The 238226-nt window shown below is 39.8% G+C and overlaps 22 protein-coding genes across 23 annotated transcripts; 8 read left to right on the top strand and 14 right to left on the bottom strand.

Annotated features, from left to right (window-relative positions):
• Window positions 1-20489: 20489 nt before the first annotated feature.
• vmn2r1 (vomeronasal 2, receptor 1) lies at window positions 20490-27092 on the bottom strand (the record flags this gene model as incomplete). Its single annotated transcript, XM_079465979.1, has 6 exons — window positions 20490-21565; window positions 22017-22140; window positions 22586-22813; window positions 24116-24985; window positions 25146-25437; window positions 26851-27092. 6 exons carry the CDS (start codon window positions 27090-27092, stop codon window positions 20490-20492), a joined length of 2832 nt encoding a protein of 943 aa, XP_079322105.1.
• A 1637-nt stretch (window positions 27093-28729) lies between these two features.
• gmps (guanine monophosphate synthase) lies at window positions 28730-45393 on the bottom strand. The gene is made up of 16 exons (XM_079466285.1): window positions 45193-45393; window positions 43554-43732; window positions 41293-41407; window positions 40809-40906; window positions 40580-40683; window positions 40281-40474; window positions 37441-37606; window positions 36915-37066; window positions 36474-36647; window positions 35944-36049; window positions 33999-34114; window positions 33759-33884; window positions 32633-32748; window positions 32172-32302; window positions 31328-31500; window positions 28730-30759 (listed from the first exon to the last, which is right to left on the bottom strand). Exons 1-16 carry the CDS (start codon window positions 45217-45219, stop codon window positions 30658-30660), a joined length of 2079 nt encoding a protein of 692 aa, XP_079322411.1. The 5' UTR covers window positions 45220-45393; the 3' UTR covers window positions 28730-30657.
• A 2202-nt stretch (window positions 45394-47595) lies between these two features.
• Window positions 47596-52193, top strand: slc33a1 (solute carrier family 33 member 1). Of its 2 annotated transcripts, none has more exons than XM_079466110.1 (7): window positions 47596-47732; window positions 48384-49176; window positions 49288-49490; window positions 50009-50193; window positions 50328-50445; window positions 50630-50845; window positions 50928-52193. In XM_079466110.1, exons 2-7 carry the CDS (start codon window positions 48426-48428, stop codon window positions 51093-51095), a joined length of 1641 nt encoding a protein of 546 aa, XP_079322236.1. In that variant the 5' UTR covers window positions 47596-47732; window positions 48384-48425; the 3' UTR covers window positions 51096-52193. The 2 variants fall into 2 exon arrangements, with proteins under 2 accessions (XP_079322236.1, XP_079322237.1); XM_079466111.1 differs by having other exon boundaries at window positions 47660-47886.
• A 26-nt stretch (window positions 52194-52219) lies between these two features.
• c18h3orf33 (c18h3orf33 homolog (H. sapiens)) lies at window positions 52220-56896 on the top strand. The gene is made up of 5 exons (XM_079466109.1): window positions 52220-52406; window positions 52618-52677; window positions 53066-53219; window positions 54200-54360; window positions 54532-56896. Exons 1-5 carry the CDS (start codon window positions 52299-52301, stop codon window positions 54799-54801), a joined length of 753 nt encoding a protein of 250 aa, XP_079322235.1. The 5' UTR covers window positions 52220-52298; the 3' UTR covers window positions 54802-56896.
• A 261-nt stretch (window positions 56897-57157) lies between these two features.
• On the top strand, window positions 57158-109016 carry plch1 (phospholipase C, eta 1). The gene is made up of 23 exons (XM_079465435.1): window positions 57158-57297; window positions 63056-63167; window positions 78503-78649; window positions 81601-81845; window positions 84949-85077; window positions 85939-86109; window positions 86851-86944; window positions 87803-88006; window positions 88545-88665; window positions 90464-90635; window positions 92691-92798; window positions 94801-94962; window positions 96022-96084; window positions 97326-97411; window positions 98972-99069; window positions 99360-99539; window positions 100631-100738; window positions 100892-101016; window positions 101119-101203; window positions 101307-101453; window positions 102368-102447; window positions 103973-104330; window positions 105861-109016. Exons 2-23 carry the CDS (start codon window positions 63089-63091, stop codon window positions 108167-108169), a joined length of 5271 nt encoding a protein of 1756 aa, XP_079321561.1. The 5' UTR covers window positions 57158-57297; window positions 63056-63088; the 3' UTR covers window positions 108170-109016.
• A 1143-nt stretch (window positions 109017-110159) lies between these two features.
• Window positions 110160-114803, top strand: olfcr1 (olfactory receptor C family, r1; the record flags this gene model as incomplete). Its single annotated transcript, XM_079465978.1, has 6 exons — window positions 110160-110425; window positions 111479-111755; window positions 111854-112690; window positions 112985-113194; window positions 113678-113801; window positions 113902-114803. 6 exons carry the CDS (start codon window positions 110160-110162, stop codon window positions 114801-114803), a joined length of 2616 nt encoding a protein of 871 aa, XP_079322104.1.
• A 530-nt stretch (window positions 114804-115333) lies between these two features.
• LOC306899611 (uncharacterized protein) lies at window positions 115334-124423 on the bottom strand (the record flags this gene model as incomplete). Its single annotated transcript, XM_079465976.1, has 12 exons — window positions 115334-116247; window positions 116337-116460; window positions 117898-118125; window positions 118254-119081; window positions 119172-119463; window positions 119717-119971; window positions 121014-121920; window positions 122010-122133; window positions 122261-122488; window positions 122617-123429; window positions 123648-123939; window positions 124203-124423. 12 exons carry the CDS (start codon window positions 124421-124423, stop codon window positions 115334-115336), a joined length of 5226 nt encoding a protein of 1741 aa, XP_079322102.1.
• Window positions 124424-127232: 2809 nt separating this feature from the next.
• Window positions 127233-148796, bottom strand: LOC306899610 (uncharacterized protein; the record flags this gene model as incomplete). The annotated part of the gene is made up of 12 exons (XM_079465975.1): window positions 127233-128146; window positions 128226-128349; window positions 128482-128709; window positions 128835-129650; window positions 129772-130063; window positions 130369-130618; window positions 133681-134577; window positions 134717-134840; window positions 134968-135195; window positions 135292-136104; window positions 148045-148339; window positions 148687-148796. The coding sequence occupies 12 exons, from the start codon at window positions 148794-148796 to the stop codon at window positions 127233-127235; spliced, it is 5091 nt and encodes a 1696-aa protein (XP_079322101.1).
• A 2975-nt stretch (window positions 148797-151771) lies between these two features.
• LOC306899392 (extracellular calcium-sensing receptor-like) lies at window positions 151772-155102 on the bottom strand (the record flags this gene model as incomplete). Its single annotated transcript, XM_079465595.1, has 6 exons — window positions 151772-152685; window positions 152779-152902; window positions 153041-153268; window positions 153379-154185; window positions 154328-154619; window positions 154882-155102. 6 exons carry the CDS (start codon window positions 155100-155102, stop codon window positions 151772-151774), a joined length of 2586 nt encoding a protein of 861 aa, XP_079321721.1.
• An 881-nt stretch (window positions 155103-155983) lies between these two features.
• LOC306899393 (extracellular calcium-sensing receptor-like) lies at window positions 155984-159361 on the bottom strand (the record flags this gene model as incomplete). The annotated part of the gene is made up of 6 exons (XM_079465596.1): window positions 155984-156888; window positions 156963-157086; window positions 157214-157441; window positions 157569-158381; window positions 158522-158813; window positions 159141-159361. The coding sequence occupies 6 exons, from the start codon at window positions 159359-159361 to the stop codon at window positions 155984-155986; spliced, it is 2583 nt and encodes an 860-aa protein (XP_079321722.1).
• Window positions 159362-160825: 1464 nt separating this feature from the next.
• LOC306899609 (extracellular calcium-sensing receptor-like) lies at window positions 160826-164028 on the bottom strand (the record flags this gene model as incomplete). Its single annotated transcript, XM_079465974.1, has 6 exons — window positions 160826-161730; window positions 161807-161930; window positions 162069-162296; window positions 162393-163205; window positions 163315-163606; window positions 163808-164028. 6 exons carry the CDS (start codon window positions 164026-164028, stop codon window positions 160826-160828), a joined length of 2583 nt encoding a protein of 860 aa, XP_079322100.1.
• Window positions 164029-165205: 1177 nt separating this feature from the next.
• On the top strand, window positions 165206-169223 carry olfcu1 (olfactory receptor C family, u1; the record flags this gene model as incomplete). Its single annotated transcript, XM_079466218.1, has 6 exons — window positions 165206-165429; window positions 165693-165993; window positions 166808-167623; window positions 167790-168017; window positions 168096-168219; window positions 168319-169223. The coding sequence occupies 6 exons, from the start codon at window positions 165206-165208 to the stop codon at window positions 169221-169223; spliced, it is 2598 nt and encodes an 865-aa protein (XP_079322344.1).
• A 489-nt stretch (window positions 169224-169712) lies between these two features.
• LOC306899766 (extracellular calcium-sensing receptor-like) lies at window positions 169713-172858 on the bottom strand (the record flags this gene model as incomplete). Its single annotated transcript, XM_079466237.1, has 5 exons — window positions 169713-170626; window positions 170800-170923; window positions 170999-171220; window positions 171455-172240; window positions 172565-172858. The coding sequence occupies 5 exons, from the start codon at window positions 172856-172858 to the stop codon at window positions 169713-169715; spliced, it is 2340 nt and encodes a 779-aa protein (XP_079322363.1).
• A 5414-nt stretch (window positions 172859-178272) lies between these two features.
• On the bottom strand, window positions 178273-181579 carry LOC306899608 (extracellular calcium-sensing receptor-like; the record flags this gene model as incomplete). Its single annotated transcript, XM_079465973.1, has 6 exons — window positions 178273-179186; window positions 179283-179406; window positions 179476-179697; window positions 179907-180692; window positions 180867-181161; window positions 181356-181579. The coding sequence occupies 6 exons, from the start codon at window positions 181577-181579 to the stop codon at window positions 178273-178275; spliced, it is 2565 nt and encodes an 854-aa protein (XP_079322099.1).
• Window positions 181580-182135: 556 nt separating this feature from the next.
• LOC306899767 (extracellular calcium-sensing receptor-like) lies at window positions 182136-185204 on the bottom strand (the record flags this gene model as incomplete). Its single annotated transcript, XM_079466238.1, has 5 exons — window positions 182136-183040; window positions 183280-183403; window positions 183476-183697; window positions 183876-184661; window positions 184911-185204. The coding sequence occupies 5 exons, from the start codon at window positions 185202-185204 to the stop codon at window positions 182136-182138; spliced, it is 2331 nt and encodes a 776-aa protein (XP_079322364.1).
• Window positions 185205-186377: 1173 nt separating this feature from the next.
• LOC306899607 (extracellular calcium-sensing receptor-like) lies at window positions 186378-189591 on the bottom strand (the record flags this gene model as incomplete). Its single annotated transcript, XM_079465972.1, has 6 exons — window positions 186378-187291; window positions 187474-187597; window positions 187673-187894; window positions 188029-188814; window positions 188894-189188; window positions 189377-189591. 6 exons carry the CDS (start codon window positions 189589-189591, stop codon window positions 186378-186380), a joined length of 2556 nt encoding a protein of 851 aa, XP_079322098.1.
• A 6620-nt stretch (window positions 189592-196211) lies between these two features.
• olfcv3 (olfactory receptor C family, v3) lies at window positions 196212-200115 on the bottom strand (the record flags this gene model as incomplete). Its single annotated transcript, XM_079466219.1, has 6 exons — window positions 196212-197110; window positions 197185-197308; window positions 198093-198317; window positions 198418-199236; window positions 199475-199763; window positions 199907-200115. 6 exons carry the CDS (start codon window positions 200113-200115, stop codon window positions 196212-196214), a joined length of 2565 nt encoding a protein of 854 aa, XP_079322345.1.
• Window positions 200116-200573: 458 nt separating this feature from the next.
• LOC306899606 (extracellular calcium-sensing receptor-like) lies at window positions 200574-205661 on the bottom strand (the record flags this gene model as incomplete). Its single annotated transcript, XM_079465971.1, has 7 exons — window positions 200574-201475; window positions 201557-201680; window positions 201937-202161; window positions 202595-203401; window positions 203555-203843; window positions 203983-204144; window positions 205651-205661. 7 exons carry the CDS (start codon window positions 205659-205661, stop codon window positions 200574-200576), a joined length of 2520 nt encoding a protein of 839 aa, XP_079322097.1.
• Window positions 205662-206174: 513 nt separating this feature from the next.
• On the bottom strand, window positions 206175-209710 carry LOC306899605 (extracellular calcium-sensing receptor; the record flags this gene model as incomplete). The annotated part of the gene is made up of 7 exons (XM_079465970.1): window positions 206175-207076; window positions 207181-207304; window positions 207656-207880; window positions 208052-208858; window positions 209010-209298; window positions 209385-209546; window positions 209697-209710. The coding sequence occupies 7 exons, from the start codon at window positions 209708-209710 to the stop codon at window positions 206175-206177; spliced, it is 2523 nt and encodes an 840-aa protein (XP_079322096.1).
• Window positions 209711-212809: 3099 nt separating this feature from the next.
• Window positions 212810-216289, top strand: LOC306899742 (extracellular calcium-sensing receptor-like; the record flags this gene model as incomplete). Its single annotated transcript, XM_079466214.1, has 6 exons — window positions 212810-213036; window positions 213173-213473; window positions 213634-214467; window positions 214616-214837; window positions 215176-215299; window positions 215394-216289. 6 exons carry the CDS (start codon window positions 212810-212812, stop codon window positions 216287-216289), a joined length of 2604 nt encoding a protein of 867 aa, XP_079322340.1.
• A 4283-nt stretch (window positions 216290-220572) lies between these two features.
• Window positions 220573-224004, top strand: LOC306899744 (extracellular calcium-sensing receptor-like; the record flags this gene model as incomplete). The annotated part of the gene is made up of 6 exons (XM_079466216.1): window positions 220573-220799; window positions 220937-221237; window positions 221457-222290; window positions 222403-222624; window positions 222902-223025; window positions 223109-224004. The coding sequence occupies 6 exons, from the start codon at window positions 220573-220575 to the stop codon at window positions 224002-224004; spliced, it is 2604 nt and encodes an 867-aa protein (XP_079322342.1).
• A 1157-nt stretch (window positions 224005-225161) lies between these two features.
• On the top strand, window positions 225162-228756 carry LOC306899745 (extracellular calcium-sensing receptor-like; the record flags this gene model as incomplete). The annotated part of the gene is made up of 6 exons (XM_079466217.1): window positions 225162-225388; window positions 225535-225835; window positions 226195-227028; window positions 227141-227362; window positions 227654-227777; window positions 227861-228756. The coding sequence occupies 6 exons, from the start codon at window positions 225162-225164 to the stop codon at window positions 228754-228756; spliced, it is 2604 nt and encodes an 867-aa protein (XP_079322343.1).
• Window positions 228757-238226: the final 9470 nt, after the last annotated feature.

Below are 238226 nucleotides of genomic sequence, written 5' to 3'. Positions count from 1 at the left end.
ACAGCTGGCCTTGGTCAGTTCGAGGTTCATGAGGTAACAATCCGTGACACAAAGATGTGTTGCACACACTTGAATATTTGGATTGTACTGTTCTGGAACAGTATTGTAAATCAACTGTTAAAATTCGTCTCATCTTCTGGAAGGGCAAACAAAGAGGCTTTCTTTTTCGCACCGAAACACACAGCGTCTCCACGACATGGCTGCGGCGGCGACGATACAATGAGATTTACAAGTACGCCCACCTACTTGCATTTACATTTGGACTGTCTTAGTCAAGTCATACCACGAAATGACGTACATGCGTGGGGATGTGTTTACACGAGGCATTTCAGGCAGATCTGGGGAGCATTCGCTTTAAGATAGAATGCATCTTTTGTTCCGACACTTACATTTTTGCAGTTTTACGTGTCTAATACATGCATGGGCAATTTATAACACACCAAAGACACAAAGACGTATTCGCGCCATATGACCCCTTTAAGCCTTTCTAAAAAATCTAGAATCCTGATCCTGATTCTTTCTGAATCATTAATTAGGACTTAGTATACTGCTGGCCAGTCTGAAACCAAAAAGTGTGTTTTGAACCGTCTTATCTGAATGTAGCGGGACTGATAGCACTCAGTCTAAGTGCCTCTGTCTCTCCCTTAAGACCCGTAATACGGTATTAGATGCAGGGGTGCAGAGTGACGCAGTGTCACAGGTTTATCCCTTATCTAATTGCATAGGCAATTAAGTATTTAATGGAAACACCTGGTGATCATTCCTCAATCATTTATTAGCTTTCCAAAATGAATAAATGATTAGTGACTGGCACTTTCTGAGTGGTTTAAAGACGACCTCATGCAACCAGCCCACTCCAAACTGTTTCTGTGGAGACCCTGGTAAAGAATCTTAACTACTGTACAAGATCCGGAAGGAAAGTAACGTGGTAGAGAGAAAGGTTATATTTGTCCAGTGTTTTGCCTAATCTTATGTTTTGCTTCTAGTCAATATATTTTCTTGTAGGCCTACAGCTGCTTCGTAACAATGAAAGTTGTAAAAAGCGCTATATATATAAAGTTGACTTGACTTGAGTAACTTTTATTTGTGTGTTCATTAAAACTGAGCCTTATAATATAAGTCTTATAAACACTAACGTTGATTACTGATGCAGAAATATCAGTACCAATTTAAGAGGCACCAATTCTTATAAAATATTGAAATTCTGTGAATAAAAATATTTAGAAATTCTATGAATGGATTCTAAACCAAAGAAAATGCAACCAAACCCTCAAAAATCACTGGTTGTCTAAAAACCAGAAAGGGCAACAACAGTACGCTCTTCTGAAGGCCAATGAAGAAGAAATAAACTGTGGGATGGGTGCATTCAGCGTGGGCTTTTTTGACAAATACAAGTTGACCGGTCACCTTCATTTAATGACAGTGTTGTAAAACTCAAACAACAATGTTCCACTATAAATGTCCTGTCAGTACCATAAGTCAGACATTAACTGTGCCTGGACTTCAACTAAAATCCAGCAGCCTGAGCAGAACTGAGACTGTAAATAAAGCAGCACACAAAGCGATGACAGGAAATAGATCAAATAGATTATCCCCTCAAGTTCTTTCCAGTCAATATTAGGCAGTGTATTCCGTCAGCTGACAAACAGATATTTATCACCAGCATTTCTTGTCCATAAATGTGTGTTTAACTACTGTGTTCTGGCCCGTGAATGTACGATATGTAGTAGATGTTAAGGTCATAACTCGAGATGTGCTATAAAAGCTAAGTCCTGCATCAGAATGTAGATCATTGCCCTTTTACAATCTCTCTGTGGCTCCAATGTCTTAATGTATAATCAGCTCCAAAAAGCAAACCAGCTTTATGTTTTTGTTTTTCTGATATGATTTCAGCTACAACAACTGTGACCTCCCTATGGAACTGTTTCTCGTCATTGCTATGAAGTTCAACGGGATGAGGTCAGTAGAATAATTGGGTTTTTATGTCAATTGTTCACGATCCAACGCATGCCACTGACTGATGTGATTCCAAGCAATGATGCTCCTGTGGCCCGGGTCAAATGCCTGGCTGTGACCCTCGCTGTCATGAGACACTGTGTACGTGTTTATTTGTGTGTGGAATAAGCCTCAAAAGGATAAAGGCTGAACAGCCCGGTAATGTCCTACTCGCCCATAATCCCATCAATGACGTTAACATCTGTCAATAAATATGTTTTGTGCCATCTATTGTCTCTGTCTATCTAAAACATGCCAGCCAAAACCGGCTCTTGAAGTCATTGGTTGACCTATAGGGAACTATTTTCAGAATGTAGCCCACAGGACACACTGTGATGAACAGCCAGCACCATAATCAAAGCAATAATAAATGAACGGACTAATAAAAGCTAGTGAAAATCCCTGGTAATGGGCACGGATGGGTGAGAGGCTATAGCCTAGCCGGTAAATCAGGCACAGCCAATATATCAAATACAAAGATTAACAAGTTGAAGTGCGCAAGCAAGCAAACCAAAACACAAATTTACAGCACTTGAAAGACTAAAAACAAAGTAAAAAACAGAGCTTTTGACTTTTTTGAGATGTCCTTGTGGGAGATTTATAACCGTTCAGAACGTTAATGAGCACAACTGAGAACAGAGGAAAACTATCCCACAATGTCACTCAACGGAGAACACAGTATACAACCACATGTGGGCGAAAAGAGGAACAGCATGTCACTTAAGATCTCAAGAAGACTCATTCCTCCTACTCTCAGTAATTCTTATTTTTCAAGTTTTTTAAGTTCGTTTAAGAGAAACTGTTCACCCCAAAAATGAAATGTTGTCACTATTTACACACTACATGTTGTTCCAAACCTGTGTTTGCTTTTATGTGACGCACAAAATATTTGGATGGTGATTTAGACTTTTAAAACCAAAAAAGCCAAAATAAAGTATAATAAAGGTAGTTTAAGTGACTTAATATAGAGTGTACTATTTCCAACAATGAAAGTGAATTATTCCATCATGCATGCACACATTAATCGCATCCGTAATACGTTTGTGTTTATATAATATATGTCTGTGCACGGTGCATATTTATTAAGTGTTTATAAACATATAGTATATAATTAGGGAACATTTGCATGTAAATATTAATTATTATATTTCATTTTAAATCATATATAGACATTTATTCCTTTTTTATATTTTTCTTAAATGTATACATGAATGTGTGTGTGTTTATAAATAAAAAATATTTATGCACAAACTTTGAAGAAAAGCTGTAGTCAAATGTAAAATATATTTTGTCATTTTGAAGCTATTATTTACAAGCTACTTTCATTGAATGGAAATATATTATTGTGTGTTTCACAGAAATTACAAGAAAGTAAGCAAATGACTAAAGAATCTATGTTTTGGGATTTCTTTAAAAACAACTCTAGCAGTCATGTTGTAACTTATCCCTTAAAACTGAAAGAATGTTCTCTCATCCTCCATCATCAACAACAAAGTCAACCAAAGCTCCACAGTTACCAAATGAAACCCCCAAACATACACGTGGATTTGGAGTATGGATACACGTCTCTGCCCCTCAGAGTTGTGTACCTGTATGCCATGCCAGTCCTGGCTCCAACAGAATCCTGTAAAGAGAGCGTGTGTACGCTGAGAAACTCCTGCAGATGTTTCAGCTCTAGCTGGGAGTTGCTTTGCAGGCCTCCCCAGCACACGATCGGAGGGTAACTCTTCCCCCCAGAGGTCTGTTTGCTGCCCCGCTGCTGCCCCCTCTCCAAGCTGGGCTTCTGCCCACCCTTCTGCTTTGGAGTGGGAATCTCAGGACAAGGGGCTTTGTACAAGTACATCTCTCTCTCTTAGTTAGGTCCTCACTTGCTTGTACATACACAGTCCAAGTGGGCCTTCAAGAAACTTTTGAGGTAAAACCCTGTTTTACCAGTACTCTGGTCTCCTTCAGTCAGTAGATAATCCCCAAAAAAGAACAATTATTCCAAAATCCTCTTGGAAGTACCACTAACTGAATTTGTATCCCCTGCGGCGTCTTGTCAGTTACAGATCCCACTGTATTTGATCAACTAAGTTTCACTCTGTTTTACCATGGGAATCTGGGACATGTTTCCCTGCCTGTATCTCTGCTGCCATCCCTCCATAACCGCCCACCCAACCCTTCCATCTATGTGGCTCCACCTCTCTTTCTCTCTCCCTCCCTCACTCGCCCTTATTCATCCCCTACTATTTTCCGTTCCATTTTTTCATGCCTCCTCGCATACAGTAGACATCGTCTACTGTCAACCTTTGACCCCTGTGTAGTGTTGGAACTACATCATGTCTGTGCCGTGAGATTGTGGAAATGAGAGACTTATTTTCCCATATCTAGATATATCGACACGGTTGTGCATGTCCGCAAGCTAGCACCCCTCTAAAATTCCATGGAGATCAGACAACATAAATACACAGAAGACCAATCTATACACACCCAAGTGACTTAAAGTCTTTGACATATTACAAATCCAATAAAGAAATAGATGGGCTATTCCCTCAAACTGTTCTAAGCTCATACAACAACGAAAACCAAACCAACAATCACACAAGTCTACAGGCAAAATATTGACATATATCTGGCTCAACCAGGAATAAAAGCTGTGGAGAAATCAACAGCAATGCCAGGCGAGGGTTTGTAGCTATGCTTTTCTTAACGTTTATTTTTAGGTGATGGACAGGGCATATAAATAACCAAATGAGTTTTCGCACTCACAAGAGCATGCAGAGGTCTAAGGGGACCGGTTAAATCACCTGCTCGTAATACGTGACATTCCTCTACTGAAGTGACCATCCCTGTTTTCCTGTTTAATCACAACTGACAAAAGGAAATAAAAGAAATGGTAAATACACACACATCTGGGTCTAAACACAGTAGATGGCAAAGACAATAAAATTATACTAATATATCTATATGGTATGCTGTAAGACAAAAATAAAGCATATAGCGTTATAGTTCTGGCAGGTCACGCGAGTCAAGCCTGCATCAGCTTATCCTCATCATCCTATAGAAATATGACGCAATCACAGCTTCATTTAAATTTCATTCAGCTAACAGCAGCTTATCGCATTGCTCAGGCGCAAATTACCCTCCTCCATCCCCAGCTCCACTTCACAATTTCAATTGGGACTGTTATTCCTTTTCACAGTCTCAATTACTTTACATTATGTTACATTTAAATGTCATTAAGATGTAATGACATCTGCTTATTCTATTCGGTTTACCCTAAAGGTGATTATCGCTTTTTTGCCCAGAACAGAACCATACGCCAATCTAAAATGTATGCTAATTGCCAATCATTTTTGACGGTAGTGAACCTGATAGAACTTCCAGTAATTCAACTCCATATCCAAATTCCAGATGGTCAGATGTTTATCCCATTCTTATAGTGTCCTACTATGGAGATTCAAAGGGGACCACATTTCTTCCTTTAAGCAGTTCTTGAACAAGAAACCTTGTCTTTGCCAATTCAAACTACTAAAGGTATACTTAACCCAAAAATGAAATTGCTGTCATCGTTTACCCTTAGATTGCTCCAAACCTTTATATATTTCTTTGTTTTGCTGAACACGCAGGAAGAAATTTGGAACATGTCAGATCTCAAACACCGTTTGCTGCCCTAGTAGGGAAAATAAATAATATGGGAGTCAATGGGGAGTGAGATTAGACAATCTTTCAGATATCTTCTTGTGTGTTTTACAGAACAAAGAAATGCATACAGGTTTGTAACAATCTGAGGCTGAGCAAATGATGACCGAATTTAAATTTTTGGGTGATGTTTCCCTTTAATTGCCTCCTTACATGAATCCCACATTTCTAAAACACCTGTGTTTGAAACTTAAAAATAAGGGAGCCAAGGATAAAAACACCTAAAACACCTCAGCATACCAACAGAGCTTCTGTTAAATCTCAGGGGGCGTTGTAGCTCACAAACATCACATTATTATTTTCCATTGAAGATAATGATCTGTTAATTTGATTAATATCAGAACACTCCTGTGTGGGTTATCATTTCAAGAGCAGGGGCCACTAGTGTCCCATATGCCGTGAGCCTTGCAGCTCTTCTTGCTATTAAATCTGAACTGTGTGAGACTAATTCAGTAAACTATCAGTTAAAAAATCACTGGTGGTCACAACTTGTTGAGAGAACTGTAAAAATGGCAAAAAGAAAATATTAATAATGCACACAAAACAACTAGCCATAACACCAGCCAAAATAATAAGCCCTCTAATAGCAATAGATTAAACACTATTCAGTGTTTCTAGGTCACTGCAAATGGTGCGTAATGCCTCCAGTTACATTACAACCCATAAAAAGCATTATATTTGGGTGTTGAGTGTTCTCAATTTTTTATTTGCATACTCTACATGTGCTATTTTACTTTACGTGTATAAAGTCTTCAGTTTCAAAATAATTCTCATGAAGAACACAGACTTGTTACAAAATAACTTGTTTGGATGGTCTTGCTAGTAAAAGTAAGGACCTCCATGTTTTGTGTGTGTACCCTATTGTATAACCAGACAAGAGTAAACTGTTTACAGTGTAATATACAGTACATTTTAGGGAGGAGGATGAAACTAAAACAATAGTCTTCTTTGGTTTGCTAGTTTGCATTGTCAATACATGAAACACAACATTCACTTAATATCGATCTTTCTGTATGTGTTTTGCTCAACCTATGTGTCTCTAGACAACTTTTTTTGCATGAGGAGAAAGAGAATAAAGAGGACCAACATTTTCATATTTCACAGCTGCAGGGCTCGGGCTTTAAACCCTTGCATTAACCTTGTCTGCATGCTTTTATTTTTCTTAAGGCACAAAAGAAAAATAATCTGATTGAGGACAGACTGTTAAAGCTAAAAATGGAGAGAGATAAGCACACAATGTATAAAAGTATGAAAGGATTTGTGGTGGAAATATAATGTTGAAACCTCCCACGACAGAATTATAAATGCTCAAAATTCCAATTAACAATTAATGTTTTTTGTATATATAAATTGAGTGAGATTTATAAATCTGCTATATTATTTAACTAAAACAATAATTTCCAAAAGAGTGACAGCCAAAATGATTATATTTTCTATATCAACAAAATGTGTAATATCAATATGAGCACAGGTAAACATACTGGTTCAAGGACTAAAGCTTAAAAATGGTTCATCTTCTTGGTGTTGATATCTATGTCACATTTCTATTTTCACTTTATAAAGTAAAAACATTTATAAATGTTTAAAGAGTGTGCTTAAACTAAGATTTTTCTTTCCTTAGCAATAAGATTAAATTAAAATTTCACAACAATTCCTGGACAGCTGAGATCATTCCAGAGAATGTCAACTACATCACAATGAAATGTATGCTAATTGTCTTAATTTCATTTCATAATAGAACATAATTGAGAAACATTATCCAATGAGCAGCCACAATTTTTACAGCCAAAATATTTACTAAATCAAACATTATGTCCTCAAGTTCATTACTTCCGTGTGTCATTCACATGAGGACACACTCAACAACAAGAAAAAAGAACTGGGCCACCATCACCTTATCATCATCTGAGAAGCCTTTGTGTTTTAATGTAAAGACGAAGAGACAAACAGAAAGAGATATCTCATAAATGACATGGACTCTACCTTCACATAACATCCCCTCTCTACATTCAGCACTCACCGGTAAGGCATGCCAGTCTGATAAGCTACGCTATCTTCCTTGGATCGGCCACACAGCTTCAAATACCAGTTAGTCTCCATCTCCCTGATAAGAAAGTCTTTCCTCTCCCTCATTAGCGCCACCTGCCGGTTGTGAGAATGGCTGCCATCGCGGGTGTTGTCCTGAGAGCTGCGCTGGCTGCGGTGCCCTGCCAGAGAAGCAGCTGACTGTCTGCGGTGCCTGGAGGGTTCCTCGGGGCCTCCCCGACCCACGGAACCACTGCGAGCTGCAATCATGGCTGGCAAGGCCCCCTCCCCCCTATGGAGGCTGGGGGAGTCTGGGTTCAATCACTGAGACTTCCCAATCAAAAGTTGAGCAGCTTCCTCATCGAGTTCTTCTTTGACTAACTGGAACTCAAGGGTCAGGTGTTATTTTCTTTTGCTTCTCTTTCTGTGCGTGAGATCTTTTCAGCCTCTCTTATAACCTCCCTGTGTGCTGAGGATGAAACTAGATCTGGCTGAGCTCTTCTGTCTGACTGCAGGACTGGGCAGGGCTGGGTTGGGCAAGAAAGAAGACCAAGCCACCAGACTGGGGTTGGGTGTGAGGAGCCAGGCAGTCTATTACAAGCATATATGGAGTTTTGTGACTTGAAATATATACTATATATATAAAGGTTTTGAGAGCATCTAGTGTAACCATAAAGTGTTTTATTTTTTTATTTTTATACTGTTTTTTATTAGGAATACAATTATCAGCATTCTAAATGTTTTGTTATTATTAGTCTCCCTTTACGTTTGTCACTGAATTTTTCAAATATCCTACCAATAAAACATCAAAAAGTGCTTGTCAACTTTGACAACACAGTATGTATTCAGAAAAAAAATCCTTAAAACAGTGAATTTGGACCTGAGAGGTCTCGGAAGGACAGCAACGATGATATCAAAGTTTCCATGTACCTCAAAGTTCAATATGAATAAGGAAATATTCGTTTTTCCAGACTCATTTTACACCCTTAACTTAACTAAAATGTCAAATTTCCCAGGATTTTAATTTGACTTTTTGAGTCCACTGTAGCGTAAACACTGGTGTACTTCTACAAGTTGAAGAAACTAACTTTTCGAAGACATTTGTATTTAAAATAGTCTTTCTCTTGATGCACCAAACAATTGTTGACTCATCATGGATGTCAACTAAAACAATAACATTTTTAGCCCTTATAATACATTTGCTTCCCTGTTCAAAAGGAAATATTAAAGAAAACCGTGCTTCTTAACATAAAATGATCTCAACAACCATCTCATAAACTACTTCCAAAGTAACCACAGGTGTTCTGAAGCTTTGCGAGACTCCAAACAAACAGACTAAACTTTAGTAAAACTTTAGATTTATTTTCAATTCAGTTAAAACAGAGATTTCCTTTAACTGTAAGGGCATTATTTTTGTTGTTATCATATGAGCAGTTTTACTGCTGGAGATGTTTTTTACCTAATGGTGCATTGAGGATTGATATTGTGACTCATGTCTAGTATACACACTGTAAGGCTTCTAAAACAGCAATCATACTTTATGCCCATTCATTCATCCTCACACCTGAGCATCTGCTTCCTAAATGGCTAAATTAAACGGATCATTAGCACATGTTAAAATGATCGGTTTGAAGCATTTAACAAATTATAAAGACCCCTTGGGTCATTTATAAAGCAAGGTGATATCATCCTAAAGTAATCTGCCTAATAAATTCATGCTTACCTCAAGGGTCCAAAAGACATAAATATGGAAATGATTCAGCTAATTACTCTGCTTGATCTTCCCGAAGTTTGTTTTTCTTGCCATGAAAACCAGCATAAAAAAGAATGCTCCCTTGAATGTCAGCAACAAAACAGTGTGCAACTTTTCTCCCAAGTACTACAAAGTTATTTCATGCTTCAGTAGAGGAGCCTGAACAGAATCTGATGGCCAAAAACAGTCTCTCACCTCAAGGTTACAGAAAGGACGTCCCAAGACAGGCTCGCTTAATCAATTTCAGCAATCTGCCAGCATTCATGCCAATGGGCACAAATCGCTAGTGATCGATGTTCACTGAGCCCATCAAAACATCAGTCTTAATGCAGTCAGAGCTTCTGCATTTAAACCAAAATTGCAAGCCAGTTTTGATTTCATGTTCAAGCAGAAAAGGTTCAGAAAGACAAAAATAAAACTGATACGGGCAAATTCCAAGCACAAACACGTATGTTGCTCACATCAGCAAATATGACAGTTAAGTTATTTTTTTGCAATAAGCTAATGATGTTTAGTCTGCCACACTTCACACAACCCCTTAAGAATTAATGAGTAATCAAATATGAATTTTATAGTAACTGAATGCCTCTCATTCAGATTCTCTGCAGCTAACAGGCTTTGACCTTAAGGGTCACATTTCCAAAGCTGTTTTCTAACCTTAATAATTGATACAGGTAATGTCTATCTGGTCTAGTGGATAAGAGTATATGCGTGTTGGTTTTTAGTCTGTGCAAAAAGGTTTGTGAGATGGAAAGTGAGAAAGGCAGGACAGCCGAAGGAGAGGCTCAAGGAATTAGAAGCCAGCTAATCGGACCTTGGACATGACGTTGGAGGAAACCTGAGCACAGGTAGGTCAGTGTCTGGCGCAATGACAAAGGTAAGAACTCTGTCATTCAAGTCTCGAGCAGAATGACTTCGGGTAAGCGGGACGTTTACGTGGACACTCATACATGTGGGGGCAGAGGTGATGTTCCGTTTAAGTTCCTCGTTTCAGGGTAACTAAATATGTCCTCCCCTCAATTCCCCACCACTGGTGACCATTACATCATCTTACATCCATCAACAGAGGTTCTGACCTCTGCACCCGTTTTTGCAGAGCAGACACTGCTGTGGGATTGGCGTGCTATAACTGGAATGCTATTGAAGATCCTGTTACTAAGGCAGCAAACATAACACAAATCAAAAATACACACATATAACCAAACGGACATAAAGACATATGTTGCCCCAGACATGAAAACAGTCTAAATAAAACTAAAACAAACTGAGTTCCACTAGTTCCTCAATATACAATTTGCCTTTATTCACTTTACCCCGAACACACTTAATTCATACATAGATGCCATACACACTTTCATCATGCAGCAAAAGAGTTGCCCTCGAGACAGAGATAGGAGATGCATGGCTTGAGATTTTTCCATCTCCCAGAGAAGCAGAGGAAAGGCAAAGAGAAGTCTGACTTTACTGCCTCAAGAGATTCATGGTTGGGCAAGTTTCAGAACTGAGAATTAAGAATTGGCTTGCTTTAAGGAGAACTGAATTGATTTCGCCATACCTCACTGGATGTGGTGAGTTAAATGATATTGAATCACAATTTAAAGAAGCAGTCATAGAAGAAGTTCATTCAATAGGAAACGTATATAATTACATTACCAAATAATTTTGCTGCATTGCTTTAAAATTCCTTTATAAAATATATGCTATAGTATACCGAAACACACAAAATGTGTACAAATGATAAACATAATAAAAGTCTACGGTGACTGACACAGATGTCGTCACGTATTTGCTTCTTTGCCGAAGTAGATAACGTATTTACGGAACGAGTGGTTTCTCCGTTTAGGGCTACTGTAGAAACAACATGGTGAATTCCATGTAAGGGGACCCGCTGTGTTTGTAGATAGAAATAGCTCATTCTAAGATAATAAAAACATAACGTTTCATTGTGTAATGTCTTTATACACCTCTGAAGACATAGTTACATGTATGTATATTATACTTTGTTTCTTTCAATAGATTTTAAATTACACACAGCACCTGTAAGCCACTCTTTTACAAAGAAGCTCAATCTTAAATACTTCCTTAAATTTAGATCCAAATCACAGATCCTGTATCAATTCATTCTCAATTCAATTCAATTGTGAAGTCATGTTCTTTCCTGCTGTATCTATATTTAAAAAATAAATTCATTCCATAGCAGAAGCTACATCTCTCTATCTCAGTAATGATGGCGAATGAAGCAATGCTGAAAAGATGAGATGGAGATAACTTGAGGCATGATAGGTAGTAAGAAAATTTATTTAACTTCTGATGAAGAAGAGATGATCTTAATACAGTAGGAGTTTGAATGAAGTGTTGCTGAGCTGGAACAAATCTCTCTAAATAAAAATACAGCTGTGAAATCCATTTTCTTTCTGAACCGTCTGTGCACTCAAAACATTGTTTTTTTCAGTTTGACATAGAGATGAGATAGGCAAGTGTGAGTCAAATAGGTTACACAGTCTGATATAACTCAAGTCATCAACCCAAATAATACTGACAGGAGCCTGGTGGCTCATTACTGTGTGACTCAAGAGAACAGCTGTTCTCCAGACAAACACTTAAACATTCATTCTACACTTCTTCACACATACTGTTATAAGTCTCAGAACAGCCTGCTGGCTGAGTGTCACAAGTCAAGTCTTTTTACACTCCTCGCTTGATTTGAAAAATTGATGCTGCAAGCTAATAAAATGAGGCACTTAGTCACAAGACTTACTTTATTGTTAATGTTGTTTTCCTCATTATTTTTTGCCTTTCTTTTTGCTGTCACATTGTCAATAATATGGTACATAACAGCTTTTAACATTTTGGTATTTCTTCTGTTCGTTTGTTCAAAAGAGAGGAGGAATCAAGCCTGATGTCTATATCCCACAAGTTTTGAGGAGAAAAACAACCAAATATTTGAGCATTTTAACAACAAAATTGTGTCAGCTCCGTAATATCTCATGACATGAACCGTTAATCATTGCCATTGTATTGAATTCACCCAAACAGATATTTTTCTTAATATCCCCTTTTCCACAGAAGAAAGAAAATCATATGGGTTTCAATTGACTTGCCTAGTAAAGGCACTCTACTGTTCAATATAAAAAAATAATCTGTGCACTCTTTCAGCATCCACAACTGTCTCAACAAATTTTCCTATTGGCTTATGGAACTGCAAATCTGCGGTAAACAAAGCCGATTTCATTACAAGCTTTGCTAAACATTCTAGTCTCTTTCTTCTTGCATTTACGGAAACCTGGATTAAACCCGAGGACACTGCCACACCGGCAGCCCTCTCCTGTAATTACACTTCCGCCCATGCAGATCAGGGAGAGTCGGAGGAACCGGTCTACTTATCCTTAATGATTGGAAATTTAAGCAGCTATTCTGATATAAATTCTCAGCATGTGACAACAGCTCCTTCGAAGTCTCACGTTCTTACTATCACCCACCCTGTTTAAATTCACAAAGTAGTCATTTACCATCCCCCAGGTCAGCTTGGACATTTCCTGGAGGAGTTGGATGTAGTTCTCTAATACTTCCCAGAGGATGGAACTCTTCTGGTGGTAGCCAATCTACTGGTCTAGCCGATGTTCTCCGAGAGCATTGCGCCAAGCTCAGATTTGCTAGGAAAAGACACTGCTATGAAAATACAGACCAGTATCTCTCCTCCCTTTAATTGCAAAAACCCTTGAGCGGGTGGTAGCTGACCAGCTCCCCTAATTTCTCACACAGAACAACCTCTTGGACAGCAACCAGTCTGGTTTCAAGAGCGGTCATTCCACCGAGACTGCACTGCTCTCAGTCATCAATGCCCTGAGACTGACAAGGTTGGCCTCTAATTCTGCACTCATCCTCCTGGATCCATCTGCCGCTTTCGATACCGTCAACCACCACACCCTCCTGTCGACCCTCAAGACTATGGGTGTCTCTGGAACGGTGCTACAGAGGTTTGAGTCTTACCTCTAGGACAGGTAATTCAGAGTCTCGTGGAGATGTGAGGTCTCTGAGTCAGAGTCTTGTGGAGATGTGAGGTCTCTGAGTCACAGCATCTCAGTACAGGGGTACCCCAGGGCTCAGATTTTAGACCACTGCTCTTCTCCACAAACAACGTCCCTAGGTTCTGTCATTCAGAAACATGGTGCTCGCATCCAATTCAAATCTCTGCTCTTGGCCTACAAAACCACCACTCGTTCGGCACCCCCATATCTGGCTCGATCCCTGACCTCTGTAATAGAACAATGTCTTGTGGTGCCGTCCCACAAAGTGAAAAAAAAAAAAATCACCCTCAAGCAATTTCTCCGGATGTGTTCCACAACTCTGGAACGATATCCCCATTACCACAAAATCAGCGGATTCTGTAGTTGTCTTTAAGAATTGGCTAAAAACACATCGCTTTCCGTCAACATCGGACGCATTAGCACAGTCTTTTACTTCTTTTCTACTTTCCGACCCCCTGAAATTCTCAGCTTGGTATACTGTGGTAGGTTAACTGAGACCGGTTTTACTGCACCTTCTTATGTTGCACAAATTGCTTATATTGTTTCCCCTACTTTGTAAACCGCTTTGGATAAAAGCAACTGATAAATGACTACATGTACATTTTATCAGCTGTGACTTGTTTCAAAGACTTGTTATACACCTGTGTAAAAATATCAGACCAAATGTCAGCACAGAAGCTGTTACAGACCTTTGACATGAGGTGTCTCTTTGGATCAAGGAAGACAATATATCACCTCACAGTATTAATCACCAGAATTTACTGCATGTATTTACAGGAACTCAACATACAGCTCCCTTACTGTAGTAACAGATGGACATCATGGTGACTTATACAGTAGAGGGTATTTCACTCACCTGTATGGCATCTTTGAACTTCTGGGAACTCCGTCACTGCCATCTATCACCTCTTGTACTTTTTCTGTTTTATCTGCCATATTTGATATCCAGTCCACCTGCAAAACATTAAAAGTCACATCGGCTGACATAGTAAAAAAGTCATAGCTGTAAGTCATAGCCATCAGAATTAAAACAAAAAAGCCTCTTGAAGTATTTCACTTTGTGCATAATGAATCTGGAATATAAGAAAGAAAAAATAACGAATTTTTTAAAATGCACCTGTATATGTTGGAAAATTATTCAATATATAGTAGTGGTAACAATCATCTTAACCATAAAAAATTTGTATGCAAATATTCAGAATTTCCTCATGTCATGTAAACGCTGTGAAATATTTTATCAGTTTATTGGAAACATGTAAATACTGAGCGCTTTTCTGAAACAGCTACAGTACAGCTAAGTATATTTGTGGATTGTATAAGTATGCATTAGGATGAGTGCATTTGTTAAAAACTGCGTGTGTGGAACTCTGTGTATGTGTGGATCTCTCGCCTGCATTTGTGAATTACAGTGTGTGCAGGTGCATTATCCTGCTGGAAGTAGCCATCAGAGGATGGGTACATGGTGGTCATAAAGTGATGGACATGGTCAGAAACAATGCTCAGGTAGGCCGTGGCATTTAAATGATGCCCTATTGGCACTAAGTGGCCTAAAGTGTGCCATAAACATCCCCTACACCATTACACCACCACCACCAGCCTGCACAGTGGTAACAAGGCATGATGGATCCATGTTCTCATTCTGTTTGCGCCAAATTCTGACTCTAGCATCTGAATGTCTCAACAGATATCGAGACTCATCAGACCAGGCAACATTTTCCAGTCTTCAACTGTCCAATTTTGTTGAGCTTGTGCAAATTGTAGCCTCTTTTTCCTATTTGTAGTGGAGATGATTGGTACCCGGTGGGGTTCTTCTGCTGTTGTAGCCCATCCGCCTCAAGGTTGTGTGTGTTGTGGCTTCACAAATGCTTTGCTGCATACCTCGGTTGTAACGAGTGGATATTTCAGTCAAAGTTGCTCTTCTATCAGCTTGAATCAGTCGTCCCATTCTCCTCTGACCTCTAGCATCAACAAAGCATTTTGGCCCACAGGACTGATGCATACTGGATGTTTTTCCCTTTTCACACAATTCTTTGTAACCCCTAGAAATGGTTGTGTGTGAAAATCTAAGTAACTGAGCAGATTGTGAAATACTCAGACCGGCCCGTCTGGCACCAACAACCATGCCACGCTCAAAATTGCTTAAATCACCTTTCTTTCCCATTCTGACATTCAGTTTGGAGTCCAGGAGATTGTCTTGACCAGGACCACACCCCTAAATGCATTGAAGCAACTGCCATGTGATTGGTTGATTAGATAATTGCATAAATGAGAAATTTAACAGGTGTTCCTAATAATCCTTTAGGTGAGTGTTTTTATTACATATAGGCCATTTATTATAATTGTTCACCATTAGATACTTTTAGTATAGTAAGAACTGTTAAAAATATCTAGGGTCTGCACTGTTTCCCAACCCACCCCCCTTACAGTACAGACCCTACTTCTAACTCTTAGTGAGACCAAGGGGTGAACTTAAGACCACCTGCCAGGGCACTATTCTAGAATCAAGACTAATCTAAATATACTAAACTAAAACAGGTAGCCAACAGTTCTGCCCAAAGTGCTGCACCAGGAAACAAAAGAATTTAATGGCAAACACCAGATCAGGTGACAAATCAAATGTAATCTCAGTTATGTAACATTAGTTACAAATCGCGTGATCATTTAAGATATTGTTAGTGAGTGATTAGATAATTTTTTATTTATATTGTCATTTAAAAATCACGTTATCATTTAAAATCTTAATCCACATCACTGTGGTAAAGATGAATGGCTTATGACATCATAATAGGCTATTAAAGCCACAACGCCGTGATGTTGTTACGGGTTGCTGGTTACGGGAAATGCTTCTGACGAGCCACACGCAAACTTTCAACAATAAAAGTTGTACTTGATTCATCTTTATTTTAGTAACGAAATAGATCAGCAGACACATGTATTAGATTTTGTATTCTGTATGTAAAAAACAGATACTACATACTATACGTATGCTATTAAAAACGCTTTAGTAACACAAATATATTTGTCACGTGCCTGTATTTAAAGACTGATTCGGTCATCTTATACTAGTGCTGGAAACAGAGAAAGTCGTTGCCTCGGTAACAAACTACAGTTTGTGCAATACAGTCTACTGAATAAAAGTTCATCCAGACGTCTTGTTTTTAAAACGTCACCAGCAACCAATTCAAATTCATAACCATTCAATTAATAATCGTAGCGATGTCATAACCTAAAAATACCCACTCAATTTACTCTGTTAACATTAATATTAACATTAACTTCATGTCGTAAACTGTGGGAGAAGGAGAGAAGTAGAATCGATGAAAATAACTTAAAATTCGCTTAGGACGTTCCCTATCACGTCACGACACTGTGAGGACAAAATAAAGATGGTGATCTCTAGTGGCTGCATGAATGTAGGCTATTTACGGGAGTAGGATCTTCCTGCAAACCCGAAGGCTGCACTTTCACGCATTTCTGGGACCCTAATTGTGTTATAAATATATCTGTATTTTTAAATTTCTTAATGGCAGTTTTTGTTGCTTTTAACTTTTTGGCATGCCAAAGCCCATCGAGATCTTAACTCAACTATTTGCTTTTCATGGCCAGTCTAACTCAAGGCAGGATTTGGCCAAACTGATGCATGGCCATTTGTTTCTTTTGGCTTTAGACTTACCCCACAACAAAGCCTAAAGCTGCTTGACAAAAGACTGTGGAAAAAAGCAATACCAGGACTAAGCCAGAAGTGAAACATGTAAACCGGTTTCGGCCCAGAATTTGATGCTATCTGGGGTAGTTCTGTCTGTCAGTTTCCAACAATCGAATTCATACATCGCTTTGGAGGTTGCTATACATTATAAAATTGTGCTATTTTATTAGAAACCTTAAATCACCTAAAGAATTAGGTATAAGAATATTTCATAGCACATATGAACTTAAATAATTCAAGATTCATTGTTTTTATTAAAACATTCTGAAGTTTTGTTTGAGAACCCCTGCTCTAGACACAGTAATCTGACAGCTATATATAAAAGACTCCAAACCTCAAGGACAACTCTCAACATGAAACCGGCCTGCTAAAATAGTAGCAAGCATATGCTTCGTTACAACACCCATTTTACCGCATGTATCATTAATCTCTTGCTGTACTTACTTTACTAAGATCTGATGACTTATTAAAATCATACCTTCACGGGGCCGTCAGTTTAGCTGGTTTCCACTCAGCGTTGTCTGTGGTCTTAAATTAGCCTTTTTGCCAAACCCTTATTCAGGCATTTTGTTTATACCACATCCACAGTCACTCAGACACACACCCATATCAACTGCAAAGGTCTTCCTCAGGCATGCTAGGCTTCTCCTCACACAGGGTGTGTTGTTACACGTCCAATTATAGACAAACATCTTCACTCCACTAAGCATCTACAGTGGCAATTGATACCGTGTGACCCATAGATACTTGCTCTCTATAGCACACAATGTCATAAGATATTGTTTCATGCATGTATTTAAACAATGTCAACTTTGGTCACACATGGCCACAAATAGTAGGTAGATACAGTATATTTTGAATGGTGAATTTTTTTGTTCGGGAGTTTGCTTCTGTTACTCCCTGGTTTCTCTGAACTCTTATATTATCTCCTCTTTAAGGTCCAATGTATGAAATTTAGTGGCATCTAGCTGTGAGGTTGCGAATTGCAACCAACGGCTCACTCCACCCCTTCATTTCGAAGAACTACGAAGGCTGCCACAAGGCTAAGATGTCGTCATGCTTTTGCTTCTTTGCTGAAGAAGACAACGTATTTACAAAAAAAATTTGTAGGCTTAGGGCTACTGTAGAAACAACATGACGAATGCCATGAAGAGGACCCGTGGTTTATGTAGATAGAAATAGCTCTTTCTCACACTTGGAAAAGATACTTTTTCTCGCTGGTCGCAGCATCGCATCGCGTTTGGTTAGGACACTATTTTACGCCACTTTCAAACAGCTGGAAGGCTTGCTTGACAAAATCCAAGAAGCAGATGAAATCATAGGAGCTGCGAAAGCGTTTTGAAAAACCATAAAAAGTTAGCTTTTTCGAATCGCTCTTGTGGTACTTTGATGTCATCCGCCTGTCAGATCTTGCAGGGCCACATCAAGTCGAACAAGCCTAGAGACTATGTCGCATTCTGTACGTTCACACCACCAGCAACACCCAGCGACAAAGCGATGGGATGTCATTCATTTCAACAGCGAGCCAGCGACTTCCAGCAACACGAGCAACAGTCACCGACAGGAAGTAGGAGTGTCTAGCGAGCGACCTGACAAAGTTGAGATTTGCTCAGCTTTATTCAAATGACGAACAATTTACGGGATCGACTACCAATCGGAGTGAAGCAGCGGACCTCACGTCATCCGTTTCTCGTCAGCTACTTCAGAGTTTGACTTGACTTGGCTTTCATTAATCCCAAAGGGAAATTCAAATGTCACAGCAAGCTAAGCACACAATAAACATATAATACCAAAACAAAAGAAAAACTTTACATAACTTAGCACCATTTTAAGCATCAAGTACACATGCCTCATATTTATACCATCAGAATCAGATAAAAAAAAATCCGGCTAGAGATTTGTCTTGTAGACCGTGCCCCGTTCCGAATTAAACTGCGTAAAAGGCACCTGAAAGCCACCTAAGGTGAGCCTCTTGCAAAAAGCAGCCAAGGGTACCCTGACCACCTTAATCCACCCCTGGCGGCAGCTGCATGCGTTACTAGTGACTTCCGGGAACTATTGAGAGCCTCCATGAACGGCCATTGCTGTGAAATAAACTGAAAAAACTGACGCTACTCTCTCTCGCAATGGCCTGCTTCTAATGACCTTGTAGCAAAAGACTAGCGACACCTAGCGACAGAGCTGCTGGCGGTGTGAACACACAGTGTGTGTCACTTGTCTCTTGCTACGAGATCATTTGAAGGTGTTACTAGCTTTGGTTATCCTACTAAAAGTTTTAACAAACCCTCCAGTAACTGACGAAAGACGGATAGATCCTCCAAACAATGACACACTGAACCTCTCAAATAATCTTATATTTTGATGAGTTATCAGGCTGCAAAATTCTAATAAAGGGACCTTCAAAATAGGAACCATACAGAAAGAGTTTGTGGTGTTTTATTGGGCTGTGGAGAGATAAAAATAAATAAAGATGGATGTAAAAAGACTGTCAATTTAGTGTAACTGTTTATTTTATGAATGCGATAAATGCAAAACATATGATATGATGAGTACATATTAGTTAAGAAAAAATAAATGAAGACCCCTTCAAAGTTGCCTGTGCAAAATTCTGCATAGCTCTACACAATTTACAATGGATTCAACTTCACCTCCCACATCTAAAAAAAAACCACACCCAGTTTGTTCTAATCTCACAAATTAAACATTTAAAGAAACTTTACATTTAGAAATAAACCATAGTTTACAGAAGTTTCACAAAAATATACTTCATGTATGTTAGCAAAACTATTGCGATACACATTTTATTTATCAAATAGGACCAAATAGAAGAGTGGAAGTCTCAGTGCTCCCACCTGCTGTCAGGAACCTGCATGACCTCTCTATTGCCATGTCTTTAAGACAGGAAAATAGGTTTTATTTTATTAATGTGACGAATGCAGACTGCTTTTTGCTTCGAATTTAAAGCTACACGAGTCAAAAAACACCCTAAGTGCAATTTCTTGTTTATTTAAAAGGGTCATATCATGAAGAATCCAATTTTGCCTTCATTATTTTCCTTCCTTTATTTTCTTTATCAAACATGGCATGGAGACTGTAATTAAAGAACATGGCAGTTAGAAACTCAACATAGATTTAAAGCATAGAAATTGTAATAATAATGTATGATATGACCCCTTTTAGGTCTCTTTACTGTTATTTCTAATCTGTTGTAGATCTGATATCTAAATTTATATTAAGGAAATATTAATTTCAATAAATCCAAATTGAACATTCATAGTAATGTTTTCAGGCACTGTCTTCATTCATCTAGAGACACGGTGGACACAGTGGTGCCATTGGCAGTGCTGGCTATAGACGCTGAGCTTCCATTGGCAGCTGCGTCACGAGATTTCGGTCTGGTAATCAACATCTCCTCTTTGTTCCTCTCAGGCTTGATAAGCAGCACATAGACCTTGGGGATGAAAATACAAGCCAGCAGGCCGAAGCTGGAAGCCAAGATGGCAAAGATTTGCACCGCCACCATGAACTTCCCCCGTGTGCTCAGGTAGGCTGGCACAAAAGAGATCCAAACGATGAAAAACACCAGCATGCCAAAGGTCACACTCTTGCCCTCGCTGAAGTTGTCTTCCAACTTTCTCGCCACGAAAGCAAAGGCAAAAGCAATGATAGCCAACAGAATGTCAAAGCCAAAGATGGAGCAGATGAAGATGATGTTTCCAGGATCACATTCTAAGATGATCTTAATGTTCTGGGCGGCCATGTTTTTCACCGGGTGCGGAGGAACCAGGATCAGCCACACGGTGCAGCCCACCGCTTGGATCAGGGTGCACACTATCATTATCGCCCTCTGATGTCTGGGATGTATGGGGTCGACGTCATTCTTCTGCGGAATGGCTGGGGCAATGACAGCAGTGTCCGGACTCTGCTCAGAAGCTGCCGCTGCCGCTTTGGCCTTCTTGGTGGCAGTTTTGACGGCTTTAACCGCTCTGGCTCTCAGCATGAGAAGAGCTGATTTGCCCATGATGGAGGAGAGGACAAGAGCAAAGCCTTCGGCCAGTGCCACCTGGCTGGTCATGCAAGACCACATCTGAGGCTCTCCCAGGAAGACAATAGAACAGAGGAATGTGATGACCAAACCGAACAGCAGTGTGAAGCTTAGCAGAGGATCATTGACCTGCACTAGAGGGGTGTTTAGGTGCATCAAGAAAATGATGGCTACTACGATTGTCAAAAGAGCCCCAAAAGCAGAGATGGCGATAAGAGTAATCCCAAGAGGTTCAGAGAAGTCCAGGAATTCAATGGTCTTTGGCACACACTCATCATGATTTGCATTGGACCAGTCGTCTTCGTGGCATTGGATACAACCTCTTGCATCTGTTGGAAATGCACAAGTGGTTCAAAGTGATCATTTGGCTATTTTATGTCATAATCTATATTTTATCACAGTTTTCATGTGTCTTATAATGCTGTCAGTCTTTCAAATTGCTGTTGGATGACTTTATGTCACTCCTGAGGTTTGACTTTGTTGAAATCCAACAGACACTTGACTGGAATACATACAATATATCTAGAAATGCTCATTAAACGAACATTTGGAATGGTCTTTAATTTTTTTTATATAAATATCCATTGGGTGGATATCTTTGGTCAAACATTACATCACAAGCAATTACAAAATGAAAGCTGAAGCCCATGTTTGACACATAATTTTCATTATTACTGCATGCCTACGTAGTTTTTTTTCACCTTTGCAAGCACTTCCGAAACTGTATATCATGCCCTCACAGAAACACACACACAATGTTCATAATGATTAACTCGTGACCTGTTGTGTTCGAGATCTCGCCATCTGCACAGGGGATGCAGTCAAAGCAGCAAACAGGTTCTCCCTGACGAATACCCATCCTGGTTCCCGGCTGGCACCTTTCACTGCACACAGAGCGTGGCGGCTGTGACACAACAACAGTACACCGGAGAAGCACGTCAGTTTGTTTACTTAGTTTCTTATAGAGATTCCACATGCAACAATGATAAGCAAACCGATAAAAAGTCCCTTTAGAAGAGCACCTTTTTAATCCGTAAATGATGGGAAAAATCTTGTATGTAATCAAACCAAGATGGGATGACTAACAAAAGTATCATTTTATGTTACAATATTTAATTAGCATAAAACTTTTAATGAGCAAATACACATTTATACAACAATTACATGTTATATGATTGCAGAACTACCGAGTTTGGGCTTGTGTTGTGATAAAGTTTGAAAGGTTGTTTCTTGTACAAGTTAAATTAATGTTTTGATTGTCAACCGCACAAATAATAACTATGAATTATTTTCATATTGTCAATGGTGTTCAGGGAGATTTGTCGGGACACATTATGTAACCTACTCACCTCCAGAATTTCATTGTTCCAGATGATAGAGGTGTTGTCGATTGTCAATCTCTTATCTATGGGCACTGTACCATTATAGTAACCTATGGGGTGATATGTAACCCCACCCTCTGAATCACTCTGCCAATTTAAGATTTCATAAAAGCCTTCCACATCGCCATTATTGAAGTATATCTCTTCTCCGGTGTGAGGGACTATGAATCTGAGATTCTTCAGGTAGTACATCAGCTGAAGAGAGGACACAAGACGACATGAGTGAGACATGGAAAACTATATTTTAAAATCCGCCAACAAACAAAGAATTGTTTCTGTAGCACATCTGGCAGAGCACTGTTAAAATTGCAAAGGTCATAGGTTTGAATCTTAAAGATGTGGTTACATGCTATTTCATGCGTTGTGACTTCTTTACACTGTTAAACGCGCTGGCTTCTCATGCTTAACATGCTAAACTTGTTAAAAAATGAGTTGGACGTATGAAGTAGTATTTCTGTGCTCGATACACACCCCCAGCACTCCGACTTGTTTCGGAAAGTTTTTTAAAAGTTTTGTAAAAGGGATCCCATTCCTTTTATTGGCCATTCTCCCGGAAAAGCACGCCCACACTGAGCGAAAGACCACGCCCACGCGCTAGTGTGAGAGAAAGACCACGCCCACGAAAGAGCACGTCTATCAGCTACTACGTGCTGTAGTTTAGTCCCCCCTGCCCCTCTCCAGCAGCTCGTATTTTTCCGGAAATAATCGTACAGCTGTATCTCTTTTATAAATCGGATCAAACTAAATACTCTTCGAAGATACGAAACATACAATACTATGTACTCAAGATTAATATGAGATTCGCAGAAACTGTGTTTGTTGTTTCTGTTCCGCAAATGTGTGTTACATTTTAAAGCTGCAAAATGCTTTTACCTCTCTAGCGCCATCTCTGTATGAAACATAAAATTCTAGATTATTTGACATGCTTTTCCTTACGTGTTGAAAAAAACATGCAAAATCCAAACACAAATTATAACTCCTTATTTTAAGATTACACTTGCGAATCAAGAGGAGTTAAGACGAAATTTTTCTTTACCATATTTGACAAATAGGTAACTTTCATGTTATATATTGCAGCTTTAAACACCTATAGCAAAAAAGTTACAATATATGATGATTATTTTAGTGCTGTCAAATTAATTAATTAATTGATGTTTGAGTTTATATAATATGTGTGTGTGTGCGTGTGGGCATGTACATATATATATATACTGTATTTATTTAAGAAATATGAGTAATACAGAATCTATCTATATTTATATTGTAAGAATGTACATTGTATTTAAACATACGTATGTATGTAAATATTTGTTCTACACATGTATGTGCGTGCATTTATATATATATATATATATATATATATATATATATATATATATATATATATATTTATAGACACCACAAACATATATTATAAAAACAAACATTTATTTTGTAAACCACACATATTTAGTTTTTTGTTAGCTTGATTTGTGTGCTTGTTGTTTTGTGTTTTACCTGCCAAGGCTCAAATTTATCAATGTTAGCACAGCTGCCGCCATCAAAAGGACCTTTCCCTGGTACACAGTGCTCCAGATTATGCAGGGCATGTGCCACAGCATACACAGCTTTATATACATTGTACGTAATCCTCAACTGTGACACGTCTGTGAATGTATTATTTAACCTGCCTAACATCTCCTTTCCATTGCAGAGGCCTTCGGGAGCTAATCTTACATCCTGAGCACTTGTGATATTCCCTGATTCTCTGGCCATTCGGGCATTTCGCATTGCCTTTTGATAACTAAGAGTACAGTTAAAAGCTATCTCCCAAAACTCTTCTGTCAAAGGGTCCTGATAAGGATCGATCTGCAGCAGGTGCTCTTCCAGGCGGGGTATTGTGGCTTTTCTCACAGCAAACCCGATCGTGCCGCCCAGAACGGGCAGAATATCGTGGTGTCGTGAGATGGCAGCAGATGTGACCCAGGCCTCGCTTGCAATCCACGTGCGATTGGTGACATTGTTCAAAAGCAGTTCTTTCACCAGGGGGCTCATATCCACATCAGAGGAAAACACCACAATGATCTTAGCCGTGGAGTCCAACACAGTCCGAACAATGCGCTGGATGGCCTCTGGGCTGCTGACCTTGGGGAGGGTTTCAGAGAAGGATGTACAGACCCCTGCTTCTTCCACCAGCTCCTTGAACCTCTTAATGCCATATTTGCCGTAATCGTCTTCGGCTGCGATGGTACCCACCCAGGTCCATCCAAAATGAAGCACCAGTCGCGCCATGGCCACAGACTGATGCTCGTCGCTGGGTATAGTGCGAAGGAAGGTGGGGTATTGAAATCTGCTTTCTAAAACTGAGCACGAAGATTCGTAGCTCATCTAGTAATGTGGAAAGAAAAATGTTAGTTTAAACACCCAAACTGATTTGTTGTGACTTCTTGGCTAAAACTATTATATTATATAGCAATAATATATAAAAATATAGATTTTAAATACAAAAAAACATCACAGATCAAATACAGCAACAATTGAAGGTGACCTGTGGGAAATAGTAGAGGCCCAGGATCCTGGCTGTGGCAATAGAGAGATCAGAGCCTCCAGCCCCGATCAAAGCCGAAAGTGGAGGACCATCTCCACATCTGTAGTTGGGCACAGCCTCATCTTGGCCTGTCAAGAAGGTTAGGGTCCCCTCCACAGCTTTGGAAATGGTGAAGCAAGAATCATAGATGACATAACCTAGATCAGTTTTGGGTAACAGATCGGTCCTGGCGTTGATCTCTTTAATGGCAAACAGCATGGTCTGAGCCCAGCGGAAAGTACGGAAGTTAAAGCTGAGGGGGAATTCGCACATTAGAATTCAATACAATGGGCAGGTTTCCTACATATAAATGAATAACAGTCCTGGATGGAAAAACACTGTAAATATTATTTAGTGTTGTTCTTTCAATCGAAGACTGGAATCATTTGTGAGTGTAAACACAGCTTTAAGGAATAGGTCTCCCAACAATGGCTCCCATACTCCACAGTAGTTATAAAATGACTATGGTCAAATCAATGGAGACTGTTTGTGGGTGCAATATTCCTTTAAATATTTTTTTGTCATTACTCAAACATGTAAAGCCTGGATGATGTTCTCTTTGTTTCTTTAACATGGATACAATAGACACATTCTAAAGAATTTTAAAGTCTGCATGTTGAGTTCTCTTGCATATTGTGATGTATATTTAAGTTAAATGTTTTCTGGAATGAGGAAAAAATATATGGTAGGACCAGATTTTGTTCTTTGGGATTGATTGGATCATTGAAAGTTAGAACCATGGTCATTGGACAGTCAATATAGCCCCACCCCTGTGCCGAGATATTCGTCGTGTAGAGAAGAGAATTCGTTTGAAAGAGACATTTTGATAAAATAAATTATGAGGTCACATAAATGTAAACAATAATGACCATCAGAGATAAATTATTTGTAAAAAAAACACTGCAAAATTAAACAAAGAATGGTCTGTTTTAATTTCAAGGTGACTAAACACTGCTCTTTTGCATACAGGCCATAAGGGTCAATGTGTTAAATGTTTGAATATGCAAAATGGGGAATGAGATATTAAAGAAAACACACGAAATGTGACCATGTGTTTTTGCACATGTAATAAATTGTTTTTAAGAATAAATAAATTACACCATAAGGATTTGAAACAAAATATGTACGTTGTGATAAAATAGATTTACATTTATTTAGTCTTCAAGTGTCTCTAAATGTAATACATATTTTCTTGCATATCTTGATATGCTTGGCAAATTAACTTTATGATCTTGTAAATAAATCGCGTTTCTTTTATAATGTATTAATATACGGTCAATATCAGGTGACTGGGGATTACCAATGTAATACCAGTTGACACCAACAGGAGTATTGTAGACAATTAACTTCGTTATTAATTATGTTATGTAATGAGTTTATGGAAGGCACCAGTGATCTCTCGGGAGGCAAACCTGCAATTTTGATAACAACAATGATAAAGAAAATCTGTATGATTGAAAGAACAATCCAGAAAATGCAGTGAAATTAACATTAAATAGTGTCCGAATAATGTGCATTTCATCATAAGCCTTCCAAGTCAGCAACTACATAAACAAGCATATAGTTGTAAAAAGGACCATCCTATTATTTCACTACTCACAACTACTAGACAGTTTTTCTGCTATCTGAAATCTTTTTTATTGTTTCATAAAAAGTGTCATCTTACCCCTCACAATCCGAGGACTCTGGGGCGTTTGTGGTGTTGCTGTTAGTTGAAGCCAGGCGATTATGTATAGGAAACATACCGCCAATAACCACTGTCTTCTTCTCCACATCCTTATATCCGCTCAGATTGAATTTGGCTTTGAGTTTGCAGCTGGCCTCAGCATCAGTCGACACACAGAAATAAGAAATAACACATAAAACCAACAATAAGCGTTCTTTCGAATTCAGTCCGGCTAATTCCATTTTTAGGGTAGGAACAAGACACTGCTCTGAGGTGCAAGTGTTTGGAGAAGGGCAGACACTGTAGATTACTGACGCTCGAGTTCCCAGCATCTCCACTGGGAACTCAAAGGATTGCATAAGACAACTTCATAAAACATACTCTGAATGTGGATTCACACACTGACCATGTTAGAGTTTAAATAAACTATACATATTACACAAATATTATACATTGTATACTACAAGTGAACCATTACCTATAATTTCTTCGTGTGGTGTTTGGAGTCTTATTCCAGTAGCATTTAAAAATGCTCTATTGGATCCTGTTCAATAGATAACACACAGAACACAATACCAGTAGAGACCATTAGTTTACACTAAAACCAATTCAATTCCCATTATGAGCATTAAATCCATTAGAATGTTTGTGATATATTGGTTTTTTCAGCATAGCTATTATCAGTTTAGTGTGTCTTTAAAATGTATCTCTAATTTATCTATTAAAGCAATACAATTAAAGTTCTCTTTATTGAAATAATGAACACGTATAATCTGTATTTAATCTTTTTTTATCTCACCATTTAACAATTGGGTACATTTTTTGACGGTTTGGGAGAGGTGCTACCAGGTGAAGATGATATAGGCGAACAACACGAGCAGTACCATGGTGTGGAATTAATTGTGATGGGCGTGCATCAGCTTGTTCAATGGCAGCACCAGTGCTTGAACCTTCCCTGCCATTTACCTCCGTAACAGGCAGATACTGTATCTTTAGTTACCTTTGGGATGTTGCTGTTTGTGGATGTGCTTGTCACTACATGTCCTTCCATCAGCACAAAGGCACACACCTGAACCCCTTTCCCAAGTGAAAGACAGAAGACCATGCAGGCTCACTGCAGAACACAAACAAGTGCCTGTCATTGTACACAATGTCTACATGAAAGAAGAACATGAGTCTGTACTTCTACAAACAGAAATACTTCAAGGTCTCAGAGTATGGCAGTAAAGATTGAATGAAACAAATATATGTACAAAATCTAAATCTTTAGTTAAAATCTGAAAATGCACGGAAAAATACGGAAATACGCTCGAACTTTCAGTTCACTGGGACTATAAATGTCTTCTTTGTTTGGTCACTGTTCAGCTCTCTAAACAGTAACTCTAGCCGTCTGACATTTAATTGCCAAAATTTCCAAGCCGAGAACGGTTTGGTTGTCGAACCAGGCTCACGTGGAAACATAACTGTAACCATCCCAGACTGCTTGGAACGGTTCGGGGCGATTGTGGAAAAGCACTCTTGGCAGCCCTTGTTATGTGACCCAAAGGTTTTATTTCATCTACTACAACTAATATATAATATCACATTAATATAAATTTATTATAAAATGTATTGCTATATTACAACCAAACAAAGACCGGAAGTTAACTGAGGGGCATGCGTGTGCGTCTGACGATAAGCAAATCATCTTTGGCTGACTGGATTCCTGTCAAGAGCCCTGTGCAAAGGGTTCATCTAGAAAAACCCGCAAAGTTCTGTTTAAGATTTTAGGAACATTGTCCAGCAATCATGAGTAGTTTCTATACAGAAGCATATCTCAATCATTTATATTACTACCATTTGCTAATAGCATCTGAATGATTAAAAGGTCATTGCGAAGGACGGCGAAATCTGAACACAGAGTTCTTTATTAAAGCTCAGATTGCATTATACAAATATCAGCTTCAAACTGCATGCGGTGGCTTGGTCTGAGGCACAATACTAAGGTAAAACAGCATTGTTCATTTTAAACAAAAGGGGAGCGGGAAAATAGACATAGAATTGCATAAATTAAACTGAATATCATGTAATATTGCAGTTTACCCACTAGGAACTTGTTAGATGTATTTTCAAAAGACATGTAAAATATACACTACGGTAAAGGTGACACAGAGAAGACAATTCAGACAAAGATGTTCATCTTGCATTGAGTTTTTTGCTATTGTGACAACAGAAGGTTATGAAATGAAATCTTTGAAGACAATAAATACCAAGCATGTTACTCATATCACAACATTTCTCTACATCATAAATTAGACCGAGGGCTGGACATAGATCTCCATTTGTGTCCATTCAACGCCTCCCCCCCCCCCCCCTCTATTTTTATAAGAGCACGTGTTTGTTAAAGGAGTGAAATATTGAAACCATACCTACAGGACTCCTACATTGACAGCAGTTTATAGTTAAAAATCTGTAAAGCTCAAACTGGCTTATAAAGGATTTGACCTATTCGGATTGTTTCTGCTCTTCAGAATAAAAGTCCTGTCAATCATCTATTCTTTCCCTGTCTGCTTCTTTCTTGTGCCTTTGGAAACAAGACTGCTCTGCCCAGCACAAGAAAATACCAAGGCCTTTATCGGTGAAATTAAGTACACTATTGATCTTACTGAAACAAAAAACATTTTCTCAATTTGTTTTCCCTCGTGTTTCACAGTAAAAATACCCGAGAAGCATAACTGGTGTATAACACGTATATCGAATGAAGTTTATCATCTCACTGGCACTTCTTGTCTTGTTTTAGAGACAAACCTCACTCATTTATTCTAGATTTATCCTAAAAACAATTGGGTAAAATAAGTGTAAATCAAGATTTATTCTCTAAACCCAAAGCAATCTCATGCAACTTTTCTTCTCGGTTAAATTTAGTTAGCGGATTTTAACTGTAAAACAATAATGTATGTCAAAATGATGTATGTTCTAGAAAATAGAGGCAAAATATGCAGCATAAAGTAAAGTCACATCCCTGAAAAACAAAAAAAGATAAAACAGGCACAAATTCCAGGAGCTATACAGCGTCTCCTTCACAGCAAACCTCTATTACACCAAACCTGCTGTCCACCAGTGTGACAAGCAGCGCTCATGACGCTCTGATCTGTTTTTGGCAAATAAAGTTGAAAATATCAATTGGTCACGTCGTATCGCCACTTCAAGAGTTTATGTAAGCAATCCAAACAAATAAATCAACACCGCACAAGCCGGGTTATTGAAAACTGATCTTAAAGGCGGCAGGAAACAGCATTTGGAACTTTGTCCTTCAAACAGAATCTGTACGTTTGTTAAAAAAAAGTGTTGCTTGTTCGTGTCATGCTGCACTTGGACAGTCAACTGCCCTAATATGACCTTCCACCTTCAGTAGCTATAACAGAGATTATAGAGAAGTGACCGGTCACAATGCATTAAACACAGAGCTGATATAAAAAAAACTTAATCCACATATCATTATCATCATCATCATCAATGATGAAGATAATAACGACATTAATAATAATAATACCAATGTTACAACCAACCCCAGAAAATGAGGCAGAAGTCAAGTAGCGGTGTCAGTTTTACACCAAATCACAGTACAACCTGCCTGTGTAGGGAATGTTCCGTCTTGGTGGTACAATGACAGGGCAGGCCGGCGTGACCAAGGGGTAGGGAGGGGGGGATTTTTCGCAGGAGCGGAGACAATTTGGGATTTAGGGGTTTCTGGAGGGAATGTAGCAGTACTGGGTTAAGGGGGAGGTAGAGGAGACAAGGATAGGTCAGATGAAAAAGTCCACTGTTCTACTCCCACTCTGTGGTTCCTGGAGGCTTGGAGGTAAGGTCGTACATCACCCTCGAGATACCTGGGATTTTCTTGATCTCATTGACCATTTTAAGAACCACCTGTTGCCACAAAGCATAAGTTAGGGACAAGTTATTGTATTCCATTTTTGATGTGTGTACAAGGATATCATGAGCACACTTGTTGAAATAACAGTAAGACACTGAAAAAACTAGCAAAGGGAACATTAAACATTAAAGGGAAAATGAACCCCAAATGAAAATTCTGAAATCACTTTTAAAATCCTGCTGAACACAAAATATATGTTTGGCAGAAAGTGGAAAACCAGACAGTTCTGGGGCACCTACTATGAGTAGAAAGTAGTAGGACGTTTTCTAACTATGAAAGTAAATAGTGCAATAGAATTGTCTGGTTACAAACATTCTTTAAAATATGTTTCTTCACCCTCAAGAAACATATTTTAAAGAATGTTTGTAACCAGACAATTCTATTGCACTGATTTGTCATTTTTGGGTGAACTATCTCTTTAAGACGGTGTGTTGAGAACCTACATGTAACAAGACCACTAAATTCTCATTTTCATTCCATTGCACCACATCTAGCTATTTTTGATGGCCCTCGTGCTTCTACGGTTCAGATTCTAACCTTTAAAAAAAAAACATTTCTCACCTCTTCAGGGATTTGGTTGTCTGGAGTAGCGGCAATACCCGTCATGAAGTCACTGGTGATGAAGGTTCTGATGACGACGGATCGTCTGCAGGAGGGCTGCTTTGCAAGCGGGTCACGATCAAAGTGCAGTGGGGTGAGAATGATTGGCATTTGACTGATCTTGCCAGAGTAGCCTGGAAAATAAAGCACAACACGTTACTTCAACACACTGAACAAGCCTAAATACTAGTCTGTACAAAGAAACCCATGAAACATTTAAAAAGCCCTGCAAAGCTGTAACTTTTGGGGGCAAACTATCACTTTAATCTAAATGTTTAATTTTATTAGAATTAAAATACAAGATTATTTGAATGTTAGGGTGTAATTTTCATGTAAATAAATTAATGCACAACGCCCAACTGTTGTACAACTGTTATTCTTAGACATGGCTGTGCCACAGTGGTTTGTAGAGCATGTAAATGTAAGCATGTTTATTTATATCTTTTATGTCTGCAACAAGTTACAAATACAAGAAGACTATTCATACGTGCTGCAAAACATCTGGCCATTGGGCAAATTCTAAAACATGATGGCGCATTAACATTTATATATTTTACAATACTTACAGTATAATTGTCAAACAAATCTGCAATTACTCATTGAACCACTAGGTGTCCACAAAACCCCAGTTTCACTTCATTCACGCTTCAGAAGTAGCAACATCAGCTGATGACGTTCATCCCACAGAATGAGACATAGCTGTGGTGAAAATATTGACTCTGCTCTCACAGTAGCCGTTGCTGTGGTGGGAGTGTTTACGTCTGAAAAGGTTATGACAATAATGAAGCAGACATTCGGTTCTTACCAGACTCTCTCAAAATGGAGTGTGCTACAAAGTCAGCTTGTCTTAGTGTGCTCAGTACACCAGTGGTCAGGAAAGTGGGTGTGATGTCACTGGGCGGCTCTTTTACGTGTGACCCAAAAACATAAACAACTCTGCGAATGAAGAGAGAATAAAGACCCATTATTTTTCTTACTACTTATTGAAGGTACACACAATGGTTTACTCAAAACAGAAGAATTTTGTCATTAGTTACACACCCTCATATATTTCTAACTATTTTCTGGGCTTGTTTTCTTCAGTTTAACACAAAAGATTAAATGTATGGGCTTGTTTTTCATAGCTTTGCATAAGACACAGTTCTTCCCTGTGCCGTAACTCTCAAATCTTATTTGCGGTCACGTTTTTTAGTCACATGACATGATAACCAATTATTATATGCACCAGCTTTAAAGGTCAAAAAAGGACTGCGACAAAGATATTACCTGTTGATGGAGTGACAGATTCGAGGGATAAGTCTGGACAGAAACATCAGTGAATCCCAGTGAGGAGCTTCTTTACTGCTCACCCCACAAACATAACTGTATGAGCGACAGTCGCCCTGTAAAGAGAGATCACATGGTACCCGAATCAGGACATGATCTGCACTCTTAAAACAAGTTTCTTTTAGAATTCAGGTACACCATCTATTAGTCCTGTACTCTATTCTTTCATAGTTCACAAAATCTTAAATTCATGAATAAATGCAACACATAAGCATGTCAAACTTCCATCCCATGTGAGTCAGCAGTCTGTCTGTGGTAATTTTAGCTCAGCGTGCTATAGCAGTAGGCAGTTTATAATAGAAACGCCCAGCCATGCATCATAAAGCTATGTGGTGAGACACTGACTGCCTCTGTCTGGATGTGTTCTATCCAATGGCTTCATCTCACAGAAGCAAACCAGCCGACCATAAATCGGTCTATAAATACAAACATCATGACACTCACGCACGGCACCAACGCATTGGAGAAACTATCAGTCTGTGTTCTGATATATAGACAGTTGGGCTCCTTGACATTTACTGAACTCCAAATAGCTATAAAATTACATCTAATCCTAAACAGTAACACAATGAGCGAGAGAGGAGAAGAGAGTCAGTAAAAATGTGTGTCAACAACTAACAACAGTGCTGTGGCTACAGGAAAATAAGAAGGGTGCTATGCAGGCAGACAGGTCAGTCTACCATTCTGATTTTCTTTCATTTTATAAAATACGATAGTTCACCCGTAAATACATATTCTGTCATCATTTACTCACCTTATTGTCCCTTCAAACATGCATGACTCTCTTTCTTCCACAGAACAAAAAAGAAAATATTTTGAACAGTGTTGGTAACCGAACAACACCAGAACCCCTTCACTTCAAAACCAATGACCCACATCAAAGCGTACCGCTGTGGTTTGGAGTCAAACATGTTTGAAATGATGACAGAAATATCATATTTGGGTGAACCGTCGCTTCAACAAAACACTGCAATTCATGTGCACAAAAGGAAAAACTAAAATGTTTGTTTTTCAAACAGGCCCCAAATAATAACGGTTCTGAAAACACAGGCAGATAAAAGCTCACCTGGACACCAACAGTTTTGATTGGCAGCAGAAAGGCATTTAGTGAATGAAGGCTGGTGATCTGCATGAGTTTCTCCTCCTCCTCATCTGATATGCATGACTTCACTTTCTGAAGAAGGGTGTGTGGCTGAATGAAACATAAAAAACATTGAGACTTTTATTAGCACGTAACACATTCCACTGGAAACTCAATCGACAGACTAAATGTTGAGCAACAGGACAGCGCAGTTTAAACGCTCACCTTTTTGACACTGGCAGAGAAATCTGTGATGATTTTCAGGATGTTATTGGTCTCAGCGAAGTCTTTACAGACGTAAGGCTCATCAGCACAGATCACTCGAATGGCCAAACCTGGACCTGCGCCACATAAAACAATCCCAATTACAGCACGGCATAATACAACCCCAAAACAGAAAAAGTTGGGACATTGTGTAAAATGTAAATAAAAACAAAATGTAATAATCTGCAAATCTCATAAACTCATATTTAGTTGCCAAACGGGTACAGACAACATATCAAATGTTGAAAAAGAAAAAAAATACAATTTCATGGAAAATGTAGGCACATTTGTAATGTGATGCCTGCAACACCTTTCAAAAAAAGTTGGGACGGAGGGTAGATTTTGGGCTATAATGAGGTAAAACATTTTTTAACGATGTGATTTGAAATAGGTGATGTCAACAGGTGATTGTAGTCATGATTTGGTATAAAACCAGCACCCAGGAAAGGCCTAGTCCTTTAGCAGCAAAGATGGGCCGAGGATCACCAGTTTGCCAAGAAACACGTGAGAAAATTATTGAAAAGTTTAAAAAAAGTATTTCTCAAAGACAGATAGGAAGAGATTTGAATATTTCGTCCTCTACGGTATTCAACATCATTAAAAGATTCAAGGAATCTGGTGCAATTTCAGTGCATAAAGGCCAAGGGCGCAAGCCTACGCTGAACTCCCGTGACCTCCGTGCCCTAAAACGGCACTGTATCAAGAATCGTCATTCTTTCATAGCTGATATAACCACATGGGCTCAGAATTACTTTGACAAACCTTTGTCAAGCAGCACAATACGAAACTACATCCACAAATGCCACTTCAAACTTTACTGTGCCAAAAGGAAGCCTTATCTTAACAGTGTCCATAAGCGCCGTCGACGTGTCTGGGCTCGGAGACATCTAGAATGGACCATGACACAGTGGAAACGTGTATAATGGTCAGATGAATCAGTTTTTGAGTTTTTTTTTGGAAAAAATGGACGTCGGGCGATCCGGACCAAAGTTGAAAAGGACCATCCAGACTGTTATCAGCAATAACTACAGAAACCAGGGTCTGTCATAGTCTGGGGTTGCGTCAGTGTCACTGGCAAGGGTAACATGCACTTCTGTGATGGCACCATTAATGCTGAGAAGTACATAAAGATTTTAGAGCAACATATGCTGCCTTCAAGACGACGCCTCTTCCAGGGACAGCCATGCATATTTCAACAGGATAATGCAAAGCCACATTCTGCACGCTTTACAAAGGCATGGCTGCGAAAGAACAGTGTGCGGGTGCTGGACTGGCCTGCCTGCAGTCCTGATCTGTCTCAAATAGAAAATGTGTGGCGCATTTTGAAGCGTAAAATGCGACAACGAAGACCTCATATTGTTGCACACCTCAAGACATGTTTACAGGAAGAATGGGACAAAATTCTTCCTGAAACATTAAATCACTTGGTGTCTTCTGTCCCTAGAGGTCTTTTGAGTGTTGTGAAAGGAAATGGCAATGTTACAAAGTGGTAAATGTTTTACTGTCCCAACTTTTTTTGGAATATGTTGCAAGACTCAAAATGCATATATGTGTTTATTTTGAAGAGACAATAAAATGAATCTTGTAAAACATCAGACAAAGGTTAGTCTAAAGTTTCTAAGTGCAATACACACCAAAAAGGGTTTTCAGATCACTGTTTTCAGTTTTAATTTTAATTTAAGACTTTGTCCCAACTTTTTCTGTTTTGGGGTTGTAAGTGAATGCATATCCAATGAAAACTACACAGGATTCACATTGTGTTTAAGGATTAGATATTTGCTAACAGACAGAACTGGAAGGAATCTGCTGTAGGATTTATATCAACTTCTGACATATTAGTTCAACTTAAATCAGAAATAAAAAACGTGGTTAAATTCTTAAATTTGAAGCATGTTGATGGTCTCACCAGGGAAGGGGTGTCGAGAGACGATCTCTTCTGGAAGCCCCAGCTCTCGTCCCAACGCTCTCACTTCATCCTTATGGAAATCTTTCAGTGGTTCGATTACTTTTCCCTGCAGGGAACCACGTTCCCAAGAACAAAATAACAGTTAGACAAGAGGCGTAAATGTGTTTTTCTAAAGCTGAAAGGGACGGATTCCCTGCTGTAAACCTCTATTCGGGTCCGCAGAAGGGGGGTCTCAAAAAAACAAATTTTAGCTTAATATTGTGCATAAACAGTTCTTCAGAGTCCAGACACATTTAAAGAGAGAAATACTTTAATGTATAAATTGTCCCTAAAACATTACGAGATACACTTCTACTATTTTCTGAACATCTTTATATGGGTATCGTTTTTGCTTCTTTTCATTTACACAGTGAAGACTGACAGGAATTATTGAGGAAAGACAAATATATTTATTTCACAGTTTATAATATCACAAACCTGCAACACCCGTGTGAGCACCAAAGCTCAGCATAAAGCTGGTTGATATTTACCTCATCTCTGAGTTTGCGGATGAGCTCTGTGTCATTATGGTGCGTTTTAATAACTTCAGCCTTTCCGCTTGCGAGATGAGAGGCGCTCTCAATCAGGTCTGGCCTGAGCGTGCCTTGCGCCAGGTACACATCCTCTGGCTTCAGATTCATCTCTCCGATCACCTCATTCGCAACCTGAGAGAGACAGAACATTAAAGCCCACCGTCTACTCCACATTCCAATAACCTCTTAAAGTGTAATGCTTTGTAATTGGTTTATTGTCCAGGTAAAGGCTTGTTGATGTTTACTCCAGATATTTTACTCCAGGTATTTTAAAGTAAATCAATAGCTAATTCAGTTCGGCGTTAACATAATCCTCCTCTAAAAATAATGACATCATCAATTCAGTTAATGGGAGATAAATGGTTATAGCAGAGAACAGGATCATATAATTTTACACACTTTCACAAATGTATCCCCTATGATCTTTCTTTTCTCTTCTGGGTTGGTGGTCATGTTGAGTGTTTTGCTGATGCGTTTTCTGGGTGTGCGGTCTTCTTCTGATATCGGCAGTGTTGTTGTGCCGTTGTAAAAGGTGTGTGCTGCGTTTACAACTGTGAAGAAGACAGAAATAGAAGAGTCACAAATTGTACAACGCCTAGTTGCAAGAGAGCTGATGTTAATTTTTTTGTTTGTAAGGCATTCATTTCAAACAGGCTGCCCAAAGTGGACGACCACCTTTCAAATACTTTTTTTAGTTCTTTTAGAAAGAAAGTAGTGATGCAGTTTTGTTGGGGGTATAATCCACCTTTATATTCTTAAGAGAAAACAAAGGGCAATAAAAAAATGTGCATATACAAGATATATTTCAATTGCTGTTTAATTTTGAGGAATTTGTGCATTCCTTGAATTTTTTTTAACCAATTTAAATCTTTACAATATGCTTTATTTGACATTCGCCCAACCAAAAAAAACATTTTCCTGTTACCTTTGAGATTGATGCCCAGTTTTGTCAGTGCTTCCTCAACGCTCAGACTCTCTCTCTTCCTCATGAAGCCGTTGTCAATGTGAACGGCGATCACCTGATCCTGGTTCAGGGCTTTATTCAGCAGAGCTGTGCACACTGTTGAATCTACACCACCGCTCAATAAAACCTGCACAGAGATTTCAGTGTACACACACATCACTCTCGAACTTTAAAGAACTGTTCCATAGAAAACAGTACTAAGGGTTTGACTTTGTGGGAGGGAGATTCAATAACAATAAGATAATAAAGCCAATATAACCCTCTGTTCCTTTTCTCAAGAGAGGAGACCCACTTTACAGAGTCAATCTTCTTGCTTTAGGAAAGAATGCCAAGTAATTGGCATTTTTTAATGACTTGCCCTCAAACACACGCACTCAAATCCCACCCATGTACTGCCTCAAGCAACAGCAATTAATAGATAAATTAGAGTGTTATGGTAATATCAAATATGCTTTCGACCAAACAAAAACTATCTTAGTATATCGAGGCAGATCCATAATAATAGCATCACTTTCACTCAAGTGTTCAACGTTCGGATGGCGATCACAAGCCAATAGGGCCCTTTTGAAAGATGTTAAAACCATTCTGCTGCCAAAAAGCATCCTGCAATGCCATCAGTGTAATCATCATCTTCCTGCTGCTCAGGAGAACTTCTGAGGCCAGAGCTGAATGCCCACAAGGACAGAATGGCAGAATTCAAACAGACCTGCAAACTCGGAAGAGGTCAAAGGTGACAGCCGTACGACGGGGGGCTGGAACAGCAGCTAATCACATGACTATCATTTTGAGCAACAGGAAAAAGTGACAAATGGATTTTGTTCGAATTTGAAATTTTTATTAAAAATAAATACATTTAAGTCAAAATTAAACATCTAAAAAATCTTCATTTGTCTACGTTTTCTGAGAGGTGCACCTTCCCAAGTCATTCCCAGGGCCAGACGGAGTCCGCGGGTATCTGCGGATATTTCCGCGGAACAGTACCGTGTATTTGATTGAGAACGCATCAAGTACTCTGCTGTTTAGTGTTGCAATCTGACGATTTTATGGCGTGATCGATTCCAAAGACATCCACAGTCCACTTCTCACGCGAATCTTATAGATCGTGATCGTTTCTAAAGTAGGCTACAGAACAAGCAAATTTTACCTCACGCAAAGCAAAATAAAAATTAAGCAGCCTGTCTATATAAATGTCCACACGATATGGTTGTCGTGTTGGTATTGCATCGCGTGTTTTTGTTTGAAAAGCCTGATTTTATACTTCGCCTCCACATTATACTTGCGTTTAAGAAGCGCTGCGTAATCAGACGCAACAAACTCACACCAAACAATGCAATGAGCGAACAAGTTTATGTTTTTTCCACATTAATTCCTTTCTTCTTCATCTCATGGGTTGAAACAGTATCACTGAAAGATCCATTAAAGTCGTCAAAAACACGACTGAGATCGTCAGAGTTTAAAGCTGTGAACAGCGTTTACATGTATGATCATCATTATAAAAATATGTCATTCTGCATGTAAAATATATTATAAATAAACAAGTAGGTCTATATTCAATAATGGTGTTTATAAAACATGTTCATAACGTTTTTATTTAGGTTTAATTGCAATTGCAAATTTTTTTTACTTATAACACATTTCAAACAATATAAAAACTATTCCGCAGAATAAGAAAAAGATTCTGCGCAGAATTCACAAAAAGTCTGCAGATTCCGTCTGGCCCTGGTCATTCCTAATACAAACTGGAGGCTTGTCCATTCGAAACAAGGAGGTTTTGGTTTTAAAACATGCAAGATTGAGAAAATAAAGTGCGGGACCTGATTGAGTTATAAGAGCTCAAAAAAAAAAAAAGAGTTATTAAGAGCTTTCATAAAAAGAAAGGTCAAAAAGCAGATACAAGCAATAAAAAAAGTTAACCGTGTGGCTCCTGCGACATACAGTATCTCACAGAAGTGATCTTTTCATGTGACTACACTGAAGAAAGTACACTTTGCTACGATGTAAAGTAGTGAGTGTACAGTGTAATTTCCTATCCCCTCAAAATAACTCAACACATGAAAATGCCTGGTTGAGGAGTACAAAGACAAGTGTCTTGGTTACAGTCAAGCATGGTGGTGGGAGTGTCATGGTCTGGGGCTGCATGAGTGCTGCCGGCACTGGGGAGCTACAGTTTATTGAGGGAACCATGAATGCCAACATGTACTGTGACAATTGAAGCGAAGTGATCGGTCTCTGAAATAATTATTACATATCAGCTGTAAACTACAGCTTCTGCGACAAACTTTGGACGAATATCAATCTCACCCAAGCTCTAGAAGTGGAAATTCGAAAGGAGATTGGCAACTGTCTCTTCATAACATAGCCGTTTCGATCACACAGGCGAAGTGAATAATAAATATTAATGCCATTTTCACTTCGACAGACACTTTCCATTCGTCCCTTTCAGCAATGCTTTTTACAGGCGCAAAGATGACGTTTAGAAAGTGTGATTTTGGTTGGCCCGACGACTAAAGACAACGCTGTAATCTTGATTTTGGTTGGCAAACGAAGCCAGGTGCTGGACCAAAGGTGTTTCAGATGCTCCAGAGTAGACGCCTAAGCCCACCCCCCCCCCCTCCCGCCAACGGAAAAAGCGACTTGTTTGCAGATATGTCAAATAAATATATCAAATCGTTCAAAAAACATGCAAACAAACCTCACAGTTTCCGACCCAAATACCATTATTCCCTGTTAAACCCACAGAATATACAATCTATTGATAGGAATGCTGGTTAATTTTTAATGCAAAGTTGTTCTGTACTCACCAGAACTTTGGATTTGTCTACTTTCTCACTGATATCTCTGATGCAGGTGAGCTGACGGTTCTGGACGGTAAAGCTACTGCTGCAGCCAGCAATCTCAAACAGGAAGTTGCGTAACATGTCCATCCCCCTCTCGGTCAGATCCACCTCTGGATGAAACTGAGTCCCGTACAGCTTCTTCTGTTCATTAGCAATGCCTGAGAAACAGATGATGACAGAAAATGCCTTAAACCTCAAACGCCCACAGCAACTTTCCAGGATTTAGGACATGAAAACAAATCTGCAGTTTCCTGTCTGCCTACCCGCAATGATATTTCCAGACTGGGCGACAACCTTAAATCCATCTGCTACTTTGTCGACACTGTCTCCGTGTGTCAACAGCACATGTTCCTCTTTTTGCAGGCCCCTTAAAACACACAAGAGAAGGTGTGAGTGCAATTTTTCATGTAACCTTGGGCTTTTGCCAAATATGCCAAACATGGTGAAAGAGAAAACATATAATATTAAATAACATAATCAGGGGATTTCTACCTAAAAAGAGAGCAGGAGTTGTCCAGAGCAATGTTGAAAACACCATCCTCTCTCACACTCTTCCTGTGCACCGTGCCTCCAAACACTTTGTTCATCATCTGAGGAATGCAGATGTGTTACGGATTATATCCTAGACAGTCTATTTGTTTACAGAAAGAATATGGCAAGAGAACTATGATGGATTATATTTATGAAAGATGCTGTGATGCACGGCTATTCGATATTCTGAGGAGAGGCAAGTTTATTTATATAGCACAATTTATCCACAAAGATATTCAAAGCGATTTGCAAAGAAATTATTTACAAAGAGAACAAAGATAAATAAGGATTAGAAATGGATTTGAAATAATCAAATTGAACTAAAATTGTGTATATTTTAAGATGTGAATATAAATAGAATAAACCAACACAGTGCTCGGTCAGTAAATGCACTGCCTGTGTCTATTGTTAAAGCACAAATGTAAATAAACCCAAAAATTCTCACCTGCATTCCATAGCAGATTCCAAGTACAGGTTTTCCAATGGTGAATATAGCAGGGTCAAACCAGGGTGCATCCTCAGCATAGACAGAGTTTGGGCCTCCAGATATAATAATGGCCCTAACACAAAAAAAAGTACCTTTATTGTTAAAATATAAACTAAAACACAATACCGAAAAATTTATCTATCCTATTTTAACTTGAATTACTGAGAGGGTGAAGGCTATAATGTCAAGGCCAGATTACATGAGCCTTTTCTGACTAAATTGCGGCTCTTTCTATTAGGTACAATTCGAGTCCCTCACTGTTCAGTGCTTCAGGAAAACACAACAGCTTTGTTTCATTTTCTCTCCTCACAGGTGGGATGCTCAGCTCTCTGCAAACTCGCACTGTGTTCTCAAAAAGACATAACAAAATAAACCAATCCACATGTTTATCTTCAGCACTGACCGGTGTTTTGTAAATGTGTGGGACATGTTTTTCAAGAGTTTAGGATTTCTAAAAATGTACACATTTGGCAGACGCTTTTATCCAATCCAACCCATGACCTTGGTGCCACGATCTAACTACTGAGCCACAGGCTTACTTACTTTTGTTTTTATTCTCAAATGTTGGTTGATCTTTACTAGGGATGTATCAATATTAATGATATGGTGTTATCGCAATAGCAAAATTGTCTCAATATAATCGTGGTCACATGACTGTATGAAACGATAGGTCTTCCGGATCTAACATAGAGAATGTTAGAAAACTGTGGCAAGGTCCATCTGGTGCAATTATTTTATTTTAAAAAAGGGATTTATAGGTCATTTGACCCATCTCATACTATGATCATAAGTGTTGCTAAGAGGTATGAGTTGGAGGATAAAGAAAAAAGGATGCTTATGGCCCTTTTCAAAGTCATCCTTTGTCATTTTAAATATTGCAATTAATATTTTACCTAGGGATGTGCACAAATGTTGAAAATATTCGATCCGCAAAAACTATTTTCGTTAATATTACTTACATTAGGTATAAAAATACCAACGTAATATTAAACTTTTTTTTTAAATATAATTTTTTATGATCTTGACAGTCGGCATGGAGATATCATGCCAGTTTACTTTATTTATTATCAATATTATAAACAATAAACCAGATATTCTTGTCAGATCTGGGTTTTGTTACCGGGAGTTAGAGAAAAGCAGCGTGGTTTCTCCCCTGTCGGCTTGTTTAACGTTGATATGTTAAACAGACTTTCACCAGAGTAAAATAGACCTATATGCTTGTTTTTCTTATCAAGAACATGTAAAAACAAAATAATCAAGATCATATATCACAGACTGTCAATACGCTGCGTTTTGTTTTGTCCGTTTTCTTTTTGTATTATACCGTTCTGCGCAGGATTAAATGCTGCTTTATGTATTTTTCAATTTTTTCAACATTAAAAAACCTATATAGAGGATATAATTGAATGCATTAATGTTTAATGATAATTATAAGATTGATGTCAAATTCTTACTAAATAAAAACATAAATTATGTCATTATTAACTTAATTTAAATAAACCAATATTCAAATATTCGTTTTTTATGAGCTCAAATATTCGAATATGAAATTATTGAAAAATGCCCATTCCAGTTTTCAATGGACTTTATACCGAGGTAATATCGCACAGTGAGATTTTGACATTGTTACATCCCTAATTTCTACAATGACATTTTTGACAAATTCAAAGAAATGTTGGAAACCCTTTATAATAAAGCTGTATTTTAACGATAATACATTGAACAACAATACTTCTAGACTATTAGCATTTATTAATACTTTTCTAAATTTTAATAAAAAGCTGTACGTTTACATCAGTTAATAACCATTGAACTAACATGAACAATTATTCAGTAACTACAAACATGAAAGAACATTAAAAAGATTAATAAATGCTAAATTTGTCGCACATTTATGGCTCTAATGCATTAACAAATACAAACTTATTGTCAAGCGTTATGTAAATATCATTGCTCTTTCATAAAAACCTGTAAATACATGAAAACATAAATGTATTTAAAGGAAACAATGATTAGGAAGATCTGATCAGACCTGTCTCAAGTACACAGCACTGTCACTGACAGAGAATACTCCTGATAAATGGCATGCTTTGCTGTACTGTCTAACTACTGTTTAATAAAACTATGAGTTAATGCGTCCGCTGTTTTTACATAAGAACATAACTTCACTTCTTTTCTCTCCTCATAAGAGAAACAAGTATGGATTAGGAGGGGCTCACCTGAAACCCTGCTCTCTGATGGCAAAGGCTGGCGTCTCCAGAGGCAAAATCTCTGACTGGACCAACAGCTCTCGCACCCGCCTGTCAATCACTTTCCCATACTGTGCTCCTGCATCCAGGATCACCACAGCACCCTCATAGGAACATAAACCATCTTTGGGTTCTCCAACAATATCCAGCTGCATGCACACACACACAATACATTGAAAAGAGAAAAAATCGATTTAAAATGTCACTAATTGAATTTGTGATGCATTAAAGGCATGTGTGCACATGTGACTATAGATGTGCTGCTTCTGATCAGAGGTCACATGAATACCATGAAGGTGATTGATGTTGGGGAGATAACCGGTTCTGTACCTCAGACTTGCATTAATGTTGTAAAATATCTAAACACTGCTTTGGCTGTAAAATTATTTAAATACAACCAGAGAGACAGTAAACATCTGCTTCAATGAAGCTAAACACATGTGTTTAGGAATTGCATGGGATTTAAAGACAAATTTTAAATAAACAAATATGCAAATTGTATTCATTATTGACAAGGAAACACAACGTGTGTGAAACTAATCGTGCAAGTATAAAGGCGGTCATGGGGGTGGGTGGGCTTTCACCCATACTTGGGGTAACAGGGAAAATATCAACATGTTATTAATACATTTTAGCAAGATGAACTGTTTCATCATATCTGTATTGACCACGTAGTGCAGTAAACGCCCAGTTCAAACTTTATATCACTAAATCCTTAAATATACCCCAGGCTTGTGAAAAAAATTACACAAGTCAAATATGTCACGCTGATACTATGTAGCACTTGGTCTTTTTCAGCAAAATCGTCTCTCTCTTGCTGTGGCGTATAGTACGAACGTTCCCACGTGGTTAAGCGCAAGATAACAGCACTTCGCTCACTTCCAAACACATCTCAAACCCAGTAACAGTGCTTAAAGTTAGCGGATAATAACAACTTAAAGTGCGCAAATGTTAATCGGCAGACATTGCATTTGTATGTGTGTGGGGACTGTTTCAGTCCGGTCTACAGAAAACATGATTCAGTCAGAATAGGCACTGGCCTGTTTATAGGCTACAGCTGATATTAGCGTAAGGACGCACAAAGCAACTTTTTCGTTTGCCTTAAAGAAATGTATACGCGGGTAAAACAAGTACATTCGTTTTAGCTACACGAACCCCGCCAGTGTTTCACGGGTCTCATTGGCAATGGAGGCTCATGTCACACAGATTGTGGCTAACTAGCATTAGCTTAGCCTCATGGACAGCGCTCGCGAGCCCGGCTCAGCCAGCGCACGATCGACTGTTTCTCAAGGCATCGCGCGGTGAGCCTGTAAGCCTCGCCCGGGGCACAAAAAGCTCCCACTATCGCCTTCGCATTACACATCACGAGGTCGGGCAGGGTGGCGTGCGCTGGGACGATAACATTCGCGCACAATGTTTTCATAAAGACACGGCGATCTCCGAAAGCATGAAATCCCGGGTGCGCAGTCTGCTATAAGTTTCCCAGAACGGACAGGCCGCGTGTGAAGCGACAACCGGAGCAGCCCCGTCCACCTCTGCGGCGGCGAGCACCGGTGATACGCACAAGGACGGGCTGAACTTCTGTGGATGCTCAGTTCGGTTTACTGACCTTGCTATCCCCGTTACACAGCGCCATGGATGCGTGCTGTGGAATGCACAACCCTGTCTCGCGTGTTATTCTCTTCTGAGCGTGTTCGGCGAGTCCTCCACTGCCGCTTCCGTGTGATTACCGACGGTATCTGCCGCTCGCCTGCTGGCCGCTTTACTAACGTTCATATAGTTCCGTAGCTCACCCGAGCTCAATGCGAGCGCTGGAAGGGAGGAGTTTGACGTTTAGAGACGGAGAAAACTTTCTGTTGGCTGGGTGGGGATATCAAGGGCAGAACTTTGTTAAAGAGTTGCATGACAAATGTAATTTTGTAATTTCGGTGGTCTTTCAATGAAACTGTGGGTCATGAAAGGGGTCTTTGTCTCAGTTACTCCGTGGAATTAAATAAAGCTCTGAAGTATTATGCATTTTGGCTAATTGTAACATTTATTTTGGGTTTTTGTACAGAGTGATGCTTTTACAAATAGGGCAAAATATACTACAGATTACAATGTAGGCCTAAGCAAGCGCAACCATCAATCTCAATTGAAGTTTTCTGGTTTTGTAAAGTCACAACTGGTTTGAATGAGTATCAATCACCTACCCAAGAAAACCAGTGTGACTCCATCTGCTAATGGAGAAAATTGATTTAGTTTACTCTCAAGCATCTGGTCACATGTCTTTATTCAACATGCTCTGTCACGTGTATTTAAACCTTTTTACTGATTCCACGCAGCTCCACATGCAGTCATTCATTATCTCTGCATGATGGAGGATGGGAGAGGTGCTATCAAATAAAAATCCACTCGGCAACAATCCAGTTCTTTTTCTCTTTAGCCCTGGTGAAGCACTCTGAATTTGTCTCTTGTTCAGGAGTGGCTAATGTGACAATTGTCGCCCATTTTTTTAGACAACACTTCAGTGTCAGTCCACTCCCCGAGAAGCCTCAAGTTGTTGAATTCAGTCCCTGTTGCTCTTGTACCTGTTCTTACCACATTTTCCCCATACAGTTCACTTTTCTTGAATGTGTTTGAAAATAAAACTCAAGAATAGTCAGCTCTTGTGGGGGTATAGATGATTTTCTTCTGGAAAGCAGTACATTCATAAAGTCTTCCCCGTTGTGTTTGTTAGGGATGCACCGATATGTCAATTTTGGCCGATAGCGATAACAGATAATTATTTAACATTGGAAGCCGACAACTGATATATTGGCGGATATACAGTATCTAAATATTAATATAAAATTCCCTAATACTGAAACAAAAGGCAAAACGTGGACAACTGAATTTATTTGAAAACATTGACTGCAGAAAACAAAGCAACTTAGTTCTCTTCTTTCCCTTGAAAATCATGTACGAAGCCTACTTTACACTGAAGATTCTTTAACCTTCAAACTTTTCTGGTATAGTTTAATGTCATAAAGAAATTATAGATGTTCTCCCAGAGTAACCCAGCACATTTTCTTAATAACCACAAGTCTAGCAGGTCTCAAGAGTATTTAGGCGGCATATTCAAACAATATACTTTTGTTCCTATAATTCACACATTCGTAAATACTACATACTCTACCTACATCAACATTGTTTTGCAATAGGTGACTTGAAACACTCCATGTAATGAAGCTATAATATTAAAGAATGAAATAAAGTGAATACAATTAAGAAAATGTTTTTTTACAATATTCAATTGTTTTAGATGCACCTATGCTATATGTGTATAAAGAAAATACAGATTTCAACATATTTATTAAGTTCTTTTTTCTTACTAGTCTGTGGTAAAAATGGCACACACTGCAGTGTGTTAATCACATTTACATTTAGTCATTTAGCAGACGCTTTTATCCAAAGCGACTTACAAAGAGTTCGGGGAGCAATAAGCGATATGTCATAAAAGAGCAATAATACAATAGGTGCTAATACAAAGTTACTAGTTTCAACAAATGCCTACCTGTTGAGAGAAGAGGGTTAGTGTACGTTTTTTTTTCATTTGTCTGATGTGAGTTGGGTTAGATTTTAAAAGCTATTAAGTCAATATAAAGCAGTATGAACTCTATGAAATATGCTGTATAAAATGTATATACTTGTTTTAAATGCACAGAGAGAAGCAGTGATTTATAATATTTATACAAGAACCCTACCAATCTGTTATCCTACCTTATACAAAAAAAACTAGACTACACTACACTATTGTCAAATATCTGACTGACTTTTTTAATCTATTTAACTTTATCATTAGACGATTATATAGAAAATATACATACAATCACATTTAACCATTGGTAAAAAGATGAAAGTTTCATCACTGCTTAATGGGATGAGATCTATTAATTTATTATAGCTTCAATAGTAACAAAACTGCTGTAACTATCATAACTTTCATTGTCAATATTCATGAGAAGTATTTCATACGCTACCAACGAGAAGCGGGCGGAACTGTAAAACGGGAGCGGTGAGACACGTCAGTCGTAAAGCTCCGGACACATTTTAACGACGCACTGCTCCGGTTTCCTTGCAGTCTGTTCGGTGCACGTACAGCCTTTCGTCGTATCCTGTAAACATTAGGTATAATACATTTGGGTATTTTTTGGCAACACACTGCTCGTCGGATGTCACGGGGCAGTAACGTTAGTCTTTAATCGACGTTTTATTTGCGTGATAAATACCAGATTTGTCCATTGATTGTTTACTGTCATGTGGTATGTCATCATAGTGCAAGGTAACCATGAATCAGTTATTTTTACCACCTCATGCTTGTGTGTTCCTTGCGTTTGTCCTATAATTAACATTAACTTACCATTATGTTGACATCTCTGGTATCTATCGCGTGTTATGCCATCTATAATGATTCCTCATTCATCTAGGCAGTTGGCAAACTCTTTTTCTTTTGTTTTATTTAATTGTTTTGATATATGTGTCAAGTTCTCGTGGTTTTTGTTGCTTGGTAGTTCTACTTTATCGAGTCCCTTGTCCTTTTTTGTTAAAAGTTTTTTTTGTTTCTAGAAATTGGAACAGAAATGTGGTTATTTGCACCCATTCAAACACAAGAGCATCAGTATGGTCGGGCACTGATAGTGAATGTATTCAATTGGGTTCAGGACCCAGCCAGTCAAATACACCTCCACCAGACTCCGTATACCTTTCACTTGTTCTTGAAACTGATGCTCAGTTTGTATTTGATTGTGTTTGAATTCATCGCTTCTGTCCCACATGCAGGTGTTTTGAGGACATACCTGGATTGATGCCGAGCAGATTAAGATGGAACTGTCTAAATCTATCACACACAAGAACGGGAGGCAGCGGAAACCTGCGGTGCCCCGGTTAGACATGAGTGAAAGGGAGCCCAGGCTGTCTGACTTAGAAGTGGACGGTGATGAGGAAGCTCTTTTGCGGAGCTCGGACAGGGACAGCGGGAGTCCCAAAGTGCGTAATGGAATCCAAGGAGAACTGGGCAACGTGGCCCTCTTACTGTTCTTGTATGTGCTTCAGGGCATTCCCTTAGGCTTGGCTGGAAGCATCCCTCTTATCATGCAGAGTAAGAACGTCAGTTATAAGGACCAGGCCTATTTTAGTTTCGTCTTTTGGCCCTTCAGCCTAAAGTTGCTCTGGGCTCCCCTGGTGGACTCTGTATACCTGCAGCAGTTTGGCAGGAGGAAATCTTGGCTGGTGCCTACTCAGTACCTGCTAGGTCTTTTTATGCTTTATCTATCCTTTACGGTTGACGCAATGCTTCAGACAGATGGGCAGAGAGGACCGGATGTAATCATGTTGACTGCGGTCTTCTTCCTGTTAGCGTTCCTTGCAGCCACACAAGACATTGCTGTTGACGGCTGGGCTTTGACCATGCTGTCCAAGGAGAATGTGGGTTATGCTTCAACATGTAACTCTGTGGGACAAACAGCTGGATATTTCCTCGGCAATGTGTTGTTTCTTGCATTAGAGTCGCCGGATTTCTGCAACAAGTATCTGAGGTTCGAACCCAAGGACCAGGGCATTGTAACACTCGCAGGTAAAGAAATGGCTAATTATTGTCTTAAATTTTGTTGTATCACCATGTGGACAGACTGACATATTTAAATGCATTTGATAATGATTTGTATCGCCCTGCACCGTATGTCAGATTTCCTCTTTTTCTGGGGGATTGTTTTCATGGTGTCCACCACTCTGGTTGCTATCCTGAAAAAGGAGAACGGCAGACATCAACGTATCAAGAAAAAGCCCAGAGAGGAGATACAGGGTGTCATGGAGACCTACAAGCAATTGTTCTCCATTGTAAAAATGCCCACAGTCTTTACCTTCTGTATCCTATTGCTCACTGCTAAGGTAAGTCCTTTAGCTGAGGTCTCACTTATTGCTGTTGTCATCATCCTTTTTTAATGTTTTATGTAGTATTATGACACGGTTCGTTGAATGCTTGATTCTGATAGGCCAGTCGCAACATTTGCATGTTTGTTATTCCCAGATAAAAACCTTTCAAAACGAACAACACACGGTAACCCGGATGCAGCAATTCCTTTTGACAGATTTTTTGACAATGTCTTTTAATAACATGTATGAAATCATATTTACAAATGGTTAAACAAAATTGCCTGTTTGTGACATTTGAATGTTGTTTCTTATCTTAAAACCGAAAGTAAACTGCTTTTCCACACAGAAGGTGGGCATTTGGTAAAAATAAGCTAATAAAATATTTTAAATTCACATTTCATGTCCAGTTTTATCTAATGTGGCCATTCAATAAGCGGGATAATGTAAAAGTAGCCGGCTTATTTCCGCGATAACAACCGGCTGCCTTACTTATGCAGATCAGTTATATATCTCTCTCTTCCCATCACTTCCAGATTGGCTTTTCTGCTGCGGATGCCGTGACTGGGCTGAAGCTAGTGGAAGCTGGGGTTCCTAAAGAGCAACTTGCCCTGCTGGCAGTTCCCATGGTGCCTCTGCAGATTCTGCTGCCCGTAGTTATCAGTAAATACACAGCTGGTCCTCGTCCACTAGATATATTTTATAAGGCTTTTCCATTCAGGTACAAACAGAATCCATAAACATAAATTCCTGCTTGTCATAAACAGCTGTGACAACAAAAGAAATTGCCAACCACTTCTTAAATTGGGAATAAATGCATATAGACTAATAGAGCACATGTTGTGTTACATAAAGGTTACTGATTGGTCTGGAATATGCCCTGCTGGTTTGGTGGACCCCAAGTGTTCGGCATGAGGAGGGATTCCCTGTGTACTATTATGCAGTGGTGATGCTCAGCTACGCTGGACATCAGGTTAGTACAGTATATACTGTATAAACCACAGAATTTTCATTTTGGGGTGAATTATTCCTTTAAGGAAATTAGATATTTTATTTTGTTATCCAAAGGGAATGTCTGAATGTTACTTTTACTACATATTTAAAAATTATATTTACACACGTTGTGGTTCATTGTGGAATTTGTGTTTTTCCACTAGGTGGCACTATATAGCATGTACGTTGCCTGCATGGCCTTTCATGCTAAGGTCAGTGACCCTATCATAGGCGGCACCTATATGACCCTTTTAAACACTGTGACTAATCTAGGAGGTAACTGGCCTTCTACTCTAGCTTTATGGCTGGTAGACCCTCTCACCCTTAAAGAATGCCAGGGAGCCACTGGCCAAACATGCAGTTCACTTGAAGAAGCAGGGGTGAGTTTGATTTTTCTTTCTCATTAACAGGCTTTTGCTATGTGCTTGCAGACTGTTTCATCTGTTTTTATATTGTCTGCAGCTCTGTGTCAGAGAGGGTGGGACATGTATAACAACATTGGACGGTTACTACGTGGAATCTATGGTGTGTGTTGTGATTGGTCTCTGCTGGTGGATCTTTTTCGGAAAGAAGATGATGCGATTACAAGAAGAAAACCCCTCGGCATGGCACTGTAGAGTTACCAAATAACAGAATCTCTGCGGGACTCAGAGCTACTGTCATGTTTAGTTACTTTATGCCTTGCTCTCTTATGCCCCCTGTCTTTTCCACACCGAGTGACAGCTTGTGATTTGTCACACTGTAGAAAGCCTGTGGACAGGCTTTATTCTTCAAAGACTGAAATGCTGATATAATCTGTACCATTAAACAATCACAACGTTTAAAGCCTGAAGATTTATACATTATCAATACAGTCATAGTTTATGTAAAGATCACATAGATAAGCATTTCTGACATAATCAAGCATCTGTCTTTATGATTTCTTGAGTTGTCTGTGCCTTGTTTTCCATTTCAATATATACAATTTTATCATGTATGCCTTTACTCCAGAAACGCAATTTGAGCTGTTCAGGATGGCAGTGAAATATTAATTTGAATTATTGTCTCTAAAACATTATCAGTTGCAAATGGATAGATCCCCATTAAGGATATATAGCCATTTACATACAGAGATCCCAGAAAATACATGGAATAATTTGTCCTGGGATCATTTTATTTTTGTTTATATGTTGGGATATATGCTTAATAGGGACAATTATATGGTATTAGGTGGTGCTTAGATCTGTTTCATGAAAAAAAAGGTTTTTAATTTGTCTTTTCAAATGTAATTTTATGGCCAGTGATTCTCATATAATCTTATTTAACACACTGTTCAAGCAGCCAGTGGTGTCCATTGTGTCTTTTTGTTTGCTAGACCAAAATTAATGTTTTAATTTTTCTGAAAATGATTTAGACTTTAGCAGTGGAGCAGAAAGTCCACTGTAGAATCTGTTTACTGCTGTAAAACGGTGGATGTGGATATTTATGAAATCACCAGCACCGTAAAACGTTTCGATCCTCAATTTTGTGTTGATCTGTTTATTTAGATCAACAATTTAATGGAGGTATATTTCTATTTTCATTCATTGAACGCTAACTTTTATTTTACTTTCTCGTGTTTTATGTTGATTTATGGAAAGAGGGTACTGTTGAATTGTTTTGACCTTTGTGAATACATACCCGAAGTGTAATGTAAAAAAATAATGATTATCTTATATGACAATAAATGAAACGAAGATTTGAGGTTGCAGCTTTCTTTCGCCGTTTTTCTACGCAAAAACGCGTTATGTCCCTCCATACGTTCCATTGGCAGTGGGCGTGGTTTCATCTGTAGTTTTCTTCTTTGTAAACAACATGCCGGATTGGGAGCCTGTAGATGTAAACGAGGAAAATGCCAAGAGATCACAGAATATAATTGCACTTGTATCACAGCATGCCGACGACAACTTAACTTTTGTCCGGGTAAATAACTGATCGGAATCTTCTGTGTGATTTGCTGTAATTTTAATGTTTCCGAAATATTATATACTGACGTTTTAAAATACAATCGAACTTGACAAATATAATACATATACATTCTTCATAGCATAATAATACGTTGCATTCCGTTGTCTTTTACATTTCATCCTGTCATCTGTTTATATTTTCATGATGTGTGCGTGCTTTTCAACAGAACATCAGCACATGTCTTGGGCTCGCTGGTCTTCTCATCATAGCGAGGAGCATCAGGCTGGTAAATGTTTATTTTGCACGAACTTCTGTCAATCAAAATGTCTATGGTGATTGTAATAGGACGTTTTATAAAGAGCAAACAGAATTTCAACATTTTCAAATCTTTACAGTCAAACGTTCCTTAAACTCACAACATTGGCTGACAGCCACCTCAGATTTTTCTAAAAGGATATAAGGTGCAAGGTTATTTTTATTCATCACAGCGACTGTCTGAATCTATAACACCTGTTATTGCTGTGATGTCTAATTAATTGAAAACATTTTTTGTGTAGTATTTCTTACAAAATATGGATTTCCCATACAATTTTATTTGAAGCACCTGTATTTTAATAAACATTTTCATTGACATATTATTTTTACTTAAATAATGTTGTCTTTTTATTCTACAGATTACAAAATTTGGCTCTGCCTCTGATATTCCAGCACGGTTCATTGAGAGAAACATCAGTATCAGAGGAAGAGTGAGAACTATAACCGAGAAAGGGCTTGAAGTGGAACACATACCAATTTACGTCCCTTTGCTCAGTCCCCTGCTTACGAAACGTAAGGAAACACCCACTGAGTTTAGCATACATTGAACTGAAGCTCACATAGACCCCCCCCCATGCAATCCCACAGGAAGACCCCCTCACACACACTGAGCTTTAATTACAGTTTTACCAGTAGGCCTGCATATTTATTTCACTGCTGTCATAGGGGCCACTGTGTTCATATGAACAGCTGGTCCCAGTTATGACTACTGTAACAATATCAAAATTTTACTGTACGATAATTCCTCGGTATAACGTCCATGGTACAGTATTTATTGCTGTATTGCAAAATACAAATGATGACTTGGAAAAGGACCATAAGCATCCTTTTTTCTTTATCCTCTAATCATAAATGTTGCTTAGAGGTATGAGTTATAGTATGAGATGGGTAAAATGACCTAAAATCCCTTTTATAAAATAAGATAATTGCACCAGATGGACCTTCCCAAAGTTAACATCTATTATTTTCTTGAACATTCTTATGTTAGGCCTGGAAGACCTATCGTTTCATACCGTCATGTGACCACGATAATATTTAATATGGCGAAAACACGATATTGATAATATTGTTACAATATGTAATAAAAACAAATGTGCTTCTTTTAAGACTTTGATGGTCACAGATCAAGACCCTGATGTTTGATTATAGTAGGTCAAGAGGATTATATCTGTCAGGTTTTCTGTGATTCACAGATGGCCTTATCAAGTGTGACCTTTGGCCTGCACCATATGGGCAGGCTTTCTCTTGTAAATTGTAAAGACAGACCGTTACAGACCTACAGGATAGGGCACCCTTTATGATCTTGCCCCCATCGGGGGCAACAATAAAAGGATAAATTCTATAAATATGTTACATGGCTCACTGCTTTATGCTTATTCCTTAAACTAGTAAATTTTAAATATAGGGTTTAGGGTTAATTTTTGACAAAAACACTGAAATGCACATCTTGTTTATAAAGTAATTTTGAGGCTCACTCACCCTGAATTTACCAGGCCTGTGCGTGACCCTCCTGGATGTGCGTCTGGCTGGGGTGGAGCTGACATCAGAAGGACAGAACTGGATCAGCCAGCAGCTGAAACCTGCAGAGACGGTGTGGCTCCGACTGATCGCTCGACAGAACGAGACCCTCCACTGCCTAGTGTCAGTTAACAGGGTAAGTGAGTGTACACCAGATTAGCACTAGGGTCAAATGCCACCATGATAGTTGTTAGCTTGACTGATGAGAGGCTTTCACACCTCAAGTCAAAAGAAACAAAATGTTTTCTTATCAATTATACTGGTATTAAAATAATGCAACAGTTTATCACATTGTTTCTTTTTCTAGGGCTCGTTCTTTAACACTTGTGTGAATGACGAGCTTTTAAAGGATGGTTTGGCCAGGACGTCTCCCCTTATTGGTCTGGACCCTCAGTCACGCATCTACTGGAGACTGTATAAGCGCTTGTTGAGGGCTGAGAGCAGAGCAGAGAAAAAAGGAAAAGGCCTGTGGAAGGAAGAGAGCCGTTGGGAGAGAGCTACTAATGTCTTGAGGAACAATACACTTGTCGTGTCAATTAAGAAACTCTTTAAATGGACATTTGGGGCTAGAAAATAGCATATAAAACTATATAAAATTTTCAAAAGAATGAAGATGGTTTTAGATAATGCAGTATTAGTGCATAAATATGTATTTATGAGTAACTATTTTATGTATGCCATTTGTGACGTATTGTCAATGTCAATGCATGACTTAAAGTGATAGTTCACCCAAAAATTTCCAACATTTACTCACACTTAAAGTTGTCCCAAACCTGTAAACATTTTGTTTTTCTGCTGAACACAGAAATATTTTGAAGTTTGTTTGTAACCAAACAGTTCTGGCACCATTGACTACCATAGTTTTCCTACTTTTCCTACTATACTAGTCAATAGTGTACGGTTTTCCACATTCTTCAAAATATCTTCTTTTGAACAACGGAATACATACAGGCTTGAAACAACTTCATTTTTGGGTGAACTATTCCTTTACAACATTAATAAAAACATAAAACTTTAATTAGAGAGAAAAGCATAAATTGGCTTTCACTTATTTAAATATTCGTCCATTTGTTGCTTAGCTTTATGCTTTTCAATGCTATAACCTAAGAATGTATTTCTTCACACTCAACACAAAAAAACTTTTAACACCGTCCCTGATGTGACTGTGTGATAATCACATTATCATGCTGCCGTACACCTGTATCGTCGGAGCCCACGTTCTGACAACCGGAAAGCCTTTGTACTCTTGCCTCCTCCTCCCATAAATCCATACCCCACAGACCTCTCAGTTTTCGCTTACCCAGGGGAGGTGGGGGAGTGCTTTGTCACCATGACATGGCAGTGGGGGTCTACCCATGCCCCCATTGAGACAATGAGGAGGGGGGAACCCATCACTATAGAAACATCACACTCTGGAGACAAAGTTCATCAAAGGGGGCACCATTGCAGGGTCCTAAAGGCCTTAGATTTGGGGCTGGGAGAATGAGGCTCAAGAGGGAAAAAAGCTTGTGAAGCTCTAGAACAGTGGCAGGTCGTGTATTGTGAAAATACACCTTTCATGTTTAAATGAGAAAATATTTTTGAGTATTTAGATAAAAATTAGACAAACAGATTCTTTTTAGTGACAATACTAGTATATATTATATGTTACTGTATTATTTATTGTTGTATGTACTAAATTCTAAAACTTGCTGTCTTAACAGTTTGAGCTTAAATAGGATGCTGGAATCCACTTTTGGTAGTGTTTTTGTATACACAAGTGGTCAACACCATAAGGAAACGAACTAAAGAAAAGCAAACAAACAACATATAGAGAGAAGGTTAGAATAAGGCTTGTTAGTCTGGGGCCTAATCGACATTCAATGACCCTCCCAATGGGTTGCTCTGAACGTCCTCTGGAAGGGGTTTTGTTTTTGTCTCAGCTCTCAATGGCAATAGTCTATCTACTCTAATGGGCACGAGGGGGAGGAGGGGACTGCCAGCACCCCTCTAACGCCTTTGTTGTGCAAATGTCCCTTGCGACTGTGGCAGAGTTGCTGGACTCTTATTGGACAGACAGTTTGAATTGTAAGGTGCATTACTATGATCATTGGGTCTGAGACAGGCAGACTTTGAACCGAGACTCAGCACATGGGCGGTTATGCGGAAAGAACTGTGGAAACTGTGGAAGGACTGATGGATGAGTTAAGCCTTGGAAAAACATGCTCTTTGTGTGTGTGCAGGAGCGAGAACAGAGCTCGTCTCTCCTCATTGTATCAAATTCTACACTTGGAATTTTGAGCTCCTCAACTGATTTTACCTCTCAGGGTTTGTGTTTTTGTGACTATGAAACAAACTATTAAACTAAGTGTGCATTTGTTTGTAGTTAATTAACAATATAATATGAAACACTTAATAAATGCATGTTTTTAGTATTTCCTTACCAATTTTTATTTTAAAGTATTAAAATTAACTGTGAAGGCTTAACATTGCCGGACAGTTTAGAAAAGGATAAAACATCATGAAAAACAAAGACTAGAACATATTCAAAGTTATAAGAAGCTATTTAAGTTCCAAATACCATAGAAGTAATATAAATGTGTATGTAGGCCTACATTTACGTCAATTGTGGACATTTTAAAAGCTGAAACGTGGCATGTTTCGTTAAATATGAATGTTAAATTAAAATACTTAAAAGAATAAGTAAATCAATGTTCAAATGTTTTAATGAATGAAGCAACATACGAGTGATTTAAGCATATGCACTACTTCTGACAGATTTTTGTTGACAGATTTTTGTTGCTCAGTCCAGGTTCACGTGATTCCCCGTCGGTCCGTTCCGTAAACTCCGCGCCGGGTTTTGGTGGTGCGCGTGTCGGCTCCGGTCAGTCCGGAGCGTTTGAATGAGAGCAGAGACTTTACAGTTAAACAGTAAACACAGCTTTACGTGATCTGACGTGAGGAAGCAGAACCTTGGAAACGTTGTGGCCCTGTGTGGAGGATACTACATGCGCAATGTTTCCATGAGTCAACGCCACTTGTGAAACCAAAGAGGACTATTAAGCAAACTCTTCAGGGAGTGAGAGGATCTTAGGTAAGAGATTTGTCTCTGTTCTTTGTTGAGAGCAGGTGCACGTTTGAGAACCATACCCCCTTATTCTCGCTAAGTTACTTCCCAGAACTTTGTTGTGAATTTTGTGTCTGCAGTAACTTTCATTTGAGAGTTTCTTTAAAGAGTGTGGCTTTATTGTGAAGCATGGCTTTAATAGGTGACTAACACAGTAACGAATGTTCATGCAGTTGTTTTTTATTATGTTAAACACTGTTCACGTTTATTGTTTGGTACAGGTTTGACATACGATGGATATGACATTACAAACAAAGGTGAAAAGGTCGGCAAGACATATGCTTGCAAGGTTGGCAACTTGCCAAACAAAATGGTTTGAAAGTGGTCCCCTTAAGAAAAATGAACCACGTTAGAAGTGTAGTAACTTGGATTCAGATTTGTTCCATAGTTTTGCTATAATACCATTTGGTTTCTAAAGTGTGACAACTGTAAATTTGTGGTTTTCTAACCAAAGTCATGGTTAATCTTTGGTCAGTATAGTAAACCATGGTACATTTTGGAATGGGAAGGTGGGCTTGGGTTTTATGCCACCCAATCAGAGTTGTCATACAGAAGAGTTTACAGGTGGTCTTCGGGGGATCTTGAAGATTCACTTCTGGTGTACAGAGGTGACTAATGTGGGGCGCTTGTCACGGTTTGGGGCTATAGTAGGACATTCAAACACAATGGCACAGTTCAGGTTGATACAGTGGTCAATAGTCACTGTTTCACATTTTTATCATTTCCCAATTAGCATTTTTTAGCAAAAGTTTGTGTTAGCAAGTATGAGATTGCCCTTCCATAGTTCGTGCATAGTTTTGTGTATTGGAACGTGCAGGGTAAAATGACTCCAGTGTTTTCCAAGCACAGTGTATCAATTTGCTCCCCTGCTCAGGTGTAGCGTGGGGCGGCAAACAAGCTTCTGTATGGAAGCGGAGCCCAGATTAATTATTTAGCCTTTATTCTCCGGGAACAGAAGACGCGTTCACTGTACTCTTTGCGTACTTGGTGTGGCTGCAGTAAAGTTAGTCTTCTGTGGCCTTGTGATGAAATCTTAGTCTTACTGTGTCACTTGTTTTGGGTCATGAGCGCTAAAGTATCAGCCACTCCTACTTGGTTTAGCAAAAGCCGAGAAAGTTTCAGACTAGAATTTTGCCCTACTCAAAATTTGGCGAACGCAACAAAGCCCCTCTCTATTCTAGAATTGTTGTGAAAGAATGAACATAATCATATAATACATTCTACAGCTAACCTTCTGGGAATTCAGTGCATAATAGGTGGAGTGGGATGTAAGGAGGCTGGGTCCGTTGAGACAAGATGGAAAATGTACAAAAAGCTTGGAATAAAAAAAGATTTACATTGATCGGAGATCTTGCGATAGTCTTCAAGGCGAGACACAATAAGCCAATTCAAAGTGGCAGTGCTATCTCTCACACACACACGCACGCATGCAGAAAAACCGGTCAGCAGTTTTATTGACCTGTATTTTGCTGTTTGACGGAGACAGACAGTCAACTCCTACAGGTTAAGGAAAGGTTTTATATACAGGGCTTGTGTTGGGGAAAGTGTCTTTCTTTACAGTGTGAGGGGGTATGGGGGTCGTAGGGTTAGCCCCTCCCCCACATCTACATTTATTTTAAGTGCTGTCACCCCAATCCCTGGTGCTTTAACCATGTCACTCTCGCTGATGGCATAGATTTATGAATTACTGTTCTTTAATAAACTCACAGATAAGAAGTCATAAAATTATGCTATCTGCGTTTCTTTCTTGTCTTTTGTCCCTGGCTGCTCTATTGTGAATGTATTTTTAAATTAGCTTGTTCTTCACCAGTTGTTCATTTATTGTTAGAATCTAAATAGTAAAGTAGCTATTGAATGTGAAACCAAAAAGACCATATTTTAAGAAATGTCTCGGTAGTTTGTGTTCCATACAATGGAAGTCAATAGGGGCCGGGGTCGTTCGGTTAACAACATTCTTAAAAATGTCTTCTTTTGTTATACAGTGGAAAGTCATATTATATAGAGGTTTGCAATGGCATGATGGTGGGTAAATGATGAAATAATAATTTTTATGGTGAACCTTTCCTTTAAAGGTCCTTTGAAATTTAGTGACATCTAGCGGTCACTCCACCTCTCCCACTCCCGTTCGAAGCACTATGTAGGCTGACACAGCACTAAGATGTCATCATGTGTTCGCTTCTTTGCCGAAGGAGATAGCGTATTTACAAAACGTGGTCTCTAGAGCAGTTTGTCCTTTTCGGGCTACTGTAGAAACCACATGGCGAATTCCGTGTAAGGGTACCTGTGGTGGATATATGGAAAGACAGGGATGGATGACGGACCGGGCCAATGGGGCCCGAGTCCAGGGACCCTTGACTACCATGAGCACGAGGGGGCCCTGGGCTTCAAGATTGCCATCCAGTTTGGTACAGAGAACCCAACAATAATGAAACAAATGTTCATCTATGTTTAATAAATGGGTCCCATGGCCTATACAAGGCTTCTGTGGATACCCTGTAAAAAAGGAGGAATGATCAACAAATCAACATATGGTTTTATGTTACTTTAACTTATTCAATTAAATGTAACTTATTAACTAAATTACAGCACCTTTCATTAGCATTTTCTGAACCTTTTGCTTGATGATTTGATGTTTACAGACATTTATGGTGAGAAATCATTTTTTATTTATGTGATGCATAAAATATGTGCATATTTGACAGTTAATTAAAGACGTGTGTTTCATACGCCTTCATTTGGTCCATTTTTTATTTTTCACTGTGTAGATAATATGAGACTTCTATAAACCCTGAACACATAATTTTTAGCGTAGCGCAGCTTTTTGACGCAGAGAGAGAACGGTTTTAATAATCATTATCATCTTAACTTTCACTTTCTATAACTGAGAATGCACAGCTAAGGGAAAGAACGGAAAAAATGTGGGAGGGGGGCCATGGGAGGTAACTGGCCCGGGGGCCTTGGAGGTCATAACCCGTCCCTGTGGATAGAAATAGCTCATTGTAAGATAATAAAAACATAACAGACTGCATGAAATGTAATTTTAAGGACATTGTTATAGTTACTCTTTTAAATCTTTTTGTCTGAGTTCAGTAAAGACACTATAGGCAGAATTGTGTGTTCTTATAGTGGCCATCAAAATTATCACGATGTAATTTGCATATGGCTTCAGAGTTCTTGGTCACATGGCATTTGCAACTCAGGTGGTTGGTTTCTATCGCCATAAATGGCCATGAGCCAACATGATAACATGCAGGTGGGTCAATGGGATTGAATGAGAATGCAAATGCATAACATCCTATCCTTCTGGCCTCTTGACAGACCTCGCTCAATATGACAGTGAGGCTTACATTAGCTGTTGCCATACAGTAATGGCAGACGAGTCAGAATGTCTATTTGTAAACCAGGGGTAGAAACTTGGCTCCTACACTGCAAAAAGGTGATTTGTCATTTTATACAAACAAATTATGCATATAATATCTGTATTTATTCCTTTAAAACACATCATAGCTCTCTGGGTGTGACAACTGCTTATCAAGCTCTCTATTTAGCAGAGATATAATCTCATGATAGTACATACATTTCCATGATTCCTTAAATTTCCTCAAAAAGATGCGATCAACACAGGCAACCGTCAAACATAATCCAAAAAGTTATATTTTGCCCCTAATAATGACACCCCACTAAACCAGATTATGTTCGCTAGGGGCAGATGGGACTTTCTTATGACAGTACAAACAGGATGGTTTATTGAAAAGCCAAGTGCTCACATTACCACATTCTGACACCATAATCATTCTCAATTTCCCCCTTCTGTGTGGATAATGCACGCTCAAAAAGGGCCGCTGGCCTCTTATCCTATAGCTAATGTGCCCCATGGTCACGGGAATACATTTTTCAGGCACATGTGACAGTTTATGATTACCCTCACATTTTTATTCTAGCTTTCAGGTTTCAGGCAACGATGGACAGGTTTTTACACATGTTGGATTTGGCTATTTTACGCCTAGTCCTTTAAATTCAAGATTAATAAAAATAAGGTTTGTCTTGAATAATGGCAATATGGTTCAGTTCAGGATCGTTTGTACTATTTATTGAATAAAAACTCATATTCTAGAAGCCATATGGGCGCAATGGTTTTCATATTACAATATTGATATTTACCACACAATAACCCCCGAAATGTAGCTCTCACAGAATCATTAGGACTTCCTTAGCAAAATATGCACTATTCAAATACGATTTGACTGATTTATGAGGATTTCATACAGTAAGAACTACAGTATATGTATGGATTTTTTTTTTTGGCAATTTCATATACAGCCAATCCTGCAACACATGCTACATGATCCCATGTCCCCTTGAATTGAATCCTTTTCCCATCCTCTTGCCATCCCTCAGTCCACTTGAATCTTTGCCCTCTTCCTATTACTTTACATTTCCTGTCCAGGCCATATACATTACATTATATAATTTCTCTTTGACACCTATAAGGCCTAGTTTCTATAGCAGCACCTGTTGCGTGTTCGTCTTCTGCTGATTTATGAGAATATCCTGAGAGAAGAGTTCTGGATAAAGCAAGACCCCCTTCGGCTTCTGCTTCAGTGTCTGATTTCACCTTATTTCAGGAAATTAGTGCAAACCGAGGGCACAGGGTCAAGCACACAGAGTTTCTAGGGGGGGCTCCAATTTTTAGCTGCGTGAGCAGTATTTTCTCTTCATTTGACATTTTTAGGAACTTCATCATAAATTGTTCATAGAGAAGCTAAATCAAATGTTTTGTGTTTTTGTTTTAATGGCTTTAATACGAGTTTAGAATGGATATGAACTTGTCATGTGGCTTGCACATTTCATCTTATTAAACTGTGAAGATCACACTAGCTCAGGGCCTAAGGGCTGAGGAATATAATAAATATAATTAATTATACACCCGTCATGTGAAAAGGTCCTTGATTAGAAGTACAATTATTTAAATGAATAGTAAAAGTCAGAGAGATAAAATTGCTCACCATTACACATCCAGAAAAAGTTCCCAGCCTCTAAATATAGACACAACTGCATCACACCTTTAATGTATGCTAAATGTATAATTTATAATGTTTTTAAAACAGTCTATGGGCACCTTCAACCCTTTCATTCTCTCCACTTATTTTTTCTCTCACCTCTTTCTTCACGGTCTCTTTTGTAATCCCATCATTACAATCAGGGTTGTAACTGCAGGTTTGCACCTGTTTATCACCAATCAGAGCTCTCATGAGACGTGAGACATGTGTGTGTTCAAGCCTAGCACAGAACATAAATCAATAACTCTTATATGACACAGGTGAAAAACATATTTATTTGACATGCGAAATGTACAATAGACCCGCACGATATTGATAAAAATGTAATTTGTGATAATTTGCTAAATAATGTGCGATATATGACCATGCTTTAAGTTGGTTAAATCAATTTAAACCTTTCTAAAATATAGGCTATTTAAAAACAGAAAATGATATAATGAGCATTCATGTCGCACATTCTTTCTATTTGTCATCTAACTAAAGTCACAGTACTAAAATCATTCAGTTAACTGCTATACGGAAATTCAATATGCACATAATAATACTTTTTATAACGCTAAATATGATGTCTGATATTTTCCAAAATTGCACATAAAAGACGTTAAATGCTGGATACTGTTTGATGTGCCTGTATTTATAAGCACATCTTTTGTTTTTCTTTACAGATATTCCACCTCCCATCATTCCTGGATCTCACCATGAGCTACAGGAAGATGGACAAGCTTGGAAGTCCACAGTATTGCCGTCATTTTCTGGCTGACAACAGCATCTTCCATGGTAGGTCTTTGCTGCTTGGATCATGGATATCGTAATAGAGTATTGTTACACCTCTCCAAATCTTTCTAAATGCAGTGGAGGGGGGTTTTGATCTCTCCATCACTTACAAAAGAGATGCAGCTGGGACTTTTAAACACAAGGTGGTGCTATATCTCACATCATGAGAATAATGAAGTTCACGCCTGCCGTTAAGTGTTTGGGAATTGGCACCCACAGGACAGAAGGAAAGGAAATCAATCCTTCCTGACTTGATGACATTTGGTCAAATGGGACCGTGTCCATATCACCAAACATGAAACTGACAGCTTGCTCTTGAAATATTACCACAATACCGATTACAAATGGCAACAGATGGTTTAAAAATGAAAAGCCTTTTCCTGCATGCTTATATACAATTTGCTTATACAGGTTGATCGATGGGCTACATAGCCCTGGACAGCAGATGTTGATGTAGACACACGCTTGAAATGGTTTTCACTTTACCTTTTTTGCTATTGGTCAGACGAAACAAAGTTATGGACCAGGTTCAAGCCTTTGGTTGAGGTTATGTGGCTGTGTTGGAATGCTTAAACAAAAAAAAGCTAAGGATCTACAAAGTTCAGAGGAATCAAATATAAACTGATATTGAAATTTTAACTAATACTAAAGAAGGTATTTTAACATGAAAAAATGAGATTGTAACTGTAATTTTTATATCCACCAGAATGCCCCCTGCGTTGACCTGATAGTGTATGTTGACCCTTTTCAGGATCATTACCATCCATATTACCACCGTAGTCTTAATCATATTTTATTAATAAAATGAGTGTGGTGGTGTGGAGAAATGGTAGCATTGTTGTTTTTCTGAGAGAGGTGTGATGGTTTTGTAGAGGCTAGGCAGGTGATGTATGATGCCTTTCAATCCTGTGGGCTGCAGCCCGCCTGTCTGTCTGCTTGGAGATGATGCGTCTGGCATTTCTGATGTGGCATGCTGTAAGTTACCTGAACTCAGTGAAAATCACCCATGATGATTGAAAAACAATTGTGTGTGATTGTGAAATAGCTCATATGTCAATGTTTAAATTGATTAGATTTAGATGGGTTGACTCCACAAGTACCGCCTGCTCAGCCTAATTTGATATCTCTTAAATCTCCTGCCTTGACACTTTAATGTCACACATATACACACAAAACACATGAATAGGGCAAGGAAGTCTAACATTGTCCTGACCTAACAGATTTCTCAGACAGTATTGATCGTATCAGCTTCATTCCAAACCACTTCACAACCCATGTGGGAACCACTTCGATCTTTTCTTGGGACCTTAAGAGATTCAGTAACGCACACACAGCATGAGATTAGGAGCATATCTGGTTTATTTGCATGCTGTGAATATGGTTCCCTACAAGGAATTGCAGAAGACTTGCTCATATTTTATAAGGCTTATTTTCTGACTGTCACTGATGTGGCGTGATAGATGAGAGTGATGGAGGATTCACAGAGAACTGCTCGCCAATTTAAATAAAAAACGCCAGATGTTTATCTCCGACGGAATGAATCCACAGTGAATTTTTTGATGGAATAAATTTGCTACAATCTTAACTACTGATTTCCGGATGTTAATTTCCAGAGTTCCCCAATGAGCAGACAGAAAAACACAACTCCTATGGGCAAATAGTTGGAAAAAACTGTTGAAAACACAGTACAATGTGATTGATTGACGAGATTCAAAATACCAGTCGCCATCCCTCATTTAGGGTAAAAAAAGGGTTGTAGGGACAACTTGTATGGTGCTTTTTGATCTCTGTCACCATATGTTTCACATAAACCGAATGTTCAGTACATCTTCATTTGCATTCCACTTAATGGCTTTGGAATGACATGGGCCATTAAAAGATGACAGAATTCATTTTTGTTTTTTCATTTTCTGTAGATATGTTTTTCACATTCTGCCCTGTTCCTTTCAAATCAGAAGCATAATTGCGGCCAAGCTATCATTTTTAAATAAATTATACATTTCAAATGTCGCTTTAATTTATGAAGCAAAATGTCACCATCCAGACATTCCACTGCATAGATAAATGAAAAATACATTATGGCACATTAATCTTTTAGAAACCTTCTAGTTAAGCACTAAAGCGTATGTCAATGCTCAGTAATCATGTGATGGGAGTTCATTCATTATTACAGTAGTGGGTTCGGGCTAATCCCAATGGCGTTTTAATCACTTTATTTTCCAATACCAAATAACACATGACCATTTTGGATGTGGAGAAGGTGTTCTATAAATTGCATTTCAATGAGGATGAACAGCACAATCCAGTGTTTTTAGTCCACTTTAACTCAACGCGTTTTCCTTCCCATCTCTCTAAGTTGCAAATGTCCATCAAAGGGAACTTCTTCGAAATAGAAACATCACTCTCTCCTCAAGTTTTTATTTCACGTGGTGTTGTGTTGATGTAACTAATGTGTGGTTGATGCCTGTGCGATCCCTCGGACTCCTCGGTCTCCTCGGTCATCCTAATAGTTCCCACCTCCCCATGTAAGCCCCCTCCCGCCTGCACTCACGCGTGCAGAAAAGCGCAGATATTCCTCGCGCAGAGATCGGACTCATTGGCATTTCCGTAATGGGAATGAGTCGGAAAAAACGCGCGTGAGAAGAGACGAGCGCGCGCCGCTCTCACCGAAAATTGGAGAGCTCCTTTCCGCGCGCCTTGACTGCATGAATCAAAATGGATTTTTAAACGACTGCTTTAATACATGCAGACATTAAACTGAGAAATTCCTCCATAACCTGCAATTAAATTCCTTTAGAAGAGAATGATATTATATAAATAGGGTTATTGAAGAGTGCATTGGCACATGCGTTCTGAAGCGCATGCCATATTTTCCAACCTTCACACTGAACGGGATACGGTGCTTAATGCGGTGTTTACCCCTTATCAACTACAATGGCGGAGCTGGAAGTTTCGAAAAATATCACTTTGGAGAAGGGTGAGTCACACGTCAAGCTGTTCTAATTTAACTCGCGCATTTCCTTTATTTTCCCTTTGGAGTAAGTGCGGGTTGGTGGTTTTTATTTTTGTGCATTTCAGCGCACTGTTCTCGGTGCTCGTGGCACTTAATTTAGTCAAACGAAGAATGAAGTGCCCGATGAACTCTCGTATAAAGGATTTGAAGCGATGTTGGTGTTGTTCTGTCTTTGGCTTCACGTGCTTGACTTTACAAGTGTTGTGAGGCAGCGGGAGCTGTCCATGGTTCTTCATCGGAATGCTGTTACTACTCAGCGGGAGGGGGACGAGAAGCTGCGCTCGAGACACAAATGTAAAGGCTTTGGCTAATTGAATGTTGGCCAGCTATTCAGATCCCCAACCGCGAATTCTAATGTTCTGTTTTATTCATTGAATACATTTTTGTTACGTTATAAAAGTACAATTGTCCTATGAACCGTGCTTGTGTCTGTATTGGATATAAAAAAAAGATTGTGCTTTTTTTCTCCCGCCAAAAGCCCTTTTATTATTATTAGGGCGTGGTTAGTTGAGGTTATTGGCTCAAATACAATGTGATTAGTCTTGCTTTCCTTACGCAGTGATCGCGTGAGCCGATTTGATTCCACGCGTCACACTTATTTTATACATGCACGTCAATAATAAAAGCATTTCGTTAGCTGTAACTCCTATGGATTAAATGTAACGTCAACAGGTTAATTTGTTACATTTGTGAGTTTATGCAGGTTTAAGTCTGCGCCGATTGTTTTAAGAGTCATTTCGTGGCAAGACAAAATGAGCATATAAAGTAAAAAAAGTGCTTTGCTTGGTTAGATAACAATGATTTACTGCTCCTAACCCACCCTTCACATTTTTAAGAGTTCATAGTCTCCTTCTTTTTCCATGTCCCTTTTTCTATTTCTCTTCTTCTTTCTTTCCTGTTTCCTCCCCTTTCTTCCCGAATGGGTACTTAGAGTGCCTATAGATATTGTAAATTGTTAGAAACCAGCTTAATTGCATATTGACTTGATCTTGTGATGTCAATTTAAAATTTTTATGTGGGGTTGTGCGGTGGCCCGTATTGGTGTTTTAAGTAATCTGTCGAGACTAGTGAGCAGAATACAATCAGCGTGAATTTTCATTTTAATATTCAATGTAGCCATAGGCCTTTACGACCACCCACTCTTTATGACCCGATAGGCCTCAGTTGCACAACAACCACTGTTGTAGTCAAGCTGGAGGCCAATTTCCATTCAATGTGCCTCCAAGGCTATCCTTTATGAAGTGGAGAAGATTAGACAGAGCACAGGAGTACCCGTTTCTGTTCGGTGAGATACCGGTATCAGTTGTGCTGCATCCTTCTTCTGGGTATAGGAAAATGGCAAAGGGGTGGGGCTTTCCCAATTGGCCCAATACCTCCCTGAACGTCTGCCTGCTTAACTGTGCTTCTTTGATGTCAATACCAGGAAACGCTGTCAGAGCAGCAGTCATGAATATATTAAGATTCTGCACAGTTATTTTGGCTCTGATGGATTGTGGGAGCTCAGTGTGGTTCTTGTTGAACGCGGCGATGCAGTTTGAGTTAGGGCGGTAATAGCATCATTTTTTCTAATTAAGACGGAGAGGATGTGATAAGTGCTTCCTTAATCCCTAATTTAAAGTGTGCCTCTTGAGGATTTTCTTGTCGCTCAGGCTTGGTAAAATATAACTCAAGCAGTCTGTTATCACATCATAGAGAGCTGAGCACGCTCAATTTGGTGTTTTCCCTTTTTTAACCTCAAAATATCTGTCAAGTCTTGAGATTATAAATGCCACGTTATGGGCTGGTGGGACTATGTCTCCCGGCTGGCCTGGGAACGCCTCGGTGTCCCCCCGGAAGAGCTGGAGGAAGTGTCTAGGGTGAGGGATGTCTGGGCATCTCTGCTTAGACTGCTGCCCCCGCGACCCGGCCCCGGATAAAGCGGTAGAAAATGAATGAATGAATGAATGAACGTTATGGGCCTTCTGGTTACTGCGTCTGAGATGGACATCTCCCTCCATTTGACCAGCAGTCAGATCCCACCGTTCAAAAAGCAGCATGATGGACTAATACAATTTCATATCTGAATGACTTCTTCACTCTGGTATGTGTAGTCTTACAACGAAACAGAATAGAGAAACAAGAGTGAGAGAAAACGAGGACACAGGGAACTCTGAGATGTGAAGACATTGTGAAGAAATGCATACATATTGCAGCATCTGGGAATTAATGATTTATAACGGAAGCTCAGCTGTTATCTTGAAGAGCTGAAGAGTTTTAATAAATGAGTGTCTTCCTGTCAGTTCCACTCTTAAACTTTATAAAACAATACACTTTATCGGACCCCAGAGAGATCCACCCACACTTCCTCAGTCTCGGGTTTCGTAAAGGGTCGTTTTTCTCGTCATTTTAGGTTCTTTTAAAGATATATACGTATGTACAACCCTTATTAACTAGAAAACTACACTGTAAAACAAATAAAAAAAACAGTCTGCCTGGATCCATTATTTTACAGACATTGGTGTTATGCAAAATTTTTAATATAGGTAACACAACTGTTAAAAATTACTTAATATATATTAATATTTAATATGTTAAAATAGTACAATGTGCCCTTTAATGGATTTTGTAGTAAAGATGCCTTTGCTCCTTCGTGAAGGAGTGTGAATAATGTAGTACACAGTTTTTTTTTATTAAAGAGCTTGTCTTGACTAAAATATAGTATCATTAAGTTTATTATTTCAATCTACAATGTCAGACTTGATCAATCGAAAAAGTGCATTGAGACATTACAAGAATAATGTCCTTATGTCCTTCTCCACTGACCAAGCACTAAATGACCCGTCACAGATTGTGTGGCATCACATTCCGTTTGCTTCTGTTATGTTATGTCATTAAGATTATCTGCTTTCTCTTCCATCTGTATTATAACGCTCCCTTTGACCCTTCAGGACAAAAACACATCTGTTCACAGCCCCAGCATCGTGCACATTTGCCCCACTACAATACATTACATATTCTGTGTTAATCCTTGCTCGGTATTGCTTTCTACAGTCACAAAGGTTCAAAGGCTCTTTGTGAATAGCTGGCGTGATAGAAGATGGACAACCAAAGAGAGGGTGGAGTGGTCTTTTGTGGCTAAAGCGTGGGCGTGGTACATGGACGATCGGAGAGAACCCAGCTCGCAGTGTTGGGAAGTGACCGAGCGAGAGTTCATCACGGATGATGCGTAATTCCGAGCGGCCGGTTTGCTGTTTGGATGTTGTGGGACCTTTCTCCATGACGTCAGAGCGATCAGCAATGGCCAGCGTGGCGTCTCTCTTGGCCCGTTGGTTTTACTATGTTGGAGGCAGCGTGGCGGTGCCACAAAAGTGTCGTTTGGCATACATAGGTAGGAAATGCATTGTAGAGCAAGTTTTATGTATTTGTGTGTGTGTAGACTCTTCAGTCACAAATCTCAAAATCTATTAAAAAGCTTAGTTTAGTTTATTGGCGTTTGAACTTAAACCGTTGTCTCATTCCTTGACCTATATGAACTCTCATTCTTTAAATTGACAAATTGAGCTGTTGTTTGTATTGACATATCGCTGCAGATATGACGGCCAATTGAAAAAGCGAAAGTATGGATGTTCTACCTCTCAGAAATTGTGGAGGATGACATCTCAGGAATGCATAGATGTGCACAGTATGTTTCCTCTGCTTGTATTCTACCTGCCTGACTATATGTGGTGTGAAACTCGCAGTGTTTTATGGAACAGAAGGCACTAAACCACACACAAAAATAAAACGAACCTTTTAGGCTATTTTAAGACAGAAAGAGGTGTCAATCTGTGATGAAAAGGTGCAGAGCTTTATAGAAATGACAAAATATGTGCATGTTTATTGTTTGGCGAGTGCTTGTTCGCATCTGTCCTGCCGTAGGTTGGTTTAACTAAGCATCAGTTTGGATCTCTGTAATAAAATGGATTTAATGCAAAAGAATTACATTTGAGTTGGGTTTGGCGAGAAGCATCACAGGGTCAATGTATTATGAGATGTTTGACTCAACAATGAGAGCACACAGCAGGCACAGATATATTTCTGGGTATTTATAGTACAGGCTGTACACACACACACCATTTAATCCGGTTTATTGTTGTGTGTTTGTGACATTTTCCTGATCCAGATTCTCTGTTTTACACTGCTCCAAGGCTCTCTGAACATTATGACAGTGCTGTTAATCTCAATGACTCAAGAGCATTTTTGTAGAATCTTTTATCCTCATCTGCTGGAAGAGTATGAGCTTCTGTGTGATACTGTTTTAGCTGTAATCTAAACTTTGATGATGATACTGATGCTGAGATCCAAACCAGGGGTTATCCACTGGTTCTGCTTCAGGACCCAGATTGTAGAGCGGCAGCAGCATCATGTTTCTAAAATCAAAGAATGAAATGTATTTATTAATAATTTCATGAAGATCCTTTGAACCTGCTGTAATAGAAAAAAATATCCTAAATGTTTTGTGCTCATGGCATTGCACGGAACGCATTGCTGTCAACAGTACAATAAACCAATACTCCAGGGCCGACGCTGCAGGACAGTTTGTCAAACCTGTGCACAGATGTCTAACTACATAATGCATGTGTCGCCCTGTGTTCCCGCTCTGACGGTTCTGAACGCAGGGTGCTTTGTGATTTAGGCATCACAGAGACTGGGCTTCTATGACCCAATTATTCAGTGTTTGATATCTCCTTGTACTTCTCCTCACCAGCCCGCTTTGATCTGCTCTCTTCTTCAGCCACCGGGCTGATGAACGCATTTAGTTTTCTTGTTTATCTAAAAAGACTGTCTCTCTCCACCCCCTGCTTTATTTACTCTTTTATCTCTTTCACTGAATGGTTCCTGGTTCAAAAGCAGGTAAAGGCAGTGGGGCTGTTGTCCCATACATTTAAGTTAATGTGGCTTTGAGTTCTACTGTTGGTCCCTAAACATCAATACCTAACCTTGTCTCATAGGAAATACATAACTCTGTTCACTTTTTGCAGTGCGACAAAATAGGTACCATCAGGTACATAATGTTAGATTTGAGAAACAAAAGTTCACTGGGGTGCTAAAGAGAAGGTCCGCTAGAGAATACGTGTCAAAGTCACGATTGGCCTTTGAAACGATTTTAAAAATGCTTATACTTTAATAGATATTTGGGATCACCTAACCCCTCTCCTACCATAAACCTGCCCACTTCCCAACCACATAAACACGCAACAAGGAAATAGAAGTCAGACACGGGTATTTGCAAACACTGCCCAAAAACCATATAAAAGGAGTTCAAACAGGTTGTGTTTTGAAAGTCGTAGGATATCGTTGTGTGATCACAGCATGGTTTTAATCAATGTTTATCTCCAGTTTCATGGTTTTATTCAAAAAAGCTAGAGAAAAATATGAAAAAAATTATAATTATTGGGCATTTTTCTAAAAAGACTTCTCGTGTGAAAATGTTTTTTTAATCAAATGTTAATATTTGTTTAATGTATTTTTTTATTTAACTTTTTTGTTGTTGTAAGCATGGGTAAATGTTTGCCATTCTTGCCCTTTCACATCAGGAACTATGGACCGTTTAAGATAAAACTTTTTCAAATGTATAATATATTAATTACATAACTATATTATTTATAACAATAATAATACAGCGTGAAATTTTGGGATCACACATTTATGTACACTAGTTTTGTTTAAAGGTATCATTCTTGATGTGAACAGGCCCTTGTGGACAGTGCTAAGAAATTCACATTTGTTGAACTTGTATTTTGTAACTAATTCCTGGACTTTCTGTCCCAGTGTGAAATTCATTTTGTCACTTTAACTCGTCATTATCAGGTCATGAAGTGGCAGGGGATGATGGGATGCTGGAGGTGAGCCGCTCGTCTCCATCCTCCTCTCGAGCGTTCTCACCTCTATCTGCAGCCCAATGAACCCGCTGCCCTCCCTCTCTTCTTTCCCCCGAGACCAGTGCTAAATCCCCACAGTGCAGAGCGCAGTAATCGGGCGTGAAGGTTTACTCAACACAAGACTAATTTGTTTCAAATGAGCTGGAGAGACTCAGGGTAATAACAAAACTAAGAGTCCAACGGGAGGACTAAAGAAACTAACACTAATTCTCTAACACAGAGAATGTAAGACGTAGGGAGAAAGAGTTTGAGATACACTAACCAAGAGACCCTTATGAATTGATTATTAATCTTGACCACTCATTAAAATGGATTTCTTAATTTGGAGATCTAATTAATGACCCCCAGATGGGCTGCATGTGCTTGTACACATGGCCTTTGATTCTCACAGGCATTCCTCCAAACATTCTATCTTTTGGCAAACGGAAGAACCAATTATGATCCGTGTTTTCACATTAAAGTGGAGTTTGTATGTCCTTCTGTGTACAGATGTTGAGCAGAGTGCCCTTGTGGAAGTTGTTGTGCTCTTGGTTGTGTTGTTTCCGTGTTTTTAAAATTCAAGTCACTATTGTTTGGGTCGATGGAACCCCTTGAGTCCAAAACAAAAGGACACAGTTCTCTAGGTGCTTTTAAAGCATGAAGTATTGAAAGTCAAAATGTTTCTATTTTGTTCATGTGAAACTGAGTTGGCCACAAACCATTTGTCCAAATACAGCTTTACTTCCTATTATAGTACTGCAGCCTGGAGACTAGGGCTGGGTATCGATTCTGATGTTCCAATTCGATTCCGATTCACAAGCACTCCATTTGTTCCAGTCAATGAATATAGATTTAATACAGATCCTATAGATATTTCTAAAAAAGATCAGTATATATCACACTACAATGGTGAAAATGACATGAAGAGCCACAAACCTGTATTTTAAACTTAAAACACACTTGTGTATATTGAAACGGAACAGGTTGTTTTACATTTAAGATACAGTATAACAAACAAAATGACAAAATTAGCTGTAAAGAGGGGCTACAATCATATGAACCGCTGTGTTTTATGTAAAGGCGATGTTTAATTCGACAACACAACCGCATCCGGAATGTTAAGGAAGCAATGAATGTGCGATATGCTCCCTGTTTACAACATCTAGTGGATAGTTGTAGCAATAACATTCACGTTAATGAATGTTCAATGAGAGCAGAAATATGGAGGAAAAAAAATATTTTCCGATTTATTTCGCACAGCCCTACTGGAGACGTTCAGATTCATGGTGTCAACAGTTTTGTACTGTGTGAAGCCACAGAAAGATAAATATCTTTATTTATGAATATCTTTATAAGCAGAAGCAAAGAAAGATAAATATGTTGTTGCATAAATGTTTGCTAAAAGGTACAGAGTGTAACTTGCTTTGGATAGCCTGAAAACTCTGTGACGATTTTACTGACTGCATTTGCACACAAAGTTTTTCATATAGCGAGTACACAGTGCTCTGCATGTAATATTTCCCCTTAAAACGGATTTTGGTTGATGTTAAAACGTCTGATGGAGTTTTTATGTGGAATAACACTTTACTAGACATACACATACTGTATATTGTGGCACACACCAGTTGAATTAGAATGTTATTTTTAGTAGAGGTGTACCAATTCTAAATTTCTCCACCAATTATTTAGTATTAAAAATATTTTTCTTTAACTTAATGTAATTAATGCTTATTACGACTATAAATAAAGAACATCTTGTGATGTTTCTTAACATTTTCTATACACAGAGCACAAACCATTGCATTTTCCTGTCCTCTTTTGATTGACAGGATATATCGGCTCTAATCATCAGCTGCTTTTAAACTATTGGTGTGAACAATTGCTTTTATCGACCAATACCGATTGTTGGCCCATATATTGGTGCATCTCTAACTTTTAGCTATGCATTTAGTAAAGTAAATATAATAATATTTATAAACATTTCACTTGCTTTGTCCCCATGTCCCCATGTTTACAATGAGCACAAAGCATTTTTAGGATTTCCGCAATGCAAAGCATTCCTACAAATATTTCCCTTAGCGATTACAGAACAGCTTGTCGCCTGCATCACAGAACATGCTTCCAAACTTTGGTTGAAACTCTCCTAAACCCCGCTGGAAGCAAAGATGCATGGATTGACCCTGAGGGGGAGCGGGAACACAAGCAGGTTTACTTATGAACAAACAGTATGTTTCAGGGGAAAGATATAGAGCCATTGCTTTCATAAGAATGAAAATCGATAAAGCTTTCATCTAAACGATCACTGACAGACTTCTACTGGTGCGTGTGTGAGAGAGTTTAGAAAGAGAAAGATGATATAGGTTTTCTGATTGAAACTGCAGAGTTATTACATGTGCGAATATATCGCTCTGCCTTTGCTGGATGATGTTTGACACATTTTTCTAAAGTTTCTCTGTTGTTTCTTTCGGCTGTGAGAAACAAAGGATTCAGTGGTGGGAAAAGTATATGAGTGAATTAAATGGAATGAAATAGCAAAATATTTGTATTTACTTTATTCTTTTACAGTCTCATACTTGTGCCCTAAGCCCTAGTATCGGTATTGATTTTTGCCTGTCCAAGCCAATCCTTCTTGTTATTTCCCATCACAAACAAAAATGTATCCGTGTGCAATACTCCATGTCAAGAGAGAAGAAAATAAGAGGGTGTTTGAGTATTTCAAAGGGGAAGAATAGAAAGCATTGTCTTTCATGGTCATGTCAAATCTAATTGGATTGTGGATTGTTTCCCAATCTGTGACGTGCTGATAGTGAAAGTGGGCTAGAGGTTTGGTCGGGACAGAAAGATGCTGCTTTTCTTTTTCATATTGGATGAGTAGATGAGTCAGCGGGAGAAGGTGTATATGGAGACAGGAAGGCATATTTCTGGATCCTTCACTGGTCATGATCAAAGTACATGTTCTTTACACGTATGGCCTTTTTTAATTTGGGTCAGTTTGTGTGAAAACACAACAGGACCATCGCTATCATGTCTTCAATAAGTAGCCAACAAACCTGGTGTTTGTCCTGTATATAATCAGTTTTATTTTTTTCCTAGTCTAATTTCAGGACTGTTAATTCCACTTCATCATCACAGACGGTGAGAGCTGAATTGGCACACGATGTCTGAGCCCTCATCCATTACATTAACATTTATGTATTTGGCAGACGCTTTTATACTATACATATGTTTCTGAGTATGTGCAATCCCCTGGGATTGAACCCATGATCTTGGCGTTGCTAGCGTCATGCTCTTATCACTGAGCCACAGGAAGGCGATTATGTTTAATTATACCACGGCTTTATTCTGATTGGCTGACGAATGTTCCACGGTTGTGCATTATTTTTCAGTTAAACGCACACCTATGAACTAAGTAGTTCCAGATCACTGCGCTCAGTTTAACTGAATAAGCTTATACTGTAGCCTACTGTCTACTGTCGAATACGGATCTAGCAACAGACAAAACGACTAGAAATAACTCTGGAGCAGAAATCTCCGTGTCACATTTTTTCTCCTTATACCTTTCTCGTATGACAGGGTGTTAAATTGGACGAAAACAAATCAAATATACAGTCGATACTTGGTTCTCTCATTGAAGCAACCGCGTGTGCAATGTTTTTCTGTCTTCCTCTCGCTCCCAGATAATTGCATATGCAGGCTCATGCAACGGCTACTTATGAGATGCGCAAGACATAAGTCCTATCAACTAGTTAATTTCCGAGACAAATACTTTACATATGAGATAAAACATCAGAACCATGTATTGTGGGATGGTAACCGTGGTACAAGCGTAATATTTGACTATAATTGACACATTTTATAAGTGAAAATAATGCACACCCGTCGTGGCCGCATAACCACCTCGGGTTGTGAATTATTTTCAAAAATTCAACGGCCCGTCGTCAATTATTCCTTAAATAATCATCTAGTAGACAAGTGGGTGTGTTTGTGTGTTGACACCTGTCTATGAGAGTGAGATTGGTTTTATATCCTTTATAATTGTCCTGTCCATTATGTTAAATCCTGCTCCGCTTGATCCATATGCTTCCCTGTATTTTTTGTCCAACAGTGCTTTGTTATGCAAGAAGTGCAATAGTTCATGTTACATTAGCACTAGTGTTGAGTTCATGCAAATGGGTTGTTGACAAGAAATGGCATTATTTTCACTGATCACAGGATGAATTGAATATAAAATGAATATGAATTAGTAATGTCATTATTTAAAATGCAGTAAAGGGTTAAACTTTTCTTAGTTTTACATGGAACTGTTCACATAAAAACTATGTTATTCGAATATTTGAGCCAAATTTCAAAATCACAAAGGTCTCGAGCATGGTTAAATATTGTAACTTTTATAAATTGAAAAGAAAAGCACAACAATTTTAATATAGTCTTTATATACCTTAGGCATCATTTTACAACAGTCTATTAGAAGAAAATGGCCAAAAGATTTCATCCATATATTTCTAAAACTCTTGTCACTGAAAACCATCCTAATTTAAGATAATTAGACAACTTTAATTCAGGGTTTAATGGCGGTTTCCAAGAACACAAAGAATGGACTTATGTTCTTGTGGAGTCCAGTCTTGCGAGGCAACCCTCAGAAGAACGAACTCGGTTAGACGTTGCGCAGATTCTGTGTTGTTTCTGGGACTTCAAATGGTTTCGGTACACGAAAATCCACATACGATGCGTCCTCCATCAAGAACACATCCGGGTGCTTTCATGCAAAACTTTTGGTACATTTGATACAAAACTTTTGGTTCCAACAGGTTCTCTGTACTTGTGTTCTTGAGAATTGGAATCTGACTTTTTGGGGTACACCTCTAAATTATAGTTTTTAATTAAAAACGGTTTGTGTTCTTTACCAAAAAACAATGTTATGTATAATTTCAGATTTAACAAGTAACACTATATGAGAATAAAGTATCAAACAATAAAGATAAATTTCTCCCTCTATTTGTATTAGAAGTGTTTTTAATGGTCTGCTATATTACACAATATGACACATTTACGGCATAGGTTAGACATTTTTTTTACAGACAGAGTAAAAGAATTGAGAAATTTAGTGACGCCTTATATTTTCTTCTCATGAGACTTCACGCTACAATAATTGATAATTTGCTTAAAAACTTGTCAACTATATAGTTTGGGTTCCAGGGTGTCCTGGATGTTTTATGACCAACAGAATGTTGTTAAAGTAATAGTTCGCCAAAAAATGAAAATTCTGTCATCATTTACACACCCTCTTTTCATTTCAAACATGTATGCCTTTCTTTCTTCAGCAGAAAACAAAAGAAAATATTTTGAAGAAAGTTGGTTACCAAACAGAACTGGCCCCATCACTTCAATTGTATGGATACAAATACAATGCAAGTAAATGGTGGCCAGTTAACAACATTCTTTAAAATATCTTCTTTTGTGTTCTGCGGTAGAAAGAACGTCATCCAGGTTTCAAATGACTAGAGGGCCAGTAAATGATGACAGTGTGGGGAAACCAGATTTGGATGAACTATCACTATACGTTTTTGTAACAGTCTTTCCTTTGAGGTAAATATGACTGGCATTTATTGACAATGACATGTCAATGAGCAAGAGCAATTATCCTCTAAGAGAAATGTTAGAGCGTCAAATAATTTTCTTGGTGACCCAAGATTTGATCAGTTCCACACACAAAGCTATGGCTCCTGAACACTTGAAAAACAGCCAATTTGATAACAACCAGACAAGTGTGCTTAGATTGAATGATCTTTATACTGACATTATAAAGCAGTTTCTGTGAGTGTTGTGAACGTTTTAGCAGGTCTGCAGAGGATTTTTAAGCTTAAATGGCATTTAATGCACACAAGTATCTTGGTGTAAAGTGAGTTTAAGGAAAAGCGATCTCCATCTCTTTCCTCTACTTCTGCAGATCTTTTTTCAGCAGGGTGCCAGCCTCAGCAGAAGTTTTATTTGGAGTCTTTTTACATCTGTCTGCTGTGTGAAGCCGATGGGTCCCAGTGGCCCTGAAGGACAGGGAGTTGCCATCTCACTCTGTAAAGATGAGCAGTGTTGCAGGCACTCTCTGCTGTGTTGCATCAGTGAAGCTCCTGGTTTTCACATCCACTGAGGGGTTTTCGATCCTTCTGATTACAGAGATTCTCTATTTTCTTCTCTAATTTTGTTTCCATTGGTCTGGTAGTAAATCACCCCCCCCTTGCTTATTTTCTCATTTTGTCAATTTTTCATGTTCCATATCGTCCCTACATGTGTCACAATTAAAATGACACCTATCGGCATGCGATCTAAAAATAACAGAAGCTGATATATCAGCCAATTTATATCTCTTCCGTACTGCTGAATATTTTTACCTGGCTGTTCAGTTGCCCATCAACCCACTCAATAAATGTGCGTGTTTGTGTTTTCTGCAGTGGAGCGATGCATGAGCGTGATGCAGTCAGGGACTCAAATGGTGAAGCTGAAGACTGGTTCTAAAGGTCTGGTTCGGCTCTTCTACCTGGATGAGCACCGGTCATGTATCCGCTGGAAACCATCACGCAAGAGCGAGAAAGCCAAGAGTAAGTCAAAAGCATTCATATATAGTTTAACATAAACATGCATTATTTTTCTACTGATGGACTCAAAAAGGTTTACTTCACATGCAAAGAGCCTTTGTCATTGTTTATTCGCCTTCGAGTCATTCAAGACTCCTTCTTTGGTGGAGTTTAAATAGTTACATTTTTAAATAGTTTTTGGCTAGCTTGCCACCAGAATTAGAATAACCGCATTTAAAGGAAACAGATTTAATGAATAGTATCATGCGTAATTCCGCAGTCACAGTAGACTTACACATCCATATATGGAAAGCAACCAGAAAACCCTTGATAAAAACATCCAACATATTTGCACTGTTATAGTTGTTTACATTATTTTAAAGCTGTATTTTACAGACTGGATTGTGTGATATTATTAATGTAAGCATTTCCTCAGACTGAAAAGGTCACCTCTTGGCATATCAGTCTTCTATTGGTCAGACGTCGTCGTGATACAAAATTCGCAGGTCACCAAACTTGACCTTTGAAATGCAATACAATGTATGTTTTTGTAGGAGCTTGCATTTCCCATCTACTGCATTCACATGTATATGAATGCAAGTCAATTGAACGAAAAGTCTTGTGTGACTGTGGCATAACTTAGACAAACGACTATTAGTATCCCATATTGCGGCGTGCAATGTGTAATATTAAAGCGGACGTAACGCACGCAGTTTCTGCCAATCTCATATTAATCCTGAGTACTTATAGAGTAGTATTGCATAATTCGTATCTTCCAAGAGTATTTCGTTTGATCCCATTTTTAAAAAATAAAGATACTGCTGTACGATTATTTCGAAAACAGTCAAGGTCCTGGAGGCGTGCAGTGGGCGGAACTAAAGCACGGGCACACAATACATCTTCCTATTATCCCTACATAACTATGTTAATTCACTTCAAATTTGTGTTGTTTACATAATGCACGCATGCGCCGATTGCCAACAATGTACAGATGATTTCACTTACAGTGGGCGCTTCATGTCAGGCATCTTTTAGAGTTTCAAATGATTTGCAAATCCGTAAAAATGCCATGAACAAACATACACAGCTGTATTGTCCCATTGCATGGAATTCACCACGTTGTCTCTACAGTAGCCCTAAACTGACAAACTGCCCTACAGAGCACATTTCGTAAAAACATTATTTTCTCCAGGTAAGAACCAAAAACGTCATCTTAGTTCTGTGTTGAAATTCGTAACCTCCCCACCAGATCCCATTACATTTCACAAACTGGACCTTTTAAGTTCATTGATCTTTTCTTCTCTGTCACATCCCTAAGATCTCTCTCTCTCAGTATCCTGTAATTATTTATTCCCTTATCCTTCCCCATTAAAGCAAATTTTGACATGTCGAGAGTCTGAGAGCAGCTCTCTTACATAAAAACCGTGTGTGAATCACAGGCCGGGGCTTCCAGAAAGAAACCACTCTCACCATCTGTGTTTGTGCTCTGCTTGTTTGGGTTCAAGTGAATTTCGCATAAACGCTCATTTTACTTTCTGGTTGAGGGTTCTGGTAGCGTGCTAGAAATAAAATCCTGCTTTATTCACTTGATCTGCAAGCTTTTGTTCGCCGAACTGACCCGGCCCAGATAGATGGATTATAATACAGAGCTGTTAATAAAAACTCAAGTGCTTTTGTCCGACCATCTCTATCCCTCTCTTTGTATGCTGTTATGTTTGTGAACTGCTCTCATAAGATAAGATTCTCTTTGTTAGTCCATTTGCATAATTAAAAAAGGCAGATTGCGCCTAGCTCATTGTCAGGTTAAGGGATCAGAGGCTTTGATGCCACTCGGGTTTCCAGAGCACATGCAGAGCTGCTGGATCAGATTATCATAACCGGAAGTGTTAAAAAGGCATTGCTGAAAGGTTCAGAGGATTGTTTAAGTGTAGATTTTGATAAGACTGAACTGGACAGAAATTATACCATGCCTGCAGAGACTGTCAGGTCAAGTTTTTTAAATCAACAAGTTTTTACAGTCAGCAGAGGCTTTCTAAAAGGAACAGATCCAAATGTGAAATTTCTGACATTATTTATGTTCCCTCGTGCTTTTTTGAACCTGTACGTTGAAAGTTTTTGTAATTTATGTAGTTTTTATGTATATTATTCTACAGTTCAAAGAGAATATGGTTTTAAAAAACAAAACAGAAAAATTTACTATTAAACTATATTTGTATTCATATTGTTTTAAGAGCTGCAGTGACGACTTAAGTTTTGGTTTTCTTTACCTATATAATTTTTGTAATACTAATTATGAACACATATACTGTATATAAAACCCATAATTGTTATTTTTGTTTGTTTCTTCTATTTCTATGTAAATGATGTTTTTACATAAATTATTTGTTTCTCACATCAAGCTATGCGGGCCGTCACAAGACTTATACACTACTTTTATATCAATTCTGTAGTGCTTTAAGTGTTTGTTTGTTTGTTTCTCGGAACTTGACCGTCCATCGTCACTTTCTGTATGTGTTATTTTATGGAAAAGATGCGTATGAAAAGTCTTATTCTTATGTTCCATTTGTGATTAAACTACAGTGTCTTAAGCAAGAATGAGAGGGATAGAGTATAAAGGGTAATGCAGAAAGCATAGAGGCTCAACAGAAATGTATTTATATACAGTTATGGTCTAGTGCTTTAGAAAAAGAAAGAAAACACAATGTGATGGGTCGGGATGAAGATGGTGATTATACTCTTAGATTTTGTCTCTTCAATCGCATATTCAATTTCAGCAGTACATAGAATTGAATTCAATAAGTCATTAACACATTTCCACTTTCTGTTCATTTCACCGAAGCAAGTCTTTTATTGTACATGAGTATTACAGGTCAAAAAACCGCCGGCAGGCTTTTTTTACCGATGAATGCATTGCTGCATGTTGGCCATTCCTAGCTTGTAGGGTTCAGGGATCATTTTGTCTTTTCTCTCTCCAGTCACCATCGACTCACTCTACAAGGTCACGGAAGGTCGTCAGTCTGACATCTTCCATCGACACGCGGAGGGGAACTTTGATCCGAGCTGTTGTTTCACCATTTACCACGGCAACCACATGGAGTCTTTGGACTTGGTCACGTCGAACGCAGAGGAAGCGAGAACATGGGTGACGGGACTCAGGTACCTGATGGCCGGTATCAGTGATGAAGACTCACTAGCCAAGAGACAGCGCACCCATGATCAATATCCTTTGCTTGTACATATTCAAACCGATTGATTTTTGGAATAGTCGTGTCCCTTTTTTTTTGCAAAAGGTCAGGTTAGAACGGTTGAGCAAATGATGAGAGAATTTACCTTTTTGGGTGAACTGTTCCTTTAATGGATGGGTAGATGGATGGTTGAGTGGGTGGATGAATACATTGATGGAGGCAAGAAAGGACCCGTGATTGATTTTGACTGATTGATTTAGACTGACTTACAAAGAGACCAACACAAAGAGAGAGAGAACGTGAGCAAGCTAGAGCTGCTTGACTCAGTTTTTAAGGCTGTGAGTAGTTCAGTGCTTTAGGGAGTCTTGCTCTGCAGGGAGTTCTTACAAAAGCACAGACTAACATGAAAGAAGCGGCCTGAGAGGAGGAGGAGATAAAACCACCAAGCTTCTCTTGCTCTCCTCCCTTAAGTGTTTGTCTGTTATTCTCATAAAGGTGCGTGAGTCATCGAGGGGCAGTCATTTTAATCTACCATAACAGTAGATGCATAGCGTATGGCAGCTGCAAATTTTGCTAGACGACAGATCAACTGTGACCTATTTTATGCACACACTTATGCATGGTGTCTAGGGCTGTCAAGCGATTAATTGTGTTTAATCGCATCCAGAATAAAAGTTTGTGTTTACTTAATATTGTCTCTGTACTGCGCATATGAATTTTGTATTTATAAACACATACATGTATACATATTTAGGAAATATTTACATTTGTTATACATTATATGTATTTAAATTACATATAAATGTTTATATTTTTCTTAAATATATGCATGTATGTGTATGTGATTATAAATACAAAATTAATATGCAAAGTACAGGGACTTTCTGAATGTGATTAAACGAGATTATATGTTTAACAGCCCTAATGGTGTATATATATATATACTGTATGTTTGTATGTAAAGAGCCATTTTATCGGAATGCCGCGCCTGGACTGCAGTTAACTTCCGGTCTGTGTTTGTTGATGGGAAGAGGCGTAGGAATGGGGCTGGCAAGACAGGCAAGAGAGGCCCCGAGGGCTGACCATTGAAACGGAAATGGTCATCTTAATAAAACGCGCAATTGATCAATAATGACCCAGATTGTGACATTTATTAGAGGAATTTGTGCTTGGGATGTCCCTTTGAATAATAAATTATTTTGAAAACAAAACGAAAGGGAGGATACAGATACATTTATATTTATTAAGTTAATAAATGTATTAAGACTAAAATAGAAAAGTGTAAAATAAAATTGATGCTAACCATAGGTGCATTTCTTTATTTTCAATGTATTGGTAATATGTAATATGTATTATATATATAATATATTATACAGGTATATGATGCATATTTGGGCATTGACATTTAATGTTGTAAAAGTAAACATTTTGTTATAAGTTCACATGTGTTTTGACTATACTGGTATTTGTTCATTGTGCAATTCTATTTTTAGGACAAATAAATATTCACCAAAAATGCCATAAGGGACTCTTTTGGGAAATTTTGCCTTGGGCCCCACTTAATGTAGGTTCCGCTGTGTATTTGGGTCTGGCAAGTGTCTAATAATATAACTATTTATATTTAATTAAGTTAATATTAATTTACATTATTATTTTATTTGTTGAAGAAACTGCATGGGACATTGACATCTAGTGGTTGAGCTTGGTATCGCAGTCTAAATTCAAAATATTGGAGAGGCAAGTTTAGAAAAGTAACAGTTATGCTAGATTTTTTTGTTTTGTCTTCAGAAATAATCTGCAGGCACTCTGTTGTTTGTGTATGTGTACCGGAAGTTAAGGGCAGTCCACGAAAGCGTGCATGCGCAGTAACGTTTGTTTACCAGAAAGGGCTTATTAAAATGCTAAACGTACCCTTGTCTACACCAGCTTCTGTATTTTTTCCAGTTCTTGTGCGGTTCTCCATCATATGATGAATTACTGCTGCCATTATCAATAGAAAATGTGAACAAACATTTCTTTTAAAATGCTGTTGTACTATTTGTCACTGCAGACAGTATAGCAGGTGTGTTAATTGTTGCAGGTGACACGTATAAAAACATTCAATAATAAGCCCAGTTTGGATAGAACGTCCATATGTCGTATGTGTGTTAAGCTCGATTGCAGTTATTGAATGAGATTCATATTTTTGTGCTATAATATCGCATAAGAATGTTGGGTGCTGCAACTGTATGCATTTGAGTGAATTGAGTTCTAGCTTTGTGTTTTTAAGATCTCATCATTCAGGGCCCGTTCTCCTAATGAGACACAGTGCAGCTGAATCTTGCTCGACAGATGGGCTGAAACATTTCAACAAAGCTCTGTTGATTTCTGCTGTCAGGACGGCCATTTTGGCAAGCAAAACCAACGAAAACCCACATCAGCACTCACAATGAGTTGTGCAATGAATATACTGTGTGCTTAGCAGCAATGGGAATCTCTCAGTTGTGCATTAGTGTTAATTGTGTTAGAGCGGAGAGATTAGAAAAGCTTGATGTCATTCGTAAGGACACAGAAACGTGATATAGATTCTAAAATGAGTGTTCCTGGGAAACTGAATTGTTGCTTGTTCTACGTTGGATAACAAAATATATGGTAGTTACACAAGCTGTAGCATGTTATACTTAATCTGAAACTATTTTAAACAACATTTGCTAGTTCTTGTATTATGCATGAAGCTTTTATGAGGCTATGTGGAATATCTGTACTTTAAAAAATTCATGTTACACAGCGGACCAGAGCTTAATGGATACATTTCTTGGTGTCGGGAGAGGGCGTACAATACATTTCATTTTTATAATGGCTGGAAAGGCGTCTCGATAACTATTAAGACTCATTTTTAGAAATATGTCTTGTGAGCTCATTGAATATGCTGTGGTTATTCTAGTCCTTTGAGAAAACAGTTTTATTCTGCTGACATATATGAACGAAGCTATTTTAGTTTTTATTTATTCAAAATGGATTTTGAACCTTTTTTAGCTTAATTTTGCAATTGAAATAACGATCGAAGAAAGAAGATTTCAATTCAATATATAACAAGCTTTGTTTTGCGGTGTCAACGTTATGCTTGTTCCCGGTGTTTTTTCTTAACCTCTCTGTAAGTGGATGAAACAGACTTTTGAGGAGGCAGATAAGAATGGAGATGGTTTTCTGAACATTGAGGAGATCTACCAGCTTTTACACAAAATGAATGTCAACCTGCCTCGCAGAAAAGTCAAACAAATGTTTCAGGTATGAGGAGATTATATACGAGAAGTTTCTTTACCTTTGTTACGACTCACTTTAGAAAAAGTACATTATAAATTCAGTCAGCATTTCCACTGCTTCATAGAATGTGTGATTTAATCGGGCCAGGACTGTACGCTCCAGGCAAGGTACAAGTTGTTATTTTAAGGTGCTCCTTGTTTTCTTTGTACTATTTGTTCAATAGAACTGTGTGTAACACTATTATGTGTTATCACCTTATGATTAATGTGTCTTAAATCATTATTATCCCTTTTCGCTGCAGTTAATGCTCTGTTTCTGGGAAACAAAGAAATTCTATTTGAGCTATTACAGAACAATAATAGTTTTCTTGGACAGCAGGAGTGAAGAAAAAATAAAAGAGAGTGAATGCACTGGAGTAATATACAGTATTCATACAAATTATGAGTTTCCTTGTCAGTTGTCATAGAGGATTTCAACATGCTGAGTGATCCAGTGACTCTTGAAAATTAAATGAATTGAATTACAATTTAAGAAAAGTTTAATTGAAGGGCATTCACTTTTTATTTCAACTTATTTGATTATTAATTTTTTAATAATACTGATTATATAAATTAATTATATAATACAGTACAGTCCTATACACTTGAATGGGGAAGGCAGATTTAAAGCCCCTTCCCAGATAATTGTCAGTCTTTATGGATTGGTGATTGTTTCTATATTCTGGAGGCGGGTCTTCGTTTTAGCTCCATACGGAATGTTGCATTCACAAGATTAGCACATGTTAACATTTATTATCTTTCATTTAACAATATCGATTCAAACCTTTTGTGTCTTGAATGGAACCCATAATGCACCTCTGCTCTCTCTCTGTGTATGATGGAAAAGGAAGCAGACACTGATGACCAGCAAGGCACACTGACGTTTGAAGAGTTCACTGTCTTCTACAAGATGATGTCATTACGGCGAGACCTCTTCCTTCTGCTCATGTGCTTTAGTGAGAAGAAGGATCACCTGACCCCAGAGGAACTTGGCAACTTTCTGCAGGTGGAGCAAAAGGTCTGAAGTGAAGCTCTTCTCTCCTGCACTTGAAATAAATTGAAAACTTTTTTAACAACTTGTTCCTGTTCTGTTCAGGGAGATGCTCAACAACAAAAACTCCCTCACAATAGTCACTAAACTAAATGCATTATTAATACATATACATTTTACAATTAGCAAAGTGAAATACGGTTATAATCTATTGCTATTTAATAATATAATTAATTCAAATTAGGTTCTATTTTGAATTTAAAAATGTATAAAGCAATTTTTCACCATTTTGGCATTTTCTCAATTTTTACAGTGTTTTTGACGTATTTAGCTGTTTTTCCCGCTAAGAAATTTCCTTTTAGCCATCATTGCCTTTTCAATCTCAATACGTGCCTTAGCTCTTGGGCATTCTTTAGGAATTAGAAAGCAAAAGCCTTTGCCTTTCTATCAACCATTTTAATGGCTTTCCAGCTGAGGCAATGAACAGCCCCAGTTTGATGCTAAGAAAGCCTCACAGTGCCCCAGCTTCCTCTCTCTCTGCCCACACACGGACCATGAAGCCCTGGGGGAAGAGACGGAAAGAGTGCAGACAAAATAAAAGATACAGTCATCTAGTGACAGAATGGCAGTCGAAAGGTGTTTTTGTGATCTCAGTTTAGGAGGAGGTGACCCTCAGAGACCAGATGATTGAAGTGTTATGGATCCTATCTGGACAAGTGATTTTGGTGAATGACTCGCTCTTTTCATTCTTTCCCTTCCTTTTCACAGATGTCCAATGTGACCCCAGAGAACTGTCTGGACATAATCAATAAGTTTGAAGTCTCTGAGGAGAACAAGCAGAAGGGAGTTCTTGGTATTGAAGGTACAGCGAGAACTCTGTGTGGCTATTTAGCTTTTTATTTTAAAGTTTTCTTTTTCAATGTCACAATACATTTCAGACCCAAGCTATTCTAAAGTAAAATTGTAATCGACACATCATTATTACACTAAGCCGTGACCATAAATGAACCCATTTAAAACATAAGGGTACAACTTTTTACAGAGCTGTTCCACTGATGCTGTTTGTTTTTCAAGTTTTGTTGTTTTGGTGAAAGTGCGAGTCCTTAAACTTCATCTGCTCGTTTCAGTGGTTTTAATGATTGGCTCCATGAACGCTGTCCACTGACAGAGATGCACTGGCCACGTTCTCCTCCCTGAAGCTAAATAAGACACAGGGGCTCAGTTCAGCTTGACTGTCTACTAGAGAAAAGCTGATGGAACTGATTGAACCTGCCCGCTGTGTGTGACCCTTTCACAATCCTGTAGACGGACATTAGTGTGTTAGAGAAACATGTACCTGTCTGTCTGTCTGTCCATCCATCCTTCTGTCTATCCATGTCTGTCTGTCAATGACATACATATATGATGTTCTTGTGTGTTTGTTTGTCAGTCACATCCACAAGATGTGTTTTATTTGCTTGCCAGTGATCCGTTTACCATTAGTGGCTTGTCATGTGACTGAAACTAATTCATTCAGCATCTGCCACCATCAGGCCGACCGTCGACAGCTCTCTCGCCGTCTAAAAGCAGCATTTAAGAATCATTAAAAAACATTAATGCTTTTTAAAAGTCACTGGAATAATCACTCCAATCTGTGCACTTTGAAAAGTCATTGTGCTTTAATTTTTTAGTTTTTGCTTTGTTTTGAAGGTTTATGACAATTGTTCTCTGTTCCATCTAGGTTTCACCAATTACATGCGCAGCCCTGCCTGTGATGTGTTCAACCCTCAACACAATGAGGTAAATCAGGACATGGACCAACCTCTGTGTAACTATTTCATAGCTTCTTCCCACAACACCTACCTGACCGGAGACCAGCTGCTGTCCCACTCCAAGACCGACATGTATGCGTGGGTGCTGCAGGCCGGCTGCCGCTGTGTGGAGGGTAAGCCAAAGCGTACAGTCAGTGTTGGGTCTAACTAGTTACTGTGTAACTACTTACTGTAATATAATTACTTTTCCCTAAAAAAGGAAAGTAAGAGATTACTCTTATTTTTTCTGTGATTTAATTACAGTTACTTCGGGTGTAATTGAACTAAATGTGTAATGTATCACATTTGTCATACTTATTTGAATGAATTAAAAGTATTTTTGTGTCAGTCCTTGAAACACCTCATGGTTGATGTAGGATAAAGAGAGTAATTAGTAATAAGTAATTAAATACATTTAGGAGAGAGTCATTTTTGTCACTAAGATGCTGGGGCACTATTGTAATTCATTACTTTTTCAGAGTAACATACCCAACATTGCGCGCAGAATGCTGTTTACCAAAACCTTTTATTGTTCATTAGAACACAGTGAATATATCTGTATCTGTTTAGGTGTTTGTAACGTATGAAGAGTTTTGTAATGAAGAACTGTCTTCCTTTGGTCTTTTTGACCCAGCTGTAACTGCACTGTGTTTTGTGGGATGTGTTGTGCAGTGGATTGTTGGGATGGCCCAGACGGTGAGCCTATGGTCCAGCATGGATACACTCTCACCTCCAAGATCACCTTTAAATCTGTCATCGAGACCATCAACAAATACGCCTTCATAAACAATGAGTGCGTACAACAAATTATTTTGTTATTTTTGCTTTTGTCCTGTTTCACGTGTCAATGGTTTATGTTTCAGGTGGGAGAATAAATCGTAGTTTTATTTGTGGCTTTAAAAACTGACAACCATAGAGTCCGGGAAGATGGTAAATTCTTGTTTAATACATTCATGGATTCTCTTTAAAGAATATGCAAAGTTACGCTTCTGCAAAACAAAGGAAAATTTCTTATTCTGCAGAATGTACTGGACTAGGATGAGGTCATGTGACATGGTTTGAGATGTTCATGTAATCTTCATATATTGCATATTTAAAAAATATGAAGTATATTTATGTTTAAGTGTTTGCACACTTTTATCCAAAGTGAGTGGATTTAGGCTTTTATTAGGGTTTTTAATGACATTTTATCATGTCATGCGTTCTAGCTTTGGCTGTCCCAAACATATCTCTACCAGTTGAGTTACATGAAGACTATATAGTAGTCCGTATGTATAAAACACATTTTCAAACACACCCATCAACCAAATTAAACAATTTTGAGCATTGTGAGATAATTCTTTGTTTCATGAATCAGCCTCATAGGGCTGTGCATTATCTCTGGTTTACCGCTTGCTGTTTTAATAATCAGTCGAGTACTGTTATCTCAAAAACCATTTAAAAGAACCGTGTTTGCTTTTCCTCCTCCATTTTATGATTACCAGATATCAGGGCATCCAGTGAGGTGCAGGTGACATGATAATTATGTATGATTTGTCGTGGAAAATTATTTTATATTTCACCATAAGGTGAAGTACAGTAAAAATTCAGCAGATCTTTGGGCACCGAGGTGTGTAAACTGTATGACAGCTCTCGGAATCGGTTTCCTTAATGGTGTTTTATCATTAGACAGCCACCTGTTTCATCTAATGGCTCAGCGTAATGAGGTAAATGAGCTTTTTTGCACATCACATGGAAACGACACTCACTATTTCCCAAGATACCCACGGAGACTATTTTGCTTTTCCCTCGTTTTTCCTGGTTTTCATTCTCGTTTTCAGAATGTGTGTGTGTGAGGGAATGTCAGTCATAGTGTACATGTTTCGCTCACTCTCCCAGTCAAATTGAACAGATTAAATTTTTTGTTATTTTTGGAAATCATAACACCTTCATTAGTATGCGAAACGTGAAGCCATCAGCAGGACCAGCAAAACGGCACTATTTTATGTGTATCTTTTTAATCTCATTGTCATTTTTTCTGAAAACGGGAGAAAAATAAGACATTGATTTGTATGTCGTGGTTTTCATTAATACTTCTAGAAACACTAAGGAAATCTGAAGCAATTTTTAGAATATGAAATGTTTGTATTTCAGAACGAGAATAGAGAGACCAAAGTCGAGTTTGATTTGTTGAGTGTGCGGATCATGTATGAGGTAAACAGAAGCTGAGAATGACAGCAAGCAGCATGGGGAACAGACAGAAGCCGAGAGCGACAGTCAAAGAAACAGACGCTTATGAGAAAGATAACAGTGAGACAGCAGAAGCGACAGACAGCACATGGCAGAAGATGAAAGTAATAAGAACAAAAGATAGATGTTGAGGACAGAATCTGAAGGCAGGGAGCATCTGCTGACTCTTCTTGTTGTTGCCTTATTTGTGATTACTGTCTCTCTCTCTCTCTCTCTCTCTCTCTCTCTCTCTCTCTGTCTCTCTCTCTCTCTCTCTCTCTCTCTCTCTCTCTCTCTGTCTCTCTCTCTCTCTCTCTCTCTCTCTCTCTCTCTCTCTCTCTCTCTCTCTCTCTCTGTCTCACACACATTCTCACTCCCTTTAGGTTCCCGGTGATTCTGTCCATAGAAAACCACTGCAGCATTCAGCAGCAGAAGAAGATAGCGCAGCATCTAAAAGAGATCTTTGGAGACAAGCTGGATGTGGGGGAGGCCCTGAACAAAGACCCCAAGCAGCTTCCCAGCCCGAACAGCCTGAGGGGAAAGATACTCATAAAGGTACAACTTGAACTGAAGACACCCTGTTCTCCATTTAAAGCAACTCCAGGTTTAACTTGGCTCCTGAACCTGCTGTTTCAATCCACATTTCAGATTTTTCCAGCGCCCGCTTTTGCTCGGATTTACTACTATATTCAGGGTTCATATGTCTATTGAAAACAAGAAAATTGCAAGAGGGTTTCGTGTTTTACAGACCTGTTTTAACTGTGAATATACATTTTTTCCCAGGTATTTTTTGTGATTCCTATTTTAACATTTTTACAGTATTAGTTACATATGTGTAGTATAAGTTGCCCTTAAGATTTCCTCTTTGTGAGTGAATAATCTTTTGGGATATTTGGAACATCAGGTTCCAAAGCAATTTTACTGACAGTTACGCCCACCTTACTTGCGTATACATTTGGGCGGTCTAAGTCAAATCCTACCACAAACTTATGTAGATTTGTGGAGGTGTTGTTACATGAGGCGTTTCAGGCAGGTCTGGGTGAGCATTAGATAGAATGCATCTTTTGTTTCGACGCTTTACTTTTTTCAATTTTACGTTTCTAATACATGCATGGGCAACTTATAACACACCAAAGACACAGATAAACGTGTATTCACGGCATATGACCCCTTAAAAGGGATAGTTCACAAAAAATTGTGAAATGCCATTCCAAACCTGTATGACTTTCTTCTGCAGAACACAAAAGAAGATATTTTGAAGAACGTTGATAACCAAACCACATTGGCCCCATTGACTTCCATTGTACGGACACAAGTCCAGAGACATTTCTCTTAATATCTTCTATTGTGTTCCACCCTGGAGTTACATACAGGTTTTGAATGACATCACTGTGAGTAAACGATGACAGAATATTTAATTTGTGTGAACTATCCCTTGCAAAATTGCAAAAATTAGGTCTACGAGGGTGTAATCCGCTGCATATGGTCACATAAAATAGAGTTGGGTGTTGCTCTGTGACTCCTCAGTACACACGGACGTCACTGCGCTAGCTGCAACTTAGTAGGCCATTAGTAGAGCAGGTCAAGACAGATGGCACTGCAAGCCTGCCGCTCTACGGGACCCACCCGGTCAAACAAACAATACCGCCAGCCTCTCACACACAGTGAGGACGCTTTGTGATTGAAGCACACTTCAGCAAAATCCCTCCCGGCCTCCTTTGATTACATTCTCGCACACACCTGCATCTACTCGCATGCTTGAATCATGTTACGATGACAGCCACGCTCATCCTGTCTTCCTGCACAATCTCTCGGTCAAGGAGCATTGATTTTACCTTGGTCTCTACCAGCGCTGTTATTTCCCACTGGTGTTTATCTGTGTGCGAGAAAGAAACGGACAGCTAGAAAGGCACCTGCACTTGGAGTTTTAGGTTTAATGACCCTTTAATGGGCCTTGGTGCTCTCAAGCGTCTAGGATGGTGTTGTTTATCCTCAGGCAAAGATAAACAGTGAGCTGTGGGTCACTGATGGATGCTCTGCTGTCAGAGTAAAGTTTCTGGAGTGCTAAACAGGTGAAAATGACCTGCGTCTGTCATTACAGAAGGTTAAAACGTAATTAATAGTGAACGTTTGTTACATTACACACAGCTTTTCATAAATTAGGGTGTCACGATACTGTATTTGTAATAACCGTGATATTAAAGCAATGGTTGCGTTTGTTCCTTTTTACCCAACACTGGGCTGAAAATAACCCAGCCTTTTCTAGAGAGCAGGTTTGGAATGACATGGACTCTATGACAAGAGCTTCAGGGACAGAGCTGCTGGGTACATGTCATTTAGAAGATATAATTCCATTTGATTTAGAGCTGCATACAGTTTCTGCTGTGGCTTGCAGGCATTAGTATCATTTTCTGAGTTGCTGTGTAAGGTGCTGTCAATATTTCGAAAAGTGGTGAAATACTATCTAACGCTCAGTAATAAGCTTGCCTTCTGCGTATCACTGAAATGATTGTTTGTGTTTCACAGTCATAATGATTTTCTGATCTGATACGCATTGGGTAGAAAGTCATTTAATCTGGATTATGAAAGAATTGATCCGTGTTTCTGCAGGGGAAGCGTCTATCTCCGTACCTGTCTGCAGATGCAGAGGAAGGCGAGGTGTCTGATGATGATAGCGCTGATGAGATTGAAGATGACTTCAAGCTGAAGAACAGCACGGTAAGACTGAGACACAAGCACAAGCGCTAGTCAGAGATGTAAAGGTAACAGGTGTACATATATATTTAGGACTATTTTGTTAAATGAAATTAAATGCAATAATCTATAAATAAATAATATAAAGTAAAATAAAACAATGTGAAATAAAATAAAATAATTAATTCAATGAAATAAACAAACACATTTTTTTAAACTAAACTAAACTAAAATAATAAATACAATGAAATATTTTGTTTTAATTTAATGAAATATTATAAATTACAAATGGGAGATACAAAAGTATTTGTTTGACACCAGTCGCCGCTTTCTTTGTCCAAGTGGCCATATGGTAAAGCAACCAATCATGTTTAGTTTTGTGCCGTGGCATGTTTAGAGGTGTGTATATGTCCCCGCTGTAACATACCGGTGAACACTCTCGAATGTGTCAAAGGTTAACAGCAACAACGATTATAAGTTTATGCCGTGAACCTTGAATACATTTAAGATATAACTAAGCGTTAAGTCGATTGTGATTACATTTATTCATTTGGCAGACTTTCATCCAAAGCGACTTACAAGTAGGAGAGCATAAAAACATTTTGGCAACACGCTTAACAGCTCCGTTAGTTTACAAAGCCATGCTACTAGAAGGTATAAAGCTGGAGTAAATAAAGGAGAGAATGAACAACAAGATTACATTTTTTTCCGACAGAAAGTCTGATTAATTATTTTTGCAACCGTTGTAAACACAACAGCTTCCATAGTCAGACGGCTTCGAGTTGTTTCCAGGCAGACCGTTAAAGAACGCAACACGCACGTCTCCCAGAAATCCTGTGAAATTCAACCAATCAGATGAACGTGCTGAAGTGTTTCCAGAAAAGTGTGCCTTATGCATCAGACGTTTAGCCAACGGTCCGTCTGAGACTACTGGAAGCACCAGCTCACACAGCCCTGCGATATCTGCTGGATGGGACCGAGACCTGCGGCTCAAAGAGACACACAGCAAAACAGCCTGTTTTCCCTCACAGGCAAAAATGTACATGTTAGGGCACATGCAATAAAAGAGCAGTGTTGTATTTTGAGCTGAAACTTCACAGACACAGTCTCCTAAGATTTATATTACATTTTGTAAAAGGGCTTTAAGATTGGCGGCCTTTAAAATACACTTATGCGCAAAACCATTTAAAAAATGTTGCCTTTCCTACATTTTTCACTCCAGCTGTTTTGTTGTGTTTCCTCATGTGCTGCCTTGCCACCTTTTTTCACGCATTATCACATTCGGTGTGTGTCTCTCTCTCTCTCTCTTTCTCCACTGCATTTGAGCCTCTCTCACTGGCGGTCTGGCTGCTTCCCCACACTGACTCATAGTGAGCTGTTGGTGTCAGTCTTTAAAAAGCGTTCAATCACAGCCCTATCGCTCAGCAGGCTCCCGTTCGTGTGGAAACACCTCTTAACAGACAACAGTCACATCAGCAGACAGTCTTGCCACAACACTACCACGGGATGTATCTAGTCACACTTGCAAAAGCCTTCCAGACACAGATTCATCAAGCTTCTGGTTTTTGATGCCGAAAACAGTATTGAACATGCTCAATTCTTTCAAAATGACTCATTTACCAGGAACAAATTGATTTTCTGGTTAAGTAATTTTGGTCAATCTTGATTTCTCTGATAGAGTTTTAATGCATACTTACAAATTATTCATGTTGTTTTGTTAGGAGTAATTAATGTTTAATGATCCAGTCTAGGAAGTCATTACCGAGAGCCAATTAAAGGTTTTGATGTCTCATCTCATTACACGGCTGCTTAAACGTGTCAAGAAATACGAGAGAATTGCTGGATCTCTGCTGTAAGAAATAAATAATCAAAGAAAAAGTGAGCGAAAGGAAGAAACATTAATGACTACCCATTCAAGTAAAAGCGGACAACACAGCGCTATATTCATGCATAACCTTTATAATTGTAGAATTAGTATAAGCATATTTTGACACCTTATTTTTTGCTTATTCTGTCTGTATTTCAGTCCAACGGGACCAGTCAGCACCAGGTAGAGACCCACATCAGGAAGAAACTCGACTCTCTGATGAAGGAGTCTCAGATCGGGGATAAAGAAGACACTGACAGCTTCTCCATCAGAGCGTTGCTCCGTGCCACTCACGAGGGTCTGCAGAGAAACCTGCGAAAGGTAGCTCTTTACCCGAATCTTTATATTGCTGAGGCTGGCTCTGAGGCACTTCTGTGGAGAGATTGAAGAAAGGAAGGAAAATAAGAAAGAAATAAAGGAATTTGAATTCCTCAGCAGTTCGCACACATTAGACCCGTAATCCAGGGGGAGACAGAGCATCCCTTAATTAATATTCCTTCTGCCTCTTGTCCTATTATTAGACTTTGCACCCTCTAAACATTCATTTTGATGTGCAAGGAGGGATTTTCTCTCCCCTCCAGTGTTCATGCATAATATTTATAGAAAAACAGAGGCCCGTGGAAAGAGCAATTAAATGAATAGTCTGTCTGGAGATTATTTTATGCTAATGTTGTTTCTGATTAAGATAAACCTTATAGGAACAGATTGCATATTGTATGGCTCAAAATCCACAAGTTTCTGTCTTCAATGAAACACGAAATGTTCAGTTGGCTTTTCAACAAAAAATGTTGAAATAAAAATGCCCTTACAAGTGGCCCATATGACTCATGAGCCATTTTGTTTAGATTATTGACGCTTATGCATAAGGGCGATTCCATGCAAATGTCAACCTTAAGATGAAAAAGTTTCACCATACTGATAAGTCAGATGTCAATATTTGGTGGTTCAAATACCCACGTGAAGTCTCTCTCAAATTAATAAGCTATACATTTATATAGCTTTTTTTCTATGGTTTTTAAAGCACAATTTGCCATAGTCTGGTACAACGTAAGTGAATTGTCACATCCATAACGGTACATTTTCCTCATAAATGGGCAGATGAGAATAAAATAACTATTTGGAGTCAGTTTTGCGTGGGGATTCACATTTTAATTCACAGAAATCCTACAAAGTATGTTTTCTCTCAAAAACGTGCATCCTTTTTATCACATCCATAACGCATTAATCTTCCCTCTTATGAAATGGAAAGCTCATGCATACACTGATATTTTTGTCTGGACTCTATCATCAGGGGTTGAAGAAAATTGAATGAACTATTTCTTTACATTTCTTGATGTCTCTCTCGTTGTCATAGCTTTTGTTTATGTGCTTCCTTTCTAGAATTCCAAAGACGGCATGAAGAAATCCCACAGTCGCTCTTTTATCAGCAACCTCAAGCAGAAGGTCAGAATAGAGGACATTGAGCCTTTTTGGTTTTGTTTGACTCTCTCTCTCTCTCTTCGTCTCTGCTGTAGCCTGTTTGTCTCTGTCTGCAGTATATAAAACTAATATGTTTTCATAATAAAACTATGTTTTCAGTGGTGTATAAAAAAACAGAAATAATGAAGCGTCATGTTTTTATTAGCTTAGAATGAGCTATTTCTATCTACATGCGCCGCGGGTCCCCTTGCATGGAAGTCACCATGTTGTTTCTACAGTAGCCCTAAACTACAAACTGCCCTACAGAGCACCTTTCGTAAATATGTTATCTCCTTTGGCAAAGAAGTGAAAACATGACGACATCTTAGTTCTGCGTTAGCCTCAGTAGTGCTTTGAACGGGAGGGGTGGAGTGAGACGATGGTTACAATTCGCAATCTCACCACTAGATGCCACTAAATTTCATACACTTGACCTTTAAATACTAACTATTAGTCTGACCAGACCCAAAACATTCTCAAATCCCGTTAAGCATTGATTTATGTGAAGTGCTCTCTTTAGATTCTGAGGTTTATAGTATTCATACTTTACTTACTTAGGGCCTGTTTTATAGTGACAATTCTGAGCACCAGAGAATCTCAAATTTCATCCTCTGCATAAAACCTCCAAACACATCTACATCTTGTACACTGATCCGTGTAAAATTCTGCACTTCAATAACAGATCAATGAAGCAAGCAAACATGCTGCGTGTGGTTTCTGCTCCATACGTTTAATCGTTGCCTAATGTACGGAGCCTCTACACATTGATTTCAGTTTTCTTAAATGTAATCAGGCTTGTCAGGTATATGTGACGGTTTCTCGTCTCCTGCAGATCGCATCCGTCTCCTTTGTCATTCCCGCAGGAAGTGGGCGGGCACGCTTCTCGTGCGCGTGTGCTGTTTCCTCCCACTCTCAATGATGTTGGTTTTGTATGTGTGTTCATGAGGTCTCAAAGGTTTTTCTTTTGTTAGTAGCGAGTGTAAAGCCTGCAATTACTGTAGCTTCCATGCACTAAAGAAGTTAAAGGATTTAGTCGCTATTCACGCCTGGCAAGTATTAATCCACACAGTTGTGTGGTTATGTTAAGTGTGCCCCTTTAAAACAAGTCTGTGCTATTCTTTCTCTCTGTTGTGTGTAGGAGGAATTTCATTAATACCCATCCAAAAGCACAAGAGTAAACGTTCTCTCTATGTACTTATTTAGCTTGTGTGTGTGTGTGTTCACAGAGGCACTCCAAATCAAGACTGAAATGTCAGGGTGTTGAAACAGACGATGACGGGCAGCAGGAGACATCAGGAGGACAGTTTAGCAGGTGTGTCCTAATGGCCTCTGTTTCCACAATGTTACCTGTCAGGCTTTCTGTCTAACACTTCAGTCACACGAATAGGCATCTGTCTGTCTGTTTGTTTAGCTGTCTGTCTGCTTTTTGGGTTTTTAAGGGTACTGAATAACGTATCTCTTTTCTGTGTATTTACATGTATGCACATGAATGTGTTCGTATATACAGTAGTGGCCACAATGCCCGCTTTGGAAAAATGACATCTTTGCTCTCTATTTAAATATATTATTGCATTTTCATTAAAAGTTTTGTATGCGTGTTGCTTTTAATGTAAACTGAAGCTTAAATTTGAGATTTGAATGCAGCTTGGGAAAGAAATGACACACAACACATGCGCACAGATTATTGAGTAAGGGCCCAGGAGACTCTTTTTCATTTAAAGCAAGAGAGGTGTATAAAGACCTTCCATAATGAAGCATTATGTTTTTATTACCTTCTATATACAAACAGCGGGTCCCCTTATGGAATTTGCCATGTTGTTTCTACTTTAGCCCTAAACGGACAAACTGCTCTACAGAGAGCGTTTCATGAATACGTTATCTCCTTTGGCAAAGAAGCGAAAACATAGTGCTTCGAAAGGAAGGGCTGGAGTGAGCCGTTGGTTGCAATTCGCAACATCACCACTCGATGCAGCTTCATTTCATAGACATCATACATTTCATACACATCATATTTTTATGGTTAAATCTGACATGAGGTGACTCTAAAGGCAAATAAACACATACTTTGTCATTCGGACATCACTTTTGGCCCCCAGTTGTTTACTAGGGAGCTCTTTTTCCTGTTTTTTTTCCGGCAATCTGGACTACAGCCATTGGTTTTTGCAAACAGATACCATTTAAACAAAACTACACAAACAAAGGATACGTGAAACACTCACACGTAGTGACAGAGTGAATATCTTAATGAGTTTAAGCAGTATTTCAGAGACCAGCAGCCCGCAGCCACACAAGATTTTACCAGAGACTCGTAGCCTGTGAGACGAGAGCAGTATTGCTAAAAGATATAATGTTGCAGGCATCCTAAAGAGATTGTTAGTGTCTGATGATAATGAGAATTTGAATTTGTGAGTTCTCTTAAAGACACTTTTCTAATCTTCTCTGAAAAACATGTCTTTGACAATGTGCTGTGCGTACAGTATTTACTGATTGCTTGAACCGATTGCTATTAGAGTTTAATGTTGTGGTTTAGTGTTTAGTAGACATTGATGTGTTTCCATGTTTTAAAGTCACTCACTCCCTGTCTGTCAGAAGGTTTCCTAAAGAAAAAGATGCATTTTTAACGGCTTAATATTTTCTGGCATAAGAGTCTGACCATATGACCATATCATGCACTCTGTACACAGAGAGCTCTATGTCTGTTTGTTTGTGGATGTGTTTCTAGCCTGAAAGGTTTTTTGTTTGTTTACTGTATGTTACACATGTCCTTGAAGTAATTTCTCGTGATCTGAGCGTTCATTCTGTGTATGCGTCTAAAGCAGGAGCAAAGAAATAGCATGTAATGATTTTTTTTATGTTATGTGTTTGTGTTTAGAGGTGGAAGAAGGCGAAAAACGATAAAGCTAAGCAGAGATCTGTCAGATCTTGTGGTGTTTACCAACTCTGTGGTGTCTCAGGAGTGTTTAGATGAGGGTAAGACTTTCTGTTTTTATTGTCTGCTTGCAATTTCTATGCTGGCTTAGGCTTGTGTACATCAAGCGTAGAATACGGATGCAGATGTTTTTATTTTGGCTTGGAAATAGTTATGTAGACATATATATACTATTGCTTTACACTTTTTCTGTAGAAATCTTTTCCATAAACTGCATATTTGTTGAACTTTTTCTAGGCTCGTTTTAGCGAACTCTTTTTTCAGGACAAATTCATTAACATCGTCTCAAACTCTCTTCTGTATTTTTGTGTTTCTGCCCTTTTTCTCTCAGGATCGCATTATAATGTTCTGTCCTTCAGTGAGTCGAGGGCTCAGCACCTGGTGCACCAACAAGCCGAGCGCTTCCTGACTTTTAACCAGAGGCAGCTCTCTCGGATCTATCCCTCCGCCTACCGCATCGACTCCAGCAACTTCAACCCACAGGCGTACTGGAACGTGGGCTGCCAGTTAGGTGAGCATTCATGAATGCAAATATAGAAATATTTATTTTAAAGAGTGTTGTCAATTCAATGTGCATAAGGATTGTACACCAAGTTTTTAAAAGATTTTTGTTTTCTAAAGAGAACTTAGTAGTAGTTAGTTGTATTTCTTGTCCCAACTTGACCAAGGTATTGACTGACACTTTTTATTATGGTCTGTTGATTGAGTCAAATACAGCAGACTGGGAAATTTCACTCATGACCGTGTTGACCTCCTAAGCTTATGTAGTGTGTGTATGTGCGCATGCTGTGTGTTTTAGCGGTTCTGTCCCGTATGCCATGTGTTCCCTGATGCACATACCATCTGGGTCTTGACTGTCAAACTGACAACTCTGGAGTCAATTAAGGAAAACACATTGGCACACATTATTATCGTCATCTCCCTCTTCCCATGCAGATGAATTACTGTTATCAATGCTCCATTTCCCTCTGTGGCTGGAGAATCTGCAGAATGAAGAAACTGAATCAGATGGAATGAAGCAGGAAAGAATCTAAAAGGTTTTTAATAAGAATAAACCAGATAGACTGGAAGACAAGGGAGAAACACAGAAAGAGAATCAGAGAGTGTGGCATTAGTCTGAGCAGGTGTCAAGCGAGAGACGCAAATGGGTGAAGAGCCCCAGACGTGTGTGTGCGCGTGTCTGTGTCATCATAAGGGTCCAATAAACAAGGGTAAATTGGAACTTGTGGAATCCCAGCTGAGTTCTGACTTTTGCCTCCTGACTGTGTGAGCAAAATGTTTACCAGGCCATGATGAAACCTCAGAGCTTGTTAAACCATCCGGTTTATTTAGGTTTACACAGATGAATAAATGCCTGAAATCATTTGAGTGAAATTCAAATGAGGTTGGTAGGTAGAAGGTGTAAGGGAAGGTAAAGAGAGAAGGAAGACTAGTCAGACTAGACAGAACAATGAAAGAGTAAAATAGATGGAAATTAGATATCAATTATAGAAAGGGAATAAAGATTAAAATTAGATTGACCAAAAAAGAGAGTAAAGATAGAAAGAAGGAATAAAAAGAATCAGTTTGATGAATACGTTCTTTTTTTTGCTTTACCTGCAGTGGCTTTAAACTACCAGACGGATGGACGCATGATGCAGCTAAACAGAGCCAAGTTTATGGTGAATGGAGGGAGCGGATATGTGCTCAAACCCGGAGCCATGAGTAAAGGTGCACATGTTCACTCTCATCGTCACTGTGACACCCATCTGTGTTAAAATGCATTTCTCATTAATACAGAATAAACAGAGCTAACTATACTAGAAATCACTCAAAATATGCTTAACTTCTGGTATTGTGACGTTCCGGGATAATCATTTCCAGGCTCATTCAACCCACTGAACGTCGAACCGCTGCCTGCAAATCCTAAGAAACAGGTGGTGATAAAAATCATTAGTGGACAGCAGCTGCCCAAACCTCCTGATTCAATGCTGGGAGACCGTGGAGAGGTGAGCAGATGACTCCTACCAAACAAAATCCAGTTTGAGGAAGTACAGCGTGTGTTGTTAATAATATATGTACTGCTTATGTTATGCTGATTTGATTCACAGATCATTGATCCTTTTGTGGAGGTGGAGATCATTGGTATTCCAGCAGATTGCTGTAAAGAACAGACGAGAGTTGTGGATGATAATGGTACGGTGTGACTTCTCTGTTTTTGCCTGCATTATTTTTCTTTAAGGAAGAAAGGTGTGGGGGTGTTTGAGTGAATTAACCTTCAGTGTGATTGTTCTTGCAGGATTTAATCCAGTATGGGAAGAGACCCTGTCTTTTACTCTACACATGCCTGAGGTGGCTCTGGTGCGCTTCCTGGTCTGGGATCATGACCCCATTGGCCGAGATTTTGTGGGTCAGAGGACCGTAGCGTTCAGCAGTCTTATGCCAGGTTAGAGATTCTGCAAACTATTCTTTCTGCAATCATGGGCACGTTTTTACTCTGTACAGTTTACACAATACATTTTATTAGCCAGATAAATTATGTATTTACATTTTCTGGGAAGGCGGTAAATTGATCAAATGTATAAACTGCATTTAAAAAATTGCAAAAATAAATGGGTCAGGACAGTTTAAAAAAAGCTTAAACATTTTTTTATCTGTTATAAACAAAATAATAAAAAAGCTTTATTTTTTCAATAATACTTTCAAGTACATTTTTAAATATACATACTTTAAAAGAGTGTTTTTACTTAAACATCGTTCCTTTTACTAGATAAGAAAGCATGTGTCATACTTTGTACTCCAATACATTTAATAAATACATTTTATATTTTTTATACTGCTCAAGTTATTAAGTATGAATGGTAAACCATTTTTACCTTTATTCAAACAAAGTGGAGTAAAACGTATGATTCTTTATAATCTAGAAAAAGGAAGGAAGTACAATTCTGAAAACACTCTGATAATGCACATTGAGTATATTTGAAAATGTACTTCAGACTAAGAATACTCAAGTACTTTAAACGTCTGCCCATAAGGAACAAGGAATCGATAGACTATTGTGTCATGGTAGAGAGATGTAAAGGGTTAAATATATAGTAGCATGTAAGTGTAATAGAGTGCAGTGCTAGCAGTCAGGTGGTGTCATATGAAGCATGTGATGTGTTGCTCTGCCCTCTCTGACAGACAGTCACATATGGCTTTCATAGATGGCAGACCTGTTCCTGTGCTGAAACTTTGAAATACTGACGATATCATGTCTAATGGCCTGATTTTTTTCCAATTTCATTCCCATTTTAACCATTCACGCATATGTCTTTCCTCCGTTCATTTCAATCATTGCTCTTCTTTCCACTCTCACAGGATATAGACACGTTTATTTGGAAGGAATGACAGAAGCATCCATTTTCGTCTATATCACAGTGCATGACATCTATGGGAAGGTGAGCTCATGACGGCTATACTCGCGTATAACAGCCATTTTCATCGAAAGGGATGTGAAAATGCTCCAGATTTAAATTCAACACGTTAATGCGTCATACATTCGCTGTGATATAGAAATTGTCCTGCATCATTTTTAAGGAACTATGGTGGTTTGATTAAATAATAAGGTGTGTAAGGCTCAGCTGGTCGCCAGAGAAACAATCTGTCACGCAAGCTGTTGTTTCTTTCCATTTTTGCTGCAGTATGACCAATCCATCCAGTATAATAGTAACCTACAATAGTAAAATCACTTAATGATTTTATGTGTTTGAAGTTCCTTCAACATTTACATTTTTACTTTCCAGTGGAGTCCTTTAGTCCTCAACCCAAGTTATACCATAATGCACTTGCTAGGAGCCAATAAGGTACCTGGCTATATAGTGTGCTGCATGTGTACTGCATGAGCTGTCACTGTGAAATCCTGTTGATGTTCAGTGAACAGAAAGTTGTTTTAAATGTGCCTGACTGTTTTGAAACTTTTTTTTAAATGTTAGTAATGCTTTATTTGGTCAATTCTGTTTTTGGCCTTTAGTGTGTATTTGTTACTTTGTTTGGAGGCTTAAAATGATCTAGAGATTGTATTTTATTATTTCAGTGTTTCCCAACCTTTTTTTAGTATATGAACATTAAGGAAAAACTATTATTGGTCTACTGCAAACTAGAAATTTTAGACTGGGTATGATCTAACACGATCATTAAATTAGTTTATTATGTGTTTAAAATATTTAATTTGTATAATTTTATTTAACAACAAATAGTATGGGTAATAATCCACACGTTTTATAAACATGAATATAAAATAACTTAACATGCATTCATTAATTTTCTGTTTTATAGGGGAAATTCATCATGATTACTTATCTTAAGCTATTTTATGTTTAATAGGTTTTCCAACGCAATGTTATGTTTTTCTTTGGGGGGGGGGGGGGGGGGGGCTATGCTGCATTCTCTGGTTGGGAATAACTGTACTAGTTGTAGGGATGGTTAACTTGTAAAGGATTAGGCTGCCATCTGTTGGTTTGAATGTATAGTGCAATAGTTGATATCACAGTGTTGTATTTGTCTTGTGAAAACACACAGCATATTGAAGTTTTAACTGAATATTGCATGTATGTATTGTTGTTGTCTGGGCTTGCTGACTGTTTTAATTCACTGTCATTTGGGACCCAGCTTGACTTTTTTGTATTTCTGTTTTAGGGTTGAGTTAACTAAATCAGTTTCAAATTTTTTTTAATGTATTCTGGAAAAACTAGAAGTAAAGATTATCAAAATAATATTCAATGTAATAAATAAGAAAGTTAATATTGTGTAAAAAAACATCTTCCATATCATGGTTATGCTGCAGTCAAAAAGCTATTTAATGTATTTTTTCTGTTTCATAATCATAAAGTACATCAATAATAAACAAACTTTTGGTGCTGGGTCCCAGATGTTTTATATGTTATATAACAAATAATATCTTTCTGCTCCTTTTTCTCACCTCAGGGTCGTCAGCTGCGGGGTTTCAGAGGCTTATTTAATAAAAGTTCAAAGTCTTCAGTAGACACAAACATCGGAGTTCCACCGCGTAAACGCTCCATAACAGACCACCTCCTCAGGAGAACAGCCAGTGCCCCTGCAAAAGGCCGCAAAAAGACCAAGTTGCCGTTAGCTGAAGCTCCGCATGACAGAAGACAGAGTACTGAGGAATCTCAATCTACTGATGTAGAGAGAAGAGTAGACAAAAGAAAAACACTGCAACACCGCCCAGTCTCTATGCCCATGGAAAAGCTCCTACACAGTAAACTCAATCTGACGTCCCCAGATCAGGAGGACACAGATCCTGGACCCGACACAATCAGTGGTCAGTAAAAATGTGAACAATTCAGTTTTGATAGGTTGGGAAAACAGTTTTACACTTCCTTATAGGGCTGCTAGATATGTAAGGTATAATGTACAAGCAGGCGGTTGTTATTGCAGAAATAAGCCTAACAGTTTGATCAGGACCCGCGAAAAAAGGGGATTTTTTTCACGATAACAACCGGCTACTTGCCACATGAGATAAAAAACTGGACATAAAATGTGAATTTGAAATATTGAATTAGCTATTTTTTACCGAATGCAGACCTTCCGCGAGAAAAAGCTGTTTACTTTCGGGTTTAATGTAAGAAACGACATTCAGACGTCACAAACATATTAAACTGCCCCTCTAAAAAATTATCCGGGTTACAGGGTGTTATTAATTTTGAGTGGATAACAACCCTTGGATTGTCGCAACTGGCCAAACAGAAATAAGCATTCAAATGAGACGTGTAATAAATACAAATAATTGGAATATATCCAGATGAATAACATAATTAACTGTAATGCATAAACCCAGAAAATTAAATACTGTTCCTTAAAAATACAATAAATCTGAATTTTATCAAAGCAAATGTGTATATTGGAATTGTCAAATTGCATATTGCAATATTTAGCAAATAAACACATATCGCCTTCAATATTGTGCAGCCCTGGTTCATATTAAACAATGTAGTTAAAGCTAGGGTAGGCAATGCTAGGGTAGGCAATGTATATTTTGTGTTCGTAGTCTCTTCACATCCTGACAGCAAACATAAGTGGTCTATATATGAAAAAATACAGATCTTCTTGATACGTCTCAGGTCCATGAAATCCATTAAATTTGCTCCAGAAGTCAACATTTATTTGCATAACCCCGATCGTACATAAACGTCATATACATAATGTTATGTGCTATATGTACTTTAAAAGTTATCTCACTTTATGTCAATGAGACATGAGGTAATTGACATGAGGAGGTGTGTCTTTGGAGTGAACTCTGAAAGAAGGGCGGATCTTTTCCCCCTTCTGACTTGGTGTTGCTAGCCTCTATGAAACTGCCTACCCTAGCTTTAATTGGTCCCTTTGAACTATTCATACTTACAGGCTTTTCTTTCTTTGTTATCTTAACTTTCCTTTGTCTTGTTCTGTCTTTACTGTTATGCCTCTCTGTAGTAGAAAACTGACTAGGAAAACCCCTGCAGGTAATCAACAAGCCATACTCAGGTCGACTCATCAAAAACATCCCCGTTCTGAATCATTGCACTGATGTGTTCATTATTTTTAGGATTTTTCTTCAAAACCTCTTTTTCGTTTTACAAGAAAATCCAGGCCATAATTCATCAATGGTGCAAATAATTGAATGTTAAATATATGCAAACTGGATGTTCCCTTTAGAGTGCCATAATCAAACTTCCTTCACACCGTTGTACTTGTTGGTACATTTCATTTGTCCTGTGTACAGAGTGACGTGTGTTGGATTGTGTTGTTTGAAGGTCTGTGAGTTTCTTTTTCTAACTACTAAAAATCATCTCCTTGTAAATGTCTTCCACAGATTCTGTCCTCCACCAGAAGCCCAAAGCCATCTCAATGGATCTTCTTATCGAAACATCTGCCTTTAAAAAAACTTATGGTCGTACCCTTTCTGGCAATCACATTCAGGACTGTAACACTGAGCCCAAAGAAACAAAAGAAACTCCTTACCTGGTCATTGAAAGCAGTAGAGAATGTGTGGGTGATCCTCACCAAGAACACTCAAGAGATGGCGTCAAACCAACTGAGGACAGTACATTTTGTTCTTCCAAAAAGCCAGCAGACCACTGGTTAGATCCCTCTAATCCTTGTAATGGTGATGCTAGCATGCAAAGAAAAGAAAGTCAAAGAGAATCCAGCCATTTACGATCTCCAAAAAAGAAAGTGTTAACACCCAAGGCAGCCACTTATTCCTCGTCCTCCTCCTCTTCATCGTGTTCACGCACCTTTACCAAACCTGATCCTCACATAGATCAGACTGACCAGAGTCAAGTGTCCCTTCAGGACAGTGCTCTGTCTCGCCTTATTGACGCTGTCTCCCTCGGAAATGAGAACGACACTTGTGGATCAATATCAGCTCTGATTGGCCAATTTGACTTAACCGTTGAGCAAAGCCCCTTAAATGTACTATCAAACACACAACCATTGCAATTTTACGTACCACCAAATAACCTCCCTGATTTCAATAATGAGCTTTCCAGCACTCCGCTAAAGGCCATTCAAGAATCTTCTGGCATAACCTCAGCTCTACCTGTCAGACCCTCAAGTCCTGCAACTACTGAACCTGAAGTTTTCACCATCCTGGATGAAGAGGTGCTTTCTCCTGTTTCCTCACTCAACCTTTATCAAAAGAACTTCCAAAAGGACCTGATTGGCTCTCCAGTGGCCAGCAAAGTATCCTCACCCATCAGGTTGCCTTTGGAAAGGTTCATGCAAGGTAACATAAACTTAGTGTCAAACAGAAAGACAAGGTATGGCAGTCAATGTCATTCCACTGGGTCCTTAATGCACTATGAATTTGGAGGTTACAGAGAAACCTCAATGAACAGCACAGTCTCGGACCGCTTTCTAATGTGCCAAGACTCAGCGAGCAGCAGTCTGATGGAGGTGGAAATCAACGTGGATGGGGATCCCTTAGATGACACATTGATCTCTTCGAATCAAGACCATCACTGGTGTAATGACCTCAGAAACGGCTCCAACCAGCCTTCCCCGTATAATCTACCAAGACTTGAACCATCCCATCTCCACAAACCCTCATATCATCCTTCTCCAGTTCGTTCTTACTCAACAGACACTTCAGCAATTCACAGACACTACCAGTTTCCATCATCACACCACAGTCTAACCTCCAGTACTGTCGATCAAAACAAATCCCATCCCAGGAGATTTCCACTTGATACTCACAGAATAGACACAACAGAGGAAAGGCACCAGGATACAAGATACCAAAGTGGCCGGAAAGCTGAGCATTTGCCAAAAAGCTCTTTGTCCTCCGAATGTCTTGCAAGGACTCAAGGCGTGCATACTTCATTAGAAAGAGACTTGTATACACCTGTATCAGACATTGACGTGATTTACAACTCTGTTGCGTTACAAGACAACAGAGCTCCTATAAACTCATATTCTCCGCAAAAACTCCCTCCTCCGATCTGCCCAACCTCCCCTTCTAAAGTCTCCAATGCATGCAAGTCCAAGAGTCTGGGAGACTTGACCTCTGAAGACATTTCTTGTAACTTCCAAAGCAAGTACAAGTTCATCAGCCGAAGTTTCATCACTCCTGCGATGCGAGACCAAAGACGGATGTGTGGGTTGGCCAGTCGACCAAAGTCGTCGGACCCATTAACTGAGCAACTTCGCAAGCTCGTGACCTTAGAACATGAGGACTATCCTCATGCCCCTTCCTCTTCTCAGCCCATCAATAAACTTCCTACAGTCCTTCAAAGTTTAACTGATGATCCCGAAGATCCTCCACCGTTCCTCTCAAGGCGGCTTTCCTCCCGTAGTCAAAGTCGTGTGCGTCACATAGCCAATCGTGCACGTGAGAAACAGCAAGATGCTTTGAAACACCGGCCTCTTGAGGGCTCCACGAATGTAGTTCTCCGTAATAAGCTCTCTTCCCAAAATCCTCCACCGAACAGGCATTCTACAGGCTCTTATATCGCCGGATATCTAGATCAGCTAGATCCCGAGGATAGAGGTCTGCCTGAAGGTGCCTGTACTACGCTACGCTATGGATATGGAGATGGATACTTTGCTGATGATTCTTTGCTCCCTCCTGACTTCTCGAGCCCAGCCGAACCTGAGGTTTACTTTTTGCTAAGGCTCTGACAGCGCTGTTTCTGACTCTGCATGTGTTTCCTTGTAACAGTCTGAAGATGTATGTAGCAGGACACTTCCAGAACTGTGCACTGTACATATGCTGTATATCACAGTTGGTGGTGTACTGTATCAAACTGATAATGTATATGTGGTCCCGTCATTCTTTAAAAAATGTATTGTTGAACATGTGTGTTGTCTCAAGGTGAAAAAAATTGTTATAATAACAAGTTATTGAACTTCAGAGGACAGTTTTGTTGTATTTGTTCTGTTTATGTAGTACAGCCAAACCATGAATGGGCTTCATTTTTAATTCAGTCTTCCTGCATATCTAATGTTATTTTTATGTCTATGTAGTTTGTACATACTTGGTAAATTTGTCCTCACTCAAAGCACTATGTTGTCTTCATTTCAATTTGAATAACTGTGACGTTTTTCTTTAGGAAACAGCATGTGAACCTGTGAACATTTCAGCATGACTATGCACAGACCTGTAGATGTTCCTGTGCTATGATTCTGCACAGAATGATTTAGTTTTATTGAATGCAATACAGCACATTTACCTGCTTGCTCTAACTTGCTTGCTTTCTATTTGTCACAAATTGAAAAAAAAGTTATTCTTCATATTCTAAAGCTGTATGTTTAAAGTTTTATTTTTGTAATTGCTTTGATACAGAGAGCAAAAATAACATTTGTTAGACTTAATCTTTTGTTTTCTTTTTAAAGATGGCGACAATTAAATGTTCCCACTTCTCCTGTGCTTTATGGCATCTAGTTTGTTGTTCTTTTTTGGGTTGCTCATCAAAGATGAGTCTGAGCATTTTACTACCAACGCAATAAATTCTGAAATGTTTGCCATGAAGTTAAAATGTTGAATGTGTGATTTTTCTCGCATACCACTACAGTATAATTTTCATTGGGATCAGGGTTGCAAGGTGCACTGTTTGTCCAATATAATTTGGCTACTTTTAAACTGTTGCCATGTGTGTTTTAATCTGTGGGTTAAAGGTGGATAGAGTTTGTATATCAGCTATTATTTTTCAAGGCAAATGAAGGTGTTGATGAAAATTGAGTTTGTTTAGGATTACTATTATACTGTGATTTTTCAATAAGAAATTCTGTGTAATGCGTAACAGTGACTGTAAAATGTGAATTGTATGTATTGGGGTAACTTATCTTTATTTAGAACTGGTTTCACAGACAAGACTTAGTTAAATCCAGGACCATTTTTAAGTTGAAATTTAAATTCAATTTAAATTTAGCGACTAAAATCCAACAAAGACTAGATTAAAACATTACTAGTGTGCATCTTGAGACAAAACAATGGCAATGACATATTTTAAGATATGTTAGGGCAATTTTCAGTTAAGACAGCTCAAACTTTCAATTTAGTCTGGGAATAGTCTTAAGCCTTGCCTGTGAAACCGGGCATTAGAGTTTTGGTATTTAGGCTCGGGTCATGGACAAATTTTGGGCCACTTTTGGTAGGCCACTGGAATGGTTTTGTTATGCAGATTTGGCAATCCTGATTGTGATGGATATAATGTTGTGTTTTTGACTAACCATGACATGCTTATCCTATCTAGATTAATATATTTTCTTATAAGATAAGTGGTCTCAGTCATGCTGATATAGTTATATCAGGAAAGCTCAGGTGAGCATTTGCAATTATAACTTAATCTATCAGAAGCTTTCTAGCAGATGTGACCCTGTTGTTGTTTAGGACGGAAGATACGTAACTGTGACTCACTACTCCACTATTCCAAAAATACAGTGTCCCTCTGCAGCTTCATCTAACCGTTAACTCATCACAAATCATTTTGTAATTGCTTTTAATTTTTGGACTCATAGGAGCCACAATTTGGCCTCCCATTTTCATTTCTGGCCATTGTTTTTCTGCTGCTCTCTTAGGACTGTGGTCATAACAAATATCCATTCTCACTTCATTAAAACCTAAGGTTCAGTAAGGCTCTCAGACAGCAGGTAACATCAAACTGTGCCAATGTCTGTGCTCACTCAGTCGTGGCTTCTACAGTCTGTGCTGGTGCTTTTTCAGTGGTCAGTATGTGAGGCTGGGATGAGTTTTACAGTGGTGGAGGAGATTCAGCAGGAAAAGTGTGTGAACTTGGATATGTCGCAGCGCTTAGATGATGTTGGTCTCTATCAGGATGGTGATTTGATCATTGGAGCTCTCATTAATATATACAACCTGCCGCCGACCCCTGACCTGACCTTCACCAAAAGAACTGAAATAAAGCCCTGTGCTGAGTAAGTGAGTTTTCCGTCACAATCTCTTTATAATCTTTTTTCACATTTGTTTATTTATAATGATATACTCATTTATGTGATATACTATTAATGTGAGTTGATGGTATATTAAGTATGTTCCCCCAGGTTTTCCCAACAGGTGTACGAAGACTTGAGGCACCAAAATATTTTATTTTCTTTTTTGTTCTTTTACTTTTACATGTTTTTTATATTTTAAAAAACATTTCATTTTCCACTTATTTAGTTGATGAAACAGCAGTATATATGAAATGTTAACAGGATTATTAATACATGTATTGTAACTGGACCTTTTCTGTATACAACATGTTATTAAGTCATTCATGAACTAAACGTTGTTACAATTTCTTTGATCATATTTTAAATGTTTATTTATGGTAATGAGAAAAATGTGTGCAATGGTGGAATGTTCCTAGCATCCAGACTGTGTTTGTTTGTCAGTGTGTCAAAGGGGCTTGTCAAAGTTGAAGACCAGCTACAAATGTATCCTTTATCTTTATTTTAAGTGTTTTGATTATATTTTCTTATTGCAGTTATATTAATACAATCCATGCCATAGTATTGGTTTAAATTTTTTTTGTTAATGTTTGTTTATGGTTTGGTTAGAGATGTAGTTTGCTCACATTATTTATTGTTTCAATTAATTACATTTTAAAATGATACGTTTAAAATGTAAAATATAATTAAAATATTGATAGATTTACTTAATAGTTTTAATGTTTTGACATTTTGTTTCTGGGCATAAATGTCTTTATGCTCTTCACACAGGTATGCTTCATTACACACTTACAACGTCTAGAGCTCTATATATTGTTTGGTTACCGTTCTGGCTAGCAGCTAGTAATATGAATGTTTTTACATTTATATTAATACTAAATTGAATTGTAGATTAACTGTGTTCAATTAAAATTCTTAAATTATTCATTCTTTGCTGTGGTCTACCAGAGGTTAAGTTTGGGCCACACACCGTTTGTTTATGTTTTTGCTGCTGAAACTGTCTATAACCATTCTTGTAAATTGTCTGTCTGTTATCAGGCTTCAAGAGCGTTCTATGCGCTGGGTTCAAGCTGTGGTGTTTGCAGTTGAAGAAATTAACCGCAATCCTTTTCTATTGCCTGGTATCCAACTGGGATATCACATACAAGATAGCTGTTCCCGTTACCCCTACAGCCTAAGATCAGCCTTGTCAATGATCAGTGGAGGAAACCATACCTGCGGCAACACCAGACCTGCTAAGCTCATAATTGGAGATTCTGCCTCGACTCAAAGCATTATCCTGTCCACAACACTGCGTCCCCTGCAGATCGCAATGGTGCATTTAGGATACTTATAAAAAAGTCACTTTGGAATTGAAATGCTTGGTCATTGACCTATGCTTCCTGCATGTGTTATTTGTCTCTGTCTTTTTAGATCAGCTATCTGGCTAGCTGCCCGTGTCTCAGCGACAGACAAAAATTCCCCAATTTCTTCCGCACTGTCCCCAGTGATGCTTATCAGGCACGCACAATGGCACAAATGGCTAAACGCTTTGGCTGGACGTGGGTCGGAGCCGTGGTCGTTGATAATGACTACGGCCGTGGGGCAGTGCAGGTGTTTGAAGAGGAAATTAAAGGCACAGAAATTTGCTTGGCTTTTTTTCACACCATCTACAGGGAGCAGATGGCCAAGGATGTTGACCGTGCAGCGACGACGTTGCAAGCCTCATCTGCCCGTGTGATCCTTGTGTTTGCATGGTACGCAGATGTGGAGGCTTTTCTGTTGGAGTTGGTCCGTAGAAATGTAACTGACAGGCTGTTTCTGGCCAGTGAGATCTGGAGCACCAGTGGGTATCTCTTGAGCAATCCCCAGCTCTACACCATCTCCAAGGGAACTCTCGGTGTGGCTTTAAGAAGTGCAAACATACCTGGCTTTGACGCACATCTCCGACAGCTACATCCTTCCCGTTACCCTAAAGATGCTCTGCTGAAGGCTTTGTGGGAGAATATATTCAGTTGTAGCCTTCAAAAGAACTCTTCCACAGGTTTTCAGAAGAGCCCTCTTTCTCCCTGCAGCGGCACAGAGAGCCTGAAAGGAATGAACCGTCAGTTTACAGACACCTCTTCCCTGAGAGTGACGTATAATGTGTACTTGGCTGTGTATGCTGCTGCCCATGCAGCGCATTCTCTGTTGACCTGCACAACACAAAATAACTCCGACCCTGAAAGAAAACCACAGTGTTCCTCTCTGGATAGCATCACTCCAGCACAGGTATGCACATCAATCGTTATAGGCTATGTATATTTGAAAAGTTTGGATCCAAAATGAGATAACTCATTTTTAAATCATGTTTTTTATTATGTTATTGTGTTTTTACTGTGTTTTATTGTATAAAACTAAAATAAAACTGAGTTATCTCATTTTGGAACCAAACACTTCATTGACAGTTCTATTCATCAGACTATTCATAAATGTCATTCCTAAAGTGTGTTAAAAAATATGTTTTGGGGATTTATAGAGATTGCTGTTGCTCTAACATGTTGTTCTGTCTATCTTTCCTAAAAGCTTTTACAGCACATTGAACAAGTTAATTTCACCACTCAGTTAGGAGAGAAGTTTTATTTTCAGGATGGAGGCATCCCGCCCGTCTATGATCTGGTGAACTGGCAAAGAGCTCCTGATGGTTCTCTCCAGTATGTGACCATCGGCAAAGTGGATGGAGACCAGCTTGTCATTAATGAATCGGCTATTATATGGCCTGGAGACTCGGGAAAGGTAAAAGAGGCTTGTAATATTTTATTGCATTTGACTGAAGAAGATCACTCCAAAATGAATTAAACACACATATCAACACATATACAAAAATAAATGTCTTACTTAGTACTTTTGTATTGTTTTCTAGCAGTATATAATTATTGTTAAATCAGATAAGAAAGTTTTGGGATGCAAAATGAGCATAGAAATTCAATCTTGTGTTCTAAAAAAATCTCAATGAAGTATGTTTATGGTTAAAACCAAATCAAATATTTGCAATACTTTCTCCTGTTTTAAACTGACTGAGTAAATGGATTTGGAAAAATTTTGGGTATTTTAACTGGAAGACATGCAGAAAAAATCCTGTGTTGAAATTGTGAAAAATAAATATTTAAAATAAATGCATCCAGTCTTAGAATGTTTATGCAATGAAATGACGTTGTCTTACCCTTAAACTCTTACAGTCTTTTATATATTTCAGTCTCACATATTTCATCTTCTCAGGTGCCCGTATCTGTTTGCACGGCTGAGTGTCTTCCTGGGACACGTAAGGCCATTAAGAAAGGTTTACCTGTGTGCTGTTTTGACTGTCTGCCCTGCACCGATGGTGAAATCAGCAACATCACGGGTTATTATTCTTTCCTCATTCATATGAACAAAACATAAACACCTGATCAACTTTTGAAATCAATAAATAACACAGAACATGTAAAAATGTTCTTCCCCAGGTGCTGTGAAATGTTACCGCTGCCCCCCAGAGTTCTGGTCTAATAGTTTCAGAAACGAATGTGTGCCCAGAGAGACTGAGTTTCTCGCCTTTACAGAAACAATGGGCATCACATTGACAAGCGTGGCTGTTTCGGGTGCACTTATGACATCTACAGTGGCTGTTATTTTCCTGTACCACAGAAACACCCCAATTGTTAAGGCCAACAACTCTGAACTGAGCTTCCTGCTCTTGATGTCACTCAAACTCTGCTTCCTGTGCTCGCTGGTGTTTGTAGGCCAGCCCTCGTTTTGGTCATGCAGGTTACAACAGGCTGCTTTTGGGATCAGTTTTGTCCTGTGCATCTCCTGCATTCTGGTCAAAACCATTGTGGTTCTAGTTGCATTTCGCTCGGCTAGACCGGGATCCTCGGCTCTTATAAAATGGTTTGGACCCGGTCAGCAGAGAGGAAGTGTTTTGATGTGCACCTGTGTTCAAGTGATTATCTGTGCCACGTGGCTCTCCATCAGCCCACCTTCACCTCGCAATAACTATGGAATCCAGGGGTCAAAGGTCATCCTGGAGTGCACGGTGGGGTCAGTTGCAGGATTCGCTTCTGTACTAGGCTACATTGGCTTTTTGGCTTCTGTCTGCTTTATGTTGGCTTTCTTTGCACGGAAGCTTCCGGATAATTTCAACGAGGCCAAGTTTATTACATTTAGTATGTTGATTTTTTGTGCTGTGTGGATTGCATTTGTGCCAGCGTATGTCAGCTCCCCAGGGAAGTACAGCGTGGCTGTGGAGATTTTTGCCATCTTGGCCTCTAGTTTTGGACTTTTGGTTTGCATATTTGTCCCCAAATGCTATATTATTTTACTCAAGCCAGAAAACAACACTAAGAAGTTTCTTATGGGAAAAACATAATTGTGCTTGTGTAATGTTTTATTTTATTTTGTATGTTCTGCGATTCTGCATTTCTCAATAATAAAGCTATTCGGAGTCAGTCCTGTCTCTTGCCGTCATTTCTTTAGCCTTACAAAAATAATGCAGGAATTATTTCATAACCATAAATATGTATTTATTTATGCACAATCCATATGTCAGCTATTACAGTTTCAAAAGATCGACGGCAACCAATGTTTCAAATTGGTGCTGAATGTAACAAATAAGGGTAGCCTAATTGTAATAATACATTTAAAAGGGTTTCATTTAGTGGACAATTCATATTTCACACACACACACACACATATATATATACACACACACACACACACACACACACACACACACACACACACACACACACACAAAACAGGTATTGTCATCTACTTAAATGAACTTTAATGTAAATCATAACAAATTGACAGTTACCTGTATCATGAATACTTTTGCATATGTCTATAAGCAGGAGACAGTTTCAGCGTCAAATAGAGATATAACGGGTAACATGCAAACTATTTCTTTTCTGTTGCTCTTCCCATTAGGGCTTTTTTAGTGTTTCTCTCTGGACGTAAGAGGATGATGTAACACTTTGGTGCAAATATAGCCACTAATACTCCAAAACTGGAGGCCAAAATGGCAAAAACTTCCACAGCCACTGCATATTTCCCTGGTGAGCTGACATATGCTGGAACAAACGCGATCCACACAGCACAGAAGATCAACATGCTAAAGGTAATAAACTTTGCTTCATTAAAACTATCTGGAAGGTTTCTTGCCAGAAAGGCTAACAGAAAGCTTACAGCTGCCAACAGTCCAATGTATCCCATTAGCATAGCAAATCCAGCCACTGAACCAATAGCACATTCATACACTATTTTAGACCTGATATACTGACTGTTTTTGTATGGGGATGGAGATGCATTTGTTAGCCAGACGGCACAAATCACCACCTGAAGTGCAGTGAGGACTAACACAGTGCCTCTTTGTTGAGCTGCTCCAAACCATTTCATTGCACTTTTACCTTCTGGCCGAGATGACTTGAACACGGCTATTACCACCATAGTCTTGACCAGAATGCTGGAGATGCACAGAACAAAACTAATGCCAAACACAGCATGTCTTAACTGACACGTCCACAACTGTGGACGACCAATAAACAGCAGAACACACAGAAAACACAGTTTGAGTGACAGCAGCAGCAGGAAGCTGAGCTCTGAATTATTGGCGCGTACTATAGGTGTGTTGCGGTGATGAGTGAAGATGATCATCACAAGAGCACAGAAACAGGTGCCGAGTAGTGAAGCAGTGGTCAGAGAGATGCCCAGAGGTTCCTCATAGGACAGATACTCCACTTCTTTAGGGACACAGTGATCCTTATCTGGATTGGACCAGAACTCATCTGGACACATTGTGCACTCATTTGCATCTGTAAGGTGTAAGACAGAGACTTTAGGAGGAAGTTACATGGAAATAGAAGCAACATTGAATTGTTTATAGGAATCATAATTTCCTCACCTGTTGTGTTAGAAATCTCTCCATCTGCACATGGCAGGCAGTCAAAGCAGCAGACAGGAAGGCCCTTCCTTCTGGCTCGTCTGGTGCCTGCAGGGCAGCTCTCACTACACACAGACCGCGGAGGCTGTTAGGAACATCATCTGTTATCAATTAGGTAATAACGTTATTTTTAATTTGACAAATCATTTAAAACTGATCCTAAATGTTTGGTTATGGAAGTGTTTGGAACAGGGTTAAAATAACACCCGTCAACCAGCCAAATGCGGGTAAAAATCAACCGTGGCGCACAAAGCTGTCAAATCACTATTTATATTTCATAAATGATGTTCACTCACTTTACAATACAATAGAGACTACATAGGCAGCTTGTGCACATTTCTGACTGAATTAAAGTCCCAGTGAACCGGAAGTTGATATCGTTTTTACTTCCGTATTTTCATGCATTTCCTAGTGAAATGGAATTTCTAATGATAAAAACAGTGGGCGTGGCTCTCGTCTTTCCTTCTCGATTTGATTGGATGTATAAAAGCAGCAGTTGCATTTGGCAGTAGCCTGACAGTTTAAGGGGAGGAGTTAATGGACTCTATGCACAAGCCATCGAACACACGTCATCTAAGATGGATAGTTATTACAGGAAGGAAGTGCATTTTTTTAGATTTAAACTGAAGACTAAGAAGGCACACAAATATAAAATAAAGAATCACCCACATTTATAAACTATTTATAATAAATGCTGCAATATTTTATAAACAAATTAGCATTATAACTTTTGATTTCACCTGGACTTTATACATTCTAGTCACTGCGCAACAAATAACGGTGTGCTGATTCGGTCGCGCACAACCCAAAATGTATCGCTGTTGCACACTTTGTATGCATGAATTAAGTTTTACTTAAAGGTCCAGTCAGTAAAATCTAGCAGCAAAGTTGCCATTTGCAACCATCCGCTCACTCCACCCCTCCCTACACTACAACGGCTGACAAATATACAGTAAATACATGTAACTATGCCTTCAGAGGTGTATAAAGAGCTTACACAATGAAACATTAATTTTGTATTACCTTAGAACAAGCTATTTCTATCTACATACCCCACGGGTCCCCTTGCATGTAATTCGCAATGTTCTGCATTTCTATCAATAGATCGTCCCAAAAATGACACACTAGACCTTTAAGTTATTTCTATTTAACAATAGTTGGCCTTTGAAATTTAATGAATATACTTTATATATCAGGTTGGTATTACCTTATTGTTTTCTGGTAACGTTATCTGTAACTCATATGGGTTGGTTAGTGAAAAGGTTAATTTCAAACCCTTGTGGAAATAAAACATGTCATTGGTGTAGAATAAAATAATACAATTGAAGTTCGCTGCTGTGCCAGAAAGACTTGGATTTGGAAATTCACATTATACTTGGCATTATACTATGTTAACATTATATTATCTTATCAAACATAACAATGTTAGTAGTGGTATATTCACAAGAAATATTAAAAGCATTGCTCTATCCATACAATTTTGAAAAGTCAATGTCTTAACCATACACTAAATGTTACTTACTTTTCCTGTCTCAGAGTTCCAGTATAATGCATCTTCATTCAGTGTGAGCACTTTCCCTGTTGCTGCTCCTTCATCCACCACACCGACTGTTCGGACAATGATGGACCCATCAGAGCTCGGCTGCCAGTTCATCACATCATAGATGGCCAGAGCATCTCCATTCTTATCAAATGACACACGATCCCCAAAACCTGTGGTGAAGTTCACTTTCTGTAGGTAATGGACCACCTGCACAGGTTACAGACAGTTATACATTTCTATATCGTTTATAAACAAAATATTTTGTATGTATTTTTTGTAATGCTTTTCTAACTATGCTTTTTATTTGCAATGCTGTGTTTTTTATTTGGTATTACCTGCCAGGGTTGCAGGTTGGATATGTCAGCACATGTATTCTCACTGAATGGTCCTCTCCCCTCCTCACACAACATCAGGTCATGAAGTGCATGTGCCAGAGCATAAACTGCCTTATACACATTATAGGCTGGTCTCAGCCCTGAAACATCAGTGTACACTGTATTTGTGCTGTATAAATCTTCCTCTCCTGTACAGATCTTTTTAAATAGTGCTCCATCTATTTCTCTACCCCCTGTTTCAAAACTACAATCAAACATATTCTCCCAGAAAATCCTCAACATGTTATTTCTTGGGTCATTACTGGGCCGAAGGCGGAACAAAAAGTCCCGAAGTCCCTGGATCTCTCCACGCCGTATGGCGATGCCCAGTGTGCCCCCTAGAAAGGGCAGGAAACGCTGGGTGTGAAACACGGGAGAGGTGGCCCAAGCTTCACTTCCAATCCACTGCAAGTCTGTCATGTTCTGCATCACTACCTCATCCATTAAGGGCATCAGATACGAAGAAGTAGAAAAAACAACCACCACTTTAGCTGTAAAAGCCTGAATCACTTCCACTATGCGCAGAATATCTATGCGGTTGTTATCATGAGGCAGAATTTCAGAAAAAGCCACACAGCCTCCAAACAACTGCACCTCTTGATGGAAGGATTGAGCGGCATAGATGCCATAATCATCATCACTATAAAGAAGACCGACCCATGTCCATCCAAAATGTCTCAAGATCTGCATCATCGCCCTCACCTGGAAGGCATCACTGGGGATAGTTCTGAAGAAGGACGGGTACTTTTTTCTGTCACTCAAACAGGAGCAGGTGGCATAGTGGCTAACCTAACGAGGGTACAGATGAGGTCGAGAAAGTGAACACAAAGAAACAACACATTTTTTATGATTGATTATGATTGAGAATTAGAAACTTACTATAGGTACTCGAAACAGCCCCAGTACACTGGAGATTGCAATCGAGGGAGTGGATCCTGGATCTCCCACAATTCCAATCACTGGTGGTGATCCAGTACAGTCGAGATTGAAGAAGGACTCTTCTGTCCCACTGACCAAAGCTATGGCAGCCCGGAACGCCATTCCCAACATAACACAGTTGTCATACAAATTATAACCAAGAGTGATGTTTGGCAGCAGGTTTGGATTCTTATTGATTTCTTCTATTGCAAAAATCATTGTCTGTGCCTGCTGGAAACTTTCCATATCAAATCTACACAAAGCAAGAGAAATGATGACATTACTGATACTAAAGAAGCAATAATTAGAAGACAATAAAACAGAAGCTCCAAACACATTCCAAATATAGTCGTTTTCTTCTATTTACAGGACAATTTGTATGGACACATAGTATTTGTTGTAACACAGCATTTTTGCTGTGAGACATAAACTATAATTACAAAAACCTTGCAGCCATCTTCCTCTTTTCTTTTATAGTTTTGCATTCAGTTTGGCTCCAGACTCACTTCTCACAGTATGGCGGATCTGGCTCAGTTGTGAAGCTCAGATCTGGAAACACTGTGAAAAAGTGAACCTCAAACAGGCCTCCGAGTACAAGATCTCCATCCTGGTACACTCCATTCAGTTTAAAACGTCCCTGGAGCTGACAGGTAGCCGAGTCTGTAATTAAAGCTGAAGAAATACAGTTCAAGGACAGGCATAGACAAATATACAGAGTGATCCACATCTCTCTCTCTCTCTCTCTCTCTCTCTCTCTGGCCCTCTCACACAGTTGGCTCAAACATTTATGATGCATGTTGAAAGAAGGTGTTGCTTTAAAAGAGCAGGCGGTGCCAGATGGGCATTGATGGAAATCAGGTAGTCCCTTTTTGAATCTTTTTTCTTCATTAAAATAGTTTTCAGGAATAACAATTGTGTTTTTGTTGGTATTTACTTTGCTGCCAGATGAAACGGATCAATACAAATTCGATCTTCAAATGAAAACCAAACATCAGCTGAGAGACAAATGATGTCATTATTTTTTGTTTATTGACCCGTTCAACCGTATACCTACTTGCCTTGTGTTTTCTGTAACAGTATTTTCAATAAAATGCCCTCTAGATGTCACTCATGCCCTTTCCTGTAGCTCAGAGGAAAAACACAGTCAATAGAACAAGATTCAAATGAATTAAAGTTGAAGGAACAGCTCACCCAAAAATGTGCAACATTTTCTCACCCTCAAGTTGTTCCAAATCTGCATACATTTCTTTGTTCTGATGAACACAAAATAATATATTTTGAAGAATGTAGGAAAGCAAACAGTTCTGGTGCACATTTGACAACCATTGTTATTTGTCCTACTAGTCAATGGTGGCCGAGAACTACCACGATATTCATAGCATTCAGAAAGACACATTTTTGACAAATTTGGGAAAGACTGACAAATATCATATGGTGCTGTAAGAATGATGATTTTTGTTTTGTGTTAACTTAAAGTTGACATGATCACTTGCTCACATGTTTGTGGTATGTGATGACTCAAAGTCTAAATTAAAGGCAAATATAAAGGAATGTATATCTCTCTATAATACAGGTTGTTCTGACAAATACTCCAGTCTTTTGTTCTTAGTATTTTTTTTATTTGGCATACATTTAAAGCCATAGATTTGTATTATATACATTAAAAATGCAGGGTTACTCCATATGCTAATTACTACAATCATACAAATAAACAAACTTGGTGATTTATTTACAAATGTAGAAACAAGCCAAGGTAGAGTCATTAACAATTTCATGTCACGTCATACAAAGTAAAACTATTACTTTTCTGTTGCTCTTCCCATTAGGGCTTTTTTAGTGTTTCTTTCTGGACGTAAGAGGATGATGTAGCACTTTGGTGCAAATATAGCCACTAATACTCCAAAACTGGAGGCCAAGATGGCGAAAATCTCCACAGCCACTGCATATTTCCCTGGTGAGCTGACATATGCTGGAACAAACGCGATCCACACAGCACAGAAGATCAACATGCTAAAGGTAATAAACTTTGTTTCATTAAAACTATCTGGAAGGTTTCTCGCCAGAAAGGCTAACAGAAAGCTTACAGCTGCCAGAAAGCCAATGTATCCCAGAAGCACAGCAAATCCAGCCACTGAACCAATAGCACATTCATACACTATTTTAGAACTGATATATTGACTGTTTTTATGGGGTGTTGGAGATGCATTTGATAGCCAGACAACACATATTGCCACTTGGACAGCAGTTAGGACCAAGACTGTGCCTCTTTGTTGAGCTGCTCCAAACCATTTCATTGCACTTTTACCTTCTGGCCGAGATGACTTGAACACGGCTATTACCACCATAGTCTTGACCAGAATGCTGGAGACGCACAGAACAAAACTAATGCCAAACACAGCATGTCTTAACTGACACGTCCACAACTGTGGACGACCAATAAACAGCAGAACACACAGAAAACACAGTTTGAGTGACAGCAGCAGCAGGAAGCTGAGCTCTGAATTATTGGCGCGTACGATAGGTGTGTTACGGTGATGAGTGAAGATGATCATCACAAGAGCACAGAAACAGGTGCCGAATAGTGAAGCAGTGGTCAGAGAGATGCCCAGAGGTTCCTCATAGGACAGATACTCCACTTCTTTAGGGACACACTGATCCTTATCTGGATTGGACCAGAACTCATCTGGACACATTGTGCACTCATTTGCATCTGTAAGGTGTAAGACAGAGACTTTAGGAGGAAGTTACATGGAAATAGAAGCAACATTGAATTGTTTATAGGAATCATAATTTCCTCACCTGTTATGTTAGAAATCTCTCCATCTGCACATGGCAGGCAGTCAAAGCAGCAGACAGGAAGGCCCTTCCTTCTGGCTCGTCTGGTGCCTGCAGGGCAGCTCTCACTACACACAGACCGTGGAGGCTGAAAGATACATAATTTATAAAAAGTGACTGTGTTTGTAAAAAATAGACTTTAAGTAATTTAATCTTTTAGTGACCATTAGGCACCATATTATTTTTTACTTCAAAACATAAATCATGTTAATTACTTTTCTAGTGTCAAAGTTCCAGTATAATGCATCTTCATTCAATGTGAGCACTTTCCCTGTTGCCGCTCCTTCATCCACCACACCGACTGTTCGGACAATGATGGACCCATCAGAGCTCGGCTGCCAGTTCATCACATCATAGATGGCCAGAGCATCTCCATTCTTATCAAATGACACACGATCCCCAAAACCTGTGGTGAAGTTCACGTTCTGTACGTAGTGAAGCAGCTGTATAGGTTGTGTATAGGATTGGTGTTAAATAGAATCTGAATGAATATGTTACTCAACATACACATTTTTGCTTTAATGTTTTTTCTGTGTTTGTGTTATTATGTGACTGTATATTTTAGTATTACCTGCCAGGGCTGAAGGTTGTTTTTGTCAGCACATGTATTCTCACTGAATGGTCCTCTCCCCTCCTCACACAATATCAGGTCATGAAGTGCATGTGCCAGAGCATAAACTGTTTTATACACATTATATGAAGCCCTCAGCTGTGATACATCAGTGTATGCTGTGTTTGTGCTGCTCAGATCCTCTTGACCTGTGCATGTTTTTTCTCCCTGACTGCCTTCAGTCTCAAATCTGCACCCGAACATGTTCTCCCAAAATATTCTCACCATATTATTTTTTGGATCATTATCAGGAAGGAGACGTAGAAGAAAATCCAGAAGTCCCTGGATCTCTCCTCGCCGTATGGCGATGCCCAGTGTGCCCCCCAGGAAGGGCAGAAGACGCTGGGTGTGAAACACGGGTGATGTGGCCCAAGCTTCACTTGCAATCCACTGCCTGCCCGTCACATTCTTTAAAGCCACCTCATCCATTAAAGGCAACACATAAGTAGAAGTGGCAAACACCACCACCACTTTAGCTGTAGAGGCCTGAATCACTCCCACTAAATGCTGAATATCTTTGCGGTTGTTATCGAGAGGCAGGATTTCCGAAAAAGCAATGCAGCCTCCAATCAACTGCACCTCTCGGTGAAAGGATTGAGCGGCATAGATGCCATAATCATCATCACTATAAAGAAGACCGACCCATGTCCATCCAAAATGTCTCAAGATCTGCATCATAGCCCTCACCTGGAAGGCATCACTGGGGATAGTTCTGAAAAAAGAGGGATATTTCTTCCTGTCACTTAGACAGGAGCAGGTGGCAAAGTAGCTAACCTAATAAAAGAAAAGAAAGAGAAATGGGATACATATACGTTATTCCTGCTGTAGCAATTGTGTTCAAATTCTTTCATTTGATGATTTATATGAAGACACAGATTTATGATATTTGCACAAGTTTTTGCTGTTATGACTAAAAATAGGTGTACAGAACATAATATTTAAATGTGCAGCATTGTGTATATTGTAATATTAGGAATTTCATCACATCTTACTATAGGTATTCGGAAAAGCCCCAGCACACTGGAGATCGCAATCGAAGGAGTGGAATTTGAGTCTCCCACAACTCCAATCACTGGTGGTGGTCCAGTACAGTCGAGGTTGGAGAAGGACTCTTCTGTCCCACTAACCAGAGCAATAGCAGCCCGGAACGCCATTCCCAACATAACACAGTTGTCATACAGATTATAACCAAGAGTGATGTTTGGCAGCAGGTTTGGATTCTTATTGATCTCTTCTATCGCAAAAATCATTGTCTGTGCCTGCTGGAAACTTGCCATATCAAATCTAGAAAAACAAAAACAGATTTGGATTTTAAGCCATTTTATGATTCTTATTAAGAAAAATAAAAAAGAGAATCATCAACACAATGCCATATATATATATATATATATATATATATATATATTTCCTAACATCATTTGAGAAAATAAACAGTAGCAAATGACAAAAAAGTTAAGTAAATGTGATTTTTAAATAACAATTTCACATATATTATTTCTCTGATGTTTGCATTTTGCTGTCCTTATTCCATCTGGCTCCAGACTCACTGTTCACAGTATGGTTGATCTGGCTCAGTTCTGAAGCTCAGTTCTGGGAACACTGTGAGAAAATGAACTTCAAACAGGCCTCCGAGTATAAGATCTCCACCCTTGTACATCCCATTTAGCTTGAATTGTCCTTGAAGCCGACAAAAACTCGAATTGAGGATTAAAGCTTCAGAGATACAGTTTAAGGACAGATACAAGCAGATGTTTAGTGTGATCCACATCTCTCTCTGTCACTTATTCTCTTTCTTACCTACTCACTCACTTTGCTCACAAATTTATGATAAACATTTAGCAGGGTGTAACTTTAAAAAAAGTGGGCGGTGCCAAACATGACTGGAAATTATGATGCGACTTGGAATGAACTCATGTAATTTGTTTCAGTGTTGAACATTCAAGTTATTAATAACTAATGTGTTCAAATGATTATTGTTATTATTTGAAAAAATATATTTACAGCCTTACATTTTTTTCGTTAGGTGCACCTTTTATTTTATGTCATGAAACACAAAGTCGTAACTCAAATTCTGAAAAAGTGTTCCCCTGGTTGGAGCCTTTCTATTTTAGATATACTGATCTGAGACAGCCTGGTTAGGTTACTAAAAGATTTAGCTCAAATCCGTCAGCTCATGCTGTACAATTATATATTTTAGTCCTTGTCTTGTATGTTTTAAAATGTTTTTCTCAAAACATCCTCTAGATGACAGTCATGCACCTGTTTTTTGGGCTGAGCAAGAACGAGAACATTTTCAGCACTTTTTTATTATTTTATCTCAAATAGAATATTCTGATAGAATATATAGAAGACAGATACACAACCAACATTCATTCTTTTTATGCAATTGTTTGTCTTTTTTGATTCATGATGATTTAAATCTTGTAAATCTTTTTTGATAAGTTACTTTCAGGAAGACGTTTGCTTACATGCCAAACATGTGGCTTTGTGTGATTCCCATGTACAGTTCCATATGAAACCCACAGTATGGGATATAGGTTCATGTAATAAATTCATCCATTTCTTTAAAGAAATTTACTTAAGTAATCACAAACATGCGTCAATCAGGGATGAAAGTGTTTCCTTCTCCCTTCACATCACTAATATAAGCAGGGGTTCTCAACATTTTTAGGGCCAAGGACCCCTCAAAGGTGAGACAATTTTCCAAGGACCCCTCAAAATTATAACAGTTATTAATCATACATTTACCACAATTTGCACTCCTATTGAAGTATGTATAGTTTGTTGGACAGGAAGTTTGTTTCATTGTGATTAATTACAAACACGTGTCATTATTATTTTATTTCAAAACTATTTATTTAAAAAAATATGTAATTTAATTGGTGTAATACAACAGTTTTTTTACTTAGCAAATTATTTCATGGACCCCCTAGCTATGGACTGCAGACCCCTAGGGGGTTGTATCTCGTTATTTGTGCTGCTAGACCTTAGTGCTGCATTCAAAACCATTGACCACAGCACACTCTAACATAGACTTAAAATTTACGTCGGCATTAATGTAATAGGTTTGAAATGGTTTAAATCTTACTTATCTGACCATTTCAAATTTGTAGCAATAAACAATGAGGCCTCATCCTAATCACAAGTCCAGTACGGTGTATCACAGGGCTCAGTTTTAGGGCCTCTGCTCTTCAAACTATTCACACTAACACTAGGATATATAATTAAGCGACAGCGAGATAGCTTTCACTGCTATGCTGATGATGCTCAACTTTATGTTTCCTCAAAGCCCCACGAAACACAGCAGTTCAACAGAGTAATTGACCGAAAACCGCCATACGTAACAACCAAGAATACTGTTTAACCTTTGACTGATGTTCCATAAAAACCTTGTCGTCAGCAAAGAATCTTGATGTTTTATTCGATAGTAATCTGTCATTTGAAAGCCGTGTCGCCTACACCATCAAAACTACATCATATGGTGTCACTATCAGATGCAGAGATGCGAATTAATGCATTCATGACGTCAAGACTAGATTATTGTAGAGCACTATTAGATTGCTGCCCTCAGGGCCTATTACAAAAACTCCAGCTTAACTTTGGAACAGTCTTTCTTGTACTGTCTGGGAGGCAGACACACTTTGTCAGTTTTAATCTAAAGATCCATCTTTTCAGCCTTGCATACACTACACTTCCATAATACAAATCCTTTGAGGGTTTAGGCTGCATAAGTTACCGGAACCAGAAACACTTCCCATAACAACTGATGTACTTGCTGCATCAAAGAGTGTAGAACATTACTCTCAGCTATCCTTTCTCATTGTTCCGAGGCTACTGCTGCTTACATCAGCTTTAGAATCAGAAGTTTTCGTATTTATTAATATAACTTTAAAATTTTACATTCTGCTTAATTTATTTATTATTACATATAGGAATTTATAGTCCGTACAATATTTGTTCTGTGTTTCTCTATTTTAACTTAAATGTGAGCTTTTCTGAGATGACAACATATTGTTTGTGTGTAATAGTTGTGTTTTATGCATGTGGGTGTGTATGAACCTCTGTGCGTGTCTGTATTCTGTGTGTGTTCACTTCTTTTGTTTTAACTTGTGTAACTAATGTTTTTCTCATAGTCACTATGTTTCAAGTACAGCTGCTTTGTAACAATGAAAATTGTTAAAAGCACTATATAAATAAAGTTGACTTCACTTTGAAAACCTGTGTTATAAAGAAATATTTAATCAGGATTGGGACCACAGGAAATTTTTAAGTATACCAAGTAGCAACACTCACAATAAGATTCCATTCATTATCATCAGTGCATGCAATAGCTATGAATTAAAATGAGTTAATAAATAATGAATCAACATAAAGCAGCATTAAATAATCATATTCAAATATAATATACTTTTTACATTAAATTACTAATTAAATAAATTTTAACCTAAATAAATAAATGTTCTAAAAATGTTTTAAATGTCAGTACATGATGGTGCATTAACTAACATCAATGAATTGCACACCTCACACATCCACTAAACTACTGACATACAGTCAAAAATGTATGTTTTTTTGTTCTATTTCTGTTGCAAAGCTCTTCCCATTAAAGCTTTTTTCGTGTTTCTTTCTGGACGTAAGAGGATGATGTAGCACTTTGGTGCAAATATAGCCACCAGTAATCCAAAACTTGAAGCCAGGATGGCAAAAATCTCCACAGCCACTGCATATTTCCCTGGTGAGCTGACATATGCTGGAACAAATGTGATCCACACAGCACAGAAGATCAACATGCTAAAGGTAATAAACTTTGCTTCATTAAAACTATCTGGAAGGTTTCTTGCCAGAAAGGCTAACAAAAAGCTTACAGCTGCCAACAGTCCAATATATCCCAGCAGCATAGAAAATCCAACCACTGAACCAATAGCACATTCATACACTATTTTAGAACTGATATACTGACTGTTTTTATGGGGTGTTGGAGATGCATTTGATAGCCAGACAACACATATTGCCACTTGGACAGCAGTTAGGACCAAGACTGTGCCTCTTTGTTGAGCTGCTCCAAACCATTTCATTGCACTTTTACCTTCTGGCCGAGATGACTTGAACACGGCTATTACCACCATAGTCTTGACCAGAATGCTGGAGACGCACAGAACAAAACTAATGCCAAACACAGCATGTCTTAACTGACACGTCCACAACTGTGGACGACCAATAAACAGCAGAACACACAGAAAACACAGTTTGAGTGACAGCAGCAGCAGGAAGCTGAGCTCTGAATTATTGGCGCGCACGATAGGTGTGTTACGGTGATGAGTGAAGATGATCATCACAAGAGCACAGAAACAGGTGCCGAGTAGTGAAGCAGTGGTCAGAGAGATGCCCAGAGGTTCCTCATAGGATAGATACTCCACTTCTTTAGGGACACACTGATCTTTATCTGGATTGGACCAGAACTCATCTGGACACATTGTGCACTCATTTGCATCTGTGAAAGACATGCACAGGACGTTGTATATTTGTTTCAAACAAAACTAACTTTTTTATTATTTGATATTACATCTCACCTGTAGTGTTAGAAATCTCTCCATCTGCACATGGCAGGCAGTCAAAGCAGCAGACAGGAAGGCCCTTCCTTCTGGCTCGTCTGGTGCCTGCAGGGCAGCTCTCACTACACACAGACCGCGGAGGCTTGCAGGATACATTATAAAAAAAATTTGTATGTACCTGTAAAATATAAACTCTTAAAGCATTCTCTTATAGTGACCACTATGCACATCTATAGTTTTTTCAAGTATGAAAATCACATATAATGTACATTACTTTTCTAGTGTCAAAGTTCCAGTATAATGCATCTTCATTCAGTGTGAGCACTTTCCCTGTTGCCGCTCCTTCATCCACCACACCGACTGTTCGGACAATGATGGACCCATCAGAGCTCGGCTGCCAGTTCATCACATCATAGATGGCCAGAGCATCTCCATTCTTATCAAATGACACACGATCCCCAAAACCTGTGGTGAAGTTCACGTTCTGTAGGTAATGGACCACCTGCACAGGTTACAGACAGTTATTCATTTCTATATGGTTTATAAACAAATATTTTGTATGTATTTTTTTAATGATTTTCTAACTATGCTTTTTATTTGCAATGCTGTGTTTCTTTTTGATATTACCTGCCAGGGCTGCAGGTTGTTTTTGTCAGCACATGTATTCTCACTGAATGGTCCTCTCCCCTCCTCACACTGCATCAGGTCATGAAGTGCATGTGCCAGAGCATAAACTGCCTTATACACATTATATGAAGCCCTCAGCTGTGATACATCAGTGTATGCTGTGTTTGTGCTGGTCAGATCCTCTTGACCTGTACATGCTTTGTCTCCTATTTCCATGTCTGCAGTTTCAAATTTGCATCCAAACATTTTCTCCCAAAAGATTCTCACCATATTGTTTTGGGGATTATTGTCAGGACGGAGGTAATGCAAAAAGTCAAAGAGTCCCTGGATCTCTCCTCGCCGTATGGCGATGCCCAGTGTGCCCCCCAGGAAGGGCAGAAGACGCTGGGTGTGAAACACGGGTGATGTGGCCCAAGCTTCACTTGCAATCCACTGCCTGCCCGTCACATCCTGTAAAGCCACCTCATCCATTAAAGGTAACAGATAAGCCTCAGTGGAGAAAACAACCACAACTATAGCCGTAGAGGCCTGAATCACTCCCACTATGCGCTGTATATCTCTGCGGTTGTTATCACGGGGCAGCATTTCAGAAAAGTCAACACACCCTCCAAACAACTGCACATCTTGATGGAAGGATTGAGCGGCATAGATGCCATAATCATCATCACTATAAAGAAGACCGACCCATGTCCATCCAAAATGTCTCAAGATCTGCATCATAGCCCTCACCTGGAAGGCATCACTGGGGATAGTTCTGAAAAAAGAGGGATATTTCTTCCTGTCACTCAGACAGGAGCAGGTGGCAAAGTAGCTAACCTAAGAGAAGAGACACAAATATGAATCAAATCAAGTCTTAAAAAGTGTTATATCTTTTACAAAATTGTGTTTATTAATCTACATTAGTTTTAACGCTTAAAAAATATAGCCACCATCTTACCATAGGCACTCGAAAGAGCCCCAGCACACTGGAGATCGCAATGGAGTGTGTGGACCCTGGATCCCCGACAATAGCAATCACTGGTGGTGGTCCAGTACAGTCGAGGTTGGAGATGAACTCCTCTGTTCCACTAACCAGAGCTGTTGCAGCACGAAATGCCACTCCGAGCTTTACACAATTGTCATACAGATGATAACCAAGAGTGATATTAGGCAGCAGTCTGGGATTGTTATTGATTTCCTGTAATGCAAAAACCATAGTCTGCGCCTGCTGGAAGCTTGCCATATCAAATCTATAAAAATGCAAGAGAAAATTTATATTTCATTGTTGATTTACACAGATACAATACATTCATAGACACTGTACTGTAGATCCAACATAAAATCAGTCTTTTTGCTTTAAGAATTGTTTAAGATTCAGATGAATTATAATTTTCATTTGATTTGCAGAAAGCACATGTTTCTTTCTACATTTAACAAAGCACATACTAATAGAAACCATATGCAATTACAAGAAAGGCATTTTGCTTTATTCTCTTTAAATTTGTCTTTTGCACTCATGCCCATTTGTCCTTATTCAGTTTAGCTCCAGACTCACTGCTCACAGAATGGTGGATCTGGCTCAGTTCTGAAGCTCAGTTCCGGGAACACTGTGAGAAAATGAACCTCAAACAGGCCTCCGAGTACAAGATCTCCATCCTGATGCATCCCGTTCAACTTGAAGCGTCCTTGAAGCCGACAGGTGCCTGAACTGACCACTGAAACTACAGAAATGCAGTTAATGGACAGGTACAGACATAGAGTGATCCACATCTCTCTCTCTCTCTTGCTATCATACCCATTCAGTTCTGTTATTTATATTAAGGATTGTACTGTATGGAGTGTTGCTATGAACAGCAGGCGGGGCCTCTCAGGAAATCCCTTTATGCTTTTATCAGCTCATTAAAGATATTTTACGGTAACAATACACTTTTCTTACGACTGAAATGTTGTTGTGGCGCACATAAAAAAAACATTTATTTTTATCCGTTAATTTTACGCACATTTCCTTTAAAAGATAAAACAGGGGAAACTGATGTTAAAATGAATACTGGAAATTGCTTAAAAAAACACACTATATCGCGCCATATTTAAAAAAATGTTTTTGGTCTTGAGTTTAGTGCACATTTTCATTTTGGAGCAGAAACTGTCTCGTGGTTTTAATTATTTTATTTTTATTATGTGGATATAGTAAAAGTGAGTAGGTTTGACTAAACTTTGAACTTGTTCAGTATACAACATTCTGCCCAGGGTGATTGTGCACATCAGGCTTGTCTTATCACAAAGTATAATTGTGTTTCTAGACTTGCCCTGTAGATGGCAGTGTATTCCTAGATTTTGTGTTAGATCGTCAGGCACCCAGTTTGTTTTGGTTGTTTTGAACAAAGAGCTTCTGTCTTCAGTACTCTAGTTTCATTTCACATTTGCAGTGTTGAAATGATGTTTATAATGCCCTAATACACAGAAACAAAACAACATTTCAAGGGATTTGATATCTCATTATTTTTGATGCTCTACTGCTCTCCTGTCATTTGTGCTGTTCAGGACTGTCACCAGGAGTTACGTGGGAACACTGTGATCATGTACACATACTAGTTTACCCAGTGTTCTTTGTTTATAGATTTCACCTTTATACAGTGCAGACTGTAGCCACTAGTGCTTAGCATCTTCTCAGACAACTGTGCTGTTAGGATGGCCATTTCCATAACACCAAAAAGGAGGACACTTTGCGGCATTTAGTGAGGCTAGAATAACTGCATCTGGTGTACTCGCAAATATATTAAAATTTGGTCTATCATATCTATGGTATCATGATACAGTGATTCTGAAATAGCATACTCTATTCATTGCCGGACAATTTGATCAACAACACATCTTGATGTAGACCTATGTGTGTTTGTTCACAGTATTTGTATTTATTCAAGACACTCCTGTATGACTGGTAAAGCTTGACTGCATGATAGACTTTACAAAGCTCTGCTGCGCAGATTTTGTCATCCTGAGGTGATGTTGCCTCTCGAAATTAAGACCTAAGGGAAGACGTACCAGCAGCTCGTCGGTTACCTTTATGTTTTTCAGTGCTGGCATGTCGGTCAATGGCGGCTTTCCCTTTACTACTAACGCCCACTTCACAGCGATATAGTGTACAAAATCCATAGAAAGCATCTCTACTGCTTTTTGATATTAATTTGTGGTCTTTTGTCCATTCCGGACTAAATAATGTCGGACGTTTCGGAAAGTTAACGTTATGATGTGACGCAGCCAGTACATGGACTCCACCACCACCTCCACCTCCACCTCCATGATGACGTGGAGGCTTGTTTACGTTTTTAACCAATTATATATCAGATATTTATTTGACACCTCTTTCAGCCAATCATTTGTTTGACCGGAGATCTTACGGCGTCAGACGCTATGCTGCTGCGTCCCAATAAAGGTTTTAGAGCGCGTTTTTAAAGGCTGATTCAGCGCAACTCCGAAAAGGAGGACAAATGAGTGTCCGCCTCGAGGCTGCGCCGGACGCCGGACAGGGGGCTTAAAATCCAGACTGTCTGGCCAGAAGCTGGACGTATGGCCACCCTATGTGCTGTACATGATGATGCCATTCAGAATCAGCTTCTGGATGTGGCCTGCATCCCACAAACCAATTCAAGTTTTACAATACAGCTGTAAAGCTCAGACAACGTTATCGTTGATAATGTTGTTTGTGTAATATATTATAGTTTTCTTATAGCATTTGACTCTCTAAAATGCTTGATTCTGAATGGACATGTTTTGGTTGTTCAGATCAAAACCTACCTTGTAAACCTATTTCTTAAATAGATGAGCACATATTTTGTCTTTCCACAGTTTTGAAGTCTTGAAGAAAGCTGATGACATATTTCAACTCGAATCAATAGGCTACTTATATTAAATATCTGTTTGTTTATTTGTGTGATGCAGTAAGTAGCCATAAAATAGAAGGACAATTTACAATACAATGTTTTCTATCTTTCTAAATTTGAGTGTAATGGATTCATATTATTTTATCTTTACCAAGGAATTTCGAGCTGTTACTTGGCCCAATCACTTTGAGAGTGTAAGACTATTGCACAGTTTATTAATTCAATTAAGTTTTATTTTATTTATAAAGCGCTTATTACAATGTTGCATTGTTTCAAAGCAGCGTTACAGGAAGAAAACAAACCAAATGAAAAACATAGAAAAAAGTAGAATACAGTACTGTATGGTATAGAAAGAGTAATGCCATTCTAATAAAGCAACGTTAATGACATTTAGAGAATCCTGAGATAATCTATATCAGCAGTCTCCTGGAGAGCAAGCCAAAACTCCAATGAATGGAGAAAAAAACTTTGAGAGAAACCAGTCTCAGCCGGGAGGGCCAGGTCTCCTCTGATGTGTTACAGCTGCACACAGTAATTTTGATCAAACGTTACAGAGTAAAGGTTTTTGATTAGTTAGGAGAGATTATTAGTTGCCATTTATAAAATGTATATTTGTTTGACGCTGTTTAAGTCTAATTTTGTTAAGGCTGCATTTGCGTCCAATATTAAACAACAGAGGAACATTTTAGGCAGGGAGAATAGTAGAAGCATAATATAACTGAGAGCAGGTACAACTTATTGTAATATATTGTATATTTTACTGAAATCAAATAAATAAAAAGAATGCTTTTATTGATTCAGTATGCTTTCAATATTACATTTCAATATTACATGTTATGTTCATTCAAAATTACAGGAAATAACATGAAGCAAAATAATTAATGTGTTTTATCTGTAAGAATGGCTACTGATTTTATATATCTGTAAAGCACCAACGGCATCAGCACCACTGTAACTGAGTGAAAACTACTATTAGCTTTGTGTGCCTCTTCCCATGATGGCTTTTTTCGTGTTTCTCTCTGGATGTAAAATGATGATGTAGAGCTTTGGTGCAAAAATAGCCACCAGTAATCCAAAACTGGAAGCCAAAATGGCAAAAATCTCCACAGCCACTGCATATTTCCCTGGTGAGCTGACATATGCTGGAACAAATGTGATCCACACAGCACAGAAGATCAACATGCTAAAGGTAATAAACTTTGCTTCATTAAAACTATCTGGAAGGTTTCTTGCCAGAAAGGCTAACAGAAAGCTTACAGCTGCCAACAGTCCAATGTATCCCAGCAGCATAGAAAATCCAACCACTGAGCCTACAGCGCACTCAAATACTATTTTAGACCTGATATACTGACTGTTTCTATGGGGTATTGGAGAAGAATTTGATAGCCAGACAACACATATTGCCACTTGGACAGCAGTTAGGACCAAGACAGTGCCTCTTTGTTGAGCTGCTCCAAACCATTTCATTGCACTTTTACCTTCTGGCCGAGATGACTTGAACACGGCTATTACCACCATAGTCTTGACCAGAATGCTGGAGACGCACAGAACAAAACTAATGCCAAACACAGCATGTCTTAACTGACACGTCCACAACTGTGGACGACCAATAAACAGCAGAACACACAGAAAACACAGTTTGAGTGACAGCAGCAGCAGGAAGCTGAGCTCCGAATTATTTGAACGTACTATAGGTGTGTTACGGTGATGAGCAAAAACGGCCATCACGATAGCACAGAAGCAAGTGCCAAGAATGGAAGCAGTGGTCAGAGAGATGCCCAGAGGTTCCTCATAGGACAGATATTCCACTTCTTTGGGGATACACATATCATTTTCTTGGTTCGACCAGAACTCATCTGGACATGGTATGCACAAAGTAGAATCTGTGCATGAGAAAATAATAAAATGTCGATAAAAAGTGAAAAGAGAGTGGCAGCTTTACAGTTTGTACAGAAGTTATACACATGTGTTTTAATTATTGTAAAGAATATTATCTTTTCTTATTTTTCAAAATTTCCTCACCTGTTGTGTTAGAAATCTCTCCATCTGCACATGGCAGGCAGTCAAAGCAGCAGACAGGAAGGCCCTTCCTTCTGGCTCGTCTGGTGCCTGCAGGGCAGCTCTCACTACACACAGACCGTGGAGGCTGAAAGATACATAATTTATAAAAAGTGACTGTGTTTGTAAAAAATAGACTTTAAGTAATTTAATCTTTTAGTGACCATTAGGCACCATATTATTTTTTACTTCAAAACATAAATCATGTTAATTACTTTTCTAGTGTCAAAGTTCCAGTATAATGCATCTTCATTCAATGTGAGCACTTTCCCTGTTGCCGCTCCTTCATCCACCACACCGACTGCTCGGACAATGATGGACCCATCAGAGCTCGGCTGCCAGTTCATCACATCATAGATGGCCAGAGCATCTCCATTCTTATCAAATGACACACGATCCCCAAAACCTGTGGTGAAGTTCACGTTCTGTAGGTAATGGACCAGCTATACATTTTGTAGACAGGACATGTGTTATATGTAAATCTGACATTTTTTTCCCTTTTCCCCCACATAAAGATATTCTGCTGTGTACAGTATTACCTGCCAGGGTTGCAGGTTGGATATGTCAGCACATGTATTCTCACTGAATGGTCCCCTCCCCTCCTCACACAACATCAGGTCATGAAGTGCATGTGCCAGAGCATAAACTGCCTTATACACATTATATGAAGCCCTCAGCTCTGATACATCAGTGTATGCTGTGTTTGTGCTGCTCAGATCCTCTTGCCATGTACACATATTTTCTCCCTCATTGCCATCATTCATAATCTTGCATCCAAACATACTCTCCCAAAAAATGTTAACCATCCTGTTTTTTGGATCGTTGTCAGGACGGAGGCGTAGCAGGAAGTCACCGAGTCCCTGAATCTCTCCTCGTCGGATGGCAATACCCAGCGTCCCGCCCAAAACAGACATCAGCCGTGGAGCGAGAAGCACAGGTGAAGTTGCCCAGGCCTCACTAGCAATCCATTGTCTGCCTGTCACATTTTTCAACAGCATCTCGTCAACAAGGGGTAACAAATAGCTTGAAGTGGAAAACACAACAACCACCCTTGCTGTGGAGTCCTGAATAAGACTCGTTATACGTTGTATTTCCTTTGGGTTGTTATCAGTAGGTAGTATCTCAGACAAAGCTACACAGCCCCCAAACAACTGCATGTCCTGATGGAAGGATTGAGCTGCGTGTTTCCCATAATCATCATCACTGTAGAGGAGACCGACCCATGTCCATCCAAAATGTCTCAAGATCTGCATCATCGCCCTCACCTGGAAGGCATCACTGGGGATAGTTCTGAAAAAGGACGGGTACTTTTTTTTGTCACTCAGACATGAGCAGGTGGCATAATAGCTAACCTAATGATGAGATGGGAGAAAGAGAGAGAAAAGAGAAACAACTCAAGTCATTTATGATATAGCAACTGTGTTATTAAGTTCAGACACAGACTTTTGCCAACTTTCATTTGGTATGATTCTTATTTCAGGGGTATAGATGTAGGAAAGAAAACAAAAAACAAAGTTGTATCTCTTACCATAGGCACTCGGAACAGTCCTAATACACTGGAAATGGCAATAGAATGGGTTGAACCTGGATCTCCAATGATTCCAATCACTGGTGGTGGTCCAGTACAGTTGGTATATGAGAGAGAATCGTCTTTTCCACTAACCAGAGCTGTGGCTGCACGTAATGCCACTCCAAGCCGCAAACAGTTGTCATAGATTTGGTATCCAAGCATGATGTTAGGCAGCAGGCTGGGATTATTATTGATCTCATTTATGGCAAAAATCATTGTCTGTGCCTGCTGAAAGCTTGTCATATAAAAGCTGAAAAACAAAACAAAATGAAGTTGCTTTCTAAGTAACAGTAACACACTATGACATTAACACAGGCATCAATATTTTTTAAACAAAATTGTAAATACAATCTCATTAGGTTATTATAGTTAACATTTCTGTTTATTGAAATCAAATTAAACATCAAATTAAAATATTTGAAAAAACTTTTAAACAAAATTAGAATTTGTAATGTTGTCTAAGAATATGTTTAAGGCACTAAAATTATAATATCACACAAAAACCAAAATAAAATACATTAATTTCATAAAGAAACAAAAATAAAGACATAAACAATAAAATGACAAAAGCATATGACGAAAATGCTTAAAATGGAACTACAATTTACATAACCAAACTTATAAAAATAAAAGCTAATTTAAAATATTAATAAAACTACATAAAACTATTAAACTAAAAAACAAAGCTATAATTTATAGTATAACAATATATAATATTTGGACTCTGTCCCACTTAAATGTATGTACATTTCATATATACTGTATATAAATATACACAAAATTCTATTTATATCAGCCCCAAACATGATTACACTGACAAGTGACAGTGTATATACAGTACATTGGATTAAAAAAGTCCTTTCAGTTGTTGTGGTCCAGACTCACTTCTCACACTGTGGTAATTCTGGTTCAGTTCTAAAGCTTAGCACTGGGAATGTTTTGAGGTACTGAACCTCAAACAGACCACCGATGATAAAATCTCCGTCCTGGTACATCCCATTTAACTTGAAGCGTCTTCGGATCTGACATGAGCCTGAACTGTTCATCAAAACTGCAGAGATATACTGAGATAACAGCAAGAGGCAAATGTGCAGAATTATCAACATCCCTTCCTCTGTAAGTGTCACTTTATCTTTTACACTCTGCTCTGTGATTTGTCCTGAAGATTATGTGTTGTACTTTTTTATAGAGCAGGCGGTATCACCTGGGCCTCTCTGCAAGTGAAGACGTCATTCTGGGACTCTTCACGTTGTCATCATGTTAAAAATATGGAAATTCTAAAACATCGGGCTAATAATGTAGAAATTTACTTTTTTTTTAATTAACAAAATCTGAAAGACACATACAATAAATAAAGTCATTTTTGTACATATCTGGTTTATGACATCTGTATGCAGATGTATAATTTAAAGTAAATAATCTATACTGATTTGGTAACATAACATTGAGCAACACTTCTACAGGTTTAATAATTCTGAGTTCATGTTCATTTCAGCATGTATTCATAATTTAATAATTTTTTTAATAAATGTTTTTGTCATTAACTAAAATTAACAAAGAATATTAATGCTGTAAACTGTTGTTCGTTGTTGGTTCATGTTAGCTAATGTATTTCCGATTGTTGACAAATACAACCTTATTAACTTGTTTTTGCATACATTGACTAATTTATTTTAGTTAAATATTAGGTTCTTTAAAAACCTGAAACAGATCTGTCGTATCACACAGGTCTGATGTCTTCTATTTGTAGTCTTTAATCCGGAGTCTAGATGGCAGTCTTGGCTTTGCTTTGTAAAGCCCCTGTGGTACTGAGAGATCAAAAAGAGCTACCTAATCCTACTATGGTTATCACAGAATTGAGAATTTCCAATTCACCACAGCTTCTGTCCTCAGTGCATGCACGCACACACACCAAAATAGCTCAGCATGTTATAGCCATATGCAATTGGAAGTTTGATCACTCATGTCTCCACTAAACACCACTAAACCACACTATAACTTTCAGGATTAAAGAAAAAATACTGTTGCCATGAAGTTTTGCCCAAGTGCTCAAACTGACGTTATCAAAAGATAGCCAGAAATACATTTTCAGATCATGAATAAATTAAATTAAATTTTATTTTATTTATATAGCGCTTTTCACAATGTGCATTGTTCCAAGCAGCTTTATAGAGGAAAATAAGAAAAAACACAAAAAAAGTCAAACACAGCACATGGTGTTTATATAATAAGTTACATTATTCTAGTAAATAATATCTAATAAATGCAGTCTCCCGGTAGTTTACTTTGCATATTTTGCATAAGGTGAATGCTTGGTTGAAAAGATGTGTCTTTAATCTAGAGATAGAAGCTCTATTAGGTAGGTAGGGCTTTATAACCGTTTAAGGCTTTATAAGTGATTAAAAGAATTTTAAAGTCAATAAGATACTTAATGTGTAGCCAGTGAAGGCTTGATAACATTGGGGTTATGTGATGGTATTTTCTGGACCTGGTTAGAACTCTGGCACTGGCATTCTGAACTAACTGTAGTTTGTTTATTGATGATGCAGGACAAGCATAATTTGTCTAATATAAAGACTCTAGCTGTATAGAAATCAGTGCTAAAATGTGGCGTGTGTTGTTAAATGTTGGAAATGCATGTGAAATGGCTTAAGGACAGACATGGGGCACATAGTCAAAGATAATAGATATGCGCCACGGCTATCACTATGAATGAGAGGGGAATGCAATGCTCAATATGGCCTATAATGAAGTTCCATAAAAGGGAAGGAAGGAGGCGGGAACCAGCGAACATTTAACAAACTTTAATCAAATATAAACAAACAATAAACACTGAAGTTAAGACCGGCAGCCACCTCACGGTAGACTGCCGGCCATAAAACAAACACAAACTTGACAAATGTCTGGGCCCGGTCCTCTCTTGTCAACAGTCCTGCCGGTCGTCCTTTTAAGCTCCCGATCTCCTCCGTAAAATATGCGGGACCGGTGCGTGCACAGTTGATTGCAACTATCACTCACGCCACAGGCCCCGCCTAACGGCTCTCGTCCCGCCTTCCTCACCACATGGCCACTCTAGGGAAGGAAATTCTAAATTCATCAAAAAGAGCCAAGAGGCATCTGTTAAACGGTGCATTCTAAATGGTATATATCGCCCTCTGAAGGCCCCTTCAGATAGTCATGGCCGCCATATTGAAGGGTCATTCCAAACCAAAGTGCTCATGACTGGCCACTTCAAAGTACCCTTCAGAATGAAGGATTTGAAGGGTACAACTTATGGGTGCTTCGCGCCCCCATGATTCTTTGTGTGGTGACGACCCCTCCTTATGGGCACAGAATGATGACACAGAAGGGCACTTCAAGTAACAGTTTTTTTGTCCCCTAAAACCCTTTAAAGCTGTCAGTCCGGAGGGTAATCCCTTTGAAAGGTTCAGGGCATAGGGATGAGCCCTTTGAAATGGACCGCAGGGAAAGTTTCATGGTTCTGCCTCGTTTTGAGAGAAAGGAGACGGAATCACAAGAAGATAGACTGGTGAGAGAGAGAAGAGAGAAAAAAAAAGATATCCTGGTCCGGTTTCCCAACAAACTGTACATTTCGTTGCACTGTACTTGTATGTGTGTAATGACAATAAATTGAATCAAATCAAATCAAATCAAATCAAACTGTCGCTCCGTCCCCAGCCAGCCAAAAAGCTCTTCCTCGCGGTGCCATGCAATGGACGGTCCCTGGCGGTCGGCGATGGCTGCTCCGTTTGAAGGCAGCTGGCAGCTGGCAGCGAGTCCCTCGAGTCCCCTTCATGGCGGACGGCAGCAGGCTCCGGCCCATGGCAAACGGCAGCAACTCCTCCGCTCCCTCTCAGCCACCCCACCTCGACCCAGGAGCATGGCAGCGAGGTCTCCGTCCCTTCCGATGCTGTGCCCAGCCCACCGCCTCGGGCAGCCACTCGCGGTCTTCACTCTTCCTGACCTCCTCAGTACTGCTATTCCCCTGAGCAGCGAGGACTCTCCGACAGCATGTCTCTCGTTCCTCCCGGGTTTCAGCACCAATGTAACAAAGATCAATAAAAGGAAGGAAGGAGGCAGGAACTGGTGAACGTAAAACATAAAAAAAACTCACCGATCGACTCCCTGCCATACAAACACACTAAAACACAACATAAAGTCCAAGCCTGGTCCTTTCTCGGCCTTCCCTGTTGTTGCTCCTTTCTTATGCTTCTGGAGCTCCTCCGTGAGATGCGAGACTGGTGCATCCACAGCTGACGCTCGTTATCACTCACGTGAACGGCCTTGCGCCTTTCCTTCACAGCTCTTGTCCTTCCCCCCCAGCTCGCCACACACCCCAACCCTTTTATTGTGAATTCTTGTTTGCCTTTGTTAATGTTTACCATGTTTTGTTGGATTTTGTCTGTTTCCGAGTCGGTCTTATCTTGTTAGTCTGCTCCCTTGGTGAACGCTGGGGCGTTCATTAAGGGGGTGGTTCTGTCGTGGTTCTGCAACCATTTGTCTTGATTTTCTAGTCTGGTGGCAGAATCATGACAGAGCCACGTGTTTTGTGTGGAGAGAAACATATTATTGTCAGTCATGACATAATATGCGTTGTTTCCTTTCTGTCAGTCTCTCGAAGTTGTGTTGAGACTGAAAGAATGGGGTTTGACTTGAGAACCAGTCATCTCCGACTCATTGAAAAGGCCAATGAGCTTGGCGAATTGGGTGGCATGTCCACCCCGTACTCTCCGGGCGACCAAAGTGACGGTGCGCACACTGGGTCTGACGATGTCAGGCCATCAGCCTCTCTGCCGCGACCTGGCCCCCACTAAGGCGTTGAAGTCCCGGTTGGGAATCTGCATCCCAGCAGCCCCGCCCCTCCGTACCTCCACCTGTGGTTCCGGTGCCCCTTCCTCAGTTGGCCCCCCGCGGACGGTGGTTTCAACGGAGGACATCAGCACCCGGGCAGCCACCCGGGCAGACCTAGGACATCGGGCGCAGCTCCGGCCCCACGATCGGTGTCAAGCTGCATGGGATGGTCCTTGCCACGTCCCACATCAGGCCGATCCCTTCTCAGGGCCTGGTGCCCACTTGGTCTCCAGGAGAGCATCCTTCTCCCTGGGTGCCCACAACATGCAACAGCCTCAATTTGTCGTTGTGACATGCCACTTCCGCAGCCCTCCGCACTCTCCACGCGACGGTGCATTCGGCAGCAAAGACTTAAGGCAGGTAAGTCAGCAGACCCGCTCGACCCCCCAGGGCCCTGTCCCTGGTGGGACAGCTGTGCTGCCACCACAGAACCTCCCCCTACGGGGCAATGAAGCAGATCTCCCCGCTAGTTCCTCCGTCTGGATGTCTCGGGGCCTGGTCACAGCTCCCCAGCACGTCACGGTGCCTAGTGAGGATGATCTGTCTCGGCCTCGCGATCGGTTGCCAGGCACTCGCCCAAGTCATGGGACATTCTCTATACTCAAAGGTGAGATCGCTCCCGTACTTCGGCTCGAGGTCGCTACCCATCCGGAGAAGGGGGCAATCGAGCCCGTCCCTCTGGCCGAGATGTGTAAGGGGTGACAACCTCAACTTCATTTACCCTGAGTAAGGTGGGGGGCTGCGCGGAGGCGCATCCTGGAGTCCGTCGGGCATCAGGATTGGTTTGTGGTTATCGCCCCGAAGGACGAGTACTTCGTGCCCCGATTCTCCAGCAGACCGTTTCCTCGGTTTTGCTGTTAAGGATCGAGCTTAAAAGTAGAGCCTCCTCCCCCTCGGTCTGGCCTTCCCTCCCTGTGCCTTCATGAAGGTCATGGAGGCTACCCTCACTCCCCCGGGAGCTGGGCGTGCGTATGCTAACTATCTTGATGACTGACCTATCTTGGCACTCGTTGGATCTGTGGCCTACGCACTGGGACCATGTGCCTAGCACCTTGACCAATTGGGTTTACGGGTCAACCTGGACAAGAGCATGCTCTCCCCTGCCGGAGCACCTCTTTTCCCGATATGGGACTAGACTCTGTTACCATATAGCATGCCTCATGAGATCGTGCCCAGCCAATGCTGTGCTGCTTGGCCCTTTGTCAAGTAACAGTCAGTGGTCGCCCTGAAACACTCAGAGGCTCCTGGGGCATATAGCATCCTTGCAATCATGCCAATAAGGTTGATGCATATGAGACCACTTCTCATGAGACCCCATGTCTGGACCCTGGACGGGACGAGAACATCTGAAGAGACCTAGCACTACCACTAGGCAACTGTGGCAATAAGTGGTGCCTCTTCTCGCCCTGCTGTGCTTCCTGCAGCACAGAGTGCCTTGATCTGTGTCGTGCTGGGCAGCACAACCTGATCAGCAGATTCCTAAGGGGCACACGGGGGCTAATTCCCCCCGTACCCTACTGGGACCTTAACATGGTCCAGGTGGGCCTGTGTAAGGCCCAGTTGGAGCCCCTGGAGAACCGGCCTTTCAAGAAAGATGAAGATGCTTCTCTTGTTTGCGCTCCATCAGTAGGGTAGGGGATCAGCACGCACTCTCCGTGTCCAGCAGGTGCCTAGAGTTGGGGTACCCCACTTGGGCTAGACCCAAACCTGGCCACATCCCCAGAGCCCTGCGCCTCTACTTGGACCAAACACAGAGCTCTCGCTCTGAGCAGCTCTTTGTCTGTGTCAGGGGACGGGGGGGCTGTCTCCAAACAGAGACTGGTGCACTGGATAGTGGGCGCCATCCCTTGGCTTGCCGATCTCAGGCCCCTGCCCACTGTAGTGATGCTCACTCCGCCGGGATGCAGCCTCCTCGTGGGCATGGGCTCAGAGCGCCTCCCTGGCAGACATCTGCAGAACTGCGGGTTGGGCTGCGTCCAGCCTTTTTTTCCACACAGGCATCAAACCTGTGTCGGATCAGGCCTTGAGTGAGACCGACGGTGGTAGGGTGTACTCCTGCGAAGCACCTTCTCCCCTCTTCAGGCAAGTAAGCACGCTATTCCAGCCTCCCTACTTCCTCTATTAGACGAAGCATAGGCATTCCTTCCATCACCAAGCACTTGGGTAGTATGAGCGAGTTTCCCTCCCGAGGTGAACCCTTTTATCTGGGCTAGTGCTCTCCTCCTTGGGTAGTCCCATCTGACGCTTTCTCACTCTTGGTTCCCCTGTTGGCGAACCTGTGACCTCCCCTCAGTGGTCTCCACCGCTTGCGTGCACCCCTGGGTTGGGCCCGCACTACTACTTCAATGAGTTCTCCCCACTGGTGAGACCGTGTAGGTATTCTTCATATGATCTCCCTCCGGCAGATGTGGTCTCCGTAGCGATCCCCCCCCCCTTAGGCGAGGGGGTAGAGCTTCCCAGTACTCAGTATGGTGTCGGGCGGCCTACTCTCCTCCAAAATAGCAAGGCCACAGTTATCACAGCTCTCCCGACGCATCCTCCTGTGGAGTCAGCAGGTAACGAAGTCTCTGTTAGCCACACACATCCCGGGCGATCTGAACCAGACAGCCGACCAGCTCTCTCGTCAGTCGAAGCCCCTAGAGAGTGGTGACTCCATCCCCACGCAGTCCAGCTTATCTGGTTACAGTTCGGGCAGGCACAGGTGGACCTGTTCGCCTCACTGGAAACCACCCATTGCCAGCTATGGTAATCCCTGACCGAGGCCCCCCTTGGCACGGATGCCCTAGCACACAGCTGGCCGCGGGACAAGTGGAAGTATGCCTTCCCCCCACTGAGCCTCATTGCACACGTCCTATGAAGGTCATGGAAGAGGAGCAACCATCAACTCCGTACTGGCCAAACCAGACTTGGTTCTCAGAGCTAATGCTCCTCACGACACCACCCCCCGGCCGTCTCCCCTCACGAAAGACCTTCTTTTGCAGGGGAAGGGCATGTTGTGGCAACTGAGACCAGCCCTCTGGAACCTCCATGTCTGGCTCCTGGATGGGACGAGGAGATCCTGAGTGGCCTACCCCAGCGGTGGTGGGGACCACCTGTACACCTTTAAGTGGCGCCTCTACTTGAGAGCAATCTCTCCAGTCCTTCGGTGGAAAGTCTCTGGGGCAACATGACCTGATCATTAGGTCCCTAAGGGGCCCCCCTTTGATCCCCTGGGAGAAGCTGCTATTTCTCATCTATTGATGAAGGCTCTCCTCATGGCGCTAGCCTCCATAAAGAGTGTAGGGGACCTACAAGCATTCTTCGTGTCCACGGATTGCCTAGAGTTCGGACCCGGACACTCTTACGTTATCCTGAGACCCCGGCCAGGTTATGTATCCAAAGTTCCGACCACTCCCTTTTGGGACCAGGTGGTGAACCTGCAGGCGCTCCCCACTGGGGAGGAAGACCCCCTCTGTGTTGTGTCCAGTTCTCTCTACTTGGACCGCATGCAGAGCTTCAGGAGGTCTGAGCAGCTCTATGCTTGTTTTGGAGGTCAGCAGAAGGGGAGGGCTGTCTCCAAACAGAGGTTGGCGCACTGGATTGTGGACGTTGTGACCATGGCATAACGATCCCAAGATCTCCCGTGCCCGCTCACAGTGAGGGCACTCTCCACCAGGGGTCTGGCCTCCTCATGGGCACTGGCTCAGGGCCCTTTTCTGGCAGACATATGTGGAGCTGTGGGTTGGGCTACGCCCAATAACTTCGCGAGGTTTTAAGTCAAGTCAGCTTTATTTACAGTATATAGTACGAGGTACCCAAAAACTCCATTGGAAGAGAAACAAAACCTCAGAGGGAAACCAGGCCACACCAGGGGATTCCAGCCCCAATCTAGAGATTGTGACGTGGCACGGCGCCATGGCATTTTCATTAGAACCTTATTCTGTCGAGAGACTTACAGAAAGGGAACGTCTCAGTTACATATGTAACCTCATTCCTTATAGAAAGAGTGACATTATCTGGGGAAGGGGCTCGGTAAAAAGTCTTGTGAGACCCATGCCAACAATTGCACAAGCTGTGGAGTAGCTTAGCAAGCTCAAAAAGCTAGCAATTATATGAGTTATCTGTCTTCCCTGTTCAATTACTGTAGATAGTACTTTAGTCTTGTGTGATTAAAATAGCTTTTAATCTGATTTATTATGAATACACTTTTTACATTATTGTGTTTGTTTATTTATATATTTATTTAGAAATACATTAAAAACAGTAGACATTTTTTTATTATGTTTAATGAAACAGATCAGATAATTCAAAGAATCTACAAGGTATAAGGCAACAGGACTATAAAAGGTAAATCAGTGTAAAAGTTTTTAATTATTTATTTTCAGTTTGTCTAGCCATGACAGCTTTTTTAGTGTTTCTCTCTGGATGCAATATGATAATGTAGCACTTTGGGGCAAAAATGGCTACTAGCAGTCCAAAACTGGAGGCCAAAATGGCAAAAACCTCCACAGCCACTGCATATTTCCCTGGTGAGCTGACATATGCTGGAACAAATGTGATCCACACAGCACAGAAGATCAACATGCTAAAAGTTATGAACTTGGCCTCATTAAAATTATCTGGAAGGTTTCTTGCCAGAAAGGCTAACAGGAAGCTTACAGCTGCCAACAGTCCAATATATCCCAGCAGAATAGCAAATCCAGCCACTGAACCAATAGCACATTCAAATACTATTTTAGACCTGATATACTGTGTATTTTTATGAGGTGCTGGAGAAGCAGTTGATAGCCAAACTGCAGATATTATAACCTGGATAGCAGTTAGGACCAAGACTGTGCCTCTTTGTTGAGCTGCTCCAAACCATTTCATTGCACTTTTACCTTCTGGCCGAGATGACTTGAACACGGCTATTACCACCATAGTCTTGACCAGAATGCTGGAGACGCACAGAACAAAACTAATGCCGAACACAGCATGTCTTAACTGACACGTCCACAACTGTGGACGACCAATAAACAGCAGAACACACAGAAAACACAGTTTGAGTGACAGCAGCAGCAGGAAGCTGAGCTCTGAATTATTGGCGCGTACGATAGGTGTGTTGCGGTGATGAGTGAAGATGATCATCACAAGAGCACAGAAACAGGTGCCGAGTAGTGAAGCAGTGGTCAGAGAGATGCCCAGAGGTTCCTCATAGGACAGATACTCCACTTCTTTAGGGACACACTGATCCTTATCTGGATTGGACCAGAACTCATCTGTACAAACTGTGCACTCATTTGCATCTGTGAAAGACATGCACAGGAAGTTGTATATTTGTTTCAAACAAAACTAACTTATTACATTTTTATTATTTGATATTACATCTCACCTGTTGTGTTAGAAATCTCTCCATCTGCACATGGCAGGCAGTCAAAGCAGCAGACAGGAAGGCCCTTCCTTCTGGCTCGTCTGGTGCCTGGAGGGCAGCTCTCACTACACACAGACCGTGGAGGCTTGAAGGATACATTATAAAAAAATTTACTATGTACCTGTAAAATATAAACTCTTAAAGCATTCTCTTATAGTGACCACTATGCACATCTATAGTTTTTTCAAGTATGAAAGTCACATATAATGTACATTACTTTTCTAGTGTCAAAGTTCCAGTATAATGCATCTTCATTCAGTGTGAGCACTTTCCCTGTTGCCGCTCCTTCATCCACCACACCGACTGTTCGGACAATGATGGACCCATCAGAGCTCGGCTGCCAGTTCATCACATCATAGATGGCCAGAGCATCTCCATTCTTATCAAATGACACACGATCCCCAAAACCTGTGGTGAAGTTCACTTTCTGTACGTAGTGAACCAGCTGTACAGGTTAAAAACGTTTTACTTGTACATTTTTACATTTTGTGTTTTGTAAGAATTTGTAGTTTATAAAATGGCTTCTTTTTCTGTGTACAGTATTACCTGCCAGGGCTGCAGGTTGTTTTTGTCAGCACATGTATTCTCACTGAATGGTCCTCTCCCCTCCTCACACTGCATCAGGTCATGAAGTGCATGTGCCAGAGCATAAACTGCCTTATACACATTATATGAAGCCCTCAGCTGTGATACATCATTATATTCATTAACTGTTCTGTTCAGATCCTCCTGACCTGTACACCAGTTTTCTCCTTCACTGTCTCCAGTCTGAAACTTACACCCAAACATATTCTCCCAAAAAACTCTTACCAAATTATTTCTTTTGTCATTGTCAGGACGGAGGCGTAGTAAAAAGTCATGAAGTCCCTGTATCTCTCCACGACGGATGGCGATGCCCAGTGTGCCCCCAACGAGGGGTGCGTATCGTGGAGCATGAAGCACAGGTGAAGTGGTCCAAGCTTCGCTCGCAATCCACTGTAACCCTGTCAAGTTTTGCAACAATAACTCATCCATCAGGGCTAACAGATCCGTTGAGAATGCCACCACTACTTTCGCTGTTGAGGCCTCAATTACTCTCACTATACGCTGAATGTCTCTATGATTATCATAGGGCATTATTTCAGAGAAAGCCACACAACCTCCATGCAACTGCATCTCCTGATGAAAGGAGTGAGCGGCATAGATTCCATAATCATCATCACTGTAGATAACACCAACCCATGTCCATCCAAAATGTCTCAAGATCTGCATCATAGCCCTCACCTGGAAGGCATCACTGGGGATAGTTCTGAAGAAGGACGGGTACTTTTTTCTGTCACTCAGACAGGTGCAGGTGGCATAATAGCTAACCTAATGAGGCAATGCAGAGGAAGAGAAATCATGTTACAGTATATGCCATGACATTATAATGTGATCATACAGCATTACATCTAAAACAGCATGATTTATGTTATTTGCACTGCATTTCTTAAGTTATCTCACCATTGGAACCTTAAATAGGCCAAGCATACTTGAAACTGCAATGGAGTGTGTGGACCCTGGATCCCCCACAATAGCAAGGACTGGTGGTGGTCCAATACATTTTTGAGAGATGGGGAGGGTCTCCTCTGTCCCACTGATAAGAGATGTAGCCGCCCTGAATGCCACTACAAGCTTTAAACAGTTGTCATACACATTGTAACCCAGAGTGATGTTTGGCAATAAATTTGGATTTTTATTGATCTCATCTATAGCATAAATCATAGTCTGTGCCTGCTGAAAACTTGACATATAGAATCTAGGAAAAAAGAGCAACATTTTAACATTCAGTGACTTTGACAGGAAAATCAAACACATTATAAAGTACAATTTCAGTATGAAAATAATTCACAATTTGGAAGTTTTGTAAATCTAAAGTAATCCGTTTTGTTGTGTGTGATTCACACCGTAAGATTTGAATTAATATTTTTCTTTGCAAGTAATTAAAACAAATAATCATTATAATCAAATTAATCAAAGAAAAAAGTCATTGCAGTTTTTCTCTCATTTTCATATTTCATCATATTGTCTTTTAATCTTGAAATGTTTGTTTTCTTTCACATTTTTTGTTAGGTATCACTGTCCTCCTGTGCAGCCACAACTTACTCCTCACACTGCGGTTGTTCAGGCTCCATTCTGAAGCTCAGGTCTGGAAATACTTTGAGGTGCTGAACCTCAAACAGGCCTCCAATAACAAAATCTCCATCCTGGTACATCCCGTTTAACCTAAAGTGTCCCTGAAGCCGACAAGAGTCTGAGCTGGCGATGAAGGCAGCTGATATACAGCTAAAGCACAGATACAGGCAGATGTTTACTGTGATCCACATCTCTCTCTCTCTCTCGATCTCTGTTTGACCCACTCACCCTCTCAGTGTGCCAAGATATTATGAGAGCTATGAATGTTTTTCTTCTATGAAGCAGGAGGCACCCCATGGACCTCCATGGAAATGAATACGTCATTCTTTTTTTACGGTGGTAAATTATAACTACCATTAACTCCAAAAGCACCTTTAGAATCTATACACAAACAGTCAAAAGTTACTCACTTATTCATTCATATTTTTTAAACATTTTAAAAAAGTTGTAAGTTTATCAAAACTGGAATAACGTTTCAACTAAAAAATCTAAGCAAAAAAAAAAAACACGTTATATTTAAGCGTCTTTACATATCACATTTTTCTAGAATTTGCAGGAATTTTCTCCTGGCATTTTAAAAAGCAACCTCTTAGAAATCTGAAATTTGTCCTAAATAGTATATAAATTATATTATTTGTTTAATATGTGTCCTAGAGAAAAACAGATTTTGTGTGTATTTATTTATGTACTGGTTGGTGTGATTTAATTTGTTTGTTTTTTTTACTCATACTGGGTTTGGAGACATGAGCTGGTGTGACATAAAACCATAAAACAATGTGTCAATTTTAAAGTAACACTATCAGTTCTTTAACTCTTTCACACTAAAAATTCTATCAAGAGTCTAAAGTCTTCTGACAGTCAATGTCTTACACTGGAATTCATCTAGATGGCAGTCATGAGCTGGACTTCATGTAGTTATGCTCATGTAGTCCATTATAAAGACAATCATGTGGTTATTACAGGATATCTCACCATCTCATAGGGTCATACATTTTATACATACAAATATTTGTATATTACCGTGTATGTATTAATATCTAAATATGTTAATATGAGCACTTTGGGGCAAATTTAGCTGCACCAGTAATCCAAAATAGGAAACCAGGACAGCAAAAATCTCCACAGCCACTGCATATTTCCCTGGTGAGCTGACATATGCTGGAACAAATGTGATCCACACAGCACAGAAGATCAACATGTTAAAGGTAATAAACTTTGATTCATTAAAACTATCAGGAAGTTTTCTTGCCAGAAATGCTAACAGAAAGCTTACAGCTGCCAGAAAGACAATGTATCCCAGTAGCATAGAAAATCCAACCACTGAACCAATAGCACATTCATACACTATTTTAGACCTGATATGCTGACCGTTTCTATGGGGTTTGGGAGATGCTGTATATAACCAGACTCAACATATTACTACATGCATAAAAGTCTGAACCAGAACCATACCTGCTGTGCTGAACCAAACTTTTCATTGCACATTTACCTTCTGGTCAAGATGACTTGAAAAACCTGACTGCTTCTGTATTTTTTCATGATACATTTCTTCATGAAAGGAGCCAGAAACCCCCCAAACAAAGAAATACATTTCTTTATTTGATGCCTTCAGAGGCCTGGATCACACAGCAAGTGGGCCTGCAAATATGAATGTTTTTTAGATAAAACAGTAGAAATTAATATATAAGCGACACGATAGATCCTTTTTACATTTTTGAGCACTTCATAAAGCCAAAATAACTCGATACTGTTATACGACCGGAAATTAGTCTGCGGAGTATGGCGTCGCAAAAGCTCGGTGCCATCTTGTACAACTAGCCCATAGGGAGTGACGTGGTTAATCTACTAGCAGAGTTATTGCAAGGCATTTTCAGTACATATAATCCATCTGTTCTTTGTTTATACCTCCGCGTTTTCGCGTGGCCTATTGTTGCATGGCAACAGCAGATGGCAGGAGAGTGCAAACTCCTAGGAACTAAAAAAAAAGAAAGCAGTGCAGTTCGCGTTTTAGGCGCAAAATGTGAATCTGCCCATGACGCAAGTCTTCAAATGAATCTTAATGTGAAAATGCAACATTATTTTTGGTACTACAACACTACCCTATGACAGAATGGTATAAAATAGTGGGTGTTGCTTGTGTTTTCCATTGTGATTTGATTGGATGAAGAAAAACAGCTGTTTCATTTTAACATGTAACTGGCAGCAGACTGACAGTTGGAGGGAAAGATTTAGCATATGCACTGCCCCAGAGCCGTTGAAATTCAGAGTACGACACCTGATCACGTGGTTCATTGATCTGTGCTATTAACCTATTTGAATGGATTTTAGTGGGACAGACAACTGCAACTATATTTGCATACATTTAGCTTAATATTATTATCACATTGTGTACACTGATTAATTCGTTGACCACATTTATAGCAGCATTTTGTCTGGGGAGCAATACTAATAGAAGATTCCATTCTTTGGAGGTCTATGTGAGTGTCTTAACTCTGTTTTTCAATGGCTCTGCTCTGGCCAAGCTGTCTGACTTCATCGGAGACTGATAGCCACAATTTACATTTATGCATCTGGCAGATGCTTTTATCCAAAGCAACTTGCATTTCATTATCCTATAAATATTTTTGTTTCTAAGTACAGTAAGTGCAATCCCCTGGGATCGAACCCACATCATTGGCATTGTTAATGCCATGCTCTTACCACTGAGCTACAGGAAAGCAATCAACAATTCAGCCACCTGAATTTCCCACATTGATAAGTTATTTATAATAAACATTGCAATATTTAATTAACAAAATTGTAATTGTATTTTTTTTATTTCACAGGGACTTTAATTTCACAGGAGGTTTTATAGCACACAGTACTGCGATGATTCATAGCACACTGGAGCAATTATTTTAACCATTTAAAATTATTTTTAAATATATAAAGTAAAACTGGTTGCTTATATAATAACTGAGAAAATATTAATTACAGCTGTTCATTGTACCCTTTAGAAGCAGGCCAATGAAACAAATGTTGCAACAATGAACAATCATACAGTCAAAAACTCAAATTATTTCTGTTGTGTTTCCCTTCCCATTAAAGCTTTTTTAGTGTTTCTTTCTGGATGCAATATGATAATGTAGCACTTTGGGGCAAATATGGCAACTAATAATCCAAAACTGGAGGCCAAGATGGCGAAAATCTCCACAGCCACTGCATATTTCCCTGGTGAGCTGACATATGCTGGAACAAACGCGATCCACACAGCACAGAAGATCAACATGCTAAAGGTAATAAACTTTGTTTCATTAAAACTATCAGGAAGGTTTCTTGCCAGAAATGCTAACAGAAAGCTTACAGCTGCCAGAAAGCCAATGTATCCCAGAAGCACAGCAAATCCAGCCACTGAACCAATAGCACATTCATACACTATTTTAGAACTGATATATTGACTGTTTTTATGGGGTGTTGGAGATGCATTTGATAGCCAGACAACACATATTGCCACTTGGAGAGCTGTTAGTACCAAGACTGTGCCTCTTTGTTGAGCTGCTCCAAACCATTTCATTGCACTTTTACCTTCTGGCCGAGATGACTTGAACACAGCTATTACCACCATAGTCTTGACCAGAATGCTGGAGATGCACAGAACAAAACTAATGCCGAACACAGCATGTCTTAACTGACACGTCCACAACTGTGGACGACCAATAAACAGCAGAACACACAGAAAACACAGTTTGAGTGACAGCAGCAGCAGGAAGCTGAGCTCTGAATTATTGGCGCGTACTATAGGTGTGTTACGGTGATGAGTGAAGATGACAATTACAAAAGCACAGAAACTGGTGCCTATAAGTGAAGCAGTGGTCAGAGAGATGCCCAGAGGATCCTCGTAGGACAGATACTCCACTTCTTTAGGGACACAGTTATTTTTTTCTGGATTGGACCAGAACTCATTTGGACAAACTGTGCACTCAGTAGAATCTATGAAAAACATACAAAGCAAGTTGCACAGTAATTGCAAAATATGTGCTCAAAATACTTTAATAATTTTAATAATATTGTATTATGTCTCACCTGTAGTGTTAGAAATCTCTCCATCTGCACATGGCAGGCAGTCAAAGCAGCAGACGGGAAGGCCCTTCCTTCTGGCTCGTCTGGTGCCTGCAGGGCAGCTCTCACTACACACAGACCGCGGAGGCTGAAGGATACATTACATACATTAGAGACAGTGCATTTCATTTTATTGCTATGCATTATGTGTTTAAATATAAATGTTTAAATAAATAAAATAATATCTGCATAGTGCCTTTGAAACTAAAGATGCAATGTACATTACTTTTCTAGTGTCAAAGTTCCAGTATAATGCATCTTCATTCAGTGTGAGCACTTTCCCTGTTGCCGCTCCTTCATCCACCACACCGACTGTTCGGACAATGATGGACCCATCAGAGCTCGGCTGCCAGTTCATCACATCATAGATGGCCAGAGCATCTCCATTCTTATCAAATGACACACGATCCCCAAAACTTGTGGTGAACTTCACTTTCTGTACGTAGTGAACCAGCTGTACATAAATGAGAGTTATGCAGTTTATTAATTCAAATGCATATGTGTTTCATTAATGGCGTAATTTTTGTTTCTCTACTGAACTTGCGTTTTACCTTTGGATCTTACCTGCCAATAGTGTAAATATGTCATGTCAGCACATGTATTCTCACTGAATGGTCCTCTCCCCTCCTCACACTGCATCAGGTCATGAAGTGCATGTGCCAGAGCATAAACTGCCTTATACACGTTATATGGCCCCCTTAGCTCTGATACATCAGTGTATGCTGTGTTTGTACTGCTTAGATCCTCTTGACCTGTACATGCTTTTTCCTCCTTATTGGCTTCACTTTTAAATTTGCATCCAAACATATTCTCCCAGAAGATTCTCACCATATTATTTTTTGGATTGTTGTCAGGACGAATGCTTAGCAGAAATTCATGGAGTCCCTGAATCTCTCCTCGTCGGATGGTAATACCCAATGTCCCCCCCAGTAGAGGCAGATAATGTGGAGTGTGTAATATAGGTGTTGTGGTCCAAGCTTCGCTTGCAATCCACTGCTTTCCTGTCACATTTCGCAACAGCAACTCATCCATTAGGGGTTTCAAGTAATTTGAAAACGCTACTACTACATTGGCTGTGGAGGTCTGAATAACTTCTCCAATTCGTTGAATATCTCGCTGGTTGTTAACATATGGCAGGATCTCAGAAAAAGCCACACAGCCTCCAAACAGCTGCATCTCCTGATAAAAGGATTGTGCTGCGTAGGTGCCATAATCATCATCACTATAAAGAAGACCGACCCATGTCCATCCAAAATGTCTCAAGATCTGCATCATCGCCCTCACCTGGAAGGCATCGCTGGGGATAGTTCTGAAGAAGGACGGGTGCTTTTTCTTGTCACTCAAACAGGCGCAGCTGGCAAAGTAGCTAACCTAATTTAAGGTGTCAAAAGTCAGAGGAGATAGTAGGAAAAATTGATTTACAGCTTTAGTAATTTTACAATGCCGAAGTTTATCTTGCATATACCATACAATGGAAAATAAGATTATTGTCAAAACAAATTTATTTTCCTACCATAGGCACTCTAAAAGGGCCTAGGACACTGGAGATAGCTATAGAGTTAGTTGAACCTGGATCTCCAATGATTCCAATCACTGGTGGTGGTCCAGTACAGTTGGTATGTGAGAGAGAATTGTCTTTTCCACTAACCAGAGCTGTGGCTGCACGTAATGCCACTCTAAGCCGTGAGCAATTGTCATAGATTTTGTATCCAAGCATGACGTTAGGCAGCAGGTTGGGATTATTATTGATCTCATTTATGGCAAAAATCATTGTCTGTGCCTCCTGAAAACATATCATGTAGAATCTAGAAAAAGGAACAAAATTGAGTAATTTTATGATTTGAGCGCAGAACAGTATTCCAAATATGTTGTAATTGTGTTTTTTCCTTTTGCATTTAATATTTCAAGATTGATTCAGTTCATAGTCACAAAAATCACAATAAAAAACATTGTGTTTGACTGAGACCTATCATTATGTTAGTATTGTCTATTTTATTTGATCTCTGAGATTTGATTCATGCTGTTTGCTTTTCATGGTTGTCCTCATGCTGTGCAGTCCAAACTCACTCCTCACACTGCGGTTGTTCAGGCTCCATTCTGAAGCTCAGGTCTGGAAATACATTGACACTCTGAACCTCAAACAGGCCTCCAATAACAAAATCTCCATCCTGGTACATCCCGTTCAACTTGAAGTTTCCCTGGAGCTGACAAGAGTCTGAGTTGGGGTTGAAGGCAGTTGATATACAGCTAAAGCACAGATACAGGCAGATGTTTACTGTGATCCACATCTCTCTCTCTCTCTTGATCTCTGTTTGACCCACTCACCCTCTCAGTGTGCCAAGATATTATAAGAGCTGTGCATCAGTTTTTTATATGGGGCGGGAGGTGCTAGATGGACCTCCCTGGGAATGAATATGTCACTTTGTATTAATTTCCTATTTAGTTTTTTTAATATAATTGGTCATTGGCAGTTCTGATTGGTGAATTATTAGGTTGCATGCTTTGTTTTATTGTCTTTCTCCGGAGCTCTGTCATTACAAGGACGTTCTATTGCTTTAATTTAATTTAAAGAAATATAATGCTTTTTTTCATCCTTCACATTTTTCTATAAATAAAATAGGTTAACGTCACTTGTTTATCAGTAACCTGCTTGTTCTCAGAGTGAATGAGTGGTGTGTTTTGTACTTCATGCATGATGCAGCTTCCGCACTTTATTCTGAGGATGTTCTATGATGATGCGAACATATGAAATTAATCTCTAGAGCTGCTCTAAGAATTTACTTGAATTTACAAAAGCTTTTGTCAAACATACACTAGAAGTTAAAAAAGAGACAATTTGTGAAACAATAAAATGCATTTAAGGGCCCTAGAAAAAGCCTATTTGTACACACATGCACCATCTACTCTATGTTTCATCCATACTATTTAAAGGGTCTTTGATAACTATTGGCACATGCGAACAAACTTTATAATACATATAAATACATATATCTTTACGATATTTTATACTTTTAACAATAGATTATTTTAAACACGATTTTGAAAACAAGGTCAGATGATTCTGGTATCCTGACTTTTGATTCATTTTTAATTTAATTTTTTTTTACAAAGTGACTTACAAAGTGAGAAACAACATTTCACAGACTTTTAAATCACCACGATTGACATTTTAGGTTCCTCTTCCCATTAAGGCTTTTTTAGTGTTTCTCTCTGGATGTAAAATGATGATGTAGCACTTTGGTGCAAATATAGCCACTAATACTCCAAAACTGGAAGCCAAAATGGCAAAAACTTCCACAGCCACTGCATATTTCCCTGGTGAGCTGACATATGCTGGAACAAATGTGATCCACACAGCACAGAAGATCAACATGCTAAAGGTAATAAACTTTGCTTCATTAAAACTATCAGGAAGGTTTCTTGCCAGAAATGCTAACAGAAAGCTTACAGCTGCCAGAAAGCCAATGTATCCCAGCAGCATAGAAAATCCAACCACTGAACCAATAGCACATTCATACACTATTTTAGACCTGATATACTGACTGTTTTTGTATGGTGTTGGAGAAGCAGTTGATAGCCAGACTGCACATATTGCCACTTGGACAGCAGTTAGGACCAAGACTGTTCCTCTTTGTTGAGCTGCTCCAAACCATTTCATTGCACTTTTACCTTCTGGCCGAGATGACTTGAACACGGCTATTACCACCATAGTCTTGACCAGAATGCTGGAGACGCACAGAACAAAACTAATGCCAAACACAGCATGTCTTAACTGACACGTCCACAACTGTGGACGACCAATAAACAGCAGAACACACAGAAAACACAGTTTGAGTGACAGCAGCAGCAGGAAGCTGAGCTCTGAATTATTGGCGCGTACGATAGGTGTGTTACGGTGATGAGTGAAGATGACAACCACCACAAAACAGAAGCAGGTGCCGAGTAGTGAAGCAGTGGTCAGAGAGATGCCCAGAGGCTCTCCAAATGACAGATACTCCACTTCTTTAGGGACACACTGATCCTTATCTGGATTGGACCAGAACTCATCTAGACAAATTGTGCACTCGATAGTATCTAAAAAAGAGACAAAAATAAATGTTATGTTTCAAATTAGGATTTGTCTTTGTATCTGTCAATAATCTTGTCACCTGTAGTGTTAGAAATCTCTCCATCTGCACATGGCAGGCAGTCAAAGCAGCAGACAGGAAGGCCCTTCCTTCTGGCTCGTCTGGTGCCTGGAGGGCAGCTCTCACTACACACAGACCGTGGAGGCTGAAAGATACATAATTTATAAAAAGTGACTGTGTTTGTAAAAAATAGACTTTAAGTAATTTAATCTTTTAGTGACCATTAGGCACCATATTATTTTTTACTTCAAAACATAAATCATGTTAATTACTTTTCTAGTGTCAAAGTTCCAGTATAATGCATCTTCATTCAATGTGAGCACTTTCCCTGTTGCCGCTCCTTCATCCACCACACCGACTGTTCGGACAATGATGGACCCATCAGAGCTCGGCTGCCAGTTCATCACATCATAGATGGCCAGAGCATCTCCATTCTTATCAAATGACACACGATCCCCAAAACCTGTGGTGAAGTTCACTTTCTGTAGGTAATGGACCACCTGCACAGGTTATAGAGAGGACAAGTGTGTATTTGTTTATCAATATTTTGTGTTAATTTAGTTTTTTTCTAGCTCTAGAGAAAAAAAATGTGTAAAAGATAAGCTGTGCTTTTGTGTGCACTATTACCTGCCAGGGCTGCACGTAGGTTATGTCAGCACATGTATTCTCACTGAATGGTCCTCTCCCCTCCTCACACTGCATCAGGTCATGAAGTGCATGTGCCAGAGCATAAACTGCCTTATACACATTATATGAAGCCCTCAGCTGTGATACATCAGTGTATGCTGTGTTTGTGCTGCTCAGATCCTCTTGACCTGTACATGCTTTTTCTTTCTCACTGTCTGTAATTTCAAATCTGCAACCAAACAAATTCTCCCAAAAGATTGTGACAATGTTGTTTCTTGGATTTTTGTCAGGAAGCATGCGTAGTAAAAATTCCCGAAGTCCTTGGATCTCTCCGCGGCGAATTGCGATGCCCAGTGTGCCCCCCAGGAAGGGCAGTAGATGTGGTGTGTGAAACAAAGGAGAGGTGGCCCAACCTTCACTTGCAATCCACTGCCTGTCTGTAACATTTTGCAGAGCCACCTCATCCATTAAAGGCACGACATAAGCGACAGTGGAGAAAACAACCACCACTTTAGCCGTAGAGGCCTGAATCACTCCCACTATGCGCTGTATATCTTTGCGGTTGTTGTCGCGTGGGAGAATTTCAGAAAAAGCCACACAGCCTCCAAACAACTGCACATCTTGATGGAAGGATTGAGCGGCATAGATGCCATAATCATCATCACTATTAAGAAGACCGACCCATGTCCATCCAAAATGTCTCAAGATCTGCATCATCGCCCTCACCTGGAAGGCATCACTGGGGATAGTTCTGAAGAAGGACGGGTGCTTTTTTCTGTCACTCAAACAGGAGCAGGTGGCATAATAGCTAACCTAAAAAAAGACACAATTTTGAAAAAGAAAGACATCATTGTTATATAAATTATTATTTTATACTGCTGAAAATAATAAAGTGAAAACAGTTCATATTATTCAATGGAAAGATACAGAACATTATATTCTTGACATCCTACCATAGGTATTCGAAACAGCCCCAGCACACTGGAGATTGCGATACAGTGAGTTGAACTTGGGTCACCTACAATTCCAATCACTGGTGGTGATCCAGTACAGTTAAAATCGGAGAGAGACTCCTCTGTCCCACTGACCAAAGCTGTTGCAGCCCGTAATGCCACTCCTACTTTAATACAGTTGTCATACAGATGATAACCAAGGGTGATGTTAGGCAGAAGCTTAGGGTTCTTATTGATCTCATTTATGGCAAAAACCATAGCCTGTGCCTGCTGGAAGGCTGCCATATAGAATCTAGAAAAAGCATCACAGTGTTGGAATTCAGTTTTCTAAAGAATCTCATGACATGTACAGGTATATACAGCAATGGAATCATTACTGCACCCCATAATATGATGTACTTTTTGTCCCTATTTAATAACAGTTAAGTCACAATGTTAGATCATTTTTAATACATTTTCAAACATTTCAATTAAACATAAGCAATTAGAGCAGCGAATTAGTTGTGAATGTGTTTCCTTTTTTTCTTTTTCTTTTTTAATTCTGAAGTTTTGTCCTTTTCATTTGCAGTCTTTCTTTGCAGGAATTTGGGACTTTTTGTACAGTTTAGCCCTGGCTCACCGCTGGCAATACGGTTGTTCCGGTTCTTGGCTGAAGCTCAGTTCTGGGAACACTGTGATGAGATGAAATGCAAACAGGCCTCCAATAATAAGATCTCCATCCTGGTACATCCCGTTTAACTTGAAGTGTCCCTGAAGCCGACAGAAGCCTGAGCTGCTCATTGAAGATACAGATATAAAGTTAAAGGTCAGATATAGACATACATGCAGAGTGATCCACATCTCTCTCTCTCTTTCTCTGGCTTATTAATGTCTGACAAAGATTTTGCGCAGTACTCATTTATAAAGCAGGTGGTGCCACATGGGCTTCTCAAAAAGACGTCACTCTAAATCTCGTCATTTGACATTTTCTTAACTGTAAACCACTATATATAGTTTGGGTAACTTCTGGAAAATAGACTTTTTTCATGTTAAATCAGTACCTATAATGCATTGACCATTTGTGAAATGTAAATTGGAAAATTTTCAAGTAATTCCCATACTTTTTATTTCTTAAAATATAGTGAAAACCGAAACATCTTAAAGTTATTTCCATCTCTCATATCATGGAATAAATATTGTGGTAGTAATGACAAAAGTATTAGGGAGAACGTTTTTATTGTTACAAAATATTAGAAACTTAAATTTCAAAGAAAAGGATGTTAGAAAAATGCAAAGTGTATTGAGGGAGATTGTGTGCCGTAAATTGTCCAGTAGATGGCAGTCACCTCATAAGAGGTTGTGTATCTTTCATTTGCAACTCTGTCATACACTAACCTGGGAGGCCCTACACACAGACATACTGATTATACTAAACATAACCTTTAGACACACACTAACATATTCATGCTTAGCCTAAGAGAGTACTGTGCAATGCAAACTGTTGGTTTTAGACTATAAATAATATACAGATTGCACAAACCATAACAGAAAACAACTTTTACATTTTACAATGAAAAACATATATATTTACTTTTCAAATACGATTTTAACAAACTAGGACACTCCAAGTGTTCCTTTACAAGACAGACTTTACATGTATTTTTATATAATTTAAAGTTCAGTGAATTTGAATTTGCTTGTTTTCTGACTGGTAATGGGAAGGAGGCCTGAGCTGGTGTGGCAAAATACCATTTGTCAAATTTGAAGTAACACTAGCAGTTTCTAGTGTATCTCATTAGCACGAATAGTCTAACATGTCTTCTGACAGTCAATGTGTTACACTAGACATCATCTAGATCTAAAAAAAAGCTGGACTTTGTATTCATGATGCTATTCCATTATATAATGGCTTTTAAAAAAAATGACTGTGTATAAAGAAAGAAACATAACATTTGTAAATGAATTAATAGGCCTATATATATTTGTATATTAAGCACACGTATACACATATGTGTAGGCCTTAAGGGTCTTTAGAAGTAATGTGATATTTCATGTTTTATTAAAAGGCCGGACTGAAACTGGGAGAAATCTTTGTGGCCTTTAGACTTTTAACTTTTTTCATGTAATTCCTTTAATGCAGTCAAGTGACTTCTAACTGCTGACGTATCAGCTTCCATGCTAGTTAGTCAGTTAGCAAGACTGGTTAGTAAGTCATATTATTCTGACTAATATTGTCCTTAATTACCTCATCATTAAAATGCGACCTGCAATGAGAAAAACCTATTGGAATTTCACAAAATTTTAAGCCAGCATTATTAACACTTTTTAGGATGATCTTCTCATTAGGGCTCTTTTAGTGTTTCTTTCTGGATGCAAAATAATGATGTAGCACTTTGGGGCAAATATAGCCACCAGTAAACCAAAACTGGAGGCCAAAATGGCAAAAATCTCCACAGCCACTGCATATTTCCCTGGTGAGCTGACATATGCTGGAACAAATGTGATCCACACAGCACAGAAGATCAACATGCTAAAGGTAATAAACTTTGCTTCATTAAAATTATCTGGAAGATTTCTTGCCAGGAAAGCTAACATGAAGCTTACAGCCGCCAAAATGCCAATATAGCCAAGTAACATGGAAAAACCTGCTACTGAGCCTACAGTACATTCAAACACAATTTTTGAGCTCGTATACTGACTGTTTCTATGGGGTTTGGGAGAAGCAGTTGATAGCCAGACTGCACAAATCACCACCTGGATAGCAGTTAGGACCAAGACTGTGCCTCTTTGTTGAGCTGCTCCAAACCATTTCATTGCACTTTTACCTTCTGGCCGAGATGACTTGAACACGGCTATTACCACCATAGTCTTGACCAGAATGCTGGAGACGCACAGAACAAAACTAATGCCAAACACAGCATGTCTTAACTGACACGTCCACAACTGTGGACGACCAATAAACAGCAGCACACACAGAAAACACAGTTTGAGTGACAGCAGCAGCAGGAAGCTGAGCTCTGAATTATTGGCACGCACAACTGGAGTGTGCCGATGATGGGCAAAGATGACAACCACCACAGAACAAAAGCAGGTGCAGAGTAGTGAAGCAGTGGCCAGAGAGATGCCCAGAGGTTCCTCATAGGACAGATACTCCACTTCTTTAGGGACACACTGATCCTTATCTGGATTGGACCAGAAGTCATCTGGACACATTGTGCACTCAATAGTATCTAAAAAAGAGACAAAAATAAATGTTATATGTTTCAAATTAGGATTTGTCTTTGTTTCTGTCAATAATCTTGTCACCTGTAGTGTTAGAAATCTCTCCATCTGCACATGGCAGGCAGTCAAAGCAGCAGACAGGAAGGCCCTTCCTTCTGGCTCGTCTGGTGCCTGGAGAGCAGCTCTCACTACACACAGACTGCGGAGGCTGAAGGATACATTACATACATTAGTGACAGTGCATTTCATTTTATTGCTATGCATTATGTGTTTAAATATAAATGTTTTAATAATTAATATCATATCTGTATAGTGCATTTGAAACTAAACATGCAATGTACATTACTTTTCTAGTGTCAAAGTTCCAGTATAATGCATCTTCATTCAGTGTGAGCACTTTCCCTGTTGCTGCTCCTTCATCCACCACACCGACTGTTCGGACAATGATGGACCCATCAGAGCTCGGCTGCCAGTTCATCACATCATAGATGGCCAGAGCATCTCCATTCTTATCAAATGACACACGATCCCCAAAACCTGTGGTGAAGTTCACGTTCTGTAGGTAATGGACCAGCTATACATTTTGTAGACAGGACATGTGTTATATGTAAATCTGACATTTTTTTCCCTTTTCCCCCACATAAAGATATTCTGCTGTGTACAGTATTACCTGCCAGGGTTGCAGGTTGGATATGTCAGCACATGTATTCTCACTGAATGGTCCTCTCCCCTCCTCACACTGCATCAGGTCATGAAGTGCATGTGCCAGAGCATAAACTGCCTTATACACATTATATGAAGCCCTCAGCTGTGATACATCAGTGTATGCTGTGTTTGTGCTGCTCAGATCCTCTTGACCTGTACACATATTTTCTTTCTCATGGTCTGTAATGTCAAATCTGCAACCAAACAAATTCTCCCAGAAGATTTTCACAATATTATTTCTTGGATTTTTGACAGGGCGCAAGCGTAGCAAAAAGTCCCAAAGTCCCTGGATCTCTCCACGGCGGATGGCGATGCCCAGTGTGCCCGCCAGGAAGGGCAGAAGACGCTGGGTGTGAAACACAGGAGAGGTGGCCCAAGCTTCACTTGCAATCCACTGCCTGCCTGTAACATTCTGCAACATTATCTCATCAATCAAAGCTAACATATAGGCTTCAGTGGAGATAACCACTACCACTTTAGCTGTGGAGGTCTGAATCACTTGTACTATGTGCTGAATATCTCTGCGGTTGTTATCAAGAGGCAGGATTTCTGAAAAAGCAACGCAACCTCCAATCAACTGCACCTCTTGATGGAAGGATTGAGCGGCATAGATGCCATAATCATCATCACTATAAAGAAGACCGACCCATGTCCATCCAAAATGTCTCAAGATCTGCATCATAGCCCTCACCTGGAAGGCATCACTGGGGATAGTTCTGAAGAAGGACGGGTACTTCTTCCTGTCACTTAGACAGGAGCAGGTGGCATAATAGCTAACCTAAAAAAAGAGACAATGGTAAACAGAAAAGTGTCAATGTTACAGCAATTTCTATTTTATATGGCCTTTAAAAAGGAAAACCATTTAATTTATAGAACATTTTTTCTACCATAGGTATTCGAAACAGCCCCAGCACACTGGATATTGCGATACAATGAGTGGATCCTGGATCTCCCACAATTCCAATCACTGGTGGTGATCCAGTACAGTTAAAATCGGAGAGAGACTCCTCTGTCCCACTAACAAGAGCTGTTGCAGCCCGGAACGCAACTCCCAGCTTCACACAGTTGTCATACAGATGATAACCAAGAGTGATATTAGGCAAAAGTCTAGACTTCGTATTGATCTCATTTATGGCAAAAACCATAGCCTGTGCCTGCTGGAAGCTTGACATATAGAATCTAGAAAAACATACAAAAAATTTTAATCAGTTACTTTAGAATCTCATCACATGTAAAATAATGGAAACATTTGAACATTTGCAAAGAATTTATGAATATGCTTCCTTTCCCCCCATTATATTTCTGTTGTCGTGTCCTTTTCATTTGCAGTCTTTCTTTGCAGGAATTTGGGACTTTTTGTACAGTTTAGCCCTGGCTCACCGCTGGCAATACGGTTGTTCCGGTTCTTGGCTGAAGCTCAGTTCTGGGAACACTGTGATGAGATGAAATGCAAACAGGCCTCCAATAATAAGATCTCCATCCTGGTACATCCCGTTTAACTTGAAGTGTCCCTGAAGCCGACAGAAGCCTGAGCTGCTCATTGAAGATACATATATAAAGTTAAAGGTCAGATATAGACATACATGCAGAGTGATCCACATCTCTCTCTCTCTTTCTCTGGCTTATTAATGTCTGACAAAGATTGTGTGCAGTACTCATTTATAAAGCAGGTGGTGCCACATGGGCGTCTCAAGAAAGACGTCCCACTAAATCTGTCTATCACTTCATTTTATAGTATTTTAGCACTGAGATGGATTGACAGCTTGTCAAATGTAAAGAGGAAGTTCTTCATGTTTTTAAGATCTCAAGTAACTCCATCACATTATCACACACTATCAGTGTCTGTTACACACTAATGACGTTTTTTAAACAGGGAATGTACTGTACTGTATCGGAGAGTGTGCCTTAAATTGTCCAGTAGATGGCAGTCACCTCATAACAGGCTGTGTACAGTAGACCTGTCTGTCATTTCTCACTCTATTAAACAAACATTAACCATACATAGCTAGAGGGTTTCATCAGCCTGGCTCGAAGTTAACTTCCGGCCTGTGCTTGTTGATAGGTCTGGCTAGTGGTAAATAATATACCTATTTATATTTTATTTTTATTCAAATTAATTTGTATTACTATTTTATTATATAATCATTGTATTAAATAAACAATCTGTTGAATTATATTGTATATTAATTTATTACATAAACAATTTGATGAATGGGTCGTGTAACCAAAATAATAGGCCTACTTGTAAGACATACTTTTAACAAATGTAGCAAATGAAATGTACTTGTTATTGGTTTTGGTTGTTTTTAGAAATAATCTATAGGGACTTTATTCTTTGCGGATGTGTACCGGAAGTTAAGTTTGGGCCAGAAAAGCATGCATGCACAGCCTGACACAAACACACACAGATGTACATAACATATAGGCCTGCCTATCATACAGTGTTGGAATAGTTTTATTAAAAATAATAATTTTTTTGTTGGTTATTTACATCTACATTAACATTTCCATAGAAATTATTGCTCATAAATCTGAAGTTATCAACAAAAATATTATTTTGAAATAGATGTTGATCTTGATGTGTCTAGATGTCAGAAGCACGTGTGTCTCTACTCCACCCACCATGTACACCATTGGCTAGATATATCTGATGTTTCATATGACATGTCTGTGACATTTTTATATAGCGGGGAATTCAAGACTTTCATACACTCTGGATGGAGTCCTCACCAGCTGTGTCCATGGTTGGATTTAAAAGATTCAGCAATGGCCAATAAGATGCCAGTGATTGAACTGGTACCACTGTGTCTTTTGCTTTTGCTTTGCTTGCCAGTCGTCTGCCCCTCGTTGGACAATACGTGCTGGAGATTGAGTGATTTTAACTCACCAGTGCTGGAACGGGAAGGTGATATTATAATTGGAGGGCTGTTTCCATTGCACTACATTGCTCCGGAACCCTTGTACACTTACTCTGAGCAGCCAAAGTATCAGGAGTGCAGCGGGTGTGTGAGACTGTACTGCACAGACATAGAGAAAAGCAATTAAATGCAAATGCAATGAAGTTTAAACCCCTGAATGTAACATAAATGAGATTCAGATTGTTTTACCCAGATTCTATGTTGTATTTTATAACAACTACACTGTATGTTGAAAGAATTGATCTTGTTTGTATAAATTGTTTGTATAAATAGTTTTCTTATATTTCACCACAGCGGCATACCGTATGTCTTTCTCCTTTTCGTCTGTCGTCCTATCTGCTAAACAGGTTTGATTTTCGTGCATTCCGCTGGGTCCAAACGATGGTGTTTGCCATTGATGAAATCAACAATATGTCCAGTTTGCTACCAGGAGTGACACTAGGCTATCGTATCTTGGATAGCTGTGATTATGTCCATACCAGTCTGCGGAGCACGTTGGCTCTGGTGAACGGCACCGCCGGTCAAACACAGGCTGCTGGCAGTGCTAAATGCCTGTCCACGGCCCCTGTGTCAGCTGTCATCGGTCTGGCATCATCTTCACCTACTCGTGCTGTGGCACATACTTTGGGTCCATTCGGAATTCCACTGGTAAGAATCTGAAATAGCTATAAATTTCAGACATGCAATTATAATATGTAGTGTTCTCCTTTTTAAAAGTTTTTTTGTCATTTAAACAACCTGTGAATATTCAGAAGAATTTCACTCACTCATTTTGAGTAAAAGTGTAAATTGTGGTATTGCTTCATTAAAATTTTGAATGGTGTGAAATTGGAGATGTGTCCACTTTTCCAAGAACTTACATTTAACCATTATGAAATCCTATCAAAGAAATTCATTTAATCATGTCAAAATACAATATGTATCCCTCTTTTTTGAAGTTTGTTGCACATAGCCGTTTTAGTAAAGCAATGAAAAACATCAGAGACACACGTGCACACAATATCGCCACCTTGGAATGATTGAAGGCTTCTATCTGCCTTTTGAGCAGAGATTGAGTTTCAAGTTTTTGCATTCCATTTGGCTGTAGATAAACCTTTTTGTTTTCCACAAAATTCTCCAATTGTACACAACGACGTACACATCACATGGTGTAAACAGAATGAACAAGAAAATGTGAATTACCCAGTTTTGACAAATATGTAAGAACCTTATTATTTCAGGGTAATACTGTCAAGCCTTTGTATACATTTTTATTAACATATGACCAGATATCAGCTAATTCAATATTATAGCAATATCAATGTTATAAATGTAACAATTTCCAAGTGTTATTTCTCTCTTACAAAGGTCTTAAAAATCTGAAAGAATTATGCGCCAAATACAGTAGAACCAAGCTTCACTTTTTAAATCCCTTCTAACTTCCCATTTTCTATTTCTCTTTCTCTGCTGATATCTCTTTAAGATAAGCTACTTTGCGACTTGCACCTGCCTTACAGACAAGACAGAGTACCCGTCTTTTCTCCGTACGGTCCCCAGCGACGTTTTTCAAGTGCAAGGACTGGTCCAGATGGTTTCCTACTTTGGCTGGCACTGGGTGGGCACAGTGGGCACAGATGATGACTACAGTAACTATGGCATCCAGGCCTTTACCGAGCAGCTCATACAACTTGGTGGCTGTATAGACTTTCATCACACTATACCCAAAGCAGCCTCCCAGGCACAAATACATGCTATTGTCAACAGTCTAGAGGCTTCATCGGCACGAGTCATAATAGCATTTGCCACGGAAGGGCAGCTGCTGGAGCTCCTGACTGAAGTGGCGCACAGGAATCTGACATGGTTGCAGTGGGTAGCCAGTGAAGCTTGGGTGACAGCCAAACTTCTCACTGTCCCAGAGCTTCAGCCTGTTTTGGCTGGAACAGTTGGCTTTGCTTTCAGAGGCACAACTATTCCTGGCTTGGCTGAGTTTCTTCTAAGAGTAAGGCCTTCACCAAGAGCTGAATCTGTTTTTACTAACATGTTTTGGGAGGAACTGTTTGGATGCAGACTAGGTTATGAGGATGATGGTATAGAGTTACCCCTATGTACTGGTTCTGAGGATCTGATGGACACTGAGAGTAGCTACACTGATTTTACACCGGTGAGAATTTCCTACAATGTCTACAAAGCAGTCTATGCCATCGCTCATGCTCTACACAAACTGTTACAATGTGGCTCTGAGGGCCGAGGCTTTGATGATAAAGTCTGTAACACGGCACTAAACTTCTCTCCATGGCAGGTAATGAGTTTTTCATGTGCTTTAAAATTGTTTGAAATGAGCAAAATCATTGTGTCATTAAGATTTTTTCTTTCTTTCTAAAAAAGCATTACAATCAAATGTGCTTTTCCACGTAATTATATCTAAATTTGCATTGTACACCTTTCTTGCCTAACCAATTCAATAGCTTCTTCGTTACCTGAAGGAAGTCAATTTTATAAATCAGTTAAACGAGAAAGTATATTTTGACGGAAATGGAGAGCCTGTGCCCTTCTATGACATCATAAACTGGCAAACAAGTAGCGGCGGTGCCATCCGGTTTCAGATCGTGGGCACCTTTGATGGTTCTGCCCCACGGGGGAACCAGCTTAAGATAGATGAGAAGTCAATTCAGTGGGCAGGGGGACACGTTACGGTGAGCTTTCCTAACAAACAGTTATGAAACTCTTTTTTTTGTTTAGGAACTTGACTTACTATTGTATATTGTGTGAAGGTCCCGGTTTCAATATGCAGCCCTCCTTGTCCTCCGGGAACACGACAGGCCACTCGGCCAGGGCAGCCTATCTGCTGCTTTGACTGTTTGCCTTGTGCTGAAGGGGAATTCAGCAATATCTCAGGTAAACATTGCATTGATTTACAATTATGCATGATATCTCAATTATGTAAAGTTTACATTCTATTTTGATTGTAAATCGGGTTATTGTGTGTTATACCAGGTGCTACTGAGTGTATCAAATGTCCCCAGTACTACTGGCCAAACAAAGAAAGAGTTGCCTGCATTGCTGGCATAGAAGAGTTCCTCTCCTACCATGAAATTATGGGCATCGTTCTAATTTTTCTGTCTCTCCTTGGAGTTATTGTGGCAACTGTTATCACAGTGATATTCTTCCTCTTTCGAAGCACGCCCATAGTTAAGGCCAACAACTCTGAGATTAGTTTCTTACTCCTGCTCTCTCTAAAACTGTGCTTCCTTTGCTCGCTGGTGTTTGTGGGCCGGCCCTCACCATGGACGTGCCGTGCCCGGCAAGCTGCTTTCGGGATCAGCTTTGTTCTCTGTATCTCATGCATTCTGGTGAAGACCATTGTAGTGCTTTTGGCTTTTCGTTCGACAATGCCTGGGTCCTCTTCTTTAAAATTATTTGGTCCTCCACAGCAGAGGGCTTTTATCTGCTTTTGCACAACGGGTCAAGTTATTCTGTGTGCTTGCTGGCTGGCACAAGCACCTCCTTACCCCTTTAAAAATACATCATATCAGGGTGGTAAAATTGTTCTGGAATGCAAAGACGTGTGGCCTCTGGGATTTTATTTGGTGCTGGGTTATATTGGATTGCTCTCTTGTATGTGTTTTGGCCTTGCTTTCTTAGGACGGAAACTCCCGGACACGTTTAATGAAGCCAAGCTCATCACGTTCAGTATGCTAATTTTTTTTGCGGTGTGGATCTCCTTTATACCAGCATATAACAGCTCACCAGGGAAATACACAGTGGCGGTTGAGATTTTTGCCATTCTAGCTTCCACTTTTGGACTACTGTTTTGTATTTTTGTACCTAAATGTTACGTGATTCTGCTAAGGCCTGATTTAAACACTAAGAAGGGAATGACTGGGAAAACGTCAAAATGACATTTTTTCGACCTGTGTCACATTGCCCATGTCCATTCAGAAGGATTGTCATGTGTTATGGTTATGTTTTCAATTCATTGATTGATTTGTTTTTTGCATGTACGAGAAACCAATTTCATAATGTCCATTATGCTATGTAATAAAATAACTCTGCTGCAAATTACATTTAATAATGTTGACATCAATAAAATCATTTAAAAATAGAATGGTTTTTTGCCTTTATTTTTCACAAAATAAAAAAGCCAAGTAGCTGAGCATCTTCATTTAAAAGGATGCAAAAAGTAATCAAAAGGTTATATACAGTTTAATACAGTACAATATATATATATATCAAATAATTGATTGAGTCTTCTGTGGGCTATTTCAAACCTTGTTTCCATACACATACAGAACAAACAAAAAAAAGGTGAAAACTAATCACTAATGCATTAAAATATTATGCAATGTTTATATAAAATTATATATTATGCTGTGTGTGCTTTGTTTGTCTCACAGGGCTTTTGATGGTACTTTCCCCATTAAATGTTTTTTGGTATTCTGCTCTGGCCTAAACACAATAATGAAACACTTCGGCGCAAAAATACAGATTATAAGACCAAAGCTTGAAGCTAAAATGGCAAATATCTCCACGGCTACAGTAAACTTTCCTGGAGAACTGACATAAGCTGGGATAAATGTGATCCAAACAGCACAGAATATGAGCATACTGAATGTGATGAATTTAGCTTCATTGAAGTTATCAGGCAGCGTCCGAGCCAGAAAAGCTAAAACAAAACACAAGAAAGCCAAAAGGCCTATATAACCCAACACAGCCCAGAAACCTACAGCTGATCCTAAACTGCACTCCAGAATTACTTTTTCTTTGTAGTGTTGCATATTGTTGAAAGGGAAAGGTGGGGATATTGTTAACCAAAGCACACAGATAAGAACCTGTATAAGAGTAAAACCAAGAACACTGAGTCTCTGTTGTGGAGGCCCAAACCATTTCATGACATTACTTCCTGGAAGTGTGGCCTTGAAGGCCATTAACACAACTATTGTTTTTCCCAGAACACAAGAGATACAGAGGACAAAAGTGATCCCAAACGCTGTGTGACGTAACATACAGGACCACTCAGTGGGGCGACCAATGAAAGTAAGTGAACAGAGAAAACACAGAGTCAATGAGAAGAGAAGGAGGAAGCTCAGCTCTGAGTTGTTGGCTTTTACTATGGGAGAAGCTCTGTTTCTGTAAAACACTAAAGCCATGCTCAAAGCCACTAAAGAGCCAGCAATAGAGAAAGCAGCAAGGATTATCCCAAGGATCTCATCCCACGACAGAAACTCCACTGGTTTAAGAAGACATTTATTCTTCTCTTTATTGGGCCAGAACTCAGGGTGACAGGTGTGACAACCTAAAGAATCTGTAAAATGAAGATTTAATGACAATGACTTTTTAAAAGATAAAAAACAACTCTGTTTTGGAAAGTCTATGCTCCTGTTTGAGCATTACAGAACAAACTAATACATTACCCATTAGAACTGGTATATGATGCATGAGAATCACTGGTCATTTATTCAGAAGTAATCACATTACCTGTCTCATTACTGATTTCTCCATCTGCACATGGAATACAGTCATAACAGCAGACAGGTCTTCCTTTCTGTACAGCCTTCCTAGTACCTGGATGACAACTCTCACTGCACACAGACACAGGCACCTGGAGGTGACAGGTGACACAGAGCACTCACAGATAACCACAAGCAGATAGAAAATGAAGAAAACATTTGCAAACCTTTTCTCTTCCATCAGTCCAAACGATAGCTCTGCTCAAACTGAATTCTTGGCCTTTGGGCTGAGCAGCATCATAGTGACCCACTGTGATAAAGTCAATTGAACCATCTTTCTGAAGCTGCCAGTTCACAAGTTCATAGGTGGCTACTGGGTCTCCGTTGATATCAAACGAAACAGGATAATTATTTTTAGTGAAATTCACTCTCCTGAGCTGTTCAAAAACCTGCATGATAGACATGAGACATTAATTCAAGATTTTTATTGTTGATATTGATGAAAATGACATTTGCTAAATAATCTGTGTTAAAATTCCATGTGGACCTCTGTCCGTAGAAGAGTGCAGCCTATAGATTACATACATTTATTTTAAAGCATACTGTATGTAGATCTTTATAACGTATTTAGGAAATTAAATAATGTGTGACATTAAACATTTTATTAGGATGAGAAAGCTTACCTGCAATTGATTCATTTTAATTTCTTTGTCACATTGCTTGTCCTTACAGACAATGGCATGGATTGAATGAGCTATAGCATATGTGGCTTTGTACACCATGTTAGAGATTCTCAATTGGGATGTATCTGTGTATGGGATTCGTAATTCACGCAGGTCCTGAGTACCATCACATGCTGGCAAAACAGCGGAAGAACCTGTTTGCTGTTTTAAAGTACAACTAAATGAACTTTCCCAGAATTCTGTCAGCAGGGGAGATTTCAGCACCTCCTCTGGTGAGAGATCAAGTAAAAAGTCTCGAAAACCTGGAATAACAGAGCGCTGGATCCCAAAGCCCACAGCACCAATACATAAATTAAAGCGCAACACTCCTGGGTCTGTAACCCAAGCCTCACTGCCAATCCACTGTAACGGAGGAGGGGGATCCTGGTTTAGTTCTTCTAATAAGATTCTCATGTCACCTGAGGCCATGAAAGCAACAATTACACGAGCCGTTGACCTGCGAATGACATCTGCGACCCTTTTGAGTTTAGTGCGCGGCTGGGTCCTGTAGTAGGCCTCTGAATACTCCACACAGATTCCCTCCTCCTCTGCAGCTTTCAGGAATGATGCCATGCCATTGTTCCCGTAGTCTGAATCACTGCGCACGGCCCCGATCCACATCCATCCGAAGTGCTTGACCATACGTGCCAAAGCGGCTGCTTGATGGTGGTCGCTGGGGATGGTCCTGAAGAAAGTAGGATACTGACGCTTATCACTGAGACACGCGCAGGTTGCGTAATGACTCACCTAAAATTTGTCATAACGAGACAAAAATTTGTGCCAGTATGTCATCAATAGTTTATCTGGTTTTAAATATTCATGATTATTTATTTATTTTGGAGCACACTAATAAAAAAGGTCAAAATTACATTATGGTTACTTCATTATGGTTATATCAAATACTTCTCAGTCAAACATTTTGACACAGATTTTTTGCTGGTGTCACACTATGCTTTATTAACAACATTATGTTTTTATCAACAATGATTTGGAAACCAATGTTAGAAAGCAATTTTTTCTCTTTGTTAATTTTTATGGTATCGTAAATTATATTATGATGTGAAAAAGCACCTGTGGATATCCAAATCGACCGAAAACTCTTGACATGCTAATAGATGGAGTGGAACCAGATTCTCCTATTACTGCAGCAGACGCAGCAGATTTTGCGCATGAACCAGTGTCATTATACACAAGATCAAATCCATTTGTGAGCTGAAACGCTACTTTTATTGCCATTGGCACAGATGCACAAGAATCATAGATTTGGTATCCTAAAGCGATGCCCGGTAGGACATCAGAGCTGTTGTTGATCTCTTCGATTGCAAACTGTAAGGCACGAGCAAAGCGCAGCTCTCTGGTATCCATGCTGTAAAAATATACATAAAAAATATTACATTAATAAAATAAAAAGTAAAAACAAACGTACAAACGTTTAATTACTATAACACAAAATCAGAAAGACAATTATTTATAATTTCAACAGTTAAACATCAATGATCACTGATTTGTTAAACTCTAACCTCCCACTGCATTGTAGTGGCTGTGGCCGTCTAGTGTAGGTGGGATTCTCTGCCTTCAGATAGTAATGAATGGTGAAAACCCCTCCAATAATAAAATCTCCATCCTTGAAGAGAGCAGGAGGCTGGGGGTCACCTCGTAGAACACAGGTGACTGGATTAACCCCACACAGAGAAGGACAAAGCCTGGTAATGTTCAGTAATGTCACTGTTAATATGAGATTAAAATGCATTTCTCCTACAAGGCCAACAAACACTACACATGTGAAGTGAACATCACAGCATGTTTAAATAGCCAACACTGCCACAACTGTACCTGTGTTGTAACTATACAACTGGGAACCCTAAGAGGGTGTGGTTATTTTTCATACCTGTCACTCATAATGACAGAATCTGTCTCAAGTGTAACATAAAATTTTAAACCTCTTAAATTAAAGTATATAAACCTGCCTTTTTATGGTGGTCACTCCTGCCAATCTCATGAGAGATGTCACAAAGTATATTTTCTTCCAACATGACAATTCCTCTTTCTCGACATGTAAGAAATAAAATAAATTAAACAATAAATAAATATAAGAGATACTGAGACATTATCTTTTTCTGAAATATTAAATCTTTTCATTCAATTTTAGATTTTATTGGCTGTTAAATTAAGATAAAAAGTGACATGAACTAGTATAACATTAAAAGTAATACAATTTGATAATATGTTTTCTCTGTAAACCTCAGAGATTTGCTGACAGGTTATCAGTTAAAATAATAAAGCAGGCCTACACCCATCGTGAAGAAGCATCTTCTGTTGCGATTACATTTTAGGTGTGAAAATAAATTCATAAAAAGTGTATCAACACATTCTTGTTTTTATTTTTTGTGAGCTCTATTTTGTATCTGTTTTTGTATTCAGTTATTTACAGTATTCATTAAAGTTTGTTTGCAGGATGAAGCTGATAAAATCACAGAATGTTTGTAAGTATGTTCTCTTTAAGTGTTTTAATTATGGGCTATATGCAAAATATAAATTCATGAACTGCTCTTGATTAGAGAAGTTTTGTATCTTTATTTTAAATCAGTGTGTGAAGAAGCAGTATTTCATTTCTACATTATTCAGTTTCTTTGTTAAAATGCTACTGGACTGTAAAATAACCCACTGTTCCTGATAATAATATTTTGTCAACCCCTACACTTTGGCCTAAATTGTCTGTCATTCTTTATTTCTTTTGAAATGAAAGTGGAACACCCCTTCAGAATCTCTATACACTCTATACACAAAAAGTTCCCCTTCAGTCTGTCTCTCGACGTTGTGTAAAGAAACTGACTGGGGTTTGATCTTGAGAACCTATCATCTCCGAGATAAATTTAAAACGCTAATGGGCTTGGCGAATGGCATGCGCACGCCAGTCTCCGCCTCGTATATATGGGTAAAAAATAAAGATGGCGGCACATGGCACATGTTGTCAAGCGAAATCGTCTCTGAGACTCACTTCAATCTGCTGGATTTAGGACGCGGAGCAGCGGACTTCTCCCTTCTAAGCAGACTTCCCCTGGGCGTTTCGTCAGCGAGCTGCAGGCCTAAAAGAGCGAATTTCTCACGGCTGTTTTCACAGCCTCTGCTGTTTCCTTGGGACAGACTCATCCCTGGGTCAGACGGTTATGAGACCTGCGTCACATGCTTGGCAAGCATGCTGAGGCGATTTCGTTGATCAGACATGTTCTGAGAACATGACGATCTAGGTGTTGCGGTCACGGCTGGCAACTTTCGGGTAAATGTTGCTGCAACCCAGTCTGCTTCCCAGGCGAGTTTGACTGCAGCTTCGGCGAGGTCGACCGCTTTGGCGAGCAGCAGGGGTGATTTGGGGGTATCTATGAATGTTGCTCCGTCAGCTGCGGTTCGCGGACCACCCATACCCCAGCACACTCACCTGACTCGTCCCCGATGGGCGGCGGTAGACCGTCCCATTGCAGGCAGACCTTAAAGCGGGGGTGTGAGCAAGAACTTTCTGTCATTGTATCGGACAACTACCTTCTGGCATCAGATGCGGAGGAACTCTCTGAGCTCCTGCCTCTGGGAGGACGAACTCAAGATGAGACTGACGCTGAGATGTCAGCCATGCTTGCCCGGGCAGCCCTCCCTGAGCTCGCGGCTGCACTTGTGGTTTTGGGGGCGGAGCATGCGCTCTGCCCCGGTGCCGTGTATTTCCGGAGGTGCATGAGGAGTTTACTAGTCCTGGAGTGCACCCTTCGGGGCGCAATCCAGGATAGCGGGCTCTGTAGCTGTGACTTCCCTAGGCTTCCGTCCAAGCCTTGTAGGCTCTTCCGATATGGGTGGGGGGCTTCCAATGCCGAAGTACAGGACACTTCTGCTCTCCACGCTATGGCGTTAGGGTCAAAACCCTGAAGGACCTGGATTATGGGAGATCTGACCCAACTCGCATGAGCGAGTTATACACTGCCATTGGCCTCGCACTCGTGCCTTGGGTCAGTCGATGTCCAGGCTATCAAATAGTCTGCAGTGTCGCGATTTGGCCGCCCCAGGTTGTCATGGTCCCGAGCGCAGTCTGCTTCCCAACAGCCCCGCCCCCCCGCAGCGGCCCACCTGAGGATGGCCCACCTGAGATGCAGACCCTCGTGGGGAAGGCATTTGTTCCCTGTCAGCAAGCCGCCAAGAGGTCCTCGAAGCTGCCCTGATGGGACTAACCCGGCAGAAACTACATTGGTCCGACACTGGCCTTGCCATCGCTGGATCGGTGAGGGATGCTGCCTGCTGCGTTACCATCAAGTCCGGGCCCAATCGGGCGCAATCTCCACCGGACGTTGCGTTTGGCAGCCAAAAGCAGGTAGGTTAACAGAGCCGTCAACCTCCCTGGAGGTCCCCCTGTGCGGGGTGACCGTACTGTCAGCCACTGAACCAGCCTCCCCAGGTGTGGTGAAGCAGATCATCCCTCTGGTACCGCTGTCGCGGTTCTTGGGCGCCCGCCCAAGTTTCGGGGCATTCTTGGGGGTTTTCAAACTCGTGGAGGCTGCCTTATCTCACGTCAGGGAACAAGGCGCGTGAGTACTAAACTCTCGACGACTGGCTTATTTTAGCACACCCGCAAGATATGTTGTGTACGCACAGGGACCTTGTGCTTCGGCACCTAGACCGTCTGGGCCTTCAGGTCAACAGTCCCTTGACTCCGCTGAGCAACTTTCAGAGGCTCCTGGGGCACATGGCATCCTCGACAGGGGTAATCCCTCTCAGGTTGATGCACATGCGGCCGCTTCACCACTGGCTACAGAGTCGGGTTCCCTTGAACGGCGTGACACGCCGGCACCAGGCGGATTACGGTAGTGCCTCAGTGCCTTTGCACTCTCAGACCCTGGTCAGATTTTACCTTTTTTTCAGAGCGGGAGTTCCCCTCAGAGTGGTTTCGAGGCGTGTCGTGGTGACGACAGACGCCTCCCTGCAAGGGTGGGGTGCGGTGTGCAACGGGCACGCAGAATCGTGTCAGTGGAAGGGTCCCCGACTGCGGTGGCATATCAACTACCTAGAGTTACTGACAGTCCTTCTGGTACTGAGGAGGTTCCAGCCCCTCGTACAGGACAATCATGTGCTAGTCCGGTCCGAGTTGTCGCAACTCGCCCAAACAACTACTCCTTTGGAGTCAGCAGGTGACCAAACCCCAGTCAGTCTCTCTACATAACGTCTCGTTCCCTCCATCAGGGAACGGAGGTTACAGTCGTAACCGGGACGTTATAGCCCATTGGTCCAGTCCCTGAATGTAGGCTATAAAGAGAATAAACACTTTCCTGTAGCTGACTGATGTTAAGATATTTATTGGTGCATTTTCCACATTTTAAATATATACTCCTCCAAAAGAGTGGAAAAGTAATGGCTGTGTTACTGTAAAATTGTTGCAGTAAAACAAAAATCTAAATGTTATTTTAAAACTATTTCAAATGGAAACAGACTTTTAATTATATCATAATTTATGAATATTATTACATTTACACAAGTGTAAAATTTTTAAAGGAGGGGATGGGGGTGCTGTGAGTGGTCCTTTGTTGCTCTGTTAAATGGCAAAATCCAAGGCACGAGCAGTTCTTCAATTACTTTCAACCCTGATACATATTGTACTGTATTGAAGCTTGTTTTTTAAACTCTAACGTCCCGGTGCACTGGCTGTGGCCATCTAGTGTAGGTGCATTTTGCTGCCTTCAGATAGTAATGAATGGTGAAAGCCCCTCCAATAATAGAATCTCTGTCTTTGAAGAGAGCAGGCAGTCAGGGATCACCTTGCAGGGTGCAGGTGACTGAATAAACCCCACAAAGAGCAGGACAAAGCCTGGTAATGTACAATATTGTGACAGTTAATATGAGATTAACTTGCATTTCTCCTGCTAGGCCAGCAAGCACTCGAAATGTGAAGTAAGAATTACACCCTGTTTAAATATCAACCACAACTGACTCTACAGTGGGGAAATATAAGAGATTGTGGTTTATATTTCATATCTGTCAGTATGTGTATGTGTACAGTATGTGTCCCAAGTGTGTCTTATACTGTTTACACCAAAACATAGCCTTCTTTAAGATCATTAAACTCCTGCCAACCCCATGAAAAATGTATCACAATGAAAGCACATTTAGTTAATTAATATTTCATTAAAATATGATCAAAACCTTTCTCAGTAAAAAATTGAATACTATATGTAACTATCAATCAATCCATATATGAATATAGATAGATAGATAGATATGCTGTATGAAGCAAAGGCAGTTCTGATTGATTTAACCTACTTGCTTCTGATGACCATTACAATGGCCATCGGTTCTGATATGTGTTCATTTTTACATGACACTTATAATACTACAAATTATACATTGTTAGTTATAGGATAACTAACCTTATAGGATTTAACTTATGGTCTTTTAGTTTATTAAATCATTATTAAATACCCACATTTTTTTTAATTTACTTAAATCCCTTGGACAACACAATAATTTGAATTATATAAGATTATTTATCTCTGTATAAACCAGAGAAATTTGCTGAAAATTCAGCAGTTAAAATAATAAAGTGCTCACAATCTAAATGAGGATATTTCATTTTGGTTACATGTGTGAAAACAATGAATTTAATATTCTTATTTTGAATTTAATTCAAATGTATTTTTACTCACTACATGTTTATGATGATTTATGATTTATAGTACATATAATCCATGTAAAATTGAGACAAAATATTTACAACACAGTTTATCTGACATTAGAATGCTTTTTGTTTTTCAAGGAGATTTTGACTGTACTTTACCCATTAAATGTTTTTTGGTATTCTGTTCTGGCCTAAACACAATAATGAAACACTTTGGAGCAAAAATACAGATTATAAGACCAAAGCTTGAAGCTAAAATGGCAAATATCTCCACAGCTACAGTAAACTTCCCTGGAGAACTGACATAAGCTGGAACAAATGTGATCCACACAGCACAGAATATGAGCATACTGAATGTGATGAATTTAGCTTCATTGAAATTATCAGGAAGCTTCCGAGCCAGAAAAGCTAAAACAAAGCACAAGAGAGCCAGTAGACCAATATAACCCAACACAGCCCAGAAACCAACAGTGGAACCCAGACTGCACTCAAGAATTACTTTTTCTTTGTAGTGTTGCATATTGTTGAAAGGGAAAGGTGGGGATATTGTTAACCAAAGCACACAGATAAGAACTTGTACAAGAGTAAAACCAAGAACACTCATTCGTTGTTGTACCGGCCCAAACCATTTCATGACATTACTTCCTGGAAGTGTAGCCTTGAAGGCCATTAACACAACTAATGTTTTCCCCAGAACACAAGAGATACAGAGGACAAAAGTGATCCCAAATGCTGTGTGACGTAACATACAGGACCACTCAGTGGGGCGACCAATGAAAGTAAGTGAACAGAGAAAACACAGAGTCAATGAGAAGAGAAGGAGGAAGCTCAGCTCTGAGTTGTTGGCTTTTACTATGGGAGAAGCTCTGTTTCTGTAAAACACTAAAGCCATGCTCAAAGCCACTAAAGAGCCAGCAATAGAGAAAGCAGAAAGGATTATCCCAAGGATCTCATCCCACGACAGAAACTCCACTGGTTTAGGAAGACATTTATTCTTCTCTTTATTGGGCCAGAACTCAGGGTGACAGGTGTGACAACCTAAAGAATCTGTAAAATGAAGATTTCTTACTGTTTATGAATTGGAGTAAAAGAGAAATAAGTAATCAGACTGGGTTTTTGTAAAGTAATGTCCAATCACATTACCTGTCTCATTACTGATTTCTCCATCTGCACATGGAATACAGTCATAACAGCAGACAGGTCTTCCCTTCTGTACAGCCTTCCTAGTGCCTGGAGGACAACTCTCACTGCACACAGACACAGGCACCTGGAGGTGACAGGTGACACAGAGAACTCACAGATAACCACAAGCAGAAATAAAAAAAAAATTCTATACCTTTTCACCTCCATCATTCCAAACGATAGCTCCGCTCAAACTGAATTCTTGGCCTTTGGGCTGAGCAGCATCATAGTGACCCACTGTGATAAAGTCAATTGAACCATCTTTCTGAAGCTGCCAGTTCACAAGTTCATAGGTGGCTACTGGGTCTCCGTTGATATCAAATGAAACATGATTATTATTTTTAGTGAAATTCACTTTCTTGAGCTGTTCAAAAACCTGCATGATGGACATGAGATACAGTATGTAGTGACTTGTTGGTTTGTGCTATTGATAAATTTTCTATAGGCTTACTGATATCGGTGGTTGACCATTCTTTATGTACAGCATTTTTCAGTTCAAAGTAACATTACAATATATGCAAATATATTTAGTACATAACCCTATGTGGCATTAAATGTAAATTTTTCTGTGGTGATAACTCTTACCTGCTTGGGCTCAATTGTAATATTTTTGTCACACTGCATGCCATTACAGACAATGGCATGGATGGCATGAGCTATAGCATATGTGGCTTTGTACACCAAGTTAGTAATTCGTAACTGGGATGTATCTGTGTACGGGATTCGTAATTCCCGCAGGTCCTGAGTACCATCACATGCTGGCAAACCAGAGGAAGAACCTGTTTGTTGTTTTAAAGTACAACTAAATGAGCTTTCCCAGAATTCTGTCAGCAGGGGAGATTTCAGCACCTCCTCTGGTGAGAGATCAAGTAAAAAGTCTCGAAAACCCGGAATAACAGAGCGCTGGATCCCAAAGCCCACAGCACCAATACACAAATTAAAGCGCAACATTCCTGGGTCTGTAACCCAAGTCTCACTGCCAATCCACTGTAACGGAGGAGGAGGCTGCTGTCTCAGCTCTTCTAAAAGGATTTTCATGTCACCTGAGGCCATGAAAGCAACGATTACACGAGCCGTTGACCTGCGAATTACATCTGCGACCCTTTTGAGTTTAGTGAGCGGCTGGGTCCTGTAGTAGGCCTCTGAATACTCCACACAGATTCCCTCCTCCTCTGCAGCTTTCAGGAATGATGCCATGCCATTGTTCCCGTAGTCTGAATCACTGCGCACGGCCCCGATCCACATCCATCCGAAGTGCTTGACCATACGTGCCAAAGCGGCTGCTTGATGGTGGTCGCTGGGGATGGTCCTGAAGAAAGTAGGATACTGACGCTTATCACTGAGACACGCGCAGGTTGAGGAATGACTCACCTGTAATGCATGGTAAAGAGGACAAAAAATCGTTGTCCACAACCTATTTCTATAGAATTTTAAATATGAATATATCATACAATATTTTTAAAGACGCTTTTTTAAAAAGCAAAGCAAATAGGCAAAGTGCACAGTTTTCTTTATTCTATAAGTAGGCACTAAAGAAAAAAGCACCTGTGGATATCCAAAGCGACCAAAAATTCTTGACATGCTTATAGACGGAGTGGAACCAGATTCTCCTATTACTGCAGCAGACGCAGCAGATTTTGCGCATGAACCAGTGTCATTATACACACGATCAAATCCATTTGTGAGCTGAAACGCTACTTTTATTGCCATTGGCACAGATGCACAAGAATCATAAATTTGGTATCCTAAAGCGATGCCCGGTAGGACATCAGAGCTGTTGTTGATCTCTTCGATTGCAAACTGCAAGGCACGAGCAATACGCAGTTCCCTTGTATCCATGCTGTTTAAATACATATACAAACATTGTAATTTAACTGCATATAACAATTATTTAAAATATATAAGTAAAAAATATACATGTCTGATACCCTTATTTACACAAAAAACTCACAATTATAAACATAATTTCAGCAGTCAATGTCATAAAACCCTGATACAGATTGTACTGTATTAACCCTGTTTTTAAACTCTAACCTCCCAGTGCACTCTAGTGGCTGTGGCCGTCTAGTGTAGGTGGGATTCTCTGTTTTCAGATAGTGATGAATGGTGAAAGCCCCTCCAATAATAAAATCTCCGTCTTTGAAGAGAGCAGGCAGCCAGGGATCACCTCGCAGGGTGCAGCTGATTGAATAAACCCCACACAGAGCAGGACAAAGCCTGGTAATGTACAGTATTGTCACTGTCAAGAACAGATTCATTTCTCCTGCTGGCCAGCCAACAATTCAAATGTGATGGGAAAATTAGGCCTTGTTTAAATATCCACCATTACCACAACGGTTGACACAACTGGGAAACAGGGGGGGTGTGGTTAATATTTCATATCTGTCAATCCTAATGACAACATGTGTCTCAAGTGTGCCATATACTGTAGTTTCCTAACACCAAATCATAGACCTGCCTTCTTTAAGGTCATTTCAATCCTGCCAACCCCATGAGAACAGTATCAAAACATGTTTATTTTCCTTTACCTCTCACCAAAATATTATAATAACCATTTCTCGACATGTATTGTATATAAAATGAAACACTATAGATCGACAGATTTATTAATCTGTTAGGGTTACATGTTATGTGTGGAAATATCAATGAAAAATGTTTCAACACATTCTTATTTTGAATTTTATTGTAATATATTTTCACTCTATACATGTTTATGATTGTATGATTTACAGTACATTTAATAAGTGTGAGGACTGAAACAATAAACCAAAGTATGTCTGATATTATCACGAGTGCTTGAGTGTTTCAGGGGGCTTATGACTGTACTTTCCCCATTAAATGTTTTTTGGTATTCTGTTCTGGCCTAAACACAATAATGAAACACTTTGGAGCAAAAATACAGATTATAAGACCAAAGCTTGAAGCTAAAATGGCAAATATCTCCACAGCTACAGTAAATTTTCCAGGAGAACTGACATAAGCTGGTATAAATGTGATCCAAACAGCACAGAATATGAGCATACTGAATGTGATGAATTTAGCTTCATTGAAATTATCAGGAAGCTTCCGAGCCAGAAAAGCTAAAACAAAGCACAAGAAAGCCAAAAGACCAATATAACCCAGCACAGCCCAGAAACCAAAAGCTGATCCTAAACTGCACTCCAGAATGATTATTTCTTTGTAGTGTTGCATATTATTGTTAGGGAAAGGTGGGGATATTGTTAACCAAAGCACACAGATAAGAACCTGTATAAGTGTAAAACCAAGAACACTCATTCGTTGTTGTACCGGCCCAAACCATTTCATGACATTACTTCCTGGAAGTGTGGCTTTGAAGGCCATTAACACAACTAATGTTTTTCCCAGAACACAAGAGATACAGAGTACAAAAGTGATCCCAAACGCTGTGTGACGTAACATACAGGACCACTCAGTGGGACGACCAATGAAAGTAAGTGAACAGAGAAAACACAGAGTCAATGAGAAGAGAAGGAGGAAGCTCAGCTCTGAGTTGTTGGCTTTTACTATGGGAGAAGCTCTGTTTCTGTAAAACACTAAAGCCATGCTCAAAGCCACTAAAGAGCCAGCAATAGAGAAAGCAGAAAGGATTATCCCAAGGATCTCATCCCACGACAGAAACTCCACTGGTTTAGGAAGACATTTATTCTTCTCTTTATTGGGCCAGAACTCAGGGTGACAGGTGTGACAACCTAAAGAATCTGTAAGATGAAGATTTAATGACTTAATGATTTTAATTATTTAATAACAGTTAAAGAAAGACACAGAATCAGACTAGGTTTTAAAAGTTAGAAAGTAAGAAACTTAAAAATTAGATTGCCATGTATTCTTGTTGGGATAATTACACATGCAACATTGAATGTAGAAACTAGGATGCAATGCATATTAATCATGAGTCATTTATTCAGAATAACATCATAAGAACTTCCAATCACATTACCTGTCTCATTACTGATTTCTCCATCTGCACATGGAATACAGTCATAACAGCAGACAGGTCTTCCTTTCTGTACAGCCTTCCTAGTACCTGGAGGACAACTCTCACTGCACACAGACACAGGCACCTGGAGGTGACAGGTGACACAGAGAACTCACAGATAACCACAAGCAGAAATAGAAGGAAAAAAAATCTATACCTTTTCAACTCCATCATTCCAAACGATAGCTCCGCTCAAACTGAATTCTTGGCCTTTGGGCTGAGCAGCATCATAGTGACCCACTGTGATAAAGTCAATTGAACCATCTTTCTGAAGCTGCCAGTTCACAAGTTCATAGGTGGCTACTGGGTCTCCGTTGATATCAAATGAAACAGGATTATTATTTTTAGTGAAATTCACTTTCTTGAGCTGTTCAGAAACCTGCAATTGTGGACATGAGATAGGGTTGCTGGTTAACGTTACTGACTCATATTTTACTAAATTATCTGTGCTGATATCCCTGCCCGGACATTTTACAGTTCACAGAAACAAATACATGCAGTATTTTTTTACTTTGTGTATCTTTCTCGTATGTATTTTATGGTGTGAATACGCTTACCTGCTTGGGCTCAATTTTGAGGTTTTTGTCACACCGCGTGCCGTTACAGACAATGGCATGGATGGCATGAGCTATAGCATATGTGGCTTTGTACACCAAGTTAGTAATTCGTAACTGGGATGTATCTGTGTACGGGATTCGTAATTCACGCAGGTCCTGAGTACCATCACATGCTGGCAAACCAGAGGAAGAACCTGTTTGTTGTTTTAAAGTACAACTAAATGAGCTTTCCCAGAATTCTGTCAGCAGGGGAGATTTCAGCACCTCCTCTGGTGAGAGATCAAGTAAAAAGTCTCGAAAACCCGGAATAACAGAGCGCTGGATCCCAAAGCCCACAGCACCAATACACAAATTAAAGCGCAACATTCCTGGGTCTGTAACCCAAGTCTCACTGCCAATCCACTGAAGTGGAGGTGGGGGCTCTCGGCTCAGTTCTTCTAAAAGGAAATTAATGTCACCTGAGGCCATAAAAGCAACGATTACACGAGCCGTTGACCTGCGAATTACATCTGCGACTCTTTTGAGTTTAGTGCGTGGCTGGGTCCTGTAGTAGGCCTCTGAATACTCCACACAGATTCCCTCCTCCTCTGCAGCTTTCAGGAATGATGCCATGCCATTGTTCCCGTAGTCTGAATCACTGCGCACGGCCCCGATCCACATCCATCCGAAGTGCTTGACCATACGTGCCAAAGCGGCTGCTTGATGGTGGTCGCTGGGGATGGTCCTGAAGAAAGTAGGATACTGACGCTTATCACTGAGACACGCGCAGGTTGCAAAATGACTCACCTGTAATGCATCATAAAAAAAGAAAAATGTGTCAGAAACCCAACAATATTTCTATAATCTATATTTAACATTTGTTTATACATTTACATAATAAATATCGAGTTAAATGAACAGACTCAAATCACATAGGTTTCAAAGTATTTTTTTACACAAATCTTAGAGTGTTAAAAATTCAAAAAAATATTTTAATGTTGTGCAGTTCTTATAAAAAATATTTATTTAAAGAATGGCAGTATGGGAAAAAAGCACCTGTGGATATCCAAACCGACTGAAAATTCTAGACATGCTTATAGACGGAGTGGAGCCTGTTTCTCCTACTAGTGCTGTAACGGCAGCAGATTTTGCGCAGGACTCTATGTCATTATAAACGAGGTCAAATCCATTGGCGAGCTGCAATGCTATTTTTATTGACATCGGCACAGATCCACAAGAATCGTAGATTTGGTATCCTAAAGTGATGCCCGGTAATAAATTAGAGCTGTTGTTTATCTCTTCAACGGCAAACTGTATGGCTCGACCAAAACGCAGCTCTCTGGTGTCCATGCTGTTAAGATAAACATCACACAAATACACACTGAATTATAAAAACTGGTTATTCATGCCATTTTAAAGAAATTATTAAGTGAAAACTAGCTATATCTGATTCAATATTTAACATAAGCTTACAAACAAAAATGACAATCAGGATTTCTAACTCTAACCTGCCACTACACTCCAGTGGCTGTGGCCGTCTAGTGTAGGTGGGATTTTCTGTTTTCAGATAGTAATGAATGGTGAAAGCCCCTCCAATAATAAAATCTCCGTCTTTGAAGAGAGCAGGCAGCCAGGGATCACCTTGCAGGGTGCAGCTGATTGAATAAACCCCACACAGAGCAGGACAAAGCCTGGTGATGTACAGTATTGTCACTGTTAATATGAGATTTACTTGCATTTCTCCTGCTAGGCCAGCAAGCACTCCAAATGTGAGGTGTACATTAGACATTGTTTAAATATGCACTATAACCACACTGCTGTGTTGTAACAATACCACTGGGAAACTAAGGAGGGTGTGGTTAATTTTTCATATCTGTCAATCATGGTGACAGTATGTGTCTCAAGTGTGTCATTTAGTTTCATTAACCACTAAATCTAGACCTGCCTCCAAGGTCAACATACTCTTGCCATTCCCATGAAAAATGTGCCAGAGTGAAAGCACATTTATTTTATATTTCCGTTCTCACCAAAAGAAGAAAATAAACCTTTCTCCACGCATACTGTAAAGATAGCTAATATATTACAATTATAAAATATGAAATTCAGAAATTATATTTTAATGAAAGTTGTTTACTCAATTCTAATGTCAATCACAATATGCATTGGGTGTGATCAAATAAGGTAAATCACTTTTTTATTTAATTCCTAATTACTGAACTTATTTTCTGCTTGATAATAATTTAATACCAGATTTATCAATACACAAATTCATTTAATATTTCAAGAATTATAAAAAAATATATATAATCATATAAATTATATATCAGGAAAAAAAGTATATTTTTTTAAATATGCTGAAAACTTGTGTGTTAAAGAAAATCCATGGAAAACGTCAGCACATTTTATTTTAATTTGATCATGACATATTTGTACATTTTATCATTTTCAGTATATATACAGGTTTATCATTAGTGTGAGAGCTGAAAATCAGCATAAATGTCATTTATGTTTGCTTTGTGTGTTTCAAGGGGCTTTTGATGGTACTTTACCCATTAAATGTTTTTTGGTATTCTGTTCTGGCCTAAACATAATAATGAAACACTTAGGAGCAAAAATACAGATTATAAGACCAAAGCTTGAAGCTAAAATGGCAAATATCTCCACAGCTACAGTAAATTTTCCGGGAGAACTGACATAAGCTGGTATAAATGTGATCCACACAGCACAGAATATGAGCATACTGAATGTGATGAATTTAGCTTCATTGAAATTATCAGGAAGCTTCCGAGCCAGAAAAGCCAGAATGAAGCACAAGAGAGCCAGTAGACCAATATAACCCAACACAGCCCAGAAACCTACAGCTGATCCTAAACTGCACTCCAGAATAATTTTTTCTTTGTAGTGTTGCATATTGTTGAAAGGGAAAGGTGGGGATATTGTTAACCAAAGCACACAGATAAGAACTTGGACAAGTGTAAAACCAAGAACACTGAGTCTCTGTTGTGGAGGCCCAAACCATTTCATGACATTACTTCCTGGAAGTGTAGCCTTGAAGGCCATTAACACAACTATTGTTTTTCCCAGAACACAAGAGATACAGAGGACAAAAGTGATCCCAAACGCTGTGTGACGTAACATACAGGACCACTCAGTGGGGCGACCAATGAAAGTAAGTGAACAGAGAAAACACAGAGTCAATGAGAAGAGAAGGAGGAAGCTCAGCTCTGAGTTGTTGGCTTTTACTATGGGAGAAGCTCTGTTTCTGTAAAACACTAAAGCCATGCTCAAAGCCACTAAAGAGCCAGCAATAGAGACAATAACGAGGATGATTCCAAGAATTTCATCCCATGACAGAAACTCCACTGGTTTAGGAAGACATTTATTCTTCTCTTTATTGGGCCAGTACTCAGATGAGCATGAGAGACAATCCACAGAATCTGTAGGATGAATCACAGTTAACAAATGGTAACAAAACAGAATAGAGAAAATCAAGCAGCCCTGCTAAAATTTGCTTAAGAATGACTAACTTCAAACAGCTTAGCAAGACGCTAAAACTATGATATTATATTTTAGATTTATGAATGTTTTGCTTATCAGAGTATCTCCAAAATCACAATACTTGTTTCATTACTGATTTCTCCATCTGCACATGGAATACAGTCATAACAGCAGACAGGTCTTCCTTTCTGTACAGCCTTCCTAGTACCTGGAGGACAACTCTCACTGCACACAGACACAGGCACCTGGAGGTGACAGGTGACACAGAGCACTCACAGATAACCACAAGCAGATAGAAAATGAAGAAAACATTTGCAAACCTTTTCTCTTCCATCAGTCCAAACGATAGCTCTGCTCAAACTGAATTCTTGGCCTTTGGGCTGAGCAGCATCATAGTGACCCACTGTGATAAAGTCAATTGAACCATCTTTCTGAAGCTGCCAGTTCACAAGTTCATAGGTGGCTACTGGGTCTCCGTTGGTATCAAACGAAACAGGATAATTATTTTTAGTGAAATTCACTCGCCTGAGCTGTTCAAAAACCTGCATGAAGGACATTTTGATGCATTTTAAGATACTATATTGCTATGTATGATTTAAATATTAACTGAATAATTAATATAGGGTGTATACTTTTTTTTACAGAAAGCTTTTGTGGGCTGTCATTTAAGACTTACCTGCAGGGGCTGAACTTTGATGTATTTATCACATTGATTGTCCTTACATACAGTGCTATGGATGGCATGAGCTATAGCATATGTGGCTTTGTACACCATGTTAGTGATTCTCAACTGGGATGTATCTGTATACGGGTTCTGTGTTGTGCGCAGGTCCTGAGTACCATCACATGCTGGCAAATCAGAGAAAGAACCTGTTTGCTGTTTTAAACTACAACCAAATAGGTTTTCCCATAACTCTGTTAATAGGGGAAATTTCAGCACCTGCACCATAGAGAGGTCAAGCAAATAATTACGAAAACCCGGAATAACAGAGCGCTGGATCCCAAAGCCCACAGCACCAATACACAAATTAAAGCGCAACATTTCTGGATCTGTCACCCACGCCTCACTGCCAATCCACTGTAACGGAGGAGGGGGATCCTGGCTTAGTTCTTCTAATAAGATTCTCATGTCACCTGAGGCCAGAAAAGCAACGATTACACGAGCCGTTGACATGCGAATTACATCTGCGACCCTTTTGAGTTTAGTGCGCGGCTGGGTCCTGTAGTAGGCCTCTGAATACTCCACACAGATTCCCTCCTCCTCTGCAGCTTTCAGGAATGATGCCATGCCATTGTTCCCGTAGTCTGAATCACTGCGCACGGCCCCGATCCACATCCATCCGAAGTGCTTGACCATTCGTGCCAAAGCGGCTGCTTGATGGTGGTCGCTGGGGATGGTCCTGAAGAAAGTAGGATACTGACGCTTATCACTGAGACACGCGCAAGTTGCGTAATGACTCACCTGTGCACCATAAGGAGAAGAAAAATAGTCAGCTTCAAAAATAAATGTTTTGTCAAATTTTTTAACAATGAACAATCACCTGTGGAATTCCAAATGGACTGAGAAGTCTTGATATACTTATAGACGGAGTGGAACCAGATTCCGCAACTACAGCAGTAACAGCAGCAGATTGTGCGCATGAACCAGTGTCATTATACACAAGATCAAATCCATTTGTGAGCTGAAACGCTACTTTTATTGCCATTGGCACAGATGCACAAGAATCATAGATTTGGTATCCTAAAGTGATGCCCGGTAAGAGCTCAAAGCTGTTGTTGATCTCTTCGATGGCAAACTCAAAGGCACGAACAAAGCGCATCTCTCTGAATCCCACACTGTTAGGGTAAACATGATAACACATTTTCAAAAACACAAAACAGTTGCATATCTGATTTCTCATAATCTTACTATTACATTTCAAACAGTTATTTTGTCCAAACAGTTTAACTCATTACATTAACATCATACATCATGATTTAATTCATATTAAGCGTGTGATTCCATCATACATGCATATGCTAACCTTCCAGTGCACTCAAGCGGCTGTGGCCGTCTGGTGTAGATATGTTTCTCAGCCTTCAGATAGTCGTGAATGGAGAAAACCCCTCCAATAATAAAATCTCCATCCTTGAAGAGAGCAGGAGGATGGGGATCACCTTGTAGGATGCAGGTGAGAGGATTAACCCCACACAGAGCAGGTGTAATGTATAGTATTGTCACTGACAAGAACAGATGCATTTCCCCTGCAAGGCCAGCAAACACTCCAAATGCAATGCACTCCAAGAAGAACATAACAGTTTTAAATAGCCACTGGAGTTCTCTCTGGCAATGAATTTGCATGGGAAATGTGTAAGAGGGTGTGGTTAATACTTTATCATCTACCATTATGATATCACTATGATATACAGTTAATGATATCATTATGATATACACAGGGCCGCTGCTAGCCATTTTGGTGCCCTAAGCATAAATCCATTATGATGCCCCCCCCCCTTAAAGGTGCAAAATTTAAGCATAATTCCATTATGATGCCCCCCCCTTAAAGGTGCAAAATTTAAGCATAATTCCATTATGATGCACCACCCCCCACCTTAAAGGTGCAAACTTTTCTTCAGTAAACAGAATAGTAAAATCTCAATTCAGATTGCAAGCTGCACCGAAATTAAAGTTACTCGCCCCGCTCAACACAGGCTTCGAACGGACGTTGGTCTGAATGGGAGACGAACGCTCTAACGAGGAGGCTAAAGCGTCTCTGTTGATTGGTAGTGAGGTTTACACACTGGATAGGTCTTCACTAGCTGGCCTACGTTACACAAGTTCGACGCGCATTACGATCAGTAGCAGCACATTATGCACATTTCCCGAATTAAATTTGATTAAACATGGACTTACCTGCAAGTGATGCACGGGCATCATCTCGCAGTTTCTTCTTCTTTTTTTCTCTGATCCTGACTCCTGCTGTCTTTTCGGGGCCATTTCCAAATAAGTTGCCTAGGCTACCGTCTGTCAAACTGCGTTAGGCGCACGCGCGATCAACCGGCACTGCCGTGCGGATGGGCGGGTGGTGGTGTGGATGGGGTGATATGGGATTGTTCGGCCGTTTTTTTTTACATATACATGGCTAAAATATGCCTGCCTAATTATTTTTCTATAGCCTAATGAAATAATATCAGATTAAAATTCATCAGGCTATTTTTGGTGCCCCCTCAGCACTTGGTGCCCTACGCACAGTGCGTGATGCGCGTGGTGGGAGCGGCGGCGCTGGATATACAGTTAATGACATTGTGTTGTGTTTACGGTCACCCCCAAGTTAAAAAACTCCTAATGTGTCCTTTGGGACCTTTATTATTCTAGATTAGGCCTTTTGGTTATGTCAAATATGACTTAGTCATATGCTTGTTTCATTTCATTTTTTAAAACATGATAAATCCATCTTAAATAAATTATTCTAGGATCGTTTTAATTGCAGATTGTGATAGTTTCCCTGTTGCCAAATGATTCAGTATTGATTTTTGGCATTAAAGGTCCAATGTGTCATTTTTTTGGAGGATCTATTAACAGAAATGCAATATAATACACAATATAATATTGTGTTTTTATTACCTCGAATCAGCTATTACTATCCACATACACTGTGGGTTGCCTTGCATGATATTCCTGCTTCCTTCCATTGTAATGAATTGAGCGTAAAAAAACGTCGGGTGCTGACATGTTGTGCAAAAACGTCCCGGTTACGACTGTAACCTCTGTTCCCTGATGGAGGGAACGAGACGTTGTGAGAGACTGACTGGGGTTTGATCTTGAGAACCTATCATCTCCGAGATAATAAAAAAATACACCAATGGGCTTGGCGAATGGCACGCACACGCCAGTCTCCGCCCCATACAAACAGGTATAAAAGGAAGATGGCGGCGGTCATTCACTTACCCTTTGTACTGAGGAACCTGAGAGCCCCTGCAGCGGTTCGGCGAAGCACTGTGGCATGAAGACACAATGTTACAGTCGTAACCGGAACGTTCCCCTTCAGTCGGTCTCTCGACGTTGTGAGAGACTGACTGGGGATATATCTACACGCCACAGAGCTACGCCGTATCACGACCTTCAGCGGCGCGGACCTGACCAGACTAGCGAGTCACAAGATTGCTACCGCGAGACGTAATCTTCCAGTAACAGAGTAGTGGTCATACGAAGAAGCCTGTACTCACGGTCATCATGGACAGTGGCGTACACCTCTATTAGCGAGGTGCTGTCCGGAGCCGAATACTGGGGAAACACTGCTCTCCTCTTGAAGAGGCCACATCCTACCCAGAGGGGAGGTTACATGTGGAGACACCCCAACCCATCCCGCAGCACTACAAATGTCTGCCAGAGAGGCGCCCTGAGCCAGTGCCCACGAGGATGCCATACTCCAAATAGAGTGCGATTCCAGGATTGGTATGCCACCGTGATGGCATCCACAATCCAGTGCGCCAATCTCTGTTGTGAGACAGTCACCGGGGCTGTTAACAGACAAAAGAGCTGCTCAGAGTTTCTAAGGCTCCGTGTGCGGTTCAGGTAGAGACGCAACGCTTGTACTGGACATAACACATTGAAGGTTGGGTCTTCCTCCCCATGGGGAGCTCCTGCAGGTTCACCACCTGGTCCTGGAAGGGAGTGGTGGGAACCTTGGGCACGTCACCGGGACAGGATCTCAGGACCACGTGAGACTCACCGGGCCCGAATTCTAGGCATCCTTGGGACACGGAGAATGCCTGTAGGTCCCCCACCCTCTTGATAGAGGCGAGCGCAATCAAGAGTGCAGTCTTCATGGTTAGACGAGAAAGATTTGCAGCTCTTAGGGGTTCAACAAGGCCGTACCAAGGCCCTGTAGGACCACATTAAGGTCCCAACAGGGTACGGAGCACGGTCAAGGTGAATACACCCCTCTCGCGTCCCTGAGGAACCTGGTGACCAGGTCGCGCTGACAGAGATACTTACCTGTAGGTCAGCACTGACCCGATCAGGCCACTCCGCGGGTTCTCCTCCCGGGGAGAAAACCAGGACAAAATGGCACCACTTGTAAGCGTATAACCGCCTAGTGGTGGGGCTCTAGCCTGTAAGACAGTCTCCCAGACCGCTAACGGCAAGCCCTCGTCCCGTCCAGGGGACAGGCATGGAGATTCCAGAGGCCTGGGTTGGGGTGCCAAACCGTGCCCTTCCCCTGCGATAGAAGGTCCTTCGTCAGGGTGATTGGCCAAGGGGGAGCTGCCACCAGATCTACCAGATCCGATAACCAGGTCTGGGTGGGCCAATAGGGCGCCACCACCAGAACCTGATGCCCCTCTTCCCTGAACTTGCACAGGACCTGTGCAAGGAGGCTCACTGGGGGGAAGGTGTACTTCCACTTGACCCGCGGCCAGCTGTGCGCTAAGGCATCCATGCCGAGGGGGCCCTCGGTCAGGGGGTACCAGAGCGGGTAATGGGTGGAGTCCGGGAGGCAAACAGGTCCACCTGTGCCTGGCCGAACTGCTCCCATATGAGCTGGACCGCGCAGGGATGGAGTCGCCACTCTCCACGGGAAGTCCCTGATGAGAGAGCGCATCGGCTGTCTGGTTCAGGTTGCCTGGGAGAAACGTGGCCCGCAGGCAGGGATTCGGACACCTGCTGACTCCACAAGAGGAGGCGTCGGGCGAGTTGCGACAACTGCCGTGAGGGAATGCCGCCCTGGCGATTGATGTACGCGCTATAGGCTTCCGAGTGGGGTCAAAACGAACGCGTTCAAGGAGAGCAGAGAGGATCGGATGTGAATCTGGCATTTTCTGAGATTTAAATCCACGAACTCTATTACTGCTGACACCCAATGAACGTGGCCTGTACGCGTTGAGATAAGTGCCGCTTATTGGTGATATTATGAGAAGCCAATGGCTCTCCTGACCTCTATGTTCTCATGAGTTTTGCTCCGATGCTCCCCACCAGATAAAATAGGCTCTCTACGATACTTTGAAGTGCTTGATCAAGTATTTAAACTACTGATTATCTTTGATCTGTTTACTACACAGCAGCCCCTCCGCCTAGTCCAGTGTCTGAGAGCCACAGTCTGAATTCTGTGTATGCACCCTAATCACTGTGAGTCTTGTGATTTGCAGTGTTTTTTTTATTGGAGTGATCACATTGGGAAGACTTTGTTTGTAGTGATTGCACAAGTGTTTGGCTTTTTGGATTGTGGTTTACACTAGAAGTTTCAGCTGAGTTGACTCTCAGAATCCTCTGTGCTGGGTTATTGGGCTGAACTATCCCTGAGTGTGCCCTTCAGTGCTGTGCTGACCCAACCTCTCACTGTCTGAAACTCTGCTGGAGAGGACGTGGAACTGCCGCAAGGGCACTGCTTTGCATACTGCCTGAGCCTCTGATGGTGAGAGTGAGAATCCTCTGTGCTGTGTCATTGAGCTGAACTATCCCTGAGTGTGTCCTACAGTGCTGTGCTGATGCAACCTCCCGCCATCTGAAACTCCACTGGAGATGACGAGAACTTGCTGGGCTGACGCCCGTCTCCTACTATCTGAGCCCCCGCTGAAGAGAACCAGCTGTGTTGACACCCCTCCCCTACTGTCTGAGCCTCCCCTGAAGAGAACGAAACTTGCTGTGCCAATGCCAGCCTTTACTGCCCGAGCCTCTGTTGAAGAGAACGAAAATCTGCCGGGCGACGCCCGCCTCCTACTGTCGGAGCCTCCGCCGAAGAGAACGAGAACCCACTGTGGTGACTTTTACTAGATGTGTTGATCCAATAAAACGAGAAACTTTTTACGCTATTCTTAGAGTCAAGCCTTTTGTGTCTTACAGTTCGCTCCTCAGGGTGGTACGCAAGAAAGGGGTGTCGGCTCACTAGCGTCCACCTCGGCATGTGACATAAATCCACAGGTAGGATAACGTCCACAAATAAATCCACAGGCAAGCAAATCTGTCACGGTCGTGGAGGAAGAACCCAATTGTAGGCAGCGGTGAAGGGGTTAAACAATAACTTTAATATTGATACAAACACAATAAAACAAAAACCCACAAGGGGAGCAAAAATAACCAAACACGAACCACAAGCAAGGTACTTCCGAATATACAAACAAGGTAACAGGAACATGAACAAGGGCACTATGAACATACGAGCCAGGAAACAGGTACAATGAACTAGCAATAGACAATAGACACGAGGGCAGTAAGTAGGAAAACTAACAAAGGATAATTAACAAGGTATAGGTGTGAGTAATGAAACACTCAGGGGAAGCTAACAAGAAAACGAGATGGGCTGACAACAATATGTTTCTCTCCACACAAAACAGGTTGCCCTGTCATGATCTTGCCACTAGACTAGGAAATCAAGACTTGATGAGGCAGAATCATGACAAAATCAAAGGTAACATCGGCGGGTACATAAAAACAATGGGTCTGAACTAGTGAACACAACGAAACAATTTACAACTAGACATGACAAATCAAAAGAGAAAATACTCCTCGGTCAGGGAGTGCCAAAGATGCCATGCCTGCCCGAACTGCTCCCAAATGAGCTGGACAGCGTAGAGGTTGAGTCGCCACTCTTTGTGAAGTGTGTCCTGCCAAGAGAGTGCAGCAAGCGGCGAACAGGGAGGCATCTGTCGTCACCACGACACGCATCGAGACTTGCCCGATTGGGACTCCAGCCTGGAGAAAGGACACATCTGTCCAAGGGGCCAGGGTGCAACGGGAGTGAGGCGTGATGTGAATACGCCTGTACCACGCTCTCCAGGGAACTCGACTCTAAAGCCAATGCTGAAGCGGTCAGATTTTACAGCAACAGGAGTGGCATGACACCCAGGGAGAAAGGGCGCTCATTTTGAGACAAGTGGGTCCCAGGCCAGGCCATGAAAATGGCCCCGCATGAGATGGGACGGGACTGGCTCAACAACAGTTGGCTCAAGGTTAAGCTCTAGGTGTCTCTCTCGGACCACCAGAGTGGACATCATACACGTTTGGTGAAAAAATATTAAAATATTTTAGTGTAATTGGATTTTATAGTTTGGCTCCTGTGCCATTTATTTACATGGAGAGGGCAGGTTTATGACCTGTACTGCAGCCATCTGGGGATGATCAAAGAGCCTGCAAGTTCACTTTTCAGGACGTGTGAGGTACACCTGGAATCCAGTACCTCAGAGATGAAGGAAAACACAAGAAGTAAGCGCCTCGCTGGTTCCCTCGACCAAAAGCCTATGAAGTTTTCCCATAGACTTTTGGAAGATCACAAAAATTAAGCTCTGTGATTTACAAAGGTTTATGATATGTACACCTTTGTCTATGGAGATAATCTTTACAAATTACCACAACATTCAGGCCATTTTACCCAAAAACCCATAGATTTTGGAGCGATGGAACCGGAAGTCCTAAAATGCGAAATCGCTTCCGGGTTTTGCATACAAAAATATGTCATCTCCTTGGCTCTCTATTCACAATGTTGTTTCTACAGTAGTCCCAAACGGACAATCTGCTCTGCAGAGCATGTTTCATTTACGTTTATGCATTTGGCAGACGCTTTTATCCAAAGTGACTTACATTGCATTATACTAAAAAAAAATTCTAAATCTGTGCAAGCCCTGGGATCTAACCCATTATCTTGGCGTTGCTAGTGCATTTCTCTAACCACTGAGCCACAGGAAAGCGGGAAATTGGTTGCAATACCCATTCTTGCCACTAGATGCCTCTAAATTTCATACACTGGACTTTTAAAACCTGTAGTTTTGGCATTTTGTAAAAAATGACAAGATTTCAATATAATATCAGATTTTGTTTATTATGGGTTGGGGTAATGTTGCCACTTCATAAACATTTGTAATAAGTACAACATATGATAAATATAATTATTTGTCTTTTCCCATGAGATGTTGTTTGGTGTTTTTCTCTGGCTTAACTAAAATTATATAAACCTTTGGGGTGAATAGACAGAGCAGCAGACCAAAACTAGAGGCTAAAATAGCAAAAATCTCTACAGCTGTTGTGAATTTTCCAGGTGAACTGACATATGCAGGTACAAAAGCCAACCACACAGCACAAAAAATCAGCATGCTGAAAGTGATGTACTTGGCCTCATTAAAATTGCCCGGCAACTTTCGAGCCAAAAAAGCCAGAAAAAAGCAAACACAGGCCAGCAGGCCGATATATCCCAGCACACACCAGAAAGCCAGATCAGAGCCAACACTGCAATCCAGGATGATCTTAGACTGCTGATATTTTGTGTTTCTATAGGGGAACGGTGGGGACACCACGAGCCAGGCAGTACATATCAACACTTGAACTGAAGTGCAGCTGAAGATGATGATTCTCTGCTGTATGGGGCCCAACCATTTCATGATATTGTTTCCAGGTCGAGTAGCTGTGAACGCTGCTAAAACCACTAAAGTCTTTCCCAGGATGCAGGAGATGCAGAGCGAGAATGTGATGCTAAAAGCAGTGTGTCTCAGCATGCAGGACCAGGATGTGGGTTCCCCAATAAACACCAAAGCACACAGAAAACACAGAGTCAAAGATAACAGAATGAAGAAACTGAGCTCAGAGTTATTGATGCGTACTATAGGAGTGTTTCTGTAATACAGAAATACAGTTAACACAGCTAAAGTGAGACAGGCTCCAATTACAGCTATCACTGTTAGGGTCATCCCCATTGCATCATGGGACAGAAATTCAACCACTTTAGGAATGCATACAGTTCCATCAGGATTTGACCAGTAATCTTCAGTGCAGGACATACAGTCTATTGAATCTAAAGAGAGGAAAAAATGCACAAATGAAATGCTTTTCACTTTTTATGAGATGTGTGAAATTTTTTTTACCAACCTGTCTGATTACTGATTTTGCCACTGTCACAGGGTACACAGTCAAAGCAGCATAGAGGCTCCCCACGACGGACAGCCTTCCTGAATCCTGGAGTGCAGCTGTTACTGCACACAGATACCAGCACCTGCTTAAGCCACAGATCCGCACATATATTACTAAAGATAATGTGTAGATTTATGTATTATTACAGTTCAGTATAAGACATAAATTATGGTGAAAATATTCCAGGGACATACTCTGCGGTTAGGGAAAAACTAAATTCAATTTGCCTCATTGACAGACCTGACATCTGATCAACAGTTGGGCAATTCCAGCGTTGTGCATATTTTAGTCTTAAAACTTGAAATATAATGTATTTACTACCAATATATTGAATCGTCTGTTTATATTTTACTAAACCCTTGATGATAGAGTCCAGACATCAGAAAGTTAACAGTTTATGCATGAGTTTTTAATTTAAAAAGAGAGAACGATTCATGCGTTATGGATGTGACAAAAAAGGATGCAATTTAAGAGACAACATACTTTATAGGATTTTTGTGAATTAAAATGTACAAACCAGAGGCATCAAATTGAGAGGGGGTAGTTCTTCATAAACATAAAATAGTTCTTTATTTTTCATTTTCATTTGCTCATTTATGAGAGACTTCGGTTTGATACAACAATTCACTTACCCGACTATGCAAAACTCTGCTTTAAAACACAAAAAATGCTTTACACATGGGTATTTAAATGACTAAATGTTGACATCTGTGATCTGTCCGGAGAGTGAAAACCTTTTTTTTCATCTTAAGGTCGACATTTGCATGGAATTGCCCAGTTGTTTAAGTCACTTACCTCCATTTGACCCTACAGAACTTCAGAACATGGAATCTCATGTACTGAAATACACTGTGAGAACAGCTTGCCTCAGTCTGATGGCCAGGCCACATGATTTCCCCCTCCTGGATGACCAGTTCTTGGCCTGATTCTTGTGCACCATCGAACACGCCCACATTAACAAACTCAATATTTCCAGCCGAGCCCCTCTGCCAGTTTATGAGGTCGTACGATGGAATAGAGTCACCTTTCATGTCAAAGTTCACTGTCTCTCCTGAAATAGTGAATGACACCTCTTGAAGATAGTGCTGTAACTGTGAAATATTGCATTGATGAGATAAAGTCACAACTCTTTACAAATCATTGTTTTGTACATTTGACATGAATCATGTACGCAGTCGCTTTAATGAGTACCTGCCACGGGTAGACATTATCTATGTTTGCACATGTGGAGTTATTAAAAGGCCCTTTCCCAGGACTACATTGAATGAGATTATGCAGAGAATGAGCAACGGCATAAACTCCTTTATAAACATTATAGGAAATACGAAGGCTGGAAGTGTTCATATAGGCAGCGTGCTGCTCCTTAAGAGTCTCCTGCCCGGTGCAAGGGGGCAGATGACCGTTCACACTGGAGGATGGAGATGGGGAACAGCCGTATAGCGCTCCCCAGAGCTCCTGAACCAAAGTATTAGAGTGATATCTCTCAGGGTTTACTGTCATAAGATACTCCCTTAACCCTGGGATCTGACCCTGTCGGATTCCAAATCCAACGGTCCCACCCAGGAAAGGATAATACTCACTCCCTGTGAATACTGAGGATGTCACCCATGCCTCACTAGCAATCCACTGTATCCCAGTGACGTTCTGCTCCATGTAATCTCTCAGGAAGGGGGTGAGCTCCCCTTCAGCAGAGAACACCACCACCACCCGAGCAGTGGAATGGCTCATGACACGGATGATTTCTAGCGCCCTCCAGCGGTCATATAACAGAGGGATCATTTCCTGATATGCTATACATATGCCCGTACCCTCCAGCTCTTTCAGTAAGCCTTGAAGGGCAAAGCGACCGTACTCGTGATCTCCTCGTACCACTCCAACCCAGGTCCATTGAAAATGCAGCAGGAGTTTTGCAATGGCCTTCACTTGATAGTCATCACTAGGGATGACCCTAAAGAATGTAGGGAACTCTCTCCTATCACTCAGACAGGCGCAGGATGAAAAATAACTGATCTGTTATGAGGGAATGAACAGAATTGTGATAACATTTTTAAAATCCCGGATCACACAAAGTGTCTGTACATCATATAATGAGTCAATTGTTGTTCATTCAAGTCTGGAAAAATATGTCTCTGCTCTGATTCTTTACACTCTCACACATTCACACACATACACATTTGTCCCAAAGGCATAGGAAAGCACAAACCACAATTATAGAGAACACATATAGAGTTTTACTTAAATATCTCACCATTGGAATTCTGAATGGCTTTAACATTCTAGAAAGTACAATAGACTGAGCTGATCCGGATTCTCCTATAATAGCAAGGAGTGGACCGGCACCTGAACACATGGGGCTTTCTTCCTCATTTGGCCCATTTAAAACAGCTACTGCTGATCTCTGCCCAGTCAGAGGATATGCACAAGAGTCAAATATTTTGTAACCGAGCGTGCGGTTAGGTAAGAGATCATTTCTTCTGTTTATTTCTTCTATTGCAAGTTGCATCGTTATGGCCCAACGGAAAGCTCTTGGATCAAACCTGTAAATAAAGCAAGTGGACAAAAGCACATTCGGTAAAGGCAAATGCACACCATCACAAAAACGTTTTGTTATAATATTTACAGTACATGTTTCATTAAAAAATGGTTTGGACAGTGCAAAGCATAAAACCTTGCTACTCACCCGTTACATTTGACCGGCCCTGGTTTGTAAGTACAATTGAGATCTGGCATCTCCTGATTGTAGTGCAATGGAAAAATACCACCTAATATAAATTCTCCACCAGCCGCCAGGCCTGGTTCAAAGTCATTTTGCAGGATGCATTTGGAGGCATGTCCTAAAATAAGTGCACTGAGACGCTGAACCAGAAGCCACAGCAGCAAGGCAGTCATGCTCAGAAATGTCCGCCTCCCCCAGCATGAATACACAGGGAAGTACACAGTTATATATATATACTAGACACAAGTCTCCATGCATCTCATTATGTGTCATTCTCATGTGACATCGGCAAGATTCACAATAAAATAAATATGTCTGTAAACATGCTTTATTAACATCCCTATTTTTTACAACATTAGTGGGACAGAATCCAATATTATACACATTTTAATAATTAGAGAGAAAAGCACATTATTTAGGAAATTAAGAAATTATTTGTTTATTTATAATGCATAAAGGTTTACATTCCATGAAGTCTGATGTATTTTAAGTTCTACGTTGTATTTTAAATGAAGATATCACATATAACAATCAACATCGCATATTCTCAAGCAGAGTATGGATTTTTTACATTTAATTTAGTTTTATTTGAACCTCATGTGTTGCAAGCACTAAAACTAAAAGTAAAACATTATTTAGTGCCCTTTCCCATTAAATGTTGCTTGGTGTTTTTTTCAGGCTTCAGTAATATAATATAACACTTTGGAGCAAATAAGCAGAGCAGCAGACCAAAACTTGAAGCTAAAATAGCGAAAATCTCTACAGCTGTTGTAAATTTACCAGGCTGGCTGACATATGCAGGTACAAAAGCCAACCACACAGCACAAAAAATCAGCATGCTGAAAGTGATGTACTTGGCCTCATTAAAATTGCCCGGCAACTTTCGAGCCAAAAAAGCCAGAAAAAAGCAAACACAGGCCAGGAGGCCGATATATCCCAGCACACACCAGAAAGCCAGATCAGAGCCAACACTGCAATCCAGGATGATCTTAGACTGCTGATATTTTGTGTTTCTATAGGGGAACGGTGGGGACACCACGAGCCAGGCAGTACATATCAACACTTGAACTGAAGTGCAGCTGAAGATGATGATTCTCTGCTGTGTGGGGCCCAACCATTTCATGATATTGTTTCCAGGTCGAGTAGCTGTGAACGCTGCTAAAACCACTAAAGTCTTTCCCAGGATGCAGGAGATGCAGAGCGAGAATGTGATGCTAAAAGCAGTGTGTCTCAGCATGCAGGACCAGGATGTGGGTTCCCCAATAAACACCAAAGCACACAGAAAACACAGAGTCAAAGATAACAGAATGAAGAAACTGAGCTCTGAGTTATTCACTCGGACTATAGGTGTTCCTTTGTTGTAAAGAAATATCAAGAGCACTGTGACAGTCAGAAACGCTCCCACAACAGCTATCAAAGTCAGGGTGATTCCCATTGCATCATGGGAGAGAAACTCAACTACCTTCGGCACACACATTGTTCCGTTTATATTGGACCAGAAATCTTCAGGACATGAAAGGCAATCTATTGAATCTAAGATAATTACAAATAACAGTCAGAGAGAGCATGAGAGGAATAAACCAGCATATACAGTCTGTAAGAAAAAAAGAGTACCTGTTTGATTACTGATCTTGCCACTTTCACATGGAACACAGTCAAAACAGCACAGAGGCTGCCCACGACGGACAGCCTTCCTAAATCCTGGTATACATCTATCAGTGCACACAGAGAAAGGTACCTATAAAATATAACAAGACAAAGTCAAAAAAAACTAATTTGTCAGGAATATGGAAGGGAATTGTATTATGCTTTTGGTATAATTAAGTTTTGTAAATACACTCTATAAAGAGCTTTTTTTTTAAACACATTTTTTATTTAGAGTACCATACACTTTAATGTATGCGGGGGCAGTTAGATTACATCGTTCTTTATTATGCTTTTTGTTTCAAAATAAACCACGCAGGTGGCAGCGCAGCGCACAGTCAACACCTTGCCTTATTTTGTTGGTTAGACCACATGATGGCCTGCTCCTCAATCACCAGTGCTTTCCCTGTATGCTGAGCACCGTCATACAAGCCCACTTTAACAAACTCAATATCTCTATTTGAGTGTTTTTGCCAGTTTATTAAATCATAATATGGGGTTGCATCTCCTTTCTTATCAAAGTCAACGTTTTCTCCTGAAATGGAGAAGGAAACTTCCTGAAGGTAATGCTGAAGCTAATGTGCATTAAAAAACAGATGAAGAGAGAGACATAACTGTTAACAGGACACAACACTTTTTTTCAATTACAATTATTTGATCGAAAACTAGAAGATTGATATCAAACAATATTAAATATATTATTTATTGGTAACACTTAACAACAATGTTGTATTAGTAAACATGCATTAACTAACATGGACTAACAGTGAACAACAGTTTTCAGTATCTATTAATCTTTGTTAATCTTGCTTAATGTCAGTACAATAATTCAATGTTTGATTTAAACATTTGCATGAACTTAGATTTTGTTAGTTTTGTTAATTGGTAATTTGTGTTAGCATGATCTAATCTTATTGTAAAGTGTTAACAATTTATCACATATATTATTATGTACTAAGTAATAATTTTGTATTATTACTTAGATTTCAGATCCTAAAGTATTTTTACCTGCCATGGAAACACATTGTTGAAATCTGCACATGAGAAATTCTTAAATGGTCCATTTCCAGGTGTACAGTGAATGAGATTATGTAGAGAATGAGCAAAGGCGTACACCGCTTTATACACATTATAGCTGACACGAGGACTAGATGTGTTCATGTATGCAGAATGCTCTTCTCTGAGCGGCTCTTTCCCTGTACAGGGGGGCAGATGACTGTTTAAACTGATAGAAGGAGAACAGCCGTAGAGAGCTTCCCAAAGCTCCTGAACCTGAGGATTAGATGGATATTCTTCTGGATTCACTGTTTTGAGATAATCTTCCAGACCTGGAATGTGTCCTTGACGAATCGCAAACCCAATTGTGCCGTGTAAAAATGGATACGTTTCTGCTAAAATGGAGGCTGTAACCCAAGCCTCACTTGCAATCCATTGAATTCCTGTGATATTCTGAATCATAAACTCTCTCAAGAATGGGTAAAATTCACCTTCTACTGAAAAAACAACTACAACCTTAGCAGTGGATTCTTTCATTACTTTTAAGATATTGAGGACTTTTTCTCTGGTGTAGTCTTTTGGGATCATTTCATGATAAGCCAAACAAATGTCAGTGTTTTCAACTTCTCGTTTCAAGCCCTGTAAAGCAAACTTGCCATAGTCATGATCTTCAGTGACCACGCCAATCCATGTCCAGCCAAACTTCTTTAAGAGCTGTGCAATAGCTTTGACTTGATAATTATCATTGGGGACCACTCTGAAAAATGTTGGGAACTGCTTTCGGTCGCTTAGACAAGAGCAGGTTGAGAAGTAGCTTATCTATGAGTAAAAATTAAGAAGAAAAATACACCAAAGTCTATACATTAATGTCTCAAGTAAATCATGTTTTACATACAGTATATTATTTTACACATAGGAAAAAGACTGAAGATTTGAATATTTGCAATTTAGAAACCACATGCATCTTATTACCATGGGTATTTTGAAAGGCTGCAGAGTTCTGGAAAGTACAATAGATTGTGAGGAACCAGATTCCCCTACTAATCCTATTAAAGGAGCAGACCCAGAACACATTTCACTTTGCATAACTTCCTGCCCGTTCAGTACGGCCAGGACTGCTTTCTGAGCTGTTACAGGGGTGGAGCAGGAGTCAAATATCCTGTAAGCCAGAGTATGGTTGGGCAGGAGATCTTTTCTGTTGTTTATCTGTTCCACTGCAAGCTTCATTGTGAGAGCCCAGCGGAAGGCCCTTGGATCAAACCTGCATAAAAAAACTCATTCAAATAACTTTATACAACTACTTTTTGAACAACAAACTGACATCTCATAACTTGATTTAAATACACAAAACATATATAAACACTTGACCAAATTTTGAATAGCCAAGCTCAAATCCTTACCCTCGACACTGTGCTGCTAAGGGTTTCTTCATGTAGTCTGTTGGTGGAAGCTCTACTCTGTAATGCAAAGGAAAAATCCCTCCTATTGAGAAATCTCCAGTAGTTAAAAATACTGGCAGATCAAAGTCATCCTGTGGGGAGCAGTTTGGAGGCACAGCTGCGCTGCAAAGGTGAAACACAAAGACAAACATGTAAATCATTGTTCTTGCGAGCTCGACATAAACAAAGAGTTAGGACATATCTCTGTTTCCTGAGGTTTTAAATGGCTAGTCATGCTCCTTGCATATCATTATGTCTGACGTGTTCTTTGGTTATTTGATGAATCTGTTGTGTGTAATGTTATCCATGATGTAGCTAAGGGAGATTACTGCCTTGTGTGCTAGTAAAAGACATGAAATACTTCAGAAGAAAAAACATATAGTTTTGAAACTAAATATTGTATCGTTTTCCTATCAAACATCGAAATGCAGGCTTGAAATTTGTGTCTCTAGATACTATCCCGTCCAGTACAAATGACTCATTTTGTGAGTTCTAAATTTCACTGATCACATGACTTCAACTAATGTCAGTGTACAGGACCAAACATTTTTTTGTCTGTTTGGTATTTTTAAACTGACAGTAGGTACCCTTTGTCGGTTTTCAAGCAGACCTATTTCACAGCGTGAAGCATACAAACCGGAAGTAGGGTAAACGCTTGTCAGGTCAATGCTCTAGCTCCGTTCACTTCACAGAACAGTTTCGGAGACTAGAAGCAGTTAGGCATGTAGCGCTCCGTTTATGCTGATTTGTCTAACATATATAACAGACCTTGATAAGAAATGATTAGCTCAAAGAACAAAGTTTGGTTACGCTTTAGATTACAGCCCGGCAATGTACCACATAATTAAACAGGATTTACAGCGTAACTAATTGTAACAATACTGTACCTCTACAGTATATAGCTTTAGATAAAGCGCTATAATATGCTAAGTTTGAGGAATAAAGGGGCAAGAGTATGGAAAATAAAACTACATCCTAAGAAGGGAACTGCATGCCATGTAAACATCCAAATCAAACCGCTCTTGAAATACTTGATTTTAGTCTCAAAAGATCAAAATTGATTTTGCCCATTAAAACGCGTCAATAAAATAAATAATTTGTGACCAACAACCCTAAAACCAATCAAATAATTTATCCTAAAGTTAAAACTCTGCGTGTTTTATTCATGCTATTTTGCTTGCGCAAAAACTGGAAACATAATTTCCCCTCATTTCATGTTTGCTATAATAAAAAATAAGAACCCTATACTTAATTAACACCCACAGTAGCTTTTTTATGGGTACATTGTGATTACATATATGTATAGAAGAGATACATTATTGTTACAATTACTTACGCTGTATACTTAGTATAAGTATGCGTTACATTGCGAGCCACAATCTAAAGTGTTATCAAATGTTTTTGTAATGTTTTCCCTATTTTTACATTTCCCAGAGCACTATGAACAAATCGGACAGCATATGCTATAATGTTGCTTTCTTTAAATTTCAATTAATGCCTGTAATAAAACCAGCTGAATGAATGAATGGCTATGGCAGCAGTGTGACAGTGTCGCATTCACCAGCTGAAGTGCCTCTCAAATCTAGGCACTCCCCATATCACTTGGACTGTCACATCACACTACATTACCCATAAACCATTGCCGGGACTCATGTTCTTGTCTGCTTATTTAAACCGGGTTCTCTCCGTCATTTATGGCTAAGTCTTGTTTCATGTCACATTGTAATTCTATGCATTCTCTGTCTGGATTTCTGGTTTCTAGTTGTTTTTTGTATTACTTTTAGCCTTTGCCCTGTGGATGTGTTTGCTTGTGTTTGGACTGACCACCTATGTTTGAATATATGCCTGTTTCCCTACTTTCGGTCTCTGTCGCCATATCGTGAAATAGGCGAACTGTTTGTGGGATACGACACCCATTGTATAAAGATTCATTTACTGAATCTCATCAGTTATAAGCCTAATGTAAATACAGAGACATCAGAAAAGTAGATTACTTAATTAGAGAAACAAAATAAAGTGTATAATTTTAACACATTTTAATTATGTTTATTCTTTTCCACAGTGATTCCATACGAGAAGGCAGAGTAAAGTTAGAAACATGGAGCTTTATTAAAAAAAAAACAACAATAAAATGGTTTCAAATGAAAGACTTATTATTTTGCTACTTTTCCCATTAAATGTTGCTTGGTGTTTTTTTCAGGCTTTAATAAAATGATGTAGCATTTTGGCGCAAATAAGCAGAGCAGCAGACCAAAACTTGAAGCTAAAATAGCGAAAATCTCTACAGCTGTTGTGAATTTTCCAGGTGAACTGACATATGCAGGTACAAAAGCCAACCACACAGCACAAAAAATCAGCATGCTGAAAGTGATGTACTTGGCCTCATTAAAATTGCCCGGCAACTTTCGAGCCAAAAAAGCCAGAAAAAAGCAAACACAGGCCAGGAGGCCGATATATCCCAGCACACACCAGAAAGCCAGATCAGAGCCAACACTGCAATCCAGGATGATCTTAGACTGCTGATATTTTGTGTTTCTATAGGGGAACGGTGGGGACACCACGAGCCAGGCAGTACATATCAACACTTGAACTGAAGTGCAGCTGAAGATGATGATTCTCTGCTGTATGGGGCCCAACCATTTCATGATATTGTTTCCAGGTCGAGTAGCTGTGAACGCTGCTAAAACCACTAAAGTCTTTCCCAGGATGCAGGAGATGCAGAGCGAGAATGTGATGCTAAAAGCAGTGTGTCTCAGCATGCAGGACCAGGATGTGGGTTCCCCAATAAACACCAAAGCACACAGAAAACACAGAGTCAAAGATAACAGAATGAAGAAACTGAGCTCAGAGTTATTCACTCGGACTATAGGTGTTCCTTTGTTGTACAGAAATATCAAGAGCACTGTGACAGTCAGAAACGCTCCCACAACAGCTATCAAAGTCAGGGTGATTCCCATTGCATCATGGGAGAGAAACTCAACTACCTTCGGCACACACATTGTTCCGTTTATATTGGACCAGAAATCTTCAGGGCATGACAGGCAATCTATTGAATCTAAGATAGAGTTAACATGTGGAAGAATAAATTAGACATCGAACCAAATTATAAGTCTTTCCATTTATTTTATTTAAAAAATATAGCTTGGGTGGTGCCGTTACCTGTTTGATTACTGATTTTGCCAATATCACATGGAACACAGTCAAAGCAGCACAGAGGCTGCCCACGACGGACAGCCTTCCTAAATCCTGGAGTGCAACTGTTACTGCACACGGATACAGGCACCTATATGAAAAATATGTTTATTATAAATTGATTCTCAAACCGACACACTGTAAAAAATATAAAAGTTACAAAAGCAAATATTTTAAGTAACCTAATAAATATTTAACAAACGATCTAAATTAACCAGATTAATTCATTAAACTTATAAATTTGAAATTGGTTAAAGATAACTTCACACAAATTCATTCACACAACTGCATTTCCTTATAGTGTAATAATTTATCATTTAGCATCATTTGTTTATTTATCAGCCCAATGTTATTTTGCTAATTGTGGCCCTAGGATCCTATAATGCTTCTGTCTTTCATATATGGCAACAGATGGCAGTGCAGCACAAAGTCAACACCTTGCCTTATTCTGCTGGTTAGACCACATGATGGCCTGCTCCTCAATCACTAGTTCTTTCCCAGCATGTTGTGCTGTGTCATAGAGACCCACTTTAATAAACTGAATATCTCCATTTGTGTGTCTTTTCCAGTTTATCAAATCATATGATGGAATTGAATCCCCCTTGATATCAAAATTTACTTCTTCTCCAGAAATAGAGAAGGACACTTCCTGTAAATAATGCTGTAGCTTATGGAATACAAAAGCAAAGAAAAAATAGAAATAAGGGGCAGACATTTGCATTAAGATTTACTATTGAAAGAATTTTTTTACAAAAATTACAAAGTTTGTGGATTGCTTTCCATAATCTTTCATATATTATTAGCAATATTTCCATCAGACCCTAAATAATGTTTTTACCTGCCATGGAATCACATTGTTGAAATCTGCACATGAGAAATTCTTAAATGGTCCATTTCCAGGTGTACAGTGAATGAGATTATGTAGAGAATGAGCAAAGGCGTACACCGCTTTATACACATTATAGCTGACACGAGGACTAGATGTGTTCATGTATGCAGAATGCTCTTCTCTGAGCGGCTCTTTCCCTGTACAGGGGGGCAGATGACTGTTTAAACTGATAGAAGGAGAACAGCCGTAGAGAGCTTCCCAAAGCTCCTGAACCTGAGGATTAGATGGATATTCTTCTGGATTCACTGTTTTGAGATAATCTTCCAGACCTGGAATGTGTCCTTGACGAATCGCAAACCCAATTGTGCCGTGTAAAAATGGATACGTTTCTGCTAAAATGGAGGCTGTAACCCAAGCCTCACTTGCAATCCATTGAATTCCTGTGATATTCTGAATCATAAACTCTCTCAAGAATGGGTAAAATTCACCCTCTCCTGAAAAAACAACTACAACCTTAGCAGTGGATTCTTTCATTACGTTTAAAATCCTAAGGACCTCTTTTCTGGTGTAGTCTTTTGGGATCATTTCATGATAAGCCAAACAAATGTCAGTGTTTTCAATTTCTCGTTTCAAACCCTGTAAAGCAAACCTGCCGTAGTCATGATCTTCAGTGACCACGCCAATCCATGTCCAGCCAAACTTCTTTAAGAGCTGTGCAATAGCTTTAACCTGATAATCATCATTGGGGACCACACGGAAAAATGTTGGGAACTGCTTTCGGTCGCTTAGACAAGAGCAGGTTGAGAAGTAGCTTATCTATGAGAAAAAAAGAAGCAAAACAATGAATGGTACATGCCTCCAAGAGTAACATTTACGTCACACCAGGAAGCCATTAATTGTTAATCTGCTTGAAAACACTTGAATATGCTTTAAACATACACAAATAAGAAAAACAACTCTGTACTACCATTGGCGTTCTGAAAGGCTGCAGAGTTCTGGAGACAACAATGGACTGTGAGGAACCAGATTCCCCTACTAATCCTAATAAATTACTAGTTTTAGAACAAATAAAAGCTGAAACAATATCATGCCCGTTCAGTACGGCCAGGACTGCTTTTTGAGCTGTCACAGGAGTTGCACAGGAGTCAAATATCCTGTAAGCCAGAGTATGGTTGGGTAGGAGGTCTTTTCTGTTGTTTATCTGTTCCACTGCAAGCTTCATTGTGAGAGCCCAGCGGAAGGCCCTTGGATCAAACCTAAACAAAGCATCCCATAATTAGCAAAAGTATTAGTAAATGAACAATAGAAAAAAACTAAATCATACATGAACACATTTCCTTACCCTTGACACTTTGCTGCTAATGGTCTATTTATGTAGTCTGATGAAGGAAGCTCTACTCTGTAATGCAAAGGAAAAATCCCCCCTATTGTGAAGTCTCCTGTAGTCATGAACACTGGCCAATCAAAGTCACCTTGTGGAGAGCAATCTGAAGAAATGGCTGCACTGGAGAGGTGAAAAACATAGAAAAAAAGATAAATCATTATCTTCTTAGGCTTCACTAAACACAAGTGAGGCATTGCTTCTGTAACTCTTTGTTTTATATGTCAGTCAAGCTTCATGCATATCATTGAGCAAATGAGCAAAGGCGTGCACCGCTTTATACACATTATAGCTGACACGAGGACTAGATGTGTTCCCAAGGTACTCCTGACAACAACACTGTTATTACTGTAATGCCATACATTTTCAATTAAATTAAATTTGGACACTTTGATTAATTTTAATACTTTTTATAACAAATACTAACTAACGATTGTGCCTTTTTGAAAAGCAGTTTTACAATAAATACATATTAGTACAGACATTAAAAGCATTTGGAAACAAAGTATGAAATATATTACATAGAATTAGCGATGTCATACTTACAATTACCATGATACTACTTAATACTACGTAAATAATTCAGCACAGATTAAAGTTTTCAAATGCACTCAAATGTGATTTGTTGACCAAAAAAGAGATAAACAAAATTAAAGATTGTTATTCAGCTATATTTGTGCATTTTGTTAAGGTACAAACCAGAGGAGACTGAGTTATAAACAGGCAAGTATTTATTTATTTTGCAGGTAAATAATCAAATGGCAGATTATATAAAGTGCAGCTCCACACATACACTTGGCCAGTCACTGAGCGAGATAAGATGAATAACTTTCCTTCATAGATTCACTGACAAGGATGACAGTACTCTGGTGATTGTGATCATAGCGGGAGAGTGCGTTGGGAACCTGGTGTTTCAATAACACATTTAAAAACCCATAAAAATAGATATCCTGATAATATCGTTACTGTGAATAATTTTGGCTGCGATAGCTGCGACGTAAAAAGCTGTTATTGCGACTGCATTAAATGAAATACATGGTAATTTTGAAATGTTTATGTACCTTGCCGATATTGTGAAAAGAATTGTCTGTAGGCTGTAACGTTGTGTAACATTATACATTACTGTATTCAATAAAACTTCAATAAGAAATACTTCGTGGTACTAATAATTACATCAAGTGCATGTATACCATTATTATTATTTTCTAATTACTTTTGTAAGATGCAGGAGAAGCAATTTAGCAGCAGAAGCGTACAGAACTGTGTAAGTGTATTTAAATCGTGTCTTGTTGAGTTTTAGTACTGTGTTAAACTGAGAAATCGCTTTGTATTTACTTCTGCTCTGTCACGTGGTGAAACCGCGTGTAGTATCGTTCCTTCGTTCGTTCTTGGGCTAGTTTAATTTGTTTGCTTTGTGTGCGCGTGTCATCTGAGGGCGGGGCCTGTTGAATTTAAGTAATTAGACGCGTATTTAAAAAGCGTCTACCCACCGCGGCAGCGGTCACGTGCAGCCCTCATCGCTTGAAGACCGAAGAGAGTTAAGACATCGACTCGCGGCATGACTGAGTGACATCTCGCTTTGGATGAAGGATCATCACCTGCAGCTAAATCTTGCAAAAACAGAACTGCTTGTGATCCCGGCCAACCCAAAGATTCACCACAACCTTGCCATTCAACTAGGCTCATCAACGATTACACCTTCCAGCACAGCCAGAAACCTGGGAGTGGTAATCGATGATCAGCTTAACCTCACAAGTCATGTTGCCAGCACCACCCGTCCTGTAGATTCATCCTCTACAACATTAGGAAAATTAGACCTTTCCTATCGGAGCACTCTACATAAGTCCTAGTCCAGGCTCTTGTCTTGTCCAAACTGTATTATTATTAATATTATTATTATTGCAATGCTTTTCTGGCTGGACTTCCTGCTTGCACAATCAAACCTCTCCAGATGATCCAGAATGCGGCGGCAAGAGTGGTCTTCAATGAACCGAAGAGAGCACATGTAACTCCGCTCTTCATCAGGTTACACTGGCTCCCTGTTGCCGCCCGCATAGAGTTCAAAGCTTTGCTCCTGGCCTACAAGACCAACACCGGATCTGCAACATCGTATCTCCACTCGCTAATGCAGATCTATGTTCCTGCCAGATCACTGCGGTCTGCAAAGGAACAACGACTAGTGGTACCATCCCAAAAAGGAAAAAAGTCACTCTCCCGTACTTTCTCTGGATCTGTTCCACATTGGTGGAATGATCTACCAGCTGCTACAAGATCAGCAGACTCGGTTGCCATCTTTAAAAAACGCATCTCTTCCGTCAACACGTCGCTGATTGATTTTTCCTAATTCTCTTCCCCTTCCTTCTTTATAATAAAAAAACTTACTAACCTCACTATTCTTAGCTTTTTATACTGTGCTAGGCTTTAATGGACTATTTGTCATGATTCTGCCTGCTCTTGTCTTGATTTTCTGGTCTAGGGGCAGAATCATGACAGACCCACGTGTTTTATGTGGAGAGGAACATATTATGGTCAATCAGGACATAATATGCGTTCTCTCCTGTCTCGTCATTTGGCCCTGCCCCTCTCGTTTCTAGTATAGCTCTCCTCCTGTGTCGCATTACCCACACCTGCCCATCGTTATCCCCTTTGTTAGTCTCCCTATATAATACCCTCTTGTCTATTGTCTTGTGCTCGTTGGTTGTACAATATCCCTTGCTTGTACTCCTCACTGTGTCCTTGAAGCCTTGTCAAGTAAAGTCTAGTCTTAGTGTTTAATATTGAGTTCTTGTTGAGTGTTTAGTAATCAGTTTATCATATTTGTTATTGTGTACTGTTTTGTTACTCCCTCGTGGGTTTTTGTTTTGTTCCTGTTTTATTATTTAAATTAAAGTCTTGTTAACCCCTTCATCTCCGCTGCCTTGCAATTGGGTTCTTCTACTACCACGTTCGTGACACTAGTTTGATGCACTTATGTATTTTGTTGCCTATGTTGTTATAATTGCTTCCAATGTTTCCTCATCTGTAAGTCGCTTTGGATAAAAGCATCTGCTAAATGACTAAATGTAAATGTAAATTTAAGATTGACTCAATGTGATATACAGTGTGACATCAAGTGTAATTTTTACTTGTGAAATCATCAAACATACTGTACAAGTAGCTAAATTTATTTCACCTCTTTAGAATGAAATATTTTAGAACATTAAGTGTATCATGGTCATCATAAATGTTTATGGTCTTATGATTTAATTGGCTTGGTTTATGGACTGACACTAGAAGCAGCATATCCTATTGGTTTGTGTGATTCTCCGTGAAATGTTAAAGCCATCCCCCCATCACAGATTGTCTATATATTCTGTACCCGCTAACTCTGTTTGTCTGTGTCAGTTATGGCAAGACTCTATTCAACTCTGCTCACATTTTGCCTTCTGCTCTCTATTGGTGTGCACAGTCAGTCTCAAAGCAAAGACAAGTGCACATATCAGGGAGATGAGGATACTCTCAGCTTTTACCAGAGGGGAGATGTTGTTTTGGGAGGGCTTTTTCCACTGCATTTCAGCCCTGTATCATTGGATTTATCATTCAGGACCAAACCAAAGCCAAAAACATATGAATTGTGTGTGACGGCATTACCTTATGACCCTGTAGATGCAGTGTAAAATCGTAGAATACAACTGTTTAGAAATGTAGTAACTGTTCTTGTTTGAGTTACATGTAATGTATCTAATACTAGCTTTTGTTGTCTGTTGCAGCTTTACCCCTCGAGCCCTCAGATGGATGCAGACAATGATTCTAGCTGTGAACGAAATAAACCAGAGGCAAGACCTCTTGTCAAATCTGTCTCTGGGCTACCACATCAAAGACAGTGGTGATGACATACCTATATCTATAAAAAGATCTCTTCTCCTGGTCAATGGACAGCCAGAGAAAGGAACAGAGGGACAAGACTGTGAAGACACACAAAAGCAGCCCAGTCCTGTGATTGTAGGGGAGGCTTCATCAGGAATATCTATGGCTGTTTTGAGAACTCTAGGCTCCTTTAAAATACCTGTGGTAACAAAAACACAGATAAACATGATTATGTTAATCATTTAATTGATTATATCTACTATTTAATGTTTTTTGTGTAATAGTTTTTAACTTGTATTTTATTATGGTAAAGTTTTCTGAATTTTGTTTGTTGTTCTTTAAAAAAGTTATCATCTGATTTCAGGTGAGCTACTTCGCATCATGTTCCTGTCTCAGTAACAAGAGAGAGTTTCCAGCATTCATGAGGACAATGCCAAGTGATGCTTTTCAGATTAAGGCTTTGGTAAAGCTTTTCCATTATTTTCAATGGACATGGGTCGGGGTAACCGGCGTGGATACAGATTATGCTCGCTTTGCCATTCAGCACTTTTTGAAAGAGTCAGAAAAATTTAATATTTGTCCTGCTTATGTTCTCCTTTATCCTGTTGCATTGACCCAACACGCAGTGGAGGAGTTTGTGAACATTTTAAAAGCTTCTTCTGCTACAGTCATACTAAACTTCTCTGTAGAATCATATCTGCATGGCATCCTTAAAGAGTGCAGACGACAAAAAGTGACACATCTTCAATGGATTGCTAGCGAGGCCTGGGCCACATCAAAAGACCTCTGGGATGATTTTGGTGATCTGTTACAGGGGACACTGGGATTTGCAATACGAAGGGCTGAAATTCCAAATCTTGGCAGTTACCTCAGAAGATTACGTGTTCAAGTTGCACAAACATCCCTTTTTCTCACTGAGTTTTGGGAAGAGACTTTTCGTTGTCGGATAAATGGGTCTTCAAATACTCATGAACACGGAGAGGATGCTCAGAACCGGCCACTCTGCAATGGCAGTGAGAGTCTGGAAGACGTGTACACTCTTTATGCTGATGTGACACAACTCAGAGTCTCTTACAATGTGTACAAAGCTGTATATCTCATAGCTCATGCACTACATGATATGAGCACATGTATGCCAGGAAAAGGCCCTTTTCAGAACGGGACATGTGGGAGTCTAAATCCCATTCTGCCATGGCAGGTGTGTGTTACTTCACGTTGATTATTCTCTGACTTTATTGTTCTGATAATTAATATAATTTTATAAAACAAAGAACCTCTTATACTTATAAATACACACATTTATTATGAAAACTTTGAATCATCCTGTCTCTCAATCTTCACCCAAGCTTCTGTACTACATGAAACAGACACATTTCACAACATTAGGGGAAGAGGTGAGATTTGATGACAGTGGTGACCCCATTGCATCCTATGAGCTGATGAACTGGCAGAGAGGGTCTGACGGCTCCCTTCAGCTGGTGAGGGTGGGTTTCTATGATGCATCCTTGGAAGAGGACAAGAACCTTATAATAGATGAGCCAATAATTATGTGGCACAGAGGAGAGAAGGTGTGTGCCATCCCACTCATCACCAGATATTCCTTTCTATGGTTGCTTTTTCTTGAACTTTACCTAATGTATATGTCTGAAATAAGTAGAATTCAATTTTGTATATCTAAATGAAAATCTGTTAAAAACTGTTGACTTGGTGTTTGAATATGATGTTCATTTGTAACTCTGCAGTGTATTTTATGTTTTCTATGTTCCACAGTCATTTAATTTAAACACATTTGGAATATAATTACTGTCTGTAGATAAACTGTAGAATATATGTGGTAAGTGGAATGCAAATGCAAAAAGCAAATGGTGTAGTGCTTGTCTACTGCCTCCTGTGCTGTGGTCATTAGGCACCAGAATCAGTGTGCAGTAAAAGCTGTCTGCCAGGCTCCAGGAAGGCCAGGCAAAAAGGAAAGCCAATCTGCTGCTTTGACTGTATATCATGTGCAGAAGGAGAAATCAGTAATCAAACAGGTGTGATTTTCATTTAAGCTCCACATTTAATAATTTTTGAGGCAAGTAAAATTAGTATTATATTTTCCTATTTCCCCCCAATTTTCCCTCACAGACTCAATTGATTGCCTGACATGTTCAAAGGAGACATGGCCAAACCAAGCCCAAGATCAGTGCATTCCCAAGACTTTAGAATTTTTGTCTTTTCAGGAGCCCTTGGGAATAGTTCTGTGGTCAGTTTCAGCATTCGGGGCCTTTGCAACATTAGCAGTGCTCGGTGTGTTTATAAAGTACAAAAAGACCCCAGTCATACGTGGGAATAATATGGAACTAAGTTTGCTTCTCCTCATGTTCCTCTCAGCATGTTTTCTGATAAGTCTGACATTTATAGGAAAGCCCACTGACTGGCTTTGCCGGATTCGGTATCCAGCTTTTGGAATCAGCTTTGCTCTCTGTATCTCATGTATTCTGGCAAAAACTGTTGTTGTTTTAATGGCATTCAGGGCCACACTACCCGGCAGTGATGTCATGAAATGGTTTGGCCCAGTTCAACAAAGATCAAGTGTAATCTTGTGCACTTGTGTGCAAGCACTTATCTGCATCATATGGTTAACAATAAAACCTCCCTCCGCTGTATATAACACCAAATTCATGAGTGCAACTTTAATTGTTGAATGTACTGTAGGATCTGAAGTTGGATTTTGGTGTGTATTGGGATATATCGGCTTCTTAGCATCTTTGTGTTTCTTATTGGCATTTTTGGCCCGAAAACTACCCGATAACTTTAATGAGGCTAAATTCATCACATTCAGCATGCTTATATTCTTTGCTGTCTGGATTACCTTCATTCCAGTTTATGTGAGCACACGTGGAAAGTATACGGTCGCTGTCCATGTCTTCGCTATTCTAGCATCTGCCTTTGGTCTCCTGCTGTGTATATTTGCTCCTAAATGTTATATTGTATTACTGAAACCTGAAAAAAATGACAAAAGAAGTATGATGAAGAAATAGTACTTATACAAAAACACTTAAGGTGCCAGCCTTGGAACCTTGGCAACACTTTAGGTGCATATGAAATTACACAGATTTACAGCTTACATGTTTTAGTCAGGTAACATTGTGAACATTCAGGTTCACACAAAATAGGGCTGACTATTTTTTTACAGCAAATGCACTGAATTATAGAAAATTACTGATTACTTACATCCTTATTTAAAGATCACGTTTATGTTTTATCTTCAACCAACATTTAACATTTGTCTAATTGACCTGCATCAATTATTAGCAATACATTGGGAATCAATTGCTTTGAGTAGCCCTGACCTAGATTTTCCTTTTCCAAAACGGCACTGTACATTTTCACAACCAGATGTCTCTGTGTCTGTCTGTATTTTAAAAATAAAAACAAACCTCTCTGATTCACTACGTCTTCAATTTTGTTATCTCTAAATATGTTTCATTAGATATAATGTGATTTCAGAAAGTCATTAATTAATGAATGTGAATCAATGCATTTCGTGTACTGTTGTGACGTAAAGTAAGTAAACTGAAAATATGTGGATCTATCCAAAGCGGAACTGAACACTTTGACATTGCATTAAAAGCTGATGCTATAGGCAATTATGTAAAATTATGTCTGAATAGCAAATATTGGCTTCGCAAAAGCGGAGCAAAGCAATGCACTAAGAAGCCAATTAACCGATCTGAAAAGCGGTTACACAAGCACACACAACTTCAGGTAGAAAAAGGGTCCATACTCTCAGAAATTACTTAAAACCAGGACAGCATTAAAAGTATAGGGACAGCCCTTTTCCATGTCCATGTTGGTGATAGCAGCTGGGCACCACTATGGAGATCACATCTGCCGAAGGGCGATAAACATAGAAAACCTACACGTTCTCACCAGGGGGAAAACTTATGGGAGTGATAGTACGGGGTCCCAACCAGAGCTGCACAGGAGCAGTGGAGTCCACCAAGGGGAGGTCACAGGTTCACCGACAGGGGAACCAAGACTGAGAAAGCGTCAGACAGGACTACCCAAGGAGGAAGAGTCACTACGTGTGGAGCACTGGCTCAGATTCATGTGTTCGCGTCATGAGGGAAACTCACCTATACCGGGCTTGGAATATGAGCCGTACCACCGGGCTTGTAAACCCGAAGTGCTTCGTGATGGATGAAATGCCTATACTTCCTCCAGTGGAGGAAGGCTGGAGTAGCGAGAGACCCGGTCCGACACTGGTTCTACACAGAGGTTGTAGAACCGTGCAAATGTACTGGCCGTAGTGCCCCCCCCCCCCCGCAGCTCTGCAGATGTCCCCCGTAGCTCTCCCATGAGGAGGCTACACCCCAGATGGAGTGAGCCCTCACTGCAAATGGGCACATGAGATCCTGGGATAGGTAGGCCAAAGTGATGGCGCACTGGATCGTGGTCGCCAATCTCTTTTGGAGACAGCCCGTTCCCTTCTGCTCCAAAACAAATAAAGAGCTGCTCAGAGTTTCTGAAGCTCTGCATGTGGCCCAAGTAGAGGCGTAGGGTGCGTACTGGTCTTCCTCACCTGAGGTGAGTGCCTGCAAGTTCACCCCATTATGCCTGAAGGGAGTGATAGGAACTTTGGGCACATAGCCAAGCTGGGGTCTCACCAGCACATGGGAGTCACCTGGCCCAAACTCTAGGCACTAGTTGGATAGAGTGTACGTACAGATCACCTACCCTCTTGATGGAGGCGAGCACCATCAGGAGAACAGTCTTTATCATGAGATGAGGTAGAGTGGCTTCTCCCAGGGGCTCGAACAGGGGGAACGCATACTTCCATTTGTCCCACAGCCAGCTGTGCACAAAGGCATCCATGTCGAGGGGGGCCTCAGTCAGGGAGTTCCAAAGTGGGCATTGGGAGGTGTCCAGGGAGGCGAACAGATCCATCTGACTGAGAATTGAGACATGAAAGTACGCTTCCTTCAGGTCGATAACCACAAACCACTCGGACAGACTCCAAGATGTGCTTCTGTGTCAACATTCTGAACGGGAGCCTGTGAAGGGCTAGGAGACATCCACCTTTCTTGGGGATGAAGTAGGGGTTTAAAACCCAGAGGACATCACAGCCGGAGGAATGGGCACGATTGCCCCCATCTCCAGAAGCTGGCAATCTCGGCACGAGGCACAGGAGCGTTCTCGCCTCTGATTAAGGTAAATCCAATGCCCGAAACTGGGGTGGGTGCCTGGCGAACTAGATCGCGTAGCCGAGATGAATAATCCTCACTAGCCATTGTGACGTGCCTGGGAGATGCATGCTGGGTCGCACGATGTCCACTCTTATGGTCCAAGAGAGAGACCTTTGGCTCAACCTTGTGCAGATGGGAGAAAAGGAATCGAAGATCGCTCAGCATAAGCCTTGCAGGTTATCGGAACCTCTCCATACATACCCAGCCCCTCAGCCTTAGAGTGCTCCCCCAGCCATTTAAAGAAATCATTGTCCAATGCCATGCGCTTTCATCCAAAGCGGCTGACAGAGCATTCATGTGTGTTCCCTGGGAATCGAACCCGCGTTATTTTGTGCTGCTAACATAATGCCAACCCAGTGTTTACGAGTTTGAAGAAAGACGACCGTTCAAAAGTTTCTAAGTTTCTTAGAAAACAACTAATCGTGCACTACACAACACCGTTATTCATCGGCTGGTGTGATGTAGACCCTTTTAAAGCTGCAATGGAACTGAAATTTGGACCTTAAACAACAGCCCCTGTTTAAGTACATTATATGTCAGTGTCCTCCTTTGTCATCCATGACAGAATGGTCTGACCAGAACTCAGCTAGGTCAAATGTTCCCTTCATTCAGCCTCCCCTGTTGACTGTCCACTTAAGCCTGACCTCATCAAACCCGGGACATTTGGCGGTGAGGCACATTCATCCCATTGCTTCATAACCTTGTGTATTGCCAGATTGGGCAATTGGTGTCATCTATTACCAACAGAGACCTCAAAAGTGGCATTTGCCCTTGCAAGGCTCGCAAGTGAGTGGGGAACTGCTGTGTGGAGTGCTCGCATGTGCAAGTGAGGACTTTGGGGAATTCTGCAAGTGGATGCTCTGGACGTTCACGTCTCCATTATATGAGTATTCTTCGACTCTGGTAGTTCCAATGGCTCTAGGGGTTTAACAAGTCAGAATCAGAGTCTGCACTACCAACCCTTCCAGAGTTCCCTCCAAATTCTCTCATGCCCAGCACCGGCAAGACCAGACGAGAGAGCCAAGTCAGTGGATGCATCCCCACTACCGGCTACCGGGTCGGTTGCAGCATCCCCCAATCCCTCTTGAGCGGCTGCGCTCCTAGGGCCAGGAGGCACTTAGTCAGCAGCCGCTTCCCCAGAGCTGGTGGATAAAGCAGCTGCAGCCTCCTCAGATTTTGTATACTTGTCAGAGAGTCATCTGCAGCTTCCCCAGACCTCATCTCCGGAGTCGGCTTCCGAGTCAGCGGCCGAGTATTTCTGTCCTAGCTTTTTAGGAGGAAATTAAATTGCCACTCTTCAGCACCTCACTGTTCTGATAATGAAACCGCGCCTCCATAGTGGAGTAATGATGCAACCGCAGTTACAATGAACAGTCCATTGAGTTCACACAAGTTCACTTTGTGAATTGAAAAAAGAAACCAGTGGCTGCTGGTGCACATTGCCTTTTGGGGGGTACATGAAGTCATTTGAAATGTGATGTAAACGTTTAATGCATTACACAGTGTTTATTAACAGAAATAAAGTGCCAGTCCAAATTATTACATATTGCCGTATACTACTTTATTATTTATTATAGTAAACTGTAGTAATATTCCTAGATGCTACACTGTTTATAAACCGCACCACAGAAAATATTAAGGTATACTACAGTATTCGCATATGTATTAAGGTATAATACATGTTCCATACCGGGGTTCTGGGTGAGAAAATTATTCTCCAATAAGCTGTGTCCTGGCGACAATCTGGCACGAGCCAATTAGAGAGCTGACTGCCAAAAGTTTGTGTACTTACTACCTACATGAACACAACTTTGTCCGGTGCCCGCACATATAATATATATGTATTGAAATTAACATGTCCCCATCACTTTTCAAAACAAAGTTTCGCCACTGATGAAATGACACAACTAATGCCAGCATGATTTCCCCCAGAAGACAAAATACTAAAATTGACAACAGGACTGACATAGATCTGCCATTGGATTGTCTTTTTCCACATGAGACATTAAGGCCATCCCTCATAACAGATTGTCTATATATTTCTGCACCCCCAGTTCCATGTGTCTGTGTCAGTTATGGCACAGCTCTGTGTAACTCTGCTCACATGTTGCCTAATGCTGTGTATTGGTGTGAAGTGTCAGTCTAAAAGAAAGAACATGTGTATTTACCAGGGAGATGAGGATATTCACAGCTTTTACCAGGGGGGAGATGTGGTTTTGGGGGGGCTTTTTCCTTTACATTCCAGCCCTATAGCATTGATTTCTTCTTTCAGGACCAAACCAAAGCCAACAGAGTATAAATTGTATGTTATAGTTTTATCTTTTGGTTGGTGTTTAAATGAACAGTAACTAAAATAGTATCATATGCTCATAAAAATGCTGTTAGCTTTAAAGTAAATTTCAGTTATGTAATGCAAAGTGTTTGTAAAATCTGTTATAGCTTCACCCCTCGAGCACTGAGGTGGATGCAGACGATGATCTTTGCTGTTAAAGAAATAAACCAGCGGCAGGACCTATTACCAAATCTGTCTCTGGGCTACCACATCAGAGATAGCTGTGATGACATACACCTGTCTGTTAAAAGATCTCTTCTCCTGGTCAATGGACAGCCAGAAAGAGGCAGAGAGCGACAAGACTGTGAAGACACACAGAAGCAGCCCAGTCCTGTGATTGTGGGAGATGCTGCATCAGGCATATCTATGGCTGTTTTGAGAACTCTAGGCTCCTTCAAAATACCTTTGGTAAAACAAAAATATTTAAACATCATTTAATGTTTTATAATTTCACTACACTACATTGCTTTAGTTGGTGAGAAGAAGCTGCATAATTATTATTTAAATTTACCACTGCATAATGTAGCATCCTTTTAATTATGTGATGAATATTTTGGAAAATTATATTACGGTGATGATTTTTTTTGGAAGCTGCCTTTTTGTTAATTAATTGCAATTTTATTTCAGGTGAGCTATTTTGCATCCTGCTCATGTCTCAGTAACAAGAGAGAATTTCCAGCATTCATGAGGACAATGCCAAGTGATGCTTTTCAGATTAAAGCTCTAGTAAAACTTGTCCATTATTTTCAATGGACATGGGTCGGGGTGATCGGGGTGGATTCAGACTATGCTCGCTTTGCCATTCAGATATTCCTGAAAGAATCAGAAAGATTTAATATTTGTCCTGCTTATGTTCACTTTTATCCTGTTGCGCTGTTTCAAGATGTAGTAAAGGAGCTTGTGGACATTTTAAAAGCCTCTTCTGCCACAGTTATAATAAACTTCTCTGGAGAATCAGAAATGCATAGTATCCTAAAAGAGTGCAGACGACAAAATGTGACACATCTTCAGTGGATTGCTAGTGAGGCCTGGGCCACATCACAAGCTCTCTGGGACAATTTTAGTGACTTATTAAAGGGAACACTGGGATTTGCCATAAGAAGGGCTGATATTCCAAATATTGGCAGTTACCTCAAAACAGTCAATGCTTCAGTTGCACAAACGTCCCATTTTCTATCTGAATTTTGGGAAGAGACTTTCCATTGCCGGATTCAGGGGTCTTTAAATACTCATGTACATGAAGAGGATGCACAGAACTGGTCACCCTGCAATGGCAGTGAGAGTCTGGATAATGTGTACACCCCTTATTCAGATGTTTCACAACTCAGAGTCTCCTACAATGTTTACAAAGCTGTATATCTTATAGCTCATGCACTACATGATATGAGCACATGTATGCCAGGAAAAGGCCCTTTTCCGAACGGGACATGCGGGAGTCTAAATCCCATTCTGCCATGGCAGGTGTGTGTTACTTTCTTTTATATAACAAAAAGCCAATAATCTCTAAAAACACACATTTCTTTATTTTAATGTGTTTGGTTTGCATTATTTTGTCTTTCTATGTTCATCCAAGATTCTGTACTACATGAAGCGAACGAATTTCACAGCATTAGGGGAAGAGGTGAGATTTGATGACAGTGGTGACCCCATTGCATCCTATGATCTGATGAACTGGCAGAGAGGGTCTGACGGCTCCCTTCAGCTGGTGAGGGTGGGTTTCTATGATGCATCCTTGGAAGAGGACAAGACCCTTATAATAGATGAGCCAATAATTATGTGGCACAGAGGAGAGAAGGTGTGTGCCATCCCACTCATTACCAGATATTCCTTTCTATGGTTGCTTTTTCTTCAACTTTACCTAAAGTATTTGTCTGAGCTAATTCAATTTTTTAACTACAATCTGAAATGCACTGTTTATTTTATTTTTCATTAAACAAATGACATTAAAAAAATTGTCACTGCATTCTACAGATATTCAAGAAAATTGTGGTTGATAATTTAGAACAGAAAATTTTGAATAAAATTCAGATTATGTAATGCTTGTCTACTGCCTCCTGTGCTGTGGTCATTAGGCACCAGAATCAGTGTGCAGTAAAAGCTGTCTGCCAGGCTCCAGGAAGGCCAGGCAAAAAGGAAAGCCAATCTGCTGCTTTGACTGTATATCATGTGCAGAAGGAGAAATCAGTAATCAAACAGGTGTGATTTTCATTTAAGCTCCACATTTAATATTTTTTGAGGCAAGTAAAATTAGTATTATATGTTCCTATTTCCCCTCACAGACTCAAATGATTGCCTGACATGTTCAACTGAGACATGGCCAAACCAAGCCCAAGACCAGTGCATTCCCAAGACTTTAGAATTTTTGTCTTTTCAGGAGCCCTTGGGAATAGTTCTGTGGTCAGTTTCAGCATTCGGGGCCTTTACAACATTAGCAGTGCTCGGTGTGTTTATAAAGTACAGAAAGACCCCAGTCATACGTGGGAATAATATGGAACTAAGTTTCCTTCTCCTCATGTTCCTCTCAGCATGTTTTCTGATAAGTCTGACATTTATAGGAAAGCCCACTGACTGGCTTTGCCGGATTCGGTATCCAGCTTTTGGAATCAGCTTTGCTCTCTGTATCTCATGCATTCTGGCAAAAACTGTTGTTGTTTTAATGGCATTCAGGGCCACACTACCCGGCAGTGATGTCATGAAATGGTTTGGCCCAGTTCAACAAAGATCAAGTGTAATCTTGTGCACTTGTGTGCAAGCACTTATTTGCATTATATGGTTAACAACCAAACCACCGTTTGCTTCGCATAACACAAAGTTCATGAGTGCAACTTTAATTGTTGAATGTACTGTAGGATCTGAAGTTGGATTTTGGTGTGTATTAGGATATATTGGATTCCTGGCTTGCTTGTGTTTCTTACTAGCATTTTTGGCCCGAAAACTACCCGATAACTTTAATGAGGCTAAATTCATCACATTCAGCATGCTTATATTCTTTGCTGTCTGGATTACCTTCATTCCAGTTTATGTGAGCACACGTGGAAAGTATACGGTCGCTGTCCATGTCTTCGCTATTCTAGCATCTGCCTTTGGTCTCCTGCTGTGTATATTTGCTCCTAAATGTTATATTGTATTACTGAAACCTGAAAAAAATGACAAAAGAAGTATGATGAAGAAATAATATTTTCTCTCTCACACACAGTCATAAATAATATTTAAAGGTTATTTTATGCTTGATGCAGAACCCACAAATGTTCCTCAGCCAACAATTTCAATATAAGCTACATACATTTGCTGTTAATGTATATTCAATATTGCTTTTAAAAATACACTTTGCTTTTCTCGTTATACCTACTATAACAAAATACTGTTTGATATTTAATTTCAGTAGTATAGACTTGCAGATGGAAAAAAATCAGGCCTGCTTTAATTGAAGTAAACCTTTGATATCAGTAAAGGGAAGAAAGGTCAGGTTTTTTATGCAGACATAATTGTTAAACAATGATATTGAGTAACAGTGTGTCACTTTATGCACATTTCAGTATAAGCAAGTTGGTTCATTTCAAAGCCTAATGCATTTAAGCTGGCCAGCGAATGAATAAATAAAATAAACAAGAAATACAGGAGAATAGGTGATTTTCACATTTTGGGCGGCAGCTGTAACAATCATTTTCACAGTAAATAATAAAAAATGATCTGACAGTTATTTTAGAATGCGGTAGCGATATGTTATCCTGTAAGTCCAATCGTTAAAAAACGAAAATAATTTCATTAAACAAGAATCAAATGAGTAGGCCAGAGACCAGAATAAAGTTTTTTGCTTTAATTTCATCCTTATATGATATGTTCTACTTTATTTAGTTAATGTTGAAATACCTGTAACAACTAGATCTTAAATTTAAAATAAATTAAATTCATGACAGTCAACTGAAGCTCTTGTCAGTGAGTTTCATTGAATATGGGAAGGTGATCTGGTCTTGTTCCACTACATTGTGCTACCACGCATAGGTCAAAGCCCTATACAACTTCAAACGTGACATCCGTTTAAATCTCTGAGTAGTATGTGGATTAAAAAAAAAAATTACGGACCAGGAAAATTTTATCAAGACAAAGCCCTATAGATTGTTGATTCTGACAAACTGATATAAGAAACTAGAAACTAGCCATGCTAGCCACGCAAATATTTAACCATTTCATTTCATCAGTAAAATCAGAAACTATGGTTGTAGTTATTATGCTATTGGTTTATGATTTTCCCTGTAAAGAAAAATAAGGCCATCCCTCAATCACTGATTGTCTATATAGTCTGTGCCTGCCAGCTGCATTTGTCAGTCAGGTATGGCACGGCTTTCTGCAACCCTGTCCACATTTTGCCTTCTGCTCTCTATTGGTGTGCGCAGTCAGTCTCAAAGCAAAGACAAATGCACGTATCAGGGAGATGAGGATACTCTCAGCTTTTACCATGGGGGAGATGTGGTTTTGGGAGGGCTTTTTCCACTGCATTTCAGCCCTGTATCATTGGATTTATCGTTTAGGACCAAGCCAAAGACAACAGAATATAAATTGTGTGTTAGATTTCTATTTTCTGTCAAATGTTGTGGATAAAAATACAATTGTTTATGAATCATAAATCTATCTTAAGCATGCTTTTCTTTGTTATGCTGCTGGTGTGTTATGTCTTCAATATACATGCATGTGAAATATCTTGCAGCTTTACCCCTCGAGCACTGAGGTGGATGCAGACGATGATCTTTGCTGTTAAAGAAATAAACCAGCGGCAGGACCTATTACCAAATCTATCTCTTGGTTACCATATCAGAGATAGCTGTGATGACATACCCGTGTCTGTTAAAAGATCTCTTCTCCTGGTCAATGGACAGCCAGAGAGAGGCAGAGAGGGACAAGACTGTGAAGACACACAGAAGCAGCCCAGTCCTGTGATTGTGGGAGATGCTGCATCAGGCATATCTATGGCTGTTTTGAGAACTCTAGGCTCCTTCAAAATACCTTTGGTAAAACAAAAATATTTAAACATTATTTTATATTTGAACTCTTTACAATTAAATATAATTTCTTTAACCGTTGATATGGAGGCTTTGATGTTGTATTTATGTTACTATATACTATGTTTATAAACTGTATTTGATCTTAAGTGAATCAATTTCTGAGTATAGTTTCACATATAAAATTATGTTAATTTATGTCCATTGATTTTGCTATTATGTACATTTAGTCATTTAGCAGACGCTTTTATTCAAAGCGACTTACAAAGAGTTCGGGGAGCAATAAGCGATATTATGCTCAATTCCGATTCTTTTAGTTATTAGTTGCAGTTTTGACTTCACTAAACCATGGTTTTAATTGATTTCAGGTGAGCTATTTTGCATCCTGCTCATGTCTCAGTAACAAGAGAGAATTTCCAGCATTTATGAGGACAATGCCAAGTGACGTCTTTCAAATAAAGGCTTTGGTAAAGCTTGTCCATTATTTTCAATGGACGTGGGTCGGGGTGATCGGTGTGAATAATGACTATGCTCGCTTTGCCATCCAGCTCTTCCTGAAAGAATCTGAAAGCTTTAATATCTGTCCTGCTTATGTTCACTTTTATCCTGTAGCACCGATCAAAGATGCAGTGGAGGAGCTTGTGAACATTTTAAAAGCCTCTTCTGCCACAGTTATAATCAACTTTTCTGTGGAATCAGATTTGCATAGTATCCTAACGGAGTGTAGACGACAAAATGTGACACATCTTCAGTGGATTGCTAGTGAGGCCTGGGCCACATCACAAGCTCTTTGGGACAATTTTAGTGACTTATTAAAGGGAACACTGGGATTTGCCATAAGAAGGGCTGACATTCCAAAGCTTGGCAGTTACCTTAAAACAGTCAATGCTCCAGTTGCACAAACGTCCCATTTTCTATCTGAGTTTTGGGAAGAGACTTTCCATTGCCGGATTCAGGGGTCTTTAAATACTCATGTACATGTAGAGGATGCACAGAACTGGTCACCCTGCAATGGTAGCGAGAGTCTGGATGATGTGTACACCCCTTATTCAGATGTTTCACAACTCAGAGTCTCCTACAATGTTTACAAAGCTGTATATCTTATAGCTCATGCACTACATGATATGAGCACATGTATGCCAGGAAAAGGCCCTTTTCAGAACGGGACATGCGGGAGTCTAAATCCCATTCTGCCATGGCAGGTGTGTTACTTCCTAATGATTAAATAAAGCATTGTAGAAACCTCTTATTTAAATGTAATTTTAATGTGTGTGCTTTATTTCGATTCACTCGGTCTCCCAATCTTCACCCAAGATTCTGTACTACATGAAGCGAACAAATTTCACAGCATTAGGGGAAGAGGTGAGATTTGATGACAGTGGTGACCCCATTGCATCCTATGATCTGATGAACTGGCAGAGAGGGTCTGACGGCTCCCTTCAGCTGGTGAGGGTGGGTTTCTATGATGCATCCTTGGAAGAGGACAAGAACCTTATAATAGATGAGCCAATAATTATGTGGCACAGAGGAGAGAAGGTGTGTGCCATCCCACTCATTACCAGATATTCCATGTTATTTTTGCTTGTCCTGCAACTTTGTCTTATGGTTATGGGTGAACTACGCAGCATCCAATTTAGCAATTTTAAATGGAAATGCACTGTTTATACAGCTGATTTTGTTTTACATTTATCTTATCTGAATATAAAATCTAACTATATTAGTCATCTATATATTAAATTCTGCATCACACATTTGTTGTTGCATAACCGAGCATACGGTATTTGGAAATGTATATGATTAGAGTTCAGACTGTGCTGTGGTCATTAGGCACCAGAATCAGTGTGCAGTAAAAGCTGTCTGCCAGGCTCCAGGAAGGCCAGGCAAAAAGGAAAGCCAATCTGCTGCTTTGACTGTATATCATGTGCAGAAGGAGAAATCAGTAATCAAACAGGTGTGATTTTCATTTAAGCTCCACATTTAATATTTTTTGAGGCAAGTAAAATTAGTATTATATGTTCCTATTTCCCCTCACAGACTCAAATGATTGCCTGACATGTTCAACTGAGACATGGCCAAATCAAGCCCAAGACCAGTGCATTCCCAAGACTTTAGAATTTTTGTCTTTTCAGGAGCCCTTGGGAATAGTTCTGTGGTCGGTTTCAGCATTCGGGGCCTTTACAACATTAGCAGTGCTCGGTGTGTTTATAAAGTACAGAAAGACCCCAGTCATACGGGGGAATAATATGGAACTAAGTTTCCTTCTTCTGTTTTTCATCTGTGCATGCTTTCTAATCGGACTGACATTTATAGGAAAGCCCACTGACTGGCTATGCCGGATTCGGTATCCAGCTTTTGGAATCAGCTTTGCTCTCTGTATCTCATGTATTCTGGCAAAAACTGTTGTTGTTTTAATGGCATTCAGGGCCACACTACCCGGCAGTGATGTCATGAAATGGTTTGGCCCAGTTCAACAAAGATCAAGTGTAATCTTGTGCACTTGTGTGCAAGCACTTATTTGCATTATATGGTTAACAACCAAACCACCATTTGCTTCGCATAACACAAAGTTCATGAGTGCAACTTTAATTGTTGAATGTACTGTAGGATCTGAAGTTGGATTTTGGTGTGTATTAGGATATATTGGATTCCTGGCTTGCTTGTGTTTCTTACAAGCATTTTTGGCCCGAAAACTACCCGATAACTTTAATGAGGCTAAATTCATCACATTCAGCATGCTTATATTCTTTGCTGTCTGGATTACCTTCATTCCAGTTTATGTGAGCACACGTGGAAAGTATACGGTTGCTGTCCATGTCTTCGCTATTCTAGCATCTGCGTTTGGTCTCCTGTTGTGTATATTTGCTCCTAAATGTTATATTGTATTACTGAAACCTGAAAAAAATGACAAAAAGAATATGATGAAAAAATAATACTCCCACGCATGTAATATGGAAGAATATCATAACATTTTACAAATTCAATGTTTATACTGTAGGTGGATTTTTTGTGTGAAATTTACATAGCCACAACTGTCCCTTGGAAATAAATGTAGCCAGAGCTGACTGTTTATTTTCCCTGGTTATTAAACTATTAAAAACAATGTTTTTTGTTAATGTTATCATTGCAAATTACTTTTTAATACTTTATTTATCTTCTAACTTACTTGACTTCCTACAGAGGTACAGACTTACTATTATCAAATGAAGAACAGAACACAGATAAAAACATTGAATAAATGTGAGCTGTAAAAATTATAATATAGTATAGGGTTAGGGTTATTATAGTATAGTATACTTATGTACATACAGGTATAGGATGTAGAGGTTTAGTATTTTAATATTTTTTTTCCCACCCAATCACATTTAAAATTGTTGTCAGTAAAATTAAATTACAAGAGAAAACTCATGTCATACTATACTGGGTATACCAAATTATTTAAATTGTATATAATATTATATACTTTAGCCAAATAATCAATTTGGTACGGCAGTATTGGGCCTAGTGGCTTAGTTCGAAATTTCTTCCTTTTAAAATGTACGTTTTCAGACCACTATATACATATATATATATATATATATATATATATATATATATATATATATATCGGAGATTAAAAAAATTAAATAAACAACTAATAAAACCCGAAGTGCCGCTGGACCAGTTTTAGCCTACATCTTGTGAAGTGGTCTATAAAACAAGTGCCCTTATGTTCATTTTAAAAATGACTTAATACTTTATGAGGTATCTTTAAAAAATGAAGTTGGCATAAATTCGTAATTTACAAGTTCAAGACTTGTTCAAGAATTACATGATCTACTGTGTCTCACACCACTTGCGGCCTCGCACACAACTTTTCCCCTCAGTCACTCGCCTGCTAACACAGTTACACTACCAATTATTCTGAACTTCTAAAAATGTAATCCCCTCATTGTTCTATTTTCATTAGTTACTTTAGACAAGAATAGACACATTTCATGTCTTTGTATCTTAAACGCAGATGATTCAGCGTGCTGTTACTTGTTGCGCACTGACGAGTACTTCATGGTTTCATATATGGGGTTACCAGGGGGTGGCCAAGACTACTTCAGGGGGTCCAAAGACCATGACAGAAAATGTGTGTGTAACCCTGACCTGGCATCGAATTATAAATAAATAATAGTATTGCAGATTAGAGGTACAAGAGATAATTTACTTCCCAGAGTTTGTCACAAATGTTGCAAAACGTAATGAGATTAATGAAATTCTAAATTAATTTAGATGACATAAATAATAAAATATAAATGATGAAAATGTTGTAAACATCCTGATCCAATTTGACCTGATAATTTCCTGTGGTGCCACTGAATGGTTCAACAATTAATGACAAGTATAAAACAAAATATAACATTATATAATGTAAAAAATATTATTAAATCATATGCCATATAGGCTATACAGTATTCCATGTCCATGGTTTCCGTACAACAGATACTTTCCATGCCATTTCATTGAATTATTCCATTTGCATTCCATGTGATGTCATAAAAATCTATAAAAAGTCTTTGTTACGAGGCAGTTTCTTGTTTATGTTCCTCAGTATCCACAAGTTTCCAACGCCCCATAAGGCTTTGTGTGAAGGATAGGAGAAACTTCTGGTTCAATGTAAACAAACACATTTCTGCCGTGTTTCAAGTCATTTGTTTATAGCAGAACTTAAACTACATCAGCATTCTAAGTGCTGTAAGTGTGTATGGCCACTACTTTATAGAGGAATGGGAGGATGATTTTAATACTTGACGGCGGATATTTAGCAACGTTATTGATTCAGTTGTTGTGACAGTAAGTCAATGAGCAATTTGAATATTATGGAGGGTTTTCAATTTCTTTAGACGCTAACGGTTGTGAGCTATTTTAATCATATTCTTTGTATATAAAAGCAAACTGCAATTGTTACACAGGCCGCGTGCACATGTCATAAAGCTGCTGTATTGTCAGCAGACCATTTATCTGATAAACATTATACTAATGATCACTCGCAAAAGCTGCCTTTTTACATTTTTAAACATTCTCTCTATGTTCTGTTTATAAGACGATAAATGGAACCTTTACCTACTTTACAACAAGCATATCAGTCTGATGAGAAATGTAGTCCCCATGATGTGATGTATTCAAAAAGATTTTTGACAACACGTTTGTAAACTACACTAAAGAATTCTAACCTTGTAAATCCAGTTTACGGTCTCATGTTTTTTATTGACGACCATGCAGTGTATTGATGATTACATTAATTATTTTAACTTAAAACTGCGAACTCTTTATAATCTATGAGTAGTCAGTCTAAGTCATGTTAAATGTTTGCTTGATATGAGCGGTACAAATTTAGAAATTTGTCTTTTAAACACTGTACAGTCCATTACAGGGAGGAGTCCGTCTTGGCTTTAGATCTGAGATTGTTTAAGCGCTTTTTTATGACGGGAAATAAGCTCTGCCTGGTTGTAGGTGCAGCAACAAACCGCAGTTGTTGCTCATCAGTTTCGAAATTATTTCGATTCCCCACATGAAACCAACACTATAACTAGGCATGGGCCGATAACCCGTTTCACAGTTTACCGCGGTTTAATATCCCCGGGGTTTCAAAACCACTAAAAATGTCCGCTATACCGTCTCTGCGGTATGCGCAGATTTTTCTCGTCGTAATAGACGTAAAGTTAGTTACAGGTATCCCTCAGGTTATGTGCGAACGTAACGAGTCACATGACCCCTCCCTCTCCGGCTGGTACACGCAGTACCAGCCCACAATTCAGCAAACATATGAGAAACAAACCAACTATGCACCATCATCTAAGCATGCTAAAGACCTGAACAGTGCAGTGGCTTACCTTATTGCCAAAGACATGATGCCTTTTCAAGTTGTAGAGAAACCTGGGTTTTCGAGACTAATGAATATGGCAGTGCCTCTTTACAAAGTTCCATCAAGATTTTTTTTTTCGAAGAATGAAATCCCCAAGATGTACACAGAAATCAGGGCTCAGGTGCAGAAACAAGTGTCAAAGGGGGTGTGGTTTTCTGCAACTACTGATATTTGGAACAGCAGTGGTGGTATTGGAGAACCATATATCAGCTTCACAGTGCATTTCCTTTCTCCAGATTGGGAATTGAAGTCCTTCTGTCCCGAAGCTGTTTTCTTTCCAGAGGACCACACAGCTGACAACATCTTAGAATTCTTTGAAAACATGCTGCAGGAGTGGAGCATCACGAAGGACCATTTGTCTAGCATGACAACAGACAATGCAACCAACATGCGAAAAGCATTTCAAGGGTTACCGTGCGTTTAGGCCATAACCTAAATCTAGCTATAGCCAAAGTGCTTAAAATCCAAAGAGTTGACTCAGCTGTAAGAGCATGCAGACATATTGTACAGGGTTTCTCTCGCAGCTGAAAATAAAAAAGAGAATTGAAGAAGCATCAGGTAATCCTGAACATTCCAGAAAAATCACTTATTCATGATGTAGTGACGAGATGGGGGTCTACTTTCAAAATGATTGAGAGATTTCTAGAACAGCAGCAGGCTTGTTGTGCAGTGCTTGCATCAGACAGAAGCTCATGGCACCTAATGCCAAAAGACAGTGATGTGTGCACTTTGGAGCTGGTCTGTCAAGTTCTGGGGCCTCTAAATGACTTCACAGATCTACTGGGTTCCGGAAAAAAGACCACCCTTTCATCATTGAAGCCTGTTATGGAGCACATCACTGGCATACTTACTGAAAAAGAGGAAGATGATCCCCTAACAAAACAAATGAAAAAGGTAATGATGGATGATCTGCCACAACGTTACTCCTCTGAGAAAGTCAGAAAGGTGACTGACATTGCTTGCTTCATTGATCCTCGTTTCAAGGACAGCTTTTCTCAAAAAAAGATCATGACAACCAACATCAGTTTCATGGTAGTAGAGGAAGCTGTGAAACTGGAAGAAATCACATCATTGGCTCCTCAAGAATTATCTGCGTCTGCTGCTGATCAAGAGCAAGGAAGCAGCACTTCCACCACCACTGTCCCTTCTGCTGCTGCTACAAAAAAAAGAAAAATCTCTGTCTTCCTTGCTAACAAAAATTGCGTCAGCAAAACAAAAACAAATTGTCAAAGGAGCAGTTTTCCCCTTAGAAGAAATAGTAACAATGGAGGTTAAATTGTATTTGTCTCAACCTCCCATATCCTCTGATGCTGACCCACTAGCATGGTGGAAGACTCATGTTCAAGAGCTACCTATCCTTGGCAAATTAGCAAGGAAATTTCTCTGCATTCCAGCCACCAGTGTGCCCTCAGAGAGGGTGTTCAGTTCAAGTGGACACATCCTGGTACCTCACCGCTCCAAACTTAATCCAGGAAAGGTGAACATGCTTACATTTCTGCATCATAACTTGGACTGAAAAATAAGTGTGTAGAAAGTGAGCAGGTCTCCAAAAACATTGTTCAGCTATTGCTTCGATTATTGCTTTTTTTTACAGAAATGTTTTTGATTGTTGAACTACAGGTTAAGGGTCACTTAGGTGACTGCAATTTTCTTTAATTTAAAATGATTTTTTTTATACTTCATTATGTTCTGATTTGTTGAGCGACAGGTTAAGGCTCACTTAAGTGACTGCATTTATTTAATTTAATTTAGAAGAACTAACATATTCATTTAATTTATTTAACCTGACATGTTTAGTGTTCCAAAATGTTGTACAAGTTTTTCGAAATAAAATATATTCTGTTCAATGGAAAAGTTGTTTTTATTAAAAAATAACACATTTAAGAGATGTTATAGTAATACCGTGAAAGTTTTGTGCAAGGTTATCATACCGTCAAAATCTCATACTGAACCATCCGTAACTATAACAATACAAAATATGAATCAGTCTCATTTTCTGTCCTCAGAATAAGTTATTTGAGGTGCAATACACGACTTCCAGTGCTTCAACGGAAGTACTAGCCACGTTCATTTTTAGAAGTAAACTCTGCAAACTTGTGGTTAAAGTACAGTGTTTCGGCATCCAACCATTTTGCCTTAGAGACTGAGAAACAAGGACACTTCTGTACACATTACAGTAGTTTTATTTGACAGAACAAACATTTTGACTGTACGGTCAACAGAAAGTTGTCCATCCCATCGCTCACCCCCTACCAACCACGACAAACAAACTTACACACCGGATATAAAGGAAACGGAGTGAACACATCAAAAACACATGATTACAAATAACCAATAAAAAAAGGAGCCACTACATTCCAGCCCCATGATTATTACAAATCCATAAAATAATCAAACAATTATAACCATGAGAACAAACATCGCATATTAAAAAGACCCAAATCATTATCAAATGTATGAAAAAGTAAAATGCATTTTAAAGTGCATATTGCATTGCATAAAGTCCTTTGGAATCAATCAATTGCAAAATTATTCAGCTTCAAGTAATAAACAGACCTTTTTGACTGGTCTGTCCAAAGCAACTAGTATTTGTTTTAACAGTCACTTGACGAACTAGTCCTCATTTATCAGATATTGTAGCAACATTGCTACAATATATTGTATGCATGTACCGCCCATTGTATCCAACCCTCACTCAGCCCCCACCGTACACTTCACCAAAATCGACTCTCAGCAAACAACAGGTTATGGTTGAGTAAATTAACGGCCTTGAGTCATGGTACTGTTCTGGCTTTGGGTGACAAAAGGTGTCTGTTGGGTCAGATTTTGACAGCCTCTCAGATGGGGAGTTTTGAATTCGAAGCCCAAACCCTTAAAGCGCCAAATGACACACCTGTAGCAACAATGAGTCTTGGGGAAAGATCAACTCAAATGGATTGAATATTCATTGATTTATGAATATAATTTGCTTGTCGTTCATATTAAATCTCAATTTTCCCGATAAGGAAAAATGTTTAATTAAGTACAAGTAACCTCTTTAGAATTGCTTTAAGTTATCTGACTACTTTCGTTTGTCCTGCAAACTATAGTTATAGACTTCCCACTCAATTCTCAATAAGGGATTACTGCCTTCCGACCGTCTAAGTAGTCTTAATTTTCTGATCAGGACAAATTAATACTTCCTAGGTTCGTATGGTTTATTTTACTGAAATAGTAATATACTAAAGCGTAGGTAACGTTAATATCTTAGTTTCATTTACTTCGAGTATGTGGTTCAAATAACAGATTCAGTTCAAATGTACTCTTTGGGATTTTAATAAACACAACTAAAGGGTATAACACTACGATTTCACACAGAGTAAATATGCACAGACATATATGTCAAATAAAGCACTAAAAAAACTATTCAAGAAAGAGAGAGAAAAAGAGAGAGTAACAACGTTTCACTCCGTTCTTTACAAGAGACCTAAAACTGTTTAAATTATCCCAAAAGGGAGCTATTAGACGACCTTTAAATGCAGTTTGATTGTAAAAGAAGATACTTGCTTTGTTCTGCTTCGTATGTGTGTGTATCGGGTTCAAATGTTCCGCGGCGTTCAATAGTTCCATTCCGGGGGCCTGTGGGGTGTGGCTCCAGGCAGCGTAAAGCAAGGTTGCAGTTGCCAAGCGATAATTAGACGGGAGTCCGTTCTTGCTCGCAGCTATACAGAACTTCTGGTCGAACTTAGATGACCAAATAAAGGAAGTTATACACGAAACGAAAGTTACAGAAAAGCAACGAAAACTTCTTGAAAAAGTGTCTGGCCGTACAGGTCTCCTGGAGATGTTCTTGGAAGTTGGTGTTGTTTTCTCTTTCGGCGGAATGCCACGATTGACGTTCGGCATCTATTTTTATAGATAAGATCGGCTGCCACCTCTCTTTTACGATGGCCCAATCAGATAAAAGAGATCGAGGCGGGAAGAATTCTCTTTGTCTTGCGGGGTCCATCCTCTTGGCTTATCTAATGAGGGTAGCGAAAAGATGCATTTAACCTCAGAAAGCTGGTACTTTTGTAATAATGCATCGCGTGGTAATTTCTAAACGAGATTCGATACAGTCGAGTTTTTGTGATTATAGAGGTATCAAACACTATGATTCTGTGCATCAAGAATACGTAGATGCATGATTATCACAGTTACCGGCATACAGGGTTTATTGAACATTCAGTTAACGTCATGGCTGTTTTATGTATAGCATTTGAAAACATTGAATCATAAACATATACATTTAATACAGTCTCGAGGTGGTTTTTGTTGTTCATGAAGTCCTTATATGGTCAAAGGAAGATCCTCGTGGATTTATTGGTGTGTGCGTAAATGCAGAGATCTTCTGGCTTGGGCCATTTGGGGGCAATAAAAGTCACGCGGAGATCGGCTATCTCCTGAGGGCCATTAAAGTGACTGGTCAACAGTTCTGCGGCAGACATTGTGGCGTCTTAAAAATAAACTGATGTTGGTATGCGGTGGAAAACAACGGGGGCTGTGTTTAGCGTGATCTGACAATGCGCCTGCCAGATGGCCTACATCCTCATTAGTGTTACACACCTTTGTCGAAAGTAAGCACAATGGTGGGCAGGGCACTCAGTCGATTGTACCCATTGCCACCCACCGTATACCAAAACATCAAGTTTTGCATAAAACCAGGTGAGACAGGTGCAGCATATTATTTCAGGTGCACGGCTGAGTGGGAACAGATGGTGGAAGAAAATAGTTTAAACAACCCAATTATACGAGACATATTCAGAGCAGCAGTCATGGCAGGTGCCCCCAATGGTGTTAAACAAATAATGGAAAATAACCCTGACATTCCAATTGCTAGTAACGAGGTATGGGAAAGGCATTTAGTTCACCACACAGATAGGGCTGTAGAGAAAGCAGGAAAAGATGAAGAACAATTAAAAAAGATAAAAACAGAGTTGCTAAAATTACAGTTAGAATAAGCAAAGAATGAGGGAGGGAGGCAGCAGGGCGGGGGAAATTGTTTCGTGTGTGGTGAGGCAGGCCACTGGATGAGAGAGTGTCCACAGATTCTAGGTCAAAATAACGGACCACCTGCGGGGGGATGGGGTCCTCGAGGAGGTGGTGCCGATGGTCGTGGCAGGGAACCACAAACCCCATACAACCCGGGGCAACACCCTTCACCACCCTCCAACCTCCAGGCGCCTATGCACCCAACATGGGGCCCGGGGGGTGGCGCGGGGGATTGTTGAAGGGGCCCACAGAGAACTGACAAAACGGTGGGGGTCGTCACGTTCTCTGGGGGGGTAGAAAAATGGCCTAGGACAAAACCATTTAAAGTAGAAGTGGCAAATCAATGCTTATCACACTCGTTCCTTTTCTCCAGCAATGCTCCCATTCCTCTTTTGGGGAGAGATTTATTAATAAAATTAGGGGCTAGCATTCTGTGCTCAGCAGAAGGGGTTAAAGTTACATTTCCAGATGAAACAACCACTAACTGTTCCCTATCAGGTAATATGACAGGAATGACATAACCACTTATGAAGAAATGTTTCAGGAAGTGGAGGGGGACAGATGGGTGTTGGAGGGAGCCGGAATTTTTGTAAGTAAAGAAGGAGTGATGGCTCCAGTGAAGCTGACAGAAGAGTAGTTGAAATGGTATGAGATGGCAGACACAGCAGCACCTCACACATCATTAGCCTTACACCCATGCCATAAAGCCAGGGAGCTAGGTAAGATTACAAAAACAATGTTGGTCACCCAGGATTGGGAGCCCACGGAGAAGACAGATGTTAAATATTCACCTAAACACAAAGCCTATTGGATAGAAGGTGCCACACGAGACACTGGAGCTCTAGAGCATGTGCAGGTTTCTAGATTCCATGGCAGGGAGCTGTCAGATAGTGTGGAAGCACCAGATGTCATAAAACATTTACCTGAGGATCTTTGGTCTAAGGGCCCAACAGATGTAGGTTTTTGTAACATGTCTCCAGTTTACTTTCAGTTAAACACAGCCGACCCCATCTGGATTCCACAATACCGTAACAAACCTGAGGCGGACAAAGGTTTGGCCACAACAGTAAAAGGACTCCTAGAGAGGGGTGTTATTACACCATAGAAATCTAGGTGCAACACACCTATTATTCCGGTGCCGAAACCAGGCACGAATAAGTACAGGTTGGTACATGATTTGAGAGCAATCAATGCTGTTGTGTCTACACCATCGTTAACAGGGCCTAATCCGTATACTGGACTCTCTGTGATAACACCTGAGCACAACTGGTTTACATGTATTGATTTGGCTAACGCATTTTTCTGTATCCCTTTAGCCACAGGAATGCAAGGCGTGTGTGGCTTTCACGTAGAAAGGTTGTCAATATTCTTACAACAGATTACCCCAGGGGTTTGTTTTATCACCAGGAATTTTTAACCCTGCACTAAGGACTGTAGTTTGCTTGCGCCAGCGACGCATTGCAGCAATTTTGCTTGCCAACCACATCATATACAGAAATG

The sequence above is a fragment of the Barbatula barbatula genome, assembly GCF_947034865.1.
Source record: "Barbatula barbatula genome assembly, chromosome: 10".
Taxonomy (NCBI): domain Eukaryota; kingdom Metazoa; phylum Chordata; class Actinopteri; order Cypriniformes; family Nemacheilidae; genus Barbatula; species Barbatula barbatula.
Note: the sequence above shows the minus strand (reverse complement) of the source record. Positions and strands in the feature narration are given on the sequence as shown.

What these genes read in the sequence shown, in the direction of transcription:
- gmps (XM_079466285.1), bottom strand. Translation starts at nt 45,219, where the DNA reads ATGGCGCTGTGTAACGGGGATAGCAAG. An exon ending in GAATCTGCTATGGAATGCAG is followed by an intron (nt 40,907 to 41,292) that starts GTGAGAATTTTT and finishes TGCATTCCTCAG; the next exon opens with ATGATGAACAAAGTGTTTGG. An exon ending in TCAAAACTGTTGGTGTCCAG is followed by an intron (nt 32,749 to 33,758) that starts GTGAGCTTTTAT and finishes CTCTCTTTACAG; the next exon opens with GGCGACTGTCGCTCATACAG.
- slc33a1 (XM_079466110.1), top strand. Translation starts at nt 48,426, where the DNA reads ATGGAACTGTCTAAATCTATCACACACAAGAACGGGAGGCAGCGGAAA. An exon ending in GGGCATTGTAACACTCGCAG is followed by an intron (nt 49,177 to 49,287) that starts GTAAAGAAATGG and finishes ACCGTATGTCAG; the next exon opens with ATTTCCTCTTTTTCTGGGGG. An exon ending in TATAAGGCTTTTCCATTCAG is followed by an intron (nt 50,194 to 50,327) that starts GTACAAACAGAA and finishes TGTTACATAAAG; the next exon opens with GTTACTGATTGGTCTGGAAT.
- c18h3orf33 (XM_079466109.1), top strand. Translation starts at nt 52,299, where the DNA reads ATGCCGGATTGGGAGCCTGTAGATGTAAACGAGGAAAATGCCAAGAGA. An exon ending in ACAACTTAACTTTTGTCCGG is followed by an intron (nt 52,407 to 52,617) that starts GTAAATAACTGA and finishes GCTTTTCAACAG; the next exon opens with AACATCAGCACATGTCTTGG. An exon ending in CAGTCCCCTGCTTACGAAAC is followed by an intron (nt 53,220 to 54,199) that starts GTAAGGAAACAC and finishes TGAATTTACCAG; the next exon opens with GCCTGTGCGTGACCCTCCTG.
- plch1 (XM_079465435.1), top strand. Translation starts at nt 63,089, where the DNA reads ATGAGCTACAGGAAGATGGACAAGCTTGGAAGTCCACAGTATTGCCGT. An exon ending in TCAGCAACCTCAAGCAGAAG is followed by an intron (nt 96,085 to 97,325) that starts GTCAGAATAGAG and finishes GTGTGTTCACAG; the next exon opens with AGGCACTCCAAATCAAGACT. An exon ending in GTTCAGCAGTCTTATGCCAG is followed by an intron (nt 101,454 to 102,367) that starts GTTAGAGATTCT and finishes CCACTCTCACAG; the next exon opens with GATATAGACACGTTTATTTG.